The 245269-nt window shown below is 43.9% G+C and overlaps 1 protein-coding gene and 1 long non-coding RNA gene across 6 annotated transcripts; one reads left to right on the top strand and one right to left on the bottom strand.

Moving 5' to 3' along the window:
* Positions 1 to 46321: 46321 nt before the first annotated feature.
* On the top strand, positions 46322 to 226204 carry NOL4 (nucleolar protein 4). 5 transcript variants are annotated; one of them, XM_064170437.1, is made up of 12 exons: positions 46322 to 46878; positions 83702 to 83851; positions 95474 to 95585; positions 96081 to 96193; positions 99980 to 100112; positions 155670 to 155953; positions 181872 to 182051; positions 182816 to 183007; positions 193161 to 193274; positions 214339 to 214519; positions 217100 to 217180; positions 224033 to 226204. In XM_064170437.1, exons 1-12 carry the CDS (start codon positions 46612 to 46614, stop codon positions 224224 to 224226), a joined length of 2001 nt encoding a protein of 666 aa, XP_064026507.1. In that variant the 5' UTR covers positions 46322 to 46611; the 3' UTR covers positions 224227 to 226204. The 5 variants fall into 5 exon arrangements, with proteins under 5 accessions (XP_064026507.1, XP_064026508.1, XP_064026510.1 ...); XM_064170440.1 differs by lacking the exon at positions 46322 to 46878 and adding an exon at positions 47435 to 47795; XM_064170439.1 differs by lacking the exon at positions 46322 to 46878 and adding an exon at positions 61124 to 61268.
* Positions 226205 to 236282: 10078 nt separating this feature from the next.
* On the bottom strand, positions 236283 to 237550 carry LOC135189820 (uncharacterized). The gene is made up of 2 exons (XR_010308323.1): positions 237214 to 237550; positions 236283 to 236897 (listed from the first exon to the last, which is right to left on the bottom strand). It is a non-coding gene; the product is annotated as an uncharacterized LOC135189820 (long non-coding RNA).
* Positions 237551 to 245269: the final 7719 nt, after the last annotated feature.

The raw sequence follows: 245269 nt of genomic DNA, 5'->3' as shown, positions 1-245269 counted from the left end.
ACTGAGTTCCCATTCTAGTGAGTGAAAGGCAGAAAAAGAAAAGCTACTTCCAAATACATCAGATCTATTTACATTAATATTATTAATTAGGATAATCAGGCAAAGCAAACCAAGCTTTTATTACCTGAAGCAGCAGTTTGGGAGCAACTGGCATTTATTTCTCATTGCTTAAGCAATTGATACAAGCTGAACCAATAACCTCATGTGAAAGGTACTGGAGCTGAACACTTGTGCAAAGTCTTATGGCCACAGGACAGATATATCTATGTGTTGTCCAGGGTAAGACTGCCTGAATGACTCTGAAAGGAGAAGGCTGCTGCCTTATATCCTGGCAAATAAATGTTCATTCGTCTCACTGTGAAGGTTTTATACCTCATATAAGTCAATGTTGAGGTAGTGTTGATGCAAGAACATCTCTTCAGTGCACCAGTGGGGTTACCACCTTTTGTGTGTTAAAAATGGACAGTGGACTTCAGAGGAAAACCTGCCTTTGCTTTGCTAATTCTTGCTCTCCCAGAAACACCAAGCAGGCACCTGGAGAAACTTCCCAATGTGACTGACACAGTCTTGTACCCACCAGCTGCACAGCACCTACAGAGAAGCTCTGTCAAATCCAGTTCTTTCTTTCCTGGATGTCAACCTTGCCCCAGTGCCTAGACGTAACACTTCTGTAGAGGAGATGGAAGAAGAAAACCTTTGTTCATGGCCTGGTGTGGACTTACTTGTTTAAACCTCAGAGGGAGATGAATTTACAGTGATAAATCTACTCAGGCATGGCAGTGGCTGAGGTGCTAACATTTTACTGCTGACACTGCCATGAGAGAACTAATCTGCAAAACAGAGCATCCTAAGCCACAGCAGCTCTTTGCCTCAAGGAACATGAGTCAGGGTGCTCAGATTGCACTGGTTTCTATTAATTGCCTACTTAACTCCAAAGAGGCAGACATGGCTATTTCATTTAAACTTAGGTGTTCACAAACTTAAAATAGAATAAAATATAGGTTATAGCAAGAGCTGCCTTAAAAACTCATTTGACTTCACGTCCCTGTGCTATAATGTGATGCAAGAACGAAACAATGGTAGATGTGGAGCCACAAATAAAAGACCTTCTCTTGAGCACCCCCTTTGCCCAAGTGTTCAAGCCTTACCCTTGACATTTATGCCACGGCCTTCACAGGGCAGACCTTGCCCAAAAGGTTTAAATTCTGTCTTACGTAAGCATAAAACCAAATTGCAACTAACACTGTATAAACTAGTAAGCTTACACTGTGTCCTGCTTCATTTCACTAAAAAGCCAGGAGTGCAAACACTTATCTGGGTGTAAAGAGGGTTTGAAAAGGCTACAGGAGAGATTTCCTGGGCATGCTCCTTATTTGCAGTTGCTGAATTCTCCTCCCACATAAACCCCATAGCTAGGGCCAGCTCTAGCAGAAACCAGTTATTAAAATCTGCTTTGTATTTCAGAGAATGCATGATCTTGGTCAGTAACACTCAGACTTTCTTTTATTGTGTGCTGCAAAAGCAGCCTGGGATGCCAGCTGAGTGCTGAGGCAGAGAGCAGGTATTTTCTGATTCATCAGTTGTTGCACTTAGTGGAGTGCCATGAGTTCCAAGTGAAATGTGCCTTGAGTGGTGCCTGTGCTTGGATATAACGACCTGTGCAAACAGCCAGAATTTCACACTGCAAAAGAAGCCTCCCATGAGCTATTAAGAGATGCAGTTGCTGAAAACAAACGCTGGGAGCTATTTTTAAGTGCCCTAAGATGCATTATTCAGACCTTAAAAGCCCTGCTTCCCTACAGTGTGGTGCAGTCACCGGCTGGTGCAGTGCTGTGTGAGAATACAGAACACTTCTGCACAGATATGATCTGGGCTGAGCAAAGGCTCTCCAATGCCACTGGTTTTACAGCAACTTGGGGACTGAGCCTTAGAGGTCTTCAGCCTCTGTCTATGAGAAATGAAGCAACAGCAGAAGCAGACTGCACTGACCTGTAGGAAACTCAGTGCTGGGGTGGTTTTTTTCCCACCACCTGCAAAAGCCCCTGACAATCCCACTTTACCCCAACAGGAAGACAGAGGAAGGAGAGGCAGATGGCAAGCCACAAGGAGGTGAGAACCACATGCTGCACTTTGGCACTCGGTGACAAGGACAACTTTACAGCAACCTAGTTTGTTTATAAACTGGATGAGGATTACTTGCCATTATTTTTTCCCCCCATCTTCAGTCAGATCATCAAAAGACATGCTAAAACCTATATAATTAATTAATTGCCTTAGCTCTGGAAATCTGTATTCCTAATGCTGATGAGACTTCAGAGAACCAATTTTAGTATAGTTAAGCCAGACATTGTTGTGTGATTTTGGGCTTTGTTAGTTTCAGCATGTAGGCTAGCTGGGGGACAAATTTCAGTACCCAGTAAAGCACCAAGGAGCTGCTCAGTCATCGCTGTTTACCTGGTTTGAGTGCCCCAGGAAGCTGCAGAAATTCAGCAGAGGTTCTGCATGTCTCTGCCTTCAAACAAAATCGTGTTTGATGGAGGCAGACAACTGGTAAGGGGACAGGAAATTTGACTCTGTTTGCTGAAAAATGCTTCTCCTGCCTGCTTGTATCCATTAAAATTAACTTGCTATCTAAATGGATCTTGTCTAAATTAATTGTGCTGTCTGTGTAGTGTTTCCCCAAGGAGTGCACCAAAATACTGTTACATCTTTGCCTGTTCTTGGCTGATTGAGATATTAATTATATTAATAACTCTAGGAAATAAAAGTAGGTTTCTGCTTGAATTCATGTGAGTAGTGGGGACTAATGCTTCATATATGGAGCTTGACAGTGGTCACTTTCCTGCCTGACCTGGTTCACCACTCCATAGTGCCCAAGACAGTTGAGGCAGGTGCACAGAAGATATCATGGACACAGCAGCTTACTTTCCTCCTTGGCTGGTGGCTGTTTGCTAACTTCACAAGGCCTGTCAGGATTTTTTTAGCTACTGACACTCTTGTCCTTCCTGTGGTGTGGAAAGCAAACACTTGAATCACAAAAGCTTACTTCAGCTCTGTGCTTAAGGGAAGGCAAAGGGCTATTTTCTCTGCCACTAGCTTATTTAGAACACTATCTGCTTATAAAATCATAACTGTTTAGTTGGAACAAGAAATGAGTACATAGTACTGTTTAAGAATGCTAAAACTACAAACTTAATAGTTGCAACAGCTATGTTATGCTGCTCACCACTGAACGCTTCATGTTCCTGCAACATGCCTATTTCCAGTGTGCCTGCTACTAAAAAATAAAGCAATTAAACTTTGGAAGAACAGAACTTACTTTGTGATTTAGCTATGGCCAGTGATACTCACATTGCAAAACTCAGACTTGATTTGAAAATACCCATCTTCCAGGAAAGTAGGTGCCATGATTGTTGCTATGTTTGGCCCGAAACTTTCTTTCTGTATGCTCTCCAAGCTTGTGTAATTTGTGTTCAAAGACTGGAAAGCACCCAGGTGCTTGCTTCTTAAAACAGGACAAACTCCCTCAGAGAGGTAGATCCCCTGGGATCTACCAAGCCCCTTGGTTTTCCATCAGTGGAGCCCACAGGAGGGAAGTGGCACTGTTTGTAGCATCTCAGAAGTTCTCAGACTCTGCTGTTGGCTCATCTGAATTAAATACAGAGCAACTCATTGACCTGGCTGCTGCTGCCTTGCCATTTTTGCTGCACTCTCTGGCTGGGCTTTGGCTGGGCTCTGGCTGAGCTGCATCTCCCTAACCTCACCTGCCACTCACCTTTGCTTCTTAACCTCTTGGCTGAACCTCTATTCTTCCTTAGGACTGGGGTAAGGTTGAGAGGGGCAGGGGGAAGGTGCAGGGGTGGTTGAGAGCCCCTCCTGAGGACTCAGGTTTCTGGGAGGGCTGTTGTGTTTCTGTATTACTTTTACCTTGTATATTTCTGTCTATAACTGTATATACTGTAAATATCTGCTTGTGTATTGTGCTACCTGTAAATAAATAGCTTCATTTATATTCCCAGAGCCAGCTGAGTCTAGTTGGGTATTTCTAAAAGTGTGTGTGGGGGCAGGTAACACCCAAACCACCACAACCTGCATAGCCAGCATGACATTGTGCTAAGACTGCACATCACAAGACATCCTGCCTACATCTGAAAGCCTCCTGCCAGGACGGGAAGTCCTGGAGACCCACAGATCATCCAGAGGAGCCAAGAGATAAGGTCAGAGATTGTCTGCCTCCTTTCCCAGCACTTTGTGAAGCCTGGGAAGAATCAGAAGCCTCAGCAGCTGACAAGTAACTATTCCCTGAAAGTGTTTGGGTACTGCATGAAGCTGTGGCGAGCCTCACTAATCAGGAGATAATTCAGTGAGTAAATGCTTAAAGCCTCTTGTAATTCACCATTGCCTTCTGCCATAAGCAGAAAAGGGCTCCTTAAGCTCATCTAGTGGGCAAGCAGTAACTGACCGCAGGAGCCTTCTCTTCCAGTTCAATAAATGTTTCTATATTCTTGCAAGTTATTTCTAGATCTGGTTGTTCCTCTGTATAATGTTTCCACGACCGTGTGAAGAACTGATTATTATTAAAAAATAGTGGTCAGGGGTGGTGAGAGTTTTGAATATGAAATTGAATAAACAATATTAAGTGTGGAAAAATGTCATCTCTCATCAATTAATTACCCCTCCATAACACGTAGCAGATGCTGTCAACTCTGCCAGTGGTATTGAGGCATATGGGAAGTTCTTTTATTTACATACTTAAAGTGTAAAGAACTTTGACACTTGAATGCAAAGGAGTTTGCTATAAGATACTGCAAATTCTAGAAGATGTACAGATAGCACTGAAGTTCTCAGACAGATGGAAGAGACTATGAGGGATGTTCTGTCTGTAGTCTACACAAAGAAGAAACAGATTTGACTCAGTATTAGCATCCAAATGTATTTTTTCAGATGCAATCTATTGACTGTGGCAGGGAGATCCTACCTTTAAATGCCACCATCCCACAAGCAACTCATTTTTGTGAAGAGCAAAACCATATTCAAGCCCTGATAACCCTGAAACTTGGCTTAGGAATGCTGTAATTAGAGCTTGTGTTTTGCTACTTCGAGCTTCAAATCTGCTTATCAAACCTGGAGACTTGGCTCTAAAACCAGCATTTGAGTTAAGATGCTGTGCAAGTTACACTTGAGATTTGTTAAAACAACCTAGCCAACTCTGAAAGGAAACCAGAAACAAGGAAGGGAGGGGGGCAGGGGGGAATGGCCAAATTCCTATATCCAAATATTTTTACAGCATGAGAAATTGAACTAATAATGCTTCTGTCTGGTTAACAGCTGTCAAAGGATGAAAAATAAGCTACTGGGAATGTAGTCAATCACTCACTCCTTTTAATGTGGTGTGAAATCCATAAAGGCATTTATAGTGAATCTTAATGTGTTTTATGGAAAAATCACTGGTAGCTGTGTTGAAGAGAAGCCAATTTTTAACAAGCAGCATCTGGTGCTTTCCAGGCAACTCTACGCATGTGTGTTCTGTGGGGAAAGATGAGTTTGCTCTGTTTGCCTCTGGGAATGCATGTTTAGTAACATTCCTTCTCTCCCCCCTTGCCCCCCATTCCTGGGTGGGTCACTAGGACATAAGCTTCATTCAGAAAACCAAACACATCCAAGTTTCATCTAACTCCTCTGTCAGGGCTGCAGTTTTTACCGGCATGCAGCACACACAGGTCCTCTCCTGGCAGCACACACATGCCACAGCCCCGGGGACACAGCCATGACAAGTCCTGCTGGTTGCTGAGCCTGTTTCTGAAGCAGTGCAGCAGGTGTATCCCTGTTTGCAGGGCTGTGGCCCTGAGCTGTGTGTTGCAGTCTCCAACTGGTGGGTAACGCAACACTGCCCTGCGTGACACAGCGAGATATGAATGTCTGTGAAGAGCTCAGTGCTGGAGCACTCTCAGAACAGCCTCTGTAGAGCCAGAGATAGCTTTGTTAAATCAGGGTGGCAATGTTTGTGACAGAGCATTGAGAAATGAAGTGCTCTGTGACTCTGCATAAGGAATGCATAGCTCAGGTTGTTGAAGGATTTGTTTCCCTGTGGCCCTGCTCTTTGCTGGTGTTTGTTGGATGGACACAGCTGGATACAGCTGTGATGGTCATGGTCTGTGGCATCTTCCTCATCCTGCCCCAGAGGAGATATAATGTATCAGGTGGTGCTAATGTATGGCCTAAAGCCTTCTTTGGTCATTCTTATCCTCCAGCTCAGCAGACCCATGGTAGGTTTTAGCCTGGTGTCCTGGGTGACTGCCTGGTGTCCTAGGTGACATGAAAGGAGAGCCAGTCCCAAGGCTTTCTGCCATTAAGGTGAAAGCTCATGTGAAACTTCATTCAGGACACCCACTTCTTCATATCTTCACCAGCCCATCCAGCTATGAAAATCAGGCTAGCCATTAAGGGCCAGGCTCTGTGGTAGTTTAAACCACATAAATGTACCGTCCTAGGGACCTAAGTGACAGCTTATTTCCCATAAATTAACAACCACTTGAACTCTGCTTCCCTTTCATGACAGATGCATTCTGTGGTCTGAGGCTCACCTGGTATGCTCACTTCAGGTGATATTTAGTTAATTTTAGAAAGAGATAAGCTATAAACTTCATGTAATTTTCATTCAGAGAATGGTAAAAGAAGAAAAGTACTGAATAATCTTGCTGTTTTCTCTTGGTTACCTTTACCTAGGGAACTACAGAGGTGAGCAACTACTCTTCCTCAAATCAGTCATATACTCACTTTCATAATGTATGCCACAAGTGAGTTAAGGCTCTGCTCCACACTCTCTCCTAGCTCTGCAGTACAAATTACACAAGCAGAGGTAATAGAAATGCTTAAAAGTAAGATCAGACCCAGAGCACCTTCCTAATGTCTCACCACATTGAATTCTCCTTTCCAAACTAGGAAGGGCACAGGCACAGTAATAACAGTTCAGCCCAAAATAGAAAGTAAGTGCCTCAGGATGGCTGTAGGGCTAACAGTGGTGTTCCTGTCCAGCCTGATGCCATCACTATAACAAAAGCTCTGGTTTCAGCTGAGTTCTTTCCAGACATTAGTTTAGAATGCAATAGCTATCCAGCAGAACGAGGCTGTAGAGGAAATGATCAGGGATGAACATGCATGATGGGTACCCCATTTGGAAAGAAGGTCACTTGTAGGGCAAATACACATCATACAGCTGGCTGCAGCCTGCTAGGCCAGTGACCAAATAGAAGCATTGGACTTCCAGTCCTTTGGCTCTTGGAAATGTAACTATTCCTTGATTGTTTCTGGATTTAGGTATTGCATAACATACAGCTCCTACTAAATGTATCACACCAAACCATGCTTTCTTTGCTCTATTTATTCATTTTCCTCTTTAAACTTAGATCAGCTCCCAGCCTCCAGAAATGGCATCTTACAGTAACATTGTCTATTAGCACTCAACAAAATTTGGAGGCTTCCTTCATACACCCCCTGTGTTCCCATGTGGTGTTCTTTCAGTCAGCTGAGCATACTATGGCCTTGTGCTTCTCCCCTTCACTCATTCCAGAAGAAATACATCATAGGTATCATTAGGACCTCACCTTGTAAAATGCTGGGTTTGCTACTGGATGACAAGTTCCCTCACCTTCCACTAAATTCAGTAGCAATGGAGGCTGAATTCTCAGCTAAGAGAAGCATCCAGGATTTTTCAGTCCTACTGAAATCAGTGGGACATAAATACACTTTTAAACAAACATTTAAGTGCTTTGCCAAATGCAGCTAGACTGCTGAACACAGGTCTCAACGAGAAACTCTTCTCTATTTCTTACCATGGTAACATATTTTGACACACTGTTACGGTACCAAGTCAGTCATATCATTTTTAACACATTACAACCAAGAGAAGTCAGCCTGCTGTACTGAAAGTTATCAGCAAGAATCATCACAAGTGGTTTTGCTGAAAAAAAAATCATCTACACTTGCTTTCATTTTAAAAGTGCAATGCCTCTCCTGAGAGCTCCTTCATTTGTGTATCTCTAAGGAAGCTCAGACTAGGAGCTTGTCAGCCGGTGAAGAGACTGGCTGCACATATTTCCAGACGGATGTGTTGCCCAGGTGTGGGTAAAGAAGACAATATCACATGTGAGATGACCATTAGGTGCCCAAGGGCATGAGCATGCCTACAGACAACAGGGATCCACAGCACCACAGAGTGGTTTGGGTTGGAAAAGACCTTAAAGATTATCTATTTCCAAGCCCCCTGCCAGGGGCAGGGACACTTTCCATTAGATCAGGTTGTTCAAAGCCCCATCCAACCTGGCTTTGACCACTTTCAGGAAGGGAACATCCACAATCTCTCCAAGCAACCTGTTCCACCCTCTCACTATCCTCACAGTAAAGAATTCATCCTTTATACCTAGTCCAAAACAACCTACTTCCATTAAAAGCACATTATCCCATATCATATCACTGCATTCCTCAACAGACTCCTTCCTCATCTTTTCTGTAGGTCTCCTGTAAGTAGTGGGAGGCAGTGCTGTAAGATCTCCCTAGAGCCTTCTCCACATCACAAAATCTCCTGAAGATCACACTGTGGTGTTGACCAGAAGTTTTAGATACCCAAGTGTATCTTCCTCCAAATACATCCTTCCAATATTTAGTTTTAATTATGTTTAGTGTATGGTTTCTGATTCATTTAACTTAGCTCCTTCTGTCCATTGCATCTACAGCAAGGGACCATTTCCTTCTTGTTCCTGCAGTTACTTTTGTCTTCCCAGATTTGATTAATTTTTTGAATCTAAATTATTCCTTGGAGTGTTTGTGGTAATAAATCATTGTCTGGTTGCTGGTTTTCCCTCTCAAAACCAGATACAAAAGCAGTAGGTGTTCTAGAAATGACTGTGGGTGTAATACTTGTGATTGTTACATACATATGGAATTGCTCTCCTAGTGGTCAGCAGCATGAGCTCATTGCATGTAGGACAATTAAATCCGTTCAATCAGACTCCTGAGAGCCTGTATGCAGACACCTACACTGACACCTACACAGACAACCACACTGACAGGTTCTCTAATTCACAAGCCTCCCAAAGGTCAGGAGAAAGCTTTTTGTAGACAGAGGAACCAGCAAACCCATCTATCTGCACTGTGAAATATTCTACTACTGAAATACTCTGCTGCTCTGATTATTCTCCCTTACCAGACCACTGAGAATGTTCCAGATGTTAATTCTTGGTTGCCACTAGCTCACTGTGGATCCACAGCAAGGACACAGAACCCTTTTCTCCTGCTAAGCTCTCCTCCATCCCTCAGCAGCTCCCACCACCTGCTCAGCCCAGTGCCTCAGCTTTGCAGAGGTACCAGTTGATTCTTAAGCCAAGTCCTCCCAACTCTGCTTCCGTCGCCTTCATCCTTCAGCACGAAGCCTCGCAAGGGGAAGAAAGAGAGCTGAAGCAGAAGGAGCAGGAGGAGCAGGGGTGGGTGGGCAGGGGAAGGGCTTCCCCGTGCCAGTGCTTTGCCCTTTTTACCAGGAGAGGGAGCAGGTATCTGCACATTCCCCGGAGCTTTTGTTCAGCCTCTCCACAGCCTCGCAGAGCCCCACGTTTTCTCCACCGCAGTCAGATGAGTGTTTAGCTTCAGACTTTCTCACACAGGCACAAGAGGCTTTTGCGCAGTCCTTGAGTGGCTGCACATTTTTGCACCTGTGAGTCATTAGACACAGTCCTGCCACCCTTACGCAGAATCCTGCTGCACAAAGAATGTACTCTCTTAAAAGGGATAAAGGTTTCCTTCCTCCCCCCCCCCCCCCCCCCCCCCCCCCCGCCTTTTTCTTTTAAATAATAATAAAAAAGAATTCCTGGAATTAAAGAAGGCAGGAGTAGGCTGTCCAGAGTATGAGAAGCAGAAGTGTTACCCACCTTCAGCTTCAGTAGGCAGAAGGTAATGCACTCAATTGGGCAACGTGAAACAAAAGGACATGGGAATGATCATTTTAAAAACCCATTAAAAACGACACCCAAACCAGCATCTGCAAGAGGAACTAGGATCTCTCAGTGAAATGTGAGGACAGAGATTCCAATAGCAATGCAGCAGCAATACCTGTGCTGCTTGCTGTCCGCAGTAGCAAGTGCTGTACTGTCCAACTCCAGCTAAACCCAGTGTGTTCTTTTCCTTTCGGATGTGAGAGACATGAAGATTTTCTTGCTCCAGATCCCAAGTGAAACAAAATTGCACAGAAGACCCTCTGAAAGTCAAGCTGCTGTGGCTAGCAATGCCAGGCAGGGCAGCAGTCACTCTAATCAAGTAAAGCCTCACCACACTGCAGGGTAACAGCGTGAAAGACTAAGATCATTTGAGTTTAGACAACTTCATGAGCTCACAACCAGTGCATTTCATTGTTACGTGCCCCAGGGAGGAAGCTGTCTCCATATCCCTTGTGTGCCATGGAAAAGCATCCAGTCTCTGTTTACATGGTTACCATTTCTTTCAGATTCGTAGCCAGTTCAATATACTGATGTTATCATGTGTCCTTTATATCCTCTGACAGGGACAATTTCATCTGCAAATATTACAGGGTAGACTGTGCCTAGCAGTCCAAAGAGGAGGCAGCTCCACCCCCGGAGCTTTAGCTCATGCCAGCAGCCAAGAACTGCAGGAGCAGCTCCAGCACTGCACATAGAGTATGGGCACCCTTACTTAGCAGTGGTGATTTATTCTAGGAAGAATGGCTGTTTTCCCACAGCCAGCCTTGAAGTGGCACTGCTCAGTGTCCCAGGCAAGCAATGCAAAGGGAGGGAAACAGAGGCCTCCACCTCTCTATGATTTCCTGTCATTGCAATGCAGTTCTACCACAGCTCTTTGGTTACTTCTCTCTATCTGGACTTCCATTTTCAGAAACCTTGGCTGTGCAAGACCTGGCAGATCAAGAGACTAAGAATGTCTGCAATGGCTTTTCACAGGATGTTGTTGAGCTGAGTGAAAATATTGCAAGTGCCATGTCTGTAGAAATAAAAAGAACCTGAAGACATGTCCTAAGTTAGTCTCAGTGCTTAGAAACCAGAGATCAACAGAAAGCAAAGTGACTGATATGGAAATAAATGTGAAGGTTGTTGGAGGGAAGACTTTGAGTTTTCTTCTTCATGGAGTTAAACCTAAACCAGAGTTCAAGTGGTGTTTCTCATCCTGCCATTTCTGCCTGCATCTGCATCCTGTGTCCATCTGTATGACTTCCCAGTTTCATAGAAAGTCATGCCCAGGGACAAGAGAAGGAGTCCCCTTGTAAGAACCAGCTGTGCTTTCCCAGTAAAGAGGAGAGAAAACTCTGCTCACCAACGCCCACCTCCTCAGCACAGTGCCCTTCTCTGTGGAAGACAAGACAGCAAGGGTAATGCCTGCAAACATCTTTCCTAAACCAAGCAGCTGGCCTAATTTCCTGGTTTCATGCTATTGCCTGAAAGGAAATTCAAACCTGGATATTAAAGTGCCAGCAAGCAAATGGGTTAAATGGTGCTGTAAGCCCATGAATGCAGATGGGAGAGAGCAGAACCCATTTATAAACTGCAGCAACACTGATGCCTGGAGATGGCTTCATGCCTGAAGAACTCCTGTAACCTTTTTCAATCAACACCTTCTTTCCCTCTCACATAAATGTCATATAAGGACATACACTACATTATATGAATGTCAGAGATAACTGCCCAGCAATTGCACTTCCCTTTTACTTCCCCTTTCCCTCAAAAGCAAGTCCTTCCTTTTTGCTGCACGTGAACAAAAATGGGATTTGATGACAAATCGAATCCCCAATCAAGTCTTTCTTCACCAGCAGAATTTTCAGCAGGGATGTTAAGCAGACATAAAAGTGCAGCTCTTTGCCAGGATGATCACAGAGAAGTATAATGAAGATTAATCATCACTTTATCAAACTAGAGCCACATTTTTAAAGCACCTTGATTAAACAGCTTAAATTCTGTAGAAATGGCCAAGTCAAAGATGTGCCACAGTGATATGTTGGTGTCTCCTCTTCCTTAGGAGCCAGAGGACAGCACAGAGAAGCCTGAAGCAATGGCACAGCAGTTGCTTCATTCCCACTTCTACACTAAGGGCTTTGCTGCACTAGGAGTTACTCAGTTAATTTTCTGAGTAGACACTCTATTTTGAAGCAAGCACACCTACAGGTGAATTGACATAACTCTTTCTGCACACAGATATAAAATAGGTGTCCCTACATCACATATGTGCAATGCCATACTCCTCATGTGTGCCTGTGCGAGGCAATGGGTACAGATGGGGCTGAGTGTAAATTAGGGCAGGCTGCTCAGGCTGAAGAGGAGACATGTGAGGCTAGGCAGCATCTGCAGTTCCCCATTATGCTCATTCTCACATTATCTGTAAAACTGGATGGATGGATGGGGAGGGGAGGGAAGGGATTTGGGTCCCAGAGGAACACTAGCTCCGAACACTGTTTTTCTGCCTTCTCCATGCTTTCTCCATGGCCATGGCTGCCCAGCCCCACTGCTCTGCATTACAGATGCTGCAGGCCCTGTGTGCCCCTGGACCTATAAGCTAAAATACCACTCTGGTTAAAATGATTAGTTGGTTGCCAAGTGTGAAATTCCCAGCACATAAGGTCTTAAACCCCACCATTTCTGCTCATTCTTACAAATAGCCTTACCCAGGTGGGAAGCACACTGTTCTCCAGCGTGCCCTGTAACTGGCTTGGCTGGTGGACATTGCCTTAAGAGCCACATTTTCAGGCCCTCAGCATTTCTTTACCATCACTGTGACCAGTGGAGCATGTACTTAAGCCTGTTGTTGGGATAAAACCCCAAGGAGCTGTGCTGAGCACAGACAGGCATACACAGATGGCCAGTGTCTGAATGAGAATAATCCTTAAACTGAATCAGGTGTGGGCAAAAAAAGAACAAGCTCTTTTCCTGCAGCACCAGTAAGACCAGTCATGTATAGGCTGACTACAGATGCCACTTTTTTTTCCTGGAGGCCTCAGTTTGCCAGTCACTAAGGGAGCAGAAAGGCTCTTCCTGTGTTTGCCCCTTGCTGGTGACCCTCCCTGAACATCTGCTGTGACCCTCATCGGAGCAGGTACCAAGGGAAACCTGAGCAGCTGTCCCTGTGCTCTTCCCAAAGCCCACAGGATTAATGCTTGGACTTTATAATCTTAAAGGTCTTCTCCAGCCAAAAATATTTTATGATTCTAAGCCTTGCTCTTGCTTTGCTCTGAAATAACTGCTTCAGCAAATGGTCACCCTAGAAGTATTTGGAGATTTGCCTGACAAATTACTTTAAAAATTAACATTTTCTGCCTCATTTTTTATATCTAATAGATCATTTAGCTAACTCTCATTTCTGTGTCTCTCTTTGATCATATACTACAATTGGATACTTGAAAATAAAGAAAGCATAAGGTGCTCTGAGGGATTTTCTGGCCTCCTGACATGGCCATTTTCAAGCTAATATTAGGAGACAATAAGAAGCATAACCATTAACTACCTGGTAGTGATGTCAGACCTTCTGCTCTCTTGGGTTAATGTATGATTTAATCACCACAAATGGAGGCCTTCAGTATGCCCTTTTACTAGGATTAAATTCTGGTTACATTTTGACATCCATAAAGGCTCCTCGAACAAATACAGTGATCTATATGCATAATATGGTAATTGTGATAACCTGAAATTGAGAAAGATATTGATAACTGTATGCAGGGAAAATGGTTAATGCTGCCCACCTGAGAGCTTTGCACGTTTCACTGATTAATTTCACTAGGTAATAAAACTCCTGCTGGCTTAAATCTTACCTATGCCTTATCTTAAGATACAGAGAGAAAGTAAAAACGAAATATATAATGGTTTAGATTGCAAAAGTAGCACAGCTGGCTGGCATTTTTGGCATGACTTATGTGCAGACATATCACAAAGCAGCCAAAATCAGCACAAAGCCCAGGGCTGCAGGCATTGCAGACTGACAGTGAACCACTAAACACTTTGTTGTGACTCCAAGGGCCTCAAAAATTACTGTATTTAATCTTACAGTTTCCTTCCTTTAGCCCACCCTTACTAAAAGTACATTCTACTATATAGGCACTGATTTCTCTTACTAGAGCACAATAGGAAAGCTAAACCCTGTGTAAATTCACCTTGCTTTGCTGATATTTTTACATCCAAACGTGGCTTGTGCCTGTGGAGCTGATGGTGCTGTAGCTCTGCAGGCAGTGAGCTTGCTCAGCCACCAGCTACACCAGCTGCCTTGCCTCTGACCCGCTGGGCCCCCACTGCAGGCTGAGATGGCAGCTCACTCCGGTCTGTTTTCACTACTTAGGCTAATTGTGGTATTGTCAGCAGGACTTCACCCAAAAGCATCACCTCATGTTCCTAGGTTAGTGATTTACTGGCAGATAACAAGTTATGGCCACTTTGGACAAGGATCAGAGGTGAAGCACTGACCTGGAGTCAAAAGATCTCTCTCACCAACCCACCTCTGAGCACTGCCTTGTCAGCCTCCCAACACTCACTACAGAAAGCAGATGTCTTATTAGCTGCCATCCTTAAGTGGCTTTTGTCATCATGTCAACCTTGAAACAACACAGGGCAGGGAGGGAATCAATGGCCAAAAATGAGCTGCTAGACAGTTTAAAGAGAGCAAGAAAAGACACTAATGCTCAGAAAAAGCAAAACACAAAGATGCACAGCCATTTTTCTAGCTTTGAGGACAATACAGAGCTAGCTACAATAAATGATTGTGACACTTAAAATGGGAGGTGCTTCTACTATGTGTAAAGTAAAGAAAGCAAGTGGCACAAAAGTTTGGGGCAATGCTCAGCACTCATACATTTGCAAGATGTATAGTTAGTGTAAAGCCTATCTGACAGGTAACCCATCTTCTCTGCTGGTGTCTCATTTAATTGATGCTTTAGGAATGTGGATGCTCATGCAAGCTTCTCACTTGGCTGCTCGAAAGATATTCTTCATATCACTATGTCTACAATTAACCCATATCCAAACTGTAGCAGTTTCTCTATTGCCAAATGATCCCACCCCAGCAGAGAAAGAAGACTGGGAGAGAGGATTCACAGGCTGAGATGAAAACAGACGCAGTGAAATAGCCAAACTGACACCAAGGTCAATGCAAAGTATACAAAGCGGTACTCAGCCCAGCAAAGGTGCAGCAGTCATGCTGAGCGGCAAGGCAGCCCTCCAGAGCAGAAGGAAGAGAAGCAGAGTCAAGAGGAGCCCAAGCAAAAGGCTCTCTCAGGAAGCTCCTCTTTCTTCAGACTTCCCCCTTTATACTAAGTGTTCTGCTGATGATCTGGGACACATCTGTAGCCAACTCCAAGCAACTGTCCTGAGCTGCTGACGGCCTGCAGTTCATGGCTGTCCTGGGATTCTGTCCCAGCAAAATCAGGACAGACTGAAAGTCAGCCTTCTAAGCCAAGAGATCCTTCTTTTCTATCCATAAGAAGGAAGACAAAGTGGCCAAGGCACAGCAAAGGCCAGTGATGGGGTACCAGCTGGGAGACAAGGACAACCTCAGCATGAGTTGTGACCTCAGCAGTGGGACACAGGACCACAGGATCTGGCCATTGTCAGGTGCTGGAACAGGCTGCCCAGGGAGGTGGTGAAGTCACCATGTGGACATGGCACTTTTGGACATGGTTCAATGACTCTAGTGGTCTTAGGTTGACATTTGGGCCTGATGATCTTAGAGGTCTTCTCCAAACAAAATAATCCCACGATTCTATGGCAGGCAGAGCCAGGCTTGTTAACAGCTCCAGGCAGGGCAAGTGGTGAGCCAGGCCTGTAGTCTAGCTGGAATGGCCTGGGCATCTGGCCTGGTATTGGCCACATTTTTTCACCCACAAAAGATGCTATGTTCATGCTTTTGATTCAGAGCTGTTGGGTCAGTTCTCCCTCTGGCTTCAGAGAAGGTGATGGCTATGCATGCTCCTGGAGCAAAAACTATCAGCCAGGAAGGAAATTAGCAGTGGACTCTCTGGGATCAGATGTAACTCTGCCCTTGCTCTGCATTAGTGGTACAAGTGCAAGGTAGGAGGTGGAGAAGCACAGTGTTGAGACCAGGCTGGGAGGCACTGCCAGCAAAGGGAGGGCTAAAATGTCATGTGCAGGTGTAACACATGAGCATGAGGACCAGTGGAGTACAAACTAAAATCTATGTAACAGCAAAGTAATTGTCTCTCTGTTTTAGGATTAATCACCAAAAATTCTCTGAGTTCATCAGCTGTGAATGACAGAGGAGGAGTAAGTCTTGTTTTTATTAGTCACAAGGTGACAATCAGCTACTGAGATATGTTGGCTGTGAAGAAAAAAAAAAGGTGACCACAAAAATCTATTGGTCAAGGTACTTCCTGCAGAGAGTAAAACTTATTAATGCTACCACAGAGGTCTTGAGAGAAATCTCATCCCCACTGCTTTGTACCAGTCACTCTCAGTCAGAAAAGATGTGGGAAACCTGGAGCAGAGGCAAAGGTGATGGCTAGAGGCAGTCACTTGCCTGTGAGGGAATACACACAAGAGTTATTATCTCAGCAAAAGGCTGTGGAGCTTATGTGATTGCTCTTCATAAGTAATTCAGAAGAGTTAGTAGCAGGAAGGGAAAAGGGCTATTTGAGTTAAGGTAAAAAGCAGTTTTGGCAGAAGAAGGAGAGGTGTGAGAGGTTGCAGGAATCCCACCGTGCCAGCAAGGGAGCCAAAGTGAGAAACACCATTAACCTTCCCTGCTGTCCTTAGCCATGGGCTGAGTAAACTGGCTCTGTAGCAGGGGACTTGGGCTCTAAAAGGGGACTGACAGGTTAAGGGCAATTTTGCTGGAAGAGTGAGCTCAGTACTGGGTAGCTAGAGGTTTTGGCCTGAGGTGATCAGTGGATAATATAAACTGATGTTTGCCTTTCTAATTGGATATAGCTATTTTGAGATGCTGAGAAGTTTGGAATAGTTTGGAATAGTGAAAACGGTGAGACTCAGTTTGGCCACTGCTGAAGAATGAGGTTTTAAAGATGAAGCCTAATTTTGCAGTATGAACAAAAACTCCTCATTAGGGCTCTTCTGCCCCTATGCCTTGTGAATGAATGCTGGAAAGGGGGGGAATACAGAGAACAAAATGAGTATACAAGTTCTTTTTTCATATTTTCAAGTTGAAAGTTACTATGGCCAAAAAGGCAGTTTTGTTATAGGCTTCAGGCCTATATAAGCTTCAATTATTTGACGTTCCCTGTCAGAAACTACCTGTGCAGGTACTTCCCAGCAAGAGCAGAATCTCTGTTGTACAGCAGCACACAGGATAACGTACACTCGACAGATCTGTGTGCTACCTACAGCTGTGTACCCTCTCAGCCTCCAGAAAAGCCATTCCCTTTCCTTTTTATGCCAACAAAGTCATTGAAGAAGACTTCATTAGCACCAAGCTGAGGTGTGTTTCTGGGGAGTCTTACATCTATTTGAGATGGGTGATCTGTCAAGTGGTGAATCTAGGTGCCCTTTTTGAGTGATGCTATTATTTCTCTTGAATCTCCTAACTGCCTTTGGAAGTGTCCGGGGCAATATCTGCACTTACATAAGTGCCCTCCAGGCATGTGCCAACACCATGCTCCCCAGGCATGTGAAGCACCACATACATTCCTCTTTTCAAGCTCTCCACTGTTACACACAAAATTCCCTTCAGGATTATAATGAATGCGTATCCAATACCCACGCAGCTCCACCCTAGCTGCCAAGCCCTCTGCAGCAGAGAAAGTCTGTTCCCTCTGCCACCAGCACAGGCTTCATTGTGCAGGGCAAAGCTGGTTTTCATAAGTTTGATGTCTGCTGCAGCAGAGGTGTTGTTAAGATGTATGGCACAAGCAAACAAATTTTCTCTCTATTAATGGAGATGTTTTGACTAATCTGAGAAGGTGCAGCCCTGTTACCTGTATCTGCTGTTCCCAGAGATGGCTCTGTTACTGTTCATACATCTCCCTGTGGGAAGTGGAGATCCCAAGCAGTAAATACTAGCTCAGGAGACAAACAAATCAAACATTTCCTGGTATTCCTCTGCCTCACCTTGTATTGAAGATTAGCTTGGTATGTTGGCACAGATAATGCCCTAGCATAGGAAGAGAGGGTGGGAGAGTGATAGCAAGGGATCAAGCACCCTAGTGTAAGAGCATTAACGACTGATGGAGAAGTATGAACTTGATAGGGACAGAGAAGGAAGGAGTTTGAAGAAACAGTGATTGAGGTCAAAAAGTCTTCCCTTTTAAAAGGGGAGAGACAAAGGAACATTAAATAGGTAATGACAAAATAAATGGAGGAAAGCTGTACTGTGCTACAGCTGCATGATAAACAGGAGAGGTCGTACATGTATTCACCAGCTGTTTGCTCTGATCAGCCCAGGGACTTGGATCATGATGGTATCTGAACATACTGCAACAAAAGGAGATTTCCCAGGTGATCATAGGCATGATCCAAAATGAACTATCTGCAGCTCTGTGGCCATGTTGTAATGCAGCACTGCAGTATACCAAATAAAATACCCAGGAGTTGAAAGGCATACTCTGGACTCTGTCCACATCCTTTCCCTGGGAAGCTGAGGGAATGCATTTAAAGAGAATAATTATGTGAAAATCAGGGTCTGTACAGCTCTCCTTAGGGACAGATAATGTCTATTGAGAGTGGTGTGACCTAGTCATAAGGGGTATGGATGGGAATCCTTTAAAATAAGTGTGCATAGTCCTTCTGTTTGGTGTAGCTATTCTTTGTTCTGTATTTTTTCTGAGGCAAAAAAACCCAAGATCTCTCTTACTTCAGGCCTGGAGAGAAGTGATGTTTGTATTTCTATTAGTGCTAAAGATGGCATCCTTCTTTTAGTGTGAAAAAAATCAACCCTGGGGAGCTGTATTTCACAATACCTGCTCTCTGGACTAGGCAAGGCTAACACCGACTTATTAATGCCATTGTTTGTAAAAAAAACCTTTCCAGTGCTTCCACACAAAAGTAGGCTGCCCTAGAACATATATCTGCATCCTCTCATCTGCACCATCACACTACAGCAGAGCCTGGCAAATTTAATTACCACGCAGTGTTCAGTTTTCTCTCAAAGAGAAATTTGTTTGCCTCTTGCCCTGGGCTTTCAGATGTTGTTCAGAAAGCTCCCATGCACCAGCACGGTCTGGGTGAGAGCTCTGCAAAAGGCAGCCAGCTGCCAGCAAAGCTGCCTCCAGCTCTGCTGCTCCATTCCTGAGCTGTCAGCCCGGTGATTCCAGAGGAGTTAAGCTGTGGGCAGCAGCCGGAGCTGCCCTGCTCCCTGCTCTGTTGTGATCCCAGCACATCCAGCAGGAAGGCTGCTGAGATGCCTTTATTAAAGGTGCTGCTGATGTGCCTTCTCTGCTCTGCACTGCTCTAAACCTGAAGCTCGGCAGTGGCTCAGCTCTATCAGCCGCTGCTGCTGTTGGCAGTGCAGGTGGAAGGGTGGGAAAGAGCCTGAAGCTGATCCAGAAGGCGGCCTGCATTGATAGCACTTTTCCTGTCTATGTGATGTGGGAATTGTCAGCATGCCAACAATTCTGCTCCTTTTGAACATCTTCTAGCAAAAGAGACTTCTGATTTCTGTTCCAGTTGAAATGCTTCTGCTGGTTTCTTATGGTTTCACCTCAAAAGTAGTCTTTAGAGCAGAGCCTTTGCACAATTGATTTTCTGGGCAACTGTTTTTTTGGCCATGTGACTGATCCCTAAGGCTGTGGTTCACTAGGGGAAACCCAGGAGGGTTCCAGCAGAATGTCATCTGTCAAAGGTGAACTTGACCTGAAAATAGGTTACAGCTTCAAATATCAGAATTAACTGAAATGATGTAATCTCCTGGACAGAGACTTTGTCTCTGTGATGGTCAAGAAAAAGCAGGCAGGAAGCACTAGCTGGAGCTTTTTGTACCTGAGAACCCACCTCAATCCTTCACCTTCTGCCCTTTAGCAAACCCATGTCCAGCTGATGCCACCTGCCCATGGCTCTAAAAAGGCTACAGTTCAGACTGAGAATACTGTTATTTCCACAGCAGTGCCTCACCTCAGGCAGCAAGTAGAGATTTGTGTGGGTCTGACAGTGGCCTTACACCTGCCTGGAGATTCTCCAGGGCTGGAGACTCTTCACAGGGTTTGTTAAACACACTTCACAGTTCTTTTGCACTATTGCATGGTCCAGCACTTGTGTACAGGGAGATGTTAGGTTGGACTTGATCTTAAAGTCTTTACTGACCAGGTGATTCTATGATTATAACACCAAGCACCATGACCAGAATGGAGAATCTGCTCCATACACTCCACAGAGCCCCAGTCCACAATATTTCTATTCATGCTCCACTATGTGGGACTATGTCTCAATCCTAAAATCGGGCTCAAGTTATAATTCAAATAATATTAAACTGTTTTTTGTTCTGTTTTGTGGTTTTTTAATGTTTGGAAATAAAGAAGATTTAATTCAGCTGGGAGAGTAATATGTCCCGACTTAAAGAAGGGAGTCACTGATTAAGTTTCTGCATACGAAAATCCTGCCAGATTCTGCCATGATTCACACAGAAATCACTGCTGAAAATCAGAAGACCAAATTACTTGCCTATGTAAAGCTAATAAGTGCTTTTCTTGAGAGGCAGAAAAGCCTGTTATGATATTTCTGGTTCTGGGAACTTGCAGGCTAAGGAGTTAGCAGAGATGTAACAAGAAGGCAGTTGGATAGGGTAAGAAACTCAGGTTACTTTTCCCAGTATGTGATGTGATGGACTCGGCAGCCACTATGCTGGAGCCTTTTTTTAACTGAGATTGATTCTCTGTGGGTTAAAGCCGCTTTCACTGCTCCATTTTTATCACTTGGCTAGGAGGGTGAGTGCTCTATTCAGAATGAGAAATTTGCATTTAGATGGTCCAGGGTCAGTGCAGATACTTCAACCCTAATGTTTGGTATAGCAGGCAGAGGCTGTGCAGGATGGCAGAGACGTTCTAAAGACAGCTCTGTGTCCTGCACTATCCCTTTCCCTCATACAGAGTCAGGACCTCTTCTCTAGCCTAGGACACACATGATTGATCAGGTGAGCACCAAGCCCTTGTCCAAGAAAGCTGTATGGGATGGCACTGAGCATAGGGCAGGGAGACTACAGCATAGATTGTCACAGGAACATTATTTAACTTGCAGTTATATTGCACAGAACAGGATGTTTATTAGTTGAGTTGCTTTAGCATCCTAAGAGTCTCTCAGACCAAGTGCTGAGACTTTAAGTGGGCAGAACCCATACAGATCCTTTCATCCCAGCAGGTTTACCATGCCAGGCTCCAGTCTTGCCAGTAAACAGAGTAAATAGCCAACCCTATAAAGTCTATGGAGGCAACTCAGGTGTTCAGAGCTACAGATGCATGCATGTGTTTGAAGACCTGACGCTTCTGTTTCCTGTCTTTCTTTCAACTTGCTGAACTACTGACATCTTTATGTGTGGCAGCCTGCTTTACCTTACACAATTTAGATGAGACCCCTGAGATAAGCCTGAGCACAGGAGCTGAATGACTTTCAGCCAGCTCTGTGCAGACACAAGGACTGTTTAGCTTCTTATGAGATACTGGGATCTCTGTGCGTTGCCCAGGCACTGCTGATCACCTTCTTAGGAAGCAATGCTCTCCTTTAATTTCTGATCTTTACTAGGGCCATTGATCTTACTGGCAACTCAAATTTATCACTTACTGATCAGACACACATCTGCTGAAGACAAAGGTCTTTTTGATGAATTGCTTTGGAAGTTTTACCTGGAATTCAATACACACATGGTCTCTGAAAGCAAAGATTTCCACGGAGTTTTATCCTGAAGCACAAGTAGCTTTTGACTGTAATTGTTTTGCTAATTTGCAGTCATGTCTTTTCCATACATGGACAAGATTTCTAAGTTATCAAGATCAGATTCTAGCAATGATTATGCTGCTGGCTACTTTCTTGATTACAGTATGTGTCTTTTTTTTTCTTTTCCCTCCTCAATGTGATCTACTTCTAATAGAGACCCTTCTGTACTGAAACAGTAATTATGCTATTGTCTGCTGTTCGTTTGTTAATGTTGTTAATTCCTTCAGGCGTATTTTTCTCTTTTTGTTTGGTGCCTTAACATTTCATTCAGTAATTTATTTTTCCAGCCTTATTGCAAACTAGAATTTTAACCTCAGAGTTGAATAATATAAATCCAACTTTCTTAAAGTAAAAAATGAGGGATTTTATACTCCATTTGATATTTAAAGGTAATAAACTCAGGAGACTGGAAAACACTTACAATCTCTGAAAATTAGGCTTTAAATTTTCTTCATTGAGTTAGAGGAAGTATTACAGAGATTTACTTGATTTACAAACCCAGGGTAAAGGAATAGGGGTCATACTCACAGAGCAGATGGTCATATCTTAGGAAAGAGCATCATTCAAGAAGATAAGGAGGTCCCAAGGGACAGGAAACCTAGCTGGAGCTCTTAATGCCTTGCCTTGTTGATGGGCACTGTGTATGAACTGCCAGCTTGGGAGGAGAAAAGAAACAAAAACGTTCTTGTTGGAAAAACCTCTCAAGATCACCAAGTCCAACTGATATCCCTACTTCACAAGGTTCACCCTAAGCCATATCCCCAAGTATCACACCCAAATGACTTCTAAACACATCCAGAGTTGATGACTCAACTGCCTACCCCCCCGCCCCTGGCCCGGAGCAGCCCATTCCAATGCCTCACCACTCTTGCTGTGAAAAAAGTAATGAGGTGACCAAAACTGAACAATAGAAGTGTGACCTCGTCAGAGCTGAGTACAAAGGGACAGTTACCTCCCTATTCCTGCTGGACACAGCATTTCTTATACAAGCCAGGACACCACTGGCTTTCTTGGCCACCTGTGCACTCTGCTGCCTCATATTGAGTTGCTTTGTGAAGAGGAGTTTTCTCTGATATGATAATCTGTGAACACCAGAAAAAAAGTTAGGTCCAGCAAATAGGCATAGCACAATACTTAACAGTGCTTAGAAAATCTCAGGCAGAGAAAAATCTCGTGTTGGGGCTTTCTTTTTTTATCAGTTTAATTTCATTTGCTTCATAAATTTTAGTCCCTATAATTTGAGTGCAGATAAGTTTTGCATGAGTTTAGGTGCTTCAGCAAAGTGTTTCTTAATGGCTCAGCTTTATTGCAGCTGATAGATGGAGGTGTTTGCAACTTGCTGAGCAAACTGCTGGTGTTTAGTGTGCACAGAGCAAAGGACAGCTGTGAGAAACAGCTGAGGCCAGTTCAATAGGAAAAATGTTCCTGCTAAGCCCTTAAATACACATTGGCTATTGGATGTGGAACTTAGATTTTATTACTAGGTCCCTGTTTTGGTTTTATTGGGCTAAGCAAGATGAGAAAGCTGCTCTTCATTTTTGGACCTATTTTATAACACTTCAAAGTATTCAAATGAATGACATCTGAGACCTCCAAAACTCATATTCTCAGTGGTTTGCTTCATCTTTATTTTTTGTGACCACATGGAACTCTTAGTCCCAGATTCCCAAGGGGACCACAGAGACATAAACGTTTTCAAGATAAGTAAGAAAATAGCATCTAAAATCTAAGTTGAGAATTGGAATGTTCTGGGTAGTAGTTGTAGCTCAAATGGATTAGTACACAGACTGGAAAGGTTACTTCTATTACTGCTTTGGTACTTCAATAACACTAATTTGCCTACCTGTAAAATAGTCATTTACCTACCTCTCAGGCTTCCAGACAAATCAAAATCAGGCCTTTGAGAAGTTAATGGGGGGCATTTGCAAAGTGTGTTACAGTTAACAAGCATCATCCCTGCTCCTCCCTGCTGCTCCGTTTCACAAACCAGGAGCCACTTCAGTACCACACAGCAGGGATCCACTGATTTCAACTCCAAAAAGGATTGAACAATTCAGTACCATTTGTTGTGTATCAAAATAAACCGTGATTGGGGAAGGTGTGATCCATAAACAGCCTCAACTGTACCCCTTCTTCCTTCCAAAACTGCATTTCATGAGAAGCAAAAGCAGCCACTCCATTTGAGACAACCCTCCATGGCCAGCAGTGCTTTATCAGCTTCTGTTCACTAAATATCTTTTTGGCAAGTTGCCCTCTTCTACTCTCTGGAGTTTCCTGGAGATCCTGTACGTATGTGCAACATACACAAGTGTCCTAGCAGTTGAATCTCTATTACTGATTTATTAATTTGCTTTCTAGTTTGCCCATGACAAGTGTCTGCTTTCCTCCCCTCAGAACAGACTGCTTGCAGCCTGTGCAGACAGAGACACTGCTAAGAAAAACCAAGCCACCACCCACCAAAGAGCAGTGACAGACACAGCAGGACACAGTCTCTGTGAATTGCAGAACAGTGACTTTATTTCCCACTATTCACTGGAATTGTGCAGGGTTTGTTGCACAGTCAGTACTGACAGAGATGTCACTGAGCTTTGAAGCTTTTCCTTTTGCACAGAGACTGTTCTTCCTTTAGGAAGAAAGTTCCTAGCACAGGAACCAGCCCAGAGCATATTGCCCACTGTGCAAAGAAGGCTTGGAGATGAGTAGTCTCTCAGGCCACTTCACTGCTGGGCTTAGTGGCAGTGTCTGCTTCTCAAGCTGGTATATCGTGGCCTAGCCTAGTTTTCTCTGTATGGCATTTTTCTGTCTTGTGCAAGATGCTGGGACACTTAAAATAGTAAAGATGAGCTTCTGAAAGGAAGAAACATTAAGGAGAAAGCTTTTGCCACAGTTAACAAACATGAGACTCTCATTAAGTGTTCTGCCTCAGTCTGTCCTCCACATCCACACACACAGAGGAAAGCAAACAAAATCTCTCCATTAAGACCACCAAACCCATCTGCACCCAGACTTGTCACACATGTGCACGCCAACAATGGATTTAGAGGAGGGATTTAGGAAACGTGCAGCCCCTGGCAGCGAGTGCCTGAAAAGCATTTGTTATGCCTGCTTCTGGTTTAGTGCGTGGCTGGGGGGTTGTGAAGGCATCTAGTCAAGACCATTACCCTCCTGGCATGCTCTTAACAGTCAGCACCAAAATAAGATACAGATCATAACTAAGTCTGTACCTTTCTACTAAGATAAAAGCCCCTTTTCACATTGGTAGTTGTTCTCCTCTAGGGCAGAGATATGAAATCCTGCTTTAGCTCTTCTCTCCTTGCTAATTTTCAGGAAGCACAAAAGGAAGGTCTGCAGGAAGAGGCTGGTGATGTCTCCACACTGTGAAGCATCCTCATCTATAAAGGTATCTAGCCTTGTACTTGATGGCTTGATAATGTAAAATCATTCCTTTTGTTAACTGACCTTTGAATGTTGAGTTTACACTTTGGCAAAAATCATTCTGAAAGCTAATAAGGAAAGGAAAGAGAACAAGAAGAGGAGAGGAAAGGTAGAAATCAAACCATGCTGAATTCACATAGGTGTTTACTGACAGTCCCATGCCCCAAAAAATAAAGGCAGAAAGCACTACATTTCAGTATGAAAAATCACCAAGTAAATCACAGAATACACAGAAAACTGAAAGTATTAAGAGTTTCATATAACAAATAGTTTTGGCTGTTCTGAGCAGCCAAAATTTCTCTTTTAATTAGCTAGAAGATCTTTAAAACTTATTTTTCTATATGAACATGCGATCTTATGTGAAACACAGGAGTAAGGCAGCCTCATTACTGAGCCAGGGTCATTTATTAGCTGCAAAGTGAAATAATTAAAGTTAACTTTGGACACTGTTGCAAATAAAAAAGATGCACCTTTGCACTGAAAATTTGCATCATTTTCATCATTAAAGTACATTGCAGGAAAAGTGTTTTTAATTATTTGTGCCAATTCAGAAGAGAGGTCATATCACCGAATCACAAATCTTCACTAACCAGCTTGTGTTATGATTGTGCATGACAAAACCAATTTGAGGTGCTGGGAATAATGAGGGGACACAGCCTCAACTTGTGCCAGGGGAGGTTTAGGCTGGATGTTAGAAGTTCTTCACGAAAAGAGTGGTTGGAGTTGGAACGGGCTGCCCGGGGAGGTGGTGGATTCCCTGTCCCTGGAGGTGTTTAAAAAGAGACTGGATGTGGCACTTGGTGCCATCATTTCGTTGATTAGATGGTGTTGGGTAATAGATTGGACTTGATGATCTCTAAGATCTTTTCCAACCTGCTGATTCTCTGATTCTGTAAAGAATAAGCATTGCCTCTCTGCAGCACCTCAGCTTGCAGTGCTTTCCCCCTGATTGTGCTTCATTGCTCCATACCCAGATTCCTTGCACCCAGGCATGAGAGTTTAGCTGGATAAGCAAGAGGTCCTTTAACTAGCCACTTTTTGAGAAGCACAATAACATCAAGAAAAAAAAGCAATATCTCTATTTCCACTGAGTTTCAATCAAAACAGCATTCTTTCTCTAGCACAGTTAGCTTGGTGAGTTTGGAGGGCTGCAATTCTGCTAAAACAGGTTTGATAAACACCAAATATAGAATCACAGAAACATCCAGGTTGGAAAAGCCCCTCAGGATCACCAAGTCCAACCCATAACCCTGCTTTACAAGATTCATCTTAAATTATATCCCTAAGCACCACAACCAAATGACCCTTAAACACATAAGGCCATCCAAAACTCAGGCCAGCAAGTGTTATCTTTCTGTATGTGTGCTAAAACCATGGGTAGGATTTTTTAACAGTACATTGATCATTTATGAAAAAAAAAAAGAAAGTAATATTATTATTGATTTCCAATGGGATTTACACCTGTGGGGCATTTAGAGTGAGATTTTCAAGATGTGTTTAGGTAGGACAGAAACAAGGAGATTATGTACAATAGCTCTTCAGCATTTGCAGTGGGTAGTACCTAAGCGCCCCATCATCTAGTCCAACCCTTCTCCAGTTTCAGGGCTGCCCCAATGTGACCGACACAGAGGCAAGGCATTTGCCATTGGAATGGGCTGCCCAGGGAGGTGTTCAAGAAAAGACTGGATGAGGCACTTGGTGCCATGGTCTAATTGACTGGATAGGGCTGGGTGATAGGTTGGACTGGATGAGCTTGGAGGTTTCTTCCAGCCTGGCTGATTCTATGATTTTATGTAAGGAAGCCCAAGAGGCTGAAGAACAAAAGGCAGTGTAAGCCAAGGAAATGAAGCACCCACCTGAAACACCCATGATGTACCCAATCCTTCCATCCTTCCTCCTTGTTATCCATACTGCAATCACTTTTTTTTTTTTTTTAAATATAGAAATCAAGGACAACAGCAAGAAAGGCAAAGTGCTTTCACTTTAAGATTACTTTTTAAAGGAAACACAATTTCCTTAGGATATTTTCCCTCCAAATGTACATTCCTACCATATTTAAATACAACTCATTTATAAGTCTCAATTTATTGTGTAAAATGGTACTGAACATCAGGTCTAACACACATTAAACCTATAGTACATGGAGTTAAAATTTATTTGTACCTGGGCATTAAATTCAGGTTTAGCAGGCTCCTGTCACATATCCAACAACATTTACGAAGGAAAAAAATTGTGATTATTCCTTTTCTTCCACTTAAAAGCTTTTCTTTCTTAATTTAGATAACCTACAAATAAAAGATTTACTTTTTATCCCCCAAGTGATGTTCTTTGGTGAGGAGAATGTGTTATTCTCCTCTGGATGCTCTCCAAGTGTGCCACATTGCTCTTAAAGCATAATATCCAAAACAAGCCACAGTGCTCCAGCTGAGGCTTGATCAGTGATGGGTGGGATAAGGATCTTTCCATGTGTCTTACAATCTATATTTCTGTCTGTATCTCCCACTCTTATGAGATTTAGGGGGAGTGTTGGCAGAAGCACAGTTATGATTTATGCTTAGTACATTCCCAAGACCCTTTCCTGGAAAAGATGTTACCTAATCACTTACTTTCATCCTCTATTGGGGAGGAATAATCATCTAACAAATGTATTGCATCTTATTTAATTTTATTGAATCTCACCCAGTATTTTTAACCCATTTCTCCAGACTTTTTATATTCTAAATAACCCTCAAGTGCACTTGCAGTGCCTCCCACCTTGAGTCATATTAGCTTAATTTTCACTTCCACTGCCTAAAGCAGAGAGCAAATAGACCAGCCAAGATGTCTCTGACACTTCAGCCCAGCTACAAGGCCTGTCTCAGTATCAGGATGTAAGATGGCCTAACACCTCCCCACAGAACCAGCATAAACTGTTTCTTATTTATGTGCATTTCCCCCCATTACTTATCTGTCTTTTTTGTAGGATCATAGAACTGTTTCAGTTGGAAAAGACCTCTAAGATCATTGAGCCCAACAGTTTACATGTGCTCTTTTAGGAACTGGCATCAGGCCAGCCAGTCTACAGCTACCACAATCCTCTGCTTTTCTCACTTTTTTCCTGGGGGACCTATCCCATTTGCCCTTTCCCAGAACTTATACACCTTCAGAAATATTCAAGATGTTCTAAGACATCTTTAGTAAGTTTTAAAGTATTTTAGGGTCATTTGATTTCAAAATACCTAAATCAGGCTAAGACCCCTTAGTTCTCTTCTCACTCTTGGACATCAGCACTTCAACCAATAACTGCTTCTACAACATATTGCAAACATATGATGTTTACAAAACATTCTGAAGTTATGCAAACATCACATCTCCAAAAGTACATAAAATACTGGGTGGGACTCTATGCTTTCATGCTTTAGATGCATTCAACAATTTGTTAGCAAGGGCAGGACACAAAATAGGATTGTTCAACGCCATTCCTAAATTTTGATCAGACCCTCCTCACAAGAACTGGACTTCTGAATTAGCTGAATACTACTCTGAAAGCAGAAAGCAAATTGTTTACTGCCAAATCCATAGGCTATTGATGAGAGCAGAGATTTGTTACTCCGTAGCTTGTCCTCCCCCTGTATCTATCGATCAGTATCTAACAGCTGTATTATCACACATCTTTCTTGCTTTGTAAAATGACTGATGGCTGCAGTTCTATCAATGCCTTTTATTCCAGTCATGAGAGAGAAAGGAGATGCTAGCAAGAGGCAAAGATAACATCAGAACTCAGTCCTAACACAAGTGTGCAATCTCTAAAAAGCTCTAATTTACCTATTAACTGGGGTGAAGATGCCAGCCTAGCACACATTTCTGATGACTGTCACTACTGCCTTGTACATGGCAAGTACCTCTCTGCAGGTCATCCCATCACCAGCAACCAGAGGCTAAAGTCTGATGAAGATGCAGCTACAGGATGCTCCAAATCCAAGGAATTGACATTGTGGAGACAAGAGGAAAATGAGAGTATTAAGCAGTGCCATCTAGTGTAGTGTGGGCACTACTCAGAGGGAGGAAGCCAGTCCCTGGACCTTGTTTAGCCTTTCACTATAAGATCATCACAGGACTAAACTACACCATGGAAGGTTTCGATGGCAAATACACGTGGAAGATGCCGGAGTGATTCTGTGTCTTTTATGTGCTGCCTGATTTGCACTTTGGATACTCACATTTTTTAATTTCATTTGGGTTTGGATCTTTGCCTGAACCCCAGAAAGGGGGAGTGTGTCTGCATGAGCCTCTCTATAGATTTAAGCATCCATTCTGCTGGATTAAACACCCATTTGAGCACTGCAATGACAGATGGCAAGAACTTGGTTGGAGGGAGCTACCAAACCAATTTGTGTACAGCACCTGGTACTGCAAAGCTTTAAGGGAAGCTCTAGCAAGATCTGAAGCCTCTGATGGTACAGATGCTTTCACCAGTGAATTAGAGCTCCTACAGAAGAAGTTAACACACTCTCTAGCTTAAGGCATTGCCCATTTTATACATTCCTGCATGGCATGGTGGTGAACGCTCTGTGGTCCTTATTAGAGTTGACAACTGCTACACAGTTCAAGGACAAAAAATATAAGTAAAATACTCAACAAAATTACATCAGTTGCTGTTGAAAGACAATGGGCACAAATCATAATCAAATTTCTCATACAGGTCATCAAGGATTGCTGTATCAAAATAACCAGTGCATCAGCTGAAGGTTTTCCACTCAGCAAACATCTCTCTGCTCCTCTTTCTCTCAAGCAGGCTGGCACACTCTTTAGCAGCACTGAATACAGACACTTTTCTGAGACTAAAGGCACTAAATTCATCACAAGCATGACTCAAAGTCATGTAAAACAGGTAAGTCAAATCTTACCACCTGACTCCTTGTAGTTCTCTACCATCACCTTAGACAGCAGGCACAGGGCCCAGTTTTGCATAACAGAGCCTTATCCTTAACATGACCCAGTCTCTTTAGCTCTTGCAGGCTCCCTCCCTTAAGTAAGCTTCTTGTTAGCCTTATCTTATCATCTGGGAGACAGCTGATTAGGTACAGGTAGAGGCTAAATCCATCATCTGAAATCCCCACCTCAACATGTGACCTAATAAATATAGATGTATTTTGTAAACATGTGGAAAATGCCCATCTTCCTGCACGCACACTTTGAAAGCTACAGGTTATTAAAGAACCAGATGTGTGACCTGTCTTATACACAGCAGTGGGTTAGGTGGGAATGTGGCTCCCCCCTTCTTAACAGCTACAGTTTGGCTTAAGCAGTACAAGAAACACTTCAATTTGTGCCTGAACTGCAAAACTAGGTGCCCTCCTACATGAAAACATTATTGTCACACAGAAACTGTCTCTTTGGAGGAAGTAATTTCTTTGAAAATGGTTATCTATAGAAATGAGCAAATTAAAGCTTTTGATGTTTTCAGTTCTCAGTTTGGGTTTCTAAAGTAATCACCTCTGCAGAAGTAATCACCTATGTAAATATGACTGTGTGCCTGTTATTGTTCACATGAATGGTTTGAACTGTATTGAAAATCAGAAAAAAAACAGGAGTATAGGGCTAGGAAGGGTGCAGAATGCACCTCAGTGTTCTCTGCCTTTCTGCTGCCTCAGAGCCACAGTACCTCACTGTTCTCTGCCTCTCCGCTCCCTCAGAGCCTCAGTACCTCAGTGTTCTCTGCCTCCCTGCTCCCTCAGGGCCTGGTACCTCAGTGTTCTCTGCCTCCCTGCTCCCTCAGGGCCTGGTACCTCAGTGTTCTCTGCCTCTCTGCTCCCTCAGAGCCTTCGTACCTCAATGTTCTCTGTCTCTCTGCTCCCTCAGGGCCTGGTACCTCAGTGTTCTCTGCCTCTCTGCTCCCTCAGAGCCTTCGTACCTCAATGTTCTCTGTCTCTCTGCTCCCTCAGGGCCTGGTACCTCAGTGTTCTCTGCCTCCCAGCTCCCTCAGAGCCTCAGTGCCTCAATGTTCTCTGCCTCTCCGCTCCCTCAGAGCCTTTGTACCTCAGTGTTCTCTGCCTCTCCGCTCCCTCAGGGCCTCAGTGCTTCAGTGTTCTCTGCCTCTCCGCTCCCTCAGGGCCTCAGTGCTTCAGTGTTCTCTGCCTCTTCACTCCCTCAGAGCCACAGTACCTCAGTGTTCTCTGCCTCTCCGCTCCCTCAGAGCCTTCATACCTCAGTGTTCTCTGTCTCTCTGCTCCCTCAGTGCCTCAGTGCCTCAGTGTTCTCTGCCTCCCAGCTCCCTCAGAGCCTCAGTGCCTCAGTGTTTTTTGCCTCTCTGCTCCCTCAGAGCCTCAGTGCCTCAGTGTTTTTTGCCTCTCTGCTCCCTCAGAGCCTCAGTGCCTCAGTGTTTTTTGCCTCTCTGCTCCCTCAGAGCCTCGGCACCTCAGTGTTCTCTGCCTCCCAGCTCCCTCAGAGCCTTCGTGCCTCAGTGTTCTCTGCCTCTCTGCTCCCTCAGAGCCTCAGTGCCTCAGTGTTTTCTGCCTCTCTGCTCCCTCAGTGCCTCAGTGCTTCAGTGTTCTCTGCCTCTCCGCTCCCTCAGTGCCTTGGTACCTCAGTGTTCTCTGTCTCTCCACTCCCTCAGAGCCTTGGTACCTCAGTGTTCTCTGCCTCTCTGCTCCCTCAGAGCCTTGGTACCTCAGTGTTCTCTGCCTCTTCGCTCCCTCAGAGCCACAGTACCTCAGTGTTCTCTGCCTCTCTGCTCCCTCAGAGCCTCAGTGCTTCAGTGTTCTCTGTCTCTCCGCTCCCTCAGAGCCTCGGTACCTCAATGTTCTCTGCCTCTCCGCTCCCTCAGAGCCTTGGTACCTCAGTGCTTCTCTGCCTTGCTGAGCTGGGAAGCTGCAGGGGAGGGACACGCCATGCAGCTCTCCAGCGCCAGGCTCATTACACCCGTCTCTGGCTGAGGCTGGCAGCAGTTATAGCTCATGATGAGGAAACAGGGTCAATTATCCCGCTGTGGGCTCTTAGAAAGTGCTGTTAAGAGCTGGCAGCTTCAGTCATCCTGATGCCCCAGGGTCTGCCTGGTAGCCATGCCCTTAGACTCAAGGTGCGAGCTGAACGTGGTGGGGATTTTTAGCATTTTATCACTGTGTAATTTCAAAATGCTTTCTCAGAGCCGGCGCAAAGCAGGCAGGCACAGCATCCCCCGGAGAAATTCCTCTTGGTTTTCATCCGTGTTTGCTAGCAACAATCCAGGTCCCAAGGCAGGTATGACAGTGGGGTGGAGGTCTCAGAACAGACAAATCCCTTATGCCCAGTGCACCTCTGAAGCGATGTCAAGGCACCTCAAGTGCCAGTTTGTTTAGCAACAGAGATTCACTTCAGAAATCGCAGCAAGCTTCAGGGTGCATAGAGGTGATTGCAAAATTCCCTTATAAAAAGCAGGTTTTCAAAGTTCAATGTGAAGCAGTTAAGTGCCAGCAGTGCCGCAGTCCAGCCTAGCTGGGATCTGTCAGTACTGGCCTGCCTCGATGGGATTTTCCCACTAACTGAAGGGTTCTGGATGAGTTTATCTTGAATGTCCAGACTGCACTCACAGCATTGAGCACCCTTCTCCAAGGGATGGTTGTTCCTTGCTGTTAGCAAGACTTCTGACTAAATATTTAGCAATTGCTATCAAAAGAATCCAACTGGAAAACGAAAACAAAACAAACAAACAAAAAAACCCAACCAAAAAAATCGTCTCACTGTGAACGTTCCAAATAAAACCACACAGAATGTCATGCCACAAGCACAAACTGCTCCAACAGCAGCCTGGTCTATGCTCACTCTCTAATCACCCCATTGACCCAATATTGCAAATAGGTGAGGTTCTGAGTGCTTTTTTATCCTTCCAAAGTTGCTGTTACCTGTTAAATTGCGATGCAGATAGCAGCAATTTTCCCTCCTGCCTCATCCTCCAAAAATCTCTAAAGCTTTACAATGCATCGCCACTTATCGCTCATTTTGCCACCCCAACAGTCGCATCGAGCTGACTGACTAATCTCTGCTGTTAATGCACACCAGGGGTACTCAGATCACTCAGGTCTGAATCATGCATACCCTCTGCAGGCTGAGTCTCACTCAGGTGTTTACCATGCCGGTCCAAGTGCAGCTCTACACTGCAGTAATTCAACAAATGAGGGATTGTTTTGGTCTACAGAAAGGATGGTGGGAGAGGGGAGTATTTTTGTTTTCTGTTACAGTGTTGCTGCCACCTAACTTCAATGAAAATAAATCCACAAAAGCGATCCCCAGTGTCTTAACTCTTTCCTTACCTTGCTTTTTGTTTGGTTAAAGAGTTGTTGTTGTTGTTGTTAGATTATCTTCCTTATGCCCCAATATAAAGCTATGAAACCCGATTATAAATTGTTCTTTCTTCAGAAAGAGATAGTGCATGATTACTGCTGGTCATGGGTAAAACTGAGAGGGTTCACAGCATCCATAGATTCATAGAATGGTTTGGGTTGGAAGGGATCTTGAAGATCATCTATGTCCAGCCCCCCTGCCATTAGCATGGACACTTTCCACTAGCCCAAGCTGATCAAGACCTCATCCAGCCTGGCCTTGAACACCTCTAGGGAGGGGGAATCCACACCCTCCCTGAGGGGAGGGGCCTGGAGGACAAATCCTATAAGGAGAGGTTGAGGGATCTGGGCCTGTTTAGCCTGGAGAAGAGGAGGCTCAGGGGTGATCTTATTACTGTCTACAACTACCTGAAGGGGCATTGTAGCCAGGTGGGGTTGGTCTCTTCTCCCAGGTAACCAGCAATAGAACAAGGGGGCACAGTCTCAAGTTGTGCCAGGGTAGGTATAGGCTGGATATTAGGAAGAAGTTCTTCACAGAGAGAGTGATTTCCCATTGGAATGGGCTGCCCAGGGAGGTGGTGGAGGCACCGTCCCTGGAGGTCTTCAAGAAAAGACTGGATGAGGCACTTAGTGCCATGGTCTGGTTGATTGGATAGGGCTGGGTGCTAAGTTGGACTGGATGACCTTGGAGGTCTCTTCCAACCTGGTTGATTCTATGTTTCTATGATTCTATGAGCAACTCGTTCCAGTATTTCACCACACTCACTGTAAAGAATTTCTTTCTAATATCCAGTCTAAAGCTATACTGTGTGAAATAAATAACTGACATCAACAGTTCATCCTGCAGATTCTATGAAATATTTTTTACTGCTGTTTCTACCAAGACCTAATAGGAAGGGAAATGACATCATTTTTCATAAGGAAATTTTGTCATCTCATTAAAAAAAAAAAAAGACAAAACAGTGAGGAAGAAAAAAAATCTAACAATTGGTTTTGTCATCTTGGCTTTAAAGTGCACATTTCAATGTGTATGATTATTGCTTTTGTTTCATTTCTCTGTGCAGTATGTAAACTCAGGTCTCTTTGCAATACTCTCCATGCAGACAGAGCAGTAGTCCTGCTGCCATGGCTGTTCACAGACACAAAGTTTGCAGGAAAGAAGTGACCAACCTCTTTGGTTACAGTAACTTATATTCCATTGCCCCCCCCCCCAGTGGTAATAAAAAAATCCCCTCCCTCCCCTGTCTTGGCTTTTTTCACATAGCTATATATGTTGTAATGGCTTCAGATAAACTACACTGAACTGCCCAGAGCTATGCTTTGAAGTAATGTTTATTTACAGTTCTCTGTACAGTTGGTCTCCATGACTTACCATCAAAATATCGGGAGGGTTCTCCTTTTTCCTTGTGAGCAGTAATTTTCTAGGTCAAGTAACATTTGCATTGAGCACTGCTCAGAGTCTGGCACTCTGCTGGATTTAGGCAGAACGGTTTGATGCAGTAGCTGGGAAGACCTTGGACAAGTATTGAAACAGAAAATTTTCTGCCTATTTGAAGTAGATTTTCCCTTCTTACTTCACACACCTCAGTAAAAGGTGACTAGGGAGTCCTAGTCAGAGAGGTCCAGTGATGTCTTATTTTACATTTCTTTCTGCATAACAAAATCCATGGGGCACTACTAAGTGATATTTCAGCAAATGCAGCATCACTGGCTTATCCAGTGGAATTCACTGAAACTCACCTCAATGTGCAACAGATCTTCATTCTTTATGTTTCATCTGGGGTGTAATTTGTGCAAGAGCCTGGAAAAATCAGGAGATCACTTCCCATTAAATGGACAAGGACTGGGACATACAGGCTGCCCTGCACACCCTTGGCAAAATATAACCCTTGCACCTTTTGGAAATGGCTGCAGTCCATTAGAGGTCACCTCCTCAAGTAGGGGAGGAACAGTGTGGTGATGCTCTGGACAGGAAGCACTCAGGATTAGGGGTTCCCCAGCCTTAAAATCTTTGAATCCATCTGCCAAAGTCCCACATGAACAGCAAGACCTTCACTGTATTTTTCCCAAGGGACTATAAATGAAGAGAAAAATGTTTGAATGAGAATCTAGGACATACACAGCTATGCATTAGATATTTGGTACAATTTTATAGATCATGAAGCTGGAAAGATTATTTGTTCCCATATTACACAGGTTACAGGGCTTCTCTGAATCAACTCCTGTAGGAACTACAGCATTTCTCTGAAAGAATCTATAATTTTCAACTTCAAGATGCCAAGTGATGGAGAATCCACTGCAATCCTTGGTAAACTGTTGTAATAATTAATTACCTTCCATGTTAAAGTGTGTCTTGTTTCAAATTTCACTGGTTCTTGTCAGACTTTTTTCACTTGACTGAAATGCCATTTATTATCAAATTTCTGCCATTTCTACAGATGGGACATTTATAAATCATAACCAATTTCCCCATTAACCTTGTCTTTTTTTTTAAGCTAAGCAGATTGATCTACTTAAGCCTCTCACTGAATGACATCCCTCCCCATCTTGTAGCCCTTCTCTGAAGCCCTCTCTGTTGGCCACCAGCTCCTGATGGTGGACCCCAGAAGTGAACAGTACTTCAGTCACCACTGCACCCCTGAGAGAAGCAACACAGCTTTACTCTGAGAAATCCTGCAGCAAATACACGACACTGACCCCTTCTTTGGCCTGAAGATTTACATTTAGCAGATTATTCACCATTACTCTTGATTTCTTCCTTTCTTTGCTTAGCTAGAGAGCTTTTATACATATGGACAAGAGCCCAGTAGTATAAATGTAAGAGGTTCTGAAGTGAGTGTGGAGATCCTAAGCACAGTTACGTTCAGTCTAAAATAGGGCTGATCTGGCAGGAGTTGTGTGCAATGGAGAAATTAACTTCTCTGAGGAAAAGGAGGCACTTCAACTGCTCCTCTAGATACGGTAAACTGTGCCTCAGACACAAGGCAGCAACTCGCTTAACAGACTATTTTTCTTGTTTGCTCCAAGATCTGTGATCATTGCTTGGTTTCCCAACTCAATTTAAGATCCTGGAATTTTCCTACAACGCTCCAGGTAGACTTTTAGTATGTGTCTTTTTCCTGCTTGAGAATGGCACTCACCGTCAACCGAAACACCCAGAAGAAGCAGAGAGAGATACTGAGTGCTCTCTGGAGAGATGTATTTCTTTTAATCATCCTTTAGGATGCATTTTAAGCTCAATTTTTAAAGCTGTGCAACAAGGGAACTTTATCTGCTCTTTGGGGTGGTTCTGAGAACAGTAAAGACATGACACAGTTTGCCTTCAACACACCATCATTATTCCCTGAAATGTTTGCAAACCTGCTCTTTGTCTTCTAGGATACTGCACCTATAGAAGGATTTATTGGACTTTAATTAATTGTCAGAGGCCTGTAGAAACTCATGGACTAAGTGATCACCTCCCTCATCATCCAGATGTCTAAATTAAAATGACATAAAAAAGCAAGGCATCAACTGTGCCAGCCAGCATGAGCTAATGTATGATGGACAAACATTAGTCTATCCTGTCTTCTCTCTCTGTTTCCTCTAATCAATGAGCAATACGGATGCATGAAATAGAAGGTCACTGATATGCCAGCAGGTAACTTTTTGCCCATGCTAAGCACCACAATAGAGTGGCTGGTTACAGAGCAGGAAGCCTTGCAAGTCTGGAGGCCAAAGCCACAATGGAAGCATCATGACCATACTTGATCTTACAGAGGAGATAAATACCTTTTAAAAAATAAATAATCCCCTAGACGAAAGAGGAGGAACAGCAGAACAGCTCCCTAAGCTACCCTGCCTATGGCCGTGCACATCCCTACCTCCCCAGTCTCTGGCAGCACTCTGCAGGCAAGGTGCTGCTTCTGGAGTTGAGCACATTACATGATGAGTAGAATTCCCCAACTGAGTCATCACTCTGCTAGCATGTAGTATCTGTATAACAAGTTGGCCAGAATTTCCACACTGCATATGGCTTTTTCACACATGAACACATTTTTTATTGCATATTTGTTTGAAGGGGGATATCGACTTCAGAAAACAAAGCACACCTCTCGTTCAAAAAAAAAGTCTGTGGGAAGCAGAAGAAGGTCCAGGTTTACTTTCTTCCCTAAGAACCATTATGAAAAGAAAGGTGAATGGGAAATATGGAGGTTAACACTACAAAGTTCAGGATGTGTTACAGAGAGTGAGGACTTTGCTACAGCAGCATTGTTCTCCATAGGCTAGTGGTCATAAATACCAATATCCTTCACATTTCAGGCAATGCTACTATCACTGGCAAGGTTATTCACTAAACACTCTTTTCTGTTTCAGAGCCTTGAAGCATTATCCAGTGGGTTGCATTTTTTTCACATGGTCTTTTCCTTTTAGGAAGAGAATTTGCTGATTCAGGTGAACGGCTCAGGCTTTAGCAGCAATGAACAAGTCTCAGAGGTATCTTGGAGACCTGAAAGCATCCAAAAGATAAACTGCCACAATCCTTTGTTAAAGCTGCTTTTGCATTGCAAAAGTGAGAGTGGTTATGAAATAACTGGATATGGCAGGTGGGGAAATGCCAGATTAAAAGAAGTCCCTCCTGAAACAAAATGGGCATTTTTGCTGCCTTGTGCTCCATCTGTACCTTTCTTTCCACACCCCAGCTCAGAGTGAGGGACTGTATCAAAGAGGTGCCTGGACAGAACGGTCATGGTGATGTCTGGCTTCATCTAAAACTTCACTATTGTAAGGCTTTGTGGCTTTTCTTCTGAGTAACACCAACATGGGAATAAGGAAACACAGAGGCACACTGAGGTCTCAATAAACCTGCTTCTAACAGCAAATAACCTGCAAGGTCTTGGCATAGATAAATGCTGTGCTTCTGGCAGATCTCCACAGACAGAGCTCAGAGGGGCAGCCCTGGGCTCAAACCTCATTTAATTCCTGAATGCTGTCATCTTTCACACTCAGTGCCTCCTCACTGTATGCCTTGTGGTGAAGCATGGCTGGTTAGAAATCAGAGCCACAACTATGGTCCTGCTCTTGCAAACTACAGGGCTTTTTTGCCTTTTCCTGCAGGTTTCCAGGTTGACAAAGGATAGGGAGAGCCCTGGAGCATAGGAGAATATGGAACAGCTGTTTTGTCCTTGACTAAACGTTATAAGGTATTTAGACTAGACGAGACCTGTGAGGAGGTCCTCTCCACGCCTGTATTCCTAAACCGGGACACCTGCAGGACACAACACCAACTATCTCCAAACAGAGAGCCCAGCCTAACCACTATGCAACAGAAAAGCTCTGTTTGGTGCATGAGGAAAACTCACATGAAGGCAGAAATTTATACTGTTTTGCTGCTTAACACTGATGTTAATAGCACTGACTTGGTGCTTGATGATAACTTTGTTCAGGACATTGAATGTTACCAAGTCAAAAGCTACCACCAGTAGTGACAGCTTCCGAAAGGGCACATTTTAACAACCACTTTGTGACCCTACACGTGCAACTGCAAACAAGTACATGGTGTTTTCATTTAAAAAGCATGGCTTGCTAATAATAAAACTACACTGGCACGGATCTGGAAAGCATTTTAAACAAATTGCATCTGTGAAGTAAGATCATTAGGTCAAGGAGCTAAAAACTCTCAAATAGTGAAGGAAGATGTATCTGCAACATAAGGAATCATAGTTTAGATTGGAAGGGTCCTCAAAGATCATCTAGTTCCAACCCTCCCACCACAGACAGGGACACCTCGCACTACAACAGGTCGCTCAAGGCCTCATCCAACATGGCCTCGAACACCTCAAGGGAGGAAGCATCCACAACCTCCTTGGGCAACCTGTTCTAGCGTCACATCACTCTCACTGTGAAGAACTCCTTCCTAATGTCTAGTTTAAATCCCTCTGCCAGTTTAAACCCATTACTCCTCATCTTGTCATTACAAGGAGATGCACAGATGTGGTGCTGAGTGACATGGTTTAGCACCTGACTTGGTAGTTAAATAATAGTTGGACTTGAAGATTTTAAAGGTCTTTTCCAACCAAAATGCTATGATTCTACAGGGTTCTTCTGCCTTGGTCTCTAGCTAGCAATGTCTTCAATGTTGTGAAGTGGTGGGTATTTTATACTCGAGGGGGATTAATGCTGCATTCTACCAAATATTTCAGATTGAGTAATTCTTTTCTCTTCTCCACAGTTTCCTGCTGTTGTAAGGACAGTGTCAGCTGGTTAACCACACTTTGCTCCACTGTTGGCTCAGTCTAGTGGTGCCTGACACGATGGTGTTTTGCTGCACCTGGAACCCTCTGGAAAAAATTCCAGCTATCACACCTTCCTTCACAATAAAGTTGTGAACACTAACAGAGATAAGCTGCTAACATTTCTAGCACTGCCTTATTTGTCCTGGCTTGGCATAGACAACACAATGGATGACATTCCAGTAGTTGGCTTATATTAGCATTGCTGCAGCTGAGAAAGACTTATTACCTGTAAAAAGAATAAAATATCATACACACACACACACAATGAAAAAAATCCTTTTTGCACACCTTCTCTGTTAGGCAAAAAGCAAGGCAAGTTGAATGCAAGGCCTCATTATAACATTAAAAAGCATGCTACGCCCATATACAGACCTTAATGCATTTAAAACATTCTTTCCCCCCTTTCACTGTATGTTATGTTTTTATTCCCTTTGCCCTTGTTTATGATCAAGTAAAAGAGGACCCTTGTGTGAAAACAAAAACTTAGATTCTTAAAAGTTTGTCTATTCCTGCTTATAGTTTCCCACTCTGAGGGACCAGAGCCTTCAGTAGAGGTTATTGTAATTGCTTCCAACCCAACGAGCTGTGATGAATAAGAAGCAGGAACTTTTAAACAAAGACTCTGTTTTCATACAAATATTCTCAGTAATAAAGCACGGAGTAAAAGAAATATGTGAAGTTACGTTTTGCAGACCTGCCGCTTAAAGCAAAGCAGCTTTGTAGAATGAAGCCAAGCCTGAATTTTTCTAACTGCAGCAAAGGCCAAGCAAGTTTTGAGTATTTTCCATACAAGATTCCAAATGTCCCCAAACAAGATTGTTAAGAGACCAAGATGGAATAATTCTCAGTATTATTCTCATCAGCATCATCAAGGTCATTGTACATGAAGCATTCCTAACCAAAGTTACGGCACCACTCTCCTAGGACCAGACAGCCTCTTCCCTCCTAAGCAACCTAGTACATTCTTACAATCCATCTCCAAGTCATTGCCTTGGTCTGTCCTCTCTTAATTTTCCAAACTCAACAGTAATTGATCAAATCTACTGAAAAAAAAAATAGAGAGAAGAATATTGGAATTGGAAGTAACAGAGAATTGCTAGGAAATTTTTTACCTAACAACAAAGAACAATTTAGGCTTCACTCCATGGGAGACAGATAACCCAAGAGGCATTAATTTACTTGCAGATTTCACACATTAATCCTATCAAGTATTCACCTATCTACTTTCTGATCTTCTAAGCAGCAGACACCTTGGAGTTATCACTAAGAACAACTCTCCAGTGCCAGTAATATTAGTAGTTTAAACAGTGACTGTTGTCTCTTCATGGACACCATCTCACAGCAGAGTCCTACCTCTCTAAACGTAATGAGGTGACTGATCACCCAACTGCTCAGGTACCTGAGACCACAAGGAGATAGTCCAGACAAGCCCATGCAGTGTGTGAACTGTCTCCACAAGTGTTAGGGCCAGCAGTACTCATCAGCACAGCCATCACTGGGCTGTGAAGGACATGACAAAAGACTCCCATTGACAATCTCTCCAGGAGAGAGGAAATGTGCTAGCAGGTGTGCAGTTTAAAGTACAGCATTTGGAGTTGTAGTTTCTTTATTTCTCAGCACATCTTCTCTCAGTTCAGCATGGTAGATTTTCAGCCTGCACAGAAGGTGGACTCTCCATCCAAATTCATGGACATGGCTAGGTAGAAGTGTCAAAATCCTTTTTCTGACTATGCTGGTGAGCAGAAAACTGGAGAGATAGGAAATTCCTATTCTCAAAGGCTACACTTAACCATGCAAAATGTCCATAAGAAGCACTGTGTGGAAATATCATGGTGCACGTTTTCTAACACTCCTCTTTGGCAGAAGTCAGATAACAGATTTCAGCCAAAAGCCTGCTGAAAAAAAAAATCAACGAGTTTTAAAAACATGAAAGTGTCTTCTGAGCTTTTTCTGTGGACTCAGTGCTATGTCACCACCACAGTGTAATTTCATCTAGAAACACTGGTAAATGTAATGAGAAACACCAAGTCCCATTCTGCCCAAGTCTTCACTTCCTATTGCCAGTGGACTCATTAGAGCTGATAATTCCAACAATACAGTATTTACAACTTCTTCATGGTTTATTTTAAACCTCATTCACTGCCTGATGCACATGAGGCAATTTAAATCACCCAAACTCCCACTGGCAACTAACACTTCAGTACACTGAATGGAAAAGTTTGCACATCTGTTGGTGTTGCATTGTTCGGGGCTGGCTGCAGAGCAAACCATCCAACAAGGCACAGATTTGCTGTAGGAAAGCTGTATCCAAACCAGAAACTTTTGCTTTCTAGCAAAGGCAAGCAATTTCTGCAGCACACAAAAGAGCCTCATTCCACGGCATCAAAAGACTGACCCAGCCCCTCTCTCCAAGGATGCTAAGGCAGCTCCTCAAGCTCAGCTGTGTAATGGGCTGTCACTACAAGTTCTGACAGAAGGAGGGTCTGCGCAAGCCCTTTCCATTGCAAGGAGATTCTTGACTGCGTTATTAAACCTTGTTCATTCTGGTACCCAAAAACCAGAACAGTGAACCCAATCTCATGCAATTCTCTTCATTTAAATATGATTTTATAGTTCTAATTTCAGATTCTCAGATGATTTAAAAATTGAAGATTAACAATCTGCCTTCTAAATTCATCGTATCAATTCTGTAATATCCCATTTGCCATATTTGGATCATAAATTCCTCATGTTAAGCATAATTTTTGTGTCCTGTGCTGATCCACTGCCTGTCATGGTGGGGTTCCAGGATACTCCTATGAATTCTGCCCAAGGAATTTAATGGAAGTAAACATCCATACCTTTCATGAATGCCAATCAAAATCCTAACTGTAAAACAAAGGAACGAATCCAGCTGAGTTAAATATTATCCTAATTTCTACCTCGCCCTTCCCCACTCCACATCACAGTTGGTTTTCATCCGTTTTTTGTTTGTTCTCTCTCTTGGCATTAAGCAGTTTGAAAAAATAATATTTTGGGTTTTTTTAAGGCATGGTCCAAATTGACAGAATTTAGGATTTTGTCTCTGCTGAATACCAAAGAGGTACTCCTGTGTATGGAATTATTTTCTGATAGACTAAAGCACTCCTGCTTATTTCACTCATCCACGCTGTAACTGTCTGGATCACCTTTCCTGGCTATGCTCATCTTCCCCTCCTTGCTTTGTGAGGTAACTTTGGATTCAGGCACAGGACAGTATCAGTATGATAGGGAAGTTACTGAGACCATCAGTGGGAGGTTGGTTTGAGAACAATTATCTGACAGAACTGTTTGGCAGTGCAGCCCAATGCCTGCTATGACCCTCTTTCTAAATGCAGATATAATGACACATTAATGTTACATCTCATGAAGCCTGCTGGGTGAGGGTTCAGCGAGGTTTCCCTCGTTTCCTTTCTGCACAGCAGTTCCTTTGTTACTGCCTCTCCTCCAGATCCTGTGATGGACGGGAGTCCTGTGCTCCTCAAACACCAAAACAGGGTTGCCAATTTATGGCCGTGTGGCCAACAAGAAGTCCCAGGCCTCCTTGGGTTATCTCTATGGTCTGTTTTCCTCTACCCATTGTGTCATCTTGTCTGCTCAGATGTTACAAATGCCAGGAAAAGTTCTGGCTACACAAACATCCTTCAGCATGCTGCTTTTAAACAAGTCTGCTGGCTTTGCCTGTGTCTGCAGTGGTGGTGTGTCTAGAGAGGGCAGAAAAGCAGAGTGAGACTGGGGAGAGAATGAGGAGAGAGAAGAGGGAGTGGAGGAGAGGTGAGGCTGTGGCAGATGGAGGCCAGGTTAAGGTGCTCACACATGAGGCCAGCCCAATGGATCAGCATGGTCTGCCTGGGTCATGAGGAAGAGCTTCTCCTGGCTCCCTTAGCACTTTCTCTTTTTGCACTAGAAGCCCGGGTTTGGCACGGACAGTTTTGCTGGCAAAAGGCGGTGGAAGTGAAGGGCGCTCATTACTGGCCAAGCCTGGGCAGGTTAGATCCGCATCTTTCGGGCCCAGAGCGGCTGGAGAGCCCAGCACAAGCAAGGTTTCTGCCGAGGACAGAGATAGAGACCGGACACCCCACTACCGCTTGGTTTCAGCCCAGAGGGAGAGAAAAGGGCATGCGTCTGAAAAGCGACCGCCCGTTACCGGGACGCAGAGCGCTGAGCCCAGGCACAGCCTGGGGTGCGGTACCGCCGCTCTGGCCGGCCTCGGTTTTCGCCCGCTGCGTCCACCGGTGCCGGGTTGCGCGAAGGGGCCCCGAGAGATGCAGGGAGCGCTGGCGGGGGGTGTCCCGGGGGAGTGCGGCCCTCCGCTCCGCGAGGCGGGAGCGGAGACGCGGAGGAGGCGGCCGCTAAGAAGAGGTTTGACTCTCTCGGCTTCCAAAAGGCAGCCCAGCCGGCGGCGACCACGTGTACCGGCAGGGACCCCCCCGGGCCCGCCGTCAGCCCCGCCGACGGGTGCGGCGCAAAGTGCGCGGTGCTCCTCCCCCGCTCCGCCAGCGTGCGCAGGCGGAGAGAACGGAGCGGGGCCGGCGGCGGGCGGGCGGACGGACGCCAGCCGGGGGCTTGGAGGCCGCTGGCCCCCAGCCGCGGCCTTGCGCGCGTTTCTTGCTCCAATAAGCAATAATTAGGTCCTAAGCTAATGATGTGTCAGCTGATCCTCTCGCTCCGTCTGCGAGCGAGGGGTGTGTGTGTGTGTGTGCTGCGCCCGGAGACATCGCCATGGAAACGCTGCCCTCGCCGCTTCCCCCCCAGCCCCCGGTGTCTCCTTCCCCGGCGGCCCGCGGCCGGGTCCGCCCCATCCCGACACGGGACGGAGCTGCCCAGGGCCGCGCCGGCCCCGCGCCCCGCGGCGCGATCCCGACATGGGACAGCGCTGCCCGTCACCGCGCCGCGCCGCCGTCGCCACAGAAACTTTTGTCCCGGCGGCCAATCAGGGCGCGCGGGGGGGGCGCGGAGCGGTGCTGGGCCCGGCCCGGTGCGCCACCGCCGCCACCGCCACCGCCAGCCCGCCGTGGAGCACAGCGCGGGGAGCAGAGCGGCAGAGCACGGCAGGGCGCGGGCCCCTGGAGCGGCGCAGCCCTAGGCTGGGCGCGGGTGGCACGCGTGCCCCAGCCGCGGAGGTGCCGGCAGTGGACCAGGGGCGCGGAGCCGGGCACTGGATGGCGGAGGAGGCGCGGGCAGGCGCGGCCGCGGAGAGGAGACGAGAGGAAGCAGAGCCGCGGCAGCTTTCCCCCGCGGAAGGAGTGTCCTGCTTGGTGCGGCCGGGGGGAGCGCGGAAATCGCCGGCGTGAGCTGAAACTGGAAGAGAGGGGGAAAAAATAATCAAGACTGCCTTTTTCTTCTTCTTCTCCACCCTCTAAAAAAAGGGGGTTTGCTCAGCATCCGCACGCAAACTTACTTGAATGCCTTGTAGCCAGTTTAGCCCAGAGACCAAAGGATCCCCCGTACCCGAGGAGTTCTACATGTGTGAGCACCATCATTATACTGGCAGAGCAGTCGAGAGCCGCCTCCTCTCTACCAACATCCTCCTGGGACTGAGCTCGCTCTCTGGTCCTGTATCCGAGCCTGGCTCCTATAGAGCTGCTTTACCGGTTCGGTTTTGGTTTTGTTGTTTTTTTTTTTTTCCTCTATCATCTGCTGGGATTGCTCAGTAAATAAATAGAAGAAAATTCCTTAAAGGGTACCCGAAAATTCAGTGGGACTGGATATGAGGAGGTGAAATGCTCAGAGACTGTTCATTTTTTATTTGTAATTTTTATTATTTCAAAATAGATATTTAAAATGCGGATCGGATATATTAGGCTTAGAAAATAGCAGGTAAGAACTTTCTCTCTTTCTAGTACCTTCATGCCCGGAGCGGGGATATCTAAAGCAAAGCCGCCCAGTCGTGGAATAAAGAGGGAGCAAAGAGACCAGTTTGCCCTTCAGTGCTTCCTCCATCCTGCGCGGCGAGGCGGCTTCAGGAGAGGCACAGCCCGCCAGGACAGAGCCAGAGCCCTTGCAGAAAGCAACCCAGGGCTGCTGGGGAGGAGGAGGGGGCGCTTTTTATCCCTTCATTCTCTATTTTTCCTTTACCCTCCCCTACACCTGCACTATCCAGAGTGAATCCGGGTGCAGCTGATGTGTGGAAAAGAAGAAGGATCCGAGTCAATATTTTCTTTTCGCTAAGCCGAGGGATAGGATTTTAATTATTTATCTGCCCGAACCCTCTCCGGGTAAGACGCTGCCGGAGCCAGTGGGATAGTCCTGCCTCGCACAATTATTAAAGAGACTGATCACGTACAGTGGAAGGATAAGAGGAGCCTTCACCAGACCCGTTTGCCTCTTGTGAAAAAAAAAACCAACATGAAGGAGAACATTGCCACACTATTGAATTGATCGCTGCCCCCCCTTCACCCATCCCCCTCCCCCCCCCCCCCCCCCCCCCACCCTCCCAGCACCACAACAAAAAAAACCCGCTGGGATCTGCCTGCTCCGGGACCTCCTTCGCTCCGCTCGGAGCTGGATGCATTTTTCATGAGCGCTGGGTGAACAGGTGCAAAGTGCGGCGGGGCGGCCCAACCCCGCACCCCGGCCCGCTTCGGGGCGGCGTGTGCGTGTGTCGGTGTGTGTCGGTGTGTGCTGGTCTGTCCGGCCGTCCGGCCGTCTGCCTGTGTGTGTGTGCGCCCCGGCGTGTGCATGTGTGCGAGTGTGTACTAGGAGATTATGGAGAGCAGCGACCGGGACATGTACCGCCAGTTTCAAGACTGGTGCCTCAGGACTTACGGGGACTCAGGAAAAACCAAGACGGTGACCCGTAAAAAATACGACCGGATCGTCCAGCTCCTGAACGGCTCCGAGTCGAGCTCCACGGATAATGCCAAATTCAAATTCTGGGTCAAATCTAAAGGCTTCCAGCTCGGCAACTCGGACGAGGTCAGTGGTGGTGCTGGAGGAGGGAAGCAAGTGCTGTACGTGCCAGTCAAAACCACGGTTAGTAGAGAATTGTCTTCCTTGTTCTATGTCGGCCGCTGCAGCCCGCTCCGGGAGCGAGAGGCACAGGGGGAGCCGCAGCCACAGTTGGCTCCTTCCTCCCTCTTCCCCCAAGTCATCATCACCATGTTGCGTTTGCCTGTCACATTATACACCGCCGAGGTCTTTGTGGCTCCCTTTATTTAAAGCGATCGTGCGCACAACACACCCCAACCGGGTCGGTGTCGTTCTCCTCCCCGTGTGTTTTTCCCCCCCCCCCCCCCCCCCCCCAGCCCGGGCCACCGCGGCGGGTGTGCGGGGTGGGCTATTGTCCCGCCGCCGCCGCTCCGGCCATTGTGCCGGGCCCCGCCGCCCAGGGCAGCGGCCCCCCGCCGCCGCCGGGGCCGATCGGTAGCGCACAGGGGAGCAGAGCCTGCCTGGCACAAAGCCAGGCGAGGCGCCCGCCGGTGATTTGGGGTGGGGGGGAGGGAGGGTGTTTCCCCGGGATATCGGTCGGGGTTTGGTTTGGGGTTTTTTTTGCCGGTTTTGGGTTTGGTGGTTTTTTTTACATTATTTTTATTATTTTACTGTTAGCCCCGTAGCCCCGGAGCCACCGGGCGGCACGAACGTGCCCGGGCTGGCGAAGGGAAGCGGCAGCCGCAGTTGTAGCGGCGGCGGGGAGAAAAGGATGCTCAACAAAGGGAGAGGGGGTTCCGCATGCCCGGAGGAGGGCTGCATTTCTGTTCCTCTTGCTGGGGTCGCAGCCATGAGACTCAAAGCTCGGCGCGATGCTGCCAGGGCAGCATCCCCAGCAGCAGCATCCCCCGGCATCAGCCGCCGAGCCCGGCGCAGGGCGGGCAGCGGGGGAGCTGCTCTGCTCGGTGGTGGCAGAAGCGACACATTTCCCTATTTGAGAAGATGGGGACAGTTGGCCGCAAGTAGGTTTTGCCTATTGAATTCTCTTAATGTATCATTATTCTTACTTATGCTCCGGGTCACGAAAGCTAAGCTTCTTTTGTCTGTGTGCGTGGGGCGGGTGGGGAGGGGGAGCTGAGAAAGGAAACCCGGCAATTAAAAATATTCCTGCCTGGGCATTTGGCTTGGATGAGCAATATTCTCTCTCTCTCTCTCTCTCTCTCTCTCTCTCTCTCTCTCTCTCTCTCTCTCTCTCTCTCTCTCTCTCCCTCTTTTTTTTTTTCCTGGGACTGGCAGCTTATTCTGTCCTAACGGGAAGGTTGCTGGGTGGCGCAGCAAAGGGGGCTTCTTGGAAAGTATTCTGGGTTGGGTTGTGACGTAGGATGCCGGGGAAATCTGCCGCTCTGCCTCGCTGAAGTCACAAACCTGGGCATTCCCAGGGGCTGGCTCCTATTTTGCCCCCTTGTCACTAGTGCCGTCATGGCTCTGAGGAGGTAGAGGTGGGAAAATAAGTGTAAGGAGTTGACAAATAGAAAGATTGGAAGCAAAAGAGAAGCTCTAGATGAAGTTTGTTTCTTCTTGATGGCTTTTATTTATCAAAGTGTTCTAGGTCTGCCTATGGATACAGGTTATTTGGCAAATTTTTCTTCTGCCATTAGAGGACTGACTGCTCATTGCTGATCAAGAGGGTCCTCTAGATAAAATTTGTAACAAGAATGTTGTGTGAAGCAGCAGAATTCCTCATTAGCTCAGTATTTTGGATATCTTTTCTGCTTACTGAAATAATTCTGGAGAGCCATTGGGCAAGATCAGTTGGTTATTCCCAAGAACGCCCTTTTCACTGCCAGTTCAAAACTGTATGCAAATCCATTATTTTTAACAATTACACTGACCATGCTACTAAATAAAAAGGCTAACCTTAATTTTACATGATGGAACTTAAAAATTAAGCATTGTTCTGGGCTTCTGAAACACAAGACTCAGTGATGATCATCTTCGCTGTCTCTCTCACCTTTGCCTGCAGTCCCACCTCACATCTCCTCTTCTATTTTATTTTGAGATCAAAGAATCAACATTTTCCCCCTTCCCCCCCTTTTTTTTTTTCATTTCAGCAATTTCAGTCATAGATTGAGTGCCATGTTGGTCTTCCCTTTGTGCATCTGGGAGAATTATGCTCTTAATTGTGATTGTCTCTCTACCCCTACATAGGTATTTATATTAATAGAGAAGTAGCTGCCTTTAGATAGCTTAAGCAGCCAAGCGGGCACTCTAATAAAACAAAGATGCCTGCTAATAAAATCAAGAAAAGAAAGCATGACCTATCTGTGAGCAGTTCCTGAATATCTGTACATGAACAATGACACATAAACCCCTAGAGAAAAGGTCTTGCATGTAGGTAAAAATTTCCTCCTGTTGTCCAACCTAAATGAGCCAAAGTGATACTCGGCATTCTCATACAACAAGCCGATGCTTTCCCTCCTTCTAAAGCCATGAATCTGGTGTCACTGTCCCATCACAAAAGGCAGAAGACCCGCAGGGTGGCAGTGGTTTGTATGATCTGTTGGCAGAGCAGGGGCAGTGCCTGCCATGTTGCCAGAAGCTTAGAAGCATTCTGTCTGACAGAGTAGGGATGTAGTCCCTGCCCTAGAAAAAAACCCAGTGGCGAAGCTCCTATTGACTTTCAGAGGCCTAGGATTTCATCTAGTCAGGAATGATAAGTTACAGGGGGATTTTCATCAGGCAGTAATTGTTGGTAAGCCTTAAAAGCCCATTTTCATTTCTTTAACTCTTAGTAGTTATTTACAAGTTTATTAATTTATGACCATTAAGAAATGTCCCCACTGTTTTACTGTTTGAGTTTGTTTCTCCTTCCTCTCTTCTTGCTATTCCATACATCTGAGTTCATCCTGTTCACAGAGAGGGCCGTAAACAGTAACAGATCCCTGAACTCTTGAGTCTCTCTCTCCTATTCTCCCTCTTCCTGTCCATCACTTGATCTCACCATAGGTAAAAGTAATTTCAATTTAAAATTAATCACTGCTGGCAGCATGAGCACTCTCTCTGCAGTAACAGGATGGATGAAATTACAAGTTGGACTCTACAGTCACAAGCTGGTCAAAAATAGGCAAATATTCAAATACTTCATTAGGAATTATTCTCTCCTTGAAGCTTTAAGATTTGCTGCTCAGCTTTGCTGTCAGCCAGAGAGATTTGCTCCTGATGGTGCTGTAATCCACTGCTGCTGGTAATTAGACATCATTACTGCTGCGTTAAAGGGAAAGAGAGAAGGAGAGAGGACAGGCTGGGGCTAATTAACTACTTGATTCTAATGAAAGAAAGAGAGCCTGATAGCAACTGGGAGGTTGCACTGGAACAGGCTAGATGTACAACACAGACTTAATTGAAGCAGGGGTGTCTTGCAGTCTCACGGTAGCTGAGGCTTGGTCTACTTTCATATTCCGTGGGCAGTAGCACAAGAGGTATTATTCTGCTTCTCCCTTGCTTGGTTGGTAAGTAGCTCAAAATCACAGGCCTGTCTTCAATATCAAGTTTAAGCATGACAGCAAGGAGAATGCATAGATGATTATGTGCTGGCTTAATCTGTTTTATGGGTATGGTCTCCTCAAGAGCAACAGGAACAAATCAATTTCTGAATGCTCACATCCTTCTGTGGCCTAGGAGATGCACTTTTGGTCACCAGGCAACGACATCCCTGCAAAACAGCCATTTTAAGTCCAGAGTGGGACAGCACACAGTAAAGTATTCCTACATGCATCCTAGTGAGGACTTCACTTCTGAGGCCAGCCATATGCCAAACGGCTGATACTATTAACTTTTAATGGCACTCACAATCCCTAAGGAGGCATGGAACTAATATTTCTAGTGTAATATATTTCCTAACCACGTACACAGATTTTATGGTGGATTCCTTTTGTGTGTGGTGTTTTCTGCATAGTTCTTTAACTGGAACTGCTTATTTCTTGGCAACTTGGAAACAAATTTCTTTTCACCATCTTTCGTTCTCTTGCTTGAGGTTATCCATAGACATAAATACAGCTCCTAAAATCAGTTATGATGTAAAAATGAGTTATAAAATAATGGCCCAAGCTGTATTGTGAATTCTAAGCAGAATTTTCTTTAAAAAGGAAGAGCTTAGATGACTGCAGGATGCCTTTCAAGTACAGACATTACACAGTATTAACAAACTAATAGAAGATAACCTCAAAGGCCAAGTTCAGATTGCTTTTATGTCATTATCAATTTGAAATGACTCCACTTACTTTAATGAAATCACAAGCCTGATGTATGATTTTTCCTGAGTCTTCTTGTATCTTTTCCACCTACAAGCATAGAATGAACTTCCAAACCCCAATGCTGTTTAGTTAAATATGGATCCTGTGGGAGAATCTGGTACCCCCTGGATTGCATGGCTCTGTGCAGGTGCAGCTGCACTACTGAACCTGATTACAGGATTTAGGGCTTAAAATTACAGGCCAGTCAACTCTGTGGAACAGGCTGTAGCCCAGCCCACCTCTTGTTAGTGGTGGTTGGTGATGCAGAGTAGTAGATGGACATAGGAGTTTATGGTTTGCTTTCTTTATGAGCAAAAGGGAACAGGTCACTATATCTATTGCTTGTATGTCAGAATGTGGTGCTTTAGATGGTGTTTTAAATTGGTCATTAGTTTAGGATATTTTCTAGCAATCTGACAACATCCAGCTTTCCTCCATTGCATTTCTCCCCAGTTTTTTGTAGCTATCAATAGAAAAGTGTTTGTCAAATACATAGCTCTGCAGCCCACTGAACTGCCAGCACATAATGGCAGTAAGTGCCATGGAAAGGTGAGGCTGAGGGTGAGCTATAATTTATCCCTAGGTACGATTCTGCAGTGGTTTACAGTCCTGTTAAATGAACCTTCCAGGCTCAGCAGCATTATTCGAGCCCTGCTTTGTCCATCTCATTTTAACTGCCCACTGCATTTTCCTCAACCCCTCTTCAGGTCTGCAGAGCTTCCTTTCCTGCTCTTACCCACAGCCTCTGCCCTGCCATTTGCAGATTCGGTGGACTTGGTGAGGAGGGATGCTGGTGAATCAGACTGCTGGAAAATGGTCACAGCAGATGGAACAAAACCGGTTTAGTTGGCAACTCTTAGTGCAAGCATTCAGTGAAATGTTCGTGAAAAAAGAAAATATCTCTGTCCTGAAATGTAGAAATGTTAAAGTGGGCATATGCAAGACACCATCTCCACGTGTGTGTGAGAGAGGGAAAGGGAGAGGAGGAGGCCAGATCTGTTGGTAACAATGCTGAGCTAGAATTTTCCCAAGACACATGAGCCAAAGAGAGCACATTAAAAAAAGGGGGATAATTTAAAACGTCTACTTCTGTAAAACTAGAAGCTGTTAATGTTACTTTAGAATCATAAGAGTGTAGCACTGCCTTAAGAAAACCTACTACTGATATATCCACCTCATGCACACAATGAAACAGGATGACAGATGCAGGTGCTGTCCTCTGGTAGAGGTCAGGCTTGTAGCTCAGATGCCCAGTTCTTTCCAGTGATCCAAAGTAAAACCTCCAGTTTGATTTTCATGCTGCAGTGAACCTTTGCTGAGAAGACTGAGGTGACATTAGTGAACTTAGTTCTTCACTGTGTTACCCTCAGCCACTCACCAGTGAAGCTGCACTGGATTCAGTCACTGGGCAGCATGGTGGGGACTCCATCTCAGGCACTTCAGTCCTGATTTTCTTAAGATGTACTGAGTGTTGTGTCTGTGGCTACCCAACTGTGTGATCAGTGGGAAGCAGAGCTGACATTTGCTAGATTAGTGCTAAAATGGGCTGATGGCTATCAGGCGAGCATGATGGGACCTTTTCTCATCTTTTAGGAGAGAGTTTTGTTCCCTGTCTTGTAGGGTGATCACCATTGCACTTGTTCAGTGCTCTAGAAGGAAAGGAAACACATTCTGGGGAGACCACACACACATATACACAGAAAGACTTGTGTAGAAAGGGCTCACTGTGAACACAAGCCTCTGAGGGAAGGGGCTACTGCTAGTGCTGGATGAATGTGGGAGTTAGTGATTCAAATTTCATTTTCTGCTACAGAAATAAATTAACATTGGCTGACACTGTGCCTTGAGTTTGAGCTGCTGTTGGAAGAAGGCAGCCAGTGACTGTTGGGTTTTTGTCTGAAGGAAGGTATTTGCATCCTCTAGGTATGCAGCATACACCTGTTGAGAGGTTGCTGGTAAAAGAGAAGGAAAACAAACAGGGCAGGTATTGAAGAGAGATCTGAATAAGGTAGATGTGGAGAAAAAGCATGAGCCAAAGTGGCAGGAAACACTCTTCAGAAGGATGACAGCAGATTTTGCAGCTTCCTATGTGCCACAGAGCATCACAGGAATCTTTTGTTCCTTGTTGAGTAGATTGACCCTGGTCAACACAGCCCTCAAAATAAGTAGAGATTTACAGGATGTAAAAGATGTTTTTATCCTGTATATGTCATTTCAGACAAGCCAGGAGCCTCTTTGAATTTAGAAAACTCCAGAGCTACGAGTTGGTGGATGAGAGTTGTTTCTACTGTCCTGCAGCAGCACTGAAAGTGATCCTGTAGTTTTCTGAGATGATCTTTTGGATCTTTTTAAAGTAGATGAGCCTCAAAACCTTACATTTTCACTAGCAAGGTATTTTTTTATGGTTTGTAAACACAAAATATCCAGACAGGCACTGCCAATATCCAGGAAGGACTTGTTACAAGTTATGGCATTGAGCATCCTTCTGGATGCAAATGGCTTTTCTTAGTGACGATCAGCTTCATCACAGGGAGTTGTACAGGCTTCTAACTGCTTGTTCAATAACTCTGCAAGCTGCAAAGCCTGACAGTTACTATGTGCATCTGCAGGGATTACAGCTGGTTGTTGAAATTGAATTGTAGGGTTTGAACCATTTAGTTGTATCTGTTAGTCTTCAACTTAAGGAGCTATTTGACTTAACAAATCTGATCTATGTTAGAGTTCACCTCAAGTTAAGAATATTTTTTTCCTCCAGAAACAAATATTCTGTATAGACTAGGAAGGACATTTTTTATTAAATGACCTACTTGAGCCTAGGATGAAAAACTCATTCAGCCTTTTTTTCACTGGAGAGCCTGTAATTAAGGTCCTCTGGGAAAGGAGAGGTTTTGTATAGCATATTGCCAGTAAGATCTGTGGGTCTCAAAGTTTTGTAAATGCTGTTCCCCCCAAGTTTCTAATGCAACAAGAGATGGATGCTAGCACATTTTAACTGCAATTAAATGACTTGTAAGCCCAACTCACTATAGTAATTTTAAAAGGACTATGTCTTGTATCTGCTCTCTGTTGCCTCTGGACTTACACAGACCACTGCCAGGGGGATTTTGTAGAAAAGGTTTGTTCAGGGAAGATCCAGAGCTGAAGTAGCTGCCATGACCTATCTGTAGGGTAGAGCAGCATTGTGGTGGCACATAGGAAATCAGACCTGTGAATGGACTAATCCTCACTACCCTGAGCTGATACAAGATGAGTATCAAGCAAGTAACTATACAAGTATTTAGATAGAGTAGAACAAGAACAGACCTCTGTATAGCCAGAGGTTTCAGCAGAAAAGAAAGATAAGGAGAACAAAAGGTTTAACAGAACATCATTTTCCAGTGTGTATCATCTCTGCTGTGGGTGATGAGGAAATACTTGACTTGGGTTTACATTTTTTCAGGTGATGAAACTGAAGAATGGTCAGAAATAAGAGGAATAAAAAGAAAGAGATGATGGCAAATCAAGATATTAAATTGTAGTGCATCACCAGAACTAATATAAACTCAAGAACACTAAAGAACTTAAGAATGAAGGAACTAAAATGTTATTAAAGAACACCACTTGCCACTGTCTATGGCAATGATACTGGAGGATGGCCAAAAAATATAGTAGAAAGAGGAGGAAAAAAGGTGGTAGAGGTAGTACAGAGAAATGAGAGACCAGTGAACAATATTTCAACATCAGAAAAAAAGTCAATGAGCAAATCATTAAAAATAGAGTTGAGTGTCAATGTGAACCACACCTGGTTGGTTCAACTAGTTTGGAGTTCATAAGGGCTAATTATATTCCTCTAACCTGTTGTGTTCAGAAGTCTTGTCAATAATTTTCAGGTGAAAATTTGATTCTGGCTTCCTTCAGAAATGAAACCCGAGCAGGGTTGAGGCTGGCTGTGTTGACAAATTAAAGCTGGTATGGAGTTGGGAAGCCATAGGAAGCACCCTAGAGAGATACAAACACAGTTCAATGTACATACATACACATGCAAGTACGTATGGATACATGGACACACATAAAGCCCAGACAAATGAGGGAGTTTCACCAGTGGATGAGAATGAGAATTAATTAGGTTAAGCAAGTAGAGGAGGAATTGGGAAGGAAAATAGAAATATCATAACAGAGGGGAAAAAAAAGAGAGAAATCATGGCAGGCATAATTCCCTACAGGCCACTGCCAGATAATTTACATTTTATGCCATTGTGACATTAGCTTTTTGAAGGGAAAGGAAGAATTTAAGCTTTTCAGTCACATTTAAACTGTACAGAATTAGTGTAATCTCTCAAGGGAGATATTTAGGAATAATTTCAAACAAATCAATAAGCATATCTTCAATAAGTATAGTGGGGAGGGCAAAAATAGGCAGTAGGAAAAGTACAGAGAATCATATTGAAAACTTATTCTTGTTAATGAAATGCTATGTCCTTGCCTTTTAATAATGTGCTTAGTGTATTTACCTCATCTGTAAAAGGTCACGACAGATGAAAGGTCCAGGAAAGGTAACTAAGCTAATTAAAGAAAAGAGGCACTTATAAGAGAAATAGATTTTAATGGTTATGTCACCCACAAAGATGGATGTTTAGAGAACATGCACGGTAGAAATCAGACATGTAAAGATGTAGAAAGAAGCTGAGAGAAATGGTGTGGTGTAAATACTGATGAACAGCAGAAAGAAGATTCAGCATTCACTCTTTTTAATCCTGTGCCATCTAAGACTCCTTCAACCACCAGGAAAAGGTGATGCAAAGCCAGGCCATTGTTTTGTAAGCCATAGTGTTTGGAATGGAAAGTCTGCATTGCAGCTCCTGGATAAACTCTGATTGATCCAACCAAAATTTCTCCTCCGGATTTCACAAGAGGATGATAGCTCTGTGGCTCTCGTAAGGATGTAGCATGCTCTTAACATCAGTTCGCCTTTGCTGGCTGGAGCAGAAGTGAGAACAAGGTCATTCTCCTGCACTTCCTTCTCTCTTCCCCTGGGAGCACAGGAGTTGGTGATGGCACTTATTGCTGCCTTGCTGTTAGCTGGTGTCTGGCAGCACCTCCCCAGGTCTCTGCCGTGCAGTCAACACAAGGAAAGACTTGTGGAACACGGTGAAACCCCAGCATCTCCCCATCCCCTTCCCCTTTGTACTGCATGGCAGCATTGCTGGTTGTCTCAGCGTTCATGCTTGTTTCTTGAGCAGGTGATGAAGTTTTAGGCGTTCTTCAGCTGGCTACAGTTAGCAGAGGAGGAAAAGAATTTGGTCATTATTGCACGTTGCATCTCTATGCACTGTGTTTTCTTTAGGGATTTATTTGTTTATTTACTAATTACTGAGCTTTGAGACGTTTTCTGCAGACTGCCTTGGAGACTGGGACTCAGTTTGACTGTAGCAGGTTCTCTGGCTGGTTGCTGTAGTGATATTACTAGTCTGGAGGAAGGATGCAGATCATCCCATTTCTGAGCTCCAGCACTATCCTGTGTGGAGCAGTACGTGAGATTACTGTGATTTAGACAGAATGTTTGTGATGAAGCACCTCCATGCTCCAATGACCTGTGCTGGTTTCACCTTTTTTTTGTCTACTTGTACTAGATTTTTATTTGTTGCAACTATTACTAAACTCTTAATGTGGTGGGAAGAAAAAAAGAGCAGAGATTAGAGAACTAATTGCAAATGTGAGAGGAAATTAGCTCCTTCAAGTGATGACAATTTCTGGAAGACTTTGCTTTTGGGCAGGCTGACCAGCAAGTGTGGCATGTATGTAATTAGATGACTTGTCCCATTGCATTTCTCAAACTGCAGTGGAAAAGAAAAACGAATGTATCTCATTCTTTTCTCCCTTAATCTAGACCTAGTCATATTTTCTTTTTATGACATCTTTTGATAACCTTTATCTTTTTATATTCTGAGTGTTCAGCAAAGCCCCACGGCCATGGCTGCCATAACACTACAGTATTTCATTTGTAGCAAGCAAACAGCTCAGCCTTCTTTTAATGAGTGCTATATTCCAGTTCCAGGCATCTATCTAAAAGCTGTAGTCCAGGCAGACAGCATCTATTTACCCCTTCTTGTCTCATGTCAGGCTTATTCAACAAGGAGATGGGTTAGTAAGTTTTGTATGGATGCAGAAAAAAAAACAACAAGCAAACTAAAACCAACCCAAAAGTTCTCAAAGAGTTGTATATTGTAAACCCACTGCATCCTGACCCTGCATTTTTCAGACAACCTCCACATGTCCTCTGCTGTGTTTTACCAGTGCATAAAGCCTCGTTTATCCCTGTTTTGGTGTAAGTGAGAGCTGAACTGGGCATGTGGTGAGCTTTCAGGGAGTTAGAGTCACCCTGAAGCAGAAATAAAGCAATGTAAAAAAAGCTAGGTCTAGAGGTAAATAAGTCTGGTTAAAGTAAGACTATTTGATTACTTTTTAATTCCCAATTCATATAGCAAATTCTAGTATTACTTTCTCCAGATCAGCCCAATTTTGGCAAACTACATCAGATTCTGAGGCAACTGTGGAACTGGAAATATTGTTTTACCTCTATTCTTAATTGAACCTTACAGTTTCAATTTGAACCAAGAAGACTGGTTTCAAAACTGAGTAGAAAAGAAAACATTCTTAAATAGAAGAAAACAGGTCAATTTTCATTAATAATCATAGATAGAACACTTTAATAGAATTATAATGAACTATGTCTTTTCTGTTACTTATTGTTGAACTTTGATGAATTTATAGGTAATTGCCACTTTATTATTATTATTATTATTTTTATTATTATTATTATTATTATTTCAAAATTAATTCTTAGTAAATGTAATATCAGGAAGAAAAATCAGACTTCAGAAATACATTAAATTTGCATTGTGCTTGCTGTAATTTGAAAGCAGGCAAACAAATAAAGTACAATATAGTTGGGTATGTGAAAATACTTTGAAGGGAATTACTCATTTGCCCTACAGAGCCAAAGAGGGAACAAACAGACCTACAAAAGAGCTGAAAAACTGTAGCTGTAGGAACTTAGAAGGAGTCAAGCTGGTGAAATCTGTGAGGCTTTGAAGGATCAGACATCCTAAATTGCACTGGCTGAAATCTCCTCCTGGGATAGGACCAGCAGAAGGCCTGTGAATAATTTTTTTTGGCACAAAGACTATGTCCTTCTTCTGAAGACAGAATGCAGTCCTTGGGTGATGCTTTGGCTTTGTAATGGCCAGTGCCCGAGGGAGAAGTCTGGCCACAAAGCATCCACCATGTGAGCTGATCAGTTGGTGCTGCCTGACTGGAAGGCAATGACTAAATTCTCAGTAGGATATGTTGAGGTTTTTCTATTGATAAAGAACAATTTACCTGTAACTGCTATCCATTTTTGCCACAGTATATTCCAGTGTGCTAGACCAGTGCTTAACAACTGTACAGACATATTTATACAATGTATAAAAGTACCTACAGAAGTTTAATTACAGCAAGGCCAAATTCAGCTGTGAAATAGTACAAGTAGCACTCTGCTCTCACCTCCTTGGTCATAATCTTCTGCAATGCACTCGTTGCAGTGCAGTGTGTGGACAGCTCTCCATTGCAGAAATCTATTCTCATTGTTTGAGGTGAGAAAAACAAAGTGGAGAACAAGCTTGATCTTGGGCCTTCAAACTCTACATGTATTTAAGTTGATTACAAGTGTTATCTCTCCTCCTGTCCCCTTCCCAACTAAAGAGCCACGACATGTGCACTCAGCCTCAATTACACTGCTGAAGTTGGTTAGCTGATTGGTTTTGAGTGTTCTCCCTTTTCTATGGCTACCACATTAAGACATTTGCCTTGGAGAGAATTCAGATCTCTTTCCCTTTTCCCTGTCTCTTTGAACTATATTTGCATTAGAGCCATCCTGCTTCCAATAAGAGTGGAAGGAAAGTGAGATGAGAGAACAAATGGAGTAAAGTGTTAAAGTCAATCAAGTATAAACAAACTTTGGCTTAATAGCTCCCCGTGAGCTCATTCTAAAGCAAGAAAGTCAGCTTTGGGGAAGGTGAAGGCTGGGGAAAGTGAAATAAGCCTGGAAAACACATATTACCATATTTCACAACAACAACAACAACAATAATAATAGAGCAGCTAACAAAGTAAGCCAAGAAAAAGAAGGCTGATGGTTCCTGACAATTTGGAAATAAAGCTACTGTTGATCTCCAAAACCAGTATTTAAGCATCTAGGCATGTGATGACCACCTATAAGCACAGAACTGTCTTAAGATATTAACTACCTCATGAAACTGCCTGGGAAATGTGAGGAAGATGAAGCAGGATTTTGGAGGGAGCATGTTTTCATGGCAATTTGATTTCAGCAAAATTTGGAATGAATTTTATGTCTGTTTCTCAGCATTTATTTCAAATTGGACTTCATTAGTCAACATTTAATTCAATAAGTATCACGGCATGATACAGCAGAAAGTAGCTGAGCAGGATGTTGCTAGACACTACAAAACTCCTCGTTGTGGAAATAGGCAAGTATTTAATGCAGGTGCACCTGGAACCTTGCAACTGGAATGCATTTGCCATTGTGCCATAGCCTCAGTATCTATTTGATGTCCATAGTGCTACACCTTTTCCTCCATCCTTGTCGTTTGTCTTTGCTGCTCCAGATTACTATTTACTAATAGGCAGAGGTGGTTTTGTTTTTCCCCTTGTGAGGCCTTTACTTCCAGACCTGTTTCTCATTCTGAATTCCAATCCAGGCGCAGGTGCCAGGATTCAAATGTGCATTGTTTGTGGGCAGGAGGATCAGCTCGTTTGGGTAACATCAGTTGAACTGAACCACTCACTTGTCCTGCCTGCATTTTAGTATATTTAATATTTTTTTTTTACAAGGCATGCTATTTTGGTGAGCAACCAAACACAGTCTAAGCCGCACACAAGACGAGATCTACAAACGGGTTTCTAAATCTAGGCTTCTGTAACATTTAAAACCAACCAACAACAACAAAACCCATTTAAAACATGTAGCTGGAGAATCTATTAGGCCAAATCCACCCACAACCATCTGGAGCAATGCTATCTATCTTACTTATCTAAACAAAACTTTGGACATGACACGATCAGAAATTAGGTGAGTTGAGCTGAAATAATTTGTACATTAATCTTTTTAAATGTCCGAGGCCAAGGAGACCAATTTTAAGAATTGCTGAGTGACATTACCATAATAATGTGAAATAGACCATTTTAAAGGCAAAAACCTGTTCCCACTAAAGTCAATAGCGAAATCCCACTGACTACAATGGGAGTGGGATTGGTCTGCTAAGTAGCAAACCATGCTTTAAAAAAAAAAAATCAATACTTCAATTTTACAAGGTAATGTGGATAGCAGTATAGTTGCCTATTATCAGAGCCCAGAGTCTGTGGATTTTATCTCTCTAATAATACCGAGGTTCAGCACCTATCTTATGAATCATTGAGAGGAAAGCCATGAGCCATTTCAAAGCATTTCCCCTGCCCCTAGCCGAGCAAGCTCTCCAGAGGCAGGATGCAGCGAGCATGCCTCCATCAGCGCCGCGCAGGAGGATTACTGGGCAAGGAATGACTGCCTCACGGAGCAAAACCAGCTTTAATCGCTGTGGATCTCCTCCTAGCATTTGATGCCCGGAACTTCCATTTCAACTCTTAATATGTGTCAGATATAAACAGAAATGCCCTGGAATGGCTCAGGTTTTCATCTCAGACCACGCCACCAAAAATATTCGTTATGTTTTTATTCTGCGTTTTCCTTTTATGCTTCAAGCATTGCAGTGTTGTGATTCAAAACAGAGCTGTATCCCATACGTCCATCATTACTCAAAGGGTATATATGAATTTTAACAGACAGGCAGAGACAGAGGAAGGGACGGGATGTTTCCTTTCCGGCCACCGTGGTTTTATTCCCTGGAGCTCCAACTATCCCGTGCAATAAGCGGCGTTTTTGCACCCCCCCCCCGCTGCGGGACACGGGCTATCCCAAAAATCTGTGTGATGGGGGGCTGAGGCGGTGAGACGCCGTGTGCGAGTGCGTCCCGGTCCCCAACCGCCGCCGCTGAGGCTACGGTGCGGGAAGTCGGCGGGGCGGGTGCTGGCGGGCGGCGCGGTGACCGTGACTCCATCGTACATAATGAGCGCAGCGGTTCGGCAGCCGGCAGACATTTCCCTCACCCCTCCCCCTGCAGCCATATGGTGCCGTAAACAACCGCCGCGCCGGGCGGGCTCGGGGCGGGGGGGGTGGTGGTTGTTGTGTGTTCCCCCTCCTCACAGGCTATGGGTGTCCCCCGGGGGTGCCGGCCGGTGCTCCGCACTGCCTCTCCCCGGACACACCTTGCCGGTGATGGCGGGGAAGCGGCAGTGGCTGTGGAGGGCCCATCTGTCCGGGGCCGCCCCTCGGGGGGCCGCTGCCAGGGTCCGGGGCCGCCTCGTGGGAGGCAGCACGGGCCGCGGCGCCAGCTGGGTGCGGAGGCTGCCCCGCGGGGCGAGGAAGGGGCCGGGGCGAGGGCAGTGCTGCCGCTCCATCCCCCTCTTCCCTCCCTCTGCTCGGTGCCGGCTCCGCTGCGGCTCCATTAATTGATTGAGAGCCTAGGCTGGCATTGAGGACACGGGGGAGGGGGGAGAGGGTGCGGCTGTGCCGCCATCGCCTCCCCCCGCCTGTTCCTATGGTAACAGTGAAATACCTCCGGGACACACACACGCACACCCGCTCCTCACTCCCACTCGCGGAGGGGGGGCCGGTGCCGAGGCCGCGATGGCCGTGCCCGGCCAGGCTCCCCCCGCCGCACCGCGCCGTTCCCATGGCGACAGGCTGCGGCAGTACCTGTGCAGCCACCGCCGAGACGGTGCGCAGGGGCTCACGCCCGACCGTCGCCTCTCGCCAGCCGCCTTTCCCCCGCCTCGCTGCCCGCCGCAGCCCGGCCTGGCTCCCGCGGGGCAGGCTCTGACGCGGTGCTGGCTCTCCGGAGGCCGGGCTGCGGTCGGCAGGGGCGGAGGGGAGCTGACCCGGCTCGCAGCCGCCAACCCGCGGGCCGCCGGGTCTCAGCCTGTGGCCCCGCAGCGGGCACTGCCTGCCCCTAGCAGCCATTACCGAGCACCCGCGGGCTCAGATCATAAGGAGAGGTCACATTAGTAGCTCCGTGCATTTTCGGTGCAGCAAACACCCAGTGCCTGCCCGGCGCGGAGGATACGGCTGGCACTGGTAGCGGCCAGAGCAGTGCTAGTGCTTGGGATGGGTGGGTGGAACCCTGCTGTATCCGGAGCAGTCGTGTGGGTGGATTTCCCCTGTAGCCTGCCCTGATCCCGCAGAGGACGGGTGCTGCGGTGCGTGCGTGTGTGTGTACGGCCGTCCAGCCGGTACTGGCTGCATCAGGGCAGCCCCGACACCCGCAGCGGGCCAGCACTGTGGCCGTGCCGCCCGCGGGCATCACAGGCCGCCGGGAAGCAGCGGTTTGACTCAGGGAAGCCCTTGTCTTTGGAAACAAGCCCCAGGTCTCTTAAGTAAATTCACTGTACCATGACGTGATGCCACATGAGACCCTGCTGGCAGATGTAGGGCTGCTCAGCGGCACTGCAGCTACAAATACTTGCTGTAAATAGTGACATGTCGTGGTCGGCATGGCTTGAGGTGGAGGGAACGGAAAGAAAACCTTGTGCCACAGTCACTGCTGGTGATTACCTTTGCTTTCTGCTTTTGCCAGGACCCAGCACTCGGGACACTTCTATTTTACCAGCCCTGGCACTTAGTGTGTGTACCTAGCTCCATGGTCTGTAGCATAGTGTGTAGTTGTAGCTATTGCTGAAACGCAGCATTGCTCAACTTGTGGACATCAGGGGGCTAAGCTGGCTATTACAGACAGTACAAACGTTTACATGTAACTGTGAAAAAGTGTTCTTGGGTCCCTGATGTGAAAATATTAACCCGACAGGTGTTGAAGCTGAGTCTGTCCCACTGAAGAGGACTTGTGTGTCCTTTCCTCCATATAACTGACCAGGACAGCCCAGGAAATGGGAAGAGGGGTGGATAGGAGGAATGTTTTTAGCTCCAGGTGCTAGAAGAAGTTTCTCTTTCAGAAAAAAACCCACCTTTTTATCAGCATCACTAGATGCTGGATTGCCTGTCATGAAGAACAGCTGGGGGACTCCCACGGTCTTTAACAGAACACAGTTGAGATCTAAATAGACAGTAAAATACCTGACCAACAATAACACCACCCATGAAAATAAAAATTCAAAGTCCTTTATGAAAAGCTAACCACAAAAGTGCATCCGTATCCTAAAGAGGGTGATGCAAAAAAAGAGCAGGAAGCTTTTTCTTTAGAGCTGCTAAAATGGCTTAAAACCGGAGTGTTAGCAACTGTTAACAGTTTCATTGTGAGTCCCACGGTGTTTGTCATTTGTTCTTTAAAAATCCCGTCTTCAGTCAAATGCCCCTGAAAACTCTTCTTTTGTGTTAGAAAAAAAATCAGACAAAAATCATTTAGGAGTCCCTGCAGCTGTAGAGATTGTCAGTCTGAGCAACAACTGGCTGTCAGTTCTCAGGGTCTCTCAAGGACCGTGGGTATTTCATTATCAGCCCTTTGGCTGATGAGTGTATGAAATGCAGGTGGTTAGTGTGATTCTTGAGATTGATACCGGTGGGTTATAAACCACAAATGGTCCTGCAGGCTGATAGTTGAGAACTTTAGACTCTGCCGATGTCCCAAGTGGGCCCTGTAGACTTAGAGACCAGGAAACAAACCAAGTGTGGCTTTTTTTCTTGTATCATAAGATTTTCCAAAGCAATGTAATGGTTTTCTGTACTCTGTTTCATTAATGCAAATATCAGTTAAATAATTATTCTTTAAAACAAAGGCCAGAAATATGAAAGCAGAGAGGAAGAGTGATAGAATTTCAGCAGAATCCTTTCAACATAGTGCCTAGTAAGCTCTTTGAAACATTTCAGAAGGGGCTAAAAGTAACAAAAACCAGACTAAAATTTAATTACAGAGATAGGAACACTGCACGCATCTCAAATTGTATAAAGCTCAGCTTCATAGTAGACAAGTCTAGAAGCTTCAGTTTCTGAAGTCTGCAAATCAGATTGTAAAAGCCTAGTATAAAAAGATTGCATGAATAAATATGTTGCACCCTCAAGCAAGCTCTGGAGAAGGAGAGGATTCTAGTTAATGACCCTTTCTTGAGGTGCCATCTCACTACAACCAGGAGGCATTCCTTCTGCTGCAGCACAGGAGCACAGGAGGGTCAAAGATGAAAGCAACACCGGTGCCATTATTTCTTGGCCCAATAGGCTGACTTCTTTGGGACCAAAAAAGCATTAATAATGTGAAAGAATTAATTCAGAAAATTTATATAGCTTGAGTTGAGCCTGTGGCAAAGGCTCCTTCTAAACTCTTTTGATTGTCACCACTATAAAACCAAGTGTAGCTGGCAGGTTGAGGGAGGTGATTCTTTGCCTCTCCTCTGCTCTGGTGAGACCCCACCTGCGCTACTGCCTATCAAGCTCAGGGACCTGCAGTGTAGGAGAGACATGGACCTGTTGGGAGAAGTCCGGAGAGGGGCTGGAACACCCTTGCTGTGAAGCCAGGCTGAGAGAGCTGGAGTTGTTCAGCCTGGAGAAGGCTCCAAAAAGGTTTTATGTAGCTTTTCAAGTACTTAAGGGGGACTTAAAGGAAAGATGTGGATGATTCTCGTAGCAGAGCCTGTTGCAACAGCAGCAGGGGTGATGGTTTTAAACTAAAAGAAGGGAGATTTAGATTGGAGATACTGATGACTTTTTTTTTCCCCGTGAGAGTGGTAAACCAGTGTAACAGGTTGGCCAGAGAGGTTGTGGAGCCTTAGAATCATTCAAGGCCAGGCTGGATGGGGCTTTGAGCAACCTAATCTTGTTGACCGTTGTCCCTGCCTATGGCAGGGCAGTTTGAAACAGATGATATTTTAGGTCCAACCCAAACCATTCTATGGCTCTGTGATTTGATGAGCCTATCTCTGTCACTCCTCATGCCCAGTGTAATGAGGTCTGGGAAGGGTGAGCACAAGCAATAGGATGCCAGACTGGATGCTGTCAGTAAATATGCAGAACTGAAACAGACGCACTGAGTGGAGAAGGGATGTCTGTAAGCTGCAAGCAGAAACAGGGAGACAATAAAAAATGAATGGGGGGGGGGGGGCAAAAACCAGCAGGAACATCTGAGCAGAAATTCCAGCAGGAAAAACAATGAAGTTCAGCAGCCTTTTTTTATTTGTTCTTTAACTTCAGCATCCAAAAGCTAATGGAGATCCAGACAGATTTTTTGGAGTTATCAGCTGAAATCACAGGATCACAGCTCACAGGATGTTAGGGGTTGGAAGGGACCCAAGGAGATCATCGAGTCCAACCCCCCTGCCAGAGCAGGACAATACTATCTAACATAGATCACAGAGGAACACATCCAGACAGGCCTTGAAAGTCTCCAGAGAAGGAGACTCCACAGCCTCTCTGGGGAACCTGTGCCAGTGCTCTGTGACCCTTACAGTAAAGAAGTTCCCTCTTGTGTTCATGCGGAACCTCTTCTGCTGCAATTTACTCCCATTGCTCCTTGTCCTATCCCAGGGAGCAAGTGAGCAGAGCCTGTCCCCCCCTCCTGGCCAGCCTTCTGATACTTATAAATCATAAAATGTGTTTGTCAAAAAGCCTGAAGAAACTATTCCTGACCCTTGGAGGAGAGTGCAGTGATGGCATTGTGTTGTGAAGCACCCTCAGATAGCAGGTGGCTGTTAAAAATGACTGATCAGGATGGGAAATGGGCCGCAGTGGTGAAGAGATAGATGTGATAAACCCCCAGATACAGAGTTAAACCCTGTCCTAAATGCAGTCGTAGCAGCTGGCCACAGCTACCTCAGGGGCCTGTTCATTTTTCTGGGGCAGCATTTAGCCAGCTTGCCATGCTGGTGAAGTATTACTGAACCCAACTGAATTAAATTTCACACACACCCATTTGCAGAAAAAAACCCCACACCAAACACACATATTTACCAGACATGCAGCTGTGCCTGATGTCTCCCCAGAAAACAAGTTCCAGGATACATGCAGAATACCCCCAATGGAAAGCTATGCTAGAAATGATTTGATTTGATGGGAAATTACTGTGTCATTTCCTTTTAAAACAGGAGCACTCGAAATAACAGTACAGTAATAGGCTATTTGTACAGAACAGAACAGGGCTTGTCCATGTGGTCTTTTGGAACATCTTGGTGATCTGTGCTGATTTGGCAGTTGTAGACACAAGGGTTTGAATGCAGAGCTTTCCTAGTGAGGGAGGACTGGCCCGATGTGTGCTTTGGGTAGCAGATGTGATTGATCAATGAAGTTATAGCATATTTCTCTTCGAGCAGACAAGGCTTGAATGATGTAGGTGAAGTACACAGGCCACATAGCTGACTCCATCTGTTGGTGCAAGTGCTGCAAAGCCTCTTAGGTTAGTTGGAGGTAATGGCTGCTATAAAGTGCAAGCCAGTGAGCGGGTGCAATGTATTTACAGAGACAGAAGTGACACAGGAATTCCTACTACGCTGGCATGCTTGATGTTACTGAATGTTTCTTGCTGGGCATGCTCTCCTTTTGCAGTGTGTCTTGGGAAATGTAGTCCCGGAAGAATCTAGCCCTCTGTGAGGAGAAGGTGAAGGCTTGAGAAGAGTGGGTGCCAGCTTCCTCCTAGGCACAGCAGCATTTCAGAAGCAGCAGCTTAATGTTGAATTGATGCAGAAAGAAACAAAATATCACAGCTGCACTTGCAGTCGTTGGTGGTGTTTTGTTCAGCAGAATAAAAATGTTGTCATTTGTGTTGTCAGCAGGATGAAAACAGATGCTGGCTTTCCTTGTAGCATAGATTGGAAGCTTTATACTTATAGCCATCTCCAACCTGAACATGAAACTGATCTCTGCATCAGCCTTGCTGAAGAATGAAAATCATAATGGTGTGGCCTTGGTCCTGTGCACACAGAGCATCATTTGAGAAAGAATAGGACAATCTGGGAGGCTGAGCCACAACTTACTAAAACCACTGTGAGGTTTCAATGGGAGTTTTAATTATTTTATTATTCTTGAAGAAAGAATGTGCTGGACTCCTTGCTGAGTTTGGCAGGAGCACAGCAGGAACTGACAGCTCTGCTGGAAACAAGGCAGGGATATGGCGAAGCCTAAGGGAAGGTATCACCTGTTTCTCACTGCCACTGAGAGGCCCTTGCTAGCTCTTTTTCAACAGATATGATCTAGTATGGCAGAGGAACTATTCCCCAAGTGAGTCCTAATGTGTGTTAATAATGTCTGTCATCCAAGTGAACATAACTAAGGAACAGCACACAGCAGTCTGCAGTCTGGAGAGGAGAAGGCTCCAAGGTGACCTTATTGCAGCCCTTCAGTATCTTAAGGGGGCCTACAAGAAAGCTGAGTAGGGACTTTTTAGGGTATCAGGTAGTGGTAGGACTAGGGTGAATGGAACAAAGCTAGAAATGGGTAGATTTAGACTGGATGTTGGGAAGAAGTTCTTCAGCATGAGGGTGGTGAGACCCTGGAACAGATTGCCCAGGGAGGTGGTGGAAGCCTTATCCCTGGAGATGTTTAAGGCCAGGCTGGGTGAGGCTCTGGACAGCCTGATCTAGTGTGAGGTGTCCCTGGCCATGGCAGGGGGGTTGGAACTAGATGATCCTTGTGGTCCCATCCAACCCTGACTGATTCTATGATTCTAAACCTCTTGGAGGTGGTTGGCAGGAGCTTAGCCAAATATTGTTTATTTACCCGTAGTAGTCTGTCACTCAGAAGCAGTGATGAGAGCTACCTCAGAAGAGTCATTGAAGGCAAGACAGAAGAAAGTGCATCATGAGCAACAGAAGATAGTCAGGGGATGAGCTAAGTGACCTTCTAGTTGTTCTTTCCTCTGTGATGTACTGTTCATCTCAGGAGATCCTATAGCACACTGAAGTGAAACCAAGCTGGACTGGAGAGACTCAGACTGTACATGGCATGTACAGGTAGTGAGGGGAAGAGAAACATTATGGTCATTATTACCTAAGCCATCCAGCGCTGTGTCCCATTACTGGCTACAGCCAGTGTGCACAGAGGAGTGAGGAAACAGGCAGGTCTCTTACTTAGGTTTTGCTACAGTTTGAACACAGCAGTTTAAGGTACTGTGAGACAGAACATCAAATGCTGCTGAACCTGATGAATAATGCTGCATTTAATAGATAATGGAATTGGTTTAGCTTTTATTCCTGTTCTGGTAAACAGCTGAAAAATGTAAAACTTCATTCTTTGTGTATAAAGAGTGAATAAGAAAAGGAAAAAAAGTCAGAGGGAAACAAAGAAGTTAATGTGCTTGGTTTGTGTTTTAAGCACAGAATCATACTAATAGTGACAAAGGTTTGTGTAGTTGGCATATTAACTGTGGTAGATATGAAAGAATAATGATGAACTTCAATTATACAGAGCAGACTATTTCATTTTCATCTTCCTTTTTTTATCAACTGTGCTTTATGTGTACTATTATTAGCATGCAAAGCAATACTGTATGGTAGTAAATTCATGGGCATGCACAGATCAAGACAGATTTGCAGACATCTGATTAATAGGGAGTCTTCAACTTGCAAGTGCTGTGATTTCATGTCTTCTGTCATGCATCGGATGTTGGGTAAATCTTGTCACCTGCCTGTTCAAACCACCTCTTTTTGCAGTACTCTTTAGGAAATGATCTGTTTTTCTTCATAATAGAAAAAAAAAGCTTTACTGAAAGGGTGGGCAGGCATTGGAACAGGCTGCCCAGGGAGGTGCTTGGAGGTATTAAAAACCCTGTAGACATGGCACTCAGGGTCACAGGTTAGTGGGCATGGAGGTGTTGATTGATTGTTGGACTTGGTGATCTTAGAGGATTTTTCCAAGTGAAACAATTCTATGATTCTATCATTTAACTGTTTCTTCAGTTCTGTTGGGGAAGGGAAACAAAAGGATGGTGGACAGCACAGTCTCAAGCACAGTTCCAGGCTGGGTGGGGAATGGCTGAGAGCAGCCCTGAGAAAAGTGGCCTGGGGGTCTGGACTGATGAAAAGCTCAACATGAGCCTGCAATGTGAGTGCAGCCCAGACAGCAACCCTGTGCTGGGCTGCAGCAAGAGCAGTGTGGCCAGCAGGGCAAGGGAGGGGATTCTGCCCTTTTACTCTGCCCTCCTCAGACCCCACCTGGAGTCCTGCGTGCAGTTCTGGAGCCCCCAACACAAGAAGGACATGAAACTGTTGGAGCCAGTCCAGAGGAGGGCCACGAAGATGCTCAGAGGGCTGCAGCAGCTCTGCTATGAGGACAGGATACAAGAGTTGGGGCTCTGCAGCCTGGAGAAGAGAAGGCTTCAAGGAGATCTTGGAGTGGCCTTCCAGTATCTGAAGGGGGTTGCAGGAAGGCTGGGGAGGGACTATTGACAAGGTCTTGACAGGACAAGGGGTAACGGGTTTAAACTGGCAGAGGGGAGATTTAAACTAGATGTTAGGAAAGGGGTCTTCAAAGTGAGGGTGGTGAGACACTGGCACAGGTTGCCCAGGGAGGTTGTGGCACCTCCCTCTCTGGAGGTGTTCAAGGCCAGGCTGGATGAGGCCTTGAGTGACCTGTTCTAGTGGGAGGTGTCCCTGCCTATGGCAAGGGGTTGGAACTGTCTGAGCTTTGAGGTCCCTTCCAACCTAAACCATTCTATGATCCATTATGATCCATTAGTGATCAAAACTACCTCTTACCTTCTCCAGACCAATGAAGAAGCTGGTATTCATAGAAACCAAGAAGCCAAGTTTACCCAGTAAACCAGTATTTGCAAAATCAGTGCTGTACTTTGTAATTAGTGTTGCTTGAAATGGTTTGCTGGTCAGGTCATGCCTCAGATTTGATGCTGGAAGTGCTCTGAGTAAAACTCATCTAAGTGAACTAACACCTTTTTACTAGGGACTTGCACTCCACATATCTATATCAGTTTCAGTTTCAAGGCAATACAATAAAGGAAAATAGTCCATCCACTCTGTTTTATGGTCAATGATATATGCCCATGTTAGGTAAGACTGCAAATCATTTAAAATTCGTAGAGGCATATCTTTAAGTGCAGGCTTTCGAGGAAGGGGGCTGCTATGCAGTAAAGGTCTGAATGAAGGACACAAGCATGAACCCAGTGAATTTCTTTAGTGGAAGCAAGACACAGATTTTGATTCCCTGCTCTCATATGAGTGTGGTGGCCTGAGCATGCCCAAGAGAACATGCACACAGTCCCTGTGGAAATTGGTAACCATAAATCTGTTTAAGTCCTGGGAAAAAAAGTGTTTGGATTTCATGAGGAGCTGCAGATAGACTGAGATTGGAGCAAAGGGGAGAAAAAGTAAAAAGTGGTAGGAAAAATGCATTTTATCTTACTGCCTCTGTAAGAAGAACCAGTAACAGTCCCACAAACACTTGAGTGTTCTCACTGCTTCCAGAAGAGCACTAAACAAGGCAAGAAAGACTCAGTTCTTATAGTGCTTACTGAAAGAAAGGTTGCTAGATTTTATTTAGAGAAGAAAAATAACCAATGAGTCTTCAGAGAGGTTTGGGAGGCTCTTTTAGATGGTTGTATTTCCTTAGGGCATAACCCTATAGGCCAAATAGAGTTTGGTGGGTGGTCATGGAGGTGCGGCATGTGTAGCATTAGCAAGGCAATATTTGATACAGAAGACTTTTCCTTCTGAAGGAGAGCACCAGAAGGCTTTGTAAAGGCTCCCTTTCTGCAATCAGTGCCACTGTTTTTCCCCTAGAATATTTTTAGAGATGTATTTCATTTACGTTGCTGTAGCAAAAATTAATTGGCAAGATGAAACTGTGGTTCAGTGTTGAAATTTTCTCCTAAGCAAAGTCTGGCTAATATTGACTTCAGTGTACAGTAGCAGCATGTTTGTGCTGAGTGCTGCTAGGAACTCTCCATCTGCAGATGTCAGCCTCCTAACTGTCACACTGGTCAGGGCTGAACATATGGTTGAGCAGTGTTTTTCAAAACTTGGTTCTGCTGGCAAGGATTGGCCTCTTCATGCTGTGCACTTTGTTTATGGCTAAAGAAGGCAGGAAGAAGAAAAGGAGTAAAAATGGGGTGTAAATGATCTGAACATCTGCAGCGGTGCTTCCTCACAGGCACACATAGAATCATAGGATCAACCTCCAAGCTCATCCAGTCCAACCTAGCACCCAGCCCTGTCCAGTCAAACAGGCCCTGGCACTAAGTGCCCCAGCCAGGCTTGGCTTGAATGCCTCCAGGGACAGTGACTCCACCACCTCCCTGGGCAGCCCTTTCCAATGCCAATCACTCTCTCTGCCAACAACTTCCTCCTAACATCCAGCCTAGACCTCCCCTGGCACAGCTTGAGACTGTGTCCCCTTGTTCTGTTGCTGGTTGCCCGGCAGCAGAGCCCAACCCCACCTGGCTACAGCCTCCTTTCAGGTAGTATCATAGTAGTATCATAGTATCATCAGGGTTGGAAGAGACCTCACAGATCATCAAGCCCAACCCTTTACCACAGAGCTCAAGGCCAGACCATGGCACCAAGTGCCACGTCCAACCTTGCCTTGAACAGCTCCAGGGACGGCAACTCCACCACCTCCCCGGGCAGCCCATTCCAGTGCCCAATGACTCTCTCAGTGAAGAACTTTCTCCTCACCTCCAGCCTAAATTTCCCCTGGCACAGCCTGAGGCTGTGTCCTCTCATTCTGGTGCTGGCCACCTGAGAGAAGAGAGCAACCTCCTCCTGGCCACAACCACCCCTCAGGTAGTTGTAGACAGCAATAAGGTCACCCCTGAGCCTCTTCTTCTCCAGGCTAACCAATCCCAGCTCCCTCAGCCTCTCCTCATAGGGCTGTGCTCAAGGCCTCTCCCCAGCCTCGTCGCCCTTCTCTGGACACGCTCAAGCATCTCAACGTCCGTTTTAAACTGTCCCTTTTAAACTGTCCCTACCATAAGCTGCCTGTATAGCACCAGTACAGCTTAAAATCTGATCTCCAGTGTCTTTACTGATGTTGCTAATGAGGTTACCAATTAATGGCACCTAATGGTCTGTTGTAGCAGTAGTTTTGGTGATGGAGACAGCTGTCTGCTGGGAACTGTGCTGAGACTATGAACTCATTTTGTATAAGCAAGGGAGCAGCTGTTGCAGGAACATGGATGGGGGAGATTAGGTCAATGGGATCATGGGGTGTATTATAAAGAGTATGTCCAGCAAATCAAGGGAGGTTCTCCACCTCTACTTGGCCCTGGTGGGACCTCATTTTGAGTATTGCCTTCAGTTTTGGGCTCCCCAATTTAAGAGGGACAGGGATCTGCTGGAGAGGGTCTCATGGAAGGCTAGGAGGATAATGAGGGGACTAGAGTGCTGCCTGATGAGGAAAGGCTGGGAGGGCTGGGGCTGTTTAGCCTGGGGAAGAGAAGACTGAGAGGGGATTTAATGAATGTCTATAACTATCTGAAGGCTAGGGGTCAGGAGTGGGGGGACAGGCTCTGCTCACTTGCTCCCTGGGATAGGACAAGGAGCAATGGATGGAAGCTGCAGCACAGGAGGTTCCACCTCAACACAAGGGGGAACTTCTTTCCTGTAAGGATCCCAGAGCACAGGCTCCCCAGAGAGGTTGTGGAGTTTCCTCTGGAGATTTTCAAGGCCTGTCTGGATGTGTTCTTGTGTTACCTGAGCTAGATTGTATGGTCCTGCTCTGGCAAGGGGGTTGGACTCAATGACCTCTTTGGATCCCTTCTGACTCCTAACATCCTGTGATCTTCTGATCTCCCTGTCACCCCAGGGCTGTTCCTTGCAGTAGGCAGCAGGTGCAAGTAACTTCAAGGAACAAAAACCCTTGCTGGAGTTGGACCTTGAGGTCTAGACACAAACTCACTGTATCCCATTAGGAGTCTTCTAGTCCATCCTGTTCCCTGACTTTTGGAAGTAATTAGTTAGCATTTTGAAGCCATTTATTATCTTTTTAGAAGTTTTGTCACTGAGCTGTGTTACTCTGTGGTGTGGTATCCTCTTGGCATCTGACTGCAGTCTGTAGCTCTTGGTGTCTGCATATCCCCTTATTCATTAATAAAGCTCCCTCTGTGAGCAGCCTTCCACCAGAGGCTCTTGAGCATTTGGAATACAATACAAAAATACACATTTACTATCACAGGTAGCACTTTGGGGCAATGAGTTCTCCTTATGTAAGTTTCACTTGAGTGTTAGGTTACTTGTGGCGTGCAGTAGTTGCATTTCATCAGTCTGAAAAAAGGTGGCATTATAGATCTATGTTGCACTCCCCTACTGCTTCAATACCTGTAAAGTACAGCACACTTTAAAACAGAATTGGCTGATTGCTTACTTCTGGAATATGGCAGGACTGGTAAGAGTTAACAGTTAGTTAGTAGCTTGCCAGTTTCTTACTGTTGAACTGAAGAAAACATCAGATACTGCAGTTTAGGGTAAAATATAAAATGTACTAGACATGTCCACTCCAGGATTCACACCTGTTCATTTTGGAATCCCCTACACTCAAAAAATACCTGAAGAGCATTAGTTGTTTGTCCTAGCAACCTTATTTGGGAAAAGCAAATCTTTTCCTGCTCACCAAAGTACTGCATAGACACAAAGAAGTACCTGTTTTGAGATGAAAGTTGTTTGGTATGCACTGTCACAGAATCACAGAATCCATCTGGTTGGAAAAGACCCTTGGGGTCATCCAGTCCAACCATTAACCCTACTCTACAAATTTCATTCCTGGACCATCTCCCCACGCACCATATCTAAATGTCTTAAACACAACCAGGGTTGGTGACTCTACCACCTCCCTGGGCAGCCTGTTCCAATGTCTGACTACTCCTTCTGTGATTTTTTCCCCCTTAATGTCCAGTCTAAACCTTCCCAGTTGCAGCTTGAGGCCATTTCCTCTTGTTCTACCACCTGTGAGAAGAGGTGTTCCAGGTGTGCAGCTGCTGGGTTGCAACCAGAAATGGGTGTCCAGTGCAGAGCAGCAGGTTAGAGCTGGCCTGAAATACACACAGTGTGCAATCAGCTCCATGATATCAGCTGCTTTGCTCTACAGATCTGTTGCTTCTGTGGTGCTAACTTGGTCATGGAGATACAGCTCATGGTCTTTGGTTAGCCTGCAGCCACAGATCACAGAATCATAGAATCAGCCAGGTTGGAAGAGACCTCCAAGATCATCCAGTCCAACCTATCACCCAGCCCTGTCCAGTCAACTACACCATGGCACTAAGTGCCTCAGCCAGGCTCTTCTTGAACACCTCCAGGGACAGCGACTCCACCACCTCTCTGGGCAGCCCATTCCAATGCCAATCACTCTCTCTGTGAGGAACTTCCTCCTAACATCCAGCCTAGACCTCCCCCAGCACAGCTTGAGACTGTGTCCCCTTGTTCTGTTGCTGCTTGCCTGGCAGAAGAGACCAACCCCACCTGGCTACAGCCTCCCTTCAGGTAGTTGTAGGCAGCAATGAGGTCCCCCCTGAGCCTCTTCTTCTGCAGGCTGCACACCCCCAGCTCCCTCAGCCTCTCCTCACAGGACTGTGTTGCAGGCCCCTCAGCAGCTTTGTCACCCTTCTCTGGATTGTGGCTTGCCATGTGGCCTGGTTTTGTTCATAGTGGTTGTTTAAATACCTATGGAAAAAAAAAAAAGAAAAATGAGGTGTTAGTGCAGTGAGGGTGAAAGAGCATTTAGACCTCAGTTTAGAACTGACTCTCAACTGTGAAGTCTAAATTCAACCAAGGCTCTGCCTGACCCTCAGGGGTCATCTTTGCCCTTTCTCTGGGGCTCTGAGTGCAGCTGGTCTTGAGACAGCTTTTGGAGGTTGCCTTTTGCTTCCCACGTCCACGCTTATTTTCTGTGGGACACGCAAGAGTCAGTAAACATGTGCCATGTTTCATTTCAGAGGTCTTCTGCACCCACAGTGGTGATACACCTGCCTATCCACCCACACTTCTGAAGGAGTTTCTGCCCTCCCCCAGTATGGAAAGAGCTTTACCTAATTATCTCAGAGAGCACGGGGCAGGTTATTTTGCTCTTCTCACCAAAGGGGCCTCTGAAAATATATTCAAAGGTACCTTGTCTAGCATATGATAACCTCCAGGCCCATTTTACTACACTCAAGGAAAGCGACAGACCTTCCTTTTGCAGTTTGACATGTTGGATTTCAAACCCATTATCTCTAATTACTAGAGCTTAATTTAATAGTAGGTGGTGGCCTCACTTGAAAGGTCTCAGTAGGATTATACTTTTGGGTAGAGTATTTCAGAAGTATGTGGCACTCAGCATTCACTTCTTACTGTTTATGAGCAGAGATTTGGCTTAGGTGTTTTCCCAGCATCTGGACTGGCCCAAGAGATAGAGAAAGAGCCTTTCTCAGTATTGATTTGGTCTCTCTTGCTGTTTATTTGCTCTCTTGAACTCCCCTATCAAGACAACTAGAAGACTTTTTCTCACCTACACCTTTCCTAACATCCCCCAACTTCCTATCTATTGTTCAGGTTTAGTCTCTCATCTCAAATGCATATTAGTTTAGCATTTTACTTCACTTTGTTCTCTTTAGTTTTTCATTATTTAGTTCAGTTTGACTCATGGCTGCCATATCCTAGCTTATTGCTTTAGTCTTTCTAGGGTTTGCTGCTCGAAGGTTGCAGAGAGATGATTTGTCAGCTGGAAATGGTTCTGCCTTAACATGACTCTGATTTTTCCTGTCTCCATCTGCTGGTAAAATGTGAGATTTGCTGTTCAAACAAAATCGTACAATGAAGATCAGAAGCTAGAAATTTCAAATAATAAATACTACTTTTGCTGTTACAGACACTTGCCATTAGGGACTGGGTAGAAATGTTCAATTTATGTATTTTTAGGCTGCTTAATAACAGCTATCAAATACTTAGAACTTTTGATCTGTTGTAGATCTGTACTGTGCTGACAGGAAATGCTTAGATAATCAAATGGGTGTCCTAATAACCTGGGAATTCAAATCAATGTGTTGATGAAACTAGATTTGTTCATTTCTAGGGAGGGAATGAGACATTCTTGAATGCTCATCACTCTTTTAACATATTAATCTTCTTACAGTTACTGAGCAGATAAAGGAAATAGCTGGGATTTTCCTGTAACTGGTTGGTTGGTTGAACTCATTTCTGCAAACAAATATGTAAGTGTGATAGTTTGGGAGTTACCCACCTCCCACTCTTATGAAATCACCCAGACTGGCCTCAGCCAGCTGGAAGTTAAGGAATGAAGCTTTATAGTCACAGCTTAACACAATATACAAGCAGGCATTTACAGTCTATACAGCTATAGACAGAAATAGACAAGTTAAAAGTAACACAGAAACACAACAGCCCTCCCAGAAACCAGAGTCCCCAGCAGGGGCTCCCAACCACCCTTCCACCTTCTTTCCGCCTCTCTACCTTATCCCAGACTTTGCCTTAGGTGCAGGGTGAGGTTGGAGGATCGGCAAAGGGGGCTAGAAAGCAGAAGGATTAGTTACACAGAAGCAGCCCAGGGAGAAACACAGACTATGATAGACAGAGACACACACTGACACCCTGTCTTACCTATGTTAGTGTTCTTGTTTTTATACATCTCAGCGAGCCGATGAGTGCAGTAGACATCACCACTGTTTCCTTTTCACAGCCTATCCTCTAATTTTTCTCACTAAAATATTCCAATTAACCTCAAACTGGCACAATAAGGACACAGAGCTGTTGGAGTGAGTTCAGAGGAGGGCTACAAAGATGATCCATGGGCTGGAGCATGTCTGCTGTGAGAACAGGCTGAAGCAGCTGGGGTTGTTCAGCCTGGTGAAAAGGAGACGCCAGGGGGACCTTAGAGCTGACTTCCAATAGCTGAAGGGATCCTGTAGAAAGGCTGCAGAGGGACCTTACCTAAGGGTGTCTAGCAACAGGACAAGAGGGAATGGTTTGAAGCTGAGGGAGTATAAGTGTAGACTGGATTTGAGAAAAGTTTTCTTCAGTATGAGGGTGGTGAGACTCTGGAACAGGATGCCCAGGGAGGTTGTGGATGCCAGGGTCAGCCTGTTCAATACCAGGTTGGATGAGGCCTTGAGCAGCTGAGTCTAGTTGAGAGGTGTCCCTGCCTGTGGTGGGGAGGTGGAAGCAGATGATCTCTAGGGTCCCTTCCAACCTAATCCATGTTTCTGCAATTCTCCAGAAACCACCCCTGGTTCCTCCTAACAGTTCCAGTACAAATTCTTCCAAGGTTGAATTCAAAGGGAGTAAAACACCTACAGACAATCTTGTTAGGAGCTCCTTGCATACAAGCTAACAAGGAGGGGGTTTATATGCAAAACTTTTGGGTGAGAAGGGCAACAAAGCTGGTGAGAGGCCTGGAACACAAGGCCTATGAGGAGAGGCTGAGGGAGCTGGGGGTGTGCAGCCTGCAGAAGAGGAGGCTCAGGGCAGAGCTCATTGCTGTCTACAACTACCTGAAGGGAGACTGTAGCCAGGTGGGGTTGGGCTCTTCTGCCAGGCAACCAGCAACAGAACAAGGGGACAAAGTCTCCAGTTGTGCCAGGGGGGAGCTCTAGGCTGAATGTCAGGAGGAAGTTGTTGGCAGAGAGAGTGATTGGCATTGGAATGGGCTGCCCAGGGAGGTGGTGGAGCTACTGTCCCTGGAGGTGTCCAAGCAAAGCCTGGATGAGGCACTTAGTGCCATGGTCTGGTTGACTGGCTAGGGCAGGGTGCTCCTTGGACTGAATGATCTTGGAGTCTCTTCCAGCCTGGTTGATTGTGTGATTCTATACTATAGCTCCTTCAGAGCAGTGTTTTAGTCAACAAAAGACTTTGCTTCTCATGCAGAGGAAATGCAGCCTCGAGGCTGCAAAAAGTCAGCAGAGCTGTGGTGACCAAAAGGCTCTTTAACTCTGCTGTTGTCCGAGCTGGCTGTCAGAGGAAAATGTTACAGGTCATATTTCTGCCTATAAAGCAGAAATCCTACAGTTACATGTGATTTATGTTGCTTTATGAAATATTTAGGTCGACAGGTATTTCCATCTACTCCTAATGTTTTGGAGATGCTTTGATGCTTTTACAAGAGGTTGTTATAGACCTGAACGTTCTTTATAAAACCACCAACCAAGCCTTTACTTTTATTTTCCACTTCACTCAATTCTGTGTTTATAGGAATTCTTTTCAAACATTGTAAAGATGCTTATAGGTTTTTTATTCATTCATGAATCAGGAGGGGGTTTTATGAGACTTGTTTCTCCCAAGAAATTTCACATGAGATGGTCCAGCTATTCTCAAGCAGGGAGAATGGCTTTAATTTTAAAAGCTTCTGTTAAATTTTGTTTTCTCCTCTTCAAAGTAACTGTAAAAATGACAGCCCTTGATTTTACATATTTCTTTGCTGCCTTGAAAAAGATTTTCTTCTGTTCAATTCACTGGCAAACTTTTTTTCCTTCTTTACACCCAGTAGCCCTGTGTGATGGTTTGGGTTTTCCCTGCCCCCCCACTCTTGTGAAAATCACCCAGACTAGACTCAGCCGAGCTGAAAATCAGAATGAAGCTTTATATGTCCAGCTTAGCACAATACACAAGCAGCTATTTACAACCTATGCAGCTATAGACAGAAATATGCAAGTTAAAAAGTAATACAGGCACACAACAGCCCTCCCAGAAACCAGAGTCCCCAGAGGGGGCTTCCAACCACCCTTCCACCTGCTTTCCATCCCTCTACCTTATCCCAGACTTTGCCTTATGTTCAAGGTGAGTTTGGAGAATTGGCCAGGGGGGTTAGGAAGCAGAGGGATTAGTTACACAGACAGCAGGTTAGAGAGAGAAGGAAGGCAGCCAGAGCCAGAGAGCAACTCTGTTACCTGTTTGTGTTCTTGTTCTTATCCATATCAGCAAGCCTATGAGTGCAGTAGACACTACCACTGTTTCCTTTTCACAGCCTATAAGCTATTTTTTCTCACTAAAATATCCCAGCTAGCTTCAAACTAGCACACCCTGTAGGTTCCACCTCAAGAAAAGAGACTGACTGTCTCCTCAAGCATCCTTGTTCAAAGGGCTCCTTAGCACAAGTCTCTCTTAAAGTCACTTCTGTCCAGAAATTTATTCTTTGTGTCAGTGTCTAAAAACAAAGAAACATCTCCAATCTCAGAGTGTAAATAGAATTTGTAGGGCTGAAAATGAAAAGAAACATCTCTTTATTTGTATCTGAAGAACATAGGAGGAGCACTGAATGATCATGAAAACAAGAGTAAACAGGAATCCTTGCAATACAGAGAGTAAAATTAAGTAATTTCTCACTGGTAGAGACTGAAGGCATTCCAGCAGCTGTGAAGATGAATTGTATCTTGGCAGTGCCTGTCACGCTGTTGGCCAGAGAGGAATCAGAGAGAACTGGTTTAGGATAGGGGCATAGCTCTGTGATGGCTGAAACAAGTGGGATGAAGTTCGACCTAAAAGTTTTACGAGTCTAAGTCCAATTTTTGAAGTGAAACATTCATTGAGGCTTCTGTTCCAAAGTGATTTTTGAAAGTAGGGCTTGGACTCATGCCATAATGAGTGGAAGTTCTAAAAATACCTCAGTCATTTATAAATATCCTCCTTGCTATTCCAGAGTTGTCAGCACCCAAGTCACTTTCACAGTGGCATCTAAGCTTCTCAGTCATAGAGTTATCAAGAAGGAACTCAATTAATAGCTAGGCTGTCCAAGTCAGGATTTACTTAAACTATCCCTGACATATTTGTCTAACCTACTCTCAGAATCCTCCTGTGACAAACATCCCACAGGCTCCCCAGGCAAACGGTTACTGTACGTGACCATCCACATCAATAGTGAGTTTTTCCTAATGTCTAATGTAAATCTCCCATGCTGTGCTTTAAGCCTATTACTTGTCCTGTCCCTTGTGGACATTTCATAGCCTTTCAGACATCTGAATAGCATTATCATGTATTCCCTCATTTGCCTCTTTTTAGCCTTAGTTGAAGCTAAAAAAAACCCCATCCCCTTAGGCACTGTGAAAATTTTTACCCAAAGCCAGCTTATAAAGTGGAGCAGCTTTGTTATTGCCTCTATCAAACAGCAATTTCAGGATAAAAGCGTAGTGCAATGGCATATGGCAGGAAAGCCTGATACAACTGTGTCCATTTCAGAGCCCTCGTGGTTTAGATGGAGATTTGGGGCTGTGTCATTTGCTCAGTTTTTTACTTATGGGGATGTCAGTGTTGGGACATGAGAAGTGTCAGTAAGTAGCTACTTTATTCAGCTTACTCATCTAGCCTGTGCAGTTAAGGCTTTCGGCATGCCAGGTGGACTCAACAGCTTACTCATAGCCATGCAGCACCTTCTGCAGGCTTTCTGAAACAAGGGCTTCCTTACTGCCTTGTACACCACCAAGCAGAATGAAGCCTCACCTAGGCACATCCAGGCTTCACCAGATAGAGTTATAACTATAGAGTTAAAGAGCAGTCCTGTCTTCCCCTGAAGAAGTTTCCACTCATTGTAAACCATTTTGTCCCCTGCTCTTTTTGACTCTCAAGATTTGGAGAGTTTGTATTCATTCTCTGGCACTTCAGTTAGGAGATAGGATAGAGAGTTGGTGCAGATCTTACTTCTTTGTATTTTTAGAAGTAGCAGCAATGCTTGCTGCTTTATTCAGCTGGACAGAGAAGTGCAGCTTCAAGAGCACATCTACATCATGACTGCTTACCTTCGGGTATCAGCGTCCTGGGAGGGGGATAGGAGGACTGTCAGGAAGGAGTACTTTACACTATGGCCACCAAAAGCATCACAGTGAGTTTTGCTATTTTGAGTTTCTTTTTTGCCTGTATTCCCAACGTTCTCATGTGTTTGCCCTACTGAGGTGACAGCTCGGATAGCTAATTAATATTTTGTAATGTGCTTCTCTTTAATTGAAAAAGAGAGCTCCCCTACCCACCCCTGGAAATTACCTAACCCAAAACTTGTTAGTAATAAACAGATTAAATCCTTATCAGTTAATCAACACTATAAACTTCTGAGTGTTTGGAGAGCGGCGGGAGATAACGCTGCTGTTGCAACAGGAGTGTTTGAAATCCTTAGGGATCTCACCATGCCCTTGGGGTGGGGAGAAAATAATGATTGAAGATGGGCCCCCCTACAGAGCTCGTCTGTGATTTCCCCCGAAGATGAAAGCTGCAAAGATGTGGATTTTTTGTCTTTAAAGCAGTTTTTTTGTTTAAATAGTGGGCAGCAGTGACAGGCGGTACCCAGCAAATCCTTAGAGGTAGCAGAACCTGTCACGGTGCCACAAAACTTTGGAGCTGGTGGTTAGTGAGATGCTAGGAACTTCTGATGGCATGGGAACTAAGCCATGTGCTCAGAGCAACCATTCCCAGCTGATCTGTCTGAGGCTTTAACCTGCACTGCAAATCCCTCATCTTCCTCCATCCTGAATCCACAACAGCATCACTTCTGTCAGGACTGTGACAGCCTTCTTGTTGTACATGTGCAGGAGTTTTGCTCTCACCCAGCCATCTGCTGGTGCAGTGGGGCACAAACCTCTGCCACACACCTGCCTGCCTGCCCTCTTACTCACATATACACCACTGGTAACAGGAATCCAACTTAAAGAAGCCAACTACACAGAGGAAGGACACTGAAAAGGGAAATTAAGTTAGTCTCCTCTGTGATGCACTTCAATCTGTTTTCTCTCCTAAGACCTGGGGGCTTGGGGTCTGCTTCTGCTTTGTACACTTGGAGGATTAGGAGGCACATTTTCTGGGAAAGGCAGTGTAAATCCTCTTTGGATTTGTAGTGAGGAAGATGAATAATGATGTGTGGTCTGTCTAGAGTGAGCATCAGAAGGTGCAAGACACTAGGATTTCCTAGGAAAATACAAAGGATCTGAGCTTAAGGTTAGATCAAACTGAACTTTCCTACATTTTGTGGCCACAGCAATTCTGCTTGATCTTATTTTACTGCATCTGGTATTTAGCATTAAGGATTTCTTAGATGCTGGAACTGCTCCTTTGAGTGACAGAAACCTGCTGTGCAGATGGAAGGAACCAGCTTTGGGCAGGGACCTCTTCGAAGAAGCTTGGGTGTACTGGAGCAGGAAGGACAAAACCTGCCTGGGTGGTAGCTGTCAGCACCTCCTAACCCAGTATCATTTGGAGTCATGAAGATTTAGAAGGTTAGGCTATAAAGTCACTGACATTTTCTCCATTACTACTGGGAATGTGTCAGAGCTTCTCTGTGTTACCCTGGGGGGTTCTAGAGAGCCATTGGGATTATTTGGATTCTTCCCACGAGCTCTGTGAAAAACAAAAGTAAGGGGGCTGGAGTGAAAGTAGAGGCAGTGAGAAAAATACATTGTGTTTTTCCACATGCAGCAAACTTACTGGAACAGGTTAGCAAGAGCTTAGGAGCAAGGGGATGGCAAGTGGGAATCATAAAGTGTTTTGGGTTTCATCTTCTGGCTTTATTTGGTCAGCACAGCAAAATTTGTATGCCTTTTGTCACCAGAGTGTCAGTGTAGACTGGTTTTGTCGTGGCATGAATTGCAGAAGCAGTAATGGTGTTATCAAATGTGTTCATTTTGGAGTGCTCTTACTGCTTAAAATACAGATTGAAGGGTAGGTGACACTGCCACCTCCAGAGCTCTGAATCCAAGCACCCTGTTGCACTGCAAGGGAATTGGCCATTCTTATTTTATTCTTCACATGCTTCAGTTGTATTACCAAACACAGCCTGCCAGATAGGTGCCTGCTCTGGAGAAACAGGAGTCCCACTTCCTTTCCCCTCGTTAGGATTGAACCCATAGACAGCTGCCGACCAAAAATCCCTCCTGTGGATTCTTGGATTTAAAGGCAGGACTCAACTGCGCCGATTAACTTCAGAGACACTGGGGACTGGTTCTGTTTAGAAGTCTTTAGCTACCATGGCACTGTCACTTTTGAAAATCATATGGTAGGTGTCCTCACTTCTCTGTCACTTGTTCCAAGCAGACATCTGTGTGATCACAAATTTTAAATGAGATCCCTTTCCCCCTCCCCCTCCATTGCACTATGTATTCATCTAGTATATTTTCAAGCAGGTTTTGCTGGGGTAAATTGTTCCTAACAACTCCTTTTGTATTCATAACTCCAATCAGCTCTGTCACCTGTGAATTAAACCCTTTTATTGCATGCCTTTATGAAATGCTAGGTGCAGATTTACTGGGAGGGGGATGAGAGGATGAAAGAGCTATTGCCTTTTCATTAAACAGCTGCATAATGCATTTCTGTGCTATGTGTTTGGGTCTGCTTCTGCCCTTGAATCTTGTTTGTGTGTCTGGAGAAAGAAGCACAGATACTTTTTGTTTTGTTCTTTACCTGCTGGAGTGAATGATCACTTTTTATCAGGAGACCAAATGCCCTGGCTTGGCAAAATGGACTGCTTGAAAGGCTCTCTACAGTCCTTTGGATCAGGCAGCTTTCTCCTAATGTCGTTTCTGTCATTCACAGGGTGGGCGATCTTCAGATCTCAGTGGAAGTGTCTTAAATTCTCTGCTGTAAGGAGAATGTATCCCATGTTTGTAATAACTGTTCTATTTGTCCCATCCTCTTTACTGTTTCTTCTCTCTTTTTTTCCCTTTCAGGATGGAGTAGGTGTAGACGAGAAGCTGTCTTTGCGGCGGGTAGCCGTCGTAGAAGATTTCTTTGACATTATCTATTCCATGCATGTTGAAACTGGGCCTAATGGAGAACAAATCAGGAAACATGCTGGACAAAAGAGAACATATAAAGCAGTAAGTAAAAACGCCAACCGAAAGTGAACATCAGCCTCTGAAAGCATGAAGTATTTGGGCTTAGTCAGGTGGCATGCAATTTGTGCTTCTTCCAACCGGATTAGTGCTGCAAGCTTCACCCTCAAAGTTGTTCAGAATCACAGAATCATAGAATCAGTCAGAGTTGGAAGGGACCACAGGGATCATCCAGTTCCAACCTCCCTGCCATGGGCAGGGACACCCTACCCTAGAGCAGGCTGGCCAGAGCCTTATCCAGCCTGGCCTTAAACACCTTCAGGGATGGGGCCTCAACCACCTCCCTGGGCAACCTATTCCAGGCTCTCACCACCCTCATGTTGAAGAACTTCCTCCTCACCTCCAGTCTGACTCTCCCCACCTCCAGCTTTGCTCTATTCCCCCTAGTCCTCTCATTCCCTGACAGCCTAAAATGTCCCTCCCCAGCATTTTTGTGGGCCCTCTTCAGGTACTGGAAGGCCACAAGAAGGTCACCTGGGAGCCGCCTCTTCTCCATCCTCAACAGCCCCAACTCTTTCAGTCTGTCCTCATAGCAGAGCTGCTCCAGCCCTCTGAGCATCCTCGTGGCCCTTCTCTGGACACACTCCAGCATCTTCACATCCTTCTTGTAGTGGGGGCTCCAGCACTGGATGCAGTACTCCAGGTGTGGTCTCACCAGAGCAGAGTAGAGGGGGAGAATCACCTCCCTGGCCCTGCTGGCCACACTTCCCCTGCTGCAGCCCAGGCTCTGCTTGGCTTTCTGGGCTGCAAGTGCACACTGCTGGCTCATGCTAAGCTTCTTGTCCAGCAGCACCCCCAGGTCCCTGTCCTCAGGGCTGCTCTCCAGCCACTCACTGCCCAGGCTGGATTTGTTTCAGAGATCTTTCCATAGTGCATGAAAACACAGAGTTTAGAAATCACATTTTCTAAGGAACAGATCATTGATTTCAACATAGATTTGCACTTTGGTACAAGCAGAGAATTTATTCTTTCTATAGAGGTTCGACACTCTCTAATAACTCTGTGTTGATTAATCAGTATTAAGTGGATAAAGTCTTAAGATTCTGAAGGAATTGCCACAAATTTGCTAAATGAGGCACTGTACTTCAGCACATGAGTGATGTTGCCTTATAGTTTACTGCTGCAGCTTGAGTACACTTAATGTTTTAATGGTATGAAAAACTTGTCAATATCCTACATGCCAAAGGACAGAAAGCTGCTAAGTGCAAGAGGTGTCAAGAGGGCGACTCTCACACCTGCAGAAATTGGATGAGTAGAAATAGACTATTATTTTAAAGATTTTTATTTGAATGTGGATGCTTGACCTAAAGGGCCACTGCCTTAAAATAGGGATAGGTTGGACTGGATGATCTTGGAGGTCTCTTCCAACCTGGTTGATTCTATGATTCTAGATAGTTTTTGTGGTCAGTGGCACAGCTACACCACTTCCTTTTCTTACAGAGAGCTAATGAAACATGTACTGCACTTTCCCAAGGTGATTCAGTTGTTAGCTGCTTGCCCAGATTTGGATGGACAAACCTCCAAGTGCAGGGCTGTGGTAGCTGTTGATCCTGGTCCACCTTCCCTGGGGTGGTAGTGCAGGAGCTCCCAGCCAGGGCCCATCCCAAAGCCCTGGCCAGGGTGTAAGAGCATCTGTGGTATCACTCCCCATGGCCCCAGTGGGATGAGGCTGGCAGGGAGCTGTGCACCGGGCCCCGAGGTGAACTGAGCACAGTGTTCTTCACACAACCTGCAGTCGTGTCAGACATCCTTCATAAGAGGTCAACAAAATATGGGGGGGAGCTCCAGGTTTCTGACACCCACAGATTTAACTGTAGCTGTAAGAAAAAAATATTTTTCCATTACTGTTTTCTTCAGGTACATAATAATCTTTACCACGTATCTGCGAATCCCTTCACAGATCTTTTATTTATAGGCTATTTCAGACAGTTTGTTGTGGGATAAGCCCTTGGCAAAATTCCTTATAATTTGTTCCTGGCGGTATTGACCTTAAGAGAGATATATGAAGTAAGTCATCAGTCATTGGGTGTGCTTTTGTAAGGCTCAGAGTGTTATTTAAAGGTGAACAAACACAAACTGTCTGAATTAATTCCCGTCTGGCACCTTGGCCACTTTAATACTTGGCCACAAAGATATTTTAATGCTTTATCTTTCAGAAAGTGTTAGAAAAAGAATGTTTTTATTGACCTTTCCCTTCCTACTTTGTTTTACTTCAGTAAGCTGCTCAAAGGTATAGGTCAGAAACTTTGTAGAATAATATACAAGCGTCGGGAATGCTGCCAGCTATAAATACAAGACTTCAAGTCATCATCTTACAAATAGACGCCAAGTATAATATTTACTATCAGAAGGATCCCTTGATTCCAGCCTGGATAAGAGATCCCAAGCATAAACACAGCCTGCGCAGTGAGTGGCTGGAGAGCAGCCCTGAGGAGAGGGACCTGGGGGTGCTGTGGGACGAAAAGCAGTGTGCACTTGCAGCCCAGAAAGCCAAGCAGAGCCTGGGCTGCAGCAGGAGAAGTGTGGCCAGAAGGGCCAGGGAGGTGATTCTTTCCCTCTACTCCACTCTGGTGAGACCCCACCTGGAGCACTGCATCCAGTTCTGGAGCCCCCACTACAAGAAGGATGTGCTGAAGCATGTCCAAAGAAGAGCCACGAGGATGCTCAGAGGGCTGCAGCAGCTCTGCTATGAGGACAGACTGAAAGAGCTGGGGCTGTGCAGTCTGGAGGAGGCTCCCAGGTGACCTTCTTGTGGCCTTCCAGTATCTGAAGTGGCCTACAGAAAAGCTGGGGAGGGACTTTTTAGGCTGTCAGGGAGTGAGAGGACTGGGGGCAGTGGAGCAAAGCTGGAGGTGGGGAGAGTCAGACTGGAGGTGAGGAGGAAGCTGTTCACTATGAGACTGGTGAGAGGCTGGAATGAGTTGCCCAGGGAGGTGGTTGAGGACTCGTCCCTGCAGGTGTTTAAGGCCAGGCTGACTGAGGCTGTGGGCAGTCTGCTCTAGAGTGAGATGTCCCTGCCCATGGCAGGGGGGTTGGAACTGGATGATCCTTGTGGTCTCTTCCAACCCTGACAGACTCTATGATTCTATGATTTATTTGTTGTGAACAGCATGAAAGACAGCCAGTGAGTCTTCTGTGAGGAGAAACGTTTGTGCAGATTCAGTAGCCCGCACAGTAGGCTCGCAGGAGTTGCATTTGATGTCAGCTTTTACTGCGATCCAGACCTGAGCTTATTACATTGTTATGAACAGAGGATAAGCATGTTCAAAAGCCTGTGCTGTCACCAGACTCTGCAGTCCTTATTTTTTGTGCATTTGTTTTATGGTGTATTAAGAGCATTGAGTCCTGTTTCCCCTTAAGGACAGGATCGATGTATGTAACTTTTAAAGACCTCCATAGGTCAAAAAAAAAGGAAAAAGGAAAAAAAAAAAAGACTCCAGAACTAGTTCATGGAATCAACCAGATTGGAAGAGACCTCCAAGCTCATCCAGTCTAACCTATCACCCAGCCCTATCCGATCAACTATACCGGGGTCCTCAAACTACGGCCCCCCAGGGTCCTCCGTGCAGCCCAGAGCCCGCCATTACTGACAGAGCCCGCCCGCCGCCGGGGGCTGGCTGCGGGGGCTGGCTGCCGGGGACTGGCTGCGGGGGCTGGCTGCGGGGGCTGGCTGCCGGGGGTTGGCTGCCGGGGGTTGGCGGGAAAACAAGCAGCCGCTGCCTGCCGCTGAATCCGCTCGCCGGCCGCCGCAGCCCCCAGGCGCCCGCCGGCACTGGGCTGGAACCAAACTGTAGTCCGGCCCCCTGTCAGTCTCAGGGACGGTGAGCCGGCCCCCTGCTTAAAAAGTTTGAGGGCCCCTGAACTAGACCATGGCACTAAGTACCACACTCAGGCTTGGCTTCAACACCTCCAGGGATGGTGACTCCTCCGCCTCCCTGGGCAGCCCATTCCAATGCCAATCACTCTCTCTGGCCAGAATTTCCTCCTGACATCCAGCCTCTATCTGCCCTGGTGCACCTTGAGACTGTGTCCCCTTGTTCTGTTGCTGCTTGCCTGGCAGAAGAGCCCAACCCCACCTGGCTACAGCCTCCCTTCAGATAGCTGTAGCCAGCAATGAGCTCTGCCCTGAGCCTCCTCTTCTGCAGGCTGCACACCCCCAGCTCCCTCAGCCTCTCCTCACAGGGCTGTGCTCCAGGCCCCTCAGCAGCTTTGTCGCCCTCCTGTGGCCACCTTCCAGTACCTCAACATCTCTCTTGACTTGAGGAGCCCAGAACTGGACACAGCACTCAAGGTGTGGCTTGAGCAGTGCCGAGTCACTGGGGCATAATAATCTCCCTTATCCTGCTGGCCACACTAACTAATATCAAGTGTTGGCCTACATCTGAACATGAGAATTATGTTAACAGACCTCAAACTCTACCAGACTAACTGGGGAAATACCTGCTCCTTTACTGGACCTGTCCATGAAAATGCCTTGCTAAAAATGCTGAGCTGAAGCACCAGGCTGTTCCAGCAAGCCACTCAGTAGCTATCTCCTCAGTGGCACTGCAGGAGGCAAGAGGTGGTACCTTGGCTAGTGGTGCCACAAAGCATTATGCACTAAAAGCTTTATAAATCAAACAGAAATACTTTGGCGAGGTTTGATTTTATTAAGTGAATTGGGAACGAGATTAATTTAGCCTTGTTTCTTTATTTACATGTCAAAAGTGAATCATCCTTGAGATCTGTGAATGTAGTTGTCATGCATAAGTACTCAGCAAATAGTTCGAGTGAAGAATTTTTGCAGGAAGGATGGTTCACAACCTGTGTGCTACAACTGGTGTTTCTTACTCAGGAGTCCTGGCATGTGATGAGCACATTGCTTCTGCTCTCTGAGTGGATAAATGAAACATTTTAACTGAGAAATGATGGGGAGAAAGCCATCACAGTTTTAGTGTTTCCTAAAGAGGTCTTTCCCAAAGAGCTTGTACCCATCTAATCCCACCCTTCCAGTCATGGGAGCTATCACACCGTGTTTCAGTAATTGCAGTGACAGCAATAAACAGTTCTTGGCTGTAGCCTCTCTCTTTCTTGTTACCATTAGGAAAACCTTCCTCAGATTGTGGAACATGGTGTGTGACTCTTCGCTTCCCAAACCAGGAATGTGCCTGAGTCCCCTCTGAGAATCCCAGTGAATGTGTTTTCCTCAGGGGAGAGTTTTCTTGACAGGTTGCACTGTGAAATAACACTGTTTCCTTCCAGTGCAAGTTCTTTGCTTGTACAAGGTTAAATCAGGTTTGGGTGCTGGCTGGTTCCCATCCAGAGCAAACCTTCTCCTCAGGGAAGCAGAAGAATGTGAGGTTTGTGCAGGGCCTTAACATGTTTAAATCCTTGTATCCACACCATTCCTGTGTGCACATCAAAACAGCCAAGCCAAGTGCACTTTTCTTCAATGGACTTATTCTTGGTTCTTTGCAAAGGGCAAGTGTTGAGTGTCCTGGCAGTGGTCCCACCAGCAGGTGTTCCCCATCACTTCCCTTGCAGAAAGCAGCTTCTGCTACGTGGGGAGGGAAGGGGGCTGTGAAGCACAAGTTTAGCATGAGAGAGAGCAGTGTTTTCCCAAGCATGATAGAGAGCTCTTGATAAAATTCCCTTCAGTAATAGATCTGCTTTCCTATGTCAGGCTTCTCTTCTGACCTCTTGCTGAGGAAGGGAGAGGACTTTCCCTGGCAAGCTTGCCCTCCTGTCATCAAGAAACCAATTTCTGCCACCTGGTTTGATGGCTGTGGGCCCAGGACAGATTACCATCTTCACTTCCTCCCTCTGTCTCTCTCTGTCCTCTTGGAAGCCTTCTTTGGATTGTCTCCCCCACCCCCCCACCTTATTCTCCTTAATTAAAAAAAAATGCACATACCACAAGAAGAAAATCTCTCTCCTGACATGTCTTATCTTCCAGACTACACATACATCCCCCATGTTAATTCTTTAGGGGTTAATGGGTTCACTTGCGAAATTTCACTCCCTCTCCTCACACTTGTCTTTCCTTCTCTGCCATATGTGTCCTAAAATCTGCCTTTCAGTTTAGAGCTTGTTAATTTTCCAAATAAAAAAAAAAAGTAGCTCTGAAAGCTGTATCATCACATCCTGCACTGAAAGCAACTGTTGGAGAGCACAAAGGAGACTTTTGCCTCTTTTCTCTGCCTGCAGTGCTGGAGTAGGAATGCAGTAGATAGGCAATGAGGACATGCATCACTTAGCTGCACCCTAAATCAGATTATGTGGTCAGGTGCTGGGCTGCTTGCCTTGTGGTCATTGTGCTCTTCATGGGATCCAGCAAACAGCATGCTGGTCAGTTCTGAGTCTAGAAAACCTTTGTTGGTGGGCAGTGTTTTGGATCGGTTGATATGTGTCAAAATCTTTTATATCAAAGACTTTTTGGGAATTGTGACATGAGGTCATGAATGTTTTGACTCTGAACCTGCTCATTTTGACACTGAACCTGCTCAAGTCACCTCTTCTTTTCCTCTGAGTTCCAACTAAGTCTGTGTAGGTGTGCATGGGCTGTATTGTTAGGAAATGTTTGCTTCTTACCATGTTACTTCTGAGGGTAAAGCAAACACTGGATAGTTTTTGCACTTCTGCTCCAGATTCTATTTTATTTTTTCTTTCCCAATCTAAAAAGCATCCAGCTACAAGAGCTATATCCAGTACACAACACCAAAACACCAACCTGCTAGAATCTGCTCGTTATCTGATTGGTCTGATACAGAACACATCCAGATACAAGATAACAGCATTCTATAAGTGACGGAAGATATGCTAACAGGCAACAAAACCACTGCTAAGAATAAGGAATTCCCTGAAGATACTTCTAAAGCTTCATATTTGAAAAAAAAAAAAAGTATACTTAGAGTTGTTGTTGTGTGTTTGGCTTTTTTCAAGCAATCCAAGCAGTGTTGTCAATATGGTAAATCAGCACTGAGTGTTCTTTGATTGGTACAGGCATGTGCATGAGCAGTTTTTTGTAGATCATGCCAAAACTATGCTGATCTGCATTGCCAGTGTTTGGATGTAAATAATGCATTATCCCCCACTTCAGTTCCCTTTTCTGGCTTTCATGGGATCACGGGCTTACAGGGTGTTAGGGGTTGGAAGAGATCGTCCAGTCCAACCCCCCTGCCAGAGCAGGAGCATACAATCTAGGTCAGGGCACAGAGGAACACATCCAAACAGGCCTTGAAACTCTCCAGAGAAGGGGACTCCACAGCCTCCCTGGGGAGCCTGTTCTACTGCTTTGGGACCCTTAGAGTAAAGAAGTTCCCCCTTGTGTTGAGGTGGAACCTCCTGTGCTGCAGCTTCCATCCATTGCTTCTTGTCCTATCCCAGGGAGCAGTGAGCAGAGCCTGTCCCCCAACTCCTGACCCCCAGCCCTCAGATGTCTATAGACATTTATTAAATCCTCTCTCAGTCTTCTCTTCTCCAGACTAAGCAGCCCCAGGTCCCTCAGCCTTTCCTCATCAGGCAGTGCTCCAGTCCCCTAATCATCCTCATAGCCCTCCATTGGACTCTCTTGAGCAGATCCCTGTCCTTCTTCAACTGGGGAGCCCAAAACTGAAGGCAGTACTCAATATGAGGTCTCACCAGAGCAGAGTAGAGGTTGAGGAGAGCCTTAATCTGCCGGACACTCTTTTTAATGCAGCCTAGGATCCTGTTGGCCCTTTTGGCCGCAAAGGCACATTGCTGGCCCATGACTTTTTCTTTTTTCCTGAAAATTAGAATGGTGTTCACTTGGTTTTTATGTGTGAAACTGCAGTTAAAAAAATGTTCTTTTATTGCAGCCCAGCACTGAATGAGCTTGTCTGGCTGTATTTCTTGTTAGCAAACAGCCTTGAGAAGAGAGGTGGGAGCAGGGCTGCTGAAGGCAGTGAGAACATCCACCACTGGGGAGGACTGAGTCATTGTTGCTTTCTTTCAGATAGAATAGAGGACAGAAACCGTTTTTTTGTGATGAAGTCAGACCACTGACTAAGGTGTTCCTGTACAGTTACTCAGAAGGTGTCACAGGCCTCCAGGTTGTGCTCTCAAATACTCACATGCAGGGCAGCTCCATGAGTTACATCAGCCCAACCTTGTGCACGAACTGGTAAACTCAATTGAGGGGTGAAATATGAGACTTTGTGTTTGGCCTTGTGCTAATTTAGTTAGAGAGCTTCCCAGCTACAGCTGGTGCTCAGCCAGCTGGTTCAGAGCGTGGCCAGGGCCAGCGAGCAGCTCTCTGCATCTCACAAAGTCTGTGTGCCCTTCTTTGATGGGAGAGACAAAGAGGAGTCTGCACTGCTGGGACCTGAGCTTTGGGGTGGGGGTTGTAAGCTTCCTGCTGCTGAAAACTGAAAAGAGCTCCTGATGTATATTCAGGCAGCAAGAATAAAGAAAGCTGTGGGTTATGTCCTCTCCATGTCTCTTTTAATGTCACATCTATTGTGTTAGGCCAATTTCTACAGGCTGAAATCGTAGGACATGAATGATTCAAGTTGCAAAGCAAAACAGGGGAGGAAGTTGGTGAAAACTGCTGTTATTTAGGGAAGGGCATCCTTAAAACTGTGTTACAGTGGGAGGTTGGAGACATAAGCATCTGCTATGTGGACAGATTTAGATATAAACCCCAGTTCCCTTCTAGTCAGTGGAGCATACCTATCAAATCCAGGCCTTAGCTCACTTCTTTCCATGGAGAGGTTTCATCTGGTTCGAGCAGAACTGGAATTTTGACAGAGATGTTTGATTAGAATAAATGGAGCATTCCTGTCAAATGCAGGCAACTAATGAATCCATGGTTAAGCTCCATTAATTTCAATACAGTACTAAGTGTGTTAAATGTTATCACAGAGAGGTTGCTTGCACATGTGCACTTGCTGATTTCCTTAAAGCTAAATTCTAACTGCTTTTGAGTTCTTCAGATTCCATAAAGCCTGAGTATAAGCAGTGTTTTCCTATTTAGAAAGGTAAATAAGCATCTGTTCTGTGGTATAAAACCAGGAAAAACTGTATGAACATATCTTTGGTAGAATCTCCCATTTAAAAGTGGCTTTATTTAGTGCCTTCATTTACAGATAAATTGTTTGAGACCCAGAGAGAATCTTTGCCAGTTTTCATCACATAATAAATTTTGCTTTTATACTAATCCATTTCTATCCCCTAAAATAAGGCTTCTGTTATATAAGAAAGCAACAACAATAAACAGCCTTAAAAAGCAATACCATAAACAGGACCAGTTGCATTCTTATTTTACAATGCATCATTTTCAGGACCTGTGTCTCATCACCAATCCTTAGTTTAAACTGCACCTGTTTTCCAGAATATTGTCATGGATGCATTTGGTCTGTGAAGCTTTAGGAATCATGTTTCAACACAGGTTAAGTAGGTGACAAGCCAAGGAGAAGAGTGTAAGAGTTAAAACTGGCCATTCCTTCTCCTTGTAGCACACTTGTGAGGAGGATGAGTGGTTGCACAGTATGTAACCCCATCGGCATCCAGGTAAAGAAAGTTACCTTGTCCTTGCTGTATCCACACTCCCAAATACCCCCCCTTCATCCTTCTGCGCTTCCATCAATGCAGTGCTCGACAGGAAATCAAATCCTGCTCCAGTTTTACAGTCAGGTGTCAGTTAACTCTTTTAATCTTTGTTGCTGGGACTTTGGCCTTCTTTAAGAGTTAACTTTATTGCCTGTCTTGGGTTAGGAAAAACAGGGGTTCATGTACCACTTGCACTGTTCATTGTATGTACATCAGCATATATAGTGAATCGCAGAAAAGGCATGGCTTTGCCTTGCAATGTCTTGAAAACATCCACCAGACACCCATCTGGTAGAGCTGCTCTAGTGCACTGGCCTCTTGCTGAAGTTTCTGCCAATGTCCAGTTTGAATGTCCCAAGCCACAGCTGGTGACTCTTTTCTCCAGTTATAGCCTCTGAAGAGTTCCTCTCTCTACAGTATTTCAACTTTAGGCAGCAACAAGCTGCAACTAAATCTCCCTCTGCCTCATGACCTACGTGAAACAAATTCAGCTCTCAGACTTTCCTCCAGACTCTCCTTTAGACTCCAGCTGCTGTGGTGCCCTGCTGCAAAGCCCTCTTCTGCTTCTCAACAGCTTTCTTGAAGTGGTGTGGGGGGGCAACCCAGACGTGTTACTCCAGCTACTGTCTTACCAGCACTGAGTAGAAGAGGATAACTTTTCTTGATTTGCTGTCTGAATGTAGCCAGTATGAGACGTACTTTATCTGTGATCAGAGTATGCTGTTGGCTCATTTTCAGCTTGGCATAAACCTCCAGGTCGTTTTCAGCAAGGCAAAATGTCTATAAAGATATATGTGCCCTTGAGTGGGGGGAATAAAGTCTTTGAAAAGAGCAGTAACTGCTTTCTCCTCTCCTCTTTGAAGAGAGGAAGAAAGTCCCTCTAATGCCTGCCTGTGAGTGTGTGATGGGAAAGAATGTTAACGCTGAAATGAGAGAACAACCCAAAACTGTTGTTTCAGGGTATCTCCAGGTACAGCATAGTCTTCCAAACCAAGAGAATCACAATTTCTCTAATTATTAGTACTAAGCCACAGGACTATTCAAATACAGAATCACAGAATTTCTTAGATTGGAAAAGACCTTCAAGATCATCGAGTCAAATCATTAGTTTCACACTGACAAGTCCTTGACTAAACCTAATCCCTCAGCACAACATCTAATCACTATGAATTTATATGGTTGGAAAGAACCACCAGGATCAGCCAGTCCAACCTTCATCCCAGCATCCTTAATCACCAGACCATAGCCTCAAATGCCACATCCACTCTCCTTTTAAACTCCTCCAGGGATGGTGACTCCACCACCTCCCTGGGCAGCCTGCTCCAGTGCCTGACCAATTGCTCAGTAGAGAACTTCCTCTCAGCATCCAACCTAAACCTCCCCTGATGCAACTTGAGGCCATTTCCTCTTGTCCTATCATTAGTAATTCGGGAGAAAAGACCAGCTCCAGCCTCACTACAACCTCCCTTTAGGTAGTTGTAGAGGGCAATAAGGTCCCCTCTCAGCCTTCTCTTAACCAGACTAAACAAGCCCAGTTCCCTCAGCCGCTCCTCATAGGTCATGTTTGTCAGACCTCTCCCCAGCCTCACTGCCCTTCCCTGCACCTGCTCCAGCACCTCAAAGGCGAAGTTCAAATATGAAGGAGTCTATCACTGCTGCTACCACACTGAGTCCTTTGTCTATCTACATATCATTAGAATAAAATCAATGAGCACACAAGGGAATTGGTTATAAGAAGACAGTCACTTTTCAATTTATTTGTTTTCAAACATCCCTCAGTGGGATGCCTCTTATGGATGAATCTTTTGCTGATAGAAATTGGGGGGGGAAGTAAACAGAAAGCAAAACTCCTCCTGAGAAAGTGAAATTTTCTTTCTTCAGTGATGACCATTGTTAGCAGGCAGGCTGAAATCCTACATCCTATGCAGGACATTATTTTGTTGTGCTTCCTGGCATTATAAGATAATATGCCTTATTTGGAAATACAGTGATCAGGTTTTGTTAAATCATGTCCAGTCAGCTTCTATAATAACACCTCTATTTTGTTATCCATTTCAGATTTCAGAGACCTATGCCTTCCTACCGAGAGAAGCGGTGACACGGTTTCTAATGAGCTGCTCAGAGTGCCAGAAAAGAATGCATTTAAACCCAGATGGAGCGGATCATAAAGGTAGTTTTAGTGTCAAATAGTGGGATGTAAAATCATTTTATTCCTAATACTCATTTGTATTTTCCTAGCTTAAGTGAGGGTTCATAAAAATTTGGTAGATTGGAGCAGTTCAGTAAGTCAGATCAGCTCATGTACTTCAGCTGCAAGGTAGTGAATCTTCTGCTTTCAGTTTTGAGGATGGAGTGTAATACCTTGTGCACCCCCAAGAGAAAGATGATTTTATCTGAAGGAAGTGATGTCTTTTGCTATAGAAATGTTTATATGGGAGCATAAGGGATGGATAGGGTGCATGTGCTGCTGTCATTCAGGCTGGATGAACTCATCACTTCTCAGGGTTTGAACTTTTCCTTTGGCAGGCTTCATCTGTGCAGCCTGCAGGTGATTCAAAGTGCCAAAGTTAGAAGAACTGACATAGCTGTCTGACTTTGACTGCAGAGCAGTATCAAGTAGCCTCCACAATTAACCTAAAATGTATAATGAATATTTTCATTGCAGATAATGGAAAACCTCCAACTTTAGTGACCAGTATGATTGATTACAACATGCCTATTACTATGGCTTATATGAAACACATGAAGCTGCAGCTACTAAATTCACAGCAAGATGAGGTAAACCCTGAAGTCTTTCAAGTTTGCTTTTCTGTTCTCCTGTGTTCTTTGGTATTTGTCTTTGTGGTAGCCAGGAAACTGAACTGGAGATTGCTAATCTCATCTTCACATGAGTCTGAAACCAAATCAAGGCTGTTTGCAAGTAATCAAGTTGAGGTAAAATGTCATGACCTACCACTCTTCCATGGTTGGGGGTAATATGTTGTACTGCTTCAAATGACCTGAAGGTGGCCTTTTACCCTCTGGACCAGCCCAAAGGGTAATGAGGGCTGTGACTTCACTGAAGACAGTGCTGTGCTCAGTAGTGACTTTCATTGTATACTTCTAGACAGCAATACCATCAACAGCTGAAATGAATGCCACGGTGCTCTCGAGGTTAGCAGCCAGGATGAAACACATTATAGTGAGCTAGCTGGAAGCTGTGGGAACATCAGCTGAAATATTTAAGGTGAAAAGCTTGGTAAATAGGAGTAGGGGTTGCTTTTGAAACTTTGAATAAAAAGGGAGAAAACAAGGAAGAGAAGTAGGCTGAGAATCCAGCTTCTTCAGAGACAAGTGGAGCTGTGTTACAGTTATTTCTTCTTGAAAATGATTTTCCTTCTGGGATTTATTCAGAATTTTCTCAGCTTTTACAAAGTGCTTCATCGGTTGGATGGTGCCCACCAAATTATTTGGAATAAGCTCATTTTGCTAGAAGTGCATTCATTTACCATTTGAGCTACCAAATAGTTAGAAGCCCAGCTATGTGCCAGCCAAAAGGTAGTCTTGCATGCTGTAGCCTTCTGCCTGAATGCAAGGGGGTTTTAACAAAGAAAACCTTCAAGAACAACCTCAGCAGCTAGATTACATCACAGATCCTGAGTGGCTCTTGGCTTCTGTAGGGTCATCAAGATTTGGTTTCATAATGAGTAGATAGGGGCTGTTGGTGGAGATTTATGAATTTTTCAACTCCCCACAGAATGGGGATTTCCTCACTCTTCTAGAAATACCAAAACACCACAGGTATTGTTCTGATTTTCCCTTTTTCTTTTTAATGTCCTTTTTTTCTTTTTCTTTTTCTTTTTTTTTTTTGGAGGGTGTGTGGAGAGATCTCTGATTCAGGATTCTTCTTGCACAAATACAGCCTGATCATCTTCCCTTCCTATTTAGCCTCCTCTTTACATGCTGCCCCTTTTCAGGGATCCAGCAGCAGGCCTTCAAGCAGCAGGAGAGGGGAGGCTTTATCCTTGGAGTAGCCTTAGGAGTTAAAGAACTTCTTGGGTTTTCCACTTCTTCCCTTTGAGAATTACTCCTTCCACAACAGAGTCAGGCATGCACACTGGATAGGCACAGTGCTTCTATAGCTTGGATGTTTTGGTGTAGTCTTGCTGGTCTGATGACTGACATTTTTGCTGAACCAGTTTTTCAGCAGTGGCAACCACACAGTGGTAGCAGGAAGCACCACTGCTTGGGATCTCCCTGCCCAGATGGGTTTTGCAGCTCTGATGTTACTACTGTGTATGAAATGTTTGCACCACTGGATTCATTGAAAGTAATTTTTTGTATGCTCTAGTAATAATTTCTTCTCCAGGTCAAACTGGGCACAAGGAAGGTTCTCAAGATAAGCTTCTTGTCTTTTCTCAAAGCAAGATTTTGCTAAGAAATTCCTTTATGCTCCAGGCTGTACATTTGCTGCACTGAGAATGGAACAGCAGTTTAAATGCTGTAGTATAAAGCAGCAGGCTTTCTGGTGCATACATTCAAACTGTTTGATGCACTTAAAAAACCTGCTTGGGTTTATAGGAAGGCTGTTTCCAAGGTTTCATCAATCATATCTGTGTTCTTTGTGGTGGGGGTGGATTGAGACAGGAGTAAACTTGGATCCCACAACTAGTTAGTGCAGTGACTGAAAGCCTAATTCTCTCATCCTGGATTCATTCTTTTTATGCCGAGGCCATTGATGAAGGGAAAAGAGGCTTCATCCTAAAGGAGAACTTGTCACTGTGTGCACATTTACAGCTGTGATGAAACTGGGACCAAGATGCCAATGGCTCCCAGTTGCTCTCCCCATGCCTGTGTGAGCAGAGATTGAGATAAATGTTTACATAGTTCAGGGGGTGAGGTGAAATTATTTCCCAGAGTGCTGTAGGGAAACACAGGCAGCCTGTGTGTTTTGGCTTGTACCTATGCAAGTGCTGGGACAGACAGAGATCCCTTTCTGCCCCAGGCCCCAGAACTGGTAAATCATAGAATCATAGAATTGACCAGGTTGGAAGAGACCTCCAAGATCATCCACTCCAAACTAGCCAATCAGCTAGATCATGGCACTAAGTGCCTCATCCAGGCTTTGCCTGAACACCTCCAGGGGTGGCAACTCCACCAGCTCCCTGGGCAGCCCATTCCAATGCCAATCACTCTCTCTGGGAAGAACTTCCTCCTAACATCCAGACTAGACCTCCCCTGGCACAACTTGAGACTGTGTCCCCTTGTTTGTTCCTGCTTGCCTGGCAGAAGAGACCAACCCCACCTGGCTACAGCCTCCCTTCAGGTACTTGTAGACAGCAATGAGGTCTGCCTTGAGCCTCCTATTCTGCAGGCTGCACACCCCCAACTCCTTCAGCCTCTCCTCACAGGGCTGTGCTCCAGGCCCCTCACCAGCTTTGTCACCCTTCTCTGGACATGTTCCAGTACCTCAACATCTCTCTTGACTTGAGGAGCCCAGAACTGGACACAGCACTCAAGGTGTGGCCTGAGCAGTGCTGAGTACAGAGGCAGAATAACCTCCCTTGTCCTGCTGGCCACGCTCTTCCTGACGCAGGCCAGGATGCCACTGGCTCTCTTAGCCACCTGGGCACACTGCTGGCTCATGTTCAGCTATTTACCAGTACCCCTTGGTCCCTCTCTGCCAATATATGAATTGCCCTTGCCAGTATATGAAAATATATTACCTTAGGTTGTCTTTTTGCCTCAGTATCTTATTAATTTCTGAGTTGTTAATTTCTGAGTGGGCACAAGAACTTCAGTGGGACTGAACTGAGTGAAGTAAACACATGTTTGAACATTTGAAAAGTGCTTTGCTTTTATAGATGGGGACAAAATATTTGATTGGGACATTCACTTTTTGCCCTCTGCTATCATCTCTAGAAGGTGCTCTGTAATTAGACTTGATGGATAAAACATACTAAAGATGTGTAACGTAGAATAAATGTGAAATGATTCTCATGTGATTATGTTACTTTGGTTTGCCATTGACTGTCATTTGAACATGCTCAGAACTTCTACAAGCTTCATCATTTTCATTGATGGTTCTTTAAACACAGTAGCAGTGTGAGGGTGACAGCATGCCAAGGGAATGTGGATTCATATCAGGTCAAGTTGACATTTTGAAATGTCTTACTGCAAGTGGTCATTGCAGAGTTACTGACCTCACTTGGGAGAGGTAGAGAATGCAGGCAGGGAACATGGGGAGCTCTCCTCAGCCCAATTTGAACAGCAAGGACTTGTTATGGGGTCTCTGGTTACCAACCCTCTCTAGCAAGATACTATGGAAACAGTTAGGAGAGTGCAGTCATGAAGCACCCTCAGTGGAACAAATTGCATCTGTCAGATTGTCATATCACATAAACACTGTTTCCCTTGCTCTTCTTTATGTGCTCTGCTTGTTTGCTTGTTAGCTTAAACAAAGATTTAGCATGATTACACTCCACACCAGGTGTGAATGAAACAAAGAGGAGTGAGTGAACTGAGCGTACAATGTGAACAGTGTGCGATGTTTTCTGACAGGGCTCTGAAATTTTCCATTTGCAGGATGAAAGCTCCATAGAAAGCGACGAGTTTGATATGAGTGACTCGACTAGGATGTCAGCTGTAAACTCTGACCTCAGCTCCAATCTGGAGGAGAGAATGCAAAGTCCTCAGAACCTCCAGGGCCAGCAGGATGGTAAGGCTCTCGTTTCATACAGAGAATGTGGCGTTGCCTTGTCTTTTTCACATTCTGTGCCTTCATTTAGTGCCTGCTGTGTCCTTTTCTTCATAGTGTGTTTCATTAGGTGATTTGAAATGTATGTTCCCTATGTCTCAGCATGCAGAGGATGAAGTTGCAGGTTCATTTATTTGTTGCTTAGGCAACAGGTGAGTGCTTAGGCCACTATATGTTAAGTATTATTATTGTACTGTTCTTACGTATGATAGTGTGACCGTACACAGGCATAAAAGAAACTCCACCCTTTCTAAGCCAGCTTGAAAGGCTGAGGAAGTTGGGTTTGCACTTGAAATGAAGGAGAGGAGTGTGATAGAGACGTGGTTATTTGAAAACTAGGAGTTGGGATGTGATGTTCAAAAGAAGGATGAAAAAGAGAAACTCTAATGTGGAAGTAGAGGAAAAGAAGAGCAAATAGAAAGAGCAGCATTGAAAATTTTTGTGTTAACTACTTCTAAGTTAGTTGCAACACAAAGCAAATTCGTTGGTGAAAGAAATGGAAGTTGTACTGTGCATAGAAAGTTCATAGATGTGTATTCTTCGGTTTCAGCCCTTGTCGCAGAAGTTAGATGAACCTGATTCACTGTGAGGGTGACAGAACACTGGAACAGGCTGCCCAGAGTGGGTTGTGGAGTCTCCCTCTCTGGAGATATTCAAACCCTGCCTGGATGTGTTGCTGTGTGATCTGGTCTAGGTGATCCTCCTCTGGCAGGGGGTTGGACTGGATGAGCTTTCGAGGTCCCTTCCAGCCCCTGACATTCTGTGATTCTGATTAGGAGTGAACTTTGTCCATAGGGAGCTCACAAAGAATCTGTCCACTACAGACTATGCCAGCTGCTGAAGCTATCACAAAACCTGTGCAACTCGTACCTAAGTTTCTGTCTGTGTGTGTTCACTAAAGGCGCAGTTCTGCTGCACAAGATGTAAGGAAAGCTACTCCACTTTCTTTTTCAGGGCTAATACATTGCACTAACACTGCTGTTAGAGTTTTCAGGGATACTTTGGAAGGTGTCATTTTTAGGTATTTGGCTTTCAGTGCTTACCTGTATGCTCAATTTGTCTCCCATATAGAGAGTTTCTTAACAGTAATTGTGTGCATGTATATGTCTGAAATAAAAATTACAGCTCAGTACAGTAACCTATGAAGAAATGCCTGTCATACATGTCTTAATCTCTGCCTCAACCAGATTCATGTGCCTCATCTAATCATATTAGAACATAAGTATGAATGATAAAATGCTGCAGACCTGTCAGTTGCTGTTTAAAATGTATGGGGAATAAATGCAGTGTGGTCTTTGAACTGCAGGTAGTGTAATCTTAAAGAATTGCTTTAAATCTCTCAGCTTCCCTTCTTTCCAGATGGTATTTGCTCACCTTCCTAAGGCAATCCTATTTTTTGCTGCATCTTCTGACTAAAGCATCTACTGATAGATTTGAAATAGCTCTCCCTGCTTCATGGCTTTCCTGTGCTAGCTGTTGTCAGGTAGCAAACTCGAGGGTGGCTAGTTATAGCAACACTGCTTTTTCAGATATGGGAGAAGAGGCTGAAGGAGGAACTGAAAGACTTTAGAAAGGGGGGAAAGGAGGAAGAAAAATGTTAGAAAAGGGCAGGAAAAAAATGGGAAGAAAATAACAGAGATAGAGGGATGGAAGTGGGAAAAGGAAGGTGAAAAGACAAAGGGGAACTTAAATGAAGTTAGCAGTACAATCTATTTTTCCATCACATACTTCACTGCAGAATGTTGCAAATTTAATAGTTTATTATAACCCCCCCCACACCCCAAAATCATCACTAAAGCATGAATTTGTGTGTCTAAAGTGATTCCTGCCCCCTTCCCTCAAACATTTTGGTATGTCCATGAGACTTTACATCAGCCACCACAATGAGTCTAAAGATAAAAGACATTTGGCATTTGGCTTATCTGAAATCTTTGCTGCATTCTGGCAGGTGAAGACTTGCTGCCGTGTGAGGTTACCTGTGCACACATGGTTGGGAATGGTGTCAGTGGTGGAGGAGAACAGCACAGGTCTTCTGCTGCCCCAAGCATGCCTTCACTGGCAGAGTGATTTGGTAATGGCAATCATTAGGAAGCGTGCTGCCTGGGGTGGATTAGTGACAGCTCCAGTGTAGCTGAAGGTGATGTGTTCTGTCACTTTGCTTACCTGGCTTTCCATGTGAAGTGGCATGAGAATATTTTGGGACATCTAGTTTTTCTTTCCTATGAATCTCTACTGATTTGGACTCAACAGAGTCCATGTACCCTAGAGGAATGCGATGGCGAATCGGACCAACCCATTGAGGTGTAGATAGTGGCTTCTCTTCCATTTCAGTTTATCATAGGTGAATGCTGACACTCTCTGCATATAAGGAGCAAGATACTTCCATAATCTCTTCCCTTGAGGCTTTATTTGTGTTGTATTTAGCTGGGTATTTGGATTTGGCATTCAATTGCAGAGCTCATACTAGAAAATTTCATCTAAGCTTTCTCAGTGTCTTCCAGTCTAGTACTTTATGTTCTGTTTTCATGGTTAGGTTGTTTGAATCTGCATAGAATAAAGGCAAATCTGAGAGAGTACCAGTCTGAGAGAGTATCATCTGAAAGCAATAGATTTCTCCACTCAGAAATGTCATGGCAGATAGGAAAAATGCTGAGAAGTAGAGGATCAAGATGGAAGGTATGTGTGTTGTGCAGTACCAGCACCCATCTACTGCCAGCAAAGACGTGGAGTCTTCATGAGATTTCTTCTGCAAAGCATAGTAAGTTGAAAGGCAATAAGGTCTTGGGGAAGAAATGAGAACTAGGGAAAGTTGGTGAATTGTATCCATAGCACTGAAGTTGCCACAGTACGAGGAAGGACAGCTTCCACTTTAAATTAGCCTTTGTACCCTTTTAAAGAACAGGGCCTTGAGTCCCACCTGCTGCTGAATGGCTGAAAATAACATCCTGAGCACCTGCGGGGCTGCTGCAACGATGGGGGAGGAGTTGGGAAAGAGCTGCTGCTCTTCCCTGCAGAGTTAGAAAAGGAAAGCAGCTCTAATTTGCAATTGGTTCGTTCCCCAGCTGGGAATGGGGTAGGGCTATCTGGTTCCCAGTGTCTCAGAGCTGCTTTCTCCATCAGCTGCTGGATAATGGGACTGCAAATTGGTGGTGTGTTCCTTTCTCTTTTGCACCCACTCCCCTTGCTTGACCCTGTTTTCTTGCTTCCCTATGCATGCTGCAGCTCCCTTGCCCTGAGCTGGTTCTTTGGAGCCAGCCCTGCATACCACTCATCTGCAGGCAAAGCTCCTGCTTGAGAGCTGCTGTCTCTGATTTCTCTTTCCTCCTCATAATGCTTCAGGGACTCTGGTATTGCTGGACCAAACCCTTTTGCCCTTGTTTCAGACCACAGACAGCGGGAAAGGTTTGCAGACCATTTAAATTTACATTTGAACTGGGGCCAGGAGAACTGACTGAATTTAGTGGAATATTCAGACCTTCCAGTCTTGCTTAAGCCAGTGAAACTTGCAACACTTTGGACAACAATCTCACTTTTTACAATTAAGGATGAAATAATAAATGGTGCTCTTCTGACTGGGAACTAGGACGTGTCTGTCTCCTGGCAGTAGAAGAGGAGCACAGTAACATCCAGGCAATGCCAGCAATATAACACTCTGTGCCCCGTCCTTTGTCATCTTGCTGTAGTTTCCCTGAAGGGGAAAGCCTACCTTTGTGAACAGGTTTTACCTTTGCCCTGTTCTGGGAAGCACAGCAGAGACTGAATGAAGAAAACAACCATGTCCTGACAGCAAGGACTGAGACAAACTAGCCAGAGAGGAAGGTTTCTGCTCTGGCTGCCCAGCAGTCTATTCTCAGGGTAAGCAAAGGTCTTCTGTCTCTGCAGCTGTCCGTCTGCCACCTTTTGCAAGCACCAACTTCATTACTGAATAAAGCAAAAGACAGCAGACTACATGTGCACTGTTCTAAGTCTGTGTGCTGCACTGAAGTGTTAACTTACATGTCAAAAACACAGAGGTTTCCTCAGATAGGGAGTTAGTTATAGTGCTCTATCAGAGAAAATTATTGTCATCCCCACCTCAGCAGAACTAAAGTGGACCTGAGAGCCTGGCATACAGTAACTAACATTATTTTGCTTGAGTGGAGCTACACCTGGGGTGATCTGGCCCACCATATCTGCTTAGATGTAATACAACAAGATGGTTAAGAAAATGGTAAAAACAAGAGTGGGAGGCCAGAGACTTGTGGAAATCTAATTTCAGTGGTGTCTTAATGACTTCTTTAGAGATGATGCCCTAGTAGTGCAAAAGGCAGCATGAATGGCACTGTAATGACACTCAAGCAGCGTTATGATGTCAGTGATAATGTATTGTACTGAGTCTGGGCAAACGCTTGCAGTGTTGGTGCAGCTGCACGAGAAACTTTCAGTCCTTAACATCATTAAGGAAAGCCAGATTGAATTTTCAGCAAATCAAGTATTTTAATGTACTGGCTGCTGACAAGGCAGCTGGTATGTGATTGTCATGAATACTGAGCTAATACGTGAGGCACTTCTATTGTATGATGAAAATCTCCCTTTGACTCCCTGTATAAGTCAGATTTGGCAAGAGCAAGGCATCAGTGTCTCTCCTTGGAGAGCACTCTTTCCTCCCTCCTGATTAATGGAAGGAGCTAACAGAACTTCAGTAACTCAGTGGACTTGCCTAATCAGGCAAGGGTCTCAAACCAGGGGCTTTTTAATCTGGAGAAGACTGAGAGGGGATCTAATAAATGTTTGTAAATATCTGAGGGCTGGTTGTCAAAGAGGAGGGGGATAGGCTCTGCTCACTGCTCCCTGGGATAGGACAAGGAGCAATGGGTGTGAGCTGCAGCACAGGAGGTTCCACCTCAACACAAGGGAGAACTTATTTACTGTGAGGGTCCCAGGGCACAGGAACTGGCTCCCCAGGGAGGTTGTGGAGTCTCCTTCTCTGGAGACTTTCAAGGCCAGTCTGGATGTGTTCCTCCGTGGTCTGTGTTAGATAGGATTGTCCTGCTCTGGCAGCTGAGTTGGACTCAATGATCTCCTTGGGTCCTTTCCAACCCCTAAAATCCTGTGAGCCTGTGACCCCTAAAACTGAGGTGTGACAAATGCATTACCTTTATAACTGACTCTTAGTGTTTTCATTTGAGAGTTGCAAGCATCTCCTGAGGTGCTTGTGCTGACTGTCTCCCCCTGTGCTCCATTTTGCTTCTGAGTCTTCTCTCCCGTTTCAATAACTTGTGTTCTTTCCTTTGACATGCCTTTGTTTGTTTTTTATCTTATACTGTAATTTGCTTTAGAGACTAAAATATTATTAAACATGAATTATGCATTGAGCAGACTCTCTGCTACAGTCTAACTGGTCTGCTGCAACCAGAGAACAATCCTGCTCCCCACCACCCTCCCAGCTGCACAACTGTCACTTTCTATTATGCTTGCCTTGAACAATTGAGTGTGGCTTGTAATGGCAATAATTGCCTCAAAATTGTTTGTCATGTTTGCCTTGTTAGCAGCAAACTACTAACTGTTGGTTGCAATCAAGTTCTCAGCTATTACTCCATAATTACATCAGGGAATACTTGCAGCCAATAATAGCTGAGAAATTAGAATTATCTATTCACAAGTAATGCTAAAATGCTTGCAGGCCATTTACTCACAGCCATTCTTTTTCACATCAGCAGTCTAGGGGTAAGTGAAGCCTACCCCTGTGTAGAAGACTGGCTTCAGACCTGTGTCCTTTTGCACCTTCCAAACAGGGTTATACAGGTCCTTTCTCAAAGGATAGATCACTTTGACAGTAACCTTGACCAACCAAACTATCCCTTCCTCACACAGGGACTGAAGAGAGCAAATTTGCTTTTTTCTTCAGTATGCAAACCCTTGTTACAAAGCTTAGTGGGGTTTCTGAAAGCACTGCTTTGCTTTTGATTGATTTTCTTTGTTATTTTCCCTTACCTTAGCACTTCTTAGGCTTTCCCCTCCCATTGCTCTAGAACATCAAAATTAAGGAGAGCCATTTTGGTGCAGGGATTCAGTTTTGTTATCCACTACAGACACTTCACCCAGTTTATCTTTTTCTATGTACCCACTGCCTTTAGCAGGGACTATGTGCACAGATTGCTTGGTTTCACTTCAGAGAATTGTAGAATCAACCGGGTTGGAAGAGATCATCCAGTCCAACCTATCATCCAGCCCTAGCCAATCAACTAGACCATGGCAGTAAGTGCCCCATCCAGGCTTTTCTTGTACAGCTCCAGGAATGGTGACTCCACCACCTCCCTGGGCAGCCCATTCCAATGCCAATCACTCTCTCTGGCCAGAATTTCCTCCTGACATCCAGCCTAGACCTCCCCCAGCACAACTTGAGACTGTGTCCCCTTCTTCTGTTGCTGCTTGCCTGGCAGAAGAGCCCAACCCCACCTGGCTACAGCCTCCCTTCAGGTAGTTGTAGATAGCAATGAGCTCTGCCCTCAGCCTCCTCTTCTGCAGGCTGCACACCCCCAGCTCCCTCAGCCTCTCCTCACAGGGCTGTGCTCCAGGCCCCTCACCAGCTTTGTCACCCTCCTGTGGCCACCTTCCAGTACCTCAACATCTTTCTTGACTTGAGGAGCCCAGAACTGGACACAGCACTCAAGGTGTGGCCTGACCAGTGCTGAGTCACTGGGGCAGAATAACCTCCCTTGTCCTGCTGGCCACACTGTTCCTGATCCAGGGCAGGATGCCATTGGTTCTCCTGCCCACCTGGGCACACTGCTGCCTCATGTTCAGCTACTATCTACCAGTACCCTCAGGTCCCTTTCTGCCTGGCTGCTCTCCAGCTGCTCTATCCCCAGCCACTCTGTCCCCCATTTGATCTGCTTCTTTGCACCATAGATAGAGTTTTTTCACCACTGCTGTTAAAATGAATGATGGGCATTGACTCCACTTTTTTTTCCCCCATTACATTTAACGTAGGATATTACAACAGAGCATTTTTATTTCAGTAAAAGGAACCTAAAACAACGTGCTTTAAAGAAAATTAAATGCAGCCATTAATTCTTCCCTGTGTTATGTTTTAATTAAGGAAGCTATTAATTTTTTTTTCTGAACAGGAAATTCCCTGAAGACACTGGGCTGTCTTCTGAAAGATTTTTTTGTAGAATGGAGTTTTCTTTAAAGTGCTTCTTTGATAAAAGGTTTGTAAGGCTGAATGTTTAAAATGAGAGGAGTAATTTTTCTTCTTTTAACCAAATGCAAATACTGTGATTACCAAAAGAGATTACTGCTTTGTCAGCATGATAGCTCAGTAAGATTTAGCAGATAGGAAGTGATGATAGAGAGACACCAACCCTGGATGTGTTTAAAAGTTGTTTGGATGCGGTGCTTGAGGATATAGGTAAGGGTGCACCTTGTGGAGTAGGGTTATGGGTTGGACTTGGTTATCCTGAGGGCTTTTTCCAGCCTGAATGTTTCTGTAATTCTGTGGTGTTTTCCTGAGAACTGTGATGTCTTTAAGTATTTGATTTTGTGTTGTCAAACAGTAACCATATTTATAATTTTATGGCAGAGGGGTATGCTCTCTCTGGCAGTGTGGAAGAAGTAAACATGAGCCAGCAGAGTGCCTAAGTGGGCAGAAGAGCCAATGGCATCCTGGCCTGGATCAGAAACAGTGTGGCCAGCAGGACAAGGGAGGTTATTCTGCCCCTCTACTCAGCACTGGTTAGGCCACACCTTGAGTGCTGTGTCCAGTTCTGGGCTCCTCAAGTCAAGAGAGGTGTTGAGGTGCTCGAAGGTGTCTGGAAGGGGGTGACAAAGCTGCTGAGGGGCCTGGAGCAGAGCCCTGTGAGGAGAGGCTGAGGGAGCTGGGGGTGTGCAGCCTGCAGAAGAGGAGGCTCAGGGCAGAGCTCATTGCTGTCTACAACTACCTGAAGGGAGGCTGTAGCCAGGTGGGGTTGGTCTCTTCTGCCAGGCAACCAGCAACAGAAGAAGGGGACACAGTCTCAAGTTGTGCTGGGGGAGGTCTAGGCTGGATGTTAGGAGGAAGTTGTTGGCAGGGAGAGTGATTGGCATTGGAATGGGCTGCCCAGGGAGGTGGTGGAGTTGCCACCCTGGAGATGTTGAAGAAGAGCCTGGCTGAGGCACTTAGTGCCATGGTTTGGTTGACTGGCTAGGGCTGGGTGCTAGGTTGGACTGGATGATCTTGGAGGTCTTTTCCAACCTGGTTGATTCTATGATTCTAAGTGATATAATCATTCTGAAAGCTTCAGTATAGGGCTAAACTCCAGTGATGTCCTTCAAGTATTCATGAATGCTGATAGCCTGATGGTTGTGAGAAAGACAAAAGTGATAGTTTGCAGGTTGACTGGAACCAGATACAAGAATGATCACATTTAGCATCAACACACTAAAATACAGCCCTGCTCTCTTACAAATTTATTTAGCACTTGGTGGCTGGTTAACAGCTTGCTGGGAAATGTGTGAGTTTCTCCACTGACCAGTGCTGGTTGCTGAAGGAGCACCCTTCCAGAGAGACAGACTTTTGTAGCTAATTACACACACTCTGAGAAAGCTGTGAGGAGCAGTTGGTAGTCTGTGGGGCAGTTCTGTTCTATCTATGGCTTTTTGTTGTTTTAAGGAGGCATCTGCTGCGTTCATAGATGCTTGGTATGAGCTTTTGTCAGTAGAAGAGGACGATATGATGTGGCTCTATCACAGAATCATAGACTGGTTTAGATTGTGAAGGGCCCTCAAAGCTCAGCCAGTTCCAACCCCATGCCATCGGCAGGGACACCTCCCACTAGAGCAGCCTGCCCAAGGCCTCATCCAACCTGGCCTTGAACACCTCCAGAGAGGGAGCAGGCACAACCTCCTGTGAAAAACCCTTTCCTAACATCTAGTTTAAATCTCCCCTCTGCCAGTTTAAACCCATTACCCCTTGTCCTGTCATTATAACACCTTGGCAATAGTCCCTCCCCAGCCTTCCTGTTAACCCCTGTCAGATACTGGAAGGCCACTATAAGGTCTCCTCAAAGCCTTCTCTTCTCCAGGCTGCAAAGCCCTAACTCTCATAGCCTGTCCTCTTAGCAGAGCTGCTGTAGCCCTCTGAGCATCTTTGTGGCCTCCTCTGGACTCGCTCTAACAGTTCCATGTCCTTCTTGTGTTGGGAGCTCCAGAGCTGCACACAGCACTCCAGGTACTGTGCGGAGGAGAACAGTTGGAATGTCCCAGGTCAGGCATGTGGCACACCAAACCAGCATACTGTAAAAGAACAAAAGCCAATTGCTTCTTAGCTGAAGATTCCCAAGGGCCTCGTGTGACACATGAGCTGGGTAATACCTGGGTGTGAACAGCCTGGCTAGTAAGACCCCAAACCTACCATCAAGTACACATATATGATAGAGAGAGCAGATGTTAGCTGTGCCAATATCTGAGGATCTTTTTCTTTGTATCTGTATAGAAGGGCAATAACAATTTGTTTTTTAGAACAGTTCCTACCCTGAAGAATAAACTTCTCTGAATAATAATGAGTTTCTTTTGAGATATTCCAGTCTTGTGGGTCAGGAAGAAATCTAGTCTGCCATGCTGCCTGATTACCTCTTGGGAGTAGTGCAATTAGCTACTCTTTAAACCTGAATGAAAAAAAATGAGGAGAAAACCACTCTCCTGATTCCTCCATTATTTCTGCTGGAAGTGAAGCTCATCCCCCTTCAGCACTCTTAAAGGCAGGAAGATTTCACTTGCTCTGCTTTCCTATGTGAGTCAGTGCATGCCTTGCCATTTGTTTCTGGCTGCACACACAGATGTGAACAGAAATCAGTTCTGAGGACAAATCCAGAGAGCAGAGGGTTAGGAAGGCTGCTTAGTGAGTAGCAGAAATTGAACTTGCCAAGGTTGTTTTCCCAGCAGCATTGATTAAAAATAAAGTTAGCACTGGGTTGCATGTTGGCCTGGTTGTATACTTCATCCCACAATATGGAAGCAAGCACAAAGCTAATTCAAGTGTACACAGAAGTATCTATTGCTAAGAATAGATTTTCTATTTGTATGTTTCATAAGCATATTTATAAATCTCTATTTCTCTTATGTATATGTATCTCCTTCTATAGATATCTATTTCTAAGTAAACTGATCACTAAAGAGAGGCAGAGCTTTGCAGCATGGGAATCTGCTATTAAGCAGATGATATATTTTCATGTACTCTAATTAGAGATCATCTCAGAGTACAGAAATACCATGTCCGAATGTTTAGAAGAGCAGAATTGGTTTGTGTTGGAAGGAACCTCTAAATGCCATCTAATCTAACCCACCTGCAATGAGCAGGGATGTATTCAATTAGATTAGGTTGCTCAAAGCCTCATCCACCTGATCTGGAATGTTTCCAGGGCTATGACCTCTCTGGACCATTGTCCCAGTGTTTCACCACTGCCACTGTAAAAAACCCTTATACCTGTTCTGAATCCACTCTTTTCTGTTTAAAACCATTACTCTTGGTCCTGTTGCTACTGGCTGTGTTTAAAGAGTCTGTGCCCACCTTTCTTAGAAGCCACAGTAAGGTCTCTCTGGAGCCTTCTCCAGCCTGAACAATGCCACTCTCAGCCTTTCTCCACAGCAGAAGTGTTCCATCACTGAACATTTTCCTGGACCTCCTCTGGGTCTGCTCCTGCCTTACAGAAGTCCAGATGGGCTGCATCTCTTTCCTTTCTCACTGGTGTTGTCACTCAATCGAAGAAAGCTGCCAGCCTTGGTGAAGCCATGCTGACTGTCTCAAATCACTTCCTTGTCTTCCATGTTCCCTAGCCACCTTTCCTTTATCTGCCTTCATTGTTAAAGGGCTTATTTCCCCCCCTGCTATCATCTAAGCATCAAGATACCTAGACAAAGACATGGATTATGGAATGAACAGCTTTGTGCATTGGGGTCAGAGTGGTAAGAAACTTTTTTCCTGCAGGTTCATGTAGTTCTTAGGAAAGAACACTGAGGCAGTTTTTTTGTGTGTGTGGGTTTTGACAAGAGAGAAACAGTTATAATAATCCTTAGTTCTCAGTCTAAGGAGGTCTGAAATACTGAAGTCTCAAAACTTGCTATTTAATTATTTGCCAGCTGAAGCTGTGTCACAGCAGAGGAGAATGGTAGCAAAAGAAAGAGGTGCTGATGGCTGAAAGACGTGTAATTCCATGAGAATAACCTGGAGTAGAGCAAACAGAAAGATAAGCTATCTTCATGCTGATTTCTGACTTGAATTCTGAGTATGAGAAGAGAAAGTCAGTTTTAGAAGCAAGAAAAAACAGTGTTCCAAAGAGTTGTCTCTCAAACAGGAAGGGAGGCAGCAATGAGGGGCTTGGCAGAGGCGTAAACGGTAGTTAGACCTTTAACTCCTGCAGAGAAGTAACAGGAGAGACAGCACTCTTCTGCTATTTGTGCCTTTGAAAGTGCTGCTCTTGGTGAAGGTTTGCAAGTTCTCATCTACTCCACAAAGAAGCTGTTTAAAAGAGTGCTTGCTGCTGTGTGAAAGGGAAATGTCAGAGCAGGCAAATTTAGATGTCTTGCATCATATTCATGGTGAGCCTACAGTGGTTCATAGCAAATGAAGATCTGCTCTTATTTTCTGTCTGCACTATTGATTGCTGTGGTGTGGTGGTTGATAGTTGTCAGTCCATCCCTGTAAGTATAAAGAACATAGTCTTAACTTTATTAGGCAAAGGTAACGAAGAATGCCTGCCAATGTCCACCCACTATACATTCTCCAGGTAAACACCTGCCTGATTTCAGTGCTACAAAATCTGTTCTGGCACACCAGCGAGTCAGAAAGGTGGCATAAGTGATGTGCCATATTATGTTGTCTGCCTTCCAGAGGAGACGCTGTCACCTCTTCCACCCACCCTCTGCATGTGGAGTAGCTTTTTCAAAGCAGTCTGAGGGTGTTTGCCTGTGCATTGAGTTGAAGGCCTGATTCAGTAGCTTTATTGTTCTAAGTAGTAATACTAAAGGGAGCATTTTCAGCCGGGAGCACTGTGGGGGGCGAATATTACCGACTTCGCTGAATGTACCCATCCACACAACACATGAAAGCCTTTTCCAGTGCCTCACAGCATCAGTAATCCAGACTGCTTAGAGCTATTAGCAGAGGGACCTTGCCAGGCTGGATGGGTGGGCAGAGGCCAGGAGGATGAGATTTAACAAGACCAAGTGCAGTGTTCTACACTTTGGCCACAACAACCCCAAGCAGCACTACAGGCTGGGGACAGAGTGGCTGAGAGCAGCCAGGCAGAGAGGGACCTGGGGGTACTGGTAGATAGTAGCTGAACATGAGCCAGCAGTGTGCCCAGGTGGGCAGGAGAGCCAATGGCATCCTGCCCTGGATCAGGAACAGTGTGGCCAGCAGGACAAGGGAGGTTATTCTGCCCCTGTACTCAGCACTGGTCAGGCCACACCCTGAGTATGGCCTGTTTTGGGCTCCTTCATTCAAGAGAGATGTTGCAGTACTGGAAGGTGTCCACAGGAGGGCGACAAAGCTGGTGAGGGGCCTGGAGCACAGCCCTGTGAGGAGAGGCTGAGGGAGCTGGGGGTGTGCAGCCTGCAGCAGAGGAGGCTCAGGGCAGAGCTCATTGCTGTCTACAAGTACCTGAAGGGAGGCTGCAGCTAGGTGGGGTTGGGCTCTTCTGCCAGGCAAGCAGCAACAGAAGAAGGGGACACAGTCTCAGGTTGTGCTGGGGGAGGTCTAGGCTGGATGTCAGGAGGAAATTCTGGCCAGAGAGAGTGATTGGCATTGGAATGGGATGCCCAGGGAGGTGGTGGAGTTGCCATCCCTGGAAGTGTTCAGGCAAAGCCTGGCTGAGGCATTTAGTGCCATGGTCTGGTTGACTGGCTAGGGCTGGGTGCTAGGTTGGACTGGGTGGTCTTGGAGGTCTCTTCCAACCTGGCTGATTCTTTGAATAGCAAAGCTCAGAAAGGTTACTCTCCCATCTTCCTAGCTAAATCAGAAGGCCAGGGGAGCTAGGGAAATGAAGCAAGGATGGGTCTTTGACAAGAGAAGAATGGCTGTTGCCTTGAGTCACAGCAATATATATTATTTAGAGGCTGGAGGTATCAGAAGTTGGCAGCAATATGACTGAAGGCCAGAACATAACTTGCAGGCTGTGAAATAAAGAAAACGAAATAGTCCAGAAGATGTGGTTTAATAAATTGAGTTACCAATTTAGCAGTGCTGGAATTTATTGATGGCTGTAAGTAATGTGTCCAGGAACTCTGGTGACTGAGTAAAGAAGAGGGAGGACATCACTTTCATATTTCTCTCATGAGAGTGAACACAGGTGATAGAGGGGTTTTGGCAACTACATGCTCTAATGGGAATGAGCTGTAGAGTTAGTGGGAAAAAATCTACCTTATGTTAGATCTGCACTATTCTTTAATAAAATGTGACCAGCTTTTGGCATGGAAGGATGGGGCTTGGCCCTGAAGCCTGAAAATGATTTGTATTTGTTGTTTCCCTGTGTGTTCAGACTGATTCAGCACTGGCTATGTATAGAAGCTGGTTGTTTTTTCCTTCTTTCCACAAATCCACTCCTTTGCTATTGAAGAGGAGCAGCTTTTACACTGGCCAGAAATCTGGAGGGTATTTTAAGGTCCACCTACATCTTGTGAGATAGTCTTTACTACTTTAAATTAGATTCCCTAAACATACCAGATTATGAGAATGAGTAGAACATATGGATTGGCCCAAAGTATTGGAAGTAGGAGCATCTTTATGTGCTGTAGCTCAGCTTGTCCTTAAGTGTGCTGGCTGCTTTTAGTGACATGTTGGTGTAGGAGAAGAGAGGATAGCTGTGCGGATAGGCCAGAAGCTTTCTCTCTGGTAAGCACTCTGCTGTCTGTGATTACCTAAGAAGCCATAGGAAATCTATGAGATGCTAATGTTTCCAAGCTGAGACCTTGGCTTAGGATTTGGGATCGTGATCTAGTTTCTCCTTATCTGAATAGATCCTGTCCAGACAAGCTTTGGCAAAATTACAAACTCCCAGTGAGTTCCTTTCATTGCTTTAAACATGGCCATCAGTGGACCCTTTCAAGTCCTTGTTTAAAAACATAAATATCTCTGATGTTTAAGTTTGAACCCAGGTTCCAAGTTCTTTCTAGCTGGTGTTGGAGTCTCAGGTACTGCACATGTGCATCTTCAGCCCAAACAAGTTTCGACGAGTGGTTAAAAAGAACCAATGAACCTTGCAACACATAGGGCATATTGGCAGGAGAATCAGTAACGAATAGTTTCATCAGTTACTCTGATTCCTGTCTGCTGCAGGCTCTGCCTTGAGCTGGAATCCCCTCAGCATGAGCTGAGTGCAGAAGGTGCCTTAAACACAGAGTTTTTCATTATTAGCTCTCAAATGGCAGTGCTGACACTCTTACCTCTCTTGGTCCATCTCAGAACAGATTCAAACATGTATGGAAGGGGGTGCAAACCTACTGCATTTCCACTGAATTTACTACCTCATGCTTATGTGCTTAGTTGCAACGAGAAGCTCAGTTAAATGAAGCTGTTCCCCTTTGTGCTGCTTCCTACTGCTCTGTTTCCAGAGAGACTGTAACCAGGAAGGTACTGGAAGAGATGAAGGTTGTCCAGAAGGTCTGGCTCTCCCCAGCTTCTGGCTTGCAGAAAGCTTTGGAGGAGCAGGACAGGAGTTTTGGATGAATGTTTGTCTTGGCAAGAATCATCTGAGCTGTAAGCTCATCACGTTTCTGCACAGTATAGCTCCTGGGGTTGGAGAATAAAGGAAAATACTGTTTTAATAGAAAGAATAAAGAATAATCAACAGTGTGCTTCCACAGTGTGCTCAGATCCTGAGACGTGGTAAATCCTGGGAACCAAGATACTTTTCAGTTTCCAATTTGTAGCTGTTTGCTCAGAAGCACAAAGAGTCCTGGTAAATTAATCAGAACACCTACAGCTGACCCAGCCTTGCAGCGGCAGGTTATCTCTGCTGGCACACAGCAGAAAGCTTCTGCAGGGCTTCCAGTAGCTTCCAGGCTGCTCAGCCAAACTTAATGCTAAGTTTGGCAACAACTCATAGGCAAAGAGGTGATTTGATAATGAACAGTCCTGGCTGGGGAGTGAGGTGGTGCATTCCTAACCATTTAAAACTCAACCTGTAAATAGCTCCCTCGGAGGGTTTGGCAAATATATTTGAGTTAATATCAGGCAATTTAAAAACAGTCACTGCTGACTTCAGTTTGGATTTTGATGACTAGATTTGTAAAGGTGTTTTCTTGAAACCAGTGAGAACCAGTCCTCTGAATGCTCAGGTGTGAAATAAGATGTTTCAGCCTGGAGGAGAGAAGTCTCTGGGAAGACCTCAGAACAGCCTTCCAGTATCTGAATTGGGCTACAAAAGGGCTGCAGAGGGACTGTTTCCAAAAGCCTGCAGTGAATAGGATGAGAGGCAATGGTTTGAAGTTAGAGAAGTGTAGATTGGATGTTAGAAACAAGTTCATAGAATCATGGAATTAGTTTGGTTGGAAAATACCTCTAAGATCATTGAGTCCAACAGTCAACCTAGGACGACCATGGCCTTTAAACCATGTCCCACAGTGCCCATGGCCACACATTTCTTGAACACCTCCAGGGACACTGACTGCACCACCTCCCTGGGCAGCCTGTGCCACTGCCTGACCTGTTCCTGTTTGCTTGAGATGGGAGGGGAAGTGGGAAACAGAGAAAATCTAAACCGACAGTTGGGTCCAACACAGGTCTGTTGGTGTCCAAGCAGTTCTGGGAACAAGGGAGATGCTCTGCAGTGTCTGCACTGCACTGAGGTCCATACTGGTCTCACCAGTTTGCTCCTTGATTGTTCTGGATAGGTTTTTCCTCTTCCTTCCCTTACAGTATAATCTACCTGACATTTTGGTTCCTTGGCTTTGGATGGGCCTGCATCTGCTCTTGCTTAGGCTGAAATGAACCAGGATAGGGGCTGTGAAAACCAGGGAGAAACCCTACTGGGATGATGCCAGGATGATTATGGATGGAGGGGCTGTTTGTGGGAACATGTTAAAATGGGAAAATGATGATTGCTTCCTATATAGGATGCTGACACTTCACTAAAAAGACTCAGCACAGCTTCTGAAAACAATATCATCATTATTTTTATTATCATATTTGATACATTATCATGTTCTGTAGCTCACAATTGCAGCTCAGATTAAAAAACCAGGCCCAGGTGTAGCAGAGGTGAGGAAGAGGACTCTCCAGGGAGGTACAGGCTGTGGTTCAGCAAGACCCCAGTCATCACCTTTCATCCTCCTCTGCATCACTACCCACAGTTTATCTGCCTTTTCCTGGCTACTTAGCTGGTTCTACTGGAGAGAGCAGCTCAGATAAGAAAACTGAGAAGGGTGGTGGAACACTGCAACAGGAAGGCAGTTGAGGACCCATCCCTGGAGATGAACAAGGTCAGGCTTGCAAGGCTCTGAGCAACCTGATCTAGTGGTGGATATCCCTGCTGACTGCAGCAGGGTTGTACAAGATGACCTTCAGAGGGTCCTTCCAAGCCAAACCATTCTATAAGTTACTGTATTTCGGGTTTGTGGATTTTTTTGTTTTGTTGTTTGGTTTTTCACTTGAGTAACATTTTGCTGCACTCCTGCTCCTGTGTTTTCTCCTGGTTTCGATTTCTGAAGAGAACGTTTTAAAGAAGAAAAGTAATCCAATCATCAATTACTGTAATAGCCACTAGAGGTCTACTGATATCAAAATTCTGCCAACAGCAATTATTTCTGCAAGTATTAAAAATGCTCTCTCCAAAAGAAAGTGCTTGTTATTAAACAGTGTTTGCTTTGTGAGGTGTATCCTTTTAATGCTCTGAAACTTTTAACATCTCAGAGTCGTTTTTAATGAACTAGCATTTAACTGAAGTAGGGAAGAGTTGCAACGTGGAACAATTGGAAAGTGACTTAAAAGATGGTCAACTCTATTCACCAAGTATATTATAATGTAATTCACTGGAGAGAATATATTTCTTAGTGATTAACCTTGCAGCAAACAATGTTTTAATGAAATTGTTCTGCAGTTAATGGCTTCTTATGGCATTATTGAATTCCATCTGCCTTTGAGGGTTATTTTTATTTCTCAGAAAACAAAGCCATCTTCAAGCCCTCTTTTAAATGACCTCAGTATGATGCTTTTTAAATTTCCAACAACAAGTGGGAATTAGATTACTCTATTTCCTGTAGGCCCAGTTATTCATAACTGGAACAGGAGTGTGTTTGTTGGGACAAAAGGAGGGACATGTTACATTACACAGGAGTCTTTTTCCGGAGACTTCTCTGCAGTCAGGTGCCAGAAACTGCTTCTTGGTCAAAACAAACACATCAAATCAGCCAAATAAAATGGGGGCCTACAGGAAGCTGGGGAGGGACTTTTTAGGATGTTGGGTAGTGATAGGACTGGGGGGAGTGGAGCAAAACAGAAGTGGGTAGATTCAGATTGGAAGTTAGGAAGAAGTTCTTCCCCATGAGGGTGGTGAGACACTGGAACAGGTTGCCCAGGAAGGTGGTGGAAGCCTCATCCCTGGAGGTGTTTAAGGCCAGACTGGATGTGGCTCTGAGCAGCCCGATCTAGCATGAGGTGTCCTGGCCATGGCAGAGGGGTTGTAAATGGCTGATCCTTGAGGTCCCTTCCAACCCTGACAATTCTATGACTCTGTGAGCGTGAGCTGTTGTGTTTTGGTATTTAAGTAAAAGCAGATGTAAGCTATGTGAGGCTAATGGGGCATTGCAGAGTCTCAGTGTAGCAAAACTAATGGCAGTGTTTTTCTTTTTAGCTCTAAAATACAGTGTTTAAATGGAATTCTGAGGCAGAAGGGCTGGAGCTGGCATGGCATTTTTTCCAGATGTTTGAATTCCTAGGTATCCTTGCCCCAGAAGTGTTTGTTTCTGCAAGTAGTAGGTTTGAGGGCAAAAAAGAATATCTGGACTAGGGAAAGGCACTTTATTTCCTTGTTCCATTGGGTAGAGAGTGTGGCAAATTTCCATCCTTTGCCTTCCTTTCCCTGAGAGGAGAGGACGAGAAGTCAAACGACAGTTTATTAGCACTCACTATGCTCACCACTGTCTCTGGCTGGGACCTCAGCCAGAGACACGGTTCAGGCATTAGGAGTAAATGAGAGGAACATTGTTCACTGCAAGATTCCCAGCCCTCTCTCAAGCTTGCAGATATAGCCAACAGATTTGACTGAATTCACAATTAAAGCATCCTTAGGACCATAAAAGCTTTTTTTTTGTTTCTTTGTTTAATTTTTTGTTTCAGTTCTCCAGGAAATGTGGTTGATTTTTATTTAGGAGAGCTGGAAGCAGAAATGCTTATTCAAGCAAGACCCAAAGAAACACCTAAATGAAATGCAAAAAGTCATTTTGCTAAACAAAATGCAGATTTATGGATATGTCTATACCTATGTACATATGTATGACTTCTTTAATCATTTTTGAGAATTTGAGGCTTTCATTTGGGGCACTTGGAAGCATGAAAGTAAAATCCTGGGTAAATGACTTGAATTTCTGGGCTTATTCTCACTTTGTGTGAGATCAGAAGCCTTGGCAACTGGAAAAGTATTTAGATGCTGTGTTCATATGAAATGCATTAATTAAATACCAGCTATTCAGTGAACTGGATATGGATAATATGCTGGAGAAAGCCATCTATAGTGCTGGTTTTATTAGCTGAGTCCATATACTCTATTTCACTTTAGGCTAGGCTGTCTATAAGTAGATTGGCCTCAGGCCTGTGGCTTAGAGATAGGACTTGGGTTTGTGTGGTGCAAGTTGGGTGAAAAACAGCCTCGAAAAGGGTTTCCCTCTGGTACTGAATAACAGGCACATAAATATGTGCAGGGAAAAGATGGCTTTTATATGTACCATGGATTCAGTGGCTGGAATGTTAATATCCCTGTATCTGAAGCCTTTACTTCCCGTGACAGCCTAATGAGATGCTGACAGTGGCTGTCTGCATGTCCTGAGTGAATGTCCTGCATTATGTTATTTGTGTTACACTGAAGGATGCTGAAGCGAGATTGTCTGACTGCTGTCCCCTTGGGAAGCTCAGGAAGAGATGTACTGAATCTCCCGTGAGGCTATCCTTGGAAACAGTTTTCTACCTAAATAAATACCATCTCCTGGGGATCTTCTCAAATAGTAACCACTGTATGACTGCCAGCATCTTTTCATACTGGGAAAAAGCTAAAGCCTGAACTGTATCATCTGTAGTGTGCAGACACAGTTAAAATGCATCCTGGGTTTGATGTTTTATTGTTTACTGAATGAACAGATTGGCTTCCTACCTGTTTCTATGTTTAATTTCAGCAGTGTACACTTCATATTCATTGGGACTAAGCTTTCTTATGAACTTGTGTTGTCCTTATTTACAATGCAAAAGCTGAGATCTGTTGTGTTCCCTCACGTTTCTTAGAGGTGTCTCCTAAACGGGGGAGGGGAGAATTAAAGGCATACTGCTGTAGTCCTGTGTAGGATCTCTTAACTGGAAAGATGTGTATCCCAAAAGCCTGTGGTGTGCGCCCAGCCCATCAGACCCACTGGTGTGAGCTTTGCAAACAGCTGATGTTTTTCATAGAAATCCCTTGTGTGTAGTAGCTTTATCTGGAAGAGGAGCAGATCTGAACTTCCCATTCTACAGCTGCTAAAGCTGATGTACATAAACTGATTTCTCATTTGAACACTTAAGGAGAAATGTTAGCTAAACATCTTTGCTACTTCTTCAATCTCTGCTTAAATGCTGCAGAATGATGTCTGGAATAGATGAGCCAACAACGGGCACTTACAGCCCAGGAGGGCAGTCTCATAGTAGGCTGCATCAAAAGCACTGTGGCCAGAAGACTTAGAGAGGTGATTCTGCCACTCTGCTGTGGTGAAACTTCACCTGGAGTACTGCATCCAGCTCTGGAGCTCCCAGCAGATGACAGACAGGGACCTGCTGGGGCAGGTCCAGAAGAGGGACAGAGAGGCTGGAGCACCCCTCCTGTGAAGACAGGCTGAAAGAATTGAGACTGGTCAGCCTGGAGAGAAGGCTCAGAGGAGACTTTATAACTACATTTCAATATCTGAAGGGGTCCTATAGGACTGCAGGAAGTAGAGACTCTTAAATGGTCAGGGAGTGAGATCATATGAATCAAAAGACATTTTTGCACACAGGACATCATTAAGTTGTGGGATTATTGTCACAGAATCTTGCAGAAGCTGAGAAAATGAGCAGTTCAGAAGTGGAGTGAACATAGTCCTGAAGCATAGATCAACTGATGGCAATTCAATACAAGTTTAAAAAATCTTTACTCAGAGAAGATCATAAAATATTGATTTTCTGGAAGCTGCAAGGATGTACTAGGAGAGGGATCATCATATTTTACTTTTCCCAGGGCCTTTTGCTCAGCATCTGCTTAGAACTGTATTACTGAGCAAGATGAATTTGTTTGACCCACTGTGATTATTTGTGCTTGTTTTTAGATTTCCAGGCACCACACCTATGTGTCAAATACTTGATGTTATTCACTAGTACTGAGCAAGGAAAGTCCTGCAGATAAAGGCAGAGAGGGAATTCCTTCCTCCTAACAGCATCAGAGAGACAATCTATAGCAGAACAAGGAGAAAAGGCAGTGTTCATTGCATGCTGTTATTGTGAGCCTGCTGTTTGAATTTCACTCTGCATTGTGCTAGTTACTATAATGAGCCAACATAAAGGCTAACTGCAACCTGAATCTCTGTTTTACCTTCTCCAGTTGCCTAATAAACATTTTGCCCTCAGGTGAAGTAGAATCCTTCACTGCAAAGTACCTGATCATTTTGTGAACCATGCTCAGTTCAACCATCCTGGCAGCTTGTTATTCTCTTCTTTCCCCTTCCCCCTCAAAAGTAGACTACATTGTTGGATGCATCAGTAGTTGTACAAAGAAACAAACAGCTTAGACAAAAATGAAGTACCTCTGAAAAAAAAATCTTTTTTGAGTGGTGGAAGGAAATGGCTAGACAGTAAAAATGGCACTGTGGAAGAGACCAGTGTGCAAGCCCTGGTCATGAAAGGTGGGGGTGCAGAACTGGAGTCAGTGGGTTTTGTTTTTTTTTTTCCTGGTTACCTTTGTCCCAGTCAAGTCTCTTGATTTCCCTTACTCTTGATCCCTTTCTAGAGAGTGGAGGTGATAATACTGCTTTAAATCTATCTGTTTTCTGTTTCTCTTGACAAAGCAATAAGCTTTTAGGCCAGGGAGTTTATTGCTATGTATGGGCACAATGCCTGGCATACTGGTGACCTGGTACAAGCCATGGCATGTAAGTGCTGATGCACTTGCACATGGATGTATATTGAGCAGAAACACTTGAAAAAGCAAACTATCCAACCAAAAGAGAAACAGCTTGAGGACAAAATGGTTAAGTCCTTGGCTTTTCACCTCTGCCCTTTTTCCTCTCTACTTCTTAGAATCATAGAATCAACCAGGTTGGAAGAGACCTCCAAGATCATCCAGTCCGACCTAGCACTCAACCCGAGCCAGTCAACCAGACCATGGCACTAAGTGCCTCATCCAGGCTTTTCTTGAACACCTCCAGGGACAGCGACTCCACCAGCTCCCTGGGCAGCCCATTCCAATGCCAATCACTCTCTCTGGCAAGAGCTTCTTCCTAACATCCAACCTAGACCTCCCCTGTCACAACTTGAGACTGTGTCCTCTTGTTCTGTTGCTCATTGCCTAGCAGAAGATCCCAACCCCACCTGGCTACAGCCTCCCTTGAGGTAGTTGTAGGCATCAATGAGGTTCTTGTTCTACCTTGTTATAGAACAAGAGGGAATGGCCTGAAGCTGCCACTCGGTAGGTTTCGACTAGATATTAGGAAAATCTTTTTCACAGCAAGAGTAGTCAGGCATTGCAATGGGCTCCCCAGGGAGGTGGTTTTAAACACCTAGATATGTTTAAAAGTCGTTTGGATGTGGTGCTTGGGGATATGGTTTAGGGTGCATCTTATAGAGTAAAGTTATGGGCTGGACTTGATGATTCTGGGGGTCTTTTCCCACCTAAATGTTTCTGTGATTCTTGTACTCTGCTGACACTTTCTCGCTCTCTTTAACCTCTCTCAGATACTGAGAAGAATCTCTCTAAACCAAAAGCCTGCCTCTGTTTGATGGGGTTCTTGTAAAGAAAAAGTAAATAGTGAGGGAATCACTGCCTGAACTGCGTGTTCCTGCCTCTTCCAAATACACTTGGACACATAGGCTTGCCCCTTTGTGCTGCAGCTGGACACACCAGCTTGGCTGCTTGTGCCACCCTCATCTCCCTCTTCTGTGTGGAGTGACATCCATGCACATGCCTTGGAGGCAAGGCTCAGTGGAGACGCAGGTGTTACAGGCAGCCCTGCAAGACATGGCTTCTGGCAATGTCAAACCAGTGCACTGGCTTTGCACAAACCAGCCAGAGGCACGCGTCTCGCTGGAGCACCAGGACCCCAGGACTCTGGCTGCAGTAAGCGATTCTCTTTGCATCCATCACCTTTTAGTCTTTTGGTGTCAGGAAATGTGAACAAAAATTAAATGCTAACATAAGAGGGACTTTTGGCTTTAAGCCTGAAATGTAGGGGGAAATGTTACCATTCTCCTCCTGATTTAATCAAAGCTGTTATGTAACCTGAGCGTTGGTGGGGAGCAGTCTTCCTGAATCGTGTTTACTAGTGGGAGTATCAGAACTGCTGCGTAGTGTGGGAACTAACAACAATGCCCCACGCATCTCACTCCATGGATGGGGCTAGGCTGGAAGCCAGACCAGCCATCAGTCTTAGCCACACCAGTTTTGACTTGCAAGGGGGCACCACTTGCTGGCATTTCTGGTTTGGAGACACCAACCGTGTGATTGGGAAGCAAATGGCACTTGAATTCCTCAAGATTTGGCTACTCTACCCCATCATGCATTTACTATAACTTTGCCTGTTTTAATTTCTTTAATTGGAAGGTCACAGAAGCCTTAAAGACATCCACTGGAGACAGATGAGAATGAATGGAATTCCAGCCCCTAGTCCTAACCATGCACTTGTCACTGCAATCAGCTGTACACCAGGGGTCCTCAAATGGTCTTACACTGCTTTCTTAGCCTTTGAGCAGTCCTTTTGTTGCTGTTTGTCCAAATGATGATGTCTTAGGGTAGACAATACATAGAATTCATTCAGGTAGTGCTGTTCCTCTCTTTTGTGCAAAGTATTGGAGTCTGGTTTTCACAAATGCACTGATTAAATGTTTGCTTTTCTCAAAGCATGAGAGGAGAGAAAATACCAGTCCTTAGTTGACGTGATAGTTTTTTTCTACTACCTTGCTATCCACATGGAGAGTGCTTTGCTCTGAGCATTAGAATACTCTATGGATGTGACATTCCTTTCCCCCCACTTTCCTACTCTCTAGTGAATACTCTCAGATCATTTTTGTGGCTCAGTCTCTGTTCTGTCCATGTGAGATGTTCCTCAGCGTTAATGTCTGTCTGTGAGAATTAGCTAGCTGATGGAGTCAGCAGCCAAAGTAATGACTCAGGTAATGCTTTCATGTTTCAGCTTTTGTTTATTTGTTTTCTTTATCTGCAATGCATAAATTGATTTACTGCAGGGTAGGTGTCCTTGGAATATTTACTTCCTATAATTCTTCGAATCTAATGCCAGATGAGAAATTGAATCAGTCAACTGCAATCCCTTCTGGTGAGAATGTAAAGTGACAATTTAAATGACAGTTTGATAATTCCCCTCTGGAAACTGAGTTTAGCTGTTGCTCCTACCAGGGCCAAAGAATGATTATTTATATATCTGGTGATGAAAATTAACAGAGCTTTGGAACTAGCTGGAAACACTGAGAGGATATAAGTCTTCTTCCTATTCTTCCTCATGTCCTCTTGGTATGCTGTTGCTTCAGCATCTCGTACAAGCCTTCCTGATATGCACCTTGTAGCAAAGAACCAGTGCAAGTATTGGAGTACAGATCAGCTGTGATTTAAACAAGGTTTTGGATCCATCTGTCTAACTGGGTGTTTGAAGAGCATCTGTTTTACAGCTTGCACTTTAGCTCCACTTCATTCTCTTCTTCAGTTTTCATTTGAGCAGGTGTGGGGTAACAGGAGTAAATATCTTAAAAATATATGGACCCATACCGAGCCAGAATGAGCATTTCAGTGTTCAGCTCTTTTGCCTTGTTCTGTGTCCCTTCAATATGCTGTTTTGTGAAGCCAGAGCTGGCTAGCAGATCTTTCTTGCCTCTTGTGGTAGTTACACAAAGAAGAACATAAACTGCTTCATTTTTGCTATTATTGCTTTTGGTCTTTTATCAAACATTCATCCTTAGGTTTGAAAAGATGGAGAGCTGGAATGCTTTTTAGTCACTCTGCTGGGCCATTAACACAGTGTCACTTTTCTTCTTCCCTCACCTTGATTTCCCTGTATGTCTGTCATAAATGGCAGCTCCTGCTGAAACATCAATGTCTTTCATGTAAACATTGTTATTTGCTGTGGTCTTTAAAATGGAAATTACTTAAAATATGTTCTCTGGCTCTGAATTCCTAACACTGTTCAAGGAACATTAACTAGAACTTCCTGCCTGGCATGACTGGGAAACTCAGGCAATATTGGTCTGTTTGGTGCAGACATCTCACTATGTATTGTTTATCCTGTTTCATTTTTTTTAGGCATTGGTATCCTTCTCCTCAACACTGACTTTCTGTCACTGCTGCTCCACCCCTGAGCATCAAAGAACACTTCTTTCCCCTGTGATGTCTTCTCCTTATTGTATCCTGTTTGACCTCGTGTTCTTGGCATGAAGTTCTTTACAGTGAGGGTGGTGGGACACTAGAAGAGGTTGCCCAAGTTGTGGATGTCTCCTCCCTGGAGGCATTCAAAGCTAGGTTGGATGAGGCCTTGAGCAATATGGTCTAGTGGAAGGTGTCTCTGTCTGTGGTAAGGGATTGTAACTAGATGATCTCTAAGGTCCTTTCCAAAACAAACCATTCTATTATTCTATGACTTAAATTGATAGATACGGGGACAAAGGTTGTAAGATTTGGGACCTGGGGGTACTGGTAGATAGTAGCTGAACATGAGCCAGCAGTGTACCCAGGTGGCCAAGAGAGCCAATGGCATCCTGCCCTGGATCAGGAACAGTGTGGCCAGCAGGACAAGGGAGGTTATTCTGCCCTTGTACTCAGCACTGCTCAGGCCACACCTTGAGTGCTGTGTCCAGCTCTGGGCTCCTCAAGTCAAGAGAGATGTTGAGGTACTGGAAGGTGTCCACAGGAGGGCGACAAAGCTGGTGAGGGGCCTGGAGCAGAGCCCTGTGAGGAGAGGCTGAGGGAGCTGGGGGTGTGCAGCCTGGAGAAGAGGAGGCTCAGGGCAGAGCTCATTGCTGTCTACAACTACCTGAAGGGAGGCTGTAGCCAGGTGGGGTTGGGCTCTTCTGCCAGGCAAGCAGCAACAGAACAAGGGGACACAGTCTGAAGCTGTGCTGGGGAGGTCTAGGCTGGATGTTAGGAGGGAGTTCTGACCAGAGAGAGTGATTGGCATTGGAATGGGCTGCCCAGGGAGGTGGTGGAGTCACTGTCCCTGAAGGTGTTCAGGCGTAAGCCTGGATGAGGCACTTAGTGCCATGTTCTGGTTGATTGGCTAGGGCTGGTGCTAGGTTGGACTGGATGATCTTGGAGGTCTCTTCCAACCTGGCTGATTCTATGATTTTAAAATGACCAAATATAATATTGGGGGAAAAATAGATTTCTGTTACACTGGAAACAGACCTTACAGATTCAAACACAGAAATGCACGGTAGGTCATCCAAAGTGCTCTAGTGACATGATATGGAGCAGTAGGGAGGAAATTTGATGCCGCTTCTAATACTAATTTCATTTGAAACTATGAGCACTATAAAAAGCATCTATCATATTGATAATATCTATGGCAATTGCATTATGCTCTGGGTTTGGTTTGTTGTTTGAGTGTTTTTTTAAGATAGTGGAAAATAATTTATGCATGCAGAAGACATCTTCCAATAGGGCAATTTCTGCTCCTGGATAGGAAATAAATGTGGAAAATAAGCAGAGAAGAGTGGGCCAGAAGAAGTAAGCCCTGGTGTATTTACTGGTAATCCTTCAAATTAATCCATATCCCATAATATCATAAATATCAGTGATGAAGCAAAAACTATTTCCATAAAGCCAATTTAGATTAGGTTTTCTTTTCTTAACTAAAGGTGGCATTTGAATTTCTTCAGTGCTTGAGCAATAAACACTTGGATTTCCTGGAGTTTTGAGATCATCTGGAAAAGCCAGGGCAGGTAGTGTGGCCTAGAGATGCTGCTTTCTGACTGAAGCTATCGACACTAGAAGATCTAAGCAATAAATACACTGCTCATCTTCATTTGGTTACTTTTTTTTTTGTCTGACAACATGCTGCTAGCCTGCCCCATTTGGGTTGATTAGAGACACAGACACAGAGTTTTAGAGGAAAATTCCCATAATTAGTTAGCCTTTGAGCAATCTTCTTGCTGCTGTGTCCAGTTCTGGAGCCCCTGTTACAAGAAGGATCTGGATGGTGCTGGAGTGTGTCCAAAGAAGGGCCATGAGGATGAGCAGAGGGCTGGACCTCCTCTGCTATAGAAACAGATTGAGAGAGTTGTGGCTGTTCAGTCTAGAGAGAAGGCAACTCTGAGGAGACCTTGTTGTGGCCTTCCAGTATCTGAAGGGGGCTACAAGTAAGCTGGTGAGGGACTTTTTAGGGTGTCAGGGAGTTACAGGACTGGGGGGAATGGAGCAAAACTAGGAGTAGGTCGATTCAGATTGGGTGTTTGGAAGATATTCTTCCCCATGAGGGTGGTGAGACACTGGAACAGGTTGCCGAGGAAGTTGGTGGAAGCTTCGTCCCTGGAGGTGTTTAAGGCCAGGCTGGACGTGGCTCTGAGCAACCTGATCTAGAGTGAGGTGTCCCTGCCCATGGCAGCGGGTTTGGAGCTAGTGATCTTAAAGTCCCTTCTAGCCCTGACAATTCTAGCAGTCTATGAAATTCATTTGGCTTTTTAAAGAGTGCTAAATGTAAATATTAGAAGCAACATACAGAAAGGAAATAAATTGTGTATCAGAAATAGCAGTGAGCTTGGAAATCAGATCTGGAAATGAGCTCTTATCTCTGTGCAAATAGGTTTCAGAATACTAAGTATTTTAGTTTGTTCACATTTACATGGTGCTAAATGCAACCTTTCTGTGGTAGTACCCAGGTCATATTTAATTTAAATGTTTTAAATGCTTTGGCCTGGAATTTCCTATTTGCAAATGTGTTGTTTAGAGCTCATATTTGCATTTAGGTGGATAAAAATGACCTGACCTTCAAAGCACCTTGCATTAAAATTGAAGGCAGCAAATGTGAATCTTGCAATGTTGCAGCTTATATCCATGGAACTGCAAATAAAGAAATCAGAGCTTTTCACTGGTCACATTGGGAGAAAGTGCCCTGAAGAGCAGGGATTCTGTGCAGGAGCATAAGAACCCACTGTAGAAACACAGAGACCTGTTAAGAGTCAAAACTATTAGTGAAAGAGTTCCTGAGCTTGTGGCTGGTGTAGGGTAATTCTTTCAGGAAAGGGTCAAGGTCTGCAAGGTGGAGCACTGAACACCCACACATTCACTCAGTTTAATTGTTAGCTCTCTCCCAGCTCTGTGCTGGGCTATTTCAGCTTGCTTGATCCAGTGTAATCTGTTGGAAATAAAGGCAGCCCCCAGAATAATCCATCTGGGTTGTTTAGAGCTTTTAAGGAGGCCTCTCCTAAAAGCTCTGTAGTATGTAAGTGGGTGACAAATCAGAAAACCAGAATAAGAATAAAAACTGAGATACTTTAGTGGATAAAGGTCAGCAGTGGAGTCTAAATGGATTTGCAGTAGGGCTCTCACTGTTGAAAAGGAAAAAGGCTTGGAGAGCAAGGTGCCACCTCTTCACAAGACAAGTTACTTAGGATCACAGAACAAGTCCTGATTGTAAAGAGTTACAGAAGAATCTCATAGTACTGGATGTTAAAATTACAAACTCAGCTGTGGTGAATGCAAAGTGTAAATAATGCAGAGCTGCAATCCTCAAATTGTATACAGTCTGCAAGGGCTGTGAGTGCCTCTTCCCACCTGGGAATAAAATATTAGGGGGATAGTGAATAGATCCATGAAAACATCAGCTCAGAGCTCAGTAACGGCTTACAAATGGTCTGTTTAAGAACTTTTTTCAAGTAGCTCTGAAGATAAGAGTTAAACAGGATTTGTGTGTAGATGTTAGACCAGCTAGTGTGGCTGAGTTAAACAGGATTTGTGTGTAGATGTTAGACCAGCTAGTGTGGCTGAGTTAAACAGGATTTGTGTGTAGATGTTAGACCAGCTAGTGTGGCTGAGTTAAACAGGATTTGTGTGTAGATGTTAGACCAGCTAGTGTGGCTGAGTTAAACAGGATTTGTGTGTAGATGTTAGACCAGCTGGAACTGTGTGGCCGGAAAACATCAGTGTTAGGGATTGGTAGAAGCAGTACCAAAACCAGGGGTTTAGTGAGATTTGTAGGGAGATGTTAAGTCAGCAGATGGGAAAAGCAGACAAGCCTGATGACACTGCAGATTGAAGGAGGACACTTCATATAGGGCTTAATACTAGATACACCAGGAAAGAAGCAGATAGTGGAACAGTGAGCAGCAGCATCTCCTTTTCACCATGCTGAAGACAGGATGCTAGGCAAAATGCACTCTGTCTGACCCAGCACAGCAGCTCTTACATTCCTGTCACATCCTGTGTAAATTGATGTACCTGCAGTGCCATTCTGCCCTCCTTTTATTTTTCAAAAAGAGGAAAAGGTGTGGAGAAAGGTGATAAGGAAGATCAAACATGAAATTGTTCTCCATGAGAGAAGCAACTACATGGATTGACTCTCTCACCTGGAAAAGGCATGATTTTGACATTTGCAAAGTCATAAGTGGTGTGGAGATGTTTAAGAAGGACAAATTACTTAGTGTCTTTCATAATACAAAACATGTGGGCAATCTGATGGAATTAACAGAGGTCATGACCAGAATAAGTAAATACTTCTTTGTGCATCACAAAATAGAATTATTGATGCCAAATGCTTATTATAGGTTTGGAAAAAAAAAAACAAACAAACAAAAAAAACCAGTGGAGAAGTCCTGAAAAGCTTTTGAAGGCAAGGATGAGTCTTTAGGCTATTAATTGTCTGATCCCTGTATCATACACACCATATCCATGCAGAAGCACAGAATCAGTCAAGTTGAAAAAGACCACTGAGAGTCTCAAGTTGTGCCAGGGGAGGTCTAGGCTAGATGTTAGGAGGAAGTTCTTCCCAGAGAGAGTGACTGGCATTGGAATGGGCTGCCCAGGGAGCTGGTGGAGTTGCTGTCCCTGGGAGTGTTCAAGAAAAGCCTGGATGAGGCACTCAGTGCCATGGTCTAGTTGATTAGACAGGGCTGGGTGCTAGGTTGGACTGGATGATCTTGGAGGTCTCTTCCAACCTGGTTGGTTCAGTGATTCTATGATTCACTGTGCTCTGCCAAAGTCACCACTAAATTACATCGTTAAGCACCGCATCACTAAGCACCATATCTAAGTGACCTTTAAACCCCTACAGGGACGGTAACTCCACCACTTCCTTGGGCAGTCTCTTCCAGTGTCTGCCCACTCATTAAGTTAATTTTTTTTTCCTAATGTCCAGCCTAAACCTACCCTGGTGCAGCTTGAGGCCATTCCCTCTTTTCTGTCATTAATTACCTGTGAGAAGAGACCAGGATCTACTGCTGGTTCACATTTAGGCTTCTCAAGGGAGCAAGACAACCACATCCCTCTGAGGACATGGACATTGCAGTGCAGTGTCATTGTTGTGCTTTCACGACCACTGCTGCAGAGGGCTGTGGTATGTGTGTCTCAGCTGGGGTTGCCAGGCAGCATGCATGATGCAGCGAGTGTTATGCAGCATGGATAGAGGTCAACCTGATCTAATCAGTCCAAAGGCCAGAACCTATTCCCAGTGTGTTCCACAAAGTTGACAATAGAGCCAAGCAGTACAAGATTTGGTTTATACAACATCTGACCTAAAGGTGTCTGGATGGTGGGAGGGTCAGTCAGGGAAGCAGGCTCACTTTTCTTAGTCACACCTCTAGCTCTTGCCTGGTGTCAGGGTCAGGACAGAGTATCAGTTCTTTTCCTCTTGCAGAAGAGTGGTAAGGGTTTAGTGCTAGCATTAATGTGTACTTCAAAGTCTTGTTTGCTGTAAACCCTCTATTTGAATGTCTGCCAGACATGAGTGTGGAGGAATCTTTCACTTTTAGTCTCACTCACCAGACACTGTATCACCACAGATTAGCCCATGGAACTCAGATACTCACAGAACAGTTGAATGTGGAGGGTACACCTGGAGATTACTCAGTCCAGCTCTGTTGCCCATGTAAGAAAGGTATGAAACTCAGCTTTTAGAAACAGATCTTTGAAAGAGCATTTTTCTTTTCTCTCCACTCCTAATCTGACAAACTAATCTTAGAGATCTAGAAAAAAATTAAAAAGAATTATCTGACTGAGAATATCTGACTTCATCTTTCCTTTCTGATTTCAGTGTAGAAATCATTTAATGTCATTTAATCTTGCCTGTGTTTCACAGTGGGGTAGCTTATCCCTTCAATGAGTACTTCAGCATTTGGTACTACATTAGCAAAAGGCAAAACATTTGTTTAAGAAGATGAAATTTTATTACAGTTTTTTTGCAAGGAGAGGTTGTTTGTACTGGAATGAAAACACAGGCATTGAGATTGTTTGGCATATAAAAAATTAATATCTCCTAATATGTGTCAGTGCTAACAAAATTATTGGCTTCAACATTCATGAACACTGATTCTGCTAATACCTACTCCTGTCTGTAAACCTGGAGTAAAGTCAATGAATGGAGAGGAGCCACAGTGCAGGGGGCAGGGTGGCTGGAGAGTAGACAGGAAGAAAGGGACCTGGGGGTACTGGTAGATAATAGCTGAACATGAGCCAGCAGTGTGCCCAGGTGGCTAAGAGAGCCAATGGCATTCTGGCCTGGATCAGGAGCAGTGTGGCCAGCAGGACAAGGGAGGTTATTCTGCCCCTCTACTCAGCACTGCTCAGGCCACACCTTGAGTGCTGTGTCCAGTTCTGGGCTCCTCAAGTCAAGAAAGATGTTGAGGTACTGGAATGTGTCCACAGGAGGGCGACAAAGCTGGTGAGGGGCCTGGAGCAGAGCCCTGTGAGGAAAGGCTGAGGGAGCTGGGGGTGTGCAGCCTGGAGAAGAGGAGGCTCAGGGCAGAGCTCATTGCTGTCTACAAGTACCTGAAGGGAGGCTGTAGCTAGGTGGGGTTGGACTCTTCTGCCAGGCAACCAGCAACAGAAGAAGGGGACACAGTCTGCAGCTGTGCTGGGGAGGTCTAGGCTGGATGTTAGGAGGAAGTTCTTGCCAAAGAGAGTGATTGGCATTGGAATGGGCTGCCCAGGGAGGTGGTGGAGTCACTGTCCCTGAAGGTGTTCAGGCGTAAGCCTGGATGAGGCATTTAGTGCTATGGACTGGTTGATTGGCTAGGGCTGGTGCTAGGTTGGACTGGATGAGCTTGGAGGTCTCTTCCAACCTGGTTGATTCTAAGGAAAACAGTGTAAGACATGCCATAGATAGGTGCTGATTGCCTGTATGATCCAAAGGATAAAAGTCCAGAAGGAAAATGCTTAACTATAAGACATTTTTCCAGAAATAAGATTGCATTTCAGAACAGTTCTGTTACACTCTTGAAATGCTAAAGCATTTTTTTCCTTTACATATTTATGTGTATTCTGCTTCTCTTTGCTGTCAGAAGGTGGTGGTACAGCTTGCACTGGTGTAGGCTGCTTCTTGATTTATCACTGCACCAGGACTGAAGGTCACTCTGTGTTTCATATAGGGAATTCATCTGACAAAAGCAGGATCTGAGGTACCAAGATATGTTTAAATATAGGGAAAGAATAGGGAATTAGGGATTTTAAACCCCCAAATCACAGGTTTGATCCTGTAAAGTACTGGGCACTGTTGCTCTATTTCAGCAAGTCTTACATGTGCTTAAACCTTTTGTTCAGCGCCCAGCATTTAACACTGTTTAATCTCAGATGAATAGTTCTTAAAAAGAAGATTGATATTTCCTTTCATCCACAGATTTCAAAGGGCACTGTGAACAGCTATGTACAGAAACTATATAATGGCAATGAGAATTCAATGGTAATTTCACAGTTAAGCATAGCAAAGAAGAAGAACAAGAAATCAAACCAGAAATCTCGCTTTTCTCATGTCAACTTTTCATGTTGCACCTATATATGGTTTTATTTTCCTGTCTCTTTTCCTGTTTGTTTTCAACATGAAATCCTCAGACTCCTCATTTGTGTCCAAAGCTGTGAATTCATGCAGAAACGTAGGACAGGATGTGTCTTCTGGGCTCCCACGTCTTGTCTTTAAACTGTGGGTGTCCTGTTGAGAGGAAAAGTGGCTGTTGTGTATTCACCTCTCATCCTCCTCCCAAGTAAGAGTGTAGACAAGGGCAAAAATCAGATTTCAACCTTGATAGAGGTAGACTCTACCTTTTTAGCTGTGGGAGCAGCTTATTTGTGCTAAGCACCTAGAGCTGGTTACTCGAGCCTTAGAAGTGTGCTGCTTTGCTCCTAGTATGTGACATGTAAGTGTTGTTCCTTATTTGGGGTGGATTGCTTAATTTCATTTTATCTTGCTCAAAAAATATTTACCCATGGCACTTTGGGACATGGTTTAACAGTGGCGTTAGGTTGATGGTTGGACTCAATGACCTTAGAGGTGTTTCCCAACCAAAACAATTTGCTTTGTGTCCAGAGAAGGGCAGCAAGGCTGGTGAGAGGGCTGGAGCACAGCCCTACAAGGAGAGGCTGAGGGAGCTGGCGATGTCCAGCCTGGAGAAGAGGAGGCTCAGGGCAGACCTCATTGCTGTCTACAACTACCTGAAGGGAGGTTGTAGCCAGGTGGGGGTTGGTTTCTTCTCTCAGGCACCCAGTGACAGAAAAAGAGGACACAGCCTCAAGCTGTGCCAGGGCAGGTTTAGGCCAGATATAAGGAAGAAGTTCTTCACAGCAAGAGTGATTGGCATTGGAATGGGCTGTCCAGGGAGGTGGTGGAGTCCCCATCCCTGGAGGTGTTTAAGGGGAGGTTGGATGAGGCACTTAGTACCATGGTTTAGTTGATTAGAAGGGTTAGGTGATAGATTGGACTTGATGATCACAGAGGTCTTTTCCAACCTGGTTAATTCTGTGGTTCTGGCATGCTCCACCTATGTTCACTGTGGCAGTTGTCTTTCCCTGGGTATACCTAGATGTGTCTGCATGCAGTAGGGTACCTGTGAGCTCTTGGATTTCCAGGATAGCTCTGAACTTTGCACACTTTAGGTGCTTCTGTTTCTCTGTGTGTGTATAAGGAGGCGTTCCTGCTGTGGGAATGATTTGGGTATTCTTCTGAAATACACCCCAAGAAGTTTCAGAAGAAGGTGCTCAGGGTTCATTTGGACCATTTTAGTAACTGGCTGCTACTCGTTTAGGCTGCTGCTAGGGGAATCCATCCCCTATCCAACAACAAAAGGAACATACTACTTGTATTTCGTATTTGGTGGAAAGAATGAGTGTCTAGAAACAAAAGATCCAGCATTATTAAATGGAAGTTTCACACATGAGCACTGAGAAATTAATGTTTGCGTGCTAAGGGCAATGTTTACTGATTTCTGCAGTCATAGTTTGTGAAACAAAAAAAGAAACGGAACTTTCATTAACCATAATAGTAGTTTAGCTATTTTCACAGCATTAATCTTGCTGTTAACTGTTCTTTTCACATTGTGAGGAGACAGTGTATGACAGGGAAAAATCTGTAACATCATTCAACATCTGATTATATGCCCTTTTTCTTCAAACCAATTTGCATGCCTACAAATATCAGTGTTCCCCAGTGGAATTGAAGGTGTAAAATATTGTCTCTCGAGCTGAAAATTACTTAGCCAAAGATTTTTCAGTATTTGGGAATTCTGGCTGGCTGATTTCAAAAGCAAAACCATATGTCACTTACATGGTTTGGCATTTCTCCAGTTGCATAGAGCATGAGTGGGAAAAATGGGAGGGTGGGGAAGAGAGAGAGAGAGAAAAACCACTAATTAGATGATAATAAATACAGGTGCTGTACTGTGTGGTGTAATTCATCTTCGCAGCAAGCTGTGGGATGAGTCAGAGCCAGCAGATTGAGAGGGATACTGTTTTGGGTGTGTGTATTCCTGATGCAGGCTAAGATCCAAATTAAGGTGAAACTGGAAGGGTTGTGTAACACTGAGATACTTTTCAAGGTTGCAGAATTACATGGAACGTAAATTGTCTGCTTTCTGTTTGGTTGGGGTTTTTTGGGAGGTGGAGCTTCTCACTGTAAATGCAGTTAATGTAGCACCAGGTAAAAAACAGTGATTTGATAATAATTTAGAGATCTCAACCAGAGCTTCCCCATGCCCTCAGCAACTTTGTCTTCCCAACAACTTCCTTACTCATTCCAGGCAGCAAAGTGCCTCCACGAAAAAGGCACCTTCTCTCCCAAACCTAAGCCTTATTCCCAGCATCATGTGTTTTATTAGAGCTTAGTTAGTTGGGACTAACCTGTCAGCTGTCCTGTATGGTTCACTGTACAGAGGAAGCTGTTACACAGCTGCCCATCTCCACCTCCCCTACCCAGAGGAGTTCTGGCTAAATGCAGCCTCTGGGCTCCCTTTCATATGTCAGAGATTCTCAATTTCCAGAGAGAAATGTGGATTCAGATGGTGTAGATTTGACTCATCTGCAGCTCTTTTAGTACTCAGGTCAAGCCTAATTTACAGGTACTGAGGGGACTGGTGTGTCTTACCCTGCTGGTGGGGTGCCCTGTGTATAGCCACGTGCATTAGGTGCTTGAGAGCAAAAGCACAGAGGAAAGAATCTGTTGTGTGCAAATGGATGACTAAAACCATGATTAAACACTGGCCTTACACTCTCAGTTACTGTGTCTGCAATGTGGAAAGCTCACTGAGATATGCTTATGTCTGAAATAACAGGAGAAGACATAGTCATGTTCCAGTCTCCAGGAGTTTACCACAGTAATGCGTTGTGTGGCTTGGTAAGAGAAATTAAAAGACAAAGGAAAAGCCTCAGCGTGAAATTTTGATTGAACAATTAAAAACGTGCAAATGATTGAAATGCAGGGACTGTAACAGCTTTCCATTGTTCTCATTGAGAAAAAGATGCCTAAAGCATAGGCTCCAGACCTTACTGCGGGGCAGTAAATAGCTGGTGTTTGCAGTATGGATTATTCAATTTTCTTTTGCCTGATGAACAAGGCTCCCAAAGCTCATTGTGGCTGTTTTGTCACTTGTGTAGGACACGTGGCTGCTGTGATTCGCTTTTCTCTGTATCCCCTCCCCCATCAGCAGAAACCTTTGAGCTTCAAACACAGATGTTATGCCGTGCTCTTTGTGTGCATGTGTGTGTGTGAGTGTAAAGCCATTAAAAGCAGACTGTGTGCTCAATACGCTGGAAACCCAGAGCTGAAGCACAGGACTGGGCTTGCGACTTTACTCCTTTTTCTTTGTTGCAGTGAGATGTTAGCGTGGACAAGTGTAGCACTAATGTGTATGAACAAGTAGTGGTTTGAAAGCAGTCACGCTGCTTTTAAAAATCAGCAATTTAATGTAAGCAGGAATGGCACTTTCATTAAATAATGCTATGATCTCTCAACCATATTCTTAACCAGTAACCCCCCCGTAGCAAAATACATAGCTAATCAACCTCCTAGCCTGCCAGTAAACTTGCAGGGGAATTAAATCCTGGAGGAAGAAGCCCGTAGCCCTGGAGGAAGGCTGAGTGCATGTTTCACTGTCGTCTTTGCAGCTCATCTCAGTGGTCCCACTGCTAGAATGTGCTCTGTTGTCATGGCAACCCCATCTCCTGCTTCCTACAGGAAAGATTAGCTCGTACTGTGCACTGGAGAGAATTTAGGGGAAGTCAAGCTAATCCCTGGGTGCACTGCAAGAGAAAGGTTGGACCTCGCCTGAGGGATGCTGTATCTGCAATGATAGAATTGGCCTGCCACAGACACTGGTATTTAAGTTGAAGAGCAGAATTCACAGTAAGTGTCAGATCCTCCAGAGAGGAATATTGAATGAGGTTTTCTAAGTCTTGGTGAAGACTGTCCCATGCCAACAGTGGAATGACAGCAGGAGGCTGTGTGTGGAATACCAATTTGTTTCACCCATTCAGGTGGTATTTCAAATAGAGATTCAAAGCCTCAGTTCCCTGCAAACTAGGTGATAAAATTTTAAACCACCGTTGTGAGACGTGCACCTAGAAACCTGAAGCATGTCTCATTTGGTGCGTGAAGCTGAACAAGTGAGGATGAGCATGCTTTACAAATGGTGTATACACTGCGTGGCATGCTTTAAGGATGCCTGCCTGCTGAAAAATCAGCGGGAAAGCCTGAGGAAACAGCTCTGTGTGCTGCAAACTCCACTGCAAAAAGTGCTGAGCTATCAAATTAAGCATAAAAATTTACAACTCCTGATTTAGCCTCGATTTTTTTTTTCTTCCTATTAAAACCCAGAGAGAGAAAACATGAGCTTTTTAAAGGGATAGTCATACTACAGGCTTTTCTTTGGGGAAAAGTCATTTTAATGTAGCTGAATTAAGGTGGTGTGTGACATGATGCAGAGTGTGAAATGTGTGTTTGCCTTCTTGCTGCTAGACTTAGACAGAGAGTATTCTAGCTATGCCATTTCTGGTTATTTTAATGCTCTGCCTTGCTTTGATACGATCCTGTATTTCACTTTAATAGATGCTCAAGACTCCCAGCTTTAAACTAGGCTGTTTGCAGTAAGATTTTAGCTATCTGCTTTTTATTATTGTCAGCTTTTCCTAAACTTTTTTTTTCCCCAGCAGAGTTTGTGTGTTCACCCTGTGTGTTTTGTACATTTTCAGTATGCATGCTTTCTCTCTTCAGTTCTTAATAAAATACCTTCAGCATTGTTTAATGGTGGTTTGCTAGAGAAGAGTATCTAGCTTAGATTTGTTATGCATATGTGTTTTGTACGTATAAAATGTGTGCATGCTCCTGTCTTTCTGTAATGCATACCTGCATATACATATGCAGATGAGTGGAGCCTTTGTTTTAATGAGGCCCATTAGTGATTCATGATAATGGGCCACTGTGGAGGTAAAAGACCTTTTTTTCACCTTGAAGGATAGGCGGTTTGCTGCTATCTATAATGTTTACTATTGCAGAAACCTAATAAACACACTCAGTCTGCTTAAAGAAACAGCATATGTTGCATTTCTGTGTATTTGTGCAGAGTGAAAAGGGAGAGCATCTTGACTGATAGGATTGTGTTGCCTTTCCCCACGGATTAGGTCGTGAAGGGACAGTTAGCTTTTTTTTCTCCTCCCTCCTAGAGCAGCTCAGAGCCACATGTAAGCTCCAGATTGGTTAGTAGAAGAGCAGTCTTCCCTGAAAACTTCCCTTTGGGGGGCTTGTTTACCACTAAAAGCATAAATAATCAATGAGAATGTCTGTCTTCTTTGGAGTCAAAAATTACAGTAGCCAGTGGACATTTATTGTATGGAGGACTGTAGGCATAAGCACAAAAGTTAGGGAAGCTTTAAGCCGTTATTGAGTCTTATGGCTTACAGGTGACAGGGAACTGCCACAAGTGCTAAGCAAAGCAGGGCTTGAGGTGAGAGAAAATTTGTCAAATAGACGTTTTTAATTAGAAAGAGCACTAAGAAATTGTTGTTTATTATCTAGCAAATGATTGAAAAGTTCCTTGTATGGTAACATAACACAAGGAAACATTGGTGTGGCTGACTGGTTGTGTATTTGCACTGACTTTGCACCCTTGTGTGTCAAAATGACACCTTTGTAGCACAGTCTCTTAAAACTTTCTGTATGATTACCTGCTCAGATTTTCTGACTTGTGTGCCCTTTTATTAAAATAATTATCAAGCTGGATTATTTTTTTTTATCCTTAAGATCACGATTTCCCCCTTCTTTCTTTGGATCCAGCATTTAACCTCTGTACAGAATAATGCTGGCTGATCAAATACGGCCTCTGGTTGTTGTTGTCTTATGCAAAATATGTCATTTTAGGAAATTAGTCCAGATTTTATTAGGACAGAGTTTTCACAAAGGGACTTGAATGTCTTCTCTGCATTTCTAGATAACTTGAAGCACCAGTTGTAAACAGGACTATGTATTTGAGGGAGTGCAGAGTGGTTCAAAGCAGGCACCTCAACTCTTACTGGTGTTGCAATCTCCTCTGAGATCAGGATGTGAATATTCTGTGTAGCAGTGGGGCTGTTTTGAGCAATTACAATTGGTAGAAACTGCTCCTGCTTAGGAGTCCAGACCTCCAAACTCAAGGGAGTTCCTGTATAAACTCTGTTTTGATTAAATAACATTAATTTGTGTTAAAAGAAAGAGGTTACTCTGCTGCATGTGTGTGTGTGTATGTATGTATACAAAATTAGAGTTCCTAAACTCATAACATAATAAATGTAGTGTGTTCTGCCAAGGCTTCTTAACAGCACTCTCCTGGTGTCTTTCCCAGAGCAGTGGCTCATATTATCCAGGCTTTTCTCTTCATTACACTTTGGCTCAGCATTCCTGCTCTCTGCAGGTGCTTCCCTCTTGCTGAATTGCCCTCTCCCTCTATCACTGTGTACTGGTGTTCAGGCTGTGTGCTGGCTAGATGTTGACCTGACTAACATAAAGCTCTCTGTGTTTTTTCCATGCTTAAAACTGAGTGGGATGATTTAATGTATGTGTTGATTCACTGGTTCAAGGTTCTGAATCTGGTACTATTCCCCACAAAATTCTTGTAGAGAAATTGCTCGCACACTCTCTTAAATAAAGCACTGGCTGGATTGGAGGGCTCAGAGAGTGGTGGTCAGTGGAGTTAAATCCAGTTAAGAGCTGGTCACTAGTGGTGTTCCTCAGGGATCTGTATTGTCCTGCTTCTTTTTGACATCTTTATTGATGACCTTGATTCAGGCATGGTGAGTGTTGTCAGTAAGTTTGCAGATGACACCAAGTTAGGTGACAGTGTTGATTTGAATGAGGGTAGACAGGCTCTTCAGAGGGTCTTGGATAGTCTTAGACCAATGGATCAACATTAATGGGATGTGTTTCAACAAGGCCAAATGCCACGTCCTGCACTTGGGTAGCAACAACCCCAAGCAACACTAGAGCCTTGGAGCAACGTGGCTGGAGATCTGGGGGTCATAATAGACAGGAGCTGAATGTGAGCCAGCAGTGTGACCAGGCAGCCAAGAAGGCCAATGGCATCCTGGCTTGGATTAAAAATGGTGTGGCCAGAAGGAGCAAGGAGGTGATTGTCCTCTTGGACTCAGCTTTGGTGAGGCCACACCTTGTGTATTGTGTTCAGTTTTGGGCACCACAATACAAGAGAGATGTGGAGGTGCTAGAGTGGGTCCAAAGGAGGGAAATGAAGCTGTGAAGGGCTTGGAGAATAAATCTTATGAGGAGTGACTGAGGGAGCTGGAGATGGTTAGTTTGAAAAAGAGGAGGCTGAGGGGAGACCTCGTTGCTGTCTACAACTATCTGGGAAGGTACATTTTAGGCTATCAGGGAGTGACAGGACTAGGGGGCATGGAGCAAAACTGGAGGTGGGGAGATTCAGACTGGGCACGAGGAGGATGTTCTTCAGCATGAGAGTGATGAGAGGCTGGAATGGGTTGTCCAGGGAGGTGGTTGAGGCCCCATCCCTGGAGGAGTTTTAAGGCCAGGCTGAATGAAGCTCTGGCCAGCCTGATCTGGGCTAGAGTGTCCCTGCCCATGTCTGGGGGGTTTGATCTGGCTGCTCCTTGTGGTCCCTTCCAACCCTGACTGATTCTATGATTCTACCTGAAAGGACATTGTGGAGAGGCTGCTGCTGGTCTCTTCTCACAGGTAATTTGAGACAGAACAAGGGGGAATAGCCTCAAGATGAGGCTGGGGAGGTTTAGATTGAATATTAGGAAAATGTTTTTCACAAAGTGAGTGGTCAGGGACTGGAATGAGCTTCCCAGGGAGGTGGTGGAGTCAACAACCTTGGACGTGGTTAAGGGTCATTTGGATGTGATGCTTAGGGATATGGTTTAAGGTGAATCTTGTAGAGTAGAGTTATAGGTTGGACTTGGTGATCCTGAGGGTCTTTTCCAACCTGGATGTTTCTGTGAATTGCAGCACCAAATTGTAGTTGATAGTGTGTTGCTCTCTTTCCTTGAAGCACTTCTTACTTTGGCAAAAATAAACCTTCAAAGCTTGTACAGCACAGCTTCTGCCTCCGTTTGGAATTCATGACTAACAAATTGTCCCTCTTTCACTGAGAGGCTCATTCAGGGAAAAATAGGTGAGATGTTCAGCACTTCCCAGGTGGCTCAGTGCACCTCACAGAACCTGCCTGCCTTGTAACAGTGACGGATATGATAAATATCACAAACCCTGTTCTGCCCCAGCAGGTATCTTGCTGCTGGCATTCTCATTAAATCAATAAGAGAGATCACAAATTTGTACTGTGTACAAACTTTTCACACAATGTGTGTGTCATTCCATACCTAACATTTATATTTTTAGTAAGAAAAAGACTACTAGTGACAGTGGGTGGGTTTTTCCCCTTGTTTGCAAGGCCTTTTGTTTTCTGAGGCATCTCTGCCTCTTTAATGCCTTTAAAATATACATACAGGTGTCATGTTTCCAAAGAGGATATAATTGGATGATGTGAAGGGAGCAGAAGCAGCCCTCAATGCAAGAACTGCATCCTTAGTTGCAACCAAAGATTAAGTCTATGGAGATTTTGCTTGTCTTTAAACATAAGCTTAATATTGCTATTTTTCTTTTATTTAAACAAATCTGCAAGGATTTAAAAAGATATCTTTTGAGTTGACAGTTTGCCCTAATTTGCAGCAGTAATAGCCAGCCACGTGGGGATAAATTGGTTATTTTAAACCTACTTTATCTTCTTTTTTTCCTCAAAAGTACAACTCTGAAGCTGCTAATTGTATGTAAATTGCATGAATTTAATGGACTAAATTATTTCCCGGGCTGCACACGCTGGCTCCTGTTGACTTTAGTGAGATTAAGATCACATGCATCCAAAGGTAGCTTTCAGCCCTGCATATGATGTTCTTCTGGTCAGCTTTGTAGCTGTGGTTAATTAAAAAGTGCTTTCTCAGTGCTGTGCTGCTGTTTTTGTGACTTTCTGCCTAAGAAGTTCTTTTTATTAGTTGAAGAGCTAAGAGAACCAGTAATGTTAATTTTCAGCAGGGCCAACTCAAGATGTCCTGGGCAAGTTCTCTGTTTCTAGTGGTAGTTGAATCATAGAATCATAGAATCAACCAGGTTGAAAGAGACCTCCAAGATCATCCAGTCCAACCTATCACCCAGCCCTACCTGCTGTCTGGCTGACAGCCCAGAGACTAAAAGGAGTGGAATTACCCTTGTTGCAGCTCCATTGTTGTAGTTTTTTATGCTGCTAGCCATAGCAAATTGATTTTTTTTAGTCTTTGATAGAGGTCATTCGTGACAGCAGGTGGCTGCAAGGAGCATGAGAGCCTTTCGTGCATCCTCTGGGGTAATGCTGAGGTTTTAGATTCTACATACCAAAATATCAAATTTAATAATGTCAAAAGTGCTGTTGCAGTAGAAAGTTATACAGTAGGAATCTAATGTTTCTGTTCTCTTGTCAGAAGAGCACACCTGGAGTTTTACTGGGGGATAGGAGAATGAATAGTGAGCTCAGGATTTGAGTGACTGGTCTTTTCACACAGAATAGGGGGGGTTGGAAGTGGCCTCTGAAGATCACCCAGTCCCAGCCTCAGCCTAGAGTAGGATCATTTACAGTAAATCACTCAACAACATGCCCAGGCAGGTTTTGAATGTCTCTGGAGATGGAGACTCAACAACCTCTTTGAGCAGCCTGTTCCAGTGCTTTTCCACCCTCAAAGTGAAGATTTTTTTTCCATGGAACCACCTGTGTTGAAGTTTGTGTCCATTGCCCCTCCCGTGTCCTGTCACTGGGCACCACTGAGAGGAGTCTGGCTCCATCCCCCTGACACTTGCCCTTTAGCTATTGATCAGCATTGATGAGATCCTTTCTCAGTCTCTTCTTCTCCAGGCTAAACAGACCCAGCTCGCTCAGCCTTTCACATGAGGTGCATTTTAATTTCTCACTGTGAAATGATTTGTGACAATAGATTATTTATGGTATTCTGGTGCTGACCCCTTTAATGGTCTGTCTTTAGATAGATAATAAGTAATTCTGAGTTTATAATTCCTCTAGTCATTATGGTAGGAATTACTTTCTGAAAGATGCTGAGAAGGCTACTGTATGTGTGGGCTGATGGCAACAACAGCAGCAGTCCTGATTGCATATGTGATTTGTGAGTGCCAGCAGCACACCAAATGGGGATCTGATCAAAACTGTGTTTTGGCTAGTCAAATGCAAGGGCAAGAATGCTGTGATATTTATTCATGTTGTTCCATTCTGCTCTTTGCTACTACAGAAACTACTGGAGATTGTTTTAATGGCTAATATTGTGGTTACCACAGGATGTAGAAATTACATTAATAGTACCAATCCTTTTACTGCCTGCAAATGTACTGTCACAGTAAGTCCAATTCCAATACAAAGTTCAGCCTTTGCTCTCTGTACTTTACCTTAATTTTATGCAGCAGCAGCTGTGTTGCAGAGTTTGGCAGGAATATGCAGTGTAGGAAATCCAGAAACTGGAGATTTCAGTGCTGAAGTGGGAAAGAAGTGTATTTTGGGGAAACATACTGCTTGAGAATTGGGTTCATGGGTTCTCTCTGAAGAGTGGTGTTCTGTTTGCCCTCCTTCTGAGTCCTGGTTTTGAGACTAGCTCACAGTGATGTTTCAGCAAGGGTAAGCTGCCTGCCTTTAATGAGAAGAAATTCTTTTGACAGTTCCTAAAATAGTGTTATGTCCAAGAACCTGTAGTGTTCCTGTTGGCATTAACTTCTCAGAAGGGAGCTGCAAAGTGATAGTCTCCATGCAAACATTTTTGAGTTTTCCCATCTTTCATTTCACTTTTGTCAGGGCACTCTCTTTTACTTGCTCTGTTCCCCACCACAGTGCAGCTCACTGCATTGCAGTGGGAAGGTTCAGACAAGCAATTCATTACTTAGGTGGCTTGGCAGTGTAAAATTTGAAGGGTAACAGCTTTGGTGAGGAGTAACAGTGGATATGCCAGAACTATCCATCAGACCCATTGAGCTTTATGAAGTTTCTGGGCAGTGAATCACAGTGACTTGGTTTGCCAGAGATACTGTGCTGACAGACCATCGAGCAAAATCATTCTTTGTCTTTTGATAGATCTTACTCTGGTCCATTTTTAGATTATGTGTGACCAAATGCTCAGCTGCAGTTTGAGAATGATAAAAAAAATGCACTGACTTTGATATCTGTGCCAAAAATAATCTGTGAAAGGAAAGTGTGTGTTTTGGTTTTGCCAGTCAGATTGTAAATCAAGCTGTCTATCTGAGGTATTATGAGGCAGTAGGGATTTAAAAGTGGTGACATTAATGAAGGCGGAGTAGACCTTGCTGTGGTATTAATGCTTTGTATGAAGTCTGCTATCTTCTACCTGATAGAATCATAGAATCACAGAATGGTTTAGGTTAGAAGGGACCTTGAAGCGCATCCAATTCCAACCCCCTGCCATAGGCAGAGACACCTTCCACTAGAACAGGTTTGCTCAAGGCCTCATCCAGCCTGGCCTTGAACACCTCCAGGGTGTGAGCAGCCACAACCTCTCTGGGCAACCTGTGCCAGTGTCTCACCACCCTCACTACAAAGAACTTCTTCCTAACATCTAATTTGGTTCCAGTTTAAACCCATTACCCCTTGTCCTGTCATTACAAGACCTTGTCAATAGTCCCTCCCCAGCCCTCCTGTAGACCCCTTCAGATACTGGAAGGCCACTCCAAGATCTCCTTAAAGTCTTCTCTTCTCCAGGCTGTGGAGCCCCAACTCTTGTAGCCTGTCCTCATAGCAGAGCTGCTGCAGCCCTCTGAGCATCTTCATGACCTCCTCTGAACTCACTCTAACAGTTCCATGTCCTTCTTGTACTGGGGGCTCCAGAACTGCACACAGGACTCCAGGTGGGGTCTGTCGAGAGCAGAGTAAAAGGGGAGAATCCCTTCCCTTGCCCTGCTGGCCACACTGCTCTTGCTGCAGCCCAGGATGATGATATCACCCAGTTGGTGGAAGAGACCTCAAATGATGGATGTTTGTGAACAGAGTCTATGAATCTGCCATTTTTCAATGGGTGTTGTGTTACATGGTTTGGGATTCACATGGCCCAAGACAGCAGATAGTGTTTTCCAACTGATTCTCAAGCCTGCTGGTATCTGAAGGGAGGTAACAGGAAGGCTGCGGAGGGACTCTTGACAAGGTCTTGTAATGATAGGACAAGGAGTAGTGAGTTAAAACTGGAAGAGGGGAGATTCAAACTAGATGTTAGGAAAGGGTTCCTCACAGTGAGAGTGGTAAGACAATGGCAGAGGTTGCCCAGGGAGGTTGTGGCTGCCCCCTCCCTGGAGGTGCTCAAGGCCAGGCTTTTGGGCCTTGAGTGACCTGTTCTAGTGAGAGGTGTCCCTGCCTATGGCAGGGGGTTGGAATTGGATGAGCTTTGAGGTCCCTTCTAACCTAAACCATTCTATGATATGATAATGCCCGTGTGTCTCTCATGGCACTTTTGGCATTAACCACAGCAGAGTGACTTTTCAGCCTGATCAAAGGAGACCCATCAGCACCATGGGTTATTTTTCTCCCCTTTGTTGGATGCTTTGGATTGTAATCAACTGCTGGAGAGACTCCCAAAATGCTTATGTCCTCAGTGGCAGTGTTTTTGTGTTCAGGTAAAGCTTCCTTAGTATTGAGTACAGATTGCCCAGGGAGGTGGCTGGGGCCCCATCTTTGGAGATATTCAAAGTGAGGCTCAACAGGGCTCTGACTAACCTGATCTTGTTGGGGATGCCATTGCTGACTGCAGGGGGTTTGGACTGGATGACCTTTGGAGGGTCAACCCAGACCATTCTATGATTCTATGAACACTGTCACCTTTTGCGTTCTTTTGCTGACGTTTGGGCTGGTGCTTAGCTTGTGTAGATGCTGAATATATTTTGCTTTCACTTGATACAATGAGAAAATAAAAGGAGGAAAGCATAGTAGAGGTAACATTCAAAAAATTGTGTGCCAGATGGAGAAAGGCCATCAAGTTTGTTATCAGGTGTTGCCCTCTGTGGTCAGAGTACTGTTTTTGCTCAGACAGGAGGCCACTTAGAGTAGTTACCCAAGGCATACTCAGAGCAGAAAATAGTAAAATACCTGCTCCTATGAACATCCATAAGGTTTTAAAAGTGACAGACTAAACCCCAAACAATGGAAAAAGAACATGTAATTTATACCCCTTGAACATGCTTATTTTCTCAAATTCATAATAGCAGCTTTCCAAGCTCTGGAATTCTTCACTGAATTTCTAAACTTGCAGTTTATCTGTAACAGAATCCTACACTTGACTCACTAAGACTGTCTGCAAAAACATTAATTACAACACATTCATTAAAGAAATAGCAACCCTGAGGGAGTCCTAAACTTGGAGATAGTGTGCTGACTTCTCAGACTCACTAACATCTGCTTTCCTAACGTAGCAAGGAGGTTTTAGTTCACTGTTGACAATGCTGGAACTGAGATGAGGTACAAAGGCTGCTAAGGTCCTACTTCATATTCCACATACTTTCCTTCTAGTTCTTCCCAATTCCAGGTGGATTACCTACTTTTACACTGATTTTCAGTATGTGAATATTGGAGGCTGTTATTTTACTCTCTAGGAAATTTTCCTAAACGCTTCCATGCTGATATGAGAGAAGAGAACTGACTGGAAGAGATGTAGCAGACTTGTTCTAGAGTGAACACCAAATCTCCTGCAAAAAAAGGTTGGTTTTAGCAGTTATCAAGTGAATGCAGCTCAGAATGCAAACTGTATCCTGGGCTGCATCATGAGGAGTGTGGCCAGCAGCTCAGGAGAGGGCATTCTGCCCCTTTACTCTGCTCTTTTGAGGCCCCACCACAAATACTGCGTTCAGTTCTGGTGTCCTCAGCGTAAGAAGGACACAGGGCTGCTGGAGCAAGTCCAGAGCAGGGCCACAAAGGTGATCCACGGGCTGGAACACCTCTGCCCTAAGGATAGGCTGAGGGAGCTGGTCTTGTTCAGCTTGGAATGGAGAGGACTCTGGAGGGATCTTGTGGATACCTTCCAGTACCTGAAAGGATCCTGTGGGAAGATAAATATTAACAGACATTATTATTTTTATATTTCAAGAGGAGGCTTCTGTTCAGTTTTCTGCCTGGAACATCATAGACATAGATACTCAGCAATTAGTATTGGGCAGCTTAGGGGCCCAGGTCAGAGTTTGGGGTTAAAAGTTGCCAAGGGTGTATGGAGCTCGAGCAGCCTTTTCAGTTTGCTCTTAAGGTTTCTCCGCACTTACTCTCCCAGTTTTACTGATGTAGGGAGATATAATGAGCCCTTCTGTTGCCTTGCTGCCTTGTGGAACAGCAGGTAGCAGTTTACTGAGGGGCTACAGAGCCATCAAGTGATCATTTGTCTCGCTCATGCTCAGAGGAAGTACAGAAGGAAGTACAGACTGACAGCACTGTGTGAACCCACTCTGCAGATGAAAACTGGTAGGATAAATTCCAGACTTTAAAGTGCCAGTATTTGGGGCATCCAGACTGCAGACTCCAACATGATCTTTCCTCTTTGCTTTTACTTCCTCAGGATCTGTCAGAAGGCAAACAGTAGGTCCTAGTGCAGATTAAGTTTAACATAATTGCTTTCAGCCCTGTTTGGATTGATGTTTAGGCACCAAACACGCACCTGCCTGTTACTCTTTTGTGTATTGCTGGCACAACATCAGGTTCTTCTTGCTGCCAGGAAAGGCAGAGGTTGCCGCTGCCCACAGCAGCCCTTAGCTAAAGCAGCAAGAGCCTCTTCTGTGCTGGGCAAGAAAAGAGGAGAGGGTAAGGTCTCTTATGTTACCTCTTTTGACTTTAAGAAAAATACTTCATATTTCTTTCTCTTAACATGTTGCCGATGATGTTTTGTCTGTCTGATATGATCCTAGATGCAGCATAAAAATGTCTAAAAGAGTAGCAGGTTTGCTGTATTAAGAGCTGCTTGTTAGAGCCTTTGCTACAAAAAGAGCCCTGGAGGTTTCTCCAGCATAGAGGGAAAACCTGAGGCACCAAGGGCTATGTCTTCTGAAGTGGAAATGCCAAAGCACAAATACAAACTAGATGCACAGTGATAATAAGACTACTGTGCACCCAGTGAGCTATTCAATTGATTATTTAAGTGTGTAGTACCCTCCTAATAGCTGTTCTGCTTCATCTTCTTGTTCTGCAAGAGCAGAGCTTAGCTCTGCAGGCAAAGTAAGCGTGCAGTCACACATAGAGCTTTATAAATGATCCCTTCTATAACACCATGACTGACAGGACAGTACCATTTTTCTGATAGTTGCTAATGTCAGCTGATGCTGTCCTGTTATTTAATGCTGTAATTGAACACAATAGCTGCCTGTTCTGTGCCTCCGACGAGGAGAGACATTTGATTTGTCCACAGAAAAATTATTACTGGAGGGTTTTGTTTAGCAATGTAGTAAGATTTACAGCCTAGTGGGTGCTAAAGTCCACTGTGTATGTGCATGTGTATATCACATTTACTGCACTCTTGTTGATAGTGCTAAGGATTAGTTTTGTGGTTTACTTTCTTCCTTTCTGCTTTCATAAACACATGCAGTGAATGAACATGTTCAAGGCTAGCTTGGATGAGGCCTTGAGTGACCTGTTCTAGTGGGATGTGTCCCTGCCTATGGCAGGGGTTTGGAACTGGATAACCTTTGAGGTCCCTTCCTACCTAAACCATTCTTTGATTCTACGATCATATGAATTAATTCCTCCACCACAGAAAACAACAGTGAGCAGCTAATTTATCAGCATTGCACTGAAACTGGTGGACATTCTAGGTTCAAATTTCAATGCAGAGGGTTCCATAAGTGAATTAACCTAATTCAGCCACATCAGGAAACCTGTGTGTGTGAAAAGTTAAAAAAGCAAACCTGTTGTTAACACTGGTGAGGTTAGCTGAAGGGAACAATTAATATACATGCTAGTAATGGAATAAATGTAGTATTGCTGCAAATATAAGGACTGAACTTTGAGCACACTGATCCTGCTTTGTCCTCTAGAAAGGGTCCTGGCCTCTTCTTGTACCTTGTTTCCTTGACACAGCACTGATGTTTTAGTGCAAATAGAAATAGTGGCAGCAACTTTTTGAGGAGCACAGAATGGTGCTTAAGGTTTACAGAGGTTCACAGAAAGTGGATATTTGCATGGAAAAGAAGTCTATTGAGCATCAGTAAACTATTAGAAACCACATCCAGCTCAGAAGGACCTTGAACTGAAAATTATTAAGAGCTCAGCAAGCCATAGGAGGAAGAATTGTATATGCTTGGCCTCACTCTTTTACCTAAATGTCTCCTAATAGCCACTGCTGGAGACAGGATGTTGCACTAAATGGGTGCTTGGTCTGACCAGCTATGGCTATTCTTATGCTTTATGAAAAGGGAAATAATAGAGGGTCTTGAAATCACCTTTGTACCTCAATTAATTCAACCTCTGTTCTTTATCATAATATGAAAGGGAGTAGAGAAGATGAATAGATATAGCTGGTTTTGACTGGCTTTTAAGTTATGTATTGAACTTGTGCTTGAGACATGACTTGTGATGTAAATGAAGCATAACTGAATACATAACTGTGACAAATTGGTATTAAATGGTCCTTGTGAAAAGTGGTGGGAGTGAAATGTGACCTCTCCTTTTTATCAGTTCATTTAGAAAAGTGTCTAATTATTTCATACTACAAAAGTTTCTGTGAGCCACTGCTACACCATCTTTTGTCTGATTCATGGTGTTCTCTCACAAAACTGCCTGCTGTCAATGACAGCCAGTAAAGCTCCTGTTAGGAAGGTTAGCATGCCTTGAGTTTGTGGAGTTATGAAGGAATGTCACTAACTTAGTTTCAAATAGTTGTTTGTATAGCATGTTGTTTTCATTCAGTTGTATTTTAACTTAGGAAGAATAAAACATGCAGCATTGAAGCAAAGTGACTGAAAGTGGTCTGGTGTCTGTCACTGTTTGGTCTGTGTTACCTTCTTGCAAGTGAATCTGTTTAAATGAATTAGACTGCTAAGGGTGTAAGGTGGTGTTCAGCAAGACCTGGGCTGATGGTAGTCAGCCCAATGTAATCAAGGCAACCACCAGCAACAGAACAAGGGGACACAGTCTCAAGTTGTGCCAGGGGAGGTATAGGCTGGATGTTAGGATGAAGTTCTTGCCAGAGAGAGTGATTGGCATTGGAATGGGCTGCCCAGGAAGGTGGTGGAGTCACCATCCCTGGAGGTGATCAGGAAAAGCCTGGATGCAGCACTTAGTGCCATGGTCTTGTTGATTTGGCACAGCTGGGTGCTAGGTTGGACTGGATGATCTTGGAGGTCTCTTCCAACCTGGCTGATTCTGTGATTCTATGATTATCATACAGCACTTTGGTAGGCAGCCTTTAAGAGTGGGTTTTATGATAGCTTGCACTTGCACAGCCAGCAGCTTCAGTCTCACTCATCCCACTCAGCTCATTCACATCCAGTCTCCTTTTGGAAGGAACAGTTACCCACCTTACAGTAATTGCTGCTCTCAGAGGATGCTCTGTTGACAGGCAGCCCACTCTAAGTGTTCATTTAACCTGTGTGCGTGCTTCCTCGGAGTCCACAGGCATCAGTGTCCGTTTGGGCTGCATATGTGGCTCTCATATATCTCCACTTCTTTTCTTGGAGCACAATGAACAAAATGGCCTGAACAATTGCCTCATGGTGTGATTAGTTGAACTTATTATCACCAGGAGTGGTTTTGGTTTGTGGGACACCCTCATGTAGTCAGAGTGTCTCAAAAGAGCCAAAGCTGCTGCAAGGTTAACTGCCTTTCCCTTGGTTTTTTTTTGGTCTGCTTCTTAAGTAGGCTATCTGCCTCACTTCATGGCAAAAAAGAGCTGTGCAAAGCTGCTTTGGCATGGTAGGGCTCATTCTTATTGTTAGTGAGAGGGTTCCTTAGCTCTCTCACACATCACCGCAGCTGTCCATTCAGCAAATCTGAGCTTGCATGTGGCTGTGTAACTGTAGGACTGTGCCACATCACTGCTGTTACAGCTGAAAGCCAACACTAGGGATTACTGCTTAGTAAAATATGAAGGAAGTTTCAGGTAGCTGTATAAACTATTTAAGCATACTCTAAATATTAATTGAATTCTAGCCTAAGAATTAATTTGAGAGAGGGAGAGGATTTATTCAGAGGTCTGTCTTTATGTAGAATGGCTTATTGACTCCTTCCCAACTTACCTGCAAGTCATGTGAAAATTCTAAGTGATTTATAGCATGCAATTGATTGCTAAGAGGATTGCAAGAGATCCTTTAAAACATCTGGAGATTTTTCTTGAGACAGATTTTATATACATATATATATATGCAGCTTGGTTTGAGATTCACAGTACTTCAATGGTACTTATTCAGAGTTCAGATCTTAAATTTGTGCTCTCAGAAAACTGAGTGAGTCAGTTTGTTTCAGGGCCTTGGTGCACACTTCAATTTCCTATCCTTTTAAGAACATGCTCTTACTGAGAATGGTGTTAAGCATTTGGCATATCTAGTCTGAAGACAGTTCTTTCTAGGTAGAGGTACTGTATTTGAACCTATAACAGAAGAATCTCTAATCATAGCAGTATATGTTGTTTCCCCACTCATAAACCTAGACATAATCCTATAAATGAAGACCTGGTTTCCTACTCAAAGTCAGAGTACTCTTAAAGTGTCAACTGTCACAGAAATCACCTTGCAGAATCCAAATACAGAGTGTTAAATTAACATGTGTTAAACAGAGAGAAACTGAGTTTTGGCAGAAGTTTGGACTGTGATGATTCAAATGTCTGTGGCAGATAATTGTAGTGAAGGATGCCACAGTTTTGAGAATCAAGACTCGTGTTCATAGCATCTGTTTGCTTGGGCTTTCTTTGGCATTGTCTTTCTTCCCACCATTTCCAAGTTTCCTTCAGAAGCTGGGGAGAAGCTAACACAGTAGTGACTGCAGCAAGCCTGGAAAGTTCTCAGGGAAGAGACTCTAAGGCTCTTTCTCCGAGGGTTGAAACTTTTGAGTCCCTGTGGCAGGGATCTCTCTGCAGGTGAGGCACTAGCTGGCTGTTCTGAGAGGTGAAAAGGCATACATGTGTTGCAGTCAGACTCTCCCTTTTGAGGTTTAAGTTGCAAAACCAGCTGTAGAAGTGCTTCCATGAGTGTGCTGGGGTAAGGATGTGAAAACTGCATGATTCTAAAGACTTGTCCTGCCTTGAGCCAGCAGCAGCATTTGATGAGGCCATCATTCACTGTCACGGCTGATGTCTGTGGATGGCAGTGATCCTTTCTCAGCTCCCAGTGGCTTCCCTGGAGGTCTTCCCATGAAACCTGCCCAGCAGTGGTGGTTCAGACAGGACATGGTTAGAAAGCATGCTGTCCTGGCATCAGTGCTGCAGCCAGTGCCAAGTGCCCAAAGGATGGCAGCCTGGGGCATCTGCTGCCCAGCGGTGAGCCCAGGGTTTGCTCAGCTTTCTGGGAGGAGGTCAATGGCACTGGGCTTCCGTGGGCTCCCTGGCAAGGGGCAGGAGCCAGGATGCTCCCAGGCAGCCCCCAACTGCCACCATGGTGTTAGTGAGCTCCGGGGGTGCCGCTGTGTTCCCGCCTGAGGGATGGGCCTGTGGTCACTGCCTGCAGAAATGGTGTCCCTGTCATAGAATCATAGAATCATCCAGGTTGGAAGAGACCTCCAAGATCATCCAGTCCAACCTATCACCCAGCCCTATCCAGTCAACTAGACCATGGCACTAAGTGCCTCGTTCAGTCTTTTCTTGCACACCTCCAGGGACGGTGCCTCCACCACCTCCCTGGCTGAGGCAGCAGCTGCTAGCATGGCGGCCGTGGTGAGCAAAGCCTCTGCACAGCCCTCCCCAGGCTGCTTCACCTCTGATCCGTGGGATGGAGGAGAAAAATAGTGGTAAGAGAAGAGGCTTGGAGTGGTAGCAGGTTGTTGTTGCTGAGGTGTTGTGGTCAGTGAGAAGACTCTGCAAGCAGAGTGCTGGTTCCTGTGAGGCCCCAGCTGAGGTGCAGGCCAGCTTGCCAGCCGCACCAGGGGCAGTGGAGAGGGGACGCTGAGGACAGGTCACCTTGAAGCCAGCCTTGGCTGGCTGCACTCCCAAGAGGAGGGTGGCTTGGCCCAAGGGCCGTGAGCAGGGCTGTGAGGTGCTGGGACCCTGGCTGCAGATATCCAAGGGTTAATATGCCTATCGCCTCCTGGGCCAGGTCCTCCTGCTTGTTCCCCCAAACCCTGCTCTAGGCTGTGATTTTGATACCTCAGGCTCTTGCTTTAGAGCACTCTCATTCTTGGCAAAAATAGACCAGCTGCCCAGGGATGAGAAATGTACTGAACCTTGTAATTTAGTTACCTTGGTAACATCTGTAAGGAACTAGCACTAAACCACTGTTTTTGCTCTTGGTCTCTTTTGTGGCAATGCATGTTTGTATTTATTTGGAAGAAGTGTGATTTATAGCCATTGTGGCCACTCTCCTGGCAGAAGTTCCTGTTTCCAACAAGCAAGCTGAAATGACTGTAAAAGCAGGAGTTTGACTTCATAGTAGAAACTGAGGTTTACCATCGAGTAACTAAGCTTTAGCTAGGTGAAGCCAAAGTCATGTAAATACTGTGTTATTGTGTCAAAGTACTGCAATGCTTCATCACATTTACTCAGTGCAAGATTTTTTTTTTGCAATAGTTGTGTTTTAGAACAAATGTAAAAAAGCAAAGAACCACAAACCCTTTGACACTGCAGCATTCTGGCATGGTTAAGTTTCAGTTGTCAAGCATTTCTTACAGGGGAATGTGGAATAAAAGCAAAGTGTTATTGCTCTTTACAAGGCAAAACTAACAGCCTTGCTTTGGGTTTGATTGTTGAATCCAGACCTAGGCATAGTTCTCTTCCTACTCCACCGTTCCCATTTAGCTGTCAATGTCCTGTTGGTGGCTCCTGTGCACTGTGGGACTTGGAACACTCATGTGGTGGCATACAAAGTTCCCTAGGGATCGGGACTTGTGTTCCAGCCTTTATCTGGCTCTTTATATTCTCTGGTTCCTCATTTGCTTTTCCCTTTGCTCCCAAGAGCAAGTAATTTTCTGCACCCTTCAAAGGGAGGAGCACGTCTCACTTGGTGACCAATTCAGTAATTGATTTAATTAATTTGAACCTAACTGTCACTCCTTAAACTGATAATCAGTTAGCCAATTATCTGTTAATGGTCCTAAGCATGAATCGGTAGCGACCAAAGCGTTTCTCTCCTACATCTGAATATCTCAGAGCTTTTAAAATCAGTTGTAAATCTAACATTTTTCTTTTAAAAAACAAAGAGCCTATATTAGAATGACGTATTTTAGTTCAGATTAATAAAAGGTCATACTTATTTCTGAAGCTGTGTTTAGATTTCTAACCTTTTCAGTGTGCTGTTAAACTTAAGTCTCAGGGCACGATAGGAAGTTTATTAAGGATAAATCCCACTCATTCATTTATGTAGCTGAAACCTTCAAGCATCCCCAGGTTTGTAAATCAGAGCGTTCACTCTGTTGCAAGTTGGTTTGGTGTTGACTTTTAAAAGTCTCGTTGTAGGAATGTTATTCCTTTGATTGATAGACATTGTATTTGTGAGAGACGATGTGAAATGCTTTGTTTATTGTTGCAGTCAGTAGTTCTGGAGCGTTTTGTAAAACAAAAAAGCCCAGCATTTAAATTATTGGTTTTATTATGATTTTTATTATGTATTTTCAGGAAACTATTTTTTTTTTTTTACAGCTTTACAAAACAAATCAACTAAAAATGCTCAGAATGTGTGCCCATTTTATGACATAAGTGTGTTGGATGGGGACAGCAAGCCACTGATCTGTGATGGCTTGTCTGTGGCTCTCTAAGTACTTAATTAAATTAGATCATTACCCATTTATGCAATCTTTTCTTCACGTTTTAAACTCTGATCTGAGGGCTGTGAATAGTTGGGTTTTACTGTGTTAATGGTGGAGAGTCAACGTTTTGATTAATCATTTAGTTTCAAGCATGAGGCTTTTCAAGCACATCCTTTAAAAGAATGTGTGCTGATGATCTTTGAATTCCAAATGTTTCTTTGCTATGGAAGTTATTTAGAAGGGCCTGGAAGCAAATGGTGTTTTATGTTAAGGTCCATCTCACCCTGTATCTCCAGCTCCACATTCATGGCTGCTAACTGCCCAGTCCTGTTTCCAGCTTCAGTCTGCAGGAAGCATGGGCTTCTGGAACCCTGGGCAGGTGTTAGTGCCTCTAGCAGGACCGTGTAAGTTAACAAAAAGGAGGTGTTTTAGAAAACAATCAGTAAATTGAGGGCAAATTTCTAGTGCCATTTAATCCACTGAAGGATGAATTATTTTACTCGATAGCCTGTTGGCTGAAAGAGTGATTAGAAGAAGGACTGAGTAGTAGCACAGGTGGCACATTCCAGTGCTGACAAAGAAAGGTTACACAAACCTACAAGCTGTAAAATATTAGAGGTAACAACAACACATCCAGAGCTTTCAGCTGTAACTTTCAGCTTGGTCATTTAATCCTTTATTGAGCAGTATTTTAAAATATATTGACACACAATGAATGAGCAAAGTGAGTGAGCACTTGAGCAAAATGAAGAGTGGATCCTTGTTTCCGTAGTCAGCGTTTCCAGTATGATCTCTGCTGCCAACAGTGAATACATCAGATGTATTTGTGCAAGAGGATGTTTATGGGTGTGACATATGCTGCTCTGCATCCTCGAAACCTGAGGACCAGATTCTCTCTCAGTGCAATGTACATCTCTGTTGATTTCAGCAATGGGCAATACTACAGCAATCAGCATGGTATAATAATCTGGATAGCTCCACAAACATGTGACAGACAGATGAAATAAGCAGACTTAGTCCCTAAAAATCCCTTTTTGTGCATAACCTTTTGTGTACACAGTGGCACTAAGGTGTCAGCCCAGACAATGTCCCTTAACTTAGTTATGTTTTATGTACTTACATTAGTAAGTGTGAAGAAATGAATGCGTGTGCACATTTTGCAGAAATCTAAACCATTTCCATTCTATTTTGAAAAACATCATGAAGGTATGAATTATGTTTGAACTGGACAGAGATGATGATGTGGCATGTGACTGAAAATATATATTTTTTAATAGATGATTCAGCCGCAGAGAGTTTTAATGGCAATGAAACCGTGGGACACAGTTCCAATGCTTCAGGGGGAACACACTGCAGGGAGATGGCAGAAACCAACAGTAATGGCAAAACAAATCTGGAGCAGGATGAGCAGCCTCTGAACCTGAGTGACAGTCCCCTCTCTGCTCAGCTGACTTCAGAATACAGACTAGATGATCACAGCAGTAATGGAAAGAACAAATACAAGACTCTCCTAATTTCTGATCTCAAGATGGAACGGGAGGCAAGAGAAAATGGAAGCAAGGTAAGATGCTTCCACGTGCTCCAGATACCAAGTGTATAGTTTAGAAAAGGAAAGAGATTTGTGAGGCCAAAGCAAAGGTTATTCCCAGCTAAGCACTTAATGCAATGTGTGTATTGTTTGTCACATCGTGACCTGAATGCTGCGCATGGATTTGTATGCTCTGTTACACATATATGATGCATACTTACATTAAGTGTATGTGGATGTGCATGGGTGAGTACATATGGCATATATGTTCTGCTGACATAATGACCACAGCCAGTGCAGTTCTCCATCAGGCATGAATTTTATTAGCCCATTTATTGCAAATTGTCTATGCTGCCCATTTAAAATATGTATATAAATATGTATATAATGTGATACTATATATATATATATTTACTGAGATACATACATCTGTGTATTTTTATAGATGACCATCTCATTACATATCTGTAGAATGAGCTCATATGAATGCCAAGTGTATATGCCCAAGCAAATTACTGCATGTGAATTATCAGCCTTTGAAAGGAACTGATTTGGTTCCAACCTGATTGTTTGTGTTATGCAGGCACCTAACCTGAATTAAACCTGACAAGTTTGCTTTAAGAAGCTGTAATCCCCTGAGGGCTTTTCTCTGTAGTTTCCATTATGTGTGTAAGGGGAAGCAAAGGTGGTTATATTGTCAAGACAGATCCTATAGATTAGGTAAGGAGTTCTCTAGGAAGGTGTTGTGAGGGTGTACAGTAGGGAGAGTGAAGAAACAGCCTGTATCATAATTGATCCATTGATGTTACTGGTGACAAGTTCCTGGGTTCTGTCTGGTAACTCCCAACTAGATCACACTTCTACAGCAGCAGTGAGATGTTAGTACTGGATCCAAATACTCTTAATGCTAGTCACTGGCTTTCAGTAGCCCACTAGAGAATAATCTGACAACACAGATATACTTTGCATGGTCACTTTTGGGTTTTTCAGGAATTTGAAGTAGGAGACATATGGAAAATTGCCTTTTCTGGATATGTCCAGAGAAGGATGGATTGTACAAGGCTGATGTTGAGAGAGCAACATTTATTAATCTATTTATGCTCGGGTTTTAACTCCTATCTTCATTGCCTATGGAGTGAAAATAAAGACTTGGGGGAAAAAATAACCCAACAACTCCACTTTCCAACTCAAGTGCCTGGTTTTGCTGGGTAGAGAAAAGGGAGACCAATTGGGAGACTTAATCTTGGCTATTCCACTTTAGCAAATCATGCATTCCAAAACCTTCTCCATAACATCTTCCTTAAAATCTTTGTATTTGCATGGAATATTTTTGCTTCCACAAATTTTCCTTTTATTGAAAATGATCTGAGCAGCTCTGGTCTCATGTGTGTGTATCCACTCCAGCCCTGCATTTTCTTGGTGCTTTGAGTGTTGCTCAGTGAGTCCCAAACTGGCTGATATGAACGGTGTCCTCATTTGCTGCAGGGCACATTGTTCCAGTGAACCTTTTATAAGCCAGTCACCCAAATATTGGTAGACACACAGGCTCTTTTGCCCGAGGTGTATTGCTGCCTCTGCCATTAATCTTGCAAATACAAAGATAAACTTGATGAGGAAAGGGAGGAGTCTTAATGTGGAACTTACAGAAAAGGCCAGAACATAGCCTACTGTTACAGTTCCAAATTTAATCAATTCCATCTCAGATGAAAAAATTAATATGAATGTATCAATCAGTTTTAAAAATCTGATTGTCAATTCATTACAATCTCTTTCTTTGTTATTCTACAAAGTTTAAGAAGCCTGAATCATTCCCTGCATTGAGATATTCTTTCATCACTGTCATCCTACCCACTCTATACTGCCAACAGTATGCTGATTTGTCTCCCCTTTTTGTCCTAGGGAAACTCATGTTGATGTTTACAGTTCGTTTAAGCCTATGATTTATTAGGTGCACAGTAAGGATTATTAAATATTGAGTGGAGACTTCAGGAAGAGCACACTCCTGGGATAAACAAAAAATCATCAGGGGTTTGTTAAGCTGGGTATAAAGTAAAAAAATGGGTTTCTGGCCAATTTAATATTTTAGAGATGAATTCTATTCTTTTTAAATTAAAAAAAAAAGAAGAAAGTTACAGAGTATTTTTAGAAGGAACAAAGCCCACTAATGCCTTGGGATAGAATGGGACTGTACTGCATGTCAGTGTTTCATATGCATATGTATACACTCATTTAAAACATTACTACTGTTTTACCTTGAGTGATATCTTACTTGCTACAGAGAGGATGTTTTACTGGCCTTAAATCTGATCGAGGAGATCCTCTTGCCTTCTCCTGGTGATTCAGGTTACTGAGCTACTCCAGAAGAGTGTTCTGGCCATTACTGAGCTGATTAATTGTGAGCAACACAGATCCTATTTGTGTGCAGTACTTGGCGTGTGTGCTTGAGCAAGGATATCACAAGGAACTAGGCAGGACTCAAATTCTCTGACCAAAAGGAAAGCAAATAAAGAACAAGTAAGGTTAGCAGAGTACTATAGTTAGCAGAGTACCCACATCTCACCTATACTTTCTGTATTCCAGGTAAGAAGCATAAGTTTGTTTTTTTTTTCCAAAGTCATCTAGGTACTGTCCCTGTGCTCTTGCATCATCAAATTTCCAAGCCATTCAGTTAGACAGTTACCAGACGTGATTAGACCTGAATAATGGCATCATCGGTAGTGAGGGGTGAGCAAATATGTTTAGTGTAACCTCTAATCATGTTTTTTGTGAGAAAAAGGGTCTGCAGTGTTCACCAAAGAGCAGATTGATATGCCACCTGTAGTATTCTTGCTCTCTCTTTGTGGCAATGAGCTGAGAGGAGTTAGGTGAGAAAGTTAGTGAAGAAAGTAGCTGGTTTTTAAATGAAGAGAAATATATTTTAGACTGGGCTGCGGAAGTACTACACAATGCTTCCTCCAGCTTCTGTGGCTCCCATGCAACCTGTGGAAAGTGATACTTGCTTGAGCTGGCCAGAACTCTGTGAAACCCAGAGGCAAAGAACTGGAGCTGAGAAGATCTTTTGGCCGACATGTTCCCTACCTGTTCTGAGTCTTCTTTTTGGATACTGCAGCATACATGATCTGTTAAATCTGGAGCCACAGTGTCTCTGGTCGACCTGTATCCATTCCACCCCATCACTAGCTTTGAAAATAACACATCTCAGCTGAATATAGCCACAAAGAGACAAAGAGACTCTTTTTTTTGTTTGAAAACTCTCAACATATTATCTTCTCCACTAAAGCACTGAAATTTAAGGGAATTGATCTTTTCTGGAAACAAGCAGTAGTGTTAAACTGTATCATAGGTATTTGCCTGAACAACACTATTTACAAGAATGATGCTTCCTTCACATCTGAAGTGATGAGCTCTACCATTTGACAAACAGTTCTGATTGGTAATTTTGTACGTGCAGCAGAAACGTGATCAGAAGAAGCAGTTGAGATAAAAATGGTAGTGTATCCACCATATTTTCTTTGTAAATCTGACAGCTAATAGGTAAATGTGGGTTTGTTGGGGTTTTTTTCCTTTGTGAAAGTGGCTGCTTCTTTGTGGAAATGCAATTTTTAGAATATTCATCTTGTCAGTGCTTACTTGAAGCAGTTATGTGCTTGTGCTGTATGAAATGTTTGCCAGGTAGTGGTCTCATTCTGAGAAAGAGTCATGAATGTGAACACTGGGATATTTAACATACTCCTAGAATCAGGCCTTTCTAATGTATACAGAGGAAGCCACTGCTGATTTGTAAGAGAGGTAGATATTTTTGGGGAATAAGCCATTTTCCTTGTCTGAATAATTGGAGATTAGAGAACCGTGTGAAGAAATTTGAATTCAACTTTTCAAACTGCTAGGATGTATTATTTGAGGAAATCTCTTTTCAGTTAGTTTGGAATGCAACTTTTAAAACTGATGTTGGTAACACTCTTGGAACAAGCATGATGTTTCAGTGGACGGTGTAACCTTCCTCTTGGAATCCTCACTTTCAGGCAATGACTGTGTGTGTAAAAAGGCCACATGCTGAGTGCAGTGGAGGGAGTTGCCAGGTTGTAATATAACCTTAAATTCTGGTCCAAAGTGGTTTACCATTCACTGAAAAAGTGTTATGTAAGAAAAAACCCAGGTTTTTATAATGCTAAATGCATATGTGTGTGTGCGTATATATATTGTATATGTATATAAATGTATTCTATGTATAATGCTTTTATTAAGCTGGCACTGGGGAACTGGTCCTCCAGTAAGACTCAGATGATCAGAGCAGCACAACTTTCTACAACCATTTCTGGCTAAACTGAAGTCAGTGGCATTTTGTAGAGCTGCAAATATATTTACATGAATTTACCTTAACGTGGCTAGGTCTCTGTACTACAAGAAACTTGCAGACTACTCATCTGTAAATGCTCTGCAAATGCAGTCCTGTGAATTCAAGTAGTTAAATGCATAGAATTATTTTAAATCACTATATGCTTAGGCGTGGGATTGCTGGGATATATGTGACTGAGAATTTTGATTTCTAATTCATGTGTTACTGCTTTTTCCTATACCATATATTTTGTTTGGAAAACTGATCATATAGCTTTATCTTTTCCACAGCATTTAGTTCATGAAATGAAGCAAGCCCACTCATTTTTGAATGATTTTGTCTCTTCTGCATTTGGATAACAAGGTTATTGTGATACAGAATGGGACAAGAGGTTTTTAAGCTAAGCAGCAGTACTTCTGTTGTGCCATCTATTTTACCTGCATCCAATAAAGGCTTCATTATGTCTGTACTGCAAAGGATGTTCCCAATATGCTAAAAGTCTCTCTGGGATTTCCCAGATGCAAACATATGCTACAGACTATGAATGCCTATAATGCATCTCCTGATGCATTAATGTGAAGTAACAAGGAGGGCACACACCATTTGTCCATTTTGTCCACATAATTGTGGACAGTTGGTCAATGTCTACTTTCTACCAGACAAAATATCTGATAGAAAAAAACTGGACACCTCCAGCTCCTCTGAATGTATAGTAGGCTTAGTTAATATGCATTATGTTTAGCTCAAGTGTGTAATTTGCTGCATGGAGAAGTGCCCAAGATAAGTAATTTTTCTCTGAGTCTGGAAAGAAAAGCACAGTTTCAAATAAGAGCACAGTAAGTAATGATTGCTGCATACAGTGACCTTTAATTAGAATCCTGCATTCTAAAGTGCATGTCATTATAGTCACAGTGGTTCACAATAAGGCAGAGCTTTCATGTAGTTTCTAGAAGGGTGATCTTTCTGTCACTCCTTTAATACTGGGCTTTTGGATTCTTTTTCAAGCTTTTTTCTGCAGCCTGATTTTAAAGAACGTTGTTGTCATTGTCATGGACCACTGCAAGGAGCTGTTTGCTCCCAACTGTTGCATGTTCAAACTGGTGTTGTAATGGATGCATTTATGCTATGTCATGTTACCTTGGTGGGGTGTCCACTTGTAAGACCTCCCATGCTAAGAAGGTATTTAAAGACTGTAACCTTGAATGAGATCTGAAAGCCAGAGCATATGTGACATCCCAGGCGAAGAGTCATTTGAAGTTCCTGCTCACTGTTCTAGTTAGAACTTTAGTCAGCTTTGGTGCTTAGATTAGCTGTGCAGTCTTTTATTATCTGTTTTGCTGGGGCTCATCATTACTGAGGGAAACCAGACACCCTAACCTGACTATGCTGTTTGATAAGCCTGTTGTTATCTGCTGGTGCAACAGGAATCCACATGAATTTAGCCAGAGATGACAGCATCTCTGAGGAGTAAGGTAGTTCAATGTGTTTCCTTTTCACTCTCTCCTTTTAAAAGGTCTGATTGTACCTTAGTAAAACGTGAAAGGTCATTCCTCATATCCAGTGAACTTTGTCACGTCAGATGGTGTCTCTCAGTCATGTGAGGTCACTGTCTAGTTCATCTCTGCCTGCAGGTTTGCTTGAGGAAATGCTTAAAGGGAGCATATGGCATGAGAGGAAACTAGATTGTTTGCTTGGATTTTTTTAATTGCCATAGTCTAAAAACTGTTAATGCCATATTTTACTGACTGCTGTTCTGTTACTGCAAGTATCTTAAGAGTCTGCAGTGCAGCTGTTTGACAGCCTTCTTTTATGGCCTAACCACCTTGGGTACTGCATGCAGTTCTGGAGCCTCTAATTACAAGAAAGATAGGGACATGCTGGAATGTGTCCAGAGAAAGGCCACAGGGATGATCAGAGCTCCTCTCCTATGGAGACAGACTGAGAGAGTTGGGGTTGTTCAGTCTGGAGAGGACAAGGCTCCCAGGAGACCTTATTGTGGCCTTCCAGTGTCTGAAGGGGACCTACAGGAAAGCTGGAAAAGCACTTTTTAGGGCATCAGGTAGTGATAGGACTGGAGAGAATGGAGCAAAACCAGAAGTGGGTAGATAGAGATTGGATGTTAGGAAGTTTTTCTCCCACACTGGAATGGGTTGCCCAGGGAGGTGGTGGAAGCCTCATCCCTGGAGGTGTTTAAGGTCAGGCTGGATGTGGTTCTGAGCAACCTGATCTAGTGTGAGGTGTCCCTGCCCATGGCAGGGGGGTTGGAAATGGATGATTCTTGAGGTCCCTTCCAACCCTGACAATTCTATGATTCTATGAAGCTCTTATTTGCATATTAATATCTTATGAGGAGGTGAAAGGTAGAGGCAGGACATGTTACAACAGTTAGTAGCACACTAGATTTTGAGCAAACAACAAGAGTGGGGCAGACTGTAAAACCAGCATGATGCACACCCTGCAGAGCAGCAGGACATCAGCACAGCCTGAGCCTGCAGCCTCACAAGGGTCCAGTGTGCTTCCACTGTTCTGACTGCAGCACCAAGGTGAAGATAGTGACATCTTCCAGCTGTGCCTTAATTGTTTTCTGATGGACTCCATCATTGCTGCTTTTCAGTAAATCCTTGGGAATAATTTGTACTGACATTCAAAAGCAAAAATGATAAAAGAAGTGAACAAAAGAAGGTGAAATCCATTCCTGCTGCCATCATGTGTAGGTGAGACAAGGCTGCAACATCTTTTGGTTTGCATCTCATCTTTGTGTGTGAAGGCAGGCTCAAAAGATCTGTTACATATGCATCTTTTTCTCTCTCTGTGCAAAGGTAGCAGGCATGCCAGTGTTTTTTGCAGCTCCTTGGGACACAAAAACCAGTGTAACAGGAGGAGATAGGCCCCTTCTCCTCTGCATACAGAACATTAATAAGAGGAGCACAAAGTCTATGTAACGAATTTTGTGATTTCCTCATGTCTTCCTACCCACTTGCCTACACAAGAGTGAGATAATCTATCCTCTTTTCTCTTTTCCTCTTAATGCCTGCTTTGTACACAGGGGTTTTGTAGCTTCATCTCATTCTAGACAGCCCTTTTTTATTTTGCTTTACCAGTTTGTCAAACATCTTGGCTTTACTTTCTCATAATTTTAGAAGATGAGAAAACCAGAGATTTCTAGCTCCAGAAGTCATTTTGGAGAAAGCAGTGTAGCTTTGGGAATAAAATAAAGGTATTTCATGTTTATTTGCTGTTCTTTGCTAAAGGAGCTATTATAGGCCACTGAGAAATATTTGGTACCAAAAACCTGATGGGTGAATAAGCCTGTTCCTTGAAAAGAAAGTTGATTTTATAATGCACTGTCTTTTGCAGACTGGAATCTTCTGAGTTTAGGGATTAGGCATACTAAATTACTAAAAAGGACATTGGTACAAAGAGAGACAACTACAGGTGCATGAACAAAATCAGTGCAGTGCTTGTCAGAAAATATGAATTACCTTCTGGAATGGCCACATTCATCAGAGTCCTTTGTCTACAAGAACATCAGCTCTATGTCTAATTCCTTCCTTTGGAAGTACATTTAGTAGCAGGTTTTCATGTTCAGTGAAACCTCTTGACTATGAAATTGGTTTCCTGCGGGGTATTCATTACAATGATGTAAATCCAGATCAATTAAACTGAAACTGATGATGCTGGTCCAGATTTACGTATCCATAATGGGGAATGCAGCCTGGCTCCGTATGCGTGTGCAAGCCCAACTGATGTACAGTTGGTGTGGAAGAGGATACTTCTGCTATGACCTGCTATAAATCTTCTCAGATTTTGTTTTTGAGAAACAACTGCACATTGGTCAAGTATCAGACAGTGATGCTGTTGGTTCCAGATTACATCAGTGTGACTCACAGATCCAGCTGTCTGTCCTCATTCACACTCATCTCTGGAGTCATTGCTTTCATACTGAAACAGAAGCAGTTGTACCTGGAGACTTTGTCCAACTTTCTTGTAGTGGCTGACTTCTGTTCAGACAAGAGAGAAAGCTATCAAGTGTGTCTGCAGTCAGTGAGGTAAGGAGTATGAAATTACCTTTTCCCTCCCTTTTTATAGCCAAGAGCTTTATATAACTCAATAGCCTGAGAAGCCAAACCTCTACCTTTCAGTCAGGTTCCTGTTGATTTCAACCAGGGTTTGTACCTGACAGTCAAATTCCTTTTGACTTCAACTAGGGTTTGTACCTGACAGGTACCTCCAAGGCTGGGCCTTGGTACAGTAAATATCTTCAATCCCTAACTCTTGCTTTTGTGCTTTGTTTTCTTAGGAAGGAAACTGTGTTGAAGTCCTACCAGGTCAAATGCTTCACTGCAGCTTTTTCTTCTCCTGTTATCACATATGCAGCTCCTCTACCAACTAGAAAAAGACTGAGAGCAAATCTTGCTCTTGGAAGATTAGATACTATTTGATGGTAAATTGAGCAAGATATAATAGGGCAGCAATAATTGCTACCTACTGCAATTGTGTTTGGTCTTAATATTATTTACAGCTAATGAACTGTCATTTTTTTATTTTTCAGATATAGAGGTTGAAGAGCTGATCCTCAAAACTAATCTGTGATGAATGGCTTGATAATTGACCACTTTCTACACCCATTACACTTCTCCAAAACCATATTGCTATTGAAGAAGTTGATAATCCTGTAATGTTACCCCCAATTTTCTCTTCTGGTGCTGGATTCTTTTCTATATGACAAGTCAGCTACTGAAGAAAAAGAGAAAAGAAGTGAAGAATGTTTTTGAATTACTTTAGTAGCAACATGTTGTTAAGGTTTTAAAATAAATGTAATTTTTACTAGTTGTCTTAGAGGCATCTCACATTCTAATCTTGGGAGGGGTGGTTTGTGCCGGGGTGTTGTTAAATGAATGCCAATAGGCTGCTGAATGTCTTGCTGCATGCTTGATACACCTTTGAACTGCTCTTATGTCCCTTCCATTTTCCTTCTGTAGCAATTTCTGGGAATAATGAGGACACAGAATGTTTTGTTCAGTTATTTACTTATTCATGATACTGAATTTGCAGGGTGACGCAAGAGAAGTGAATAGGCCAATTTTTAAATAGAAAAAGGAAGGAGAAATAGAATTCAACTTCAAAACTACTTAACTATTTTGTTCACTTTCATCATTCTTTTTGTTGCTGGTCTTTTCATCCTCTTTTTGTTGCTCCAGCCTTGTCTGTTAATTCTCCTCTTTTCTCCTTTATTTGTTTCCAAAGACTGCCTAGGAAGACTTACCTGAAATTTTTGGCTTAGGAACAAAATAGTAGATGTAGGTAATAATAACAATTACCAGAAAAGAGGAATCATCTGAATTAGTGAGTCCAGTACTCTGGAAATGGCAGCCTAGGTAATAGACATGTACTCTCTTAAAAGGATCTGCAACAGTTCAGCTCACAAAACATCACAGCCTCCCTGAAGTTCTGTTTAAAACCCTTCAGCCTACAGGAAACAACAATGGTGCAGCTGGAATATGCCAGAGGAGAAAAGTGAGGCACTGGAATTATCACTGATTCTCTAGATCCCTGCAACAACAAGGGATTTGCTAGGTGGATTTCCCAGATGGTCTCTGGCACTATCTTATTCCCTATCGAATAGGAAGTGAAAAAGAACAACCTCCAATAATCCCTGTCAGTCTGCTTGAGGTTTTCATCTGCCATATGTTTCATCAAAACGTCCTGCCTTGCATTTTGCCTCTGTCAGTGACTGATTTTGAATGCTTCAAAGAACCAATTGAAAAAGCAGCATCTACATTAGTTATTGAGGAAGGGAGGGGATGGTGGTAGAGATAAGCATTGAAAGCTGTGAAATGTGTGTTATGTTTATCACACACCATCAAAAGATATCAATCAAATCGTTCTGCAAAACACATGTTAACAAGCCACTGGCTGACACAAATGTTACAGAAGAGTGTTCTTGCATGGGCAGCAAAAGAGCCTGGATGCAGGTATCTGAGAACTGTGTAAATAGGCAATGTTTGCTTATCACTGGGCACTGGTGAGAGTATAAAGAATGAGAAAAGGTAGGGGTGTGCAACTGGTGTGAGCTGTAATTCCACCAATGTGCACATGCATATCATGAAACATTTTAATGGTGACTGAATTCCAGATGCATCTGCAGAGTTTTACCAAACTGCTGCTTCATGGAGCTGAGTGGTTTTATGAAATGCTGCAGCTGTTGCTTGGATCTTGGCACGGTACTGCTGAGTATTTCCCGTATAGATGCCTCTTTTCATCAGCTGCTTTAGTCACAGGCTGTCATTCTCAGTGGCCCTGTACACCTATACAGTTTTCTTAATCCTTTTCATTGTGAATATGTCACGAGAAACTCCCTGGATCTTACAGGGATCTTACATGTTCTTCTTGTTATATTCATACATAGACACAGGCACACACTTATGGCTGTATTTATTTATATCTGCTTTCTTGCACCTCCTCTGATAACAGTCAGATCCAGCAGCCATGATGGAATCACATGGGTGAATCAGGAGCATATGGAGCTCATCTCTCTCATTACCAAGGCACCTGCAGTGACCCACACCTAACCTTTGTGTACAGGTGCTCTAGTAGACAAGTGTGTGATTATCTTTCATGTGCATTTTAGTTAAAATTGGGATATTTTCTGTGGTGCTTCTGACTTCATTTTGTATTTGTGTAGAGGTCATGAAGTATTGTGGTTTCTCCTCTTGTGTTTCCATGGAACTTGGAAACTGACTCCATCAGGAAGCACCCTTGCAGAACTATTTGCAATTTCTGTCTTGTACCTTCTGCTACTGCTCTCCTGGACTCTGAAGTCTCAGGATGGATTAAAGAATCTGCATGAAAAACTGGGAAAGGTGAGTTGATTTCCTTAGGCATTACCATGAGTAGCCTCAGCATGGCCTGTCCTCAGTACTCAACATTACACTGTGAGTGCTACACCAGCTCTCAAAAAGACAGATGGATAGTCTTTGAGCCTTTTGTACTGAATCAGTGCTATGGGAGGTTTTTTTGACCCCTCTGAATGCAGGTGTTGTTGTCTCACTTTGTCCAGTTAGTCATATACTCTTAAAACCTCTTTTGCAGGTGGAACCCCGTGGGACTGGACCCCGTGTCAAGAATTGTATTAAATTACTGAAATAAAGGTTTTTTAAAGTGCTGTTTCCTCCAGTGTGTTCCTTAGAAGGAATAGCTGTGTTTAGTGGAAAAGAAGTCAGATGAGCTTGGGGTATGTGTGCCACCTCATACCCTCTTGGCTCAGCTGGAAGATGGAGAGATGGAGGAATGAGATACAAAGATCCCTTGGAATATGCTTAGTGTGTCAGTTGCGCCTTAAAGAGGAATCTCTCAAGGTTGATTGTTCTGTGTAGTTCAATAGGTGCTTTTAAAAATCTACCTCCATATATAATAATCCAGTTGAGTCTCCTCAGTGTGATCTTGCCTTCAGGAAACACACAACATACAGGTTTGTGTAATATTGAAAAAAAGATATTGGAAACCACAGTGAATTTGAAGGAAAGACAAAACACGGAGGAGCTGAAAAATTTGCTACACTGTTAGACATAAAGCAATGCTGACTTCACAGATCTCACTGGTTCTTACCAATTAAGAGGCTGCCTTTTGTTTTAGAAGACAAAGTCATTAAAAGACTCGGCTGATTAAATACTTGCTTGTAAGTTGGGTTGGAATTGAGATAAACCATGTTTACTGTGACTGTAAGCAACCATTCGTATGGAGGCTGGTAAAGAAAAATCCACTTAATGTAGCTATTCTTTTATAAGTGTTTGTCCTAATTGATTTGCAAGTTATTTGGCATGGCTGTGTTGTTTAGGAAAATAGTGACAAGTATTCTCTCCTGTTCAAGAGTTACCAGGTGATGTTCCACAGTGTGGGCTTTACCTTCTGAGCTCAACATCTATGAGTCTGTAGAAGTGTCCTGAATGCTTAAAGAGCCAAAAAGGCTTTTAGCCTCTTGGACTGCCAGTTCCCTGGCACAAGCTTTTGAAAAACCTGGACTGGATAGCTGTGTTTCATAGTCTTTAGTACTTAGCCCTGCATACATCTGGTTCAGGGTATAAAATTCAGGAAAGGCTTTTTATTTTTACAGTAGTCACTCTGCCAATTCAAGATCATTCTCACTGGTGTAAGAGGTAAGTAGTTTTTAAGACTGTCTCTAAACTTTGTGAGAACTTTTTTTATATTCCTTGTTCTTTCTCTTTTTTTTAATATGAGATCTTGGCAGGGAGTATGCTGCTTTGCTTTATACTCAATTCTTTGTTTCTATGTTTAGATTTAGTTGTTTAGGGGTTTTTCCACACTTATTCCTCACTCTACAATGATGCTTACAGTGCAGATAACTTATATCCAGAGCTGTATATGCAACACCTCACCCCTTCCCAATTTAGGCTGTTCAGTGGCAGTGGTGACAGGATCTTCAGAACTTTTCCTCCACTTTTACTGTCTTTTCCTAATGGTGAGTCATGTCCTTTAATTGTGTATGATGCTGCAATGCTGCTTTTGATGTTTGTCATTTAGCATCTGTAATTCATATTGTTGCATTTTAAAGTTATTAATGAGATAATTCTGTGCATAATAACTTCATACAACATGAATCAGTCATTTATATGTTAATTGCCAGAGGTTCCTATATCTTCATTCTTTGGATTTGCATAGTATGTCTGAGATTCTGAAAATATCAACAGCAATAAACCAGCTTCACATTGAGCCAGTCTGTGAGGCAAGGATGTTCCACCACTGTCTGTGGGTGGGTAAATACAGGCATGACATAATTCATTGCCATTGGCCTTGTGGTGCATTTGCCAGCATAGTGCAGTGCTCCTACCCTAAAATAGCGATGAGTCTCAGTTGCCTTTCACCTAGTCATCTGGTTCCCTTTCAGTCATCCATATATTCTCCTCTCTTAACAGCTGCATAAATTCAGAGGATATTAGTACAAGCTGCTGTTAATTCCACTTACATTGATGCTGTAGTCTTTGTTATATTCCTGAGGATACGAGACCAACATTTGCCTCTGAATTTCTTTTACACATATCTCAGAATGTGGCCTTGGTCTTGTAGACTTGGACTGTGTACAGCCATTAATTTGCTGATTGGATCATTGATTGAACTAAGTAATAAGCATGTAGCCAAAACTGAGAGCACTGCAGGCTGATGAGACTGCAGATGTGTCAGGAGAATTGTCTGAAGCTGTACAGCAGTGTGAGCTCTTCTGCTTAAGGCTGCATTGGATGTTCAGCCTGGGTCAGCAGTTTATGTACAAAGTACAGGTGTGTATCTGTGTTCCTGCATCAAGCAAGTTGTTTGGCTTCCTCCTTAAATACCACTTCTTACCATACAATCAGTGTGGTTTCACAGCGTGGGTAATCTGTAGCTCGCTTGGCTGAGTGCTCTCTCAGTTGCTGAATTTGTCCTGCTTAATAGGCCTGTGCTCTTTCCATGTGTTTCTGGCAAGTGCTGTTGACATTGTGCCTTTACATACACCTTTAAATTACAGCTTTTTATGCCAGCAGCCGATTTCCTGACATTTACATGCTTCAGCCACCAGAGCCATGGAACTACCGTTGGCACCAACACATCCTGCAGTGGCTTGCATGTACTGTTCACTGGTGTTACAGCAGCTGGCCTCTGTGTTTACAATCCACCAGGCTTTGGGCAAGCATCAGCTGGGATGTGTAGAAAACATAAAGATTAAAAAAGCAAAGAGCTTTTTTACTCTAAAAAGCAGGGGCAGAAATGAGCATCTGTTAGTGTTTCATTTTTGCAGCTCCCTACAAAGTCCTGCTGCAGGTCAGAGACTGGGTGTGCAGTAGCCTCCCTCTTCTTTCTTCTTTGAAATGGCTTTGTCAGCACAACGTGAAATTTCCACTGCCATGCAGTCATTTTAGGCCCTCACTTCTGTATGTTCATCCTAGTTGTCACAAATGACTTTTTACATTACTGCCTCTAGTCTCCTGTGCTGTTGGGAACTCTTCCTCAATCATCCTTATAAACCAATCCAAGTCAACTGTGTTGTGATCTGCTACAGAATTACTTACTGAGAGAATTCAGCTCAAAACCATGGATCTACTCTGCATGGTGACCTCTTCATAGAGAATTATCCTAGTAGCTCTTCTTACACTTGTGCCAGGGGCAGAAGTTTTGTTGTCTCTGCTACTGGTTGGACTTGGTAATCCTGAAGGTCTGTTCCAACTAGAATGTTTCTGTGATTCTGTGAATACATGAAGGCAAAAGCCACTAGACAGACAGAAAAGCTGCCCATTCAAAACCCTGTTCACAGTCTCAGATTTATGTTACCTCTGCCTTAATTCAGTGAACTTTTCTTGGCACTGTTCACTTCAGCTAAAAGGGCTCAGAAAGACAAATTACTGACTAGAAAAAGCAGTGAGATTGACAAAAACAAAAGACATATCTGATCTTGGGAGCATGCATTTCAGGTCATTGCTTTATCTTTGATTAGTTATCAAGAGGAGAGAAAGTTCTAGAACAGGAGAAACTGCCATAGTGTTATGGAGACTTTAATTTAACAAATAGCGTGCAAAATGAAATCTGTGCTATTGTCACAGAGCAGATCTGAAGTAGATTTTGTTGAATATGGGACAAGATTGGATGCAATAATAATTTTGTGGAGTACTTAAGAGGCTATTCCAAAAAAATTTCAAAGTAGAGAACAAAGAATGAATTGATCCTGTGTGTAGCAGTTCAAAAGCAAGACTGGCAGCAGAGCACCCAAGGGAACTATTACTGCAAATGCCATTTCATGTCATCATGTCATCAGCATTGTAGAGAGCAGCAAGAGTGAATCTTCTCTATAAGGGAAGGCATTCAGGGAGCTGAGGGTAGCCATGACCCAAGGGCAGTGCCTTTTCTGATGCAGAGGTAGCCTCACTGCACCCCACAACCTGCAGAGCAGGGCTGCTGGCAGTAGGGCAGGTCACTGACAGCCCAGTGACCAGCAGGCAAGCAGGGGAGGGTGGGCAGGTTCTAGTTCAGTGCAGAAAGGACAGGCAGTGAGCTAGGAGCAGCCTGGGACAGCACTGAGCCCCACTGCATAGCTCAGCTTCAGGGGGACTTTTGGGAAGGGCCACAGAGATGAAGGACGCAGAAGATGTGGGCTTTAAAAATAAGACCTGAGCATGCACTCAAGGCCCTGGTGAGGGTATGGATTAATGACAGAAAATGCAAGAGGGTTTTAAGTGGCAGTGGTGAACAAGTAAACATTAGCTTCAGAGCCCATCCCTATCTCACATGAGAGGACTTGTCTGAACTCTGCAAGGGCAGATTTCCACGGGCTGTGCTCAGGCTACAGCTGGCTATCTTACACAACAGACATGTTTACTTCTGGTTTTGCTATAAAGTGCAGGATCCAAGATATGGGACAGCAAAAGGATAGCATTTAATTTCAAAAATTAATGGACCTCCCTAATCCTACCCCAAAGCCTTTCATCCTTCCAGAAAAAAAATAATTAACATATGTCCTTACCTTGAATTAGTTAATTGAGGGCAGTGCAGTTTTCAGTCATCTGATCAAGCAAAGCACTAACCAGGGTAAACCATTTCTGGTGAGCAAAGTCAGGGTATAAAGAATGTTTCCTCAGCTCTGCTTATTTAAAGCCTGTGAAACATGAACTATGCAAAACACAAAGCAGCAAAGCTTCAATTTTGGTCTAATGGTTCTCCTGTCACATCTTCAGGGATGTGCCAAACTATAGATTTGTTTGTGGTCATTATGACTGACCACTGCTGCTGGTTTGTTTTGTAACAGAACAAACCAAACCTGTGAAGAAGCACAGAAACATATTGCAGAAACCTTACTCAGGAAGTGTCAGGTTGGAGGCTGATTTATTTGCACATCTAGAATAGAGAAAGAAGATGAGTAGGCTTCAGGATTGTTTGAAGGCCTTTTACAAACAGATACTGAAATGCTGACCTTGGAAATAAAATGTGCAGCCCACAAGGCTGAACCAAGTGATGTAGAGCTTCCTCTTGAGTAGAGAGTTTACCAGCACTTCAACGTTTTTTCTGTGGTGTATGTCCAATTACACTGTTTGCTTCCTCATTAAAGCAAGACTATAAGTAGGATTATTTGTTTATTTAAGGTACTAGCATGAACATATTAAAAACTGCTTTGGAAGCAGTGGTAGAGGAAGTACTTCTTTGTGGAATTCCATCAGCTTCAGCTCCAGGCATCATCCTGTCACTCAGGACTGCAAGCTAAAATCGACCCCCACTCTGCCCCATTCAGGAGCCCTGTCTTCATTGGCTCCCTCTTGATTGATCTCAAGTTCTAAAGCTCCCCACCTGGCCCTTAAGCAATAATTAAGGCAGTTAGCCTCTGTCTCCCAGGGCTGGTTGCTAACAAGAGACAGCTGATTTACCTCCAGAGACATAAAGCTCAGCAAAATAGGGGATAAAAAGGGGGGAAAAAAGTTGCTACTATAAGCAGATAGAGGCAAAGGGAAGAGCAAGAACAATCTAGACCTTCATCCTCTAGTTGTACCCTACACTTCTGTGCAACCAATATGCTCCTCTCCTGCATGTGCAACTGGCCCTTGTTGTGCTGCTGCTGCATTCCCAGCTTTCCTCCAGAGAAATCAGTCTCTGGTGTGCTGTCTTGTTTTTATGATAACTGTAAATGGCTCTTCAGTACTGAACAGACTAATTTGGGTCACATGCATGGTATTCATCTGTTGGCTTTGTTTTTTCCCATGAGGCTGTCTCCCAATATGTTACCATTGCTGCCTTTTTTCATCTAATCTGTGCTTCTAAATGATCAGTCAGAGTCTGATAATCAGAAGAGGAGGAGTGACAGGACTGTCTCCTCTCACCTATCCTGGCATCTGTCTGTAGTGGCTGAGGGAGGGAGAGACAAATTTTGTCTCAGGTGATGGAGATGGGTAGGTTGGGGCTTTCCTTCTCTATTGCTTCCACCAAAAGATTCCTAACATCCTTCCCAAATATCTGCACTCAGACTGGAAAGATGGGAGAGCCTCTAAAATGTCATTGTGTAGGAACAAAGTAGAGAGAGGACATCACAGGGAAGAAACCTTGAATAAATTCATGAAGAGCACACCGAGAAAGGTCCTTTCTTAAATCGTTGTCTTCCTCTCTTGCCTGATCATCAGTTCTAGTTCCTCATTATTTCCCACTTTGGTTCTGTGCACTGTGTTCTTCTTCCTTCTGTGAAAAATGCTGCTCCTCCTTCCTTATTAGAAGATAGAGTTCCACAGCTCAGCATGTAACTAAGGTGTTTAATAACTCCAGCTGCTATGTAGCCTTAGACAGGCTTTATTGGGAATTGCTGAGCTCCTGGACCTCAATTACCATTGCCAAAATCCTGACAAGAATGGGACAGAGACATCCTTCATCATCATTGCTTGATTTCCATTTACTTAGGGAAAATAATCACACTTTTGCTTTGCTGCTGCTGCTCTTGGAACACACAAACCCTGCAGTGATCAGAGTTGTTCTCCCTGTTATCTCTCTCTGCTGTTACTCTCTGGAAGTTTTGAAACGTTGTATAACCTGGAAGCCTTTTGCATGGCTTCTCTCTCCAGCTTTCCTGCAATGCACAGAGGCAGGGCAGCAGGCTGAAAGTGTCAAAACCCCAATAATTAAAAGTTTATCTCCTGACTTCCTGATAGAAACTGAACTCCTTCACTTGTGAATACCTTTGCTCTTTGGGAACATAAGTCTGCAGATAGAAAAAGCTTGTAAGTAGCTGAGCTGCTATAGAGGGGTAGAAAAGCTGTTGTAATAAAGAGTGAGGAAGTCAAAGGTAGTGGAATAGAGGTACAGGTACAAAGTCTGTAGGTTCCCTGGGGTTGTAGTTCTCTTAGGAAAGGCTTCACCTGAAGCTGACAGGCACAGATTGAAGGGATGTTGTTCACAACTAAGCACACAGTTTCCTGCTGCAGATTCATGCTTTGGGACCTATGAAAAGAGCCTTATGTTTCACGTTTGTAATTGAAGAAGAAAGAAGGTTATTGAACCCTTTTGGTGTGAAAGTTTAAATTTATGGCAAGAGAGAGCAGAGAGAATTTTAAGGATGAAGATATGAAGGAAATAGTTCGAGAGTCAAGAGAGCAACACAAGAGGAGACTGAAGCAGTCAGTACTAAAGGCATAATGAATTGGAAGATGAAGAGAAGGATGAAAGATTTTAGGAAAAAGGCAGCTTGGGGAGGAAAAAAGAAAAGGTTTAAACTGAACCAAGGAGCATCAGAAGGAATTGAAAAGGAGTCAAAAAACAGAGCAAAGATTGTGGTCATTATCTAGTTCACTCTAAATGTTTGACAAGAAGCCCTTGACCATACCAATGATTGCAGGTGGTTTGCATTCCTCACTGCTAAAGTGGAGGGATACTACTACTTATGTTTTCCAGCAGCAGTATGCTCAAGTTTAAAACAGAGCATACAATCTGCCATGTTGAGAGGAACCCCTGCTCCTCTGTGTTTACAATATTATTTCTTTGCACACAGATAGCCCTAGTCTATTCTAGAAATAAAACTGTAGGCTTAGGATGCTTAAGCTCCTACTACTCAAGAAATTATTTCACTCTTGTATCTCAGTTCTGCTTTTGCTGACAGTAACTTCACACCTAAGTCAGACATGAGAGGCTATGACTGCAGTTGCTTTCGTTTTGAAAACTAGCAGTAATCTGGGATGTTTTCTAACAACAGGGGCAGCACTGCTGGGAAGTAAATGTGCTCCTTGCAGGATAGATTGAATTTCATCAGGGATTCTGCTGTTTTCTTGCAGGAGAGTGCCTATGAAACTCAAGGGTTTGTTGTACCCTTGCTGATGTTCTTCGTTATGTCTCACTTTTCTGTTACTTAGACGAGGACAGGCTATAGAGAGAGGATTGAGAGTTCTGTGTTGTGATTGCCACTGCAATATTCAAGTTTATTTAGGTCTTTCCATCTTTGTTACTTCCTAAATGTGTTGTCTATACCAGAGGTTTCACTTCCAATGTAAATAGAATGAGTAGAAATTAATAGCTCAGTGTTTTTTCCCACAACAGTTTGTAGCTCTTAGCCAGTTCTGTAGCAACTGTCCAAATTATTGGTGGTAGAAAATGCCCACTACTTGCCTATAATGTCACTGGAGTATATTTCATGTCCTCTAATCCTCAGTTAAATCTGTCACTATGGAAGTTTAGAAAAGAAACACAAGATTAAACCTTGTGGAATCTGAGTGGAAACTGCAAAGTATCTTGTCAAAAGGTCAAAGTTTCACCAAAAAGTGGTCATTTCCCAATTGTGTTTTTGCCTGATGCCATTGTGACAAGAGCACATGGGCGTGAGTTGCAGAAAAGAGGTTCTGCCTCAACACAAGGGAGAACTTTACTGTAAGGGTCACAGAGCACTGGAACAGGCTCCCCAGGGAGGTCATGGAGTCTCCTTCTCTGGAGACTTTCAAGGCCTGTCTGGATGTGTTCCTCTGTGATCTGTGTTAGATAGTATTGTCCTGCTCTGGCAGGGGGCTTGGACTCGATGATCTCCTTGGGTCCCTTCCAACCCTTAACATCCTATGATCCTATGACTGCATGGGGCACTTACTGGCTCTGAGCTTCACAGAGCTATAGCAGTGCCTGCAAAGTGTGCTAATGCTGTCCTTAGGAGACCACTCATGAAGTTTCCTTGCCTTTGATAATAAGGTAGAATTTCTTTTTCTGGCAGAGTAGGCTATTGCAAGAGTATAACATCTTCATTAAAACCTTCTGGTTTGGTTTTGGGCTCTCATTAAGAAACCTTAAAATCCTCTGTTGGCTCCTGGTTTGCAGAAATCCAGACATTCATGATGAATTTTCCTGTGTGGCAGCCTCTGGTTGTCAGAGTTACAGAAACTCTGTCAGATCCTCTTAAAGCTTCAAAATAATGGTGCATGATGCCAAAAATAATTGAGGCTTTTATTTGAGTCTGTCACCACTTAGCTTTGATTTTTCAGCTCTTACAAAGGACATTGTATTTTTGCCAAAAACACAGCAGCCACATTTTGCAACATGACTGCTTATTGGGGGTTATGCAACTAGGGCTTTTCTGTGTTTGGTTGAAAATACCTGTCTTGCTGCATCAGTGACAGGAGTTCTAGAAGTCATTAACAAAGCAACTTTGTAAAATAACAGCTGTGAGAAGTAGGCAAGCCTCCTGCTCTGTTAAATCAGCTCTGCCCTGTTACTCTCTGCACGGGCGGACTAGGGAGGTTTGAACACACTTACTCTGATCTTCCAAGAATTTTCCCCCTCCATAATGGCTGAGGAAGGAGCAGGAGATGTCCTGAACTTGTTGAAATTCAGGTAATATGGGATTGGTTGTAGACAGATTAGACAGAAGCTCATTAAACTGTTGCCTCTGAATATACTTCTTTCTTCAACCTCACTGAGAATTCTCAGTTGCCTGTGTTTTTACTCTCTGCTTAATTTCTGGGCTTGTTTTTAGTCATGACAAAGTGATGTATTTCAACAATGTTGGCTAATACCAGTGAGGATAGACCTAGATTAGACTACAATTTAGCTAAAAGGAAGGTCTGTGTTTCAGAGGCTCTTTCAATTATTTCTTATCTTTCAATAATCCAAACTTCTATCTATCCAGGTAAGTCCTGTCAGAATGAAAGTGCTTGGGTAATTTCCAGTTTACTGTACTTAGTGCTAATAAATGTACTTCTGTTGAAAGGAATGTTATAAGCAAACAGATAAAGTGACTGGCTAATTACTGAGAAAGAGCAAGTAGATAGTCTTAGGAACAGTAACTGTTCTCTCTCTAACTACTGTGAAACCAATGACTCAGCTCAAAAGACCACTTTGAAGAGAATTCTTAATTCCTACTGTAGGCAACTGGGAAGTTGTCTTCCCAGAGCTCACATTGGTAGCATAGAGCAAACAGAAATCATCTTTTAATATTCCAGGGAAAAAAGGTTTGTATGAAAGTGTCTTATACAATCTACTCCACGACATAATGCTTTTATAGAGTCAAACCTATGAAAACCTAGATTTCAGCTCTCCATTCTTCCAGGAAAAAGGATGTTAGCCTCATGCTCCACATAGCAGAATTATACACAATGGCACCTTCCCATTATCAGGGATGAAATTTTATGAAGGAGCTGAAAAGGCTAATTGTGGTGCAACAAGGGGAGCAAACTGGTCATAGTTGGATGCAAAGATACAAGTAAGATGAGCAAATGGTGTGACAAGCTTATAAAAATGAGGTTAATTGGATCTTGAAATCAATGGTGAGATGCTGGAATTGTATTGGAGACTTCATACTCTGTTCTGTAGTGAGAAAAAATGCTTGGTGGTAAAGTTCCGCACACCTCACAATGTGAAGGTGTCAAAGGACCATGTACAAAGGATAATAACAGTAAAGTCTGGAAGAGGGAAAGGTGAAAGATTTAAGAGCAACTGGAAAAAATGGCTGCAGGCCTCCAGTGCCATGTGTGGTAGAGAGGCGGAAAAGAAAGGGGCTTGGTGCTGTTTGTGAAAGTCATAGGTGAGAGTTAAGAGCTTCTAATAATTGAGAAGATAACGAAACACGGATGCAGATCTTCTGGGGGGAGCATATCAGCTGCCAATGGAAGTCTTAAGATGACAACCAGGCAAACAGTGGTCAGGAATGACCTTCTGACCTTGTTCTGTGGCAGCAGGATGGACTAGCTGACACTGTGATATCCTCCCAGGTCTTTTATTGTATGTTTTGATACCTATCTTCAGGTAAACTTTGTTGTTGACATATATTGGAAAGATGTTTGATATTTCCCATCACAAGCTCCTGAAAGCAGGTTGTTAGGCAAGAAATTTTTTACTTCCATTTTTATAAATCAGAAATGTCTGCATTATTGCAAGGAAGAGATTAAAACAATGAACTTAAGACCTTCATGAAAGGCTGAGGACAAAGTGTCTAGAATATATCTGTCAGCTTCTCAGTGGTTTAAAGATAACTTCATAATAATCTAAGTGCTTGGGGGAGGCAATACTCTTGGCCTTAGCCTTGGCTTCATTTGTTCCCCTTGAATAATTTCTCATTTTACATTGCTGTCACTTTCTTTTCCAAGCCACGTTTTTTGAGCACAAAGGTTTCACTTGTGAAACGTGGCTACTAACTTTTTCACTCCATGATTGCTTAAACCTTGCATCGTTGTCAACAGAGACATGTATGCTTTCTCTACCCTTTCCCTGCTCATGCTCTCTTGTTGGCACAAAGGTTTGTGCTTTCAGACGGTGGACTGCAGCCAAGACCTGACCCTGGTCTTCTACAGACTAGCAAAGTCACTTTCTTTTCCAAGCCACATTTTTTGAGCACAAAGGTTTCACTTGTGAAATGTGGCTACTAATTTTTTCACTCCATCATTGCTTACATCTTGCATCATTGTCAACAGAGGTGTTTATGCTTTCTCTACCTTTTCCCTGCTCATGCTCTCTTGTTGGCACAAAGGTTTGTGCTTTCAGGTGGTGGACTGGAGCCAAAACCTGACCCTGGTCTTCTACAGCCTAGCAAATGGGAAAAACAAATTAAATAAACAACCCCAAAACATTTTAACCAGGAGGATCACTTCTCCAGCCTAGTTCACTGCAGGACCATACCAATGTGTGCCAGATGGTGCACAGGGATCTGGATGAGCAAGTTTCCCTCAGGCAAAGGTGGGAGCAGCCTTTTGAAAGGACAGTGCAAGACCTGGAGCTGGAGAATGTGTGCTAAGAAACAGTTTTCCTCTGCTATCCTACTCTGTCTTTGTTTAGCACTGCAGCTGCTTTTAGACTACCAAAAGAAAACACCAGCTTTGGCACAACTGCAGAATCAGCACAATTGAGAAGAACATTCTGTTCCTTCTCTAATTCAATATTATCTGTGTAGAAATCAAAAAAGGTAGGGATTTTATTCTTAACTGAGCTTTTGGAGCCTCTTCCCTCAGTTTGCCAACACAACAGCTAGGAAACCCCCTACTGTTTTCCTGGTACCGTGCACAGTCTTCAGTTCAGGACGAATAAATACAGATTCTTGCCATGCAACTTTGCAGAGTAGGTTAGACTCCCTGGTTCTGGAGATGCTGATGTTGTTCTTAAAATAAATTCTGGGAAGACATTGGACAATACTTTCTTTTTAAAAAAAGTCATAAAAACTCTATTGCCTTTCTGAGAGATGTAGCTAATCCGTTTTGGCCTGAATTTCTTGCCTGCACGAGAGCAAATCTCAGTCCTGGTGCATAATTTATGATCTTGGCATCCAGCCCAAACATATGTACATGCTGAAATCAGTTTTGCATCTGTTTAACTTTGTGCACATGAGTAGTCTAATTTGATTTAGTCTGATGAAATGACTCATGCGAAATCAAGTGTTTGCAGAACAAGGGTCTCAGACAGCAGGGTTCTGGAGGGCAGTAGCTTTGTATGGCACCTAGCGCATTAAATGGCTTTTTGTTTATCTGGAAGACCTCTGCATGCTGTGTGGCTGCAGTGCAGGGTGAGGTAAGTGCAAAATAATGCTTCTTGTAGTCTAGGTCAGGTTTTTCTAATGCACTCGGGCACAGTTGCAGTAATTGTAACAATTCAGTAATTGTGAGCTTATATTTAAGAGTAATTCCTCTGGGAATCTCTTCAGCACCAAGGAACACTTTCTTATTCCTTTCTAGCAGGCTACCAGCTGTTGGCTTTCTGGTAGCCATTGGCCAGGTTAAAAACTGTTGCTTATATACACTGAACACTCTGAGAAGTTCTAGCCTCCCATCAGGATAGAACCATGCTCTTCTGGAGCCTGATCATTCAGTGGAATGCAGCACTTCTGTAAGGAAGAGTTACCTGAATGGGCAGCAGTGTAGCTAGTCATCATCTTCCCAAAGCAAAATATCAGTGTGTCAAGAAAAGGAACTAGTTTTGTGCTGCTCTCCTGTCTTATCTTCCCATACTGACTAACATCTGTCATCCTGAACTCTGGCTAATTTTTTGCCTTGTAACTGTGCAGCCACAGGCTGAGCAGTGGTGCTGAGCTTGCTCTTTGTTGAAGGTGTTTGTATCCAGTGGCTGACTCTTCTGTTTTCTTTTGATCCTTTCTCATTCTCCCTACATCTGCTATAAGAGCCTAGAAAGTGGAGAGTGATGTAGAGAGTGAAGAGACTCAAGGGGATGAGAGAGGCTGCAAGATCTGATGTTAGGAGCATTAGGGATTAAAAAGCAGGACTTCAGGGGATTTGCACTGTGAGAGTATAGCCTGGGGAGGACAGATGAAACAGGAAGGCTTGGAGTATGACTGCAGTTAAGGCAAGGGAGCGAATCCAAAAACTCTCAGTGCACAGAAGACCAAAGTGAAATGGAAATTAAAATGGGGAAAGAAAAAAAAAAATAATGACAAAACCCCAACCAAACCCAGAGTTAGAATAAGAATATAAAGCAAGAAATACACCTTAAAATGAATGGTTTTGTTGGCCTTTCCCTCCTGCCTCTCTGCTCAGCTACATTCTGTGACTGGTGATAACATCCTAAAATAAAGGCAATTTTAAGGAGCTCAGAATGTAGATCAAGGCATGTGATTATAAGTATTTGAAATGTGGTTTTGACTGAGGCATTACACACCTGACTTTTGCTGACATTTAGGCAGGAGGCATGTAGTAAACAGTGTGTTTGTGAAGTTCATTTCACCTGATTCAGGTCTCTCTGAAATTCCAGACTACAGTATCTTTGAAGCTAGAGAGGGAAAAGTTGTAGAAGTAAAATTGTGCTTTGAATTACCTAAATGTGAATCTGATGGCTTTGGTGAAGATACTGTCTAATGCAGTGTCTGGGGGAAGGCTTTGACCTTAAAGTGTTAAGCTGTAGAAGATTTTTTTTTTTTTGTTATTGCTGAAGGTTTGGGGTTTTTTTGTGGTCTACAGTTTTAAATGTATGCAGAGAAAACAGGTAACAGAAGTCTTCTGACTTCAGATAACTGAAAACTTTTTGGTCCCTCAAACAGATACGCTTTAATGAGATGGTCATCTGTTTTATCCAGCAAGTGGGATTCCTGCTCAGGGGAGACTTCTGAATGCTGAAACACAAAGAGAAAATGGTTTTGCTGTGTGATTCTCTGAAGAGCATTTGAAAAATTAACAAACCTACTCATCTCTAATTCAGTCAGGGATTTAGCAAGGGAAACTAGAACATAATCATCTCCATGTCTTGAATAACTTACTGCAGCTCTCAATATTATTTGATATTGATTGGATGAACACCAGAGTTTCCTACTTAAAGCACCTTAAAATGTGTCATTTCTCATCCTTTAAAGTTTTGTGCAAATCAGCTGCCCCTTATTTACATCATGGTATTTGCAAGACACTTCAGTATGTAGTACCTAAACAAGGCTGTATGGCCAAAATCTCATCTTGCCTGTAATTACTGTAGGTAATTAATTTTTTAATTGATTTACTGAATTTGCTGCTGATAACTCTTTTTTTAATACTGAAATGAATATTAGTGTGAGTTGTTCACTCTCACAAGGATTATGAGCATTTTCTGTGGAACAAAAAAATAAAAAGCATGGAGTTCTTTATTTATAAAGCATTTTTTTTATGAGTAAGCCTTATTTCCATGGTAAATTTTCACAGACGTTTTCTCTTTGTCTATTTTCAGTCCCCTGCACACAGCTATTCAAGCTATGACTCTGGCAAGAATGAGAGTGTAGGCAGAGGTGCTGAAGATCTGTCTCTGAATCGAGGAGATGAGGATGAAGATGACCATGACGAGCAGGAAGACCCTGAGAAGGTCAATGAATCAGATGGGGTAGAAGCTGAACGTCTGAAAGCTTTTAATGTAAGTCCTCTTGCACTCATTGTCTTGTTTTCTTCCACTCTTCCTTTCACTTTGTTATTTATGGGTAAGTTTGACAATATTAAAGGCACATTAATTTAATTTGCAGAATTAATTTTGATTATTATTTTAACACACATTAAAGTCTTGCCAACAGCCAACAGATTTACTGTGTTTTGTTTAGCATTTTTAAGGCAGAGTGCCATCTTTACCAGCGAGGACATCAAAGCTTTGTTCTGTGCGTGCACATGTGCCTGTGCGTGTGGATGTGGATGTATGTGCATGTTCACCCATTGAATGGAAAGGGGCTGTAGCTAGTTTCTCAGAAGACCATTCCAGTGGTCAGCTGTTCTCTTTTTGCTTTCTCAATGTGTGTAATTATGCATGAAAACACGAGCAATTGTTCAAACCAAGAGAAAGTGAGAGTCAGTTCAATAAAGTGATTAGCAATCACAGCGTATTGTTAATAATGAAACTTAAGTAGTGCCTATTTTCACAGTCTGTTCTGGTTAATCTCACAAGTTCTGTATCCTATAGACTCTTCTTTTCTTGTCTTTTTTCCCCCCCCTTTATTTTTTTTCTTTTTTTTAATCAGCCCCCCAAAATAACCCTTTAAAGAACTGTTTACTTAATATTTCTGGCTTCCCATTACAAAGCTCTTCAGTGGATAGAAAAAATGTCTTCCTATCAGTAATCAAGACAGGAAGCTAGGAAGAGAAGAGAGCCGCCCTCCAAACCCATCTCCTCTGTCTCCCTCTTGCCAACAGATGTTTGTCAGGCTGTTTGTAGATGAAAACTTGGACCGAATGGTCCCAATCTCTAAGCAGCCCAAAGAAAAGATCCAGGCTATCATTGACTCATGCAGGCGACAATTCCCTGAGTATCAAGAGCGTGCCAGAAAACGCATACGTACTTACCTCAAGTCCTGCAGGCGGATGAAAAGAAGTGGTTTTGAGATGGTGAGTTTTGATTTAAAACCCAGCCCTAGTTTCCATCAAAACCCCATATGTTAATCCATGGCACTATTTTGTTTTCATCTTAGTGTCTTTTTTTTTTTTTTCCTTTTCCCTTCTTTCTTTTTTTTTTTTTTTGGTTTTTGTGTTTTGTTTTGTTTTTGTTTTGGTTCATTTATTTTTTGGTAATACCAGGTCAGAGCTTTCTTTCTCGCTCCTTCATTCTTCCTGAATCTATGCCTTTTGTTCACTGGTTTGGAAATGCTTTGAGACACTAGTGCTCACTAGGTGAACTAGTATGGATGTATAGCAAAAGAAGCCTAAGCAAGGCATAAGGAGGGAAATGGAATGATCATTTATTTCCTACTGCAGGTTATAGTTAGAGACTTTTGCCTGGAAAAGTCTTGGTGTAGGACACTTTTTTTCTTAAAAATGCCTCTGCTGAATACATTTCTGTGAGCTCTGTAAAGAGTAGATCCTGCTGGAGGAATGCTGTACCCAAGAAAATGCCCAGTGTAGTGACATCACACTGACAATTGAGTCTTTCTTGTCTATTTTAGTCTATTACTTATCAGTAAACGTTACTCCATTTGAAATCATTCCATTGCTATGTAGGTGTGCAGAGCACATTAAGTGGTTTTGAAACACAGGCACCAACCTTGCTGAGCTCTGTGGTAAAAGGTTGGACTTGATGATCTGTGAGGTCTCTTCCAACCCTGATGATACTGTGATACTGTGATACTGTTTGAGCATCCCAATGGTTTAGTAATCGTGAAGGAACCAAATCTATGAAAATTATGATAGTTTGCAACTGTCAGTGTTTCAGTGTTCAGACATTAATATTTTACCATTCCTCAGTAGCACAAGAATGGCTAAATTATGAGTCTTCTCACCAAGTGGCTGCTTCATTATCTCTAAAAATATTTGAATTTCCAAAACCTGGGAAAATCAGAGGAAATCAGGTAGCTACACACCTTATGTGTGATGCCATAGCTATCTCTCTGGCCTTTAGATCACAATAAAATCACCTCATCGTTACAAACAGATACCATTTAGCAATTAAACATATCATTTTTTTTTAATGAATCATCTGCAAACCCATTGATTACTGGAGATGGTTGAAATGTATTGTTTCTCTTTTTCTCTCTGTCTTTCTCTTTCCTGCAGTCTTTGCAGAAAACCTCTGCTTTCCATATGCTGTTTAAGATGTTAGTTGACAGTTTCAAGAACAAAATACCATGTGTCTTTATAGGGTAACACCACTATTAGATCATGCAAAACCCAAAGATAAAAACTAAATCTCTGTGTGTTTATGATTCTGAGTGCATGGCTTTATTACTTGACACATTGGGATAACACTGTTTCTGAACAATAGAAATGCAGATGAAGAGAGACAGGTAGAATGAAGGACATCTGTACAGACAGAAGTGCCAAAGATTAAGTGGTGATGTAGGTGTCAGATTGTCTGCCTTCCAAAGTAAAAGGAGGAAAGCCAGAAAGTAAACACTGTCTGCAATACACTGAGCAGCATCAAATTGTATCTGCTCCCTCTGGCTGAAAATAATTCCACAACATCAAGTTCAGCTTCCACAATGTCAGATATTTTAATTTTGCTGTACTCTCAGTTGAAGATCTTTACAGAATTAGCCGATGCTAGCAAGTCCCCTCGCTGTTCAAATTTCTGGCCTCATTACTGTCATTATTCACACTGATGAGCAGTTATGTAAACTGGCTTGGGTTTTGTCATCTGAAACACTGGCACAACTGTTCTGGAGCTTACAGCCTGACCCAGAAGGGCTGGGTTGGCTGGACTTCAGTGCACATTTGCAAGTGTTACTTTCATATGAATAAAGGTTGCAGGATCGACTTTATTCCTGGGAGGGGAAAAAGAGCAGAGCTAACCAGGAACATGATCCAAGTAGGTGATGTTTCTATTTCAGAAATATTCCCTATTTTTATGCCTTTATTTCTCTTTAAACAAACAAATTAACTTCTAAAATACTGACTTTGCTGCCCATGAGTGGAAGTGACAAGGCACTGAAGCTCATGCCAAAGACTTCAGCCCTCCTGGGCCTGAAGAGAAATCTGTCCTGCATCCCTGTTTGTAGGTAGGAACATGAGCCAAGGAATATCCAAAGTCTTTGGAGAAGCTCCCATTAACTTCCTAAGAGAATAAGTGGTGTTTGCTGTTTATGTCTTGAATCATTCTGGAATGTAATATGTATCTGTGTGTTGGTTTTAATTGTTTTCTGATTTCTAAGTTACTGTATCAGCAGCTCCTGATTGTAAGGTGTTTAAAGTGCTACCATGGACAGAGGCACTTGGTTGTGGGATTGTTTTGAATGTACTTGGTGTTTTGACAGTGGAAAAGACTCTCTTTGGATAATAACATTTGTTCAAAACAATCACAAAGGGACGTGTTGGTGCTAATTTGAATGAGGTGTTACCCTCAAACGCAGCAGAACAGCATAATAATCTCCTCAGGAGCAATAGTGATACTGTTGTTGCATTAAACAGGCTGTCAGATAATAATCTCCACAGGAGATGTTTTTTGCTATAGACATATAAACACAGGTTTCTCATTTTGTTCAGGCTCATAATGCTACATTTTGAATGTCTACTTGCTCTTATATGGCATGTGACAGTTCAGACTGGGTGGAACAGTGCCGCTATCTACATCATCATGTTGTAAAGTGAAAAGGAAATGTAAACACTAAGTTAAATTAGTGTAAGACTGCATGACAAAGATGAAAAAGCATGCCTGAAGCCTGCTTCTGTCAGCTATTTGCCATCTGTAATCCAAATGACAGTTCTTGCTGCATAACAGGCCAGTTCTAGCTCTGAGGCAGTGAGAAAGGCTCAGTCTCGTGAGTGTTCATAGTGTTAATTAATGTGTTTCTTAGTATTAATATTCTTAGGAAATAGCATATAGCCATTGTGTGTCTACTTATAACAGATAGTTACTGTGGACTCCAAGACAGATTGCATAGCTTCTTGTTGTAAACACTCCTTTGAGTTCTCGTTCTACCTTGGAAGTGTTTTCCCCATTTGATTGTTCAGCTTCTGGTGGTGCCATTTCCATCCTGACACAACTGTATCCCCCAACAAGGAGGCACTGTCAATGTGTAAGGTCCTCCCATTTTCTCTGGCCTATGGACTATAGACAATGTTCTCTTGCTAAATTCTATGGCCTTGTTCAGAATCTCTCACTGGGAGGGAAGTTTGTCAAGTCCTGAAATCACTGGCTTTTAGATGGGATCTCCAAGTTGTGCTTCCACCCAGAGTGGCACTTTGTGAACTGCCTCTTCCTCAAGGACTGATAGGAATGAGAACTCCTTTTTATGCATTAACTCTTTTGTGACCTATATCAGCTTTGGAAAAGGATTTTTTTCTCTTAGAAATGGTCAGATGACCTGTTTCATGGAAGGTTTAAAAGTCTGTCATTTAGACTTGTCTCTGACTCCATATCTATAGAAAACTAGCAATTTAAAAAGCTAGGAGAAATCAGTTGGTGATATGTGGTATGTATATATTGAGTTATAGTCCAGCAATATTTTAGATGCTAGAAATAATCAAATGAGGTTGAACAGGCTTAATAATTACATTTTCATAGTACTGTCTGCTTCCTCCCATCTTCATAATCTCCTTTTACCAATCTCATGGCATTCAGTTTGAAAGTGCACCTTATGGCATCTTTTCCAGTTATGCCTTTTTTTACTATGTGCATTCCAGTGCAAGAGCAAGGTCTTAAAGTCTCATTCACAAGGAAATTCTTCCTTTTGTTTAAGCAAAAGGAACCCCTTCTTACTGCTCTACTGTAATGCAAAGCAATACTATTATGCATTGGAGAGAAAACGTCAGCCATAAATGGTTTTCATTGTCCAAAGGCAACTTTTCGTGTGTCAGAGAAGAGAAAAACTATGCCTGAAGACAGTTTCTCAGTTACATCCCAGAGTTCATCCCAGCTCCTCCCATCCTATCTCCAACCTCAGTAGCAAACAACTGCGCTCTGTATTTCTCCCTGCTTCTGTCACTTGGCTGTGCCAGTTGGCTGTAAGAGGTGTCTTAACGATTTGCAACTGTGCACATTGATCGAGGTGTTTTAAATGTGTCTAGTGGCTTGGAGTGCTTCTGGACTGTGATTGAGCAACTTTAATGGGGACTGTTTTCAGAGGAGGCATGGGGGGGTGTTTTCTGAAATCTGTCTTCTTAAGAATTCCCAGGATAGATGTCTAGCCTCTGATTTAAGCTTTAACTTTAGAGAGGAAAATACTTTGATTATTTAGCAAACTGAGTACTGAAGTAGTCCAGTTGCCCTCACAGTCACATGGCTTTGTAGCCCTTCCTCTTGTAGCTGGAAAGGTCATAAGCATTTTCAGGAAAATGAGGATCTGTGCATCCAAGGATGCATAAAGACAACTATCACAAAAACAGTTACATGAAAATCTACACATAGCAGAGCTGTTCTCTGTACTGCACCCCAGGCACTTGCCGAGCACCTCGCCCTTGTTTAACAGTGGTTAGCTTATGCAAGTCTGATGGGCAACCCTTAAGAAATTATTTCTAGTTATTTCTTTGAATTCTGTGGTAGGTCTTTCCATAGACTAACAGTAACAGGGCTGCAGGATGGAGCAAAAACGCCAGACTGAAGCACAGTGCAACAAGCACTAAGATGCTAATCCAATTGTTCATGTTTCATAATTCTCTACTAACTGGCAAGGATAAAAGTGCATCCAATAGAGTGCAGTGCTGTACTTCAGTCTGTACATTTAAACAGACTCTGGAAAGCTTTCTGAATCCTCTGTGCAGCAGAGGAGAGTTCTGTGTCATACACTTCACTGCATTACCCTGAGTAAAAAGTCTTGTTTGGAGATTATGCATACCCTGTCTTGTCAAATATTCTGGATGTTTTCTATGAAAAACACAAAGCTATTTAGGTATTGCACAGCCTTAGAAACATATGGAGGATTTTAACACATTGTGCTAGATCTTAATTAGTTACTAGGAAAGAGTTGTGCCATGGTTGCAATATTTCATTTTGGAAATGAACTGGTCTTATGATAGCTGAGGAAAAAGCTGAACTGCAGGAGGACATTAGGGAGTATAATGTTGTAGGGAGCCCACCATCCAAACTGCTTAGTGAAGACTCTGGAACACCTCACTTACTGACAGTCGGGCATCTTAGGCATCCATCTTCACTGAGTTTGAAGTTAGATAAAACATAATTGACCATCGAAGTCATGGAATCATCTTCATTACCTTGAATGTTCTTTAAAGCAGACCAACAGTTATTTGACTACAAAAAAGTGTCAGCTGACTTGATTCTTAATCTGCAGAAGTGTATCTGTCAGTAATTTGTGCACTCTTCAGAAAGAGATAAGGAGTTGGGTGTATAAAGGTTTCATATTGTTTTGCACAGAAATGATTGATCTTAGAACCACGCAGCAGTTGCTGTTCAATATGGTGGTTGTGTGCTTGTTGCTTTGTCGTTGTTGTCATCTAGAGCCTCTGTGCTGGTCTCAAGAATCAGGTTTAAATGCCTCTGTGCTGGTCTCAAGAATCAGGTTTAAATGCCTCTGTGTTGGTCCTAAGAATGAGGTTTAAATGCCTCTGTGCTGGTCTCAAGAATCAGGTTTAAATGCCTCTGTGTTGGTCCTGAGAATGAGGTTTAAATGCCCCTGTGCTGGTCTCAAGAATGAGGTTTAAATGCCTCTGTGCTGGTCTCAAGAATCAGGTTTAAATGCCTCTGTGTTGGTCCTGAGAATGAGGTTTAAATGCCTCTGTGCTGGTCTCAAGGATCAGGTTTAAATGCCTCTGTGCTGGTCTCAAGAATCAGGTTTAAGTTACCTGGAAACACAGTCGTATGTGAGGACTGAAGGTAGTTGGTCATTTCGACTGCTTCCTGGATGTCAGTCACCTCAAAAGCTGTTAAAAGCAGAGACATTCCCATGTACATGAAATCTAGCAGGTTTCCCTTACAACTCCTGTCCAAACGCTCCTCACCTACATTGTGTTAGAGACAGGACATCAGTTGTGTGTCAGCTGAGGAGACATACAGAGCCAAACCCCGATGCATTCACACCATGGCTGCTGCTGGGGTGCAGTCACGAGCGGTGCTGTGTGTCTGAGTAGATACAAAGGAATTCTGTGTGCTGCAGCTGAGTGATGGACAGAGGCACGTAGTCTTCTAAGAAGCTCTGGCTTAAGCTGTTTACTATCTTCCTTCTAATTTTTGTTAATCTTTTCACCTGCCAGTTGCTGGAAGGATTTCCACATGCCTCTTTTCTGTCTCTCGTTGGTTCAGAAGAACAGAAACGTTGTCCTGCTGTCCTGGGTTAACAGGTTAACTTCTAATTCTGCCTTGTGAATCATCCCTTTTGGTAGACCAAAGTTTAGAGGCTTGCTTCTCCATTGTTTCACACCTGAATAGTTCCAGTACAGTTATTTCCTACTTCACACCACTGTGAAGTGGAAGAAATAACAGAGCGGGGCTGTGAGTGCTACGTATCAAACAATAGCAGGTGTGCTGTGCCCGGCTAAAGCTGGCTGGCAATGTTTGCTAATGCTGTGTTTGGGGTGGTGCTGTTTGTTTGTCTGTTTTTCTGCAAGAAATGTTAGTTTGGCAAAGGTTTTCTTTGTTATGACACACTTCGGTACAATGAAAGCTGATTTCCTGCAAGTCCAATGGGCAACTTGTGCATCCAGAGATTATGGGGGCAAACTTTAGAAGTAAGGACTCCTTAGCTCCTATATTTCTTATTGTAGTCTTAGAGATGCAGGAACCAGTTCTCAGTTCTGCAGATGAGAGCCTGGGAACATAGGAAATGGTGGCTTGGCTGAGATCTTGAGGCTGCCTTCTGCAGAATCCAATGGTGTTGCTTTTATTGTGTTTCCTGAGGCCTCAGTGTCTCACCCTCAGATAAGAGTTAAGAACTCTACAAGGATTGGGGTGCTTGAGCTTCTGGCAGAAGCAGTTTTATAGCTGCTAGTCACAACATCATGAATAATCAGAAGTATAGGAGGTGTGGAGGCCAAGCTAAGCCAGAAGGGGCCTCTGAGCTTAGAAGCTGGGGCTACTAATTCAGTTTATTTAGAAACATTTTTTCAACAGTGGTTATTTCAAAGCAATTTTTTCCTCTTAGGCAAAGCTTTTCAAAATTGATCTTTTTGGAATTTGACAGATATGGCATTTCATGGAACAGAAAATCCTCTTTGTAACAGTTCTGCTTTTAGCAACAGAGGACTGCATTCACCTTCTCCGTCAATGCCAGACTAGTGCTCTGCCTGAGTTCAGTTGATAGAGCTAGAACCTTAATCAAATGATTTTTCTCCTGTGCTTTGTTGCAGTAATATACTCCCTGGGTGACTCAACCATGCATTCATTGTATTCTCCCTAAAGCTAGCGCTAGGTAGTTCTTGGCATGAGCACAGCAACAGCCAGCTGCAGTGATGAGTGAGAGAAATTAGGGGTTAACACATATTTCAAGAGGAAGATACTCTATTACCTGGAGATTTCCTCATTTTTGCAGATATTAAGTCTGAGTTCCATATATCAGCAGCGAACACATAACCACTGCACTCCTCTTCAGAGAGAAGCCAATGACTGCTTCATTTTTTTTAGTGACTCTTTCATTTTTTATTTTATGAAAAACATTTCAGCAAACCTCTCCCATAAAGAAATAGGCTGAGGGAACTTAGGCTCGTTTCACTTTTTGATCAGAACGTTGATTTTTTGGCTCACATATCACCTGCTAAAAAAGCCATTGCTGTGTAGATATGGTTTTAGCTCAAATTAAAACCTGAGCTAGAGGAATTTTCCAGGTGTTCAATCACTGTTTTTCAAGAATGTCACAGTGTGGCCAATGCTACAGGACCACACTTGAGACTCCCAACACACCTAAACCAGTAGCATGTTCAGTGATCATAGAATCATAGAATCAACCAGGTTGGAAGAGATCATCCAGCCCAACCTATCACCCAGCCCTATCCAATCAACTAGACCATGGCACTAAGTGCCTCATCCAGGCTTTTCCTGAACATGTCCAAGGACTTGGACACCTAAGAGATGAAGGCATTTAATGTGGTTAAATGTGCAATAACAAATTCAGAGTAATACCACCATTCTAGGCAAAATAATAAATACAACACTTCCACAAAGATTCATTCCCTCCTCTGAAGCTCTGAGGAAGGTCTCTGCTGGTACTATAACGTCAACTTCACCATACCAGGATTTGCCCTTGGTGTCCCTCATCTCTTAGACTGACATATTTTCAGAACTGGAGAAAAGCTGAATAGTTGGTTCCATTAAATCAGTATATTTTATTGTGGTGTGGTGGTCTCCAGTGGTCTTTCTTACACAGTTGTTATGTTGATGCCAGGGAGCTTGTTCTTGTCTGAGAGGGAAGAAATAAGCCTATGCTCTAGTGAGGGAGATCCATAAATCTCTGTCTGTCTCTAAAAGCTAGGCTGGCTTCTGGTCCCAGTCAAAAGTTCTTCACAGAGAGAGTGATTTGCCACTGGAATGGGCTGCCCAGGGAGGTGGTGCAGTTGCCATCCCTGGAGGTGTTCAAGAAAAGCCTGGCTGAGACACTTAGTGCCATGGTCTAGTTGATTGGACAGGGCTGGGTGATAGGTTGGACTGGATGATCTTGGAGGTCTCTTCCAACCTGGTTGATTCTATGATTAATCTATGATTCCATAAAAATCTTGATCTCCTGCATTAGAGAAAGAACAATGTCAGATTAAAGATTGGTCTACTGCAGAGCACACCCAAGGTCTCTAAATGGACTTCAAGTTCTTAAGGTTAAAATGTAATATTAGTAGTGATTGGCTTCTCACTCTCTTTAATGTTATGTAAGCCATAGAAGAGTGGAGCCAAGGTAATGTCGAGGAAGTGAATGGAAATACTTCAAAACTAGCTTCCAAGACTCAATGGCATTTCATAGCAGGTTCATATTTATGCTTTTAAGAGCAATATGAGTGTAATGTATTTATATAAAAATATAAAATATAAATAAACCAAACCCAAATCCCCCCCAAAAGCAGCCAAAAGCAAACAGAAAACCCACCCCAACATATGGACAGTTTCTCAGTAGGTATAAATTTACACAGGACTTTTGAGTTCAGTGAAGCTTTGAAAATTTATGGAAGGTCAGAACCTTGTCCAATAAATTGCAGTCTGTGGAATGCCTTTATTTGTGTATCAGTAGCTGTGTTATTGCCCCATTTGCTTTATTTTTTTGGTAGCCCAGATACATCTCTGTTGTAATAATGATTTGTTTTATTGTGAGCTTCCTCTTCCAGAAAGATTGTTTTGTATGTACTCAGGAAACAACAAGATATCCTTCATCATGAAATGGTGGGGAAGGTCATATTGGGGTTCATAACCAACAACAGAGCTACTGAGATTTTAGCATTTTCTTGTTTGGGGGTGGGGTTTCGTTGAACCTTTAACCTAACCCATGGAAGTGCTGTGAAGCCAGTGATGAGAGCTTTTGAATCAGCAAAACGAACCATATCTAGTTGAACCACAGAATCTTTATGGTGTTGGAAGGCTGGTGTAATCAAAAGAAAACCAGATTCTTTTTCTTAGTCATCTTAATCCCATCAGTCATGTTGCAGCAAGGGATGCAAATATTCATATACTACAGACTGAGCAATGCTCCGAAATGTTCTGACAATCTGTTACGTTTTGAGCGATGCTTCAACCTTATCACTCAGGGTTTTTTTGTTTTGGTTTGGGGTTGGGATTTTTTTTTTCCTGACTATAAAAAAACCACTACTCATCTCTGTCACATGCTGTACAGGATAAAAAGCCTTTCAGTTTTCTTAACAAGAATCAGATGGCCAGGGTGCTGCTGGAACGCAGCGAATATGCCACTGTCTGTTCAAAGTACAGCTTAATGAGCCAGACTAAACAGACTGGACAATAGAGCTGTGGGGGGAAAGGGCTTCTCGTGGATCTCTGGATCAGCTGCAGCTTTAAGATCTAACTAGTTTCATTTTTCATCTTTACAAGTTCCATTTCCCTGTTTTGTTGGTATAAACTGCATTTCAATGAGCGGACTTCCCTGCCTGCGTGCTGGTATTGTGGGCTTTGGAACAGGGGATCGTGGACGATGCTAGAAATAATTCCTGTCTTTCTCTTTTTCTCTCATAGTCACGACCTATTCCCTCACACCTTACTTCAGCAGTTGCAGAGAGTATCCTGGCTTCCGCCTGTGAGAGTGAAAGCAGAAATGCTGCCAAAAGGATGCGGCTGGATAGACAGCAGGTACTGTGTGGTGTGGGGGGGGGGGCTGCCACATCCCTGGTTGGAAATGCACTAGGATGCTGTGCAGAAGGGGGGTGCAAGCCCTTGCACGTTGCTTGCTGGCAAGAGCAGTTAAAATACAAAAGGTGGAGTTCTTCAGATGAGCTCACGAGCATGCCTGTTATAGTTACATGATCTGTATGAGGTTGTCTAGTGTGTTTACCAGCCCAGCTGGATAAAGCTATGTGTTTGCTCTTCTTAGGGTTGTAGATTGTGAGGGCATAGTGTGTAATCTGCATACTGGAATTAAAAGGAGAACATACTGTCTGTGTGATTTCCATGAATAACAGAAATGGTGCATGTGTCCATGAGTCAGTCTGTTTATCTGTGCACATCCTCTCTCCCAAAATGTGCATACATTTGGAAATGTAAGGTGAAGCAGTGTAAGCTTCTGAAAATACCTGTTTGCCTGAAACAGAAAAGTTATTGTGGTCTCTAGCAAAAGGCTGCCAATTATTAGTCAGTTTTAAAAGCTTGTATCAACATTTATTTCCTGTGATTTATTCCCTTGTTATAGTGCATGTTAGGATTTCCTTGGTTTTAATTTGCTGAGCATTGTGTTTGCTTTCAATCTTTAAAAATCAAACTGGTAGCTCATTCCAGTCTTTGATTATTTACTTGCTCCACAGATAAAGAAAATGCCTCACATTCTTACTGCAAGGACTGTTATGCTCTGATTATCACAGAGTCATCTTAGTAATATCTTACCTGTCCCTAAATATGTCTCTGTCATGGCAGATGAACAGTTTTTGTAGTAAAGAACATGTTTAAAAGAACATTTTTGTTTTATAAGTAGTCCGTTGAGTTGTTTCAGGTTGTGCCCTAACAGGAAATATTTCCTAACTGAATAAGTATTTCCTACTATTATCCCTACAGTATTGATAGTTTAGGATCTGAGAGTGTATATTACTGATTTTTTCCTTGCTCTTATTTTCTTTTGTTAGTTATTTGCATTATTGTGGTATATTTGCCTTAAGATTTAGGTTGGACTGGATGACCTTTGGAGGTTCCTTCCAACGCAGACCATTTTGTGATCAAAGCACTGCACTGTTAATTATGGCATAGTTTAGAAGTTGAGCTCATTCAGGTTGTGTTTTGTATTTTCTCTGTTTCCTGATTTTTCAGTAGCAATAAAAAACACCCCCCAAAAAGGGCTAACAAACCACCATAACTATAAAGGTGATGTGCTCACCCCAAGGAGAAGTAGAAAAGGTTTATGCAAACATTGGTTACTGTCCTGCACAAAACTCAATTTCTTGGTCCTGCCAGGATGAGGCAGAGTTTTGGTGGATCTAAATAAGAACCCTGTAATATTTTTCAAGGAGCCAGAGAAGCAATTTTATTGACACAAACACAATTTTTATTGATGCAAACCTGATTTTAAAGCTGTAGAGAGAGCTCAACAAGCATATTAATAGGATGTACTAAAAAAAGAATAAATATTGGTGTTATTACTGTTACAGAAGGATGTAGCAATAGGTAATTGTTGAGGGGAGAAGTATTCCATTACTCTTCATTGCAGAGTTAAAAATCTCTGCAGGCAGAGAGACTCCAAACTGATCACATCTTAGTTACAAATGTGATGTTGAAGTAGCAAAGCTGCCTACAAAGAGCAGGTGCTGGCTTCTGCTTCCTTCAGCTCTGCCCTGTTATTGGCAGTGAGCTCTGGGAACAGTCTGAAGACAGTTGCAAACAGCACCAGCCATTTGACTCAGCAAGCAGTAAATTAGCTAGATTGCAGTAGCTTTGGTGCCTGCAAAACTATCTGTGAATTCAGGATCGATTTGCTAAATAGTTTTGGCTGGGGAAAAAAAGGAATATGTGTTAGGTAGCTTCATGAAACTTACAGTGAGAAATTTACCCTGCAGAGTGGCACAGTTAAGTCATTAGAGGTAGTAGAAACCTTGGTTCTAGCCCTGGCTCCACTGTAATTTGATTACCTATTCCAAGTATGTGACAATAGCAAAGTAGTCTGAGAGCAAAGGATGCCAGAATGTTTCTGAGTGGAGTATTTAACACACGCTATTATGCTCAGGTCTTATTCTGAGATGGGGTGTGGAACTGTATCCTCACATTCAGGGAAAGTGCCCTGTAGATAAAAGGATTCTATCCTTCTGCCCTTCCCTTTCCCTCTTTCTTTTACTTATTTATACATTTTCTTCACTTGCATACATCCAAAATGAGATATTTTAATTGGATTTTTTTCTTAAACAAAGTCAGGTTGAAAAAATTCAACATGTTGTTTTTCCTGTTCCATAGCTCTTCAAAACAAAGCAACAAAAGCAGCTTTGGTTTCTTGTTATCATGCCTCTCCTTCTCCTTTTGAAAAACAAACTGCCAAATTTAAGCGTTACACCAATGAGTAGGCTCAGGCTTTGAGGATCCTTCAGTGGAAATTTGGGAGGAGGAGAGAGGAAATAAAGTTTGGGTAATGAAAACTACTGCTTCACAATTTTTTTTTAAGAGAACTTCTAATGAGGGACAAGTATTGGACAGTCCTAGAAAGCAGATTAAGAGGATCTCGTAAGAGTATTCACTCAGCACTTCTCCTCAGAGCTGAATGGACACATTGCATTAAAGCTGCTTTATTTTTGCATGCAGCTCAGTGAAGGTCTCCCTTTTCTTCTTCTTTCTGCCTCAAAACGAGATGTAGTTTGCATCCCCACCACTACTTACCCATAAAACACCAATACATTAAGAGCGCTCTCAGTGTTCCACCTGATCTTGAAGATAAGACAAAACTTCAGCAGCTTCCTGTACCTCTTTTCTTCTTTGTTTATGGTCTTCCTCTTCTCCTTTTCTCCTCTTCTCCTTTTCTCCTCTTCTCCATTTCTCCTACTTTCCTTGTCTTGTTATTGTCCTCTTTGAAATAAAGACCAGTGAAAATTCTTCTAGAGAAGGAATGGTATGAAAGAGTAGTTTATGTGTACATCAGTATGTGAGAGGACCTGCCCCTTTACTTTTGCTAAGGAAGATGAAAGGGTGAAATCTTTCTTTGGAATAGCAAGCAAGATCGATGCTAGGGGGAAAATTGCCTTCACCTTTATTTGGATTCAAGCAGTTGCTATCGCAGCTGACTTTCATTTCATTGTTTACTTGGTTAGAATTGATTCTCTTTGCATGCTGTCATGTTGCAAAATTTATGAATGAGCATTTTTCATCTAATTGAAAGAAGACAATTTCTGGGGACCAAGACAAAATGTGAGCTCCTGGGAGCGAAGAGGGAGGATGAATGTGGGAAAGCAGGAAAAGAACTGAATCATAGAACACTCTGTCCGTAGAAGTGTATGAACCATTTTATGGGCTGGCCTCATATAATTTACAAAATTGATGTAGCTTCATTCACACCATGTTGATTTGTAGCAGTTAGGAATCTGGACCTCTGAGAATTCACTATTGTACTTGTAGGTAGGAGAGCAGCCGTCACATATGCCTGCCAAGCCAGTGGACAGGGTTTCCTCATGGATTCAGTCCATGTCCTTCTAGCAATTTGACCTCGATTTCAGTGAATAATGTCATGGAAGGGCTACCATAGCATGCAGAGTTTTTTTGCTCAGTCGAAGGAGTGAGCTACTTGCACTTCTTTCATCCTTGTGCCCAGAATAATCAGACATGCAGTGTGTGACTCCTTTGTAGTTACACAGCAAATGACAAGCTGAGCCCAAAGAGAGCTTAAGCTCAGAGGAAAATGAAAATTATCTTGTATATCTTCCAGCTTAGCAAAGGCATTTCTCAGCCAGAGCTGGCACATTCTAAATTAGTGGAAGCTTGACAGAGTGCTTGCCAGTCAGTATTTTATGGAATGTGCATGCTAAGGAAAAGGGTTTCTGCAATTTGGGGTTTTTTTAAATGTAAATGGAAAGGGTGCAGTTTCATTTCATTCCAGAGACTAACTGAAAATAACAAGTCAGACACCTTTATAGCCTGCTGAGGGTGCTGTCTTCATACCTTCACTGCACAGACATCAGAATCACTATTTTCTGGTAAAATTGGTGATTTTTTTAGTCTGATTTAATTCACCTCTTTATCACCAGCTGCAAGGCATGCGGGAGGTAATAAAAGTCATCTATTAGGATATGTGTACATCTCCACGTGTGCCTGGCAGACAATTCCCCTTCCACTGATCAAACCAGCTACAGGGAGACTTACTTTTAATTCTTCACATGAGATAATATTTGGAGATGGTTGCAAGACAACTTTGCAGTTGCCAAGGGTATTACTTTATCTCTGTCTCCTCTTTGGTTGTTTTCAGTCTCTTCCAGGCATCTCAAAAAAATGTTTCCTCTTTATAAATGGTAAATATCTTTTTAATCAGAAGTTTTATAGATGTGATGTAAGATGTCTGGAGCACATGGCTGTGAGGAGCAGCTGAGGGAATGGGGTTGTTCAGTCTGGAGAAGAGGAGGCAGAGGAGAGATCTCATCTCTCTCTACAACTACCTGAAGGGAGGTTGGAGTGAGGAGGGGGGCAGCCTCTTCTCCTTGATGACAAGTGACAGGACTAAGGAAACAGGGAGGTTTCGGCTGAATATTAGGAAATATTTCTTCACTGAAAGGATTATCAAATATTGGAATGGGCTGTCCAGGGCAGTGGTGGAGTCACTATCCCTGGAGGTGTTCAAGAGGTGTGTGGACCTGGCTCTTAGGGGTATAGCTTAGTGTTGACTCTTCAGTGCTGAGGTAAAGGTTGGTCTGGATGATCTTCAAGGTCTCTTCCAACCAGATACATTCTGTAATTAGGATGAATGTGCAGATTGTGTTTCTGAGTCCTGTGGAAGCTACCAGTTTCTTTAGTTATAAAAGCTAAGCTCATTAAAAAACAAACAACAATAAAACAAACCCTTGATTATTTGAGTTTTGAGTGCACAGACTACCATGCACTGTGATCATAGAACCATGGAATCACTGAGCCTGAAGGAGACCTCCAAGATCATCCAGTCCAACCTAGCACCCAGCCCTATCCAGTCAACCAGACCATGGCACTAAGTGCCTCAGCCAGGCTTTTCTTGAACACCTCCAAGGATGGTGACTCCACCACCTCCCTGGGCAGCCCATTCCAATGCCAATCACTTTCTCCTCCTAACATCCAGCCTCTATCTCCTCCTGCACAACTTGAGACTGTGTCCCCTTGTTCTGTTGCTGCTTGCCTGGGATGCTATGAAGCAGTTCTTTATAATAGACACAATGCATTTTTAAGAAGCCTTTTATCAAGAGGAAAGCTTTTTTTTTTTACTTCTTTTTCCCCTCCTCATGCTGTGATTTGTAACCAGGCAAATTAATTATCAATAATCACCATGGTAGAGTGAAAGATAATATTTAACCTCTAAGGAAAAACAAAATTTAATGATGCCAAGTTTACACTGAAACATAAATGAACATAAACATTTGTAAAGAGGCACTTTAAACCATTCCTCTAGTTTGGGGGCTAAAAGGAAGGCAAATATAAAGTTTTCAGTGTTTTAGTGGCATAGGAATAGAGTGTTGAGTATTGTAACCTTTAGTAATTTTAACAATGTTGCTTTTAGCTGTTAGAGGAGTAGGAGTAGGTGGCTATTAGGTTTCTGGCAAAGCAATTATGGCCTAGAGACATGTGCTGGGAGCTGACCTGACATTTGCCTTCGGATAGTTGTCATAGCAGCAACCTGAATAGAGCGGCTTGATACAAATGCTGGTTGCAGCCTGGCTGCAGGTTCTGCGCTAATGCAATACATCTGAATATTAATACAAACGTGCATGTACTGTCACTTGGAAATCACCATTACTGTGTTTCCTTCCATTTGTATCTAATTCCTAAATGTTCATGTTGGAAGAGAGGAGGTGTTAATGATCTGCCTCCATGCAATTCCTGCTGCCTTTGCTCTGCATATAGCAAGGGGTCGACCTAAAGAAAGCCTCTTCAAGCAGGGTTTTATTAGCAAAAGAAATACAAATGTCTGGCTGTTGCAGACCAGGAGCAGGCTGCGTCTCAATTAAGAAGGAAGGAAATCACTGGTGGACAAATGACAGGTAATTGTAAAACTGTTTGGGGGGAAATGAATTGAAAAGCTAAATTTCACTGAAGGCATGGGTCTCCGTCGCAGGATCGCTGCAGCTGGCTTTCAGCGGTGCTGAGGACAACACCTTCAAACATACTTGTTTTGAGGACAGATAATTTATGTTTCAATTGTCCCACTAAAGCACAGCTTCTAAATCTTGACAATGAGCAATTATTTCCTATATTACACTTTGGACAACAGGAAAGAATGAGGAGGGATACAGATTCGTGTGCCTGTGTGCATGCTGTTGTTTTCTTTCTTGTTCAATGTGATACTGCAGCTTCCAGGAGGAAGGAAGAAACAAATGGTAGCATTCTTAAATGCCCTGTTTATTCTGTTATTTATTGTCTGGTTTTGTATCAAGGGCAAATTTGAGCAGTATTGGTTACAGAAAATGAGTTAAGCAAAAATATCTTCCAGTGGACAGTGGAGAATGCCCTACCGAGGCACTGCTTCTGTGGCAGGGAGCATGAAGAAGCAGTTTTGTTTCAGGAAGGTGGAGTCTTTTCCACAGCTATTCAGTGCCCAGGAAGAGCATGTCAGTGATACATCCTTGTTAGAGATGGAGGAGAAAGCAACAGGAATTCCCTTCCTGTTGGGTTTCACAGCCTAATTTACTCTAGAGAATGGGAAAGCAAAGGCACTTGGTCCATGCTGACAAGTGGCAGCAGTGCAGCAGGATGGGGCCATGTCCTTTCTCTGCTCTGTGTGTGTACAAGACCTGAAAAATCCCAGCTCAAAGTGATTTTCACTTCAGAATGAGAGGCTTGCAGAGGCCAAGGTAATAGAAAAGGCCAAAGGAATGCAGGCAGTTCACTTAACATGAAATCCCCAAATCGACAAGAGGCAGAAGTCACTTTAACTTGGATAGGGCTCGTTGTGTCTTAGAGAAGCTTTATTCATAATATGTTGTTTGTATTTGGACATCTCTTTGTGATTTGGTATTTAAAAGGGATCAGAGTGATTTCAGTACTTTATCTGTGTTCCAGATAATCACTAAGATGACTGTAACATCCTTGGTCACCCACATTAGCTTGTTCACTTCCATTATTTCCCCACCTAATGATTATTTTACTTCTTAGCTGGTCCTTTGTTTGCTTCTGTGGTTCCAGATGATAAGCCTTAACCATTGGGGCACAAATTACTATGCAGGCACTGTTTAGCTGCATGTGGGTTATTGTCAGGAGATCAAATTATGTCCTGGTATTGGGAAACTTAGCTTCCTATGCAGAACGCACTGGTCATATTATCAGGGGGAAGAAAACAAGTGGTATACATTGTAATTTTAAATCCTGCTGCCTTTCAAGTTAGTGGCAAAATTCCTGATTTCAGCAGTGCTGGGTAGGGTTCTGTCATTAACAGATGCAGCTGGAGGAACTGCTGAGTAGCATAGGCCATCCTCCCCCTCCCCGCCCCCGCCGTGCTCCAGCCCAACCTGCATTAGATTTGCTACATGTATTGGAAAGGCATAATGTGCAAGGCATGCAATTGCAAACAATTTCATGCCTTGGATTTACAGTGAGGCCCTAAGGTGAGCAGCTAATTTTTCACCTCAACACAGAGATCATTAAATTAGAAAATGCTTTATTTTGCCAGGCTCTTCAGGCTGAGCATATTATGGTTGAATTTCAGCAGAGAACACTTTCAACACCCTGACCTGCAAAGAAGGTTTGACTGTGAAGTAAAATTGATGCCAATGTAAGGTTTCTGTTCTGGTGGTTAGTTGATAAATTTGAAGGCTCCTGTTGAGCTGTTTGTTTAACAGGTGTTACAGCACAGGCAGGGAATAATTTCTGGTGGGTAAATCCTTGTTACTGTGCAGAGCTTGGGCTGGTTTAATGAAATCAATGAACACCCAATATGAATGTGCAAACTCTTTATTTTTCAAGAGTGGAGTGGTTTGGGTTTAACTGATGAATTAGCAAATGTGAAAGACATTTTAAATCCTAAATTGCTCCTAAACTCAAAGCATGAGTTGTACAGTGGATTCAGATGAATTCATTGCTATGCAACACTGCAGCTCTCTATGCAGAAAATGTATGTAGGAATGTACACACAGCCTGCTTATGTTTGGTAGCAGGAACATATTTGTGATTCAGCAACTGGTTTGATGTCCCTAAACTAAATTTAGAAACATATTTTTCCTGGGAAAAAAAAATCTAAAATATAACAAACCATGGGAGCAGGAGCTGAGAGCACTGCTGCTAAAGAGGCTAGGCTCAAGGCAAGGCAGCCAAAAAGGCTGTGGCCAGCAGCCCAGGCATGGTGCCAAAAGAATCCTGCCCTGAAATGAGAATATTTGGTGAACAGATTTGTACTGCAGTGCACAAATTTCATGCTTATTACTCATGGTATTTTGTATTAAGCTTCAGTTTTACTGTCTCCATTAATAAAGCAAATCAGAAAGTGCATCCTGCAAAGGCCAGTTAAAGTTCATTTCTTTGTTTCTTCCAGTGGCTTATGCTACTCTGGTTTGGTGACTCTGGAATCAAAAGGCCATACCCCAAAGCATCACTTCTTATCATCTGAGGCTTTTAAAATACAGAAATCTTACAGTACTGAAGTTAAAGGATGTGCACCAAGTTCTGTCAAAAATGTAGAGCAGGTCTTCTTCAGCAGCAAAATATTTTCTTTCTACTAAACAGTGTGAGACAGGTTGGGAAGGTCAGAAGGGTTTTAAAATACCTCTTCTTTTTAAAAGATTGTTTTTTCCCTAACTGTACAAGTCAAGTTGTACCCAGGGCAGCATTCAAAACCAGACACCCTGCATTGAATTTTGGTTTTCACCAGATATGAATCATAGAATCATAGATTCAACCAGGTTGGAAGAGACCTCCAAGATCATCCAGTCCAACCTATCACCCAGCCCCATCCAGTCAACTAGACCATGGCACAGTAATCGTCAATCAACACTACCAAACACAGGCTAATATCTGAGCCAGGTGTTGAAAACAAGAACCAGTCGTAGGTCCATGTGAAGAAAGTCATTGCCCGCTCTCTGACAGAGAAGGAAAGTGGTTTTCAGAAGGCAGCTATTTGTAACTCCCACTGAAACGTCCCTGTGGAAGAGACCCCATACTGTAAAGATGGCAGTGGGCTAGAATCTCCAACACACCTGGGTTTTTTTCCTTTTCAAAGCAGAGCACACAGGCTTTATTAAGTAGGTGAAACTTAGGAAGCTGATTCAGCATTGACCAAAGATGCTTCATGTCTAGGCTGTCATCTTCTGTATCTTAGCATATGTATCTATATGAATGAAGAATCTAAATGAAGAAGAATTTAATTTGGAACCTGCTATGAAGTGGTTTTGCCCATTCTCCCTGCCACACACTCCAACAGATGTAGTAGTTTTTAAAGTGTGGGGCAGAAGAGAAATAGGAAGAAGCACCTAAAAGTGCTTGCAGTAAGACCTTTTTCAGTAGCTGCATCTCCATACCCCAGAGCCAGCAGGTGTGTGGAAAGCTGTTTTGTGTCAAGAAAAGATGCTGTCAGTGGTGGGAGTAACACTAGTTGTAATGCAGTAGATGAAGAGACCTGTAGTGGGAGGTTTAATTGTGTTGACCGTGATGATATTGTAGTAATAAATCTGCAAAGCTGGCACTAGGATTGCTCTGCTACTCCCACACACTTTCCCCTGCACAGTCCCTAAACATTTGATTTGTGAGTTTAAAAATGGTCTGTGTTGGTACTCTGCTGCCACAGTCCTGCACTGAATGGAGTAAGGCTCATCTCTCCCAGCTGAAAGTGCTGCCCATTGTGATTTTGTGATTGTGGTCACTAAAAAATGGCACGGTGGAAAGGGGAACTGAAACACCCCTTCCTGTAGGAGTGCCTTGCTGAGGTAATTTACTGAGGACAGTACACATGAATGTGAGAAATGCAGATTAAAAAGCTTGACTGTGCTCATAGAAGTGGAGCTGCCTGAGGCACAGCGAGGCTTGTTCTGAATGAGAGGAGCACACGGCGAGGGAGGGATTTCTCTTGCTTTGCATTCTCTGCTGCAGCAGTAAGTCCTGCTACGCTTTGTCAGCACACATCAGTTCCAGTGATACACTGATTCGCTTAGCACCCTTACCTGCAGGCAAAACTGCTCTTGGGATGGGAAAAGATGGTATTGTTTCCTTGCAGTTTATGTTGTCTGTGTGTGGAAGAAAGGTCAGATATTCAGGCTTCTCCATTTGTACTCCCTGTCGATGAGGAAGCAGCAGAAGCCATCAGTAGCTGTACTCTTCTGCGTGGTGCTGGCCTCTGCAAAGGAACTGGCTTTGGAAGGGCTGGAGGGGGTGTGCAGCAGCATAAGGACAAATGTGACATAACCTGGACTTCATTTCCACCGAGGTTATGCCTTTATTTTCTTTAGATTTTTAGCCAAGCCAATTTCATCAGTGGCATCCTTGACCCTGGAGTTTATTATGCAGTGGTTCACTTTTGGAATCAGGCAGGTACCAGATGAGCTGTCTTAGGAGAAGACTTAGCAAGGTCAGGTCCTGTGGTCCTGAGCCTTGATCTATCTTAGAGAGATCCATGGAGGTGGTAGAGGGAAGGAAAGGATCCTTTCCTGTTCTCTCTCGCCCTGTCTTGTGTGGTAGGCTGAAGGAGTCAGTGATGCAGTCTCCCAAGAGAAATTATTTCCTTTGAAGCAAAATGCTGGCTGAGAGTGAGTGGGGAGGTGCAAATAGAGGAGATGGGGAATCTTAGTGGTCCCTACTGAAAGAAGGCTTAAATCAGTAAATTATCTTAAAGTCCAAGACAAGGGCTGAGCTGTGCTGTTCTTTTGGTCAGAATGAAAATCTGCCTTTGTTTTCTGCCTGTCCTGAGAGGAAAAAAATCTCTCTGAGGCTTGATCCTGGCAAATCTCTCTGCCAGTGCAGTGGGGAGGAGCAAAAGAGAGGAGCATCTTCTCCTCTGGTGTTCCTCTGCAAAGCAGAAAATGGTGCCCCTGAAGACTTTTCTGCTCTTTGCATGGCAGCTTTGTCCCTTTCTCTGGGTTTGCACCACTTCTCCAGGAGAAACAGCACATGTGTTTTGTGAAATACACTATGTCCATTTAGTTGTTTTGCCAAGGCACAAAGCCACTGCCACAATTCATGTATTCAAGCTAGGTCAAGTCCTGCCTCTTAAATACATGTATCTGTTTGTCAGCAGTGCTGGCCATCGCTGTACACAGTACTTAGAACTGCAATGAGGAACTCATCATAGTGTGTATACTTCAGTGCACTGTGCACTTGTATGGCGAGGCAACTTTCTATTAGTAGGGATGAAACTATTTGGGACTGACTTTTTTCATGCATTCAAATTCTCTAGAAAATGTAAAGAGCATAACTATGTCCAGTATAACTTAGGAAATAGCTTATGAAGGTGGATAACTGCAACCTAAGACAAGAACAGCAGGAACTACGAATGAAGTTAATGTGCAGGACACTTCTCATCTTTAATCTGCCTCACATGGGTTTGCTGCATTGAGTTACACTTTTTAACATTCCTTTGTCCCTGCTGGAAAAAGAACATACCAGGGAAAGCACATGCAAAAATCAGCTATCTAGAAGCTAACTAGATAGCAGTGTGTTTATCTCAAACAGCACAGGAAAAGGTAAATGCCATCCTTATCCATCCGGACAGAGAGACACATGGCCCTTTAGAAGGACTCATTTTCTCTTTCCCCAGTAAGCCTGCATCAGAGTTATCTGAACTGTGGGAATAGCTCATCCACGTGTCCATGGTCAACCAGCAGCACTGGTGACCTCCAAAAGCTTATGTTACTCTTCTGCTATCACAGTGGATAATGAACTGGCTGAAGCTGACAGGCTATGAAAAATGATCCATCTGCTTTACTATTACTCCAACAAAAGTGATTCTCCAGCAACCCCAGCCACATGAGTACCTCTTCAGTTTGCAGGTGAAGTGGCAGTGGGGAAAAACAAAACTGAAACACTGCAATGTGAAAACAGTAACCTTTTATTTAAGGTTAAAGTAGCCATTCCAGCCTATAAATAATGTGTCATCCTATCAGAAAGGCAGAAGGCTGAGGTTCATTTTTCTCTCCCCTACACAACAGCATCCTTTTATTTTCATCTTCTTATCCCGTGTCTGTCTCATGCTTTCATTTCTTGTTGAACACTGGCTGCTGTCATTTCTGATGCCTGGTGACATCACTGATGCTGGCAGTTCATTTCAGAGTTAAATGGAAAGCAGAAGGAACCTACTGCCCTTCTAATCTGAAACTGTAGCATGCTGCTTTCTTTTCTTGGCACTATGCTCTGCATCAGGAGGATGGTTTGGAGGTCCTCAAACTTTTGGAGGCTAAATGAACTTTTTGATAGACACTTCAAGTTCCCACATCACCACTAGCATTGCAGAGAGTTTGGATGCCTGACTGGAGTCTGTGTTACAGCTGATTAAGTGGTATTAGACTATAAAAATATATACTCACTATCTAAAAAAAAAAACTATTCTTGTTTTTTACTTGAAATATGAAAACTGTTTTAATACTCGACTTCATGGCAAAATCTTTGTTAATACCTAAACTTCTGGCAGTAACTCGTTCAATGCAGTTGTATCTGCATGCTAGAAGCACTTCTTCTTGTTATGTCCATAATGGAGAATTCTAGCTTGGGACTGGTGTGCTCTCCATTTAATAGAGAGAGGATAGATGGGAGCCAGGAGTGGGAAAAGGCAGAGAAGCAATAGAGTGGAAAAGGCAGCATTCACTGAGTGTTGAAGAGGACACGTTCCAGACGCTGCAGTGACAACCAAGAATGCTGTGGCTCATCTTCCTCTAAACACCCTGCTCTGTGCAGTTAATGAGTACTTACTCTGGCAGCTGCTGCTCCGTGCAGGAGCCAGAAAACTCTGAGCCGAGACTGATGTCTCTCCTCCTAATGATGAGATGATAGACTCACAGCTAAAGCACCAGCGTTCAGCTTAGCTGGAACACCCAGCTCCAACTGAGCTACAAATTGAGTAGTATGTCACACAAGAACAGGCTTTCTTGTTTTTATGATATCCCTGATTTAAGTAAGGAAAAGTGCAGAAAATAATGCAGAGAGAGCTAGAGAAAAACATGGTCTAGATCTGATAGCAGAGGGTGAGAAATAGAAAGCTGTGTGGTCACTAGCTGTTCCTTAAAAGAAGAGAAATAGTCTGTGCATGCCCAAGGACAGCAGTTAGGGCCCTCTTGCTTTCACTCCTGAGTCTAACCCTGACTTATCAAACATTTCCCAAGCTGAACAATCTCTGGCATGAATTCTATGATATCCTGGCTAGGCTTCCAGGAGATTGATCGTAAAACTAAAGCTGGGTCGAGCATTAAAGAATTAGTTTAAAGCTAATAAAAGATCCAATGTTCTGTCAGAGCAGTGTGTTATCCCCTTGTACTTGGCTTTGGTGAGCGTTCAGTTTTGGGCACTACGATAGAAGAGAGATGTGGAAGTGCTGGAGCAGGTCCAGAGGAGAGCAGCAACGCTGGTGAAGGGCCTAGAGAATAAATCTTATGAGGAGCGACTGAGGGAGCTGGGGGTGGTTAGTTTGAGGGATGGGAGGCTGAGGAAGGACCTCATTGATGACTACAACTACTTGAAGGGATGTTGTGGAGAGGCTGCTCTTCTCACAGGCAATTTGAGACAGAACAAGGGGGAATGGCCTCAAGCTGAGGCTGGGGAAGTTCAGGTTGGACAATAGGAAAAAGTTTTTCACAGAGAGAGTGGTCAGGGACTGGAAGGAGCTGCCTAGGGAGGTGGTGGAGTCACCAACCCTGGATGTGTTTAAGGGTCGTTTGGATGTGGTGCTTATGATTTAAGGTGAACCTTGTAGAGTAGGGTTCTAGGTTGGACTTGATGATCCTGAGGGGCTTTGCCAATCTGGATGTTTCTGTGATTCTGTCATCCAAGCAGTTGGGTCACCACTTATTAAGATTACCTGACACTTCCCATTAGAACACCAAGTGTGCAGTTTGGTGATAACTTCATGAACTTTAACCTCTAGAAATTACATTTATTGTCCTCTATGTCTTCCATCTGTTGAACTCTTATCAGAGAAAACTTGAGCCATTTTCAAGAGTGATGAAAATGTTGTCCTGTAAGAGTGAATTTGATCCTTACAATTCTTTGGTCCTGACAATGTGGAGGTGCCATTAATGCCAGGGGTGTGACACTGGATGCAGATGCTTGCACCCAGTGTCAAAACACTGTATTTGCTAAAATGCATCAAAACATTGTATTTGCTAAATACTCAGCTTCTGTGGAATTCAGTGGGTGTGACTGGGAATCTGCTGTCTGTGCAGAAAGGAGAGGAGGAGTGTTGTGACTGTGAACCACAGCGAGAGCAGAGGTAACAGGCAGCAGCTGAGGCTGGTGATGTGCAGGAAGCTGGTCAGGTAAATTAAAGAAGTAATAGTGAAAGAAGATCAGATATTACTAGTGAAAAATAATGTGGGTGGAAAACAGGAGCTGCTGTGACAACTGTGGAACCTGGTTTTGCTCCCTGTGGGGTAGGAGTCTGAGGATGAGGAGACTGACAGGCATCTGAGGAGAGATAGAAAATCTCAGGTGGGACCATCAATGGATGCAACACTGATTAAATACAAAGTAGCAAACAAAAGGGCTGGCGTTGCTGAAGCTGCATCAGGACACTTGTTTGGAAAGGAGACATTAGGATTTGCTAGGCAAGGAGACAACAACTGAGATGGAGAGCAGAACATGAAACTGGAGAAGCAAGTCTGCATGAGCAGTCATGGATTTTGAAGAGAGAACATGAAACAAGTTTGAAGAGACAGAGCACAAAATACATGTGACCAGGTCATGGACAGGGAAGCAGCAGTGGTCTCCAAGTGTCTAAGAAGGAGCTACTTTCTGAGCTCTGCAGTGGGAGCCAGGAATCCTATAGCTCATCCTCTTTTAAACACCTTGCTCCATGCAGACGATGATACCTGCTTACACTGGCAGCTGCTTCTCTGTGCAAGAGCTGAGATGGGCAGAGAGTGCACCACACCACAGCTTGCTATGGATTTATCAGGGTGCCTCGTGGTGGAACTTGTAAGTTTCTTCCCATGATTTCAAAATCAAGTTGCACAAAGAGAATCCTGTCACGTTGTTGTGGTTGCAGATCTCAAATGCTTTACTTAGTAGGTGGTGCTAGCTTAAGGCTGCCTCTGCTGCCAGCATCTCACCATCTGAAAAGCAGTGATAAAAGTCCTGTTGAACAAGAGTATTGTGAGGACTAATTAGGTATGCTTTGAAAAGTGCTACACAGTTTTATCATGGCTTTCTAGTTATTTCACTTTTGATGTAGGAATAAATCCATGAGTTCTAAATGGCAAGAATATATGAAACATCATCATCTGCTAAAGCCATCCTGCAAGCTCTTGTGGCTAAAATAAACCAAGAATGAAAGCCTGTTTGGGTTTGGGTTTGGGGTTTTTTTTTTCATGTGAAAAAGAAATGGCAGAGCTCATGCAAATATGAGGCTTGCCTATTTTCTTGAAGGCTAATCTGCACTTGAGTTTTGCTAACCTCAAAGTGGTGTCCTAAGAGAAGTGTTTATTGAGGGGAATGAGCAATCCACATTTTTCAGTTGAACATATCTGAAGAAATGAAGTATCAAGAAACATGAGGGGGAAATGTGTTTGCCTTTTTGCCTCTTTTCTAATCGAGTGGGAAATAAAACTCACCTTAAAATAGGGGCAGTTGTCAGAGCTGTTCATTTGCCCATCTGGTGGGCACTGCATTTTGTGCAAGCTCTAGTTAGATGCAAGTTGCCAGCTTTGCCATTTGGAGTAATGCTGTTTGTATTCTTGCTGCAGAAGTTTTGTTAGCTTTATGCTCAGACAGCATTGCCTGTGTGTTGGTCTGTTCCCTTTTGGGATTTCCAGTTCTGTGTTAGCACTGCCTATTTCTAACAGCAGAACCAAGGCAGCAGCCTGCTCTTAGTGGGAATACACAGAGTTCTTGACACTTGTGTGTATATCAGGTCCAAACTCAGTGTAGCTGAGAGCTTTTTATTTTATTAAGCCATTAATTTTTCACACAGACAGAATCACACAGAGAATTAACCACGTTGGAAGACACCTCTAGGATCATCGAGTACAACCTATCACCTAACCCTTCTAATTAACTAAGCCATGGCACTAAGTGCCAGTGTTTTCTTTTGGTGGCAGAGAAGGAGATAGGGAACAGAAAGGAGCAATTGGCATTGTTAGAGCTGCTTTCTGGAAGGACAGACTTTTGAAAAGAAATGTGCATGCTGTGCCTCTGCTGGTGAATGGGAGGGAATGGGAGGCTGGGACACTGCTGGTGAGCCTTGCTCTATGTACCACAGTCATGTCGTGCTGCTCTAGCACCTGTGTTGCTGTGGATGGTTATTTCCTCTTAAACTGTTCATTAGCTGCTCAGAACATCAGTCAGAGCAGAGCAGGGTTTCTTCGATATACAGATAGTCAGAGCAGAGCAGGGTTTCTTCAGTATACAGATAGTCAGAGCAGAGCAGGGTTTCTTCAGTATACAGATAGTCAGAGCAGGGTTTCTTCAGTATACAGATAGTCAGAGCAGAGCAGGGTTTCTTCAGTATACAGATAGTCAGAGCAGGGTTTCTTCAGTATACAGATAGTCAGAGCAGAGCAGGGTTTCTTCAGTATACAGATAGTCAGAGCAGAGCAGGGTTTCTTCAGTATACAGATAGTCAGAGCAGGGTTTCTTCAGTATACAGATAGTCAGAGCAGAGCAGGGTTTCTTCAGTATACAGATAGTCAGAGCAGAGCAGGGTTTCTTCAGTATACAGATAGTCAGAGCAGGGTTTCTTCAGTATACAGATAGTCAGAGCAGAGCAGGGTTTCTTCAATACACAGACTGCAATAGTTATGAAGTCTTTTCTTAGTGCGTGCTGTCCTTAGAGGGTGACTTAATTGCTTCTGTGATAAAACATAAAATAAACCAAATTGCATCTCTTTGGGCTTTTAAGGAAAAAGTTGTGTTCTCCTATACAGACCTGGACATACAACTGGGACAGAGATATCTCTGGTATATACCAAGCTGAGGATCACAGTAGGTGCTTCATGCTTCTGCGTATGCAAGTCAACAGATAGCTTTGTATCTTAGCATGCTTTGGCACCAAAAAGGGGGTTTTTGTATTTCTCTGATCTCCATCATTTTGCAGATGATATGCTCAAGGCTTAAATGACTTCTCCTCCAAACTAAATTCAGAAGAGAAATATTGTTAGGAAGGTGACTGATTTCCATTGCCATACACAGAACGAAGATGGTGTTAGTCACATTCTAGATGGACAAATGTTTTATCTGCCTCTTTTCCATCCTTCTTACTAAAGGTAAATTAGAAATAGTTTTAAAATGGTTAGTTAATACTTCAGAGGTTTTATGAACTTGTTATGAGTTACAACAGTGTGTGTTCCAGATAGCTCAAATATATTTATAAATAATTAATTATTGCTGATTATTATTAAATTAAAACTTTTCTTTTTTTTTTAATAACATTTTAGGTAAATTATGAAACCTTTCCAGTGTGAACATAATGTAGAGGGGAACAAGTGCTGAATGACTAATACAAGCTATTAACAAAAAAAAAAACAACCTCCTTTCTGCTTGTTTAATTTCTGCACTAGTTTAAAAGCAAAGGCAATTAAAATGAAAAGAGAGAAGAAAATGAATCTGTGTAGAATAAATCTCTGTTATATGGAATTGAATATGTTATTGGTGCTCTCTCTCCCCAAGAAAAAGAGAGCCTGGCTTCTTTATTCCTGGTGGGGTTGCAAGGAGAAAGGACACAGTTTTGCCTTTTGGCACACAAAACGTTTCTGGAAAATGCTTAAATGCCAAGGGAAGGGATGAGAGGTAACACCTACCCCTGGGACCTGCCTAAAGGGTTATAATCTTGCCAGCAGGGCTGACACCTGAGCCTGTGCAGAAAATGGTCACCAAAAATCCTGCCTTGCTTCTGCATTTAGTCATCCTGAAGCACTGAGTAATTAGATGAGGCCCAGATTTCAGGTCTGGAGTGTATGGCAGCTGCGTCATCCTTTAGGTACAGGTGGTTGGTCTGCTCTTTAAAAGCATATGTAATATTTAGAGGAAGCCACCTGTTGTGTAGGAGTCAAGAGATTAGAGCTCAAATGCAGATCCAGGGGTCCTGGGCTTCAGCCCATTTCCACCCCTCCAAAGAGAGCCTTCCCCACCAGGACACCTTGTCTTCATCTCAAGCCTGGCCCATGGCACACCACGATGTTGGAGAGAGCTGTAATTACTTTGGTACAAAAATGCTCCTTTTGCAGTGCAGCCCCAGTCTTGGATTCCTCACCTGAGAGCAGCTTGTGAATTTTGTGTTAGGGAGTAGCTGGAAGGGAGCAGAGCTGGAAGCCTCCCAGAATGTCCCTTCTCTGGAAGGGAACTGAGTCATGCTCCTTCTTTGTTTCCTATCTCTCTAGCCCTATGAATTGTGCTTTTCTTTCTACACAGTGGCACAGCTTCAGCTACAACTCCCACCACAGTTTTGCTCTGAGCCTGGTTGCTAGGCGATGGCAGCTCTGAGTTCAGGTCCCCTGCTCACCACGGCTAGCAGTGACCTTGCATCCCAAATCCTGCAACCAGGATCCAGAACTTGGATCTCCCACTTCTTGGCCGTGTACTCTAACGCATGGGCTGCTATGCACCAAGCTGTACCAAATGCCCTTGCTGTGCCCTTCTGCCAGGCTCTGCTTTCTCTGCTCTGCTAGAAGCTCATTGCATCACCTCTGTGGGAAGTTCACTGTTGGGTTTTCAGTGCACTGACTTGGGGGGGTGGAGGCCTCTGGAAGACACATAAATTTGTGGACTCCAGGCAGTCAGGATGAGACAGTCCCTGAGATACTTCTTTCAGCTGTAAGAGTTAGTTCCCTTTGCACTGCACCCCTGGAACACAGTCCAGTCTTTGAAAAAATGTGGAGAACATCCCTTCTTGTTCTTCATGAGGACAAAACGAGGCCCTGAGTGACTCTGTGTCAGAAAGTGTCATCCTGTTTAGACACAAGGATACAGAATATCTCAGGCTTGAGAGTGTTAAAGATTTGGACGATGAGTTGAGCCTTGTTGCCAAGCTAGAGCTTTACTTTATAGCTTATGAGTATTTTCTCAGAGAAGATAATATATTTCCTCTTAAAAGAGACAGCAATGACCTTTGGAGATAGAAAGTAAATGACATTAAAGTTGAATTCCTGGCCAAAGTACATTGCAATTTTGGTCCTTTGTTTAAGCCTACTATTACTTGAGAAAATGTTTGCCAACTCTTAAAAATACAAAGCTTTGCCTCAGCTCATATTAGTGCCCAAGAGGCCCCATTCTGATTGTTTATAGAATTAATTATCTGCTGGCTCAATGTTCCATATTAAATATTAAAATTTCTGTTAATAATATATATATACCTTCTCCTGAGTCATCTCAGTTGTGCCCAAGTCTCTTTCACCAATAAATATCTGCAAAACTGAGATGTCTTCATCTCAGAGAAGTTGGGAGTGTCTTGTCTGAGAGGTGGAACTGATGACTACTCCTCATGCAAACAGGAAAGCTGCTTCAGAACTCTTTTTGCTTCACCGTGGAGACTGGACCCTGTTTGAACTATCTGATCTCTCTGTGCTCATGCATGTATTCTTATTTTTAGGTAAACACTAAAAAAAATGTGAGGCATTTTAGAGTCTTTTTAATAAGTTCAGTATATGTAGCAACCATAAAAGGGTTGTGCAGAAGAGGGAGGCATGAAATGGACACAATTTGGATGAGGCACTCAGTGCCATGGTCTAGTTGACTGGCTAGGGCTGGGTGCTAGGTTGGACTGAATGATCTTGGAGGTCTCTTCCAACCTGGCTGATTCTATGATTCTATGATTCTAAAGGAAGGGTAATTCTCATGGATCCTTCTCCAATTAACCATGCTGAAAAAGGTCTGCAAACTTCTTCAACTCTATTCTTCTTTTTAAATATTGATCTTCCATAGAGCCACTTGACTTAAAATCACCAAATCCATCAGAGTGTAAAATGTTGACAAGTTAAAAGAAACAAAGGAAAAGTTCCAATAGTTTTGCAGATGAAATCAGCAGTTGTGGCACTCAGGTCTCTGTGGTGGGCTGAACAGTGGCACCTTGTTCCCAACTGTTCCAAACTGCTCCCAACCACATTAACTCTTCCCTTACTGCTTTTGGGATTCTTTTCACCTCTGTCATTGCTAGAGTTGCCACAGGGGCATTCTGTGATCATGAAGGGAGGTGAGGTGCTCAGAAGCTATGGTAAGTGCAGATGGGGAAAAAGACACTTTCACCTGGAACATGGAATTCTTCAGGCAAAAACTTAGGGGGCTCTTGTGCTAAATCCTGATGAATTTTATGCAAGCAAGCAGGAGGCAAAGAGGAAGCACTGAAGGGAACTCATGGTGTGCAAACAGTTGCTTCTCTTACATAGGTAACAAATGCTTCCAAGGCACATCTGTAGAGGTATCCTTACGACTTGGCCCTTGTGTGGATGGACACTCACTCAACTCTCTGAAAACAGAGGAAATGCTGTTTTATTCCATTCTTCTGTTCCTTCTGGCATTTCTGAGGCTGTTACATCTAAAGAAGTAGTTGGTGCATTCTGTGTTTGTCTTACTGAGAGAGATCTGATTCTCTAGATCAAAATAGCCACTCCTGCATTCAGAGAATAATGGCTTCTTTCTGTCCTTTCTCATGCCATTTCTGTCCAGAGTTGGGTTTTGTAGGAGGCTGAGCTCTTCAGGGTGAGAGGATGCACCTTCTCCTTCGAAAAACTGTATGGCTGGCTTGTAGGGCACAAGTAAATGAATATTCACAGATGTATAGGAAACCTGCCTTTTTATTGTCACTGTTTCTTTTCAGCTGATATTTGGTCACCCAGAAACGCATCTGTGCTTGTTTAACATGTATCATGCTTTGCAGACAGCAACAGAGAAGACTTTCTGTGCAAGGTAAAATGTAACAATAACTCAAAGCCTTTCCTTGTTTGTGCAGGACGAGGCTGCTCCAGCCGACAAGCAGTACAAACAGGAGCCAGCCCAGGTCGCTTACTCAACATCAGCTGTTTCCAGCACGCAGGAGGTGTTGTACATCAATGGCAACGGGACCTACAGTTACCATAGTTACAGAGGGCTCGGAGGTGGGCTGCTAAATCTCAATGATGCTTCTAGCAGTGGTGAGTTCCCTTATAAAATCTGCCTCTGTGTGTGTATGTGCTCTTGTGTACATTTCCTCCTGCTGTACAGAATGGTAGCCCAAGGGGTTTAATATCCATAGGCTGTTATTGTCAGATAATGAGCAGGAACACAATCCCACAAACAGCTACTGCTGAGCAAAATACTTGCTCACTGTGTGCAAGTGTCCTTTCAGTTTCAAGAGACTAACTCACAACAGGGCAAGATTAAATCATAAGTCTCTAATAAAGCTGAGTAAGAACATGGCAAGTTAGATCTTCAGTCTCTTTGCATGACTTTATGAGGACCTACCCTGTCATTTATTGTCCTCTCCTATACTGATCACAAAATGAGGCCATTAGTGTCCTTGTGGCTGCAGTTTGAAAACACTGACCTCCATATTTTGTAACACAAGTGAATTGACCTAGTTTTCTCACATGGCCTCTCTGGGTGCTTTAATTTGCTGCAGATCAGACTCTGGCATACCAAGTGTTGAATGATAGATCAGGATATGTATAAACTAAAAGTGATGCAGGTAATTAGCACAGTATCACAGTATCACCAAGGTTGGAAAAGACCTCATAGATCATCAAGTCCAACCCTTTACCACAGAGCTCAAGGCCAGACCATGGCACCAAGTGCCATGTCCAGTCCTGCCTTGAACAGCTCCAGGGACGGCGACTCCACCACCTCCCTGGGCAATTATGTGCAAGCATGAGGCTGTAGGCCCCTCTGGCAAAAAAAACCAAACCAAAACAAAAACCAGTGGTGCCATTTATTTACACAACATTCTTTTCTTCTTACCTTAGCAAGTGTTTAGAACAAACAAATGTAAGTGAATTGTAGTAATAGAGTTCCCCATGTTGGTTTCATAGACATTCAGAGCAAAGGAAAAGGTTTGCCAAGTCTGATAACAGGGGTATTGTCTGTCTGTCAAAGAAAAGTGGTTACTGTGGAAGCCTGAGGGTCACTTGCCTTCAAGAATAGTATTTAAAACTCCCTCTGGGAGTGGAGAAATCACTGGGGGTTTGTCCTGGCTGATCCCTCTCTGGCTGAGGAGAGCGCTGCTTCATGTACATGGGATGGCAATTGTGGAGCTACAGCCTCTATATTCGACATGCTAAGCAGTCTTCCAAAGGCTATCCAAGGCTGCAGCCCACAAAGAGGTACTGATATATGCTGTCCTGGTGACTTTCAGTCATGTCTGCTTCTTCACCCCCCACTCCCAAAATCCTCAAAGGTCTGTGAATGATTTGTATTAAGTTTTCAAAGGGCTTTAAAAAGATAATGTTTTAGTTGTCAGAAGTCTTTGACTTAAGAGACTGACTTATGATTACAGTTGTTTCCATATGCATGAAGAACACATCTAAGGTAGTGAATATCATCTCTGGTCCAATATTTTCATAAGAATAAGGCAGGCTGTGGAAATCTGGTTTCTTGGGAAAATGCACAGCACAAATTGTGTTTTACGTTGTGGCCAGAGAAGATCCGAGCCAGTTCCCATTGGAAACCGTTGGCATTTGCTCTTTCACCCAGCTAAGAGTAGGATTAAACTCTCCATTTGCTCTTTCACCCAACTAAGAGTAGGATTAAAGTCCCCATGTGTTATTTATCAGCAGAAGCCATCAGAATTTTCCTGGTTTACATAATCCTAAACTGTGAGGAATCACAACTGTTTTGTGTAACTGTTCTTCTCTTGAAACCTCTTGTAATAGGATACATTTCCATAATTCCCATTTTTGCAGTGAATTATGAGATTTAGGCAGAGTATTCTATGTCACAGCACCAAGGTCTCTTTCACCCCTGCTTTTAAACCCTTTTTGCCAACCCAGCTCAGCTGGAAAGCTTCACCCCATCACCAACAACCTGTGGGGTGCCAGAACCTCTCTCTCAGCCTGTACCTGAGCTGAAAAGAAACCTTTGGGCACGTTGTTCTTGATTCCAGTAGAGTTAAACAAGAGCTGCCTTTTGAGAAGGGTGGATTTCCATGGCTGTTTCTTAAGGCTAGTGCAGCTCCTGCTACAGAATAGAGAGTCTTCAAGGTGGGGGAGCCCAGTGGGTGCTTGCCAGCCACAGAGGCTTCAGCTGGCTCTGCTCTGTCACATCTAGATCTAGCTTGGAGTGATGCCCAGCCTGAAGGCAGGAGGGTGAGGACAGGAGACAGGTTGCTTTGTGGGGAATAAAATCTCTTGCTGCTGCCCAAAGCTGTTGAAGTTCTTATATGCTGCCTGAGCCTCTCCTGACAGAGTGGGGTCACCCCATCTGCCCATCTGTTTCTATCCAGTGGGTCACCATCAGCTCTTTCCTGATAGCTGTCAGCACTCTCTGAAGCCAGGGCGGCTTGTTGGAGCCTTGCTTTCAGCCACTTCATTTCCTGGAGACCACTTTCCCTAAGAGGTGTGGAGAATGTTTCTGCTGCCATTTTTTTCTGCATTATTGCCTGGTTTCCTGTACTGCAGTCATCTGCCTTTGTGCATGTGAGAAGAGAGTGTTTCAGACTCAATGGCAGATTCACCATGCAGGACATGCATTTGTGTTGTGGTAAAACAAAGCAGTTGTTGTGTCTTCATTTCTCTACACAGATCTGCAGCCTACCTCCACCACAGCCTCAACTCAGCACTGCATCCCAGGCACCACAAACGTCCAGTCCCCTTCCAGCTCAGGTGAGTCCTTCTCCTGAATCTGAATCCTGTCACACCACACCACGAGCAAACCCTCAACCCTGGCAGGCTTCTCTTTCAGCCTTCTCATTCACAGCCAAGCCTGTAAACCACAACCAATGGCCCCATAATCTGGCCTGTAACTCCTTGGCTCCCACCACAGCAATCACTTCCCCCTGCTCTCTCTCAGACATCCTCTGATGTGACCAGGCCTCTTCTGGTGTGCAAATCAGCCTTCCTGGTCCTTCTGCCTCTTGATCCTTCTGGAGGTGCACCCCTGAGAGATCAGCATGACCTTGCTGCTCTTTGTCAGGGAGGGGAGGGCTGAGCACTCTTGTTCAGTTTTGCATGTAGCAAATGTGCCTAATTTCCATGCTCTCAGATTGGGTGAACTTGGAATTTGCATACTTAGTAGAGGCTTCTTGGCAATTACCTAGGAAAAAAATAGTCCAGTTGAGAATAGTCAGTATGTAGCTGATTCTTAGAGTGCTGACTGGGTTATCCAGCCTGACTGGCCATGATGCTGAGGATGAATGGGAGCTTTTGCTGTGATTGCTCTCTCTCTCTCCAGCTTTTCTTTATACCTCTGCTCTTGCACAGTGTTTGGTGTGGTCAGTGCTGCCCTGAAGACACAAAAGTGGAGAGAGAGGAAAGAAAAAGGAAGCTTGCCTGTAACGCAGCAGGAGCCTGAGGCATGAAGAGGCCCAGGAGTGGTAGAGTCAGGAACCTGAGAGAGTGTTTAGTCCCATTTGAAAAAGGCAAAAAAGCAGGGTTGAGAGAAGTTAAGAAGTGTTTTAACCTGTGCTGTAGGAAAGGTGAGATTTTCTCCTTGGGCAGTGCTGACTGAATTCTGGGGTAAGATCATCCCTACATTGCTCTTCCCCTTTCCTGCTTCTCTTCAAGTGATCAGATACATGGCATATGCCTGTGTCTGCTTCCACCATAGGAATGGAGGTGGAATGTCTGTGGATATAGTAGGATCCTGCCCTACATCAATGAGCAAGATCCTACTTATCTACAGGATCACAGATCACAGGATGTTAGGGGTTGGAAGGGACCTCCCTAGATGATGGAATCCGACCCCGCTGCCAGAGCAGGACCACAGAATCTACTGCAGGTCACACAGGAATGCATCCAGGCAGGGCTTGAAAGTGTCCGTAAAGACAGACTTCACAACCTCTCTAGAGAGCCTGTTCCAGTGCTCTGTGACCCTTACATGGAGCACCTTACCTTTGCACAAGGGTAGGAGAGGGCCATCAAGGCAAGACAGATATATGACAGAAAATTAATCTCCTGAGGTGGATAGGAAGACCTCCTGTAGTCATTTTGTTACAAAGCAGCACGTTTGCTGGTTGCTGCATGTTTGGTGCTGCAGGCACTTCTGTGTTTTCACATCTCTTTCCTCAGGCAACACAGAATGTTGGGTCTTTCCCCCTGCTATCTAAGCTATTTTCTAGAGGAAAAGGTGTAGAATAGAGAAAGAAGTTTAACAGTCCAATTCGTTAGTCCCTGTTTTCTTCATCTGAGATCTCCTGGCACTTGAAACAACAGTTTTAGGCACATCTGCTCTGTGTTTGAAGGCAGGAGGAAAAGAAACATTGACAGATGCATAGTATCACAATGAAACATTCTTGCAATAATAAATACATCTGGTTTGGAGTAAAAGCAGCGTACTTTGATAGTTGTTTCTAGTTAGTTTCACTGCAGTCTATGAGAACCTGGTACATGCTTCTAAAGCCCCTCCTGGGGGGAAGAAAGAGGAGAGGAAAATAGGTGCAACAGAAAAAGATCACAAGGGAGATTTCAAAGTCTGGGCAAATGTGGGCTTCCATAAATAAGTGCCACTGATTTTTACATCTCCACTGGTGGAAAATATTGCTTCACTGTTAATTAAAGTGCAGGAGCATTGATGCTTAAGCACATAGAGCTTTTTAAACTTACTTTTGTGATTCTGACTTGTTATCTGCAATAGTGATAACTGTTTTGAGAGTCCCTGACACATTTATTATTCTTTCAGTAGTTGTTAATTATCAGATTGGTAGCTACCCAGTGACACCATTCAATTCTCGAGGGATTTTTGCTGAGACAGTTGGTAGTGGCTAAGCAATCAGTAACAGCACATCTACATCTGACCCATATTTGGGGATTTGACATAAATCATCTTGCTAATGAGTAGTACATGAGGCAATAACTGGTTCCATTTAAGTCTTGCAATTTATAGACAAGCCATTTGTCCCACGGTGTGTGTAATGGCAGGTATTCCTGGCAGTTAATGTGATAGATGATCAGCTAGCACAGGAAGAGTGGGCTTCAGAATTCTCCTCTGCAGCTTGGTGTGGCTCCAAAAAGAGCAGTTTCACCTCACAGGGGAAATCAGGTCAGTGTGACTGGACCGAGGTGGTAAAGAGAAAATATACCCGTGTTAGAGTGTCAGTCAGGTGGTTTTGGCAAGGAGCAGAGGAACAATACTTCAGTCTTGTGAAAGAGTACTACAGGAAGGATCTGTCTCAGCATTTTATTTAACCCACTGCTGAAGAGAAAGAAGTACTCCTACGGAAATATCAGAAGTGACAGTGGTGATTTATTCTCACTCTGAAATGGGTCAAGAAAGTGCTGGTGAATGGTGCCACATCCAGTTGGCAGCTGGCACTAGTGGTGTCCCCCAAGGATCAGTGCTGGGCCCAGTCCTGTTCAATATCTCTACTGATGATCTGGAACAGGGGATTGAGTCCAGCATCAGTAAGTTTGCAGATGATGCCAAGTTGGTGTGGATCTGTTGGAGGGTAGGAGAGCCCTGCAGAAGGACCTTGCCAGGCTGGATGGGTGGGCAGAGGCCAATGGGATGAGATTTAACAAGGCGAAGTGCAAGGTTCTACACTTGGGCCACAACAATCCCAAGCAGCACTACAGGCTGGGGCAGGAGAGCTGGAGAGTGGCTCCAGCTGGAGAGTGGCTGGAGAGCAGCCAGGCAGAAAGGGACCTGGGGATGCTGGTAGAGAGTAGCTGAGCATGAGCCAGCAGTGTGCCCAGGTGGGCAGGAGAGCCAATGGCATCCTGGGCTGGCTCAGGAGCAGTGTGGCTAGCAGGACGAGGGAGGTTCTTCTGCCCCTGTGCTCAGCACTGGTCAGGCCACCCCTTGAGTGCTGTGTCCAGTTCTGGGCTCCTCAATTCAGGAGAGATGTTGCAGTACTGGAAGGTGTCCACAGGAGGGCGACAAAGCTGGTGAGGGGCCTGGAGCACAGCCCTGTGAGGAGAGGCTGAGGGAGCTGGGGGTGTGCAGCCTGCAGCAGAGGAGGCTCAGGGCAGAGCTCATTGCTGTCTGCAACTACCTGAATGGAGGCTGTAGCCAGGTGGGGTTGGGCTCTTCTGCCAGGCAACCAGCAACAGAAGAAAGGGACAGAGTCTCAAGTTGTGCTGGGGAGGTGTAAGCTGAATGTTAGGGGAGAGTTCTTGGCAGAGTGATTGGCATTGGAATGGGCTGCCCAGAGAGATGGTGGAGTCACTGTCCCTGGAGGTGTTCAGTCCAAGCCTGGATGAGGCACCTGGTGCCATGATCTGGTTGATTGGCCAGGGCTGGGTGCTAGGTTGGTCTGGATGATCTTGGAGGTATCTTCCAACCTGGTTAATTCTATGATTGACATGATTGATTAATAGAAGTATGCACTGAAAGAAATAAATAAATGAAAATAAGTATCCTGTCTTCATCTCTGCAATATGTGCTGAACTTCGGCTTGCACACACACACACATTGCAGGAGCTGATAATATTTGCAATCAGGATTTTTAATTGCCCTAAAGTACTCCAGGGTAGGAAGCAGTATGCTAAACTGTGCAGTATCACCTTGGGGGAGCTGACAGTGCAAAATCCATTGTAAGAGTATTCAAATATCCTTCTACTTAAGGATATGCTTCTGTGTTCCTATGAAGAATGACAACTTAATAAGTCACATTAAGTACAGTAGGAAGTTGTTCTATTTAAAGTAGGGCTCTTCAGTTTTGCTTCAGAAAAAGAAATGCTCTGCCACAGAAGCTCTGTTCTGCAATATATTGTGTGTGTGATTTTGGCTGTGACACAAATGAGAGTCAAGGAAAGAACATAAAAGTTAAAGTGGGTTCATATGGAGCATGATTCCCTCAATATGTCAGTGGTAGCTTTTTCCCTACCCCCTCAATAAATATAGAAGTCTTTAGTGGCTCCTTACAACCATTCAATCCAACTGGCTGTATGATTTGTGTACCTGTCCTGGGTTAAGATTTTGCTTACAAGTATCCTTTGAGCTCCTTCATACTGTGATCATTTCCCTGCAGTATGTGGTCACACTAAAACAAATTCACTTAGCTAATTGTCATTTTATTTATCCTTTCTACATGGGAAGTCATTTAAAAGTCAGTTCATTTATTCTGATATAAAATTTGATAATACAATTGCAAGGCTAAGTAGTAATTGTGTAGTAGGAAATAAGATATAACTACTTTGAGTAGTTTCTTTTCACAGTCGCAGCTCTGCTTTCGTTCACTCGAGGAGATCTGCATTAATTCAGTGAGTGTGGGGACATGGCAATCTCCACATTTGTTGTGTGGTCTCAGCCATAGCTCTGCATAAGCATAAAGGAAAATAAGTAAGGTTTGTGACTTTCCTGCTTCAGCTCCTGGAAATCTGCATGTCTTTCAACGACTGCATAAGATTTTGGGTTGGCTTTGAATCTCCTGATTCTGATGGGATGATTTAGGAGAACCTCTTAGAGCAGTGTTCTCTATTCTATAGCTGAGTATGCTAAATCTTTGAATTATTGCAGTCTTTTCAGGCAGCAAGTCCCATCCAGTGAATCAGTGCTTAGAGTGTCTTGGCACTGACATATATTCATATATTGCCTAGGTGAAATTGGACAGTGGCATTTTTCTCCTAGGAAAGCATGATACATCTCTTTGGATAACAGGATCTCAATTTCCAGGAGAGTGTTAAGATTAAGATCAGGCTGCTCTGATCTTCTGCCTACCAGAAGTATAGATTTGCAACCCTGTCAAAATGAATGAGCAGGATTTCTCCAGATCTTCACTTAGTAAGCTGCACGATAGGGATATTTGTCAGTCCAGTTCCACCTGTCCAAATCTATGCTCCAAGAAGAAAAAAGTGTATGAAGTGGAAAACTCAACCATCTCATCAAAGCATCATACACCTGAACTGATTACTAACTACAGGCAAATAAGCAGGCAACTGCCACACAAAGCCAAATGCCATGCTGGCCTGCTGGCTGTGCTGCTGGTGACCTGCAGACTGCCCTCAGGAGTGCTGTCTGCTGCACACAGCATACATGGGATTGTGAATATTCTTTGACGAGGAGTGCTGAGCCTGTTGGTGCAAGCTGCCAATGCAACGTGGTGATAGCTGCAGATTCTCTTGCTCAGGCTTTGCAGGATCCTTGCAACATACTGCCAGCTGCACGCGTCTCTCTCAGGCGATGGTGTGCTCCTCACTGTGGCAGCCAGATTGTCACCAGCCTACCGGCATGCCCAGCCAGCTCTTTCTGTGAGTGATCACCTGGTGTCAGGGCCACTCGAGTGCGTGGCCGTTAAGCTACGTCTGTGAGGGATGCGCAGTCTGGGCGCCTGCCGCCCGAAGCACGGAACATGAAAATAGATATCTGGGGAACAGACTGGATCTTCTGTGTGTGCAGATTGCCATGAAGCCTACAACGGCAGTTGGGGCTGGGGGAGGCACAGGAGATGAACCTTCTGTCTTCTCACCAGCATCAGATCCCAGGGCAGAGTTGGGGTGCGAGTGGCTTATGCTTTCGGGATACCCCCGAGGGTAGCTTTCTGCTGGCAGCAGACTTAACCTCTCCTGTGACATAAGCAGGACTTCGAGGGTGTCTGGCATACAGAAATACAAATTGCTGTGCTTTCTGTCGAGGCAACTGGTAACTGAACAGCTCTTGCTTGGTTCTGCTGCTGCTTCTCACTGGCACTCAGCTGCAAGCAGACTTTGCTACCCCACATCAGAACCATGGTTCTCACCGTAATGGAGGATCTGTTCTGCATGAAGATTTTGGCAGTATCATTAAAAAAATAACGCTGCCATTTTGTTTTAATAAAGTCTTATCCTTGAGTAGATCTGTACAATTCAACACATAGAACTTACATGTCTGCCCTAAAATTTCTTTTCTTCCGTCTCCAAAGAAATTACAAGCAAAGGAGAAAACAAATTTCTGTTACAGTTAAAACAATATGGGCAGCAAAACTCCAACCTTTTTACAGTATCACAGTATCACACAGTACCACAGTATCACCAAGGTTGGAAGAGACCTCACAGATCACCAAGTCCAACCCTTTACCACAGAGCTCAAGGCCAGACCATGGCACCAAGTGCCACGTCCAGTCCTGCCTTGAACAGCTCCAGGGATGGCGACTCCACCACCTCCCCGGGCAGCCCATTCCAGTGTCCAATGACTCTCTCAGTGAAGAACTTTCTCCTCACCTCCAGCCTAAATTTCCCCTGGCATAGCTTGAGGCTGTGTCCTCTCGTTCTGGAGCTGGCCACCTGAGAGAAGAGAGCAACCTCCTCCTGGCCACAACCTCCCCTCAGGTAGTTGCAGACAGCAATAAGGTCTCCCCTGAGCCTCCTCTTCTCCAGGCTAAACAATCCCAGCTCCCTCAGCCTCTGCTCGTAGGAGAGCTCTGAATATGTTTGGATTCAGCTCTGAATATGTGTGGATAGCTGTGAAAGATTTTTGGTGTGTTATTCCCAACTTTTAAATGTACACTGTACAGATTCAGCTGGAGAGTAGCTGCACCCCCGTGAAAAGTCGTCTCTGGCAGCGTAGCTGAAGCTTCTTTTCTTTCCCTTTGTCATCCACAGGTCCAACAGATCTCAGTATGAAGAGGCAGTTAGCAAGCAGCTCCGGATCCTCCAGTAGTTCCAGCTCTAGACCCCAGCTGAGCCCCACTGAAATAAACGCAGTGAGGCAGCTTGTGGCAGGGTACCGAGAATCAGCTGCGTTTTTACTGCGCTCTGCAGATGAACTGGAAAACCTCATTTTGCAGCAGAACTGAGTCACCCGACCTTCACACCGGCCTGGTCTTATCTCAGAGTTTCCACTAATGACATTTTGATTTCCCAGAGCACACACTTCAGTTACTGCACAGTCTTTTAGGAGAGTTAATTACCATAATGCCACACTGTTCTTGATCCATAAAGTGATGTGTTAAGGTGCTTCAAAGTGAACTTCGACCTCTGGTATTTCCAAGGTACTTTACTGTGTCAGGCCTATTGCTTTTGTTTTAGTGTGTCAGCATAAATATCAAAACAGTGGCTAGAAATTAACTCCTTCTAACAAGTGGAGCCAACAGAAGATGCTGTGATGGTTGAAAAAACAAACAAACAAACAAACAAACAAAACAAAACAAAAAAAACACCCAACAAAACAAACAAACAAAAAGGTTCAAGATCCAAGTGCAATATTAGTGGAATGTGGTACTGACTCATTGGACTTAAAGCTGCAGTATATGGCAAAACGTTGCCAAAAGTCCTGTCGCTGCAGGGCACAATTGCAATGAAAAGGATCTTGTATTTTAACACAAAAAAAAAAAAAAAAAAAAAAAAGGAAAAAAAAAAGAAAAAAAAAGTAATTTTTATAAAGAAACAAAACAAAAGATTTTTTTCTTTTCATTCAAGATTTGTTCATTTTTACTTTCGTAAACTTTTTCACTGGTCCTGAAAATGTTTTGAGGAGCTATTTTAAGTCCCCTTCCTCTCTTGAACACTCCCCCCTGACTGTGCCCTTCTCCCCAACTTCATATTCTTTCTACAATGAGTAACTCTTGATGCTGGATAATTCTCCCCCCCCCCCCCCCGTGTACTGTAAATTGTCATCTATGGATTACCTTCCAAAGGAAGCATGCATTTCCTGCATTCATACCATTCTCAACTCCACTCTGTAATATATTGCAGCTTTATTAGCAATTAATAAAGAGTTGAGGGGTTTTGATTTTTTTTTTTTTTTAAGGACATATCATTGAGGAAAAACAAAACAAACAAACAACCAAACACAAACCCAGCAACGACGACAAAAAGTTGAAATTGATTTCTTACGGTGAGCTCATCTAAATCCATGATCACTGCTGCTGTCCTGTACAAGTCCCCCTAGTTGTGATTGGATGTAGATGATGAATGTTAAGAGGTTGCAAGTGACAATCTGAAAATTTGCACTCTTGTGTGTATTTATTGCTTTGCTTTGCTTTTTCTTTTTGTCTTCCTTAACTTAAACAAAACTCTTACCCAGGAAGGTCATTGATGCTTCTGGTGTGGTTTGTACAATTCCCAGGCCTAGCTAAAACCTGTACAAAACTGTAAATGGATGCAGCTGCAACTATAATAAAACTCTTCTCTCCCCTTTCCCCTCTCTTCCCAACCCCTCTAGTTCTTATTTTCTATCCTGATTACACATGAATGGTGTTTTCTTTGTGCACTATGGCAGGCTTATTTTTAAGTATATAGAAAGGAGTACTTTAGTTTCTGCTTACTGTACTATCTGTTCCGTTGGTTAGCTTTTGTTGAATAACAGGTTTCTTGTGCATTCCTAAATTTGCCTTATTTCATGTACAAAACTTTTCTGTAATTCCGTTTTTGAGGATGAGTTTAAGGCATCAGTGATATTTTATATCTACTTGTTACATATAGTTTTTCCAAGTAATGACTGTGATTGTGACCAAGTAATGTGCACTTTTTCTTGTAACTGTGGACATTGCTATGCTTTTTTTTTTCTCTCTCTCTCTCTAGTGTTTCTAGAATTACTGTTGCTTACAGTTATGTAAAAGGATAAAAAAAAAAAGAACTTTTGTGATACTGTTGGTGAATATTAATGTGAAAAAAGCCTATGAAATATGAGTATTTTGGAGGTACATAGCTACACAAACATCTCTAAGTTGTGGACTGATGTTCACATATTTAAAACGAGAATTCAAAACCTGAGGGCTGGAATCATTTCCTCTGTTTTGTTTGGGTAAATAAACAGATTTCTGTGTTTAAATACATGATTGTGAAACATTGTAAACTTGACAGAGCATTTAAAGCTACAAGTACAGTCTTCAAGCAGGAAAAAGGGGGCCTTTCCAGCCCAGTTCCTGCAGCCACTCAAACCTCATTTCTCAGTATTGTTGAGTAAATCCAGCAGGCTGATCTAGCTGGAGCATCACTGTGTTAATGAAAATGATCATGTTGTGTTCAACAAGAACAGAAGTGAGTGGTCCATAAAGCACGAGATCCAAGTCCCTAGCACTTTATACTTTCAAGTTGGCTGGAGACAACACCATGTTACTGCTCTGTATTGCTGCTCTAGAATCCAATGGATGGCTCTTTAAAGGCACTTGTTCTTGGATGTGAGAGGATTGTTGAAGATTCTTACTTGTTGCTGCCCATCACTTGAGAGCTGCATTTGTTGCTAACATCTCACCATGCTTGTGAGAGCCTGTAGCTTGTCTCTAATGTAGATGTGTGCTTGCTTCAGCTTTTGTCTCACCAGGCACTCAAAAGTCTGTTGAGAACCAAGAGCCTTTTGCTTCTCTTCAGCTTTCAAATATCTGCAACTTCTCCTGTCTCTTGCATGCCAGGAGGGGAGGAAGTAGGTACCTTGTGCCACATCACTGTCTTGGCCTCATCTGAGGAACAGCTCTAGCATGCATCTTCCACAGAGGAGTGAGATCTATGCCCAGGTTTCATAGTTTCCTTAGTTTTCTCTCATGCCTCAAACTTTCAGCTAAGCAGCAACCAGCAGTGTGTCTGGAAGCCTGTGTGCAAGCCAGGAATGCTTCTCAGCTGGGCAGCTTCACTGCTTTTCAAGCTGTTGTGCTAAATCCAGGTGAGGACAAGAGGAAAGAGGATGAGAAGGTAAGAGATTTACTTCCGTGTCCTCCCCTCTGACTCCTCTTTTCCTCTCTCCCTCCTCCTTTTGAGGGAGAAGTAGGAAAGTTGGGGGGCCACCATATGACCTTTAAGGACTATGGCTAGTCTCTGCTTTTTTCCTGCTCCACTCTCAGTTTACTTTGTTAGATCTCCAAGTACTTCTACAGCACATGCATCATCTTCTCTGAAATGTGTGTGGCCTTCTTCAGTCACAGAAGCAACTGCTGCTGTTCTCTAAAGGCTCATACAGCTTTCAGTCCTCAGGTTGTTTAATCTGTGCTAAATTCCAGTAGACCAGTAGGGTTTTCACTCTGCAGCTGTGGAACAAACATAGATTCAACTATAGTTCTAACTTCCTCATCTTCTCAGGGGGTACTGAAATTCTGACCCATTTTGTGAGTGCTAAAATATGGACATTTTTGCACACTTTTGTTTGTGCAAATCTGTTTCCAAGCATCACAGTTAAATTTGCCCTTTTGTATCCAGTGTGGGTCTCAGAGCCACCTACACTTTGCCTGCTTTGGACTTCCTAAGGAAGTAAGAGTGCAGGTGGAGATCTTGCTCCATCTGTAGAGTGAGTCATGTATCCAGAAATAACTTCAGAGTTATTTCTTTCTCTTACCCACATCTTCTGTAATCAATGTCTGATCACCTCAGGCATTGGTCTTAGAATAAGACCAGCCCTTTCTGGCATAGGAGTGTCCCCTGAGTATGACTGCTTAGGGCTGCCTTCAGAAAAGTATTATCCTTATATCCAGTATCTTTATAATAAACTTGTACTCTGAGTTGATGGATATCTCACTACAGACCCTCATCAGTGCAGACTGGCAGGTGCTGGTCTTCCTTGAGAAAGCCTCATGCCTTCCCAGCTATGCTGGAGGCTCCTTGGGAAGGGTCCTGTAAGACATTTGGTCTTCAGAGGGTTGCTGTAAATGGAGGGATAGTCAGAGAATGTCATATGATGTCCTTAAATTCCCATCTAGAGTTAAGTACCAAACCTGGCAATGGTCTTAGTGGGCTAAGTCTCTAGGCTTGCATTCAGACTGGGAAGACAAGACATTGATTCATTCTTTCTCACTTCCAGGGTAGTTTTCATTAATTCGAGCAAGCAACTATGGATAACAACTTCAGATGCAACCTTAGGTTGTGGGAGTGGAATACCCAACCAGCTTAGCAACTAAACAAGTTTGTTTCCTGCTTTTGATGTCAGCTGGGAAACTGGATTCAGAATGCATGCAAAGAGGTCTGGAGGCAAACGACTCTATCCAGATTGTCACCTTGCTGCCAGCGACTGCAGGAGGACACTACCGCACCAGCCACGATGACTGCCAAAGGCTACAGAAATACCACACACAGGTAAGCAAGCATTTAACAATGCAAAAGGTGGCCATCCTCTGGGGAGGAGGAACTCTGTGAATGAGGGAAAAGAGATAAACTTGGACATGACCATAGCTATAAAACTGACTGGAAAGCACACTGAGGAATTTGGATATTGTTGCTGTAAGAACCTGCTCAATGCAAAGTGGAGGTGAGTCTTGTTGGCAAGCTGTTGAAACAAGGAGTCATTTATTTCAGGTTTGTAGCACTGTGTTTAAAAACACTGTTTGTTCCAAAACCTCCTCTGAATTTGGCTTTGAGTGGCTTGTGAGGCATTCATGAGGAAGACATATGTTTTGCTAGATAAAGAAAAGCTGAGCTCAGTAGATTCTGGAGTCAGGATCTAGCCCTGGCTCCAACCGCTGTTGAAAAGCTGTTCCCAGGACATGAAACAGAGTTGTGGAGTAATGGCAGAAATCAAGCAATGCCACACAGATGGTAACTGAAATATAAAATGAGCCTATAAAGTGGCTGTACTAGACAAGACCAGTTGTACACAGCCTTGGATTCTGTCTCTGATAAATGTAAAGCATTTAAACATGCAGCAGTTGCAGCAGAGCAGAGGAGCAGAACAAGCTTACAGAAGTGCTCTCCAAATGCGTGTCCCTACAACAGTTTGTGGCCATGGTGAGTTGTCTCTGGCTAGCAGGTAAGTCCCCACCATAATTCCTTCATGTTATTGCCAAGAATGCATCATCATATGGTATGATTTCATCATATAAAAAGCCCCACAAAGAGCAGGCACGAAAGGCAAATGCTTCAGGCTATGCAATCTGGGTCTGCTGACTCCTGCCCGATGTTCTGCCCCAGCAAAGCACACTCCAGATGTGCCAAATGCAGTAGGTGAAGCCCAAAATTTGGATTCTCTTGTTCTGCTAAGCTGTCCTCAGGCCTCCATCAGATGCTAGGGAGGAGGGTGCAGAAATGTATTTTGACTCTAACCCCAACAACTTACTTAAATCTCATTTTGCCACTGAGGAGAGGAGCAAAAAGGAGCTGTAAAGGCTGTAAAATGAATAACTGCTTTATGAATAGAAACTTTATGTTGTGCCACCTAATTCCTTCGATTTCTCCCAGTGTGGAGAAACATATTGTATGCAAAGTTTCTTGGTTCCCTTTTCTGATGGTGTCTGGAAACACAATGGGAATGAGTTCTAATTATTGTGGCTGTGTGTATATTAGGTGTTTTGTGAGTACATCTTTCCCTGGTAAGCCAACTGTACAGTTACTGGCCAAGGAGAGCTCAGAGAAGGGTCCAGCCTCCTGATTGCACGTTGACAGGATTGTCCTTGTTTTCCAGGAGGCTTGAGCCAGTGGTTGACTCAGCAGTGGAGCAGCTCACAGCAGCTAATTAAAAAGGAAACAGTGTTGCTGAGTTGTCAAGGCTTTCTAGAAAGTCATAGAATGGTTTAGGTTGGAAGAGACCTCAAAGCTCAGCCAGTTCTGACCCCCCGCCATAGGCAGGGACACCTCCCACTAGAACAGGTCACTCAAGGCCTCATCCAGCCTGGCCTTGAACACCTCCAGGGAGGTTGTGGAGCACAGAAGCACCAAATGTGATCGAGACTGAACATCACATTTGGTGCTTCTGTGCTCCACAACCTCCCTGGGCAACCTGTGCCAGTGTCTCACCACCCTCACTACAAAGAACTTCTTCCTAACATCTAATTTGAATCTCCCCTCTGCCAGTTTAAACCTATTACTCCTTGTCCTGTCACTACAAGACCTTGTCAATAGTCCCTCCTCAGCCTTCCTGTAGGCTCTCTTCAGATACTGGAAGGCCACTCCAAGGTCTTCTGGAAGCCTTCTCTTTTCCAGGCTGCAGAGCCCCAACTCTCTCAGCCTATCCTTATAGCAGAGCTGCTGCAGCCCTCTGAGCATCTTGGTGCCCTCCTCTGGACAGGCTCCAACAGTTCCAAGTCCTTCTTGTGTTGGGGGCTCCGGAGCTGCACACAGGACACCAGGTGGGGTTTGATGAGAGCAGAGTAAAAGGGGAGAATCACTTCCCTTGCCCTGCTGGTCTTAAGCTTTTCCTAATGCTCCCTTTGAAGCTCAAACCAGGTAATTTCCCCCTTTTCCTTGCAAGGCTGCTCTTCTCTTGTTGTTGGGTTGCTAATCAGGTTCTGGTGCTGGCTGGGTATTTTCTACACCCAGTCACAGCAGAGTGAAAGACTCACAGCACAGAAAGCAGTGGGGAAAGTGGAAGAGCAGAAAGGAGGAGTATGGTTAATTTTTGAGTGTTATTAATTTTTCAAACGAGTCTCCGTTCAAGTGCTCAAAATTAATTCTGTTTGTGGTTGCAAACTCAGGGTGCTTTAGCACCACAAGCTTGACCTATTTATTTCCTCTCATATTCTGTGGCAGGGAGGGAAGGATTTGCTATGTGGAGGAATAGCTTCTAGCTGAGCAAAGCTCTTGCTGCCCTAGCCAGCAGGCACTCTTGTCAGCGTTCATTTGCTGCCCTTGATACATGAAAATCAGAAGCTACCAGGCATGCCTCACTTCCAGATCTGCCCTCTAACAATTAGAGGCACAAGCTAATATTGTTAATGTGTTTTTTTCCAACTTTTTCTCCCCTCTTTTCATTGCCAACATTAAAAAAGAAGAATACAATTAGAGTTACAGGTTTAATATACATCTTTAATATCCAGCAGGCAGCTGAGGTCCACGTTTGGAAAAATTTAATAGTCTCATTCCTAAAGTAGAAAATCATACAACTGCTCCTCTAAAAAAAACATGAACAGTGTTTGTTTGCAGTGTATGGAGCCCAGATTTCTTCTGCTGTGGACTTCTTTGAACTAGGGTGTCAAAGGCAGCAGCACACCCTGCCTACCCTCCCTGCCAAGCTCTTTGTTAGTGCTGCTTTACAAGCATTGCTGATGAAGGGCTTGAAATCATGCTCAGCTGAAATACTAGCAGATGGTTCTGGGTTGAAGTTTGATGCTTTCAACACAAAACCATGGAGCTCTTGGTAGAATCCCAGGATGGTTTGGGTTGGAAGGGGTCTTTAAAGACCATCTGGTCCAGTCCCCCTCCTCGTAAGAAGAGACATCTTTACTAGATCAGGTTGTTCAAAGCTCCATTCAATATGACCTAAAAGCGTTCAGAGACTTCTAGGGAGAGGACATCTACTGCTTCTTTGGGTAACCTGTTCCACTGGCTCACCAACTGCACTGTTAGAACTTAGTCCTCTTACCCTATCTGAATTCACCCTCTTTCAGTGTAAAACCATTGCTCCTTGGTCTCTCACTGCAGTACTTAGTAAAAAGTAATGTTACATCTTTCTTACACATGGAAAGGCTTCATTAAAGTCTCCTCAGAGCTTTCTCTTCTCCAGGCTGAGCAACCTCAACTCTCATCATTTCTTCACAGGAGAAAGGGTTCCAGATCTCTGATCACTTTTGTGGCCCTCCTCTGGACCCACTCCAACACATCTATGTCTTTCCTGTGCTAAGGACCCCAGAGCTGGATGCAGTGCTCCAGGTGAGGTCTCACCAAAGCAGAGGAGAGCAGCACAATCCCCTCCCTCTACCTGCTGTCCACTCCTCTTCCAACACAGCCCAGTCCTCAGTCTGCAGTGATACAGGGGACTGCATTTGGCCTTGTTGAAGTTCATGAGGTCCACTCCTGTGCATGTCTCGAGCCGTTAGTGCAGAGTGGGCAGGAGCAGGCTGTTGAGATTCCTGTGTGATGCTGCAGAAAAGCTCTCATTCCTGCTGGCTTTCCAACTGCTCTTTGCATCCCAAGTATGTCTGGGCTGGAGAGTTTGTGGACAATCTCTGTGAAATGCTATAGCTCAGGTGGTGTGGGCACTTTGGGGATGTTTCAGTAGTAGTTCAGAAAGCCTCCCAGTGCCAGTTTCTTGTATCACTGTCACTGGGTCTCCAGACTGATATTTTAGAACTTAAAAAAGAATTCCACTGTCAAGAAATTGAGAGAGAAATGTGGTCATGGTGGTAGGTGGTACATTTTTATGAGGTAAAGAAGTGAAAACTAATCCTCTTTGCTTAAAAAGGGCCATCTGCCCATCCTAGTCACTCTAAAAGGCCACTTTCTTCTTTGCTATAGAGGAGGATGACAATACCAAGAGGGAAACTGATTTTTTTATTAGCCTGCTCTCACTCCCTGCCACTATGAGGATGTCATTGTTACGGTAATACAGCAGCAGTGACACAATACCATGAGAGAAACTAATGGCATTAGGTGCCCTGATGAGCACCAAGCCCTGAAAAGACTCTGCAGATCCAGATCTGTTTGACTTAGTTTTTCAAATCAGGACAACTCCACCTTTTTTGGGTGGGCACAGTTTGCTCAGCAACATTTTGTTCTCTAAGCTTGTGAACAGTTAGAAAGGCTCACCTACAGTTCAGACAGCACAGACCCTGTCACAGGCTCTGAAAAACAGCTGTGGGGCCACTCATGAGTGGAAAAAGGGATGGCCCTTGTGCAGAGAGCAGCTTTCAGGCTAAGGGCTTAGAGAATCTCTGTAAAAACAAGCAGCGTTATGCACCCAAGCTGTAGCTTTACCTGCAGCCTTTGGCAGATCTCATGAACAGGGGGTTCGATTGTAACTGCAACTGAACCAGCAAAAGAGACATTCAGATATGATTCAGAATCACATCACTTACTTGGCTGAAGTGCAGGGCTGATTGCACATCTCTCATTGAAATGGTTCTTTCCGGGGATGCCAGCTGAGCAGGGAGCCCTATACCAAATATTCTGTCTGTGTGTTGCTTTCTACAGAGCTGACAGCTCTCAGACAAAGGTAAAAAGCTCTTTCATTAATTACTGATTCTCTCCCAGTTCTAGAGGAGGGCCACAAAGATGCTGAACACCTCTGCTATGAGGATAGGCTGAGGGAGCTGGGGTTGTTCAGCCCGGAGCAGACTCCGAGGGGGACCTTAGCACTGCCTCACAGTGCCTGAAGGGATCCTGCAGGAAGGTTGGAGAGGAACTGTTCATAAGGATATCTAGAGACAGGACAAGAGGAACAGTTTGAAGCTGAGGGAGTAGGTTTATACTGGATCTTAGGAGGAAGTTCTTAAGCACGAGGGTGGTGAGACTCTGCAGTAGGCTGCCCAGGGAGGCTGTGGATGCTCCCTCCCTAGGGATGTTCAAAACCAGATTGGATGAGGTCTTGAGCGGCACAGGCTAGGTGAGAGGTGTCCCAGCCCATTATGAGGAGGTTGGAGTAAATGACCTCTAAGGTCCCTTCCAACCTAAGTCATGAGGACATTTCTATCCTCAGCTTGCATGTGCCTTCATGAGAGCTGAGTGCCTGCTGCCCTGCAGGCTTGCTGTAGGGAGGTGACAGCAAGCCCATGTCAGCCTGCAGTTTGCAGCAGCCCAGCTCTGGATATAGATTTGTCTTTGCTGAAACCTTGCCCCCATGCTCTGGTCATTTGCCCCCCTCTAGAATGCAGATATTATGATGATGTTCTTTCAGGCTTATTTAAAGTGTTTTTATGTTTCATCATCCTCTTAGCAGGAGGGAAGAGCAGGGAACAAGCGTGACAAGCAGTTATACTTTGCTATGGTGTTTTTACATTTATAACTGGATCTTCAGGGGAGCACAGCAGCATTACTGACCAAGGATGATCTTATCTAGCCCAGGCACCTGACTGCCTATCTGACATATTACCATTGCTTTTAATTAATTTCTTCAACAAGACAGCTGCTTGCTCTTTTGTTTCCCCCACCCCCCAAAGGATGAAGCCAGAATCATACAGGAAAAAAAAAATAAAGGACATTGCTGGGAGCATGCTTTGATATGTGACAAAAGCATCTAAGCAGACTGCTCTTAGATGTAGTGAATGTGTGTGGCATTCATTTTGAATCTCTTTCTTCAAAGGAGAGGTTATCAGGACTTTCTTCAGAGGATGTCACTCCCCAGCTGCTTGCCTCCTCGTTCCTTGTGAGCCGTGCTGAAGGGCAGGTCCCGTTCCTGGAAGAAGGCAAACAGGTATATTGCACAGACATCAAAAAGAGAATCTGGAGGCAGTGCTAGGGATTTTCATTTGCAGCACAGCCAAAACAAGGAGACTAATGTCTCAGTGGTGACATCTAGCAAAATTATTCACCCTTTTAACCACTGACATCTACTAATTTTAATAAAACTCCATCATTATTAGTGTTTATTTAACCACTTTATCTCCTGCTACACCAAGAATTTTCACAAGTTGCTGTACCATGACACCTACTGGTAGAGATAACCGAAATAAATAGATACAGCTCTTTCTGAATGCTGAAAGAGATGTTTCTGTCTACACTGGGATTTGTGTTTCACATTGAAGTGTTCACTGCTGTATGTACATCCACATGGGCAGTGCAATCACTACAGCGTGGGAAGGGGTGAGGAGGACAGGGAAGGTGTTGTGCTTAAAGTGTCTGCAATGACAGGGGGACCCCAGATCAGGATGGCCCAGGTAAGTGTTGCATACTTGGCTCTAGTGCACTGAGTCCAAAGCCATTACATTCTGGATTTTGGCCTCAGGTGAAGCTATCATTCATGTTCAGTTTGTCCTAGTCAAGAAAGCAAAGAGATCATGTGAAAGATGCCATCCCTGCTGGTTTAGCCTACATGTTTGGAAAGCAGTAGCTCATCCCTGAGAAGCAGCTTTAAAAGACCATATTCTACTTGGGCTTCTGTAGGTAAGCTTCTATTTCTTTTGGCTGATAAATGTAAAAGTTGAGAGACTATTCTGAAGACCTTGGGGGTGGATTGATGGTGCTGTGAGGAGCAGCAGCAGAACTGAGCTTTAAAGCCTTTCGTATGGGTGTTGCTGTTGGGCATCTTTTCTGACTTGCAGACCTTCTCACATTATGCCATCTGTCTTTTGCTGGGGCAGATAATCATATCACCAAATACAAAGGCCAGGCTTATACAAGGTATAAGCAGGCACTGGAGGGCTCAAGTTCAAACACTGTGTTTCACCATGCCACTCTAACCAGCTGCAGAGGTTCCCCAAAATGTTCTAACCCAAGCAATTCTCTCATGTTCTTTTTGCTCCCCAGAGCTAACTCCATTGACTCTGTCAACCATTTAATTCCAGCTCAGAGCTACACTCACATTTCTGCTACCACATTGAAAGCCACCTGCTCCTCTACTGTGTCTTGTTTCATTACTGACTAGAATTTCCCTGTTTGACAGCACTCTGGCAGCACCTTCATTCCTCAGGATATGCTTTGCCAGTGAGCTATTATCTATGTCTACTCAAGCTTTTGAGATCTAGTTTAGGTTTTCTCCTCTTATTAAATTACTGCAACAATGTCAGTTATCAAATTGTCACCCCTGTTAGGTTCCTCCACTGTGAATAAATCTATTTTCCACACTGCACAAGGCAGAATCAAGCAGCTTTTCCTGCAGTTTACATGCAGTGTCTGGCCACTACTTCAGCTGCATATATCTTCTTGTGCCACACAAATATGAACAGGAGCTTAGGCACAGCTAGAGAGAGAAGAGCACAAGGCCACAGGGATGCCAGCATTTCTCATTTGTTGTTTAGCTTTTCCTTCTGGGAAGGAGGAGCACAACAAAAGGAACTTCCAGTAAAATCTTTTCCCAGTACAACTTTTTGGTTTAACCCTTTTGGAAAAACTCTGGTTTGAAGTGTCAAAATATTTTACCCCCATGACCATCCCTCTGAAAGCTGTGGATCTGTTTTGGCTGTGTTCAGTTGGATTTCACCTGGAACTATTTCCCAGTGTGTGTTTTGGTGTTAGCTAGAGGGACTCTTGAGCAGGTAGCAGTTTTGTCAGGGAGGAAAGTACAGATCTGAGTTTTGTGGTAGACCCCTGCCACAGGCATCAAAAGAGACAGGGAAACACTTGATGCAAGCAAGTTCAATCCATTTATTGTATTCCAAACATGTTTATATACCTTTCATCAGAAGGCTACACATGGTATTAAACTAACTGATTACATGTATTTGCATTAGAAATTACATACTAATTGGCATAGACATTCATCATATTCTCTCAACAATCCCTGCATTGTGTCTAAGCAACCCAAGCCAGCAGAGACAGGAGAAAACCACAGGCTCCAGCCTTACATTTGTTAATATTTGTTACACCATTCTCTAAGGTCACTCCAACCTTCTATTCTATCTCAGCTCAGCACTTCTGAGCTCATGCACTCTCACCTGTCCATGGCTTATGTTCCAGTGTACCAGAATCAGACAATTCTATAGAATCACTACATTTAATATTACTCTTCCCAACAGACCCCTTTTTACTGTAGCCACTTTACATCACTGTTTTGTACACACACACACCCCTCCCCCAAACAACACAAAAACCAACACAAACCCAAACACCACCACCCCCAACAACCAAAAAAGTAAAACCCCAACCACTACCAACACCACAATCTCCTCACTTGTATTTTCTTTTTTGCAAACGAGGACTTGATCTTGGATGTTCATTTCAACAGCAAATTGCCTCTCACCTGAGATAAGAGTGGCAGAAACCTTTTTGTTAGATCAATCCCTCCTGAGATCTTCAACGAATGCATTTACTGTGCATTGTAGCTAACAGGCTGAGCTCGGCTATCCAGCTCTTAAATCTTTGCAGGTAGAGACTCCCCATCCCTCACTTCCCCCCCTTACTTTATCTGGTGCAAAGTGATGTCTAAGACATGTTTTTTTTTCCTTGAAAAAGCTTAATTGGGTAATTACAGCTGCAATGCCACTTCCACTGTTGTCTTTCCTCCTGGGTAAAATTCTGTGCCAGTTCACCCAGACAAGTTACTTAAAAGAGAGCACCTGTCCCAGAAACAGCTTCTCAGCTCTTTTGCAGGGATGAAGAATCCTTTCCCAGTGCCACTGCTGTTTCCAAGCTCAAAGGATAAACTGGCTGTTCAGCATCATCCACATCCCCAGGCACTGGCACTGCATCCTCAGGCCTCAGCAAGAGAGACACCTGCCACTTTGGGTGTCCTGAAGGTGTTCTGAGCATGGAGCAAAGCACTTGCCTGTGCTCTAGTGTGGAAACAGAACTAGGTGTTAGCAACCACGATAAAAACAAAACCCAAACCAAACAACAAACAAGCAAAACCCACAAAGACATGCACAACCCCCACCAAACACAAACAAGTTCTATTTACACATCCAAGTTTAATTCTGTCTAAAGACTGCAGGCTACCTTTATGTTTGATTCATGAGCTCTTCCTGGTAGGGTTTTCCCTTTATAAATCTAGTGATTTAGGGGGCCCAAATCCAACCAGACACATACTATTACTGTGCTCCCCATCATTTCCTCCATGTCTGGAGCAAGAGGGAAGCAAAAGGGACCTTAGGAGACGGGCTCAGAGCAGCCCCACCTGCTTTTGCTAACCATGCAGAAACTCTGCCCTCAGGGCTCCCAGGCTCCTGATACAGCAACCAATTTTTCACCTCTGTTCAGGCAATCAAAACCTTAAAGCTTATCCTGAACACACAAAATCTGGCATTTCTTTTCTTCGTGGGCCATTGTGTGTGTAAGAGGAAAGAGTGTGGATCAACAGCTGCCTTTAGTCAACACAGCCAATCGGCTTAAGAATGTAATCATCTAGAAAAAGGAAGGAGGCTAAACTGCTGTCACTTGCTGCTAATAAAAGTTAGAGCATTAAGCAACAGCAGGAGACAGGCTTTTGTTCACTCTAAGTGAACATTTGGCTCTCTGCATGCCCTGTACTGTGGCAGCACTGTACTCTGAGAGGGGCTCTTACAATGGACCAAACTTGGAGCAGACATTTATTCAACAGTGCTACTTACTCTGCCACTCATTTCCAGTGTCCCTGCTAGCTCAGTGAACATTAGTGCTTGAATAAAGCTTCCCTCTCCTCTAACAGCTCATTCTGCCCTCTTAGACACAATCCACTGGGTTTGTTTCTTGGACTGGGTGTGTGTGTGTGTGTTCTTTTTTAAACAGCAGCTGGTTAGGTTTGGCACAGTAATTCCTTCTTGTGTCATAAATTCAGCATAATGGCTGCACTGCAGAACCATGCAGACAGGCTGCGAGGCAGCAAGCCCTTGCTTAAACAAAAGAGAGCTTGGATAAATAGTAATATCGACCAGGAAAATGATTTTAAAGTGTTTGCAACAAGTGTGGGCTCAGTTTCCTGTCAGAACACTTATTTTAACATGGCTTTCCCTTTAAATATATTATTTATGTCAACTTATTTGGGATTGTAGACTGGGGAGTGTTTAGCTGCGTTTGGTTCTCATGTAGCAAGCATCAAGAAGGATGCTTGGAGGCCTGCTCAGCTACAGAAGAGATGGATTTGGATCCAGACTTCTGCGCTGCCCAGTGTGACTGAAGTCTGGTATGGGATCTCAGATGCCTTGGAGCTAGTACTCATCTGATGATTCGATTCAGATAGAGATGTTCTTTCTGAAACCTTCAGGGAGCTTACCAGTGAGTGCTGCCAGTAGCTGTGGTGGCCACTGTAAGCTACAAGAAGGGAGAAAAATCACCCTAGATTGGCAGTTACCTAATAGTAACTAATAGTGTTGCTATTGTGATGGGATGAAGCAAGAAGATCAAGACTGAGACAAGTGGTCAAGCCACGAACAAAAAGCCAAACACACACAAGTTCAATACCCAAGTATGAGACATGCCAGTAACAATGCCAGCATGCAAAAATTGAAGTGATCCCCACCTACATCAACAGCTCTGGTTGATCTACTAGCCACTGCTAGTCCTTTCTGGGAGGAAGCCCAAGTCTGAGGAGTTTTCTATATCCTTACAAACTAAGTAAACATGAAAATAGTGTAGAAATTGATTGCACCAAAGCACTTGAACTGGAAGCAGCAAAGGCTGCCCTTCCTGTACAGGGACACCGTAGCCCATCAATAGGCAGTTTGTGAGTTCCTTTCCTTCTTTCTCTTATAGAGTTGTTTCCAACCACCAATATTTGAGGAGCTTGGGGTGACAGTCTATTAAGATTCAGTTAAGCATCTGTTTCTCTGCTGCTCTGAAGCAGCTCTTGGGCTCCACTCTGTGAACAATGCACTTGGGATTATAAAAAGCCTTAAACAACAAGCATTTAATGTAAGCCAGCATTAAGTGCAGCCACAGTGCTGGGATCAGCCCTTGAAAGAGAGCTAAGTGTAGTATTTCTGATTAGGTCAGATGCTAGCAGTGGGTGAACACTGCTTTTAACTGTAACTCCCCAGTTTGCTGCCCTGCATGGTGAAACACTTGTCAGAAGCCACAGATGCCTGCAAGAACAGCAACCAAAACACTCACCTAAGTTATTCCTGACCACTAAGTGCTGACCAAGTTAACACCCCCAGAGGCCATCCTGCCAGCAGATAAGCAAGACAGGCACCAATAACATTAAACTGGAGTTCATCCCATGAAGGGCGCAAAGCTGATGGCCCATGGAGACTGAAGGAAGCAACAGCATCACAGTTTCCCTTGTGAGGTCTTGTATTTTCTTACCTGGGAATTAAGTTGCTGATATCTGTCTGGGCAAAGTGCACAAGTTGAGGGGTTCAGCAGTGGCACTAAGGTGACATTCAGACCACAAAGGAAGCACTCAGCCCGAGATCCTGAGCAGAAAGTGACAGCTAAGTCCACAGCACCGTTCAGGGAAGGGAAGATGAGCAGCCCCTAAGCCTGACAGTTATGTGCCTCCCTGGTACAGTAATACCAGAAACATGTCATGGGAAGATTTAAATACAAAGTGTTCCATTTAATGGGATTTTGGTCACAGTGCTGTGGATCCCTTTAGCAGCATAAAATGTACATTTGAAGCACTACCCCTTTGCCTTAAACTTCTGGCTCATTTTTCCTTGCTAGTGCCTTAATGGTGGGCATGGCTTTGTCAGAGGCAGAAATAATCTGCAGCACGTAGACGATTTGATAGCTTCACATATTGCACTGCTGGCTGCTGAAGGCCAAATACCAGCCACTGCTGCTTTGCTTTTTGTGTGTTACATGTTAATTGGTGTAACTGCAAGAAAAATGAATTCATTATGGGATTGTAGAGTTCTTTTCATTGCATGAGAGCACTACACATGGAAACAAACACAGCACTCCTTCAAGAGAAGATTTTTTCCTCTGGCTTGTGTTTCACTTTGTACCCCTTATTACTCTAATCTCTTACTACAACTGAAGAAGCTCAGGCTTTGAGTGTGAGACAGGCACAATAGAGAGGGTGAAAGATGACAGGGGAGGGGAATATTGATGAGAGCATAAGAAGTTCAAGAGAGAAGTGATGCCTACACATTTTTCATCCTTTGCTGTCATGTGCCCTTGTTCCAGTGGGAAATTGCACAATCCAGGGAAGAGCTGCCCAGTCCCACCTGAAGTAACCATGTTTGTTCCATTCAACAGCCTTTTCTCTTTTCCTGAGGCAGACAGCAGCCCCAAGAGTGGCTGCTTCTGTCAACATTACTGCCAGGTTCAAACAGAAATCAGTTGGAACAAATTTAGGCTATACAATTCTTCTACCACCAAGAACACACAACACTCACTCCAGTCCTGCCTACAGTCTAAAACACCTTGAGGCCACTCTGTGGCACTCTGTTCCCATACACAAAACCATGACAGGAATAATTTCCCCTCCTTGGGTTGGGTCATCATCCTCATAAGCAGAAATAAGTCTTCATTACCCTACTCCACCTTTCACGACTGAAGGTCCTTTTACATGTTGAAATCCATTCCTTCTGAAGCAGAAGACCTAATGGTATCAGCAATTCTCTTCCTCAACACCAGCCATTATCCCCTGCAAACATCCTCTTCTTGAAGACCCTAAAACCAGGACCTAGTTTCATTCTGAAACCTGGTCCTGATGCTTCCTACTCTCTCTGCACATCCTGCCACAATCAAGTCTTATGTGACCCTATGATAAAAGGGTGTCCTTAGAGAAACTAACAGCTACTGGCTGTTCAATATTTGCTGACAGCTATAACAGCTGAAATTTTTAAGTGCAGGAGGAGAAACTAAGTGGGATTGGTATGTAAATAAGTAATATAATGCAGATGTAGTATGCAAATTACTTGATCTTTATAAAAGTGATGGAGTTGCCCCATAAACAGTACTTTGCACAAGCACAGAGGCAGGGAAAGCAATTCATGCTTCCAAGAGAAGCTGCAGCCATAGCTCCCACCTCACCTTTTGCTCCTCCCTAGCTTGCAACCTCTTGCTTTTTCTCCTCCCTATGCCACATCTGCTCTGCTTTCTGCTACTCCCCCCCAGCCACAACTGACAGAAGAACAATATCCTGTACCCAGGGACACTCCCCCCCATATGAAACTCCTTATTCCTTGGTTTCTTGATTCAGCAGCAATTCACAAGAGCTGTTCTCACAAATGTGTTCCCACATCCCGGCCCCAGTCCTTTGCTCTGGGCTCCAGAGCTGTATTGCTAAAAGCCACAACAGACATTGTTACTCTAGGCTGAAATGAAGGTTGGCTCTCTGTATTCTGCTCACTAAGCACTCAGCCTCAGTGCAGGCAGGTGGCTAGAACCTTCCACTTTGATGTGCTGATAAGTCTCCCATCACCTCATTCTTTTTAATGTGTCTCTGCAAGACACTCAGACGTGCTCATGCACCAGACACTCCGCATGCTTGCAACGAGCCTGCCCTGCAGACCTCCCCAGTTCCCCACTGGAGTCCCAGCACCCTGGGGCTGGCTCCAGGTCCTGTGGCAATGGCATAGCTCAGAAAGGCATTCCCATGAGCCATGCACAGCTGAGCTGCACGTGTCTTGCGTTGCCAATTCTCCAGCAGAGCCCCAGCAGGTGGCATGTGCCATTTCCAGGCGGGATGCTGCCGAGGCTCTTTGCAGGCTCAGCTCTGCGTCTGCTGAAGTCTTTGTACTCGCTTCAGTGGGAGCAGTTTTGACCATCACAAGAGACATATTACAGAGGTGTATTTAATCATTCAAAGATTTCCTTCTTGGCAGCATGTAGTTGACTCTCTAACAGCTTTCACTTGAGACCTCCTCCAGTTACTTCTGTTCTACTTTAATCTTCTCCCTCATTGACCTCTGTTACTCTCTGCTCTGATGCACCTTCTGCTTCTAAAGTGTCTTTGTCCTGTTACCCATTTTAGTTTTGTCTGTTATCCCATGTCAGCAACTGGATTTCTGTGGCCTCTAAACAGAGGTTCAGCTGCTGGCTCTATTTCAGAACACCACTCATAAACCATAGAAGTAAACAATTAAAGTCACAATTCACCACATCTGCCAGCACTTACTACTGTGTGGTACCTGGTGTCACACAGCTGCAGCCCTTAAGAGCTACCAGCAATGGACCTTAGAATCCCTGACTTTATACAGGTTATACCTTTAATTTCCTTCAGCTGCAATTGTTTCTTTTTGCCCATTCCCTCACCACAGCAAATGAAGATGAGATACTGAAAGGTCTCCAGAGAAGGGTCATGAAGCTGGTGAGGGGCCTGGAGCACAGCCCTGTGAGGAGAGGCTGAGGGAGCTGGGGGTGTGCAGCCTGCAGAAGAGGAGGCTCAGGGCAGAGCTCATTGATGTCTGCAACTACCTGAAGTGAGGCTGCAGCCAGGTGGGGTTGGTCTCTTTTGCCAGGCAAGCAGCAGCAGAACAAGGGGACACAGTCTCAAGTTGTGCCGGGGCAGGTCTAGGCTGGATGTTAGGAGGAAGTTGTTGTCAGAGTGATTGGCATTGGAATGGGCTACCCAGGGAGGTGGTGGAGTTGCTGTCCCTGGAGGTGTTGAAGCAAAGCCTGGATGAGGCACTTAGTGTCATGGTCTGGTTGATTGGCTAGGGCTGGGTGCTAGGTTGGACTGGATGATATTGAAGATCTCTTCCAACCTGGTTGATTCTGTGATTCTGAGAGGTGTTAGATGGTAGTTATTAGCATGACTTCTCTTGATTCATTTTTTTAATTTTATTGAAAACTGCCTTTTAAAAGATATTTTAAGCTTTGCTTTGTTTTTTAAACTCTAGGAATCAGTTTTATGGATGAAGGGCAGGGCAGTGTTTAGCTTGGACTTTAGGAACAATTTCTTTGCTGCAAGAGCAGTCAGGCATTAGAACAGGCCACCCACAGAGGTGGTGGAGTCACCATCCCTAGAGTTATTCAAGCAATGTGTGGCCATGGCACTTTAGGACATGGTTTAATGGCCATGGTGGTGTTGGGTTGAAAGCTGAGCTTGATGATCTTGGAAAGCTTTTCCAACCAGAACAATTCTATGACAACACAATACTCCTCACCCATGAGCTTCCAGTACTGCCAAGTGCTTCAGCTCATCATGAGTAAGCAGAAAGCAGCAGCTAAACAGAGAGGAGCTCAGCCTAAGGAAGCCCAACCAGCACCCGTGGGTAACGTTAGAATGATCATTGATTGAGTCTCTATCCTACCTAACCGGGGGGCCACCAGGCCCCCCGGCCTTTGTTGTCACCTCCACCATTCACCCAGTGTGCAGCACCATAGGTACTCACCAGCGTCGATGGGAGGAGGATCCCTCTGCCCAGTTGGGCAAGCTTAAGGCTTCTGCCTTTCCTGGGGCTAATTATAAAGGGGAGTGAGCAGGCAGGGCAAAGTGGCCACACCTGGGGTGGGAGGAGACTCAACAGCACCCAGGTGCTCTGGGTTTAGGGGAAAAAGAGGAAAATGCAGTGTGGGGTGGGAAAGGGACAGATAGGGTGGAAAAGGGGAGGTGGTGCTGAAAGGAGGAAGAAGGAGATGAAAATGACAGAGATGAAAAGAGGAAGATGGGGGAAAGCAAGGAGATGGAGGGGAAAGGAGGGAGATGGGGGAGAAGTGGGATTAAAAAAATCATTAAAATGCAAACTGGACTGTAAAAAGAATAAAAGTGGTCCTGCTCTGGCAGGGGGTTGGAGCAGATGATCTTTCTAGGTCCCTTCCAGCCCCTGACATCCTGTGACTCTGTGATTTCTGAAGTGCAGCAATCTTGCAAGTCCTGTAAGTGCTACCTTAATCACAAATGGTGCATATTAATGAAGGTCTTCACCAGATGAAAGAGCATGTTAAAGAGTAGATGGAGCTTGATGGAATTAATACAGCCGACCTGGAGCTGTGCTCAGATTGAGTTAAACAGCTTCCAGCTCCATTTCTGCAAGAGGGGGAGGGGGGAGATCCCAAGATGACAGATGCCGTGCAGAGCAAAGCCCTCTTTAAAGAAAGAAATAAATCATTTATGTACAGTATTCACTGAAAACTGCAGGGGGCAAGAGACTGCAGGTTTTCCTTTCAGTAAGGGAGAAAAATGCATGTGTAATAATTGCTGTTTCAAACATACACAGTACACAGAGTCAGGATATGAGTCCTTCCCTTCCCCACGAAGGAACGTGGCTGAGTTACTCCTGGGATACTCATCTGCTAATTGTACCAGGATTGTCTTGTTGCATATTTCTTGCTGTGTATATTCAAAGATCTCATTTCTTCACTGGTAGCATCTGTTCCTTTCAGGGGAAAGTTTGTGACCTATGACACAGGTGGCACCAATCCCAGCTAAGAGAGATCATAGAATCATAGAATCAACCAGGTTGGAAGAGACCTCCAAGATCATCCAGTCCAACCGTAACACACTTGCAGACCAGCTCAGTGGCTAACCTGGAAGCCTGCCTGTCCTGTACACAAAGCAAGGAAGCCCACCCAAAACCCAGGTTTGCAGGGGAAAAACAACCCCACAGTGAAACACCAAGCTGTGGCTGCCAAGGCTGGTTCCTGTTACAGCTCCACACCTGCATCCTGCCTTCTCTCTGCCATCAGCAGAGCAGCACCAGCTCACCCCGCTGGAGGAATGGGCCCTGCCTGTTTGAGAGAGTGCAGTCTGAAGTGGTTGTTGGTGTTTCTCAAGCCTCCTGGCCTTGCATCTGTTGGAGGTAA

Source organism: Pogoniulus pusillus, chromosome 34 (assembly GCF_015220805.1).
Source record: "Pogoniulus pusillus isolate bPogPus1 chromosome 34, bPogPus1.pri, whole genome shotgun sequence".
NCBI lineage: Eukaryota > Metazoa > Chordata > Aves > Piciformes > Lybiidae > Pogoniulus > Pogoniulus pusillus.
Note: the sequence above shows the minus strand (reverse complement) of the source record. Positions and strands in the feature narration are given on the sequence as shown.

Excerpts from the sequence above, each read along its gene's own strand:
- NOL4 (XM_064170437.1), top strand. The coding sequence starts at position 46,612 with ATGGAGAGCAGCGACCGGGACATGTACCGCCAGTTTCAAGACTGGTGC. Across the intron at positions 46,879-83,701 it reads ACGTGCCAGTCAAAACCACG|GATGGAGTAGGTGTAGACGA; the intron begins GTTAGTAGAGAA and ends TTTCCCTTTCAG. Across the intron at positions 96,194-99,979 it reads TAAATTCACAGCAAGATGAG|GATGAAAGCTCCATAGAAAG; the intron begins GTAAACCCTGAA and ends TTCCATTTGCAG.